The sequence below is a fragment of the Astyanax mexicanus genome, chromosome 12 (assembly GCF_023375975.1).
Source record: "Astyanax mexicanus isolate ESR-SI-001 chromosome 12, AstMex3_surface, whole genome shotgun sequence".
NCBI lineage: Eukaryota > Metazoa > Chordata > Actinopteri > Characiformes > Acestrorhamphidae > Astyanax > Astyanax mexicanus.
The window spans coordinates 33064425-33323116 of NC_064419.1; the positions used below are offsets into that span (position 1 = coordinate 33064425).

Consider the following 258692-nt stretch of genomic DNA (forward strand, 5'->3'; position numbering starts at 1 on the left):
TAGACCATGTACATTTTGCACCAGGAATGGCATAAAGTTGTCTAAAAGCAGTATGTGAGACTGGTGGAGGAAAACATGCCAAGATGCATGAAAACTGTGATTAAAAACCAGGGTTATTCCACCAAATATTGATTTCTGAACTCTTAAAACTTTATGATGATAAACTTGTTTTCTTTGCACAATTTGAAGTCTGAAAGCTCTGCTTTTTTGTTACTTCAGCCATTTCTCATTTTCTGCAAATAAATGCTCTAAATAACAATATTTTTCTTTGGAATTTGGGAGAATTGTTGTCCTTAGTTTATAGAATAAAACAACAATGTTCATTTTACTCAAACATACACCTATAAATAGCAAAATCAGAGAAACTGATTCAGAAACTGATTTTTGTCAACAGCTGTAAATATATATAGATGATCATAAAACTGTGGACAGTCTAAACAAAATAAAATAAACATTTTAGACAAAAAATGTTCTAAAAACACTGAAATAACCTGTGAGCTATCACAAAACGTTTTGTATAAAACATGCTGCAAAATATTAGAGAATGAAACACATTTTTATTTTTTATTTTAAAGGTCTCGTTTATATACTAAAAACCTTCAAAAGACAAGAGAGAGGTAAATAGAGGGAAGAGAGCTGGAGAACATTAAGCAGAAGGGAGGAGGGCTGTGTGATAAAGGAGGTGAAAGAGAGAGGTAGAGTGAGAGAGTAAAGTGGGGCGAGAGAGAGAGAAAGAGAGAGAGGGAGAGGAGGAGTGTTTGTTCTACAGCTCGACTCACCTGAGGAGGACAGCCTCGCTGAGACGGAGTGCTCTTACACAGGATTCACTCAGGAACACTACAGCCTCAGGTAAGAACTCCAATATTCACTCTATTCTCCAGCTGTGCTGACTGTGCTGTAGTAACCCTATTAATTCTTTCATTACTTTAATAGATAAGGATATTTATGGAAGGTCAAATACATTATAGCAGTCTCTACTACACTGTGGAGTCTATAGCTATACAGCTGAATACAGATGTTTGGGCACAGCTGTATTTATTTTAAATGCTGTAAATGCTATTATAAATCATCATTCTTGGCAAAAGCACATTTCTGAATGTTTTAATAAATTTTTAATGAGTATTTACTGAATTTAACAGATAACATACAAATATTTTAAAAAATCAAAAAGTAGGATCACTTTTTGTAAAGTGTAAATAAATATAAATAAAATTAGGATCCAATCAGCCAACATTCTTCTTTGGTCGACCGAATAGCTTGGGCCTGTTCTGCGTGAAAACTGTCCTGTTAAACCACTTCATGGTCTTGGCCAAAGTGCTGTTTCTCATTTTTAGGGTGTTAGCAATGTTTTTTATAGCCTAGGCCATCTTTAGGTAGAGCAACAATTATTTTTTTCAGATCCTCAGAGAGTTCTTTGCCATGAGGTGCCATGTTAAACTTCTACAGCTTACACAAGCTTTATACTCACTACTTTACATTGTATTTAAGTGTCATATCTTTAGTGTTGTCCCATAAAAAAGATGTAATACAATATTTATGAAAATGTGAGGGGTATACTCACTTTTGTGAGAAATTGTTTTAGATGTTGAAAGTGAGACATTTTACCATTTCATTAAAAATATATACTCATTTAGAAACTTGATTAAAGCAGTGAATCAAAAAAATGGAATAGTAAGTGGTACCAATAAAAAGAGCTGCATTAAGACAGCAACTAGCTTTTTCACTGGGTATAAAAAAGAGCAAAAAGTGGCAGAGTCTCTCAGAAGCAAAGATGGGCAGAGGTTCACTAATCTGTAAAAAAAAAATTTCTAAATTGTGGGGCAAAAAAAAAATACTCAGAGTAAAATTTTGTCATATACAGTACATAATACCTTCAAAAGATTAAGAAAAAAATGGATAAATTCCTGTGCAGAAGAAACAAGGCAGACAGTCAATACTAGATGCTGGTGATCTTCGGACCCTCAGGTGGTACTGCATTAACAACAGCTATGATCTTGTATTAGAAACCAATGGATGGGCACTTTCAGAGTGTTCGCCTTGTAATCCACAGATGTAAGTTTAAGATGTTTTATACTAAAAGTAATCATGTGTCAATATGGCCCAGAAATTCCGCTGTTTTCTCTAAGCCAAAGCGCATTTAAAAAGCAAAAATCTGTGCTGTGGTCCCAAAAATGGTTTTATAATTGTATTTTATGTTGCATATGATAGCTAAATGCAGAGTCATTTTAATTTAGTCTGTAACATACATAAGATTAGATTAGATCAGATAATCTTAGATTTCAAAAGATTCAATTGTGATTACTCTAGAGATTAATTGTGATTAATCTAATTAGCACAGTCCTCCAGTATCTGAGACTTTTAGTAAGCATGTTTGAGTACCGACAGTAAGGAACACAGCTGCTACAAACGCTTTCTGCTCTTTTGTGAGTAATTATAGCTGCTGTTGAGTAATGAAGTCAGTAAATCTGCGACCAAAGCAGAGTTTCATGGATTGTGGGTAAATAGCACGCCCACATTACAGCCATTTATGAGTTCAGTACATGTTCTCTGCATCACAGCCAGACCTGTGTAATAAAGCAGGTGCTTAGGTTTCATCAGCGTGTCTTGCCCTGTCTCCCAGAATCCTCTTCAGCTCTACAGGAACGTTAGTACTGCAGCATACGGTTAGCATTAAGGAGAGGGGGACGTGCTGAAACCTGTACAGAGACGTGTGGGAGAGACCAGGGCTTTAGTAAGACTCTTCTACATGGGCGTAGTTTCGGTTTCAGAAGTGTGAGTGCGGAGTTGGGTGGGAATAAGACTGGGAGTTCATGGAAACACATGATAAAATGTAGAAATTATTTTTGCATATGGGCAATCGGGAAATGTTACCACATTCAAAAAATGATGAGGAAATATGAAGATATGCCCCAAATTGAAAAAAAGGTTGGCAAATATCACTTAAAAAAAATAAACAAACTTTTATCACAGTTAAAATATTTTCACATGGAAATAATATGGTGAAGTGTAATCACATGAAAAATTGTGGAGAAATGCCATCAAATGACAAATCTGAAAACTTGTTATCATATGTAGGGAAATTCATGCAACATGTTATCACATGAAAAATAAAAAATGTTTCAAAAATATGGGGAACAACTGGCAAAATGCCATCACAAAGAAAGTGTGAGGAAATATTACCATGTGGAAAAAAGTGGGAAAATGTCATCACATACAAATGTGAGGAAATTTAATAATGTGGAAAAAAGTGGGAAAATGCCATCACATGGAAAATGAGAAAAAAAATTATTGTGTGGAAAAAGTAGGAAAATGCCATTACATGAAAAATATGAAGAAATGTTATTGTGTGAAAAAAATGGAAAAATGCCATCACATAAAAATGTGAGGAAATGTTATCATGTGAAAAAAGTGGGAAAAAAGCCATCACATAGAAAATGTGAGGAAATGTTATAATGTGGAAAAAAAGTAGGAAAATGCTATCACATGGAAAATGTGAAAAAATGTTTGTGCGTGAAAAAAAAATGTGGGAAAATGCCATCACATGGAAAATATGATAAAGATGTTATCATAAGGGGAAATTGGATCACATGGAAATTTATGGGACATAATATTACACAGAAAATGTGAACAAATGTTGATACATCAACATTTTCAAAAATATTACTGTTTACTGCTTATTATATTATTAAAGGTTATCACATGAAATGTGGGGGAAATGGTATCAACTGCAATTGTGGGAGGATGTGATTATATGTGAAAAAGTAATGGCAAATGTTATCATATTTTTTTTAAGAAAAAATCATAATATGGAAAATTTTAATATGGACATTTTAATGTTGAAAATTATGAATTTCAAATAATATGGTAACATGATATCACATGTAAATGTATGTGACAGTTCCATCAAATAACAAATGTGGCAAGATGGAAAATGTTATCACGCTGGGAAAATCTGGAAAATGTTATCATGTTATCATTTATCACCTAAAAACACAAATGTGATAGTGGGAAAACATGCTGTTAAGTGTAATAATGATAGAACTGTATTTAAAAAAAAGTGAAAATTGTTCTTGTAAAATATCATAAGTGGGAAAACATAAAAAAGAAAATTATTAAAAATCACATTATGAACACATATACTTTCATGTCATTTAGTTGTGTGCATTGGCGTGGTGATAACATCCAACAAAAAAGCTGGTGATGATCTAAGATGTATAGGAGCTTGGGCAGTCGTGTATTATTAAAGCAGCTGATGGTTTTGTAAGGTTGCGGAGGCTCCAGGTTGAGGCTCTCTTGATGCTCCAGCCCTGAATTGTTTCGTGTTCCGCTGGTTTGTAAGCATCAGCGAACCTGAGGGCTGGAAATAGAGCTAAATCCTGAAATAACTGGCTGTTGTGTGACGCTCACGAGCCTCTGAGGAACCATTCTCTGCAGGAAAGTAGGTTATGGAGTCTTTGACTCACTTCTCCACACACTCCACCTCCCTCTGGAGAACCCTGTGCATGAGACACTTTTCACCAGTAACTCTGCACTTAAAAGGTGTGATCAGTGATCAGCAAGACCAGTTCAGGTTCATCACAATCTGTTGTGAGGTCAGATGCTGTAATGTTCAAAGAAAATTGGATGTCTGAAGAGTAACCAGTGATATTAACAGCTCTGGAAAAAAATAAGAGACCACTTCAGTTTTCTGAATCAGTTTCTCTGATTTTGCTATTTATAGGTATATGTTTGATTAAAATGAACATTTTCGTTTTATTCTATAAACTACGGACAACATTTCTCCCAAATTCCAAATATAAATATTGTCCTTTAGAGCATTTATTTGTGGAAAATGAGAAATGGCTGAAATAACAAAAAAGATGCAGAGCTTTCAGACCTCAAATAACGCAAAGAAAACAAGTTCAAATTTATAAAGTTTTAGAAATCAATGTTTAGTGGGTTTTTAATCTTAGCTCTACTCTAACACTAGTGTTAGCTTTGTAGCTTTAATGTTAGCTCTACTGTGAGCTCTACTCCAGCATTAGTGTTAACTCTGTAGCTTTAATGTTAGCACTACTCTTAGCTCTACTCTAACACTAGTGTTGGCTCTGTAGCCTTAATGTTAGCACTACTCTTAGCTCTACTCTAACACTAGTGTTGGCTCTGTAGCCTTAATGTTAGCTCTTTAATGTTAGCATTACTCTTAGCTCTGCTCTAACACTAGTGTTACCTTTGTAGCTTTAATGTTAGCACTAATGTTAGCTCTACTCTAACACTAGTATCGGCTCTGTAGCTTTAATGTTAGCTCTTTAATGTTAGCTCTTTAATGTTAGCTTAACTGTTAGCTCTACATTAGCAATAGTGTTAGCCCTGTAGCTTTAATGTTAGCTGTTCAATGTTAGCACTACTCTTAACTCTACTCTAACACTAGTGTTAGCTCTGTAGCCTTAATGTTAGCTCTTTAATGTTAGCACTACTCTTAGCTCTACTCTAACACTAGTGTTAGCTTTGTAGCTTTAATGTTAGCACTAATGTTAGCTCTACTCTAACACTAGTATTGGCTCTGTAGCTTTAATGTTAGCTCTTTAATGTTAGCGTAACTGTTAGCTCTATACTAGCATTAGTGTTAGCCCTGTAGCTTTAATGTTAGCTCTGGTTTTAGCCCTGAAGTTAACATTTCTGGTAGTTCGGGTATTTATTTTAATGCTGCTTCTAAAGTTAGGTCTTAGACCTCCCTTACTGTCATGATCTCTCTCTCTCTCTCAGTGTGATCCTCTGCTGAAAGTGTGAGGGATGACAGTGCTGGAGTGAGTGTTAGTGTTCCTCTCACAGGTTTAGGAGAGGATTTGTAGTGTGGGAGGGAGGGGGTGGATGGCTTTTCTCCAGACAGACAGCTCTATCAGTGTGTATTAGTAAAACAGCAGGTATTTTACAGTTCACTGATCCAAAGGTTCGGATGCACTTCATAATCCACCCAGCTCTTTCAACAGAGGCTGGAGGAGAGGTGATCTGTCTCCTAACAGCTCCTTCTCTCCACTCTGCTTACATCAGTGTCTGTAAACCTGAGTTTAAAATAAAGCTCCTCGAATTGTAGCAAAACTCAGTAGATATTTAAGTGATTAGAAGTTGTTGTCTTGTCACAAGTGGGCATAAAATATGTATATAGGGCTTCTACCACAGCGCTGTATATAATGGCTCTCAAAGGCTACTTTTAGGACGTGTACCTCTCGGTGAAAGATTGCTTACTGCTAGACAAATTTGCCCACCATCTAGACTAATCTAGATTCAGCCATCCAATGTCACCTTCCACCATCCCTCATCCCTTCATCACTAACTCCCCAACTCATCACAAAAGTATAGGATGAAACACTATCAATCCAGAGAACTTAGGTCCACTACTCAACAGCTCAACGCTGAGAGCTGTACAGTATACCATTTCTGTTTTATGTCTAGCCTTTTTCCAGAGAGTCCTATCTATTGGCAATAAGATGAGGGGACTAGGCAAGTTGTGTATCTGCAAGGGGGTCCTCAAACATTTAAACATATAGTTTAAACCCTGGTGGGGTACAATGGTGGTGTTACCAATATTTTATTGCTGTATAAAAGATGGATAAGGCTTTTGTTCTTGTTGGATACACTATGTTTTTTTATAATATCTCTAGTACCTAAGGGTAACTTTAGGGTGATTATAAGTCCATCTTAAGTGTTTTCTATGGTGTTGGGATGGTGCCCAAAATGGCTTAAGGGTGGTTAACAAGAAACCTTGACTGATATGGACTAAAACCATATTGTCTTTAGCAAAATTGCCTTTATATTCCTTTGCTGTGAAGTGACACATTATCTCAGACAATGACTTTGACACACAACAAAGCGCTTCCGTACTTCTCAGCAGAGGAAACTGACCTGCATGTTTACGGTACACCTTATACCTAAGATAGATATGGACGTCTGACAATTCACTGTTGTCAGGGTTTAAATCGGTCAGTAGCGCTCCTGTGTTTTCTGCCGCCAAGATAGCAACACGCCATTGGCGTAGATATATTGGTAAACTCTGCCGCTATGTAAGATAGCAATGAGCCTTGCAAAAGCACCTTGTGCAGGGTGTAACATAGGGTCCCAAGCTTTACCTCTATTGTACAGGTTAAATTCCAGCCTCAGAAACTACAGGTTACCAGCACTCCAGATACACAACCACAAAATACAGTATGTGGGTTTCGGAGTCTAAAACATACAATATTAAAAAAACAACTAGTAAAAAGGCATTTTAATGAATAAATGTTTCTGCCTTCAGATTCCTCAGACTTAATGGTCAGGAAATAGTGTGTGGGTGTGTGATGCAGTCAGGGTGGAGGATGCTGGAGATTAAACACTTACAGTGATTTATGGTTTATAATGCCAGGTGTTTTCAGGAGTACTTCAGAGTCAGGAGTAACATAGCTTGGCTCTCATTGCTCAATAACTGTGTATATAATGAGTCTGATTATAATTCATAGTGGAATATTTCTGCATGGTTTTTATTTGTAGATCAATTTACCTGCAGAAGACCCAATACTGACCAGTACTAAAACAAAGAACTTAAACTTCAGACTTGTCATGTCATCTGCTGGTGCTGATCCACTGTGTTATATCAAGTCTGAAGTCTGCAGTGTTTTCCCAGAAAATCTTACAGCACTTCATGCTTCCCTCTGCTGACAACTTTTATGGAGATGTGGATTTCATTTTCCAGCAGGACTTGGCATACTGCCCACACTGCAGAAAGTACCAATTGGTCTTATATAATATTAACATTTTCTGAGACACTGATCTTTGGGTTTTCATTGGTTGTAAGCCATAATCATCAATAATAAAATAAATAAACGTTTAAAATAGATCACTCTGTGTGTAATACATCTATATAATACATGAGTTTCACATTTTTAACTGAAGTACTGAAATAAAGTCATTTTTCAAAGATATTCTTATTTTTCGAGATGACCCTATAAGTTTTGTTTTTTACCAGGATCTACTCACTGATCTATTTTATTTTGTGCAAAACACAATTACCATGATGGTTGTTCAGGGGGATTTTAGTATGTATTTTTGAGGCCTTTCCAATACTTGAAAACTCATACAAATTGGCATAGGCCTAAAACTCAGCGAAAATGAAAAAGTTACATAAGGCATGGGCGTGGTTCAGGAGCTCTATAGCGCCCCCAAACGTCGGCAGTGGCCGGGATGAAGTTTGTCCAATGTGCACCAATTTTGGTACGCTCATGAACCTCCTCATAAAGAACAAGGATCACTTGGTTTTATTTGACTCCGCCCAACAGGAAGTCGGCCATTTTGACAGGAAGTCGCAAAAAAAAAAGTTTCCCGCTGGGTTTCGGAGGGGTTAAGATGTTTGAAAACTCCTAAAATTTTACAGACCTATTTGGCTTTGGCCATACTTTGACCTTAAATTAAAATTTTGTATATTCGTGTTTCATCAGCTCTCTAGCGCCACCTATTTCATATGACATTTTTGGAAAGCGCTCAGCCTCTTGATAATTGGCAGATTCAATAAGGCCTCGAAGTGATTTAGATATATATTGTCATTTTTGTCGTGTGTAGCTAGATGACTCTACAGCGCCCCCTATTTGGTTCGGCTAATTCATTAGCCGTGGCCTTCTCAAAAATTCTCCAATATTCTTGATATTTGGTAGAAACATAGATAATATGATTCCGCACATTTTACCAACTGGCGTGCATTAGCTCCGCCCAACAGGAAGTCGGCCATTTTGGAATTTGTGAAATTTTTACACATTTTTCACATACTCATTCGAACTCCTCCTAGAGTTTTTGTCAGATTACCTCAAAATTGGGTTTGGATAGTCTCCAGACATACTCGGCGCTAAATTGTGAAGGAATAGTCGATAGCTGAAACGATGACATAATGGCGGGAAATTGATTTAATGGACTCTATTGCACACTGTGTAATAGAGGTAATTACTACCTCACTGGTCTTTTTTGCACACTTTTTGCACACTGCATAATTTGCACACTGTCTTGTTATTTATTATTCTTTGTCTGTATTGTGTTGTATTGTCTGTCTTCACTTTTGTACTGTTGCACTATTGTTCTGTCTACACTGTGTTTATGTGCACCATGGTCCTTGGAGGAACGTTGTTTCGTTTCACTGTGTACTCTGTATACAGCTGAAATGACAATAAAAACCACTTTGACTTTTTGACTTTGGAGACGCAACATTAGACCAAAACATTAGCATGGTCAGAACACAGGTGTTCGAAAAATCATGAAACTTTACAGAAACATAATAGACATCATTACACACATTGTCACCATGGGTATCACTGACTCCGCCCAACAGGAAGTCGGCCATTTTGAAAAATGTGCATTTTACACACATTTTTTGCATACTTTGTCGAACTCCTCCTAGGGAATTTGTTGAATACTCTTGATATTTGTCAGCAATAAACTACTACAATCTGTGATGATAAATTGCGAAGGAATCGTCAATATCTTAAACAAGGACGAAATGGCGGACAGTTGAATTGCTTGAGATACCCCATTAAAACAGAAAGTGAATACATTCTGGTGTTGGTAGGTGTTTGAGGAGGTTAAAAAGGTTGAAAACTCACAAAACTTTACAGGCCTGCTTGACTTACGCTGTCCTTTGATCTGAAATTGAAATTTCATATATACATTTTTAATCGGCTCTATAGCGCCACCTAGATTTCAATGCATATTTTGCTGAACAACTGCTGCAATATAACTGCACATTTCGTGAGAAATCACATGTGGGTCCAACTTTAACCGGTTTCTTGGTTTGGCCCGGTACGATTTGCGCTGTTTTGCGAGGGCCCTACGTCCCCCTGTGACAGGGGGACAACTCGTTAATTTACTTGTTTCAGTAATGCAGGATAAATGGTGATATAAATACAATTCTAATAAACTAAATAATAGACACTGCAGCTCTGCAGTGGTTGGCCTATAGACATGCAGTGACATAAGAGACTGAGCGGTCAATCTGAGTGACTCTGAAAGCCTGAAGGTGGAAGTAAAATCACTCCATCTCTCTGAGAGAAGAGTGGGTCTCTGAATATTTGATGGTAAAGTGAGAGAGTCTCTGTTCTTTCTTCTGTTCGGTCTTAAAACAGCTTTTGGACGAATTCCAGAAGCTTTCAGGAAAGTTTTTTTTACTGCTTCAGGAACCAGACAGCGGAAATCAATTACTCTCTCCCTCCCTCCCTCTTTCGCTCTCTCTCTCATTCTGTGTGCCCTCTGTGTGTCTGTTCTATTTATTTTGAGTTTGCTATTTATAGGTATATGTTTGAGTAAAATGTATATTGCTATTTTATTCTATAAACTACAGACAACATTTCTCCCAAATTCCAAAAAAACATTGTAATTTAGAGCATTTATTTGCAGAAAATGAGAAATGGCTGAAATAAAAAAAGACCTCAAATAATGCAAAGAAAACAAGTTTATATTCATAAAGGTTTAAGGGTTCATACATCAATATTTGGTGGAATAACCCTGATTTTTAATCACATGTGCTCATGCATCTTGGCATGTTCTCCTCCACCAGTCTTACACACTGCTTTTGGATAACTTTAAACCACTCCTGGTGCAAAAATTCAAGCAGTTCAGTTTGGTTTGATGGCTTGTGATCATCCATCTTCCTCTTGATTATAATTTAGAGTTTTTCAATTTGGTCTCTTATTTTTTTCCATAGCTGTATTTATTCTGTCTATCTTCTCTCCCTTTTTTTGGATTTTCCCTCCCCTTTCTCTTCTTTCTCTCTCTCTCCATCTCTTTGTCCCTCTTTTATTTCTCTCCGTCTCTGTGGAGCAGCAGGCTGTGTTCAGTGTAAGCTGGGTTAATCCTGTTTGCTGTTATTGTGCTGGTAATGAATGTGTGCATAGTAGTGGTGTGGTGTGGTGTGGTGTGATGTGGTGTTGAGGGGGGGCAAGGATGAGACAAGCTATGTGAAAATGAAAGGATGAAAAAAGTGTAGACAAATGAAACAGTGGGATGGTATAATAGAATTCAATTCAAATAGGGGAAAAAGCAGTATTCTTTTTGTCAGCCATTGTAAATTAATACTGACGTCATTCAGGCTATGAAGGAACACATAAGGAACGTGTAATAAACGTAAAAGTGTTCAACAAACCAAAAAACTCTTGGTCTTCCTCTCTTCCTTTCCTAGGGTGGTCCTGATGAGAGCCAATTTCATCAGAACATTTTTGATGATGACTGCACTTTAGGATACTTTTAAAGTTCTTGAAATTCCTAGGATTGACTGACCTTCATTTCTTAAAGCATTTCTTTACTTGAGTAGTTCTTGCCATAGTATGGATTAAAACTTTACTTAAATATGGCTATTTACTGCATATCAACTCTACCTCTGGAGAGTGAATAGGTAGGCTATAGTATTTTTACTTGAGTAGAATTTTAGCAAAGTAAAGGTACTTTTACTTAATTACCATTTTTAGTACTTTTTCCACCTCTGACATTTACAGCATTTCACTACAGTTATATTTAACGCAATGCTTAAATGTAGCTGTCCAATTTAATCTGCTTTTGTGGTAAATCAAAGATTTGAAAAAAAAAAAACTTTTTATGGCCTTTTAACTCCAGATGTCATAGTCAATGTTGTAGTAAGATGATTCTGAAAGAGCAGACTCTACAGATACAAGAAAAGTTTGAAACATATTTCTGCACTGTATTATTGCAAAGATATTAATGGAAACATTATGATGTCTGGACCACAAAGTCTTTATTTATAAGAAGGTTCTATTTAGGGACCATATCTAATGTTGTACTATATATTTTTCTTCATCCGAGATCCACTTACAGTGTTTATGTAGGTTTCTGCCAGTAATAAAACAGCTTTAAATAAAACATTAAAGCTCTTTTAAATGTATTTCCAACAATCTAATATAAAGTATAGAGGCTACGCTCCCATTGAGAGTGAAAGAATCCTATAGAGAGTAAAAGCGTGTTAGAGAGATGTTAGAGAGGGTCTAAGAGGGGCTGAGAGGACTTCCTTTCAGTTAATCCCTCCCTCCTTTTAGCTAATCACTCTAATCATCCTCCAGAACACTCTGCCTCACACTGAGAGCCCTTCTTTCAAGAGTTCCTCTTCCTCTCTAAGTCCCGGACACGAGCTCACTTACAGGGAGAGGTTCATCTAAACTCCGCCCTACACACCAATATGGTGACCCTCAGGTGTACAGCGTATGCTAAGAAGACCACAAGTATCCTAAACGTGCCGGTTCCGTCAATCTGTCTATTAATTTTAACCAGAAACAAGACCACAAAACACTAGAGGGCGCTAACAAAAGTGCTCAGTGAATGAGAGTAGATAGAGCTGTACAATTAAATGACTTATTTGGAATTATATATTTTAATTATTTCTAAAAATAATAATAATAATCTAGATTTCTACATAATTGAGACATAACCAAATGTATTTAGAGCCTGGTGTGCCACAGTAAAAACACATGTTCAATCTGGTGGATCCAAACTTGTACATACGAACTGAAAATCAAGAATATGCTGTTTAAATAATCAGAATATTATCAAAAAAAATTATTATGAACATGCATGTAAACACACTTACTGAGATCACATCAAGACCTAGACCAGGACTCACAGAGTCTGAGTTAAGACCAAGACTATGCAGTCGTTCATTGAGAGTAATGACCAAAACCAGAAGTAGACAAGACTCATGATTTGACATTGCATTGTTTTGTTTTTTTCCGGCAATATATATCGCAATATTACACAATGCCGGACCCGTGACAGCCCCACCCCACCCATTTTTTTAAGAAAAAGGAAAGGAAAATAGTCAAATTTGTGGGTTTCCTTGGGTCGCCATCTTGCCAATGATTTCTCATAGTCCTTTGTTTTAAGTTTGAACCCCTTCAACCTAATAAGAATTGGGCCACCCTATTCTTAGACGTGCACATGGAAAACAAAGGGGAAGGGCTAGGGATTGGGCCTTAGTCAGAGTTTAAGACCAAGACTCCCTCACAGAAAGTTATTATACCAAAAATGATGAATACATTTTCTGATGACTGAAACTGTTTTTGAGAAGGTTTCGAGTGTAAAATGTGTTTTGCATCAAAAAATAGTCCCTGTTGAAAACATATTTGCCAATATGTGTCACTATTTTTCCATATTTAACATTACATGTACGTTCAGAAAACACAGCTTGTTAGATGGTAAATAAAATGGCTATATTTGTGTTGCATTCTTAGCAACCAATGCCTGATCTATTGACCCCTACTGTGATCAAATCTAAATCGGCATACCAATTCCTGTATTTTTTTACAGTAAAATCATACAGTAAATAACTGTTTAACGATGTTCCATTGTAAAACTGTACAAGGCAATGCATCTTGGGATGTCCTATGAAAACATCTGTCACCTGTATATATAACTGTAACATTTGTGAGAGTAACAGGTGTTTATATTTAAAACATTTCACAGGAATGTACTGCTTTGTTGTGAGACTGCAAACAGTTTATAAAACATCCTTAATTGGCATAATGCATGTGTCTCCCCATGCCTAACTCACCATCATTGTAGACTCTTGCTACCTTTCCGTTGGGTGTTCAGTTATATTTTACACAGTGGACACAGTGTTGTAGGTCTTAAGAGCAATTTGCCATTTACTTTACTGCCAAGCTTTACGTCAGTTTTTTTACTGCCAGTCATTTACAGTGTGGCCAGCTATTAATTTACAGTATTATGTTTTCAATATTATCATGTATTTATTTATGGCAAAACTTACTCTAAGAAAGCTGTAATATTCTGTAACTTCAACTATTCTTTGTTATATTTCTCCACAGTGAATTACTGTCATTTTACAATCCTTTATTGGCAACTTTTTTGCCATTAAATCGCTGTAAAATTTACAAGATACTTTTTATAGTTTAGGTTTCTCTACAGTAAATCACAATTCCACACAAAACCCCACTTTGAATGTGTTTTCAGTTGAATTATGAGTAAACTTTCTACAGTCAGGCCTCTAGAGGACCACTACTCAGGGAAAACAGAGCCATACATGCCTTTTAAAGCAGGTCCAGGTGGTAAGAGACTTGTTTGGCTGAGGGACAGATGTGTCGGAGTGTTTGGCTGGGGCAGGCCGAGGCTGGCAGGCCGTCAGGACTTCAGAGAAAGCGCTCTGCTCCATCTTCATTAAGAACAATAGCAGCACATCTGCTGGTGGCTTCAGAGCAGAGGAGCTAATGAGGCTTCCGCAGCAGCTGCATTTAAATACACCAGTAATTAAAGCACTCAGGGTCCGGGTGATGGTATAATGTGCCTGTGTGTATGTGTGATGATTGCATTACATATACACCCAAACTGTTCAACTGTCACAATACAGGGGTCTGGTGGAAGGCTGTGACTAAAGAACACACATTGTTGGTTGTTTAGAGACCATCACCTCAGTTATATATGAAGACTATTGGCTGCTAATTTATAAAGAGTAAATATCTTTATTTTTACAGTCTAGTATTAAAACTGCTATGCAAATTACAATTGCTATAAACATTAATCAGCCATAACACTAAAGTGAATAAATAGCACTCTGATTCTTAGAACCCTGGTTTTAGTGGCACCTGCCAAAAGGGTGGATACAGTACCAGTCAAAAGTTTGGACACACCTTAAATTCAGTGGCAGAAAATGTTTTATATTTTAGATTCTTCAAAGTAGCACCTCTTGCTTAGATAACGGATTTGCACATCTTGGCTGGATTTTCTCAGTCAGCTTTTTGAGGTAAAGTCACCTGGAATTTCAGGCTTTCAGTTAACAGCTGTGCTGAACTCATCAAGAGTTAATTACTTGAACCTCTTGTCCAGTTGTGGAAAAGAATGTGAAGAGGTAGAGTTTGTATACAGTTTATAAAGACATTTGAGTAATGTTTTAATCCATATTATGCCAAGAACTTCTCAACTAAGTAAAGAAAAAAATACTTTAAGAGATGAAGGTCAGTCAAATTACAACATGATTCCTTATGTGTTCCTTCATAGTCTGAATGACTTCAGTATTCATTTAGAATTTAGGGAAAAATGAAATTAAGCATTGAATGAAGATTGTGTGTCCAAACTTTTGACTAGAAGGTCAGAACATCTCCAAAAAATTAAGTTAATTCTTTGGATGAGGGGTGTTTCTGGTATGCAGTGGTCAGTACCTACCAAAAGTGCCTAAAGAAAAGACATTTGGGGGACATGGGCACCCAAGGCTTAATGATGCTCATGGAGGCTCCACCTCACAACTAACAGAACATAAAGAATCCTTGTGCCAGAAAATGAGCCAAAAGATACCTTTAGAGGTCTTGTGGAAGGACCAATCACTGTTCGTAGGCAGGTGGTTTTAATTTTATGGATGATCAATATACAATGTACATCTTGTTTAAACTCTATGGTCACTTGAATCTCATGACAATTGCAGGATTTTCTGGGAAGATAAATGCATGATCTGATAATGCTGACACATCTAAAACGATGCATAATTAATTTAGCCAATGCCTGATGACAGGCTAATTAGCATCCTCGCATACATAATCAGACATATGTGGTGCAGGTCAGTGAAGCCACTGAGGAATAATGAGGACATAGTGAACCTGTCACACAGCTGAAGAGTGTGAGGGGGGTCAAAGAGGTCACCTTCTGCTCAAAGCCCACCTGCTTTCAGGCCCGGTCACAGTCTTAGCAGAATTTTACAAACAAAATTACATTAAAGTGACAGTCTGGAAGTTTTTGGTGAAGGTGTGTATTTGCGCCAAGCATAAAACACAGCTAATTGCCTCCAACAACATAAGAGTTTTACCTCCAGTCTTCCAGCCCCACCTTGCTCACACTTACTTTACTTTACAAAAAGGTGAACTGAACTACAAATAACTTCTGTGACCCTTCACTCTGTGTCTGAATTCTATTGACAGATTGACTGACATTGTTTGACTAAAGATGAAAAGCAGCTAGTTGATTGCATGTTCTTACCTGCACTTAGAACAGGTTTTGTCACCTCTCTGCTTTAATGCCGTTATGAGCACATGGGAAAAACAGAATATTAACTTCAGGCATGTCAGAGAAATGACATAATGGCTGATGATGGCTAAAGTGTTTCCCAGACAATTATTTCAAAAAGTGTTACTTGCTTAACTGTTGTTGCACTGTAAAAGTTAAATTTCAAATAAAAGTTAAAGCTACAAAAAAAATATTTTAAAAGAGAGGGGTTAAGAGACATTCGTTTTGCAGACATATTTTGGAAATTGACGACAGCAATAATGGTGCTTTCACATCTTTCCTGTATGGTCCAGACTTTTAGATATTTCTGTTTGGTCTGAACCAAATTATCAGAGGTGAAAGGGGTTGTTAACCAGAGTCTGGATCAAACTGGATCAACTGAAGCATGGACTGGTTTGTTTGCAGTGAGAACGCTCTTTTCTAGATGTTTCAAACTTTTATATCAATTACAAAAAGCCGAAGAAGACTGTTCTCAGCTTTAAAACAAAAAGGAAAAAAGAACCAATGTTGTGCTAAAATCTGACTCCTCTTGGTGCGCAGGTGCGCCACACAGTCATATGCATAATAACACTTACGCTGGTGATTCCTGTATCTACTGTAACTGTAGATGAACCCCCTTATTTTTAAGCAGAAATAAAATGAATCCAAGGAGAGTTGCTTTTCCAGGTGTTCTGAATGCCGAAATCTACCTTTCTGACAGAATTCAGCACCTGGAACACCTGGAAAAGCAACTCACCAAACTGACAACTTTCTACAAACAAATAATAGCCCATATAGGTGATGATGACAGGATGTAGGAAAGTTTGCTAATTAAACTGCAGTGTGAAACCAAAACTAAGCAGACAAAATATTGTAAATACAAAGTAACAAATACACAAACCTTGGTGCGGACATCCAGGTGTGAAAATGCCTTAGAAACCAAGACTCAAAGGAGAACCTTACTGAAATCATGAGCAAGACCTACTGGGAGAAATCAGCACTCAATCGAAGACTCTCATTAATAACACAGAAAACACTGAATGAACAATCCTGAGCAGAAGAAAATCTTTAGGAACGTAAAGAAGAACCTCAAAGGAACCTAAACTCAAATATACAACCTCATTTTATTAAAGCATGACAAAGAACTACGACAAAGAAACCAGGACTGCAAAAAGACTCTGAGAAACACTGAAAAACCAAGACTCAAAAGAAAATGAAGAAGAAAATGAGGAACCAAAACTTAAATGAAGAACCTCACTAAATGCATGAAGAAGAACTATTTAGAGAACTCAGCACCCATAGAGGACTCTCATTAAGAAAAGAAAGAAACACTAAGAAACCAAAACACAAAAGTGAACTTTTTAAAAAATAAGAAAAACCCAACTTTTTACTCATACTATATTGGCTACACTGTAAAAAAAAAAAAGTGTAAAAAAACGGAAAAATACCGTTTATTTACACTTTTTTTTTACAGTGTATTTTACTAAAATATCTGCATTTTAAAATGTTAACTTTGTGTAAAAATACAGAAAATTTAGCTTTTTTTGTCACAAAATATGACTTTATTTTTACAGTTAGTATTGTTCGAATTGTCATCTAAAATTTGTTAAAAAACAGATATTTAATGTATTTTACTCACACAGATTGTTTATGTTAAATCACATGACTCATTTCAATAGACAGTTTATTCTTGTCATTTTAATACCATTTGCCTGTCATTTTGAAATACAGGGAAATATTGTAAAATTTTACTTGGAAAAACTGTAAAAAAAATGTTTTTTTTTACAGTGTACATAATTTAAATCCTGCAATTTAGTTGTACAGTTTGAGGTAGAACTGAGCAAAATTAAAAAAAAAAATGTAAAAAATCGTACAGTGTCCAGATTAAGGAACCAAGGTAAACTCCTCAGGAGCACAACGATGAATAAATGAAAATTAAAAAAAGACAAGGAAGCTTGTTCTTATTTACAACCATTTACTAAAAACTAATACAAATCTGAAGTTTGGAGAAATTACTTGAGAAACAAGCATTTCTGGAGGTGTATCTTTGCAGAGATGAGTACATTTTCCAAAAAGTCCATGTCCAGCATTTATTAGCAACATTAGCTTAGCATTTCCTATTGCAAACTAAAGCAGCACACATTATTATTAGATTATTAAACATGCTTTGGCTGAATCGTTTGATATTTTGATATAACTGTTCCTTTAAACAGTACAGCAGGCAGTGAATTTCTCAGGGAGAATGCTGTCTTCAGGAGGCTGTAAATCACAGCGGTAGAGTCGGCATGCAACAGAATGCTAATAAAGGTTGTTTTACTTGTGTTTGATTCAGTGCGAGTGTCCTCGTGTTTGGCTGAGGCTTGACTTCTGAGCATTCGCTAACAAAGAGGGCAGATGCTCAGCCAGCAGTGGCCTCTAATGAGCCTCCCCTCTCTGCAGTGCACTCCTGAAGGGCAAAAGAGCCCATTATGTCCCTTGTTTAAACACACACACAGACACACACACACACGCTCAGATTCCAGGCTGGGAGCGATTAGGCCAGCAGTGTGCCAGGCTGCCCAGAGCTGCCCTGTAAACTTTATTTTTATCATATGCTCAAATAATAAGTAGCATGTACTGATTTCTCCACAAACACCAATATTAAAAACTGTGCTAAACCAAACTGTCCATTCTTTAAAGGAGAACTCTGATGTAAATTTGACTTTTGGTGTAGTAAAACATAATAAAAAGTACTTACCTTTGATGAATAGCACACCTCCGTTCTCCCTCAGCGTTCTGAGATCCAGAAATTTTAACAGTTTGTCCAAACACTCTTCAGACTGGGTGACACGGGGCATAATTTGCTCTGATAAGTCACTTTTTCCACTGTTATCCAGGCTCAAAGTAGCTCCAAACCTCGAGGCTTTAATAACTTAAAAAATGCAAAAGAAGCTTATTAAAACTGCTGTTTATATCCTATAACATTAGCTTCAGCTCCGAGCGCCGCCATTACTGTACTGATAGTGGCATAGACATATATATATATATATATATATATATATATACATAGACTTCACATAGCGTAGCAGCCGGCGCCTGGAGGCAGGGATGGCTGCACACAGAGCTGGAGCTAACGTTATGGAATGTAAACAGTGTTTTTAATCATTTCTGGATCTGAAAACGCTGTGGGAGAATGGAGGTGTGTTATTAATCAAAGGTAAATACTTTTTATCATGTTTTACTACACCAAAAGTCCATTTTACACTGGAGTTCTCCTTTAATTAAAATATGAGTAAAACTAAAACAGCAAAATATATGTACTTGAAATATTTTTAAAAAATACATTAGTACTTACTGTATATATAAACAGATCAATATATATGTATATATAATATATAATAGCCTGCATTAGCTATAAATAACTGTTTAATCACCTTAGGAGGTAGGAACTGGGATCAGTTTCTGAATGAAGGATATGAGAGAGAGCTTGCTGGGCTTTGCAGTCCATTCTCATCTATGGGACGTAACTACTACTCACTTTTTTGGGAATAACTACTTAGAAGGGTCTGAAAAAAGTTGGCAATACTTTGTGTATCTGCTAGCACTGGGAGGAGAGAGGTCAGAATACAATGCATTGTATGCTGGATATTGTAGTGCAGCCTGTGAGGTATACCATAATATTTTCACTGGCCTTGTGTTTCACACATACGGTCTAGCATGATTAACCTGAGCAAGCAGGACCACCAGTATAACCAAGCTTGACTAGCATGACCAGCACAACCAAGCTAATACAACACACAGCCTAAAAAATCATATAAAAGCTTTGATAAATCTGATAAACAGCTCTGGCAAAAAATAAGAGACCACTTCAGTTTCTGAATCAGTTTAGCTATTTATAGGTATATGTTTGAGTAAAATTATCATTGTTGGTTTATTCTATAAATTACAGACAACATTTTTTAGTTCCAATAAGTCTTAAGTTCCAAATAAAAACATTGTCATTTAGAGCATTTATTTGCAGAAAATGAGAAAGAAGATGCAGAGCTTTCAGACCTCAAATAATGTAAAAAAAGTTCTTTTTTTTTTTCGAGTTTTAAGTGTTCAAAAAACTATATTTGCTGGAATAACCCTGGTTTTTAATCACAGTTTTCATGCATCTTGGCTTGTTCTCCTCCACCAGTCTTACACAGTGCTTTTGGATAACTTTATGCCTTTACTCCTGGTGCAAAAAGTCAAGCAGTTCAGCTTGGTTTGATGGATTGTGATCATCCATTTTCCTCTTGATTATATTCCAGAGGTTTTTAATTTGGTAAAATCAAAGTAGAGCTACAGGTCTGTCATATAGTTTTCAGGGACCCTCTGGGTCTAGATCTGTCTGTTTTGCCTCATTTTAGTACATCTACCACACAATTTAACTAAGAATGAACCGAGCTGGCAACCTGACAAAAGCAAGCTTCCTTGGAGTAGCAGACAGTTGGAGAGAATAAGAATATGCATATTAATGCGCTAACAGTGAATGTGTGGATGCCATCTGCTGACCCCAGGTGCAGGAAAGTGCAGCCGTGAGCTCTTTGTGCGTACGGCGCTAAATCCTCTACAGTAGATCGGTGTGGGTTATAATGGATTGGCCATGCATCGGCTAGCGGCGGTTAGCCGCACATTTCGCAGGGGGTCTTTGTCCAGGCCATTTGTACTAGGAGAACAAAACGGCACACACCCTAACACACACACACACACACATCCTAACACACACATACACACTCTCGGGTATAAGCCCACATTCTGAGATAAAGCTCTTTCACGGCTAATTTAGGCCGCTCAACCTCCTCCTTCAATTACATCCTGATTCCTATTAGCCCTCCACCACGGGGGCAGTGAGGAACCCCCACCGCGTCCGGCTCACGGCTCACGTTGCGCTCATAATTCTCTGGAAGCAGCAAAGCCGGAGTGCTGGAGCCCCAATAAACCCCTAAAACCCCATCAGGCCCCATCAACTCCCCAACCAGCACTAAATCTCACTCCACAGCTGCAGACGCCTCACTGCTGTCCAGATCCCGCCTTTATGGACGGTTAGTTTAAGATTTAAGGCACTAATGACTTTCTGAGAGGTCAAAACGTTCAGATATTACAATGTTAAACTCATAAACTCATGTTGTCACAATGCTCACCCTTTGACCCCGGGCTAATTATTCAGTTATTACATTTAAAGAGCTAATTTCCTGCTTTTTCTGTGCATTATTTATGATATTTTTCCTACCATTTGGTTGATTTATGATATTTGTGTAATTTTATGTTGCACAAATGAATTGGAACACTTTAAACTATGAATGCCCATCACCTCTTCAAATTATAGAATGTTCATATAGTTATATAGCAGTTACTAAATGCTAAATATAGTAGCTAAAATAGTTTTATACCATATACTTTAAAGTAATTAAACATTTTTTTACATTTACTTAAAATATTGTTTAATCAAAATCAAATGTAAAAATTCAAAAGGTTAGAGTACAAATCTATATTATATATGTTTATTTTTTCTTTTCTGTTTGACTTATGACATTTTTGTGATGTGATAAAAACAGGCCGAATTTTTTTAACCACTATCACAACTTTTTCACAATAAAAAACAGAAAAAAAATAAACTGTCTGTTTTTATCTGTTCTACTGTGTCTATTAAGCATATTATACAATGACACATTGTTTTACACATTTACATTATATGTAAATGAGCTCTGTCCTGATTGGTTGCCATGTATTGCCATGTATTGCACAGCCCCGCCCCATTTAGTGAATGGGGCGGGGCTAAAGTGCTGTATGTTTTTGTTTATTTGTACTAATTACTGTACTGTAGATAAATATTAAAGACTTAAAAACTATATAAAAACACATGCAATTTGGTGGTATACCAAAAAGCACCCGACATAAAATCCCAGCACAGGTAGTTTGGGACAAGTTGGAGTGCAGTCTGAAGGAAAAGCATCTAATAAGAGCTCAGCACCTCTATAACATCTTTAAGACTGTTGAAGAACCATTCCAGGTTCTACCTCATGAAGCGGCTAAGAGATTAATGCCAAGAGTAGCCAAAAGTGGCCATCAAAACAAAAGATGCTACTTTGACGAATTTAAAGGAGTGGCATAAAGTTATCCAAAAGCAGTGTGTAAGACTGGTGGAGGAGAACATGCCAAGCTGCATAAAAACTGTGATTAAAAGCCATGGTGATTCCAACAAATATTGATTTCCGAACTCTTAAACTTTATGAATATGAACTTGTTTTCTTTGCATTATTTGAGGTCTGAAAGCTCTGCATCTTTTTTGTTATTTCAGCCATTTCTCATTTTCTACAAATAAATGCTCTAAATGACAATATTTCTATTTAGAATTTGGGAGAAATATTGTCTGTAGTTTATAGAATAAAACAACAATGTTCATTTTAACCAAACATATACCTATAAATAGCAAAATCAGAGAAACTGATTCAGAAACTGAAGTTGTCTCTTAAATTTTATCTCCAGTGTTTTAGTTGTTGAATGTGTTTTGGAGAGACAGATGTGTTAACACTGTTATAACAACCTCCAGAAATGGTTTGAGTGATCTGATTTGTATTTAAATGAGTCTTCTGTGTTTTGAGTTTACACTTGCATTTTAATGGCCTAATTATATATCCAAATATAACCTGATAGAACAATAGTCTTGTTTGTTAGTCATTGTTTGTAAATCTTTATATGAGTAACATAGTAACATGTATAGACCCTTTAAGAGATTTTATAGGGTTAAAAAAAAAAACATGTATTCAGTTATATTGAGGGGGGACTGATGGAGGGTCGAACTGAGAGACCTTTAGGGTTAACAGCGTTTAATATGAGATTCGTACCATCTGTTTTTAAATGACAGATGTGAATGGATAGGCTGGTAGAGCTTTAATTAAGAGTCGATGTGTGTGTTTATAAGTGTGCATATAGAAGCATTATTATATTTTATTCTTCAGCACAAAACTATAATTCTATAATATCACCCCATGTCAAGTTTATAGCCTTATTAATGTTTTTGTACCACATGAAAACCTTTTTTTTTCACAAAAGGAAACAACTGAAAGATGTCCAAAACTAAAAATACAAAGAAATTAAATATATGTATTTATTTACAAATAATATATATGAATCTTCCATGTATGTATACAATATATCATCGCTCTCCAATAAAAAAAAACATGTATCTCCAAAATTGTGACTTCTCATGAGAAAGTAAAAAATGTTTTAACTTTAAATGGAAATTAATGTAAAATTAGAGTTTACTAAAAGTAAGTTTGGAGCATTTCTATTGGCTTATCCATCTAGAATTATCTACACAGTGTAAAGAATAGCAACAGGGTTCAAAATATTGGAGAATTAATAAAAAATATAAAAGGATAAAATGGAGACACATGTTTTGAATTGGACCACAGTACCATTATACCATATGTTTACATGTATAGTTTAAAATATACTATACCCAATAATTTATAATTTATTAATATGTATGACATATCTATTTCTATCAGTGTTGTTCTTCTGCGGATTACATCTTTAATTCTAAAACCTGCTTGATAGGCATCACCTGCTCACACAGCATTATAAAACTCAATTTTATCACATTTCTCTTATCTCTCAAAGACGAAGCAATCTGGGTCAAGGCCAAACATGAGCTCATCCTGTCCCTCCATCAGGCCTCTGTATCTCACCAATGGTGCCATTAATCAAAGCGTGTCCCGCTAAAGTCTGCCCACCGGTGCACATTATGCATGACAGCGTGTCTCATTACTCTATCTGCGCTGTATCAGTGTGGAGGGCATATATGATATTTAACAAAAGCTCTGCTGAGGGAGCCCCGCACCACTTAAACCCACATCCATAATTGAAGGCGGTGTATTCAGACCACCTGACCGTGTCCAGTCCCCCGGGGGCAGGACAGCCACAGACTAGACGGCCTTCGCTTCCACACACTCACACACACACTCACACACATGCAAATGCGCCAGACCATTGTCCAGCCCTCGCTGCCCGGTTTCAGCCATTGATCGCATCGATCCTCCTGCTTAGCACTTACAGTGAACATTACAGAAATCAATACTCAGCCTTCTGTTATCTTGCTAAATCAAAGCGCATCTACAAAGGAACATCTTGCTGAGGGTGAAGTGAATGGAGCAGCTTTGGGCTAAAATAATCTAATTTACAACATTTCCTATTCACTTTGAATGCAGTCGATCAGACAAAGCTTATTTTACGCTGGAGCTACAAGGCTAATGTAGCTTAAAAATGGTAAATGTACTGCCGACAGTTAGCAACACATAGAAAAAACGGTCAAAAAAATGCATTTCCTGGAGAAAATTCACAATGGTTGCACAGATGAATGACAGGAATAAAGAATGATGGAAAAAAAACAACTAATAGATGAAAGCAAAAGTCAATATGGCTGTGGGCCGATGATTGGAGACATTCTTTTAATAAGAGCATGCAGTTTGGTGGCTGTCTTGCAAATTAAACTGTAGGCCTTTGACTGTGAACAAAAAATTAATAAGAGTGAATAGGAGGAATACGGGATGCAAAAACTACAAATGGATAAGTGCAGATGAGCATAGCGTAGATTCGAACTTGGAGACTTGTGTCAAATGGGAGAATGCAGTTTGGTGGATGCCTTGCAAATAAAATTGTAGTTCTTGGTAAATGGGAGAAATGAGGGATGTAAACACTACAAACGGATGAGTGCAGGTTAGCAAAGCAGTGGATTAGAACTTCGGCAACATGCTCTCAATAAGAGCTTGTAGTTTGGTGTCTGTCTTGCAAATAAACCCCAGGCCTTGACTGTGAACAAAAAATGAATAGGAGGAAATGGGAAGAAAAAGGGATGGAAAAACTACAAATGGATGAGTGCAAGTCAGTATGAGCCGTACTAGTAACTAATGGGAGGAATGAGGGATGTAAAAACTACAAATGGAAATCTGCAGCTTAGCATAGCAGAAAATTAGAACTTGGGAACATGCTCTCAATAAGAGCATGTAGTTTGGTGGCTGTTTTGCAAATGAAACTTTAGACCTTGACTGTGAACAAAATTGAATAGGAGTGAATGTTACAATAGTTGTTTCAGTTTCTCCAAAAATGATTAATTTAATGTTACAAATCAAAAAGTATCTAATAGGAATAATTCAGTTGATGATTCAGCAGGGTAAGAGCACAGTTTTGCTCAACATATTGCAATGCACACGACATTATGGGTGACATACGTTCAAAAGAGGATAAATTGTTGGTGCACGTCTTGCTGGTGCATCTGTGACCAGGACAGCAAGTCTTTGTGATGCATCAAGAGCCACGGTATCCAGGGTAATGTCAGCATACCACCAAGAAGGACCAACCACATCCAACAGGATTAACTGTGGATGCAAGAGGAAGCTGTCTGAAAGGGATGTTCGGGTGCTAACCCGGATTGTATCCAAAAAAAAAACATAAAACCACGGCTGCCAAAAATCACAGCAGAATTCAATGTGCATCTCAACTCTACTGTTTCCACCAGAACTGTCCGTCGGAAAACAATAAATTATTGCGGTCTAAAACCAGATGTTTCAGTTTCATTGTCCAACCCCTGTACATGTATATATATGGAACCATCACAGAAATATTATTGTTTTGGTTTGGTTAAAATGTGCACATGCATACACTGCATAAATATAATTAAAAAAGTAAACAACATATATTTAGGCCAAAATATAATTTTAATCTCAGAGTCAAACCCCCTGTTTCCTCTTTGTTTCTCTATAAGTTCATTTCCAGAGTCTTTCTCTCACCTCAGGGCGAGTTTTTGATGAGTGTTTCTTTTTCCGAATCCTGTGGCTCCACTAAAGCTGACTGTCTAGCACAAAAGGAAGCCTCTGATAGAGCCGGGATCCAGTTTCAGTGCTGGATTGATTATCTGAGCACTTGCCCTCTTTGTTGCGTCCCTGTGGAGCTGAATTAGCTCTGCAGACGGCAGCGGTGGGAGCTGGACCCCGTTCTTCAGCCACAGTCTCATTACTTCCTCTGACACTCTGAGATTACTTTTATAATTAGCCGGTTTCATCGCTTTTATGATAAGTTAATGAAACCACACATCCCTCAGGTTTAGAGTTGCGGATGGCAGCAGGAAAGGAGGCTGGTTTTGAAGAAAAATCATGATATAAAAATTAACTCAGAATGATAAATGTATGCTACGTAGTGCAGAGCTTGTGATGAAGCTGTTTTTACCTCTTCAGTGACACAATTTCATCAGAAATGGGCTTTCTTTGTCTGCATCTAGAATTAATAATGAGTAAGGCTACATTTTTTCTAGTTTAAAATGGGTTTTTCAATATTTATGGATGATGAAGAGTCAAAGTCTCAGAATATGAAAAAAAACAAGTCTGTTAGAGAGAACTGAACACTACACAGTTATTGGAGAGTGTGTAATGATGTATTATTATTGGTGTACATAAGCTTCCACTGTTTGTTAGCAAGCTACATTAGCAATGGAGGCTAACAAAGCTAAAGCAAGTCTATTAGAGATACTTGAGACTTACTGTTTGAGGAGCGTGTGAGATGATTTGTGCTAGTTGGTACACATAAATTTACATTGTTAGCTAGCTACATTAACAATCGATGCTAACAAAGCTAAAGCAAGTCTATTAAAGATACTTAAACATTTCCATACTGTTTGTAAAGAGTATGGGATGATTTGTGATAATTGGTGCACATACACTTTGCTTGTTAGCTACATTAGCGCTGGAAGCTAAAAACAAAAAGGGTAAGGCAAGTCTATTAGAGATACCTGAACAGCTTCATACAGTGTGAGGTGAATTAATGAGATAATTTATGCTAACTGGTGCACATACATTTACATTGCTTGTAGCTAGCTACATTAACAATGGAGGCTAACAAAGCTTATGCAAGTCTATTAGAGATACCTGAGCACTTTCATGCTGTAAATAGAGAGTATGAGATGATTTGTGCTAATTGGAGTACATAAGCTTCTATTGCTTGTTAGATACATTAGCACTGAAAGCTAACAAAGCTACAACTTAATAGAGATATCAGAGCACTTCTATACTGTTTGTGGAGAGTATGAGATGATATTGCTAATTGGTGCACATAGGTTCCACTGATTGTTAGCTAAATTAGCACTAAAAGCTAAAAAAAAGCTAAAAACACGTCTATTAGAGTGTTAACAATTTTACACTGTTTGTGGAGAGTATGGCTGTCATTACTTGTTAGCTAAATTAACTATGGCTAAAAAAAAGCTAGAGTAAGAAAAAATATATAAAAGTTATACTTCAGATGCCATTTTAGTTGTTCCAGTTTGCCCATATATTTTTTATTGTGTAAGTGAATGAGTTCTGTTCTGATTTGTTGGCTTGCATTACATTAAACAGTCCATGCAGAAACACTTCTTATAACTTCATCTTAAATGTACAAGCTAGGACAGAATAAGGCTTAAATATGGTTGTGAAATCACAAACACACTGACATTTTATCATGGCTGGACAGGATTCAGACACACACAGATACAAATAAGATGGTTTATTAATAAAAGTAGCAATACTGGGGATCAGTATCAGTATACAGCAGCAACAGAGAGTAAACATACCATAAAAAAGATTCAGTACAAAGGTCATACACGACCGGGATATTTCAGAGGGTAGGCAAAAATCAAGGTCGGAAGAATGTGTTTGGAAGGAGGGTGTATAAAAATATGGGTGTAAACAGGTGTGATCAATATTCCGGTGATTGACTTCCTGGAGGTGCTGAGTGCAGAGACATGTGATCATGTGAGGGAGTGGCCTCAGTGTGTGGTGCATTTTGGGTGTTGTAGTCTGGAGGCAGGAGATCGCAGGTAGAGCTGGGTGTGGGAGAGACAGGAGCACTTTCTGCGCCAGAGGTGACAGACTTATATATATGGTGGTTTCTATATATTATTACTAACCAATAAAAACAAGTATTTCAGAAACAGCAACTTTACAGAAGAGAGATAAAACTTTCTCATCTTTCACAGTTTATTTCTGGTCATTTTTGAGAACTTCTCTTGGTCATTCATCACGAAATTTTGACACAGTGTAAGGGAAAGTTTGTGTGTTCAAATGATGTAGTAAACTAAAAATCAACAGCAGTGGATATACTTGGTTTTCAAAGAATAAAAAAATGGTACATTTAAACCTAAAAATGTTTCCACATTACATCACAAACATGAGAAAATGTCTGTTGTGAATGATATGAGCCATTTCCTATAATCACTGTACTGCAGGTCATCTGAGATAAAAGAATGAGTTCAAGGCCAGAAGTGAAGAGCTATTTCAAGGGGCCAGAAGTGTGTCTTCTTCAGACACTCTGTTATGTAAACAGGATGGCCTCTTCTCCTCTGAAGGGCAGCTACCCCTCCTCATTTATCTGCTGTAATAAACGCTGGGCCGGGGCTGAATATGGGCAGCAGACACACTTCACTGGATAAAGGGGGCGGGGGCAGTTTTCTTTTCTTTTCAGGAGGAGTGTCTTCAGAGGGAGTGTGTTCAGAGTGGGTGTGGGGTGGTTCGGACAGGAGGAGGGGCTGGAGTGTGTGTGGGGAGGGGTAGACACATACATATATAATACATATGGGACATGTTATGTACATAGACATGCATTGACAAAAATTAAATCACCAAGAAGTAGTTGGAAGGTGTGAAATGTTCATATGTGTAAATGTAATGATTGATTTTACTATTTCTTGGTATATTTGAGTAAAACTGACAATGTTGTTTGATTCTATAAACTACTGACAACATTTCTTCCCAACTACAAATAAGAACCTTGTCCTTTTTGCTTTCAGACCTCAAAAAACAACAATACTAATGTTTTATACGTTAAGAGTTATCTGGAATGTAATCAAGAAAAGGATTGATGGTCCAGAAGCCATCAAACAAAATTGACTGCTTGAAGTTTGTGCCAGGAGTGTCATGAGCTCACCCAAAAGCAGTGTGAAAGACTGGTGGAGGAGAACATGCCAAGATGCATGAAAGCTGTGATTAAAAAGAGATACTTGTTTTTCACTGGACAGCAACAAAATGACGTGTCAACTCTGGAAAAAAAGAGACCACTTAAGAATGATGGTTTGAGGTTTGGAATGAGGTTTTTTTTATTTTACCAAATTGAAAACCTCTGTAATATAATCAAGAGGAAGATAGATTATCACAAGCCATTAAACCAAGCTGATCTGCTTGAATTTTTGTACCAGGAGTGGCATAAAGTTATCCAAAAGCAGTGTGTAAGACTGGTGGAGGAGAACATGCCAAGATGCATGAAAACTGTGATTAATAACCAGCGTTATTTGAACAAATATTGATTTCTGAACTCTTAAAACTTTATATAGATAGATAGATAGATAGATAGATAGATAGATACATAGATAGATACATAGATAGATACATAGATAGATACATAGATAGATAGGCATATCTTAAACACATATGGGACACATTATACTTGTATATAAGGGCTACATCCATCATATGCCATGAAAGCAAACGTGTGTGTGGGTGGGTGGGTGTGTGTGTAACAGAGGGGTGCTGGGCAATCTGATTGTGAGCAGCCGTGAGTTAATCTGTTCAGCGGCACACGCCGTGTGTAAATACCCATTCCCTGGAGGTTGGAGGGGGTCTGGACTCATTTACATATCAGTTATTCAAAAGAGAGAGAGAGAGAGAGAGAAAGAGAGAGAGAGAGTGAGACTGAAGGGTAATGAGTGCTGTTGACCCCGCCCCCTTTTGCATGGTGTCTTCTTTTCTGTTGGCAGTATGAAGTATTCAGTGGCTGGTTCAGCCAAGGACAACACATGCACATACACACACACACATACACACTTACACACACATGCACGTTTTAATGTTGTGTGGAGAGGGAAGGTGCTTTGAGGGAATATGAGGAACGTTCTGCAGGAACGCTGTTCTGCTGGATGGAGTAAGTGCATTATTATTATTATTTTAGTGCTTTTTATTATCACTATTATTAGTACTATTTTTGCATTAATTGTTATAGAGTGAAAAAGAGTTAAAAAGGGATTAGGGTGACGTTTACTGGTCATACACATGTAGAGAGGTTCTCAATCAGGTTGTCTACCTGCAGCACATGGTGGAGAAGCATGCTTTAAGCGCAGCTCAGTGTAGGGAGTCTCTGTGCTTTGTGTTAACCAGATTTTTTTTTTTTGAAGGTGTTATCTATCTGCTGCATCTGGAACATGTGTTCAGTCACCACTAACAATGATGTTAACGTGCTTTTCAGAACTTAGAAAACCTATTTAGTCCATGCATATCTCAATTATTTCTATTTAAGTGAGTTTTTATTTGTTGATTTTTTTTAAGTTTTATGTTTTTTTTTTTGCACATAACAAGAAAATGTGTTGAGGTTATTGTCTAAGGGTATCTATTACAGATACCACAGATAAAACAGGTGTAGGTTAGGTTAAGGGGTAACATAAACACCTGTATAATCATAATATAAATATAAATATAAATATATATATAAATGACCTTATACATTTAAACATGGCTATAATGTATGTTTATAGCATAAGTTAAGTGTGTATTGTGTAAGATATATATATATATTTACATAAGTGGATATATCCTTATTTAATTTGTATTTATTGTATTTTACTACCACTAAAAGAGAATATACACCTACATTATTAATTCCCCTCTATATATCTGTGCTAATCTAATGTGACAATAAATTATTTTGATTTCATTTGATTAAAGTATGCTTTTATTTTGTAGGCATATAAAAGAAACAGGTTCATACTTAATATTGTAGTCTCTAAAATCGAATCAGACAGTTCAGAATTAAATGTTTTAACCATTATGACATAGGGTATATAGAATTGCATACATATATACACAATACTTAAAGTATGAGACATATTATTTTCATATTTTACATATATCCATGTACATAAAATATGAGGAACAAATTGTTTGAAATAGATATTAAGTGGAGCATAATATTACATATGGATACTTACATTTACATGTAAAATATATAGATGACATATTATTATATATTATACATGCTTACATATAAACAGTATAATTAATATGATTAACCTAGGTGATCTATCTCTTTTTTATCTATTAGTTTTGGATCCCAAAACATCACAGTACAATTTAATCTCAATATAAGAAAAAATGCATAAAATTTACAAAAAGAAATGAGTCAGCCGCTTTGAGACGTTTCACTATATTAAGACTTACTGAGGCATAATAGAGTTAATACAGTTAAATAAATACAGAATGAAATAATGTGTATTGACTTAACATGAATTTGCAAAACATGATCTATAATTGACCTGAAATTATAGATTTGAGCACATTTGTGCATATTCATAATATACTATATAGATAACAGACAGCGATGCACATTAAATGCAAATTTGCATTTGTTACATCCGTTAGATTTCAGTATAATAATATGTATAGCTGTACATTTACTTTATACACATACAAATATGCAGATATGTACATTTATTGGAGGTATGGTTGTACGTCTTTATATTAATTTGTTGACAATATACAATTGGACGTTGGACTGCAAATTTATATGGAAGGAAGATAAAGAGTATTGCACAGTTAACACAAAGGTTACTGCACAGTCTTGTGCGTTATTGCAAGATGACAATGCTAGTCCACATACTGCAGCTGTCTTAAGAACTAGCCTCGAAGATGCAGATGCTATGCTATGGTCAGTCTTATAACCAGAACTATCCACGATTTAAAATCCTGTGTGGAATGGACGTGCCATCAACACGCCACCTCTGAAACGGATTATCACAGGACACCATTAGGAACCTCTACAACTCCAGCCATGCTTTACACACTACATCGCTACATGTAGCACAATAAATATTGTCTATATAAGTCTATAGTTTGAATCATTTATTGTTCCTGGTCACTCTTTACCTTCCTACCAAATATAATTTGTCCATATTCTTCATTGTTCACATGTTTGTGTGTCTCTATTGTCTCTGTTTTGGCCTATAAAGTGGTTCTGCTTTTGACTGTGACACTAATACAGTGTGTAAAGTCTCCTGGACAGCTCTCAGGGCTTTAGAGCTCAGCGTGAGTGTGTGTGTGTGTGTTAAATGATGGGGAGGTGCAGTAAGTGGAAGCCTCGTTACTCTTTCCAGGCTTTGTGTAAAACAAAAGCGTGTAAGTGAATTACATCACTGCTGTGCCTGCACTGCCTCAGGGCTGCAGGAGTGTGACTTCACAGACAAAGACGCTGATCAGACGCTTCAGAGCCAGAGGAGGTGCTCTGAAGCACAGAAACACATTGCATACCGCTAATTACAGCTGTGCCTTATTTACATACCGGGTGGGGGGGGGGGGTGTTAGGCTGGTTAAATGTGAGATAAATGTAGGATAAATGAAGGATATGAGGTTGCGAGGTTGCAAGGTTGAGGTGTGGGAGTGTTCGGCTGAAAATGTTCAGCTGTATATAGAAACGAAAAAATATGTATTTGCATTATTTACATTTATTTTGGCTGTCTAGTTTTTTTTTAAAGAATATATTTTTATAGTACAAACAGGGCAATATAGTATGTCTATATAGTGCATTACATTCTTCTATTTATATTTGTGTTTCTTTTTATATATTTGTATATCCATCTGTTTGTCTGTCTGTACTAATGTATATATATGTCTGTCTTTCTTTCATTGTATCTATGTGTCTATATTTCTATGTAACTGTCTGTCAGTCTACCTTTCTATATATCTGCCAGTTTGTATTTTCGCTGTCTCTTTCTGTCTGTCTTTCTATTTATCTGTCTTCCACTCACGTTTAAGGTATCTGTCTATCTTCTGTCTGTCTCTCTGCATCTTTATGTCTGTTTTTCTGTCTCTCTGCCTGTCTATATTTTAATGTATCTGTTAGATTAGCTTAATATGTATCTTTCTGTGTACTGTCTGGTTATGTGTTTATCTATCTATCTATCTATCTATCTATCTATCTATCTATCTATCTATCTATCTATCTATCTATCTATCTATCTATCTATCTATCTATGAAGCATACTATAGTAATATATATATATATATATATATATAACTTTTTTATATTTGTCTGCCCATCTATCTGTGTGTCTACCCTCCTATCTGTCTGTGACATCTGTTAAGTGTGTGTCTGCATATGGCTCTGATTACACAAATGAATATCCTATATATGTATAATATTATTAGCATTATTAAAGCTATTATAAAGGCAGGCGTCATAATGATACAAAGGCGCGCATGCTGCTGAGGTTTGGTTCTATTGTTCAGGCGCCTCCTCGCTATCAGCTCTGTCACATCAGCAGGACAGATGGTCAGCAAGCTTCTGAGTGTGTGTGTGTGTGTGTGTGTAATATATGCTTTAGGCTCGGGGCCCAGGTGTCAGTAAATGGGGGGAAAGTTGATTAGCTGGTGTCAAAACCCCCCTCCACCCCCCAGTTCCTGAAGTCACACTGGTGGGCCGGGATAAATCAGAACCATCTCACAGCTTGATATTCACACCTCCACTAGAGCTCCTCTTCTTGATACATCTGATACTCCGACTCCAGGTTTAATCAGACAGCAAATCAGGAGAGATTTTTTGCTGCTAATACTTAAAGCAGCAGTCCTGAATATTTTCCCTTTTAAATTAAAAGCAGATGTATTACTGAGTAGGGAGGGGACAATTAGTCTAATACATGTCTGCAAGGCCAAAAATATTCATTTAAAAACAGGGTGTCTGGTAGGTCCTGCCTCCTGGGAGTTTTTCCAGTCTCAATAGCGTTTATTGGTTACCTGAGCAACCATGGCTCTGCTATGGTGCTGATACAAGAGCAACTTTGAGCATGGAGATATCAGAACATCAAATTTAGTTTTGGTCAGTTAATTCATACAAAGTTAAACCAAAAAAAAGAAAAATGCATAATTAGAACTGAAGAAAGTTGGCAAACCAAAAGAGAGTGTAACAGAGTTCCTTTCTAAAATCTGTGCATCCAAAATGCATGTTTTAAAAGTACTCTACCTCATATTCTAACCAGAGAGATCAGTAAATGCAGTAAAGTGACAGACGTCACTTTAACCTATGTTAGCTATGCTTTCAGTCTGATTGATAATTATTTAATTATTAAAGCTATAATAAATATTTTTTAATTTGCAAAATTACTAGTTACTAGTCTTTTACCATGAAAGCAACAAGGGAAATTACAAACATATAAAACAAACATATAAAACTAATGATTTTTTTTTTAGGTTTAAGATGTCATTTAAAGAAAAAAATATATTTATGGACATATTTTCTTCTAATGAACTTAGAAACTGGCAATAAAACCAATCAACTCATTACAAAGGGTACCATTCTTTAAAACGTTAAAAATTATGTTAAATAAAACAAAAGGTTTAAAAAATAGCCATAATCACTGTAAAAATTGTAATATAATTACTACAAAAACACAAGGAGATCTGATTCAGGCGGGAAAAAGAAATGTGTACAGAGTGAGTTAAGTGTAAAATATGTTGATATGCTAACTGACATTTTTTTGTGTATGTGTGTGTGTGCAGGATGTTTGTGTATATGAAGTGGGTGGTTTGAGGTAAATGAGGAACTCGTGGGTTTTGGCCGTTTAACCGTCTGCTGCTTATCTCCACACTTCTGGCACTGGGCCAACACACTAATCATTCTCCACAGCGTTAACGTTTATTTACCTGCAGGAGCTGATACTACACACACACACACACTATCACACACCCTATCATACGTACGTATTACTACTGTACACATCTGCCACAATCTATCTCTGTATATCTCTACCTCTCTCTTTCTTTATCTAAGCATTGCTCTATCTATTTCTCTCTATACCTCTCTATATCTTCTCACTTTATGTATCTCTACCTGTCTATACTTATACCTCTGTCTCTTTTTCTCTTTATCTTTCTCTTTCTTTCTCTCTTTCATTCTCGTTCTCTTTCATTCCCTCTTCATCACTATTCATTTCTCTCAGAGGTTCAGATCTGGACTTGGCGGAAGGCTGATGTAACTGTCTGTAATTAGGCTGATTTTGATTAATTTCATTAATTATTCACCTGTTTGACGAGTGTGACGACTCTAATCTGACACGTCTGACCTCTAACCCCTTCTTTTCTCTCAGGCTTTCCCTCAGAAATGAGGAAGATTTCTACGGCAGGATATGAGTCTGTCTGAACCCGTCTCATCAGTCAAGCCGTCCTGTATGTGCACAGCTGCTGCTGCCGAGGCCACCTACCACCCACCACCCACCTGCTCCCTCCTCCAGATGCCCCGGGAACCATGGGTAGTGTCAGCAGTCTGATCTCGGGCCACAGCCTCCACACTAAGCACTGCAGGGCCTCCGAGCCCAGGCTGAAGAAGAACTGCAGGAAGGCCGGCCGCAGTCTGGACGGCCTGCTGAAGCATGGCTTCACCGACCACGGCTCCAACAATAACACAAAGACCGGCTACAGGTCCGGCAAGAGCGAGGACTTCTTCTACATCAAGGTCAGCCACAAAACTCCACTGGACCAGAAACGAGGAGCTACGCCTGAACTGGAGCGTCTGCCTGCAAAACTAGAGAAGGTACAACACACAGCTGAGTGAATAGTCATCTATTAAAGGGCATTTATATTATAGAAAAATACATACTTTACTGAAAGCAGTTTAAAGCGCTGCCACTATGATCAGTATCAGCTGCCGGAGCCCTGAGAGAGCACAATTGGCCTTTCTCTCTCTGGGTGGGTAGATGGTGCTCTTTCCCCTCATCACTCATAGGGTGATGTCGATCAGCACAAAGCATCTGTGAGCTGATGTATCAGAACCGAGTCGCTGCGCTTTCCTCCGAGCGCGCTGGCTACTCTGCATCAGCAGCAGTTTAAAAAGAGGCGATGGATGACTTCACATGTATCGGAGGAGGCATGTGCTAGTCTTCACCCTCCTTTTGTTGTGGTATCACTTGTGATGGGTAATATACAGCTGACTAACAGCTGACTAGCAGCTGAATGGGTAGGACAATTGGCCTAACTAAATAAATTAGAAATAAATTATTTTTAAAAATGATAATGAATTAATAATAATTGCATAAAAACACTTTTCATTTAAATATTACAGCTCCTCATACCATGAACTAACGTACAGCATTTACATTGAGCCTATAGCAGCATAGCTCCACCCACTGAGCCTATAGCAGTTTAGTTCCATCCACTCAGCATACAGCAGTTTAGCACAATCTATTCAGTATGCAGCATTTTAGCCCCTCCTATTCAGCCTATAGCAGTGTCCTACAACACCCACTCAACCTATAGCAGTTAAGCTCCACCCACTGAGCCTACAGCAGTTTAGCTCCACCCACTTTCCTTAAAGCAGTTTAGCCTTACCTATTCATTCTTCAGTTGTGTATCTCCACCCACTCAGCCTGCAGTTTAGCTCCACCCACTCTCCTAAAAGCAGTTTAGCCCCACTTATTCAGCCTAAAGCAGTGTCCTACAACACCCACTCAACCTATAGCAGTTTAGCTCCACCCACTGACCTACCACAGTTTAGCTCCACCCACTTTCCTTACAGCAGTATAGCCTTACCTATTCATTCTTCAGTTGTGTATCTCCACCCACTCTCCTAAAAGTAGTTTAGCCCCACCTATTCAGCCTACAGTAGTTTAGCCCACCGCTACTCAAAAATCTATAGGGAATTGTAGTTAAATATATCAACATATTAAGCTTTAATTTAACATTGTATTCCAAAAAATGATCTCTTACAAGAGAGTGAAATCATACAAAGCAGCTTATCCAGGCCTCAGCAGAGACGAGTCCAGTGGACACGCAGTAATCTCCAGCACCCCTTAACGAAATGGCTTAGCTGTGTCTGGTCTGTTTAATTAAGACTCCCGACTGACGGGGTAAGAATGCCTTGATCTCCTGACAGATTCGCTCCAGCGCTGCTGCGGCACTCCTCTATTTCAATAGCCTCCGTTATCAATCCCTGAAAAATCCAGGCTGAGGGGAGAGACCCAAATTCCTCAGGCATGGAGTCACAGAACGCTGAGTTAGCGAAACACGGCTAATATTAATATCAGAGGGGAGAAAAGAGCTGAGCAGGTGGAGGAGAGAAAGAGAGAGAGAGAGAGGAATGAAGAGAGGGAGAAACCTGGGGGAAGCTGTGCTAATCGATCATTTCTAGGTTTTGCAAATGTAGTTAATGCTAATGCAGCTAAAAATGGGCAAAAATAGAATAGTGCAAGGCTAAACACAGTAGCAGTGGCCACTTTGAAGCCAGAGGGTGCATTGTGTTTTATGACATACCAAGTTTATTTTAAGAATTATGCAGTATGCATAAAGATGCCAGTTTTATTTGCTTGGCTAAATCTGTCCACAGCATATGGTTACCTAAGATCCTCATAAGAGTAGGCTATTACAGATTAAACAGTTTAAAAACGCAATAAACTTTCTAGGAAAATTGTTTTTTTCTACTACTCTACTATTTCTACCAAAAATGTTAGTAAAATTCCTATCAAACATTAGCTATCAAAGAAATCTTTGTGCAAACTGGCTTGCATTGTTGTGCATAGTTTTAAGGACATTAACAGGCTCTTATGTAAGAACATTATGGGTCAGTTTCTGGGCAGGAATTAAGCTTAGTCCTAACTTTCCTTTTTTCTTTTAATAGAAAATATCCATTCAAAGTGCTTTGTATTCCAAGGCTAAACACCGCTAAATGTGCAAATGTTTTTGGTAACTTTTGTTAATGAATACAGTTAATTATTTTTACGTTGAACCCTTGCTGAGAGACCACAGTTTGAGAAGTACTGACAACAGAATATGACTCCTATTGGCACCATGTCTAATGCTAAGATAAGATGTGGAGCAGTGGATCTGTGTTCTCTGGAATGATATCTGGTGCGCTATCCAATAAGTCTGGGATTCGTTTTGGAATGTTGTGGTTAGGTGGATAGCTGACTATCTAACATGTAGCAATCAAACCATCACAGCAATGCTTTAAAATCTAGTAGAAAGCCTAACCTAGACAAAAGAGACAGTTATGGGGCGCCGAGTGGTCCAGTGGTCTAATGCGCTGCCACTTTGAGTGGGAGGTCGCAGGTTCGAACCCCCGCTCATGCTGCTTTGCCATCAGCTGCCGGCGCTCAGAGGGAGCAAAATTGGCCCTGCTCCCTCCGGGTGGGTAGATGGCGCTCTCTCCCCATAACACTTAAAGGTGGTGACGGGCGGCACGGATCTATCGGAACCTAGCCGTTGTGCTTTCCTCCGAGCGCGCTAGCCGCTCAGGCAATGATTCATCAGCAGCAGCTCGAAAAAAGGGGTGACTGACTTCACACATGTCGGAGGAGGCGTGTGCTCGTCCTCATCCTCCAAGAGTCGCAGGTGCAACCGGTGATGGGGACGCACAAAAGGGGTGGGACAATTGGATAACCAAATTGGGAGAAAATGGGGAAAAATCTGAAATAAAAATTATAAAAATAAGAGACAGTTATTCCAACAAAAGCAGGAAAAAGCAATAAATGAGCAGGTGTCTCAATATTTTGTGTCCATTAAATTGTGTTTTAGCTAAGGACTATGAAATGGCTGTGAAGACAAATAGAAACACCTCAGTTGCTACCATGTTACCTTGCTAGAATCATTGTATGAAATAAATAAGCTCTTATTAAACTAAAGAAAAACGTCTTACTTCTCCATCTGACCAGCTTTGTTTTCTTATGTCCAGGGTTCTGAGAAGTCGTTGATCCGTCCCACAGCTTTTAAGCCAGTTTTACCACGCAGCAGCAGCTCCTCGGTGGAGACCCACAACAACCTGAGCACCATCCTGGGCTCAAGGATCAGCCCCATTGACCGACCCAAAGATACTCAGGACCCAAAGCAAGAAAACAGCTCAGGAACCCTCTCAGACTCAGGGAGGAACTCCATGTCCAGTCTTCCAACACACAGCACCAGCGGCAGCAGCCAGCTGGAACACCTAAGCACATCCACAGGACACATGCTCCGTTACGGAGGCTCCTCTCCGCACCCAGGCCTGGACAGGAGCACAGTAGGGTTGAATAGAAGTTCTGAATCCAGCTGGGTAGACAGTGGAGGAAATAATGCAGTCAATGGGAATAACAGCTGGATCAGTAGCAGTGGCGAAGTTCATGGAGATAGCAGTGCTACAAAGCCCACAACCAGATCTATTGGCGTATTAAGTGACGGTGTATCAGGACTGACCGCTGTGAACATGGATGTCACTCCTGTTGACCCAGAAGTGACCCTGGACCCAAGTCCCACCAAGTCGGGCGGTGGCGTTCGTTCTCCGATCACCACGGATGAATCTCTGATCCTGCAGCTGGAGCGGAAGCTCCTGGAGCGAGAGTCGGAGCTGGCAGACCTGCAGTCGACGTTTGAGGAGAAGGAGTCTGACACCTGTCAGCTTTTTGAAGAAAAGCAGCGCTACTGCGCGGAGGAGATGGCCGGGCTGAAGCAGCGCTGCTCTACCAAACTCCGACAGGTCAGATACTCTCCTCTGAGTCAACTTTAAAGCAGTAATTAAATATTTACACAAAATAGATACACTGATAAAATAGAAATAACAGTGTAAAAAAACATTCAAGGCCTTTTTTGATAAGAAATTGCAAGAGGTTAACTAATGGATGACATTTCTTTTACACCAAAACTTTTCAGTATGATAAAAAAATAAATATATTTTTTAATTTTGCAAATGTTCACAGGAAACAAAATCTCATTGTATTAATCATTGTTGTTGCTGATGTTGGCACGACGACAAAAACACATTGACTGAATAGCAATATCATGCTAACTAGAAGGTTTTGATTCTAGTTTTCAGTAGTCTTCAGATTTATTGCACGTGTCACTATATTTCTATATATTTCTATCTCAATTTGGATTTAAAAAATTAAAACTACATTTGATACCTTCCAGGTTAATACCACCATTCTTTGAGGAATACAGAATATTGCATTTTGCATTTAAAGATTCAGATTCAGAGTCTAATTTATTATGTTTAAGCTTATTTTGTTGCAAGTGGTGTTCCCACATCCAAATTTTCCGTATCAAATTTTATCAGTGCAGTTTTTTGCTATTCTAGAAGGAAAAAAAGCATGAAATTTAAATCTTACTGATTCATATCATGCCATATTTACATGTGTTTTTTGTTTGGAGCTGATGCTTTAACTGAAGCATTAAAATGGTTAAATTTAACTCGCGAGGCACAGCTAACCAAAACAAATGTTACATAAAACACATTGCTCCGTGTTCCGATAATCACTTGAGCTGCCGAGCTTTGTGTTGTCTCCCACACATTTAACACATATTTAAACTGACAGACGACGCAGAATTGCGGACATACGTGAAGATCTTACTGTTTTCTGGTTTTAGTTCTACAGGACCAGCACATATCCACTGCTAAACTCATAAACTTAACTGGTTATCTAAGTTTTGCTTGTCCACAACCGCTTAGCAAGTTGTATGTCTTTAGTACTGTGACCAGAATATACTGTAGATATAATGGCAAATGCGACGACAAACCAAGTACTTAAAAGCTTTAAAGGAGAACTCCGGTGTAAAATTAACCTTTGGTGTAGTAAAAGGTGATAAAGAGTACTAACCTTTGTTGAATAGCCCACCTCCACTCTCCTGCCACTTTCTGAGATCCAGTAATTTTGTGCTTTTTGCCCAGCACTCTTTATATCAACCGCTTCAGGGCATATTTTGCCCGGATAAATCGCTTTTTACATTGTTATCCAGGCTCAAAGTAGCCCCACACCTCATTGATAGAATCCAGAGAGCCGTGACATTTAAAATGAAGCATTATAACTTTAAAAGTTCACAAGAAGCTTATAAAAAAACACTGTTTACAACCTGTAGCATAAGCTAAACTCCAGGTGCCGCCATCTTAAAGTAAAGTCATTATCAGTACAATGATGGTGGTGCCCAGAGATTAGCTTACGCTATGGTTTGTAAACAGTGTTTTGTTAATAAGCTTTTTGTGTACTTGTAAAGCTATTAATGCCTTGTTTTAAATGTCAGGGCTCTCCGGATTCTACCAATGAGGTGTGGGGCTACTTTGAGCTTGGATAACAGAGTAAAAAGCAATGTACTAAGGGCAAGTGGATCTCTGAAAGCTGTGGGGGAGCGGAGGTGGGATATTCAGCAAAGGTTAGAACACTTTATCATGTTTTACTACACCAAAAGTCAATTTTACAAAAGTCAGTTCTCCTTTAAGAGGTACATGCCACTGTCTGAGGATAGTGTATAGTGATTTAGATGACAAACATTGACTCTATTTGTAGACCGGGCACATTTGTTAATCAATGCTAAAATAAAAGGAAACAGCTTCACGGTTTAGTCTGTTTAGCTTCACTTCCACTCATTAGTCTCTTAGAGCTAAAGTGGTGCATCTCTCTGCAGGCATCTCAGCGTGCTGTGCGAGCGCAGCAGCTCCTGCAGGGGCAGGTGATCCAGCTTCAGCAGGATAAAGATCAGCTCCAGGAGGAAGTGTACCAGCTAACACAGGAAAGAGAGGCAGCCGAGAACCAGCTGAGGGCCTACAAGAGCCAGCAGACACAGTTATCACCCACGCTGGAGGAGACACAGTGGGAGGTAAGACTGTAGAAAAAAAATAATGCAGATTTATAGGATTTATAAGTGCATGTGATACACACACTCTTTCTGACAGACTGTAATACACTACAGGAAGCATAGGGGGTGCTCCATAATGCTTTATATTGTTTATATGATTCACACGCTCCTATTGACAGACTGTAAAACACTACAGGAAGCATAGGGGGCACACAATAATGCTTTTTATTGTTCATATGATTCACATGCTTCATTCTGACAGACTGTAATACATAACAGGAAGCATAGGGGGCGCTTTATAATGCTCTATAACATTCTTATGATTCACATGTTCATTGTGACTGACAGTAATACACTACAGGAAGCATAGGGGGCGCTCTATAAGGCTTTATAATGTTCTTTTGATTTACATGTTCTCTCTGACAGACTGTAATACACTACAGGAAGCATAGGGGGCGCTCCATAATGCTTTATATTGTTCATATGATGCACACACTGCTTCTGACAGACTGTAATACACTACAGGAAGCATAAGGGGTGCTCCGTAATGCATTATATTGTAGATATGATCCACACACTCTTTCTGACAGACTGTAATACACTACAGGAAGTGTAGGGGGTGCACTATAGTGCTTTATAATGTGTATATGATCCACACACTCATTCTGACAAAACACAGAAGTGCAATGGGGAAATTAAATGGTTTAATATTGTTTTATATTAAATCATGTGTTTGTGTGCAGGTTTGTCAGAAGACCGGTGAGATTTCTCTGCTGAAGCAGCAGCTGAAGGATGCTCAGGCTGATGTGGGGAATAAGCTGAGTGAAATAGTGAGTCTAAAGGGCTCTCTCAGAGACTTGGGGAGCAGACTGGAGGAGCTGGAGCAGAAGAACAGGGAGTGTGAGGAGGCTCTACACACTCGCAGCACTGAAGCGGAGGTGTGTGTGCACATCAAGCTTACTCTTATCATGCACAGTCTATCCTTTTCACCGTACTGCCAAATACAACAAATTATGCATTTTATTGCAGATATCTGTTTTACAGTATACAAGCATGTACAGTAATCCTGAAAATAGACAAAATGTACAAACCTTAGTTTATTGTAGATTGATTTTATGAGTATAAAAAGTGTGCAAGTCTGTTTCACAATATAAAAAGTGTATGAAAAACTGCTTTACACTAAAACAGCATGTAAAACTGATCACACCACTCCAAGAACATGTTATATAGAGTACATATAACATACAAAGTTTATACTAAGTCTACAAAACATGCGACATAATGAAGTTTTACAGTACAAATATGTAAAAGAAAAAGCATGTCTCAATCAGGGTTTTTTTTTCTCCAATAAAAAATAACATTTCATAGTTTCAAGGGGAGGTGAATGTGCTATGATTTGGGTTTCTGTAGCATGGGTTTATTAACATTAGCCTCTCCTTGGCTCTGAATGGGTTGAAAACAAAGAAAGGTGTGCTGCTAATGGTAAAAGAAGTAGAGAAGAGAATTTTGCTTAATTTTATGTTTGAAATATCACCACACTGCAGACTCTAATTTAACTCCTTTATTGTACTTCTGAGAACTCTCCTCAGTGCTGTCAGCTATGCAATAATGCCGCATAATGCCGCTTTGAGGAAACTGTGGCTAATATATAGACTAGACTAAGAACTGGATTGGACTGCAATTAGAATAGTCGATACCCGATCCATAAAATATGCCTGATTTAGCTTTACTCCCAAACCACTGGATTGGACAGAGATATCCCTACAATAAATGTAAAATACGAATTGTAGGTGAGAATGAAGTGGTGTAACATGGACTTTTGGTGTAGTAAAACATAATAAAAAGTACTTACCTTTGACGAATAGCACACCTCCGTTCTCCCACAGCAATCCGAGATCCAGAAAATTTAGCAGCTCCGTGCGTTGCCATCTTTGTACTGATAATGACAGACATACATACATAGAATCTCTCTCGCCCTCTCTCTCTCTCTCTCTCTCTCTCTATATATATATATATATATATATATATATATATATATATATGTGTGTGTGTGTTTATGTCATTATCAGTACAGTGATGGCGGCGCACAGAGCTGAAGCTAGTGTTGTAAACAGTGTTTTTTAATAAGGTTCTTGTGCACTTTTAAAGTTATTAATGCCTCATTTTAAATGTCAGAGCTCTCCGGATTCTAGCAAGGAGGTGTGGAGCTACTTTGAGCCTGGATAACGGTGAAGAAAAGTGATTTATTGGGGCAAATTATGCCCCGTGTCACCCAGTCTGAAGGGTGTTTGGACAAACTGGACAAAATTTCTGGATACTTTTTTTTTTCATGTTTGGCCTTACACCAAAAGTCCATTTTACACCGCAGTTCTCCTTTAAAGTACAAAAGCGTGTAAAAGTGACCCTAAAAATGTGCACAACTGTCTCTCTTACATAAAAATGACAAAAAACATGCAAAGGCAAATCTAAAAGTGCACGAAATGCTTACAATCAGTTTTATGGTACAAAAAAAGCTTGCAAAGATTACAAGAGTACCCAATTTGCACTACAGTTAGCTTTCCAGTACAAACAACTACGTGTAAAGGGATGCTTACAGTACAATAAATTGCACAGCTTTAAAAAAAAAAAAGCTTTCCCAGCTAATTGGTGCTTGTCCTTTTCTGATCTTTCGATCAGGTGTGTCAGAACGAGCTGCAGAGGAAGAAGAACGAGGCTGACCTGCTGAGGGAGAAGGTGGGCCGGCTGGAGACGGACATTAAAGGCATGAAGCAGGAGCTGTCCGTGGCTAAGGAGGAGCAGATCCAGCTTCAGAGCCTCAGAGCCAAACTGGAGGAGCAGCAGCTGCAGCTACAGATCAGCCAGGCCAAGATGGAGGTGTTCGGAGTGAAGGAGCAGCCGTGCGAGGTCAGAGAGAGGTCGATCAACATGGACGCCCTTCAGAAAGAGGTGGAGAGGCTGAGAGGGCAGCTGAGGGAGGAGAAGGAGAAGAAGGGCAAGCTGGTGGGAAGCTTCCAGCAGGAGAGACACACCTGGAATAAAGAGAAGGACAAGGTGATACGCTACCAGAAGCAGCTTCAATATAACTACCTGCAGATGCTCAGGAAGAACCGGGACCTGGAGAAGATCCTCAGAGAACTCACTGCTGAGATGGACAGCAGGACAGAGCTGGACGTGGATGCACACAGTCCAGAAATACGCTGCAGTGAACTTGTGGCCACTCAGATTTAAAAAACACAAGCTACATGTACAGTAGTATTGGACTGCAGGTAAAAGAACATGGGGGACACCCAGCTTTTCCAAAAGCAAGTGGGCTTCCATATTTGCATACTTTGTGCTTGTGTTTTATGTAAAAATATATGAATTTATGCCAAATTTGGTTTAGGTCACCTCAAAGGTGGACCATTCACCAAGGAGCCCCTCTGGAACAACTTTGCAACTGTTGTAAACCTGAATATACACTTCAAAGACCATATTAGAGAGCTGTGGTCCACTCCTTTTGTCTGAAAATGTGTGTTCAATGCTCCGTAAATCACCTACAGTACCTCACAGTGGACAAATTGGACTCATACTGGATTCAGAAGCTTAGAAGAAGGGTGGACGCTTTCTGAAAAGTGTGTTTTTCAAAGCAATTATCTGAATGTTGAAGCTAAATGATAAATAACCAAAGCTGCTTTAGCATCACTAAATCCGCTCTCACTTTCTAACCAGTAACAACCAAACATTATAACACAAATCCGGTGTCCAGATACTTATGGTCAGCATAAAATCACCCCTCTGATTTTTTTTTTTTAAATATTGTCGCCTAAACAGGAAGCGCCAGATTGATGCACGAATGTTGTATAAGTGTGCATGCAGTATTATTGCATTAGATGACTCACATATCATGATGTTGGCATGAACTACACTATTCTAGACTTTAGATACAGTATTTAACACCTGTGTATTAAATTACATTATCTCTCCAGTATGAATTTCCTAGCTGATACTGAATTAAATAATGGTCAGCAAGCAGCTGTCTAAGTCTCAGACCTTGGTGATGCCACAGTCATACATAAGTGACTAAGAGTCTGTGAGACAGTGTAACTGTACTCTCGCTCTCTCTCGCTCTCTCTATCTCTCTCTAGGTGGGTAGGATGTCCCTCCCTCTCCCCAATAACTCAATCTGGGGAATTCTAGCCAGTGTGGATATCTGTTAGCTGACATTACAAAATCCGCCATTAGTGTTCTCCTCCAAGTGTATTGCGCTCCAGTAGTTTTGTTTTATCAGGAGTTTAAAATGATTTGTTAGAGCTTCACTTGTCTCCAAGGAGGACCGTTATAGCCTTTGCCCTCCCAACACTGGTAGCCTAAATAGTGGGGGACTGGAAATGACTAAACTGGAGTACAAAATCCCAGTGTTAACTGGAGTAGAAAAGAATCTGGTGAAAAGATGTTAGAAAATAAGCTGGACATTGGAACTATTTTTTCTCTCACCATGCCCATTGTTCTTAATGCAGTGTTATAACATTTTTTAACCTGGTTCTTTGTGTGGTAGAACATTTAATGCAGGTTCACTACTTCAGCTTTAGATCCCAAACAACGCTGCTTTAAAACTCTGGACCTGTTTATACTTAATCATTTCAAAGCACAGAATTAAGTATTTAAACCAGCTCATATCAGAATGCATTATTTAGTATCTGACCATTTTATCATCCCCTCTTCTTTTACTCACAAAAAAACATTTTTTAATATTATTTAGTGTTTTCAATAAGGTTTTCAAGAAATTACAAACATTAAAACATCTAATATATGGGTCACAGATGGGAGAGCCTCAACAAACATGAGTTTGAGAATCCAAGATGGCTACACTGCACATCAACAGTAGTAAGAGCAGTAGTATTATTTACAGTTCATCTTTACTTTTATCTATTTGTAGATCAAATTCAAACAATGCTGTCCATCCATATGTTGGTCGGATTCACCATAAAGCACTGTTAAATGATTGCTTTTGGAAATGTTTTGAAATAGTACACAGTTATTTGAATGTTTAATATGAATTCAGTCAATTTGTCCAGCTCTGACATTACAATCAAAAAATGGAATGCAGAATGTTACTACCATTGGTACACTATATTGCCAAAAGTAAACGCTCACTTGCTTTGTGTTCGGTGAAGTAAGTCTTGAACCCTGTCTTGACTGGATCAGTTTCTCAGAGGGACGTCTGTGAAAAATGTTTAAAACGTCTCAATCTACTCAATGACGAAACCAGTGTGTTTTTTGGCTTTCTCAGTCACGTGACATAATGTTCAGTAGCTCCTCCATTTCCACTTGCTGTTGTGTTTTACATGGATCTCCGTGGAAACACACGCCCAAAGTGTAATTACGGTGCATAGCAGTGAAAAAATAGCTATTTTATTAAACGCGAGGTGACGAAACTTAGAGATGTGAGTCTGGAAGGGAATAAAATTACTAGAGGACCACAGTAGGTAATACAGACTGTAATTTTTGAATATTTTTAGTGAGGAAATTTCACGACTGGACAATAACACGCTGGAGTTCACTGAGCCCCTGAGAGCAACCCATTCTTTTACTAATGTTTGTAGAAGCAGTCTGCATTTCTAGGTGCTTGGTTTTATACATCTGTGAATATGGAAGTGAATGGACCCTGAGTTCAATTGATTTTGATAGGTGAGCGAATATTCTTGGCAATATAGTGTACATTCGTATTACGGCTTTTCTTAATATTGTATGCACTTAAAAGGGGATTTTTCATAAGTTATTGAGTAATACAGAATTAAGAAATCTCAATGAACCATCACAGATACATTGAGATATATTACCTTTTGAAGTAGTTCTGCTTAACCCCTTTGAAAAGTATATTAGAGACCGAACCATAGATCTGAGTAGAGTATTTAAAACCCCTAAGGGGCTTTGACAGTGATTCAGTTCTGTTAAGGTATTCAGGAAAGATTCAGTGCCATCTGATTCAGTTTGATTCAGTGATTTGAGCATGATTCAGAACTGCACAAACCCAGCTCTTCACATTAAAGGAGTATACACAGAAAAAAAAAAAACAGCAAGCTCTTAAAATAATGTTCCTTAACAGTGATGAATCCACACTTTCTAACTGGGTCTTTACAATGCACTGATATCCTGATGTATTTATACACCTCTACACAATGTTACAATGTTTTATAGTGTAAATTATTATGTAAACTGACAGACAGGCAGACAGATGTTTACTGTACATTAACTTGACACTACGACAAATGCAAGCTTCCAGATTTGATGCACTGACTCGTCTCTCACCTGTTAAACCTTTATCATAATATAAATAATTTAATGATGAGACTGTTGGGGATTAAAGTGGTTAGAGTTTGATCTCTGGATGTATATTTACTGTATATATGCTTATTTATTTTGAATAAATGTTAATGTTTTGGAAAAACAGATGTGTTATCTGTCAATTTTTAGATGGTGAATTGAATCAGATGTCTGAATATCAATGTCAGGTGCGGGTGCTGGGAGGACGCGGAGGCGGACGCAAATGCAAACAAAAAGGCATTTATTAAAGAAAACAAATACAAAATACACATGGAATAAACTGAAAACAGGACTGAGGAAACTGGGGAACACATAGAGCACTGACAGACGATAAACGTACAAGGATCGACACCGGGGAAATGGAACACGGACCTTAAATAGAGGTGCACACACACAGGAAACACCTGGGACGAAGGGGCGGAGCTACAAATGAACACAGGTGAGTGGAAAAACACTGGGAATGAAACACAGAGGAGCCGGGTCACATGAGAACATACAGACAAGAGAACAGACAGGACATGACAGAAACCTCCCCCTAAACGCGCAACTCCCGAGGTGCATAAAAACGAACCCCGGGGACCGGCGGCGGGGACAGGCCGGGGAAAACAGGAGCCGAGGCGGGGGACTGAAACCGAGACAGGACAGAGAACAGAGACTGGACAGGAGACAGAACGGGAGACTGGACGGGGAACTGGACAGGAGACAGAACGGGAGACTGGATGGGGAACTGGACAGGAGACAGAGACTGGACGGGGAACTGGACAGGAGACGGAGACTGGACGGGGAACTGGACAGGAGACGGAGACTGGACGGGGAACTGGACAGGAGACGGAGACTGGACGGGGAACTGGACAGGAGACGGAGACTGGATGGGGAACTGGACAGGAGATGGAGACTGGATGGGGAACTGGACAGGAGACGGAGACTGGATGGGGAACTGGACAGGAGACGGAGACTGGATGGGGAACTGGACAGGAGACGGAGACTGGACGGGGAACTGGACCGGGGATGGAGACTGGACAGGAGACGGAGAAAGGACGGGACCTGACACGGGAACAGGGACGAGAACATTGACGGGGACGGACACAAACAGTGACTGGGACAGGAATAGAAAAACCACAGGGGACAGGAACAGGAACAAACACAGACACGGGGACCATGACAGGGAGAGACAGGGGGACCAAAAACATAGGAGGGTGCCCAGGACCAGCAAAAGTCTGTGGGGACAGCCTGGGCACAGTACTGTGGGCAAAGTCAGGAGGCCTTGCTGGCCTAGGGACACGGGGCCTAGGGCCAAACATTGTTCTTGGAGCAGGTACAGGAACAGGAGCGGCGGGCACCGCTGGCACTGGAGCTGAAGCAGTGGGTACCACGTGGGTGGCAGGCACTGCAGACACAGGAGCAGCGGGCACCGCTTGGGCAGGCGCGGCGGGTGCAGCTTGGGCAGGCGCGGCGGGTGCCGCGGGCACAGAGTCAGAGGCGGCCGGAGCCGCGGGCACAGAGTCAGAGGCGGCCGGAGCCTCGGGCACAGAGTCAGAGGCGGCCGGAGCCGCGGGCACAGAGTCAGAGGCGGCCGGAGCCGCGGGCAGCGCTGATACAGCTGGCGAAGACGCTGATTCAGCGGGAGCTGAGAGTGCGGCTGCCGCCAAGATCCGGCCTGGAACCGCAGATTCAGCAGTGGGCGAGGCTGTAGAAACCGGACCGGAGCTTGCTTCTGGAGCAGGAGTCGCAGACCTGGAATCCGGCCGGGCTGGAGAGCTGGAAGCCGGTGGGGCTTGAGAGCTGGAAGCAGGTGGGGCTTGAGAGCGCGGTGGAGCTAGCAGGCTAGCTAGCTTAGCAGGAGCTTCAGAGAGCGGCGCTGCCGCCGGCGCTTTCTCGGGGGGCGGCGCGGCCACCGCTGAAGTCTCGGGGAGCGGATGAGCCGCGGGGGTCTCGGAGCGCGGAGGCTCAGCCGCGAGCTTCTCGGAGCGCGGCGTCTCGGCCGCGGGATTCTCGGAGCGCGGCGTCTCGGCCGCGGGATTCTCGGAGCGCGGATGAGCCACGGGAGTCACAGAGCGTGGCGTCCCATCCGCTGGCTTCACGGAGCGTGGCGTCTCGGCCGCGGGATTCTCGGAGCGCGGCGTCTCGGCCGCGGGATTCTCGGAGCGCGGCGTCTCGGCCGCGGGATTCTCGGAGCGCGGCGTCTCGGCCGCGGGATTCTCGGAGCGCGGATGAGCCACGGGAGTCACAGAGCATGGCGTCCCATCCGCTGGCTTCACGGAGCGTGATGTCCCGGTCGCAGGATTCTCGGAGCGCGGATGAGCCACGGGAGTCACAGAGCGTGGCGTCCCATCCGCTGGCTTCACGGAGCGTGGCGTCTCGGTCGCGGGATTCTCGGAGCGCGGCATCTCGGCCGCGAAAGTCACTGAGCGCGGGTAGAGTACAGCCCCTGGGGGAAACGGCAATGGAGTACGGGCTGGTGCGGGGTAGAGCTCCTCCTCCTCCTCGGAGCTACTGGGCGCACATCCCAGGTAGTCCCACGGGCTGCGCGCCACTTGCCTCGGGTACTCATGGCTACTGCCAAACACGGGATGAGACCCGAGGCTCAACGCACCAGCCCTTAGCGCCCCCCCAAGAAAATCCTCCCCCGTAAAGGGATCCTCTTCATGCTGGCGGGACCCCTTAGAACGTCTACCCCGAGGCCTGTGGCGTCCTTTAGGCCTCGGGGATTCCAACGCCGGGGTCCCGCATGGTGCATGGCGGATCGCCAACCTGGAGCCGGTCCACTTGTTTGCTGCCTCCATATTTAGGTCGATCCTTCTGTCAGGTGCGGGTGCTGGGAGGACGCGGAGGCGGACGCAAATGCAAACAAAAAGGGATTTATTAAAGAAAACAAATACAAAATACACATGGAATAAACTGAAAACAGGACTGAGGAAACTGGGGAACACATAGAGCACTGACAGACGATAAACGTACAAGGATCGACACCGGGGAAATGGAACACGGACCTTAAATAGAGGTGCACACACACAGGAAACACCTGGGACGAAGGGGCGGAGCTACAAATGAACACAGGTGAGTGGAAAAACACTGGGAATGAAACACAGAGGAGCCAGGTCACATGAGAACATACAGACAAGAGAACAGACAGGACATGACAATCAAGTGCTTCCACACACAGAGTTATTACATTTTGGGTTTAAATGTGTCGCTATTCTACAATCATCATCAACATTTTTAATTTCTCATATTTTTAACAAGGTATTGTTGGTCCATGTGCCAAGTGTAAGGTTTGGTGGAGGGGGGATAATGTGTGGGGTTGGGCTTGGCTTCTTAATTCCAGTGAAAGGAACTCTTAAAGCTTGAGAATACCAAAAGATTTTAGATAGATTTGTGCTCCCAAATGTACAGAAACAGTTTCTGGATGGCCACCTTCTGACCTCAAACTGATAGAACGCCTTTTGGGTGAATTAGAGCAGAGGCGGAGATCCAAGCGTTCTTTTGCAAAATCAGTGTCTGACCTCACAAATACAATTCTGGATGAATGTTCAAAAAGTCCCATAAACACACTCCTAAACCTTGTGGAAAGCCTTCCCAGAGATTGAGATTGAAGCTGTCATTGCTGAAAAGGGTGGGCCAACATCATATTAACCCCTATGGATTAAGAGTGGGATGTCACTCAATTTCATATGTGTGCAAAAGCGAAATACTTAAGTGAATACTTTTGGCAACATAGTGTAACTTAAAACTGACCAAAATAACTTAAAATAAAATCTAAATCTATTTTAAAAGCTACATTTCAGTATTCTAGGCTTCTTAAATAAAGATAATAAATAACATTAAAAGGAGTAAGGTATGCATATTTAAATATTTGTTTTACAGTTTAAAATAATACTAAAATAAATATAATAAATATTTCATGAGTGCACACAAAACGAAAAAAAAAAATGTCCCCATTTGTTTTCTTGAAAATATAAAAAAAAAGGGTTTGCCAAATACTTAAAATAAGTCAGATAAGATGGATATTCAGTATATCCTGACTGTGTATTGTGAGTTAACTGTAAGTAATGACTGTAAATCCGAGGCTCATTAAGGCCTCCTGCTGAAACCGAGCCATTAGAAGAGTCTGATTAACAGAAAAACACATTAGAAGAAGTGCAAGAATGACATTAATCACATTATATCCTATTTTCACTACATTTATGCCAACCTTGCTCATAAACTACACCTATTTAATGGCTTATTGCGCAAACATCTACTTAAGCACAGCAGAAGGGCTACATTAACTTCACTGGCTCATTCATCTAAACAGCAGGAGATTGGTTTAAATGATAGTGTTACAAAATACCAGCATTCAAACAGAGCAAGATTAATTTAATACTGAATGAAAGCTAGAGCTCACATGATTGGCTGCTTTAAGAGTGAACCCACTGCTGGCACAGACTTTCAGCTACACACAGCTGTATCAGGCCATAGAAATCCACTGACTTATAGAATGGGATGTTCTGTAGCAGCTGTATAGCATCAGATGCCCCTAGGTCCCTAAGTCTGCACTACCCAATGTCGAACATGGGCTACAGGGGTATAGCGCCCCTCAGAGTTGGAATATAGGGGTCTCTGTAGTAACAACAGAGCTCTGGGATGAGGGGAGAGCAGAATGGATCATTAACATCAGTACCTGACCTCACTGATGTATTTGCACTTGTGAGGGATGAATGCAATCAAATCTTCTTCACAGCAATGTTCCAACATTTAGTGTAAATTGGTCAGTAAAACAGTAAAAGCTGTTACTGCAGAAAAGAGAGAAGAGGATTTAATTTGTAAGAAATACAATAAACTTAGTGCAATAAGTGTATTATATTTACAGGTTTTAACTATATTCAGAACTGACATTTCTACTGCTATTATTATAAAAATATTATTATTGTTATTATTATTATTATTATTATTATTATTATTATTATTATTATTATTATTATTATTATGTGTTGATTTGTGTGTTCATTACTGTCTCACAATGTTACAACTATTAAATGTATTATAGCTAAATGTCTCCCCCTTGTGGCAAAAGTATAGAGATGCACTTTCAACTCAACACTCAGTTTGACTTTTAGGCCACTTTATCAGAAACACCCAATTGTAGCTTTACATAGCTGGTGTTCAGTTCCAAATTGGTGATTATCTGTTAATGCCCAATGCATATGGTTTTAACTTTTTTTTTATTTTTGCAAATATAAAACATACGTCAAGCTCCATGCATTGGTCTTACATAGTACAGTCACATGACTGATAAAGCAAGTGGGTGGATTGGCAAGATATTTACATCAAAATTAGTGCAAGTCCTACACCTGAAATCTCACAGTATGAATTAACTTGTAATAAATTTCAGTTTGATCCACTCTGTAAATCTGAAAAAAAGACATGTGCTGTATTTATTTTAATAATTTTATTTCAAATTTTTCCCTATTTTCTCCTTAATTTTGCTTAGCCAATTAACCAACCCAGTCATTAGGACTCCCCCTATCAATTTCTAGTAATATTACAACACACCAGGAGGGTAAAGACTAACACATACCTCCTCCTCTCACACATGTGAAGTCAGCTACCGCCTCTTTTTGAACTGCTGCTGATGCAGCATTGCTGAGTAGCATCACAGCACACTCTGAGGGAAGCGCAGCAACTCGGTTCTGATACATCAGCTCACAGACGCCCTGTGCTGCGGACATCACACTTTAGTGATGTGGGGAGAGAGCGTCATCTACCCACCCGGACGGAGGGAGCAAGGTAAATTTTGATCCCTCTGAGCGCCGGCAGCTAGTGCTATATTTATTTAGATTTTTGTATTGTGGGTTAAAGGATTGGAAGTTCCTGGTACAGTGCAAAAGGAATGCAGCATTAACTTCATCACACGTGGATTTATATTAAATATATATATTATTTATTTAAAAAATATGTACAAAAACAGCCTAACCGGAAAAAAAAGTGTTAAATGAGATTGTAATTGAGTCCGTTTTCCCAGCCGGACTCCTGACCGGGTGTTGTTGTGTTCTGAGAGTCTGTCTGTTCGTAAAGGTGCTTCATCTCAGCTCTGTGCACCAGCTCGTGGATTCTGAACTTCACTTCTGCCCTGACGCTCTGCGGCAGCCGCTTCATGATGATGGACATGGACTTTAGGAAGGGTTCCTGGTCATCCTCGTCTGCCGGAGCTCTGGGCTCGCAGTGTGTGTGAGGGTTAGTGTTAGAGTTTGTGCTGGCTTTAACGCCACTGCTGCCTGAGCAGCCCGAGCATGAGTTCATCTGCTTCTCCTTCTTCTCAGAAGGTTCATCCCCCTCCTCCTCCTCCCTCTCTATGTGTTTCTGTAGGACGGCACACAGTTCGTTCTGGGCTTTGATTCGGCTCCTGGGCGACTCAAGGCTCCGGAGGCAGGACACCACGTAGCGGCCGAACATGTCCCAGCAGTCGTCCCTCTTCTGCTCCTCCACTGTGCTGCATACCATTCTCCTCAGACTGGAGGAATCCAGCTCCTCATCATCATTCTCACACTCCCGGGTCGTGAGTACAGGTGGAACACTCAAAATACTCATGTTCTCACGGCCGCCGCAGTGTCGTTTGCTGCCCCCTTGTGAATGAGGTGAGTTCATACTGACCCGTTCATCATCCTGAAACAGTCTTTTAGACATCTGAGTTTTAAACGTGTCCGCATTTATCTCTCCATCAGAGTTCGCAGCCTGATGCAGCTGAGCTCCACTCAGACTGTCCGAATCAAGCTCAACGTCCACCTGTGCCGGACTCAGCTCGTCACAGCTGTTCTCGACCACAGTCACCTATACAAACAAAAAGAACAGGGTTAAATGTGAGTTTTAAATATGAGAAATTTCACTTTACTCCACCTGATCAGAACTCCTGAGCAAGAAAAAAAACTCCCTCGCTCGCAGACGCGCTCTCTCTCTACTCCCAAAACAACCCTACCTCAAAATTACGGCAACCCCCAGGGGACAAAAAGCATTGGCAACTTCCACCATCAGTTTTACCCACAACATAATAAAGTCTGATACAGTAATAATAGTAAATAAAGAAAAAGCTGCTGTTTAAAAAAAAAACCCTGATATTTTGGCCAAGTTCTGCAAACATTTCTCCATATATTGTACGATTTATCATTCATGTAATTATTATAATGACAGGCAGGCCTAAATCTAATATAAATAAAATCAAATTAAATAAATATAGCATTTTGAAACATTAACATACAGATTCACATTAATAGACTCGATAAGTTCAGGGTGTTTCCATTTATTTAATGATAGGTTGATAATGTAATTATTGTGAAAGGCCTATTTAAAACAATACATATTGTTGAAATATACTAGTATGTGTAATTTGTTTTGTCTTTTAGTTGTTGATGACATAAAACACTGACAGAACCACTAGGCTTCTTCAGTATACAGTATATAATACTGAATCATAACGCAAGTTAAAAATGGCGACGGTCGGGACCATATTTTTTCTGTGAGTCTTGAGTGTGTATCTAGAGTGAATTATATAGTAACTACAATTAATTATTCAGAATCCACCATGTACTATTTATTAAATCTTATAAATCAGCCTTCCACGGTGCCCCGCACCTCATAGTCCAGATCGTTGCAGTATGATGATCTCCTCTTTATGTGCGGGTCGAGGAATTTAAGGCGTTGTAATATCCACTTCTGCCTGGCTGTACACAGACGACCATCCACTCCTCCAGCTGCGTACATCTTAGTGTATCTGCTGTACTGCGTCCTCAGAGAGTCCCACTTCTTCCTCAGCTCCTTCTCTGCACAGAAATAAAAGACAGAAATTATAAAACAGAAAGAGAAGCTGACCCCTCACTATTTACTCTATTAGTCAATCCTATCTGTCTGGTTCACCATGTAAATGTCTGGACACAGGACTCTGTTGATGGACTACTCTCAGTCCAGCAGTGACACTGAAGAGTTTAAACACTCCAGCTGCACTGCTGTGCATGATCCACTCATACCAGTGTTGTGCCGAATTCCGCACCCCTGCCATGAAAAGCTCAGAAGAGGCTGCAAGTGACATGATTATTTTTATTATTTCTTACAAGTCAACGTAGCTTAGAACAGTACCTTGAGTATTTCCATTTTCTAAGTAAAGTTAAAGCCAAGAAGACGTGTGTGCATGCTATCGAGAGTGGATGCTTTTCCTGGCGGGGGTGCTGAATTTGGCCCAACACTTGCATTTTGTTATTCAGTGCAATACAATGCTCTTATTTAACAATACGATTACATAAGGCTGCAATATGCAGTAAGCCCACAGTAACCACACCAAAAACAGTGTGTGTGAGCATCCTGACCAATCACAGATCCAGATGTGTTAGTGTGGGTCATTTTATTAAATTCAGGTGCTCAGGTAAAATGTGTCAAGTATTTTTTGTTAAAAAAAACTCATGGTGAAATAAGTGTTACATTCTGTAAAGTTCCTTACAGCACTTTTAACTCACAAAGTGACATATACTGAATATCCTAAGCAGGTCTGTTACATCAAGGCAAGCAAATGGATCAATCCCAAACAAGGACTGGTTATGAGTTCCCTTTTACATTCTGCGATATTTAACACAAAAAAGAATAACACTGTTATTGGAATCACTGTTATTGGGGCCCCTCCCACTAGTTGCTGACAGTAGGCAGCCAGCCAGGTTTATTATTTCTGCAGCTAGAAAAATCTGATACTTTAGCAATCATGAAGTGGAGTTATCTATCAGAAAGCCAGAAACATAAGTAAAGAAAGGAAGATTACCATTTTGCTTGGGGCCCCCAAATGCCTTGCAATGACCCTGATACTGAGAGCATCACAGGATAGTGTGTTCGATTATCTGACTTTATTTATAAAAGGTATGTGTTGGGTTAGTGCTCAAAATAAAGCTAGCTCCTTCAAAAGGGTGTTTTCAACTTCTTCAGGTCTGTTCCAACCATTTTTACCATTTTAATGCTTTTTATTTGATTTATAGTACAAAATGTTAAAATACAGGTTATGAAACTAGTTATTTCACATCCGGATTTTACCTTAAAATATTTACTGTCATGTGCTCACAATAAGACAAAAACATGAACATTAAAATTTTGAATTTGGTAGCAGTATTTAGAATGGGTCTGTGTTTTTTAATCAATGGGGGTTGTACTGGTTTGTATATTTAAAGTTGTGTGTAAACACTGTTATTGGGAGGACCCCAGTCTTTCCACTCTGTGTGGGAGTATGAGGCTGATTAGTGAGGTTACGGGTTTTACAGGGGCTGCACTGGTCAGAGTCTCCCTGCTGTGACCACTGGTGTAACTGGTTTTACTGTTATTAGATTCCCCACAGCACTGCAGGCTGTTGTACTGGTTTTAGAGTGTGTGTAGAGTTGTATGTGGTATTAAATAAGCTGGTATGTGTTAGGTATAGTGTGCAGCAGCTGCGGAGTGTATATAACAGTTATAATAACTGAAGCCTGAGCTGCTACTGTTGTTGTTTACCGCTGAGCCGGAAGTGCTCGGCCATCTCCAGCCACGCATTCATCTTGACGGTTTTATTGCTAAAATTCATCTCCGTGTTGTCGAACAGCTCCGGCTTGGCCTCCATCATGGCCACGAACTCCTCCTCTCTCTCGGAGGTCCAGGTGGAGCTCATTCTGGGCCGCAGCTTTGAGCTCATTTAACATTTCAGCCTCAAAACAAACCGCGGTCAGCTCCGCTCCTCCACTCGCCGCTCCAGCGTCCACTAGCGGAGACAGACCGGAACCGTAGCCCGCCAGCTGAGAGGAAAAATACACAATAAAAGTCCTCGTTGTAAATTCTATCTAAAATCAATATAATACAACAGGATTAATGTAAAAAATCTAATTATAACACTTTAAATATCAGAGTGAAGTTCTAATTACATTGACCTGAAAAATGAAGTTCTAATTCTAATTCATATCTATAATTCATTTCTAATATTCAATTGTATATTGGATTCTAAAATCCAAGATGAAGGTCTAATAATTTTACTATTTAGAGTAAAGTTGAAATAATAGTATAATTTAATAGAAAGAATAGTGTAAATAAATTGTAATAATATTAATATTTAGTCTGTATCCTGTTCAAATACCATTAATATGCAAAATAACTTTCCAACAAATTTATTAAATTAAGTTCTTATTCTAAATTATATTCAGAACTAATTTCTAATATCAATAAAATCCAGGATCTAGGTCTGAAAATATTAATATTCACAGTGGAGTTTAAATAATATAATAATTAAATGAAAAGTCAAAATGAAATTCTAATAATATTAATATTCAGTATTGTATCCAGTTCATACCATTAATATGCAAAATGAAGTTCCAACAACATTAATATCCATAATTATTTCCCAATACATTAATATCCATAATTATTTCCCAATACATTAATATCCGGAATTATAATAATTATAAAAAATAATGCATTATTATTATTATTATTATTATTATTATTATTATTATTATTATTATTATTGTTGTTGTTGTAATTATTTATTGTTATTGTTATTATTATTATTATTACCAACGCTGATGTTATTATTATTGTCAACAACACTGATATTATTATTATTATTATTATTATTATTATTATTATTATTATTATTATTATTATTATACTTGTAATGCAAGTAAAATTCAACGTAATTTAATGTTTTTTGCCTTCAGGGTTGTTTGCCTTCACCACAACACATAATTGCACTATAATTAAGATAATGTACTAATGACGATGTTATAAATATTAGTCTTTTACAGTCAGACGCAAATCATTTAAAATTTCAGCACCGTTTAAAAAATAATTTTATTCTCGCACATAGATTTTAATTATTTAATTATTATATCAAACAATAATAATAATAATAATAGTAATAATAATAATAGTTTTCCACACTGATATTATTATTATTATAATTCCACACTGATTTTTTTTTTATTATTATTATTATTATTATTATTATTATTATTATTATTATTATTATTAATAATATAAAAGTAAATTCAGCGTTATTTAATGTTCTTTGCCACCAGGGTTCACCACAACATATAATTGCGCTATAATTGAGAAAACTGTATTAATTAAATATTTTACAGTTAGACACTCAAAGCATTTAAAAATAAATATATAATATACGCGTTTCTATGGCTACAGAAGTGATGCGGCGATTGGCCTCTTGTTTTGTTTACATAGTTCGTAAACTCTAGACCAGCAGCAACAGCAGCTTTTCCCGGAGGAGATTCAGCGATTTTTCCAGATCAAACCCTTTTATTATTTAATATTTACTGTTTTATTAATTGTATTGTGTTTTACTTATTATATTATTGTTATATTGTCTGTATTGTCTGTTATTAATCTTATATATTTTGTTTTTCAGGTGTCGGAGGCCGGTGAGGGTATACTGACACCCCGCTGTCCGACATGGAGTTTTGGCTTAGCGAAGAGCATCGCCTAGAGGTTAGTAAATAATTATCTAATTTTACACCAAATTCATAGTGAAGAGATAAAACTAGAGGTGTAGCAGCATAAATTACAGCAGCTGTTAGTTCTGCAGGCGGAGTGTGAGGAAGTGATTTTATTTATTAACTGTACCAGTCTGGAAAGGGTTCCTTGCTTTGGTGCTATAAAGGGTGGTATATGGGCTCACAAATATTATCAAATAAGCTCTAAAATGTTCACTGAGCTGCTCACAATATCAGCATTAGCAGGGACAGTAAATTCTTGTAGATATTTTTATGTCCTATTTTTTAAAATGATTGTAAAGCATATTGCATGTATTTCTATTGCAGGGGGCTTCTGGTGGTTCAGGAGACCCCTTCATTCTGCTGCCTTTTTGTGTAAGTCTCTTTCAAACTTATTTTTAATCTGCCTAAAAATGCAGCCTGTTTAGTTTATACTGCAGTGGATATAACCATCAGTTGTGTTTTTTTTTTTTTTTCATATTTCTGAAGGGCACTGAGGAGCTGAGGGCTGCCTGTCTGCAGTGGCAGGGTGAGGGTCCAGACCCCTGGACGGAGCTCAGGAGGGTCCAGCATGAGTTCCTCGAGGGGAAGCTGAGGGCCCTCATTCAGAAGGTCAGTAAAGCACAAAGAACAATTAATTAAGATGCAGATAAACATCAACAGTCATGTTTTACACACTGTAATGCTTGTATATGTCAACATATGTTGATTATTGTTTTTAAAAATGGTTGGAATTTATTTTTATTGTAGGTGGAGTCTCACTGCGCACGCGACTCTCCCACTCTCCTGCCTTTTTCCGTGAGTCTCTAGCAAACTGTTATTGTTGATTTGTCTAAAAATGCAGCGTGTTTACTTTATATTGCAGTGTATTTAATCCTGAGTTTTATTCAGGAGGAGCCAGACCCCTGGACGGAGCTCAGGAGGGTTCAGCTCGAGTTCCTCAAGGGGAAGCTGAAGGCCCTCATTGAGAAGGTGAGAAAAGCACAACGAACAATTAATTAAGATGCAGAGAAGCATCACAGTCATACAGCTGCTTTCAAAACCAAATACCACCTTAAATCTGTTGAATATCTGTTAATATGTGTCTTTAAAACCTTCATCTTCCCCTCCATAGCAGCTTGCCTGTCCCAGGCCGCGTGTTGGGAGTGTCCTGGTGCCAGTTATGGAGGCAGCCCCTGCTCACAGGCTGGACTCTACCGAGCCTGATATCCCAGGTCCAGTTGCACAGGTAAGAGTTTGCAGTTAATCCTAAATAATCTTTGCCTCTCTACTATCTTAAAATGATTAAAGATCTACAGTTCATTATGAAACCTGTTGTAAGAAGCTGTGAGAAAGTTGTGTGAAAGGAATAATAATCTCCTATTGTTTTGTTTTTGTCATTGACAGTGCGAAGAAGCTCCAGCTCCAGACCTCACCACCACCTCTCATCCGGAGCCATCCAGCCAGGGAGACACTGCACTGTCACCCACCACTAATACACAGTGCAGATCCCTGAAACGCCCTGTCACCAACTTTCGGACCTCCGTTGTGTGTCGTTTCAGGTCTCCTCGCCGAGTCCTGGTGCAGGTAGAAGAGGCAGATCCCTCTCACCGGCTGGACCTTCAGGACACAAAGCCTGAATTGGAGCCAGTGCCAGCTGCACAGGTAAGAGTTTGGACTAAATCCTGCTGTCAGCTATAGAAGATTCACTGTATATCACATTTACTGTTTATCTCATTTAATAATAATTATGTTAATTCATGGTGTAATTTAGTCCAAAACACTTTAGACATAATTTCTGCAGTCACTGCAATATTGATAAGCATTTTATTATGTATTACTTATTATTAAAATTATATAAATATTTGACAAGCATTATGCAGTGAAATTATTAGTAAATTCTCTACAACAGTAAAGGTGTACAACAGTTCCCCTTCATTTCTGGGTCTCTGTCTCTGTCTCTTGTAGGACGAGGACGACCTGGAGAACGACGTGGAGGTCCTGGAGTTGGAGCATCACAGGCCAGGAGAGACAGCTCCAAACAGAAAGGTTAGATTTCAGTGTTAATTAAAGCAAAAGGATCAGCATAGAATCATAAAAATCTGCTGTTTTGTTGTGCTGTTATGTTTGTGCATGTATATGCAATGTCTGTGTTAATGTTGTTTTACACCATGTCTTACTTAGTTCTTTGTTTTTTTATTTCTTTTCATGCAGAGAGGATGGCTACAGCACCTGCTCAGCTGCTTCAGGTGGAAAGCAAGAAAGAGCTGAAAAGGTGATCTGTAGAGGATCTGGCTGTAGAGCTGTACATACATACACAAACACATACATAAACACATACAATTTTGGTAAATGGGCTGAGGCACACAGTAGGATGTTAGCAGTAATCTAGATGATGGGATAGTGGTCTGGAGGTTGTGGGTAATATTCTGTGATCTCCTATGTCGTGAGCTTGGAGGGGGGTGAGTCTGGGATGCCAGAATTCACTGCTGAGTCTTCCTGAGGTGTTCAACGTAACGCTTATGAAGGGAGGTCCTCAGCGGATGACCCCTGTGAAGAGCTTGTGGCTTAGTGAAGGATCAGTGTATCAGTGAGAGAAGGGAAGGGTGGGTGTTTCATGTTTGGGATAAATGTTGCTGATTGGATGGTAAATGGCCACAGCAGCGTAGTTGTTAGCTGTAGGAGTTTATGGTTCTCGTGTAGTTTAATGTAAATGAGTGGGAGAGTAGAGTATAGAAGGGAATGGGCGGAGCTCTAGATTTAACCACAGTTGCGTTACTTACATAGATATAGAGATAGACGAATAGGATACACATAGAAATACCCACACAGTAAAACACTCACATACACATACACATACATACACACAGTTTTAAACATATACATACACAAACACACATACACACAAATGTTTTTGTCTTTATGTGCATAGTTGTATGTATGTAAGTTTGTGTGTTTTTGTTTCTGTGTGTATGTATGTATATGTGTGTTTGAAATTGTGTGTTTGTGTATGTATGCATGTATGTAAGCATGTGTGTATGTTTGTGTATGTTTTTAAGTGTTTGAAATTGTGTGTATGTATGTGTATATATGTCTGCATGTGTGTGCATGTGTTTGTATGTGTAAGTTCATGTAAGTATGTGTGTTTGTATGTGTATGCATGTGTATTCATGTCTGCATGTGTTTGTGTAAGTTTTTGTATCTATATGTGTGAATTTGCACATGTATGAATGTGTGTGTGGGTGTGAATGTGTGTGTGTGTGTGTATCTATGTATGTATGTGTGTATGTGTGTGTGTGTGTGTATGAATGGGTGTGAATGTGTGTTCTCCATGGATCGCCACCTTGCCGTTGGTGGAGAATCTTGTGTGTTCCAATGAACCTGAGAGCGATGCCGTCTGGAACTTAGGTTCCTGGTAGGGTCACCCATGGCGGTACGGTCGAGGGGGAGGTTCCAGACTAAGTGCGATCCGAAAAAGACCTCTTATGTGCATGTGTGTACGTATGTATGTGTGTTTGCATACGTATGTGCGTGTGTATGTGTACATGTGTTTTTGTATGTATATGCATGTATTTATGTGTGTTTCTGTGTATATGTATGTGCACAAATGTGTTTGGTATGTATGTGTGTTTTAAATTGTGTGTATATGCATGTGTGTGCGTATATATTTCTCTATGTGTGTTTTTGTGTATGTGCATGTAAGTATGTGTGTTTGTGTGTGTATGCATATGTATACATGTCTGCATGTGTTTTCGTGATGTATGAATGTGTTTCTGTAAGTATATTAATGTTTTTGTATCTGTATGTGTATTTGCATGTGTCTGTATGTATAAATGTGTGTGTTTGTGTGAATGTGTGTTCTCCATGGATCGCCACCTTGCCATTGGTGGGGAATCTTGTGTGTTCCAATGAACCTGAGAGCGATGCCGGCCCTAACTTTGGTTCCTGGTAGGGTCACCCATGGTGGTACGGTCGAGGGGGAGGTTTCAGACTAAGTGCGATCTGAAGAAGACCTCTTATGTGTGTGTGTGTGTGTGTGTGTGTTCTCCATGGATCGCCACCTTTCCATTAGTGGAGAACCTTGTGTGTTCCAATGGACCTGAACAGTATAAAAACATTTTGGGCACCCTAAAAAGTTTCATGATTTTTCTTTATAAATCATTGTTGGTTCAGATCTGGTTCAGAACTGAATTTCAGTTAAATATATCATACAGAAGATGAACATAGTGATATTTGAGAAGTAAAATTAAGTTTGTAGGATTTATAGAAAGTGTGCAGTAATTCTTTAAATAAAATTTAAATTAAACAATTTTTAAAAATTTGGGCACGGTTGATTGCTGGTCCAAACAACCAGTGATTTATAAAGGACTGTTGTAAATGTTTCAAAGAATCCAATTTGCCCGAATACCAATCAGGATACTGCTGCTGATCAGGATCATGATGGAGATGACCATGATGAGGATACTATCTCTGGGTGCTCTGAGAGGCCTTCAGAGGTAAAATGGTCAACTACAAATTCAGTGTTATGTGTATTGAAATAGCTGATGCATTTATGTCCTACTGAATACACAGAACATACATTACACAGAACAAACAAAGCATTCCTTCCAACCTGGACCCTCCACATGCAGGCGTAGTAGGGTGACCTCTGAGGTGAATCAGCATTTCACAGTCAGTTATAATTTATGTGTTTTTGTATGTTCATGAATACATTTCCCACAAATGAATAATGAAAATCTCTTTTTAAAGGTTGGAACAGACACTGTACAAGCATTGTACAAAAGAACACTGGAGCTGGATATACAGTACAAGCTCCTATAGAAAAAAGGATTAAGCCAAAAATATAACAACTAGTATGAAAAAAATGCTATAGTCAGACTTATATTAAATATTCATTTAATGTACATATCAAATAATATTACTGTCTTAAAGTAGCTCTCCTCTTTTGCAGAAACACCCCTGAAAGATTATTTTTTAAAAATAAAACTCAATTAGTGATATGAGTGTTTCATATGTCTCTTAGAATGTGTATGTTCAATGAGTACTTTAGGATATAGCAGACACATATTGAATATTATCCAAAAATATACTCTTATGGTAACAAACAATGAAAAAGAAAATTATTGGGGAGGACATTCAGTGACTATAAGTGATTAGAAGGATGAGGTGAGATGCAGAAAACTAGTAATTTATCTATGGTCTTGACTAATCGTAAATCGCCTCAGTTATTCACTTTCTGCATACTGTATTCTTGCATCTGTTCTGCATCACCTACAGTGTATATATATCAGTCTAAAAGAACAGAAGATGGCTGCTGAGTACTCAGCTAACTAACTAGTAGCTGGTATAATCCTACTGTAGTTGGAATGAACACGATTACGGCATCATAACTACTGCTAAACAAGACGAACAAGTGCGTTAAAAAGGCCTTAAACTGGATTATGTTACACGGGTAAAGTGCTAAAGCAGTCTTAGCAGGGTTAACTTGTTATACTACTTAAAAGAAAGCGAGGCTGGGTTACTGTAAACAAGAGACAAACGGAGCTAGATAAAGTTTACTGCTTACCTGAATGCATTGGCGTAGGAACCGGGGGGGGGGGGGGGGGGGGGGGGGGGGATGAATATTAGAAACAGGTGGATTTCTCCCCCCCAAAAATTATATCGTTTCGCTCAGATCAGCTGTACTATTAATGAGGAGACAGACCGGACCAATCACGGAGCCGGTTCAGGTATTAAGTCCCGCCTCTCAGCACAAACAGCCAATCAGCTTGCTGGTTTTGCGGCCCGCGGTGTGCTAGTGGGGGAAGCCCCGCCCCCTCGCTGTGAGATTTAGCAGCGGGATCGGGCTGCAGCAGCTTCAGCTGATTAAGATCTGGATATACGGGGATTTTTCTAAAAGAAAGGTAACGATAGGCTAACCACATAAACTGTGATGATGTTTCTGATAGCTGGTTAAAAATACAAGACTCTAAATCAGCACACAGTTTAAACCCACTGTGATTAATAAACTGCAGCTGTGTGAGTGAGTTAGCTTAACTTTGGAATTAGATAGATTGGAAGTCAACGTTAAAGAAAAAAAAAACTATATACGTAATGTTCAACTTGCCTGATCAGCTAATTACTGTTTCATTTTTAAACTGTCTTTATTAATTTAGGATTACAGGATTTACTGTGAGCAAGAATGAACAAAAAGTTATCTAGAAGCCAGGTGTAGTGGATAGTCAGAATTTAGTACAGTACTTTATGTTTGTAGTTTAAAGCAGTTTCTTAACCCTGATCACTGCCCCAAAATTGTGTTTTCCACCTGATCCAGCTGGTCAGCTAATAAACAGTCATTTACTGAGTTTACTGAGTTTAATCATGTATATCCAGCAGTGCATTAGACACATCATACCACCACTTACTTTATTAAATGTCTTTAAAGCAGAGAAAGCTCTAGAATATGTAGAACAGTGTTAATATTCAGTAGAATATGTAAGAACAGGGTTCACAGTAAGGCCACATGTCCTGACGTTTATAATTAAAATATTTATGAAACGTAAAGTTACATTCTTTTACATAAAAGGACACCATTCTTTAGAAGAGCTCTTAATAGAAAAATAAAAGCGTAGTATTTTTTTTAAAGAGTGGAGAAAATGTAAATATACAACAGAATTGACATGCCAATACATGATTATAATAATAATAATAATAATAATAATAATAATAATAACCAAATCTGTTATATTATTTTAAATATTAGGTGATAACTGATCATTTTTGTCAGATGTATATGTATATGCATAATTTTTTCTTACAACAGTAAATGTAATGTGAAGTAACATGTTTAGGTTGTAAAATCACAGAAAAAAAATATATTATTTGTGATTAAAAGTAATTTCCACAAATGTTGTTCTAAGAAACTATAGGGTGGGCTTGGGTTCATATTGGCAAATGTGTCCCCCCCAATATCAAACCTGCTCCTACGCCCTTGTCTGAATGATCCGTTCCACCTTAAACAGTGCAGCAGTTACATGCTAGTTTCTCGGGCGCCGTAATCAGATTACTGTACCATTTAAGGTGGACTGATTAATTTAAATGAGAGGCCAAATTCAGGCTCGTACACACACATGGAGACTGCAGGAGGGAGCAAAGTGGCTCAGATACGGGTTTTTCTGGAACATATAAACGCTGCTATCATGTTAAAATAACTGAATAACTAATGACTTGCTGAAAAAGCCGATCGGCTCCAATGTAAGGTATGTACACCTGGACAGTAACAACATCCGGTGAAGCGCTCTGCAGCACTGTGGGATTTGTAGTTCATACGTATATTGTGTGACAACAGCACCTAAACCTCGACATTTTTAATGGAAATATTCGACTAATTTCACTATGCGAACTCATAAGAAGCGTTGTTTCTATTCTGTAACACATGCTTATAACGTTATTGACTTTACTTAAAATCTACAACATTTATAAAGTGGATTATTATGAAAACTTATTAAGAGTGCTGCTATAAAATCCGAGATAATTTAATGATGTCTGTGTTATTAATCCAGGTCTTTTGCAGTAATAATAACGCAGAGGGTAATTTTCTAACGCATTTAAACAGCCCCGTTTAAAACAATTGATTTACTCCTGTATGGAGTGAATTTTGTGCCAAAAGTTTTACACAAAAAAAATAAATCCGCAATCAAAATGTTAGGAATCAAAAGCAAAAATTGTATGTTACAAATTCAAAAGAGAAAAAATATATAGCAAATATATATTTTTAAATATACTTGGTTATTTTATTATCCTTTGCAGTTATTTGAAAATTATTTCAGTTTGGTCTTTGCTTTCATTTTTGTGTTTTTGTGAATTTTCTGTGGATTTTTTTGGATTTTTCTGTTAAAGACTTTTGCTTCTGGAATCCCTTCTTTTGCTTCTGCTTCAGTTTTTTGCTTCTGAGTTTTGGCACAGTTTTCACGGGTGGGCGGGGCTTAGAAGAAGGGGTTCCCCTTGAATCTCCATTGGTCAGCTGGTTCTGGACTTGCGGGTTCCCTGAACCCTCGTCTGAGACTGACCACGCCCCCAAACACCCGCCAGCTTCAAGCGTCCTTCCAAACACGGAGTGAACAGCAGCTTCCAGCAAACAGCAACAGCAGCAGATACTTTTACAATTAAATATTATACAAACGTTATGTTTAATGTTATATTATGTTATATTATTCTCTGTTTCACTCCATTTAAAAGCTCACATTAGCAAGATGTGCTAAATATTCACGCGCAAATTATGATAGTTACCTAGTCAATGAGCTAGTGAGTTAGCTAATTACCTAATCAGTGAACTAGTCAGTTATCTTAGTCAATGAGCTAGTGAGTTAGCTAATTACCTAATCAGTGAACTAGTCAGTTATCTTAGTCAATGAGCTAGTGAGTTAGCTAATTACCTAATCAGTGAACTATTCAGTTATCTTAGTCAATGAGCTAGTGAGTTAGCTAGTTACCTACTCAGTGAGCTAGTGAGCAACCTAGCCAGCAAACTAGTGAGTTATCTAGCCAGTGAACTAGTGAGTTACCTACTGAGTGAGCTAATGAGTTAGCAGGTTACTTACTCAGTGAGCAAGTGAGTTACCTAGTCAGTGAACCAGTGAGTTACATAGTAAGTGTGCTACTGAGTTAGCTACTTACCTACTCAATGAATGAATTAGAATGCTACCTAGTCAGTGAACTAGTGAGTTACATAGTCAGAGAACTAGTGAGTTAGCTAGTCAGAGAACTAGTGGGTTAGCTAGTCAGTGAACTAGTGGGTTAGCTATTCAGTGAACTAGTGAGTTACCTACTCAGTGAGCTAGTGAGTTACCTAGTCATTGAGCTAGTGAGTTAGGTAGTTACCTACTTTCAGCATGAATATTTAGCACTCTCGCTAATGTGACTTGTGAACATAACGTTTGTATAATATTTAATTGTAAAAGTATCTGCTGCTGTTGCTGTTTGCTGGAAGCTGCTGTTCACTCCGTGTTTGGAAGGACGCTTGAAGCTGGCGGGTGTTTGGGGGCGTGGTCAGTCTCAGACGAGGGTTCAGGGAACCCGCAAGTCCAGAACCAGCTGACCAATGGAGATTCAAGGGGAACCCCTTCTTCTAAGCCCCGCCCACCCGTGAAAACTGTGCCAAAACTCAGAAGCAAAAAACTGAAGCAGAAGCAAAAGAGGGATTCCAGAAGCAAAAGTCTTTAACAGAAAAATCCAAAAAAATCCACAGAAAATTCACAAAAACACAAAAATAAAAGCAAAGACCAAACTGAAATAATTTTCAAATAACTGCAAAGGATAATAAAATAACCAAGTATATTTAAAAATATATATTTGCTATATATTTTTTCTCTTTTGAATTTGTAACATATAATCTTTGCTTTTGATTCCTAACATTTTGATTGCGGATTTTATTTTTTTGTGTAAAACTTTTGGCACAAAATTCACTCCATACTCCTGCACATTATTTAATTATAACAATAGTGGCAGTAGTAATAATAATAATCCAGAAATAAATTATAATAACATTAGTATTCAGAATAAAGTAATGTGTATGGATTAGTTGTAATGTTTTATACTAAACCAGCTTTTAATTACTATATTTTAGTAGCTTTTACTTAAAGAAAAATGTTTGTAACGTCAGTGCAGTAAAAGTAAACGGTTGTATGAACGAACCTCCAGCTGATCTAGAGCTGTGTGTGTTTTTTTTAGAGCTGCTAAAGAAAATGCCGAATCTAAGCGAAAACAAAACAGCTGTGAGTGAATGTGAGCTCTCCTGGAGGATCTGCCTCCTGCTGCCTCCTCTTCCTCACTGGGAGCCTTTATGTAGGAACAATGCATGTCCAGAACGGTCATTAACCTGTGAAAGGCCTCATTTATCACTGTGGGAAACACAATGGATTAATGTGAGTGGGCTTCAGCAGCTTTATCCTTCAGCTAAACCCCCCGACTGACCACAGGCCTCATATTGTGGCCTAAAGGTTGTACTGGACCAACAGTCCTGAATTACATTATTAATTCTATGAATTAAAATTAAAAACTGATTACATCAGTCTGTGCTGGGTTCAGGTCTGGGTATCTTTAATAAACCAATAATTGTAGTTTTTAAAATATTTTAATACTTTGGTGACATCAAAACATTGTGCAAACCAGATTGAACATGAAATTTACATGTAAATACAATGTAACCTTGTTCTTAAGCTTTGCCTAAACTAAATAGTAAAAGCAATTTTATTAATCTATGTATTTTTAACTTGAAATAGAACTATGCTATTTATTAGGTCTGTCATGATAACAATGTTTGTGGACAATATAACGTCCCATACATTATTGCAATTAATGAGAATAATGTTATTATGCCTGGAACAATTATAAGAAAAAATGGCGGAAAAAGAAACTTTGAGCAATTTGCTGAAGAAAAATTTGGAGGGCAACAGAGGTGAAGCAGTTAGAAACAGAGACTGTAAAAAAAGATGGACGCCGTGTCTCCGTTCCCATCATAGACTGTAAATAGCTGGACAGAGCATAGTCTCTTAAAAGTGAAGCCACCACAGGTCGGGCGCCCCCTGCTGTTCGGCTGCAGAAAGCTGTGTAACTCCACCCATCCCCATAGGTTTCAATGGCAAAACAGACAACTTTCAATCACGTTTTTTGCTAATATACTGTAATTCTACCTCCATTATTTAAATGCAACAGCTAATGTAACCTCTGCTTATATTGTCAAATTTTTATATCCCCACAGAATTCGGTTTTTAAAACTTTATTCGTCTCTATTCAAAAAAGGTGTGGTTATGGTAAAAGGGCTGGTTATGGGCGGGACCAATAACAGACAGTCAGCTCCGCTCCGCCCCGCTCTGCAGTCTGTGACCGCGAGGCAGCCCTCAGGGGCGGGGTTATTTAAATGAGTAGGCAGTCTCTCCACAGCCTTTCTCCCTCCCCTGGTCTCTACTGCGCAGACTCTGGTCTCTGAATCGCCGAAATGGCGGAAGATTTTGGCTTCATTTTCATTGAATGAATGGGAACGGCGACACGGCGTCCATCTTTATATACAGTCTATGGTTCCCATTCATTCAATGAAAATGAAGCCAAAATCTTCCGCCATGTTGGCGATCCTGACACCCGATTCTGCGCAGTAGAGACCAGAGGAGGGAGAAAGACTGTGGATAGCAACCTACTCATTTAAATAACCCCGCCCCTGAGGGCTGCCTCGCGGTCACAGACTGCAGAGCGGGGCGGAGCGGAGCTGACGGTCTATTATTGGTCCCGCTCATAAGCAGCCCTTTTACCATAACCACACCTTTTTTGAATAGAGCTGAATAACGTTTTAAAAACCGAATTCTGTGGGGATATAAAAATTTGACAATATAAGCAGAGGTTACACTAGCTGTTGCATTTAAATAATGGAGGTAGAATTACAGTATATTAGAAAAAATCGTGATTGAATGTTGTCTGTTTTGCCATTGAAACCTATGAGGATGGATGGAGTTACACAGCTTTCTGCAGCCGAACAGCAGGGGGCGCCCGACCTGTGGTGGCTTCACTTTTGAGAGACGATGCTCTGTCCAGCTATATACAGTCTATGGTTAGAAACAATACGTGCATAATGTCAGTATTTATATTTGTATTTATTTAGCTTATCATTATTACAAATGATGTTTACCACTGTGGATTCCACAAGTTAATGATTCATTAATTTGAAAGCTGCGCTAATCAGGCTAATGCTAATGCTAATATACACACACATATATAAACCAAAATCATATCACATTCACCCACATTAAACAGTTATTTCACATAGTAGTAGTTAACAAACAACATAATATAATTTTTTTAAAACAATTTTATTTCAGTATTAATCCACGTCTCACATCTTGTTTAAATTACTTGCCTGCATTATTTATTATTTTATATAAAACAAAATATCAGATCAGATCAATATTATCTTATACTCAGAATTGAGATAGTAAAAGTAATAAAAAAGATTTTAAAAAATCTAAATATCTATTTGTTTCATTTCAGATATTAGAAGAAAATGTAGTTCCTCATTTCCTTCAGCAGAGGGAGACAGAACACACATCACAGGTTCTGCACTGATTCACACCAACCTTCCTGTTTCCTAACAGTTTCCCATACTCTTAAATTCTCTCTCTCTCTCTCTCTCTCTCTCTCTCTCTCTCTCTCTCTCTCTCTCTCTTCCATTCATTATTTTTCTCTCTCCATTCATTTCTCTCCTCTCTCTTTTTTGATGTATTACCTTCACTTCTATCTTTTATTTGTCTTTCTTATTTCTTTACCTTGAAACTAATATTTTCTTATTTACACCTATGGCTCACTCATTTTTTGAAAACACTTTTTCTCTTTCTTTTTTTTTCTTCTCTTTTATTTTCCCTCTTTGTGGAAGTTAAACATTTATTTTATTTTAAACTTTTAATCTTTCTTTTACTCTTTTTTCCCCCTCTCTCTCTCTCTCTCTCTTTACCCTCTCATTTCTTTCCTCTCTTTACACCTTTCTCTGTAACTCCCTAGCTCTAACTTTGTTTCTTTTACCTTTTTTCCACTGAGTCCATTCCTCTTTCATACTTGCTCTATTTTCTACACTTTCTCTCCCTCTCTCAGACACTCTTTTTTATATTTTCCCCTCTCTTTACTTTGCACTCTTTCTCTGGCTCGTTCTCTCTCTCTCTCACTAACTCTCTTTTATTGATCATGCATGCAGAAGTTCAACATCTCGCTCCACTTTTTCTTTCTCTGAGCAGTGCTCTGTGTGTGTGTCAGTGAGTGTGTGTGTGTGTGTGTGTGTTACAGAAATGTTAGATTTGCTCAGTGAATTAAGAGTAAACTGCATTTTTCTCTCCTTAAAGCGTTTGGTTCCTGTTTTAGATAACAGTGAATTACTGTGTCCAGTTTAGTTTGTTTTTAAAGAAAAAGCATGTTGAGCTGTATTAAAGGGCCAGTAGGTCAGTTTACAGTTGTAGTCTGTAAACATGATTAAAACTATTTAAACGATTCGTTTTTGTGACGTCCTGAACATGAACACATTTACTTATATGCAAATTATTCAGACTACCGCACATTGAATCCGCCCACTATGCTTGGTCTGCTTTTTAAATGAGGCACAGTCGAGACAAACAGATTAGATCAGATCAGTAATCTATTATATATTATGTATTTACAAATTTACTATGTGGACACAAGTTATGAGACACCTGTTCATTCCCTGTTTCATCTGAAATTAGAGAGTAACAACCTCTGCTGTCCAGACAAAGCTTTCTACGTGAATTCAGAGAATTGCTGTGAGAATTTGATTGGATTCAGCAGTTCATTAGGAGGATTGTCTACAAACATTTGGGCATACAGTGTATTTTCATGTCTCTTAAAGGCACTGGAACAGACCTGTATGTTGTTACATACTATTAATAAAGTATGGCTCACATTAAGTAAATCTAAATTAAATATTAATGATGATAATCATAAAAAATATCATTAATACATGAAAAATGTGTTTAATAGATTCCCTTTAAGCATTTCAGAGGTGTTCAACAAGTGGTCAGTGCAGGTAACCCTGAACACAAGTCCTCATCTGTGCACCGCCATGTGGCCAAGCGTTCAGGGGGGATTGTGGGTAATCCGTCACCGGGCGGTGAAGGGGTCACATGTTGAGATGTGGGTGTGTGTGTAAGTGTGTGTGTGTGCAGAGATTAGCTAAGGCTGGCACTAATTAAATGCTTAAGACTGAGCCTGTAAGCAGCAAACACGCTGACTAAAAGCTTTGGAGCCGTGCGAGACGGAGGAAACTCGCAAAACTCACACATACCACACGGGTCATATGTGTACCACTCACTGCACTACAACAACAGAGCATTTATACAGCTATTATTGCATGTTTGGTCTCATTTAACAGCTTTATTGTGTTGTATGCAGCAGTTTTACACTGCCATAGTTTATTATAAAGATTCACATCTTGTCTAGTGGGTCAATATCACTGTACTATTAAGTAATCATTTTTTTTATTAGAATTTCAAGAATTCCTTGTCCACCCGCTCATATTTAGATAACTTTGCCCCTTTAAGAAATTAAATCAGTGACATCACAACCTTCACACTGTTTAACATCAAAGACTCTGAAAACGCTACAGGTTTATGTTCAGCAATTAATAGCATAAGTTTTACTTAATATTTCTTTCATTGTCTCCATACTTAGCTGATGCAAAGCTTATGCTGTCCACCTATCATGGTTAGATATCATAGTAAAGCGGACTAAGCGCTGCCACTATGATTAAGAGATATCTGGTACGAATCCCAGTCATGCAGCTTGCCATCAGCTGCTGGAGCCCTGAGACAGTACAACTGGCCTTGCTCTTTCTGTGTGAGTAGATGGCACACTTTCCCCTTATCACTGCTAGGGTGATGTCGATCAGCACAAGGCATCTGTGAGTTGATGTATCGGAAACCGAGTTTCTGCGCTTTCCTCCGAGTTCGCTGTAATGCTACTCGGCAATGCTGCATCAGCAGCAGTTTAAAAAGAAGCGGTGGCTGACTTTACATGTATCGGAAGAGGCATGTACTAGTCTTCACCCTCCTTGTGTTGTGGCATCACTAGAGATGGGGGATTTACAGCTGAGTAGCAGCTGAATGTGTGGGACAGTTGGGCTAGCTAAATTAGGAAGAACAAATGGGAGGAAAATTAGAAATAAATCTTTAAATGTATATACATCAGGATAATTAAAATAATAGTATATTTGAACAGAACAGAACAAGAATACCATGAACGATTTCAACAATTTCAACCACATTGTCACGCAAAGGCAATAGTATAGTGTCCCATGACTATTGTCTTGTTCCAAGGTGGATAAAGAATGTGAATAGGGCTTCCTGCATTGACTGTAAATGTGATTTCTGCCAGTTAATGTGCACAGTTGTAACCAGACACAATCAGCCAGTCGCAATCATTTCCACACACTGCACTGTCCACTGTGGGTGGTAATGCCTTCTGTGATGTTTTCCTCATACAAACATACACACACATGACACTGTCACACTAAATCGAGGAAGTTAAATGACAGCACAATCCATCTGGCACCTACCATCAGGCCTTACTTGAACTTGCTGGCCAGTGTTTAACCGCAATCAAACAATAACACCACACACCTTTGACATGTGTGGACTTTCCCAAGCCATCCCGAGGTTACACTTCATGAGCCATTTATATACTGCCATTACATGACTTTTGTATATATTGTATGTCAGTGTGTAGCTTTAAAGATATAATAAAAGTGTATTTACACCATTCTTAGCTATAATTCTGAATGTATATTAGCTATAGTAGCTATAGCTTGTGTTTTTCAACATTTTTTTATTTATACTCTCTATTTTTGTGTATCTTCAGCACACCGATGATATCCACAAACCACACTTTAACTTCAACACAATTCCCTGAACTTTTAAATCACATATAATAAAAGTCAATGGGCAGTTGCTCCACACAGCTACCGCCCACTGTACTCAATCCTACTCTACAGACGCAGCAGACAGAGATTAGGTAGAGTATTCCTTTAAGTGTAAAGTGCTGGACAGACCGAGTGGCCTGAGAGGGTGCGCTCAAATTAAGCACATAAATTCAGCAAGCACCGCTTACCTACAATCCTATTACAGCAGCTAAATCTCCAGAAGGGCCGTTCAGTCCGAGAGAGACACAGGGCAGCACAGACCAGCTGACAAACCGGCCATAAGGACGCCGGAATCTCTATTGATTTCTAGACTGAGACGGAGCAGCTTCACTAATCAACAAATCAGAGAAAAAAAAATGCTTCACAGTTACAATTAAAACCCTTTAAACTCCCAGAAAGACAGACCGTACACATGAGCTCATAGTAGTGGATTCTGAATAATTCATAGTAGATACTAAATCAGTTAACAGTAGCTACTGAAACAGTTCTTAATGGACACATAATAATTCATAGTAGATATTGAGCATCCATTAAGATACTGAATGATTCATATTGGATACAAAATAGTTCAAAGTAGATATTGAATACATAATAATAGAAACTGAAAAACTTATAGTAGATCATGAATAATTCCGAATTAATAATACTGAGTAATTCATAATAGATAGTTATAATAAATTGTGAATACTGAATAATTCATAGTAGATACTAAATAATTTAAAGCAGATACAGAGTAATTCATTGTAACTATTGAATAATCTACAATAGACATGGACTAATGCATAGTGCATACTGAATGGTAGAAATTTAATAATTCTTAATAGACAGATTTAGAAAAAAGGAAATTTAGGAAAAAGATATTGAGTAAAGATATTGAGTAAATTGTAATATAACTAGTAATTTACAGTAGATACTGTTTTCTTTTTAGCAGATGTTGAATAATTCATGGTGTATATTGAATTATTAATAGTAGACACATTTATTCATAGTGAAACCTCAATCACTTAAAAATTATTGCAGATATGTAATAAATAATATTATATACTGTATTACTCATAAACCATAGACTGTTTTGCTGTTTATCCTATATAGAAATTTAAGGATGTCTGCAGTATAAAACTTAATGTGTAATGTTCTAAGATTATGAGAATGAGGAAATAAAGTGTGATCCACATTCAGACCCATGGAGTTCAAAGAAATACTCCTGTGTTTACACTTAATCCACAGACCTGAAACCCTCTCTTAACAGAAGCTGTACAATGTGCTGTACAGATGCAGCAGAGAGAGAGACTGGGTTATAAAACACTGCTGTGTTGCTTTAAAGAGGTTAATTATTTGTTATTTTGAAGTTACAATATTGGCTCTGCAGAACATTAACTTTATGTAACTTTAATTAACCGAAATGTGTTCATTACACTCAGGTACGTTCATAACACAGCACAGTCTGATAGGTCGTATTCCTGGTGAGCAACAGTCTTCTGACCACACACTGCCTTTAAACTTTACTGAAGAAGAGAGAGACAAGAATTTGCTAAAGGAGAGAGAGACTGAGTTTGACTGAGACTGAGATTAGACTTTACTAAAAAGGAAAAAGAGAGAAAGAGCTTGAGATAAGATTGTACTAAAGATGAATGAGAGATCAGACAGAAAGAAGAGAAAGACACTTTATACTTTACCAAGGAAGAGAGAGGGAGAGAGAAAGAGAGAGAGAGATTAGACTTTACTGAAGCAGAAAGAGAAAAAGAGTGAGATGGAACTTTACTGAACATAAGAAATTAGACTTTACCAAGGGAAAAAGAAAGATTACACATTACTAAAGGAGTGAATTTACTAAGGAAGAGAGAGAGATTAGACTTTACTGAAGAAAAATTAGACTTTACTGAAGAAGAACAATTACCAAGACTTTACCAAGAAAGTGAAAGAGAGAGGTTAGACTTTGCTAAAGGAGAAAGATTAGACTTTACTGAAGAGGAAAAAGAGAGAGATATTAGACTTTACTAAAGTAGATGGAAATTAGTCTTTACGGACTAATTTACTGCACTTTACTAAAGAAGAGATACATATAAGACTTTATTAAAGGAGGGAGGCATTAAACTGAAGGAGGGAGATATTAGATTTTAGTGAATGAAAGGGAGAGATTAGACAAGAGAAAAACTAGATTTAAGTGAGGATAGAGGGTACAATTTGACTTTTATGAAGGAGGAGAGAGAAAGGATGAGATTAGAGAGATAGAAGACTTTACTAATAGATAGATAGATAGATAGATAGATAGATAGTCCTTAATGACTCATCATTATTGTGTTAATAGTGACTCAATCATTAATAATAAATAATAGATGAGTCACCAATTATGAATAATACATGGTAATAAAGCGGGAGGTGGTCCCGGACCCTCTCTTGAGTGTGAGGAGTGAGGGGGCCGGAGTGAGCTGGTGTGAGCAGAGTGAGTTTAGGCCGGTGTGTGTGTGTGTATGGAGGGGGCTGAAAAATTAAATCAGTCGTTAGTTCAGCTCCTCACATTCGGGCTAAATTGATTAGGGCCCATATGTCGTTATGATGCTAGACACACACACAGGGCACAGCAGCATTTACACACACACACACACACGCACTCATACAGAAGACCATGGAAACACCACACACACACCACTTGCGGGGAGGGGTGTGTGTGAAACAGAGTAATACAGTAACACAGCAGGCTATGGAAGCACCATACAAAGACAGGAATACTAACTAATGTGTGTGTGTGTGTGTGTGTGTGTGTGTGTGTGTAGCCCAACGCACTGACCCAGGGCGAGTAGAGGAGGAGTTTGTGCTTCCCTTTTGCTCCTCTCCTCTCTCCCCCACCCTCTCCTCCTCACTTTTTCAGCCTCTCTCCTCTCTCTCTCCCTCTCTCTCTCTCTCCCCGTAACACACACACACTCAGCCATACACACACACACTCCCGCGTGGCTCGGTACGGGACGAATGGAGTCTGAGGGCAGCCAGAGCACCGTGTCCAGCGCGGATTCACCCCACGACCCCTGGTACGGCCGCCGCTTTCCTCCATCTCTCTGTTTCCTCTCTTCTTTTATCCCTCCTTTCTTCCTTCTTTCAACTTTCGAGCTCCGGAGGCGCGGGGACGCGTCGGAGCGTAGCCGGACAAAGCGTCTCTTCGAGCGGCTATAGTGGCGCGGTGGAGCCGCTAGCTCACTTGAGCCTGGATGGAGCTCGTGCTGTGTGAATGAGCGAGGGGGCTTTTCTTAGCTCTTCTGTTTTCTTTCTTTCTTTCGCGTTTTGCTGAAATCTCACCCACGTGCACTTGTTGATTGTGTGTTTTTGTCTTTTTTTTCCCTCCTGACTTTCTCTCTCCTTGTCTCTCTCTCTTTCTTTCTCTTTTTTTTGTGCAGCAAAATGTTCATAGGAGGCCTGAGCTGGCAGACTACACAAGGTGAGTGAGTGAAGGAGTGAGTGAATGAAAAGTTTGGGACTGGGCACCATCACTGAAAACACTGTGTTCAAACACTGAAAGCTCAGAAAGAGGGTCATCCCCTTCCCCCAACAGAGTTTAAGTGAACATTTAGCCATGCAGTACTTCCACACTTAACAGCAAGCAAAGGTGTAATATGTTTGGGGAAAAAGGTGTTAGCTAGCAAATCACTCCCAGTGTGTGAATGAATGAGGGGGTTCTGATTATGCTGGGAAGAGTGTGTGAAGGAGCCTGGCTAGCTAAAGAGAGAGGGGAGGGCAGGGGCTTACAATTGTGACTGTGTTCTTCTTACACGAGGCTATATAACTCTAGGTAGCTACACTCCAAAAAGGTGGGTGTGTGGGTGTGTGTAGGTAGTTAGCTATGTGTGTGTATGCATGTATGTACAACTCTGAAAAAAAAAATCAATAGACCACTTCAGTTTCTGAAACAGTTTCTCTGATTTTACTGTTTATAGGTATATGTTTTAAGTACACTGAACATTGTTTTTTTATTCTATAAACTACAGACAACATTTCTCCTAAATTCCAAAGAAAAATATTGTCATTTAGAGCATTAATTAGCAGGAAATGAGAAATGGTGGAAATAACAAAAAAAAAAAAAAAGATGCAGAGCTTTCCGACCTCAAATAATGCAAAGAAAACAAGTTCATATCCATAAAGTTTTAAGAGCTTTTTTGGTGGAAAAACCTTGGTTTTTAATCATAGCTTTCATGTACCTCAACATGTTCTCCTCCATCAGTCTTACACACTGCTTTTGAATAAGTTTATGCTACTCACTCCTGGTGCAAAAATTCAAGCAGTTCAGCTTGGTTTGATGGCTTGTTATCTTCCATCCATCTTTCTTTTGAGTATATTCCAGAGGTTTTCAATTTGGTAAAATCAAAGAAACTTGTCTCATTTATTTTTAAGTTTTCCCTTTTTTTCCAGAGCTGTATGTATGTGTGTATGTGTGTGAGTACATGTGGGTGTGTGCGTAACACAGGAGTGTTTCATGGCTGTTTTGGTGCTGCTGGCCAGCCTCCACTCTGTAGGACACATACATGGTTTGAATTAGTCTGGCTCTTTGTTAAAGGAAAAGCTCTCACTTCACAGAGGAGGAAAAGCTACTGCTGTCACCCAGACCCCTCTCTCCCTCACATACACACACACACTCTCTCTCTCTCACTCTCTCACACTCTCTAACTGGTACTGTGAGCAGTTAAAGCTGATTTACTGCTGGGCTTGAGTATGTCTAACATGAACAAGCACACTAGCATGATGTCTGTTCAGTCCAATATCCAATATTAGCATGTTGGATATAATAGTCTAGTAATATTAGGTCTGGTCTGAATGGATTCTAATTTAATTTGGACTTAAAGTATTGGATGTATTCACGTTTTAAGTAGACAACAGATTACTACGGACTGAGCTGTAACTCTCTCCATAAGTGAATGAAAGCATGTGCTGTTTCATTGTCATTAAACTGTTATTATGTCTATACTACTGCTACTGTTGGTGTTACGTCATTACGACTTCCCATGCCTAGTGCACACTTTGTAAGAAAAACATGTCTAGACGCCTCCCGTTTGTTTTATATGGTCTGGGCCTGAATGTATTTATGTATTGAATTCATGCAGGTTATGGAATAATAATCATTTTATTATTAATTTACATTGTCAAGATGATTAATGATAAAATAGTTACTACTGAACCTACTACCAAACCAATAACCCCCAAAATCTACATCCTAAACGTGAAAAATGCAAAAAATATATATGTGATGTTTACAGAGTATATATTTTATACCATTTGTCTGTTGTAGGGTAAACTGGTGTGACTGTTTATTTTAAAGGATTAAATGATAAATATTAACTAGCAGTTGAGTAAACTTTAGTGAAAATACATAGTTTAGGGGTTAAATGTTAAACCTATTGTTGTTTTAGATTGACCTCAACTTTAAAACAAAAGTTTGAGGGGTTTTGTATTAAACCTAAAGCTTTTTTTTTTTACAGTAAACGTAGCTGTAATTGTAAAGTATAAATTACAACTTTTTAGAGTGAACATATCGTTTTTATAGTAAACTTTGATGTAAATGTAGAGATTAAGCTTTAAAAGTTAGACTCTGATAATAAAAACTGGTGTAATTGTACTGTTTAAGGTGCTGTATCCTAAATACAACTTTGTTGTAGAATAAATTATATTTACAAATCTTTTACCTCAGAGGTTAAGGGTGTCTGTGTTGGTGTAAACCCCTGCTTTACTGGGTTGAGTGTTCACTCCAGAGCTGCTGTACATGCTGTTTTGTATTTGTGCTGTGTTTCACTCTGGCAGAGGGTCTGAAAGACTACTTCTGTAAGTTCGGCGAGGTGAAGGAGAGCATGGTGATGCGGGATCCGGTTACGAAGCGCTCCAGGTGAGGGGAAACTGCCTTTTAGAAGTGGTCACACAGTGTCCACTTGCTTCCTACTTTTTTGTCCTGCCTGATAGTCAACTTTTATTAGACCTGCAGGGTCTCACTGTTTTTCATTTTGTTCAGGGGCTTCGGTTTTGTCACTTTCGCGGACCAGGCTGGAGTGGACAAAGTGCTGGCCCAAACCAGGCATGAGCTGGACTCCAAAACAGTGAGTTTTAATCTTCTCTAAGCTACAGCTCCTGCGCCGTGCCCTTATTCCGTCCTTCCCAGCCGCCATTGTGAGGGCTTTATCCCTGTGCGGAGCACCTACGGCCCGCCAGAGTCAATGAAACACTGTAGTTTGGAAAGTGGCGTTAACTGAGAAGCGCGAACACAATAAGACTATTCTCTCTCTCTCCACTCCTTTGAGCCAGATAATAAGGGCAGATTCTCGGAGAACGTGATATTCCACAATGAAATGGTGGTCAGTGGAGCTGCAGAGTGTGTGTGTGTGTGTGTGTGTGTGTGTGGAATAAGCTTTCAAAAGCCTGTTCAGGGTTTGTGCTGCTTCAGTCAAAATCAATTAGGAACAGATTTGGAACAGGAGAGAAAGAGAGAGAGAGAGAGAGAGAGTGAGAGAAAGAAAAAAGAGAAAGAAAGAGAGAGAGAGACTCCCTCTGTGAAGTTGTCAGGGAAGTTTCTATTCTGCGGAGATCACTATGGTAACCTGGGGAGCGGGACGGGGCATGTGGGGTAGTTCTGGGGTTTGGTGGGGTAGTTTATTAAGCTTAGATAGCACCCAGTAAACTCACCAAATTGCAGGTTATACTGAGATACATGTAAACTTGTACTGTTAAATATAATGGATATATCTGTATACAAATTCTCAAAGTTTACATCACTGACATAGAGTTTATACTTAAATTATAACTGATTTTATATTAGAATTCATATTAATTCTAATTTTGGTGTCATATCCCCAGATAGACAATTTTTCCTAACCAACACCTTAAATTATTCAGTCAAACTAAACGAAATAGTTAAAAAACATGACAAAACTGCTAAAGTTACTAAAAATGAACCTAACTGAATTGAACTGAATCATTGCAAAAACATGAGTTGAATGGAACTGCATTAAATCAGTACAAAACATGGTAAAGTTGACTTTTATTAAATTAAATCTATGAAAAAACATGTAAAAGTTAAGTTGAATAGAATCAGTAACAGATTGTAAAGATTTAATTAAATTGACTTGAATTGAAAAAGTTCAAAATACAATGCAATCAAGACAAAAACATGACAAAATTGAGTTAAACTGAATCAGGGCAATTGAATTTAAATGAAAAAATATGACTAAATTAAAATGAAAACATTGTAATTGAGTCAGTCCAGAAACTGTTAAACTCCAACTGAATTGAGTTGAGTTGAATTAGTGCAAAACCTTGATTTTCAAAAGTTTGTCTTGATTTGGAACAGTGAAAAACATGTCAAAGTTAAATTCAATATAATGGAAACAGTGATAAATCAGTGCAGCATTCAAAAGACAAGTTAAAATAAATCAGTGTGAAACCTTGACAAAGCTGACTTTTTGCATCTGAATCAGTGAAAAATGTTACAGAATTGCTATGTATCCTTTTAAATATCTAACAACATTTATTTGAATTGATGTAAATTGATTGCACTAAATTAAAGCAAAAGCATGATGTGGATAATGTGAATTGAATCAGTGCAAAAGCTTAGTTGATCTGATTTAAATCAGTGCGGAAGTGTAGAAGGTGGCTCATACAGGTGCGTTCACATTTACAGGTTCTAAAAACACATTCAGTTCAAAGTGAATTTACTGAAAACTGTGAAGGATGTGAATCTGGTGCTGAACGGGTTACGGGTCGCACTCGTGTTCCAGAGCAGCTCTCAAACTTTTAAACTTGTGCCGTTGTGAATAAGAGACGTTTGCATGAGTGTGTGTGTGAGTGTGTGCGCGAGCGCCTGGGCCTTTGTCAGTGCTCAGAGCAGGCGGGTCCCGGGACAATGCCGCCCGTTGGTTGCTGTGGCGACCGCGGAGTCGCTCCCCCTAGGGGGTCGGAGGGAGGGAGTGGTGGAGAACGGCAGGAGAGAGGGAGGAGAGAAAAAAAACTTTCTCATCTCTTTCTTTCTGTCTCTTTCTCTCTCTCTCTCTCTGCTCCCTCCCTCCCCCTCCCTCGCTCCGGACTGTGTGTTGTGGTCGAGTGCCCGCTGTAGAGGATGAGCAGTAGCCCAAAAAAACACAGCGAGAGGTGGAATATAAAACATACAGGTGTGGCAGATTCACACAGACACACGTTCAGTACAGTGCGAGTGTTTGGAAGCAGCTCTGTGTTTGTGAAGATTAGTTTTGTCGCCGCTTTTAAGAAGAAGTTCGTCTGAATATCAAAGAATGATTGATTACTGAGCCAGGATTCAGTGAATCAGTCAAGACATGTTGGGTATCTGATGTGTGCCTCTTTAGTTTACAACAGGCATCTGGCGCTAACAAACATTTAAACCTAAACACTTTCCAAACTGCTAAGCAGCAGTTATCCATTTTTCTGAATTAAAATAGTAGTTTTCCTGAGTTGGGAGGAGACAAAATATTCTAATGGTATCTGTGTCCAGTCATAATCATCCTTACGAAATGTAACATATTCATTCTAAAACAGAGTGGTCTGGTAGGTTTATAGGATGTAACTGCTCTCTACATTTTGACAATATTTTATAAATGAATAAAATGAAAAAAACAACACTATACACTGAAATTATGTACAATAACCTGCATTACAAATCGTTGCTGTCCAATGAGAAACAATTATCTCCAAAACAGCAACTTTACAGGAGAGAGAAAAAAACCTTCTAAACTTTCAATGGAAGTCAATGTAAAAAGAGTTTATTCTTCTATTGGTCTGTTGATCAAGTTTGGGTCCAGTGTAAAGGACAAGGTTTAAATTATGTAGTAAACTAAAAATAGACAAAAATAGAGAATTTGTCCAGATCCAGATCTTCTTTAGTTTAGCAAATGGATGTGAATGGATGTGGTTTAAAACCCAGTGTGGTTTACTTTAGTCAGTAAACACAATGCGCCTAAACTTTTCCACAGAGCTGAACACTGCAGTAACCAGAACCACTTTCACCTCAGTGCAGTGTGTGGTATCACTCTGTGCACTGCGAGTGTAGTCCAGGCTGAAAGTGGAAAAACACTATAAAGCAGGGTGTTAGTAGGATAATAGTGTAGTTCTAATTTAAGTTCAGATGTGTAAATAAGTGCTGTCCATACTTTTAATGAGACTGGTAGCAGTTTGATAAATAGCCCAGTGTTTGTTAGCAGTGTTAGCCTAGCATCTCCTGTTGTAAACTAAAGAAGCACACATCAAATACAAAACATCTCCTGGCTGATCGACTGAATTTGGGGTTAGAAATCAGTCGACAAACTGATTTATAATGAATAAGATTAACTAAATTGCCCCATACAAAAGCTTTACTGCCACTTACAGCCAGTTTCCACTTAAAGTATTTATTCACTGTAACTCATTACTGGTTATTAATTTTGCAGAAATATCCTAGTATGGGCTGGGCAGTATTTTATAAATATCGATATTTTTAATACGATTTTATACAATATATTGTAACATCACACAGTACAGATATGCAGGCTGCCATCTGTGTATGACTTAATTATAAAAAGAACATGCATGAGGGATCTATATTGGCAGGAACTTGGTGAAATGCAAAATCATATATTGCGATTTTTAAAAATTAAAGGGGATAAGAGTGTGAATAAAGACAAGTTTACTTTTTATCCAGTCAGAACAGTGTAATCTAAGGACAGAGGACAACACTGTTATCAAGTGGGCGGGGTTTAAACATAGCACAAAATGAACGACTGTCTGCCACCAGTCTTAAACCAATAATGGCATGTAAACTAATAATTTAAAATATATACTGTGTTTTTGAAAATAATTACAGTATTGAAAAACTAAATATTGTAATACATTGATATATTAATATTTACTTATCCCTAACAAACATGGGGTCATTTGTGGGAACACAAATGAAAGTACAGTGTTGAGTAAATTACATTATGTCATAGAAATATTGTTAATAAAGGAGGAACATGACAACTTTATTTTTAAGTCTGGGTACTTATATTCAAAGTTAATTTCTTTGTATTTAAATATGTTTATAGTGTTATAAAACACTCATTTCATCATATTGTATCGTATATGGAGACATCAGTTTTTATATTGTCCAGCCCTACCTTCCAGTATTGTATATTTTTTACGGTAGGCTGTGGTTGCCAATAAACATAACAGTGAAAGATAACCCAGTGAGCAACACAATGGTTAAAATAACCTGCTGGGCCTATCCTACATATTTCTGTCCTTAAAAAGTAAACATCCTGTTTTTTTTTTTTTTACAATGCATTTATGTAAATGAACCATGTTCTGATTGGCAGTCATGTATTACTGCTCATTGATAAAGCAGCCCAGTCCGGTCTACAACAATGCTTGTAACTTTAGCATGAGATGATGGGGCTAAACTGCTTTGAGTTAAAAGAGGTGTCTGTATGTAAATCTGTGAATACAAAAGGTGTCATCTCTGCAGCTTAGTTTTCAGAAGAAGACAACTTGTATGTTTTGCAAATATATACAAAAAAAAAGTGCAACAAAAAGTAGTGTTCTACAGCCCTTTAATACATGGTGCTGGTTATGTGCTTTGAGGGTGCAGAGCATAAGGCCTACTCCACCTGAGAAAATGCTCGGTAAAGCTGTTCATCTGGGCAAGAACAGAGTGTTCACTTAAAGACAACACACAAATATTAGAGTAAATACAAAATAAACAGTCTATTAAGACTTTATGTTTGTTTTTATGTTTGTTCTCATGATAAGTAGTGTTTACAGGTAGTCACACTTACTGACTTAATGTTTATTTGAATATATTCTGACGTTATATAGGGTTAATTACACTAATACACACTTATTGGCCACTCAAATTTATGCTGATGTTGTATAGTAGTAATTATAGGTAGACCACTGACTTTTATTCTAAGTTTATATTCATTACAGGTAGACACACTCAATGACCATTGACTGCATTTGTTTATTTGAATTTATTCTAATCTTCTATAGAATTTTGCAGGTATAATATATGTGTAATCAAGATCTATCCTGTAAAATACAGTAAGTCCAAACACCATAACAGCAGTAGAATAATCTACAGTAAACACAATGTAAAATCTAATTGGGAATATTACAAAATAAATCTCCCGCTTGCTTCCACACTCTCTGCGCCTGTAGTGTAGATTGTGCCAGTGTGGATTTCGCCTCGCTGGGTGTTCTGACCCGAATGAACTGTTCTCCAAGATCACATTCCTGAAAACACAAAGATAATCTTACATCCCCTGCTTAGCACTCACCGTACAAACGAGTGTTGGAAAAGAAAGTTAAAGAGCTCTTGCGGTTTGCCAGCATCATAGTTTTATACGCTCTAAGCTCTGCACGACACAAACAGTTTTTCAGTATTCACTGTATAATATATCACAATATTTATTGTTTATCTGGTATCAGTTGAGCCCGAGTGGCACATTTTAAAAGTTTATTTAGTATTTTACGCACTGCACTAAATCCAGCTGATTAGGCCTCTAATCGCCAGAACAGTAATGTTACAGGAGAAGAAAGAAAACTTCTTAACTTACAATATATCCAATGTAAAAAGATTTTATTTTATAAGTATTCTTTATTAAATTCGAAAAAAGAGCAGCTGCTAGATCCACATAATGTAAAAAAGCAAGAAAAAAAAACGACAAAAAGATTTTTTCATGGCAATGACCACGTTAAGTTATTTAAACTGTATTTTTATATTATTATTATATAGTTTGAACTCCCAATTGAATCAAAATCAAACTATAAACAGAAAAGAAAAGTAATGCTTTAATCAAGTCAGCTTTTATTAGATATGTTAGATTTATAAAAAATAAAACAGTAGTTTTTATTTTGCTTGAATAGCAGGTGCATCAATATAGCATAGAAAACATAAGCTCACTCTACAAAAAACATGATTTAGCTAGCAGCAAAAAAAGTTACATTTTCTCTTAAACTGTTTAAAGCTGTTTGTTATTCTGTGTTACTCATGTTATTTGACAACATTAGTGAATCTGAGTTGACCTGATTCACGAAGAAAAGTTGCCGTCGGAAATCTTTGAAGTTATTTGGGTGAATCAAAGTTGACCGATAAGAGAGGGAAAGTTGTTTTAGCACAAAGTCTCAGTGATGTTTTGCGGCGTGGAGTATAAGGCAGACGTTGAGCGGGCCAGACCCCGGAGCCGGAGTGTGTGTGGAGTGTTTATGGGAGTGAATCGGTCTCGGTTTGGGAGGAACATGGAGGCCTTTGTCCGGCTTTACCTCTGAGTCTGTGCACCCCTGTGAAGGTGCCTTATGGCAGCCTGCCTGGGCCGATTTTAGATTGGAGATTAGCTTAACGAGCTGCTGTGGAGGAGGGGAGAGAGAGAGACATACAGAGACAGAGAGAGAGAGAGAGAGAGAGAGAGAGAGAAATTAGAATGCTAGCTCTCTTAAGAAAACTAATCTGATTTGTGTAAACAGGATTGAGACAAACTGTCCCGCTTCCTCTCGGCCACTCGTCCCAGTGGTTTAATATGTGTGTGTGTGTGTGTGTGTGTGTGTGTGTGAGAGAGAGAGAGAGATAGAGGGTATTACCTAGTGCTGACAGTGTTTCGCTGATTGGCGCTAAAGGATTGACCTGGTTGGTGAATAGTTTGTAACTCTAACTCGTTTAGACAAAGAGATTCTGACAGTTAAGGACAATTTACCTCATTAGCTGACTAGCTTACTAAATTAGCTTTCGTAGTTAGCTGCTTTCCATTCAACTTGCTGTTGTTTTTATTTTTTTCTTATAGTATTTCAGTACTATTCAGTAAAATGATCGGCAGTGTAAAGAACCTTAAAAGCACTTGTATTCCTCTCCCGTGATGCAGAGGGAGAGGCGAAGCTTAGCGCATGTTTGCTTTGAAAAAGGAAAAACTCTGGAATCAAAGAGGGATTCTTATTCACAGCAGCCAGAGAAACACAGCCTGCTTTACATCCCCACGGCTTCACACACACAAACACACACACACATGCACTCTAAACACACTCTGAACACTCTTGAAGCACAAACTGTACGGCACGTACCCAAACAGCACACACTCATTCACCTACAGCTGAAGAAAAAACGTAAACAATCAAACAAAAAGCTTTCGTGTTGTAGCTGTTAGCGGTTTGCTGTTTGCTAACAGTGAAGTTCCACTTTGAGGTTTAAAATGTTGAACAGCTTATTTGTTTCTGGTTTATTTTCTTGTTCACACATTTACCTGTAAAACAAATCTGAGTATGAAAGCACTTTTATAGACTTTTATCCTATAACCACCTGTCCCCATGACCTTTCTATGTGTTTAGCTATCCACTTTTACTCCACTGCTATCCTGCCGTCACCTACTGCACTGTATGTTGATTTTGTTTGTTTGTGTGTGTGTGTGTATGTAAGTACGTGTGTAACGTGTGTCTGTTTGTTTGTTTTTGACCGTGCACAGGAGTGTTGGGCCTTCAGGAGTGTAATGGACTGTAAAGGAGGTGACTATCAGACTAGCGTAGCGACTCATAGACCTAAACCGTAGCATCTGCATTCTATCTGTGTGCAGAGACTAGCCATTAGCGTTCTTCACTCTGTTCTGTTTAGAGCAGCAGTAATGAAAAAAAAAAAACACTGCTGCTGGTAGTTTTGATTCTGTTTGGAATAAGCGAAGCTAACTCTGGCTAAAATTGTGCTGTAGTTTGGGAGCCAGAGGTGCTAGCTTGATTAGCCTAGCTCCACTCAAACCCTCTCTCAGACTGAGACTAATCTTTTACTAGCGCTGTACTGCCTTCACTGTCTTCTAGACTTTAACCTCAGTACTCAGTACAGCATGGAGTAGACTAGAGTTCAGTGCCTAGCTGGACTTAGAACAGTTCTCTAGACTAATACAATTTAGCGGAGTATTTGTAATCTAGCATGTTTTTAGCAGTTTGCATCTTGGATGATTGGTTTGACTGTGTTTTTTTTTCCTGCACTCGTGTTTTTATGAATAAAAGCACAAAAAAATGACTGAACTGATTCTGATCATACTCTCTAAACCCAGAGGGATTTGCATTGTTAGCATGCTAAATGCTACACAGTGCTTTTTCCTCACTTTCTTTTGCTGATATTGGACTTTAGCCGAACACAAACAGTTATTTCTTGGTTCCAATCCTGTTCTAAAGCTCACTGACGTCACTCTGGGATTAAGAAAGGAAGAGAAAGAAGACAAAAACAAACAAACACAAACAAACAAACAAAAACAAGGTGCTGTTCTGTCGGCTGTGTGGGTCGAGTTTTTTTTTTCTGATCTGTGTCCTTCTCTCTCCCTCTTTGTTCCCTGTTTTTTGCTCTTTTTTCTTTATATTGCTTTATCATTTAAGGTGGGATGTGGTTGTGGCGTTAATGATGAGTGTGTGTGTGAGAGAGAGAGAGTGTGTGTGTGTGTGTGTGTGTGTGTTTTGTGTCACTGTGTGGTGTTTCTGACCCTTCTCTTCTCCATTCAGTGACAGATGGGCCTGTCAGCCCCTAGAGTCCGCCGCACTCTCTCTCTCTCTTTCTCTCTCTCTCATTTCTCTCCTCGTCTCTCCTAGTAACCAGAGAACTTTTCTACTCCCTCTTTTCTCTTTGTCCGCGGGTGTTGACACAGAAACTCCCTCCCTCTGCCTCTCTCTCACTCACTCTCTCTCACTCTTTCTTCTTGTCTCTTTCTCTCTCTTATTTCTCCCTCATTCCCGGCCTGCCTCTCTTTCTCACGCGTCCTTTCCCTCCCGCTAAAACTGCTCCCTTTCACAAGTGGACTCTCTGTCGCTCTCTTCTCTCCTTTCTCTTTTTTTTCTTTTTCTTCTCTGCTAATCTCCCTCACTGTCCCAGTCTCTCTCTTTCTTCTTCTCTCTCTTTCACTCACACACAGAAACACACACACACACATTTTCAGCACCGTCCAGCAGGTGATGCATCACTTAAAGAGCAACATAAGTGAAATAAATTGCAGATAAAGTGACAAAAACTTTACATCTTGTGCTGTAATATGTGGGATTTTATGAGTGTAAATGAGATTTTTCTCAGTTCTTAGTTAGTTAGACAGACTTTATGGACAAACGTTTTTGGACACCTACACCTTACACCTGCAGGGCCTTAAATTACATCCTATTCTAAATCTAACATCTTATATGCATTAGTGTGGAGTCGGTCCACCCTTTGCAGCTCTAACCGCAGGTTGGAAACTCTGCATTTGGCAACTTCTATGCACTATGCTCCTCAGCACTCAGCGACTCTACTCTGTAACTTTACATGGTCCTTACAGGTTGCTCTGGTTTCTAAACACTTCCACTTTAATATTGGAAGTGGAATATCTAGGTGAGAAGAAATTTTACCAACTGTGACTAGTTGCAGTTGTGCCATCCTATTACAGTGCCATGCTTTTTGCAAATCTTCGCTGTCCAATGAAAAACACTTATCTCCAAAACAGCAACTTTACAGGAGAGAGAAAAAACCTTGTAAACTTTCAATGGAAGTCAATATAAAAAGAGTTTATTTCAGGTCATTTTGAAGAGTTTCTATTTGTCCGTTCATCAATAAATTTTGTCTGTTCAAATTATGTAGTAAACTAAAAAAATCAACAAAAATGAAGATAAGTGTTTTTCATTGGACAGCGACGAAATGTTGATTGCATGGCTAGGTGCTTGATTTTATACCATAGTAGGACCGAATGAAATGCCTAAATTCAATTAATAGGATCTGTGTCCCAATACTTTTGTCTATATATTGTATGTTATTATAATATAATAGAGCCCAATCCACTTTTGGTCCCATTTTCAGTCCTATTTTCTAGTCTTAATTAATAATAATTGTAATAATAAGTTATTAATCTTATATTCTTAATAATTTTGCTTACCATACACCACACTGTTGCTGTCATGTAACTTGCTAACATTACCATTGCCACCATATCAAACAGAAATAAATCATAATTTCATAGAACTATTTTAAAATGTTTTTTAATGTTTTCTTATGCCAAATAAATAGTCTGGCTAGCTGCCTAGCTCACTTCCCATCTACTGTTAAACTAATGTTAGATTTTAGCATCACAGTGTTATCCAACTTGCTAACCTCAGGTCATGATGTCAAGAGCCCAAGCTTTAAGCATTATGTATTTAGCTAAGTTAACATTGATTATTTCCACTTTAGATAATGTCACGTTGCTCTTTAACTGATTATCACACGTATGTAAGTGGTTTAAAACACAAGGTGTAAGCATTCATGAAGAGTCAAGGCCCGTTAAAGTGTGTCCAGCAGGATTCATCTGACATTCTAACCTCCAGAGGAAGGTTCTTCCTGTCTGTAGACATGGTGGAGTTGCTAAACCCACGTTTCTCCTCTCCGCCTCTCCTCTAGATCGACCCGAAAGTGGCCTTCCCCCGCCGAGCCCAGCCAAAGGTACGTGTTTCAGCACAGCTGTCCATCTGTCAATCCCACCTGGCCAGAAGAGGCTTGGGTCACTTAACTGTAATCTATCATTATGTGGAATTGGGGGAGGGGGGTAATTAACAAGGCAGGGTTTCTCTGTGAACTACAAGCTAATGTACCTAGCTAACATGTAAGCCCAGATTAGCCAGTTAGCATCGTGCTGCTTAGGAAACTAAATCAACACACACTTGTCCAAATGAATTAATTAGGTGGCTTAGTTATGATGCTAAATGTTTGCTACTCAGACATTAGCTTCATAATTACAGTGTAAAACTAATCAAGAATCAAGCACATCTAAATCAACACACACTTTCCTTAAAGCAATTGATATTGGTAACTGTTATGATGCTAACTGGTGGCTATTTGCTTCCATGACTTTTTAAATAGATACATTAGCCTCATAACTCTTGTTTCTTGGTTTTATTTGGAGTAGATTTAAATTAATTTCAGCTTAGTTTTGGTGTAACATTTACTTTAAATCAGAGTTGTCCAGGAGTAACTGATATAGGTCCAATGTGGAAAGCTAGACTTCTTGTTTACATTATTTTACAAAATCCTGCTTTAGGAAATAACATCCTCCATCCCCCTCTGTCTATTCTCTTAGCTGGTGACGAGGACTAAGAAGATCTTTGTTGGAGGTCTGTCAGTAAACACCACGATCGAAGATGTAAAGCAGTACTTTGACCAGTTCGGAAAGGTAAGCCCCCCTTCCCCTCATATTTATTGCAGGTTTTGTCCACTTCACTTCAAAGGTTTGCTGTACTGCTCATCTGCTACACTACATTAAAGCAGCAATCCCAAAGACTTTTCCCTTGAAAGGAATAGTAAGGAACTTGAAAGTATTAGTATTCCTAAGCTGGAAGCTGGAATATTTTTAAGTTAATGGGATCCAACAGTGTTCAGTATCTAATATATTCAATCTAAAGTGATCTGATTGGTTTGTTGGATGTAAATGGTCTCTATAGTTGACAATGAACGAAACACTTTTCATTGACAAAACTAGAATTTCACACAGCAATTTATTTACAATAACATGCATTAAAAGTACTTTTCCACATGCTGAGCAATTACACATTCTCAAATCTACTATAATGTTTATATAATTAGCAGGGGTGGATCCCAACAATTTACAGCAGCTAATATGTCTGTGGATATGTAACTTCAAAAGCGCTTCTGTATAATAAGCAGAGCTCATTATAGGGAGTTTTTTTAAAAGTACTTGCAAAATACAGAAAGTACAGAAATTAATTTACAATTCTCTGTTTAATTATATATATATATAATTAAATATTCACATTTACACACACTAAACTATATTTTTATTTTATTAGCAGAGTTGTTCAGAGGTGCAGTGCCACTCTTAGTGTAACGTTTAACCAGATTTATAGAAATGTATGAACAGAATGAGGGTTTACATTTAGGGTGAAATTTTTGCCATTTTAATTAGAGATAATTTTCAATCGCTCTAACCACAGCTATTTTTAAATATGTTAACCATATTGCCCATTCACTGCTGACTCACCTGAAACATCTTTCAACTGTGGTGACAAACTTAATGAAAACACAACACAACACTCATGACAGTACAGATCAACAGACGGTGCTAATTTTTCAAATATTTTGAAATGACAAAGTCATTTTTTTAAGTTTACTATTTGAAAAAGATTTGTACCTTTTGGGGAAAACATCAGGGGCTTGATCTCCATAAGCCACCACACCCCCAACATCCCTAACAGCTTATAGTATGTGATTTGCATGATTAAACTTATTTATTTCCATATTCACACTAAATAAACTTTGAGTTTTGCATTATAAAGAAATTTCATTCAAAAGTTCGAAACTTTGAAAGAGGAGTATAAGAAAGGAGCTTTGAGTGATTTGATTAGAACTTCAGAATCACACAACATAATATGAATATCTAGCATTAGATAGCCAGCTACTTCGGCATTAGTTCTACTAAGAGGGTTGTGGTGAGGGGGGGTGGGGAGGGTGACAGACAGCAGCTTAATCACGGATTCTACAGGCAGCGTAACGAGCGCTCCCCGAGTGCTGAACACGGAGCGACCAGAGAACGAGGCAGTGGGTTAATTAATGAAGTGGTTAATGCGAGGGGCAGAGGGGCTAACGTTCCTAACTGTTAGCAGAGCTCACCTGTGGGAGAGAAACTCAGAACTGGGACATTTCTGTTGCGTTTGCCTGGAGACTGACAAAAGAGTGGAATGTAGAGCAGAGTTAGTGAAAGAGAGAGAGGGAGGGTGTACGGGACACGGGGGGAAGAGAGAGAGAGAGAAAAGGAGAGATGGGGCAAAGTTTGGAGAGCGGGGGAGCCTTTATGAAGAGAGAAAAGAAGAAAGAGAGAGAGACAATGAGGAGTGGAGGAACAGGGGAGTTTAGGGGGAGTGAAGAAGGTTTCGAAGGATGAAAAGAAATTATTTTGACAGAAGTGTGCAATTGTCTGAGGACAAAAATTAAATAGAAATACGGTAAAAATAGAGTAGAACATTTTTTATTGTTTTCTTAAAAGTTAACGATGTTTTCAATTTACTTGAAATATCAGCAAGGAGTGTAATTTCGACTGTAAAATCAAAATATTATTAAAATAATAATAGTAATAAGAGTATTATGAATGTGCAAATAATGTATATGACATTTACTCTACTGTTCTAAGCAAAAAAAAAGTTCAACTTTTACAAGAAAGACAGATTAAAAACTACTTTCTGCACAGATTTTTACTGTAAATGTAAAAGTTAACACAGATGCATTCGGTGCAGGTGGAAGATGGAAAGCTAAAGAAAGAGAGAGAAAGAGTTTGGGGGGAGTTCAGAGTAGTGGGACGATGTTTTTTTGGGTTAGAACGATGGGCCAGAGAGGGAGAAAGAAAAGAGGGGGAGATGGATGGGCTAAAGTTGGTGGGGTGAGTTTGGGCAGGGTGGGTTTGGGGGGGGGGGGGGGCGGGGGGCAGCACTTGAATCTGAATTAATCTGATGGAACAGCTGCTCCTGCCCCAGACCCCCCCCCACTGCCCCGTTACCAGGGTGACCTACCCATCTATTGTCCCCAAGTAATTCAGCGGGCAAAAGGTTTTGTTGTGTGTTTTATGTGTGTGTGTGTGTGTGTGTGTGTGTGTGAGTGAGTGAGAGAGAGAGAGAGAGAGAGGGCGGGAGGAAAAGATTGTATGTTTTCGTGTGTATGTGTGTGTGTGTGTGTTTTCATACCATTTAAGGACTTTCAGTTTAGTTTCTGAAGTTAAGATAGAGATTAAGATTAAGACTAGTTTCAGAACACCTACATATATAGAGCAGGTATTATTTGGGTGGTGGGTCATTCTCAGCACTGCAGTAACATTGTGTGATGTGCTGCTGGTATGAGTGGATCAGACACAGCAGTGCTGCTGGAGTTTTTAAACACCTCAGTGTCACTGCTGGACTGAGAATAGTTCACAAACAGTGTCCTGTGGGCAGCGTCTTGTGAACTCTGATGAAGAACTAGAGGATGACCATGACAAATGTGTAATAGAGTGTCACTGCAGTGCTGAGAATAATAATAAAAATAAATAAATAATAAAAACCTTGCAATGTGGTTGTCCTGTGGGGTATTGATCATTGAAGAACAGTCCGAAAGGTAGATAATATATAATATAATATCCATATCCAGATAAATAGATGGATTATTGTCTGTAACTACAGAATTACAAAGTGCTCCTTTATGCCTGGTGTATCTGAAAATAAAAAATAATGGGTCTAGAAACAAGGAGGCGGTCATAATGCTGTCCTGGTGAAGTATATAAACTAGTCTGTGTGTGTTTGTGTGTAATAGGAGGACGCCTGCTCATTATTACAACTCCACAAACAAAAGTACCACTTTAAGAGCTGGTGTCCACTTCAAACAGACTAAAACTCACCCACTCCTTTCACACTGAAAAAAATACACCTTTATTCCCTTCATTCTTTGGGCTGCAGGGGCCTTGCACTCGTTTGATCCGGACGTTCTTGAGCTTTATATGTGGAATGCGGAGAGAGAGAGAAAGAGAGAGAGAGAGATGAAGCTTCAGCCACCCAGGGAAGTTCCAGATTAGTTTGCCTCACTGGACACTTTGTAAGCTGGCCTGCTTTGGATGGGATGGGGTGGAGGGTTGGGGGCATGGGGGTGGAGTGAGAGAGAGAGAAAGAGAGAGAGAGAATGAGAGAGAGAGAATGAGAGAGAGGGAATGATGGAGTGAAGAGAAGAGAGGGAGAAAAAAGAGGAAGGGTGTTGGGATGACTGCATGCATGCACCATTAAAATGTCCTCATTAACTTAGGAATAACTCCTCAATTATCCAGAAGACCATTAGGAAGTGGTCATTAGCGTCCACTCGTACAGGACAGGCTGTGCTGACTGGAGAACCTGGTTTAGAAGAAAACTACTTTAGTCAGAAGATGATGGTTGATCTAGTCTGTCCTGACTTAGCCAGTCCAGAATTTGCTTTCAGCAGGTGTTTGTGTGGCTGTTTAATATGATGTGTAGTGTGGAAATTCTTATTATCTATCTTATGATTAGCTAGGCCATGCCTTAGTGGTTATAATAATATTAGTAATAAAATATGTGGAGCCTTATAAAGATTTTCAAAGACTACAAATTCACCTTTAAGCAATATTTAACAAAAATGCATTGTTTCTACAAAGACACACAAAATAAAAGTTGGGTTTTATTTTATAATAACCAAAGCTAATAAGTTAGCCTTAAGCTAAAGCTTGAGTAGCTTCACTTCTTTTATACAATACAACATGCAACAATATGATATGGTGTAATATGTTATGGTATAATACAGCCTATTGTTAAGCTGTACATTGCATAACAGTGTGACACAATACAATACCATACAACCTGATGTTATATAGTACTATACAGTATGAATCAAAGCAGTGTTAATAAGGTATTGCAACATATGATCCAATATGTTATGATGCAATGCATTATATACAGTTGTACAGTAGGACACATAAATTGCAACACAATACAATACAATACAATATGATGGATTTTAATACAATACTATAACTAATACAATGCAATAGAAAGATAATGTACATACTGTATACCAGTAGAGTATGATAAAGTAGATTATTAGAAGTTATGATGTGGTACAATATTATTTGTTATAAATCAGTGCATGTTATAAGATGCAATACAGTACAGTTCAATATTGTATGGTACCAAACATTATTATAGAATATTATATGATATAGTGTGTTATATGCAGCTTTGGACAAAATTAAGTGACCACTTCAGTTTCTAAATCAGTTTTTCTGATTTTGCTATTTATAGGTATATGTTTGAGTAAAATTAACAATCTTGTTTTATTCTATAAACTACGGACAACATTTCTCCCAAATTCCAAATAAAAAATAATGGTCATTTAGAGCATTTATTTGCAGAAAATGAGAAATGGATGCAATACCTCAAATAATGCAAAGAAAACAAGTTCATATTCATAAAGTTTTGAGAGTTCAGAAATCAATATTTGGTGAAATAACCAAATTTTTTAACCACAGTTGTCATGCATCTTGGCATGTTCACCTCCACCAGTCTTACACACTGCTTTTGGATAATTTTATGCCACTCCTGGTGCATATTATATACTATATTATGCATATACATACTATATTATATGTTTCAGTTCAGTATTATAACATGTTAATATACAAATTATATTATGCACTATGTGGACAAAAGTATTGGGACACCATCACATTCATAGGGTTTTAAAAACTGCCTCTACTGTCCATGGACGATTTTCTACTAAGTTGTTGCTGTGAGGATTTGATTGCATTCAACAACAGTAGTGTTAGTGAGGTGGTGTGTGCATTTGCACACTTATCTCAGCAATGGATGCAACTTAAAGTAACTGAATGCATTCATTAAAGGGGTACCCACATTTAAACATATAGTGTATTATATGAGATGTATGGTTGTTGTAGGTCAGTTTTTATTCATAAACATTGTGATTTTTTTTAATCTGTAATGTTTATAGCAACAGACTTCAGACACACAAAAACACCACTCGAAATACACAATACACACATGTGCATGTGTTTGTGTGAAAGGGCCTGTATTTATAATCTGATGGGAATTGACAAGCTGACCACAACTCATGCAGCACACACACACACCTCCCCCAACGGAGGGTCCAGCACTACTCTGTCCCCACACACACACAAACACACACACACACACTCACACATATTCACAATCATATGCGCCCACATGCATAAACACACAGTGGCTCACACCCCTTTAACCTTCACCTCTGACCTTTAGGCCTGAGCTGTGTGAAGACGTCTGTCTGAATAGCCACAGTGACACATGCCCTCAGACACACACACACTCACACTCACACAGATACACACACATACACACTTTCATCAGTGCACACACAAACACACACACACACACAGGCCTTCTAAAATATCATTTAACACACGCACGCACACACACACATACACACACTGTGCTGGAACTCTATCTGCGTGTGAATAAGCAATGCTGGCATCCTGGAGTATTTACTCCATTATGACCTTATTACAGTTATAACACAAGTGTTTGTGCTAGAGTTTTCCACAGTGTTTGAGTGTGTAAGAGTACTTTGTGTAGTAGTATATTTCAGAGTATGGAATAGTATAGTATAAAGTGTGTGTTTATGTTTGTCGGTGTGTGATAAAGTTGTGTAAGAGTGTGTGTTTGTGTCAGAAAGTAGGGCTTTTGTACTCAGAGCAGGTGAGAGAGCTGTGTGTTTGTGTGTGTGTTTTTGTGTGTGTGCAAACTGTCTGTGTTTTGGATGCTGTGTGTATTCCTGTGTGAGTGTGTTACTCGAGCCGGAGCTGTGTACTAATGACAGGGTTATAGGAGTGTATAAGCCACTGATACACACTGCAGTGCCAGCATGTGAGGTGGGCCTACTTTTAAAGGGCCCATATGCCTGAAAACCTACTCTCCTCACTCAGCCTGATATCAGTTAATCATGGTTGTGACATCACAGACATGACATTTACACTTGACTAACATGTTCAGTTTATACTGTGTTTTTTGTTTGTCATTTAGTTTAAGCTCCACCCATTTACATCGCAACTGTAAGGAGAACTGATTTTGGAGAATTGCAGCCAGAGGCAGGGCAGAGTTTGTTTAGACAATGTTTATCGGGCTTAAAGGCACAGTAACCAAAACTGGCAGTTTAATTCTATAAGAATAATTCATTCATACAGCTCTGGAAAAAATTAAAAGACTACTTCAGTTTATGAATTAGGTTCTCAGATTTTGCTATGTATAGGTATATGTTTGAGAAAAATGAACATGTTGTTTTAATCTATAAACTAAGGGCAACATTTCTTCTAAATTCCAAATAAAATTATTGTCATTTAGAGCATTTATTTGCAGAAAATGACAAATGGCTGAAATAAAAAAACAGATGCAGAGCTTTTAGACCTCAAATAATGCAAAGAAAACAAGTTCATATTCATAAAGTTTTAAGAGTTCAGAAATCAATATTTGGTGGAATAACCCTGGTTTTAAATCACAGTTTTTTGCATCTTGGCATGTTCTCCTCCACCAGTCTTACACACTGCTTTTAAATAACTTAATGCCACTCCTGGTTCAAAAATTCAAGCAGTTCACCCTGGTTTGGTGGCTTGTGATCATTCATCGCTCTCTTGATCATATTGCAGAGTTTTCAATTTGGTAAAATCAAAGAAAGTGGTCACTTTTTTTTTCCAGAGCGGTACTATAAGAATATTCTGTTTTTTGATAACAAAATAGTTGTGTTAATAATAATAATAAAAGTAAATAAATCAATTAATAATAATAATAATAATAATAATATATTAATAATATAAAATAGAAACAATATCATAATTTTAAGTATGTCATATAACAATATTAAATTGCTTGTCGTGCTTTTAGAGTTTTATTTGAAAAAAAAACATAATAAATTCTTGTATTTTACCATTAATTATTATTAATGTATTATTTTATCATTTAAATAATTATTAAAAGTGTATACTGCGAAAGTAATTCAAACTATTTTTTTTTTTACATTTATTTTAATGTATGTTTTTTGTTAACAGGAGCAGTGATAGGAATTTAAAACAAATATGCTCTAAAGTACCTTATTATTATTATTATCATCATTTGTAAATATAGTGGGAAATCAGGTCGTCAGCTGTGGGACAGTGGATGTACAGAGTCAGGTGTGATATTAGCGTGTCCTTCGGTGAGGTGTGAGTGTGTGTTGACGGTCCAGCTTGTTCTGGTGTGTGTAACATTGAGGAGGGTTTAAGTTCTAATTAGAGTGTAATAAATCTCTCTCTCTTCCTCCTTCTCTCTCTTTCTCTCTCTCTCTCTCTCTCCTTCTGTTGCTGTTTCCTGTAGGTGGATGATGCCATGCTTATGTTTGATAAGACCACCAACAGGCACAGAGGTGAGTGTGACCCAATCTCTCTCTCTCTCTCTTTCTCTCTCTCTCTCTGCAGGATGAATGTTAGGTGAGGAGGAAGGCGGGGTAATTAGTGGGTTTGTTAATCGTTGGGGGGGTTTTAGGCTAAACCCTTGTTAAGCCCCACCCCCCTCCCGCTTCTGTCCTACAGCTGATCAATAAGGACAGGAGGGGGGAGGGGCCTGGAGAGTGGGACAGATGAGAGGGATAAAATGATCATAAAGAGAAGCTTCTATAAAGAGTTTAGAATTAACCCCTTAAACTCCTCAGCTGACCTTTCCAGACTCCTCCTACTAATGTGTATTTTGTAGATAGTGTTGTGAGGTCAGACAAGCTTTACAGAACCCTGATAAAATCCCATTTATCTCTGATTAGAGACTGTAGCATGGCCTCAGTGTATATCACAATACCTACAATTAGTGTATTATTAAAGTCACTCTTATTACCCTAAAAGTAGGCATTGTGATAAACACAGAGGTGGAGCTACAATCTCTCATTAGGGTAAATATATATATTATTAAATGTATTACTTTAAATGTAGGTATTGTGATATACACTGAGGAGAATCTACAGTCTTTTTATATGGTGAATATAAATAAATAATTCTCTAAATGTGGGTATTAGGGCTGCACCGATTAGTCGATTAAAAAATGTCGACTTTCATTGTTGACTAATTGTTATTTGTAACAGTGCAGCATTACACAAAATTCTGGGGACAGAAGTGCAATAGGAGATAGGAAAATGGCTCACTCATACAGTTTACTCACTCAACTTCTGTCTGAGTCTGTGTCTCCAAAAATGCCCAAACACAACAGATTACATATTTACTTACTAAGTATCAGTATTTTCCACGTTTAAACAACATGTACACATGTAAATGCCTTTTAAATCTAATGATCAGCTGTTAGTATTGTTTTTAAAGATGAAGGACATGGCAGAAATAATCATTGACTATCAACTAATCTAAAAAATAATCAGCAGAATAGTCGACTATCAAATCCTTAGTTCCTTAGAGATCCTTAGGTGCAGCCCTAGTAGGTATTGTGATGATACACACGGGTTTGGAGCTACAGTCTCTCTCTCTCTCTCTCTCTCTCTCTCTCTCTCTGCTTAGGATACATTTATAGTAGGAACACTTTGAATGTAGGTATTGTGAGATACACTGAGGTGGAGCTACAGTCTCTCATTACGATGAATGTATTTTAATAAGACTGTAATTGTAGTTATTGTGATTATATACACTGAGGCGGAGCTACAGTCTCTCATCATGGCGGTACCTCCATTAGCATGATGTCTAAATCACCACACGTGGTGGTGTTCAGTAATCTCTAATAGCTGCATCAAAAAGACTAAATTGTGTCCATATTTCACTCTACAGGTTCTATATAACATTGTTAGAAAGCACATAGGCGAGTCTATTACAGATAACTGAACACTTCCACATGGTTTGAGAGGTATAATTCCTCCATCTCTTTAAAAAAAAACCTGGCAAATTTGACTACATTTGTGTTAGGTCTTACTGCCCTCCGTTCTGAATGTTTTTAATATGTCTCCAGGGTTCGGCTTCGTGACATTCGAGAACGAGGATGTGGTGGAAAAAGTGTGTGAGATCCACTTCCATGAGATCAACAATAAGATGGTGAGGACTGAGTGAGCACTGGTTGGTCTAGTTTGAGCCTGTTGTTGAAGCTCTATTGTGTGTTCTCTGTGTCTTCTGGGTGTGGACTGAACCATTGTTACTTTTTTTTCTTTTCTTTTTTTTTTGCCTCATTGTTTTATGGCCACAGGTGGAGTGCAAGAAAGCCCAGCCCAAGGAAGTGATGTCACCGGCCGGATCATCGAGGGGACGTGCAAGAGTCATGCCGTACGGGATGGATGCATTCATGCTGGGGATAGGGATGCTGGGTAATCCACGTGCTTTAAAACTTAAGAATCATGTGGAGCTTAAAAAATATATATATGTGTTGCTTTGCTGCCATCTAGAGGTTACAGCAATAATTACACTAATATTAATAGTATTAATGGTTAAGGACTGGGGCCTTCTTCTGACAGTAATCTGATCAATATCAGTATCAGCAGATCTATACTATAGCTAGAATGTATTTAAAATATTTATTGATAAAGTAATATCATTTTGAACTATTTTAGTGCGTTTCAAAGCATTTATTTTTAATTTATATTAATCTGTAATGCTGATTTAGAAAATGGAAAAGTTTACACAAAACATTTGACAGGTTTGCGTGCTGATAAATGCTAATATTTATCAAACATGGGCATGATCAATTATATTTTATTAAAGTGTTATTTTTTTCTTAACTAATGTAATCTTAATTACTATCTATTTAGCATTTTTTACTTATTAGAACAAACAATGAAATATATTATGTCTTGTTTCGAAATTTATTTCATTAAAAAGTCATAACAAGGGGGGATAATGGACAGGGACAATTATAATTTCCCAATTTTTAAATGTTCTTATAAAACTATATAACACCTATAAAACATGTATCAGAATATAGTAGTATATATCTCAATGTTATGAAATATGTTAATAATATAATATGTATTTCAATTGCTTGAATATTGTTGCCATTTGTCCCACCACAAACAATGTGCTTTAAACAAGCAAGACCTACAGTTGGCTCTATGTTATTTAATATGGTCATTTATGGTAAATATGTCTATTTGTAATAGAAATTAATTGAAAACAATTTCCAGCAAAGGTATAATAACATTAAAATTAATATATACATGCCTATGTTTTGAATACATTGTGAACTCATACTCATAGTACTGATTAATTCACTTTGTACTATATTCAATCACTAATTATTATCATTGTGACTCTTTCTCTTTTAGGTTATCCTGGTTTCCAGGCAGCGACATACACTGGCCGTAGTTACACCAGTCTCACTCCCGGATACACATATCAGTTCCCAGGTAACACCACACCACTTTTAAATTAACCTTTATTAGCTAGGGGTGGGAGACAGTTTAACAAAACATAATATTATATTATTTTATTATAATATTATGAATAATTGTAATACACTGTTATACTCCAAAGCAATTGCTTTAAAAGGCCACAAGATGGCGATGGAATTCCTCCTCTCACACAGCTTTGTCTTTCAAGCTCTTTATATTTCCTATTGATGGATTTTTTTTTCTAGGAACTGTATTCCTCAATCTAAAAATGTATTATAAAATCTGTAATGATTCCCACCCCTATTATAATAATCATAATTATTATTATATAAGTAGTAAACTCATTGCATTTACAGAACATGGTCATTCACCCACACACAGATACTGGCTGCTTGTAAATCTCAGGGGCGGTGCAGTAACACTCCTCTTTTCTAGGTGGCGCATTAATACAGTAGACGCCCATTTTGTAGTGTGTGTATGTTTGTGTGCCGCTTGTGTATGTGTTTTTACGTGTTGTAGTAACCCTGTAGTGTGTGCGTGTGTGTGTGTGTGTGTGTGTCTCTGTGTGTGTGTTTAATCCGCTCTTGTGTGTTTGTTTCTGTTCTAGAATTCCACTTAGAGAGGACCCCCCTCCTGACTTCACCCCACCCCCCTGAGCTCACAGGTTAGTGCCTCTCTGAGCTTTACAAGCACGCTAACCTCGCTAACACACACTTACACAGCAGAGCCAGGATGATGCCAAACCACACAGGTCATCATTAAATAAGACTATACCATATACAAGCGTATGCAAATGTTTGTGCACCTCTGGTGAGACTTGTTGATGTATTGTTGATGCTGTGAGTGTAATTAATTCCCTTTATACATACGAACCCCAGAAAATGCCTGGACTGTTATGTCTATACATTTTCCAGGGCTGCCTATTTACACATACAGCATAAAGTCAGAGATGTGTCTGATGCACACTTCAGGAAACGGTTCCTAAGGTTTGATAGAAGATCGGCCCCTGTGTAACACGCAGGAGGTGCAACATGATCCATTGTGAAATTCTCCAAAAAAAAAAAAAAAAAATTATTCATACATGGGCTGAGACTTGGGGTGTGCCATATCGTGTCATACGCAATAATATCTCCAACATTTTTAAATATCGGGAACAATGTTATACCCGGAAATATTGTGCCATATCACCCACCCCTATTTATCACATCAGGGTACTACTTTTTTGCTGTTTTTAGCAAATGAAAAACTCACACTGTTCTCATTTCCCATTATATATCTACTAGAGACAGATTATATCTGTCCAGTATCATTTATTTTACTTTAATCCTGGATATATAGAGATATTGGCAGGGCATTATTAGTATTATGACATTCTGGTTGTATTTTGTAATTATCTCAGTTAGGGGTGTACCATATCATATCATATGCAATAATCATTTTTTATTATGTTGAATTTTTTATTATTATTATTTTTTTGTCATTTTTTTGACACTCTTTGCCAAGAGTATCGACATCGCCATGAAATACCATGGAATTTTGTGATATTATTTTAGGGCCATATCGCTCACCCCCAGCTGAGACTTTGTACTAGTAATTTGGTAAAATATAACCGATAAAGGCAGTTGCCTTCCCACATACAGCTCATCTGGGTGATGTCCAGAAAAGTTTTGGGATACTGTACATGAAAGGGTGAACGGGGCTTAGGTCACATCCTCTACAGAGACACATTCATGCACAAAACACAATCACACATTATTTACTTAATTTAACCAATTAGAAAAAAAGTAAGAAGTGCCAAAGTACTGGCATATCAAAATGGTAAAATATATTATGTTTTATAACTTTCCAATCTGCTAAAATCAATAAACAAAATGGAAATTGTTTATTCACACATTTTATGGGATACTTATAGAGTATAATTAAACATTTACTCAAGTTTATATTAGATTTTCTAATTTCTTTTTATACATTTCATTGAATTGAACATGACGAACATTTTAACTTGGAGAGAGAGTGCTCAGTGTGATGCTCAATTCACCATGTAAGAATAATTTTTGTGTTAAGAAGCTTTTGGTACACTCACCCCGGAACTGTGGCAAGATGTGAAATAATTACTCTTTTATATTCCCTTAGTATAATTCTTAATAGTATGTCCCATATGTATTTTATTCATTTAAGTACCTCTCTGTTATCACATTTGCCATATAAATATATACCGTAAATCACTTGAAATAATATCTACGTTTACACTGACCTCTATTGCTGAAGTTTTTTTTCTTGTTTTGGAGACACAAGGTCTAACACGGATGATGTATGATGTGTGATGGAGTGAGTATGTTGCCTATCAACATTGACATAGATTTTTGTGTTGTGTGTTTGTAGCCATCCCCCTGACAGCATATAACCCAATGGCAGCAGCAGCAGCTGCAGCAGCTGTGGTCAGAGGTGAGTGGGATCGTTTTGTGTTGTTATTCTCTTTAGACCACACAGACTCGGTCACACCACTCGCACACTTGGTCACACCACTCGTGCAGAAACCCACGCGGCTTACGCTTTTTCACACCAAACTTCAAAAGAGCAGACAGACAGCAGTGCAGATCTGCTGGTCAGTGAAAGCACATAGTTTCAGCCTCTGGGGTGTTTCTGCAGAGCTCAGTGGAGGCACAGTTGAACCACAGTTCAAAATAGGCATAAGGTAAACAGGCATCAGTAGACTCGGTTAAACCACCTCCTAAACAGACTTCTGCGCAGCTGGGGAAGACAAAGCACTGCAACATTTAACTGACTGTTGATGGTAAATGGGTGTTATGATTTGTTTGATTTTGCGCAAATTCAGATAAAATAGGGAATCCCCTCTAAAGCCCTATCCGGGCAGGATTAGTTTCTCAGGGAGGCGTATGTATATAAAATAAAATATTTTACACTTCTACTCAGTGATAAAACTTTTGCATCTGGACTGCATTTGAAAAAAACGGAGGACCAGTGAGTTTTTAGGCTTTCTCGTCACATGACATCGCATTCTGTAGCTCCTCCATTTCCACTCGCTGTTATGTTTACGTAGATCTCCGTGGAAATGCACACCCAAAGTGTAATTACGGTGCATAGCAGTGAAAAAATAGCTATTTTATTAATCACTAGGTGACAAGATAAAATCACTAGGTGACAAGATAAAATTACTGGACAAGTTCAGCGAAAAACAGTAGATAATTCAGCCTGTAATTTTCTCGTCTGAGAAAAACACATACATCGTCGTTCTGGACAGGAATAAAATCACAGAGGACCCCCCATAAAAGAGAAAATTACCACAGGACCCCCTGAAAAACAAATCTCGTCCGGATAGGGCTTAATACTAGTTGTAGTATATAATATGGAGCATATTTTACATTAGATAATTGGATTGTGTAAAGATTTACTCTCATTCAAGCATACAATTGCAAATTCATGTTCTTGATTAAGCTTCTTGTAAATTTTATTCATTTTAGCTTTTCCTTTTTATTATTTTGTTACATTGTAAATCTTTTAATAGGTCAGCACCTTTGTAAACCTGCTGATGCCTGGTGATGTTCCAAATCTTGATTTAAGATCAAATACTGACTACCTAAACATTCCAAGAAGATCTGGAACACTGTAACACTGATCTTGTAACACTGATTAAATCAGTTAATAATAATGTTATATTCTGGATTCTTTATATTCTATTTATATGTATATTTTTATTATTGTTTATTTACATTTACATTATATGTATGAAAGATCTGCCAATGCTCATTTATTCAGTCTCTGTTTTCTGTAGGTTCTGCCCCCTCTCGTTCCGCTGGCTTCCTTAGCACCAGCAGCCCAGGACCAATGGCAGAACTTTATGGGACGGCCAGTCAGGAATCAACAGTCAGCAGCTACATTAGCGCCGCAAGCCCTGCCCCCAGCACTGGGTTTAGCCACAGTCTTGGAGTGAGTGTCCAAACACACCCACCTACTCACTCATCTATCTATATCTGATAATCATAATAACAGTGATGGTTTAGAATAAATGAGTGTATGTGTGGATACTGATTTGTGTCTCTTCTCTCCTCTAGGGTCCTCTGATTGCTACAGCGTTTACTAACGGCTACCACTGAGACAGTGAGTGTCCACTGATGGAAATACCTTTGCTTGCAGTTTATAAACTGTATATTTGGACTGAACTGTGTATTAAAGGTGTGTTTGTTCTTTCTTTTCAAGATGACCAGTCTGATGGACGGCGTCACCTGCCCTGAGCCAGTCCCACACTTTTACAGCAAATCTACACTAGAGTTTCTGCGTTTCTCTCACACCACCAGTACTAACACTCTCTCTCTCACACACTCTCTCTATCTGTCTGTCTCTCTCTCTTAAACGGAAGGGCATGTAAATATTTAGATTATTTTCTGGTTCGAACAAAAAGCATTTTTAAAAAAAAGACACGCTGTATGCTTTTCTCTCATAAATATTTTCAATTTTCCTGTTTTTCTTATTATCGCAATGCTGTTTTCTTTTGTTATGAAATTTATTAATGTGTTTTTCAAGACACTGTAGGTTTACATTTGTAGAGTGATTTTTTTAGATTTTAACAGTTTTACATGAGCAATAATATTATTATTAATAATAATATCAATAATAATGATAATAATAACGTGTCCTTGTTACACTTTTGGATTAAAAAAAAAAGGATACAGTGACTTTAAGATAATACGTTTTCTACGGAAAAGAAAATATTGGAAGGAATGTTCAAAAATGTATATTTTGGTAGTTTTGCAACTGGATTTATGATATTGATCATGATCATGTTATTAACCAAGGACATATTTTTCATTAGATTTGAGCTTGTTTTTCTTGTAAAGGATTTTAAACGCTGTTTTTGGATCTTGTTGGGGTCACTTGGAAAACGTTTCATTGTGGAAAACATCTGTGATGTGTGATTTTGTTTGTGTAAATCTTAACACAAGTTTTTGTACACTTAACACACACAAGACGGTCTTTAACACACACACACACAGGACGGTCTTTGTTTCTTTAAATGTAATATTTTGACCTTTTGGCTTCTTTTTCTCTTTTTTTGAACTTGAAATGTGTTTGTTTTGTGTGTTGTTGAAGAAAGTGTATGTGTATGACAGGCTACTAATAATGCTGGAGGCTCTGTGAGAATGTGCGTGCGTTTGTGTGCGTGTGTGTGTGTGTGTGTGTGTGTTTGCATCTGTGGGTGTGTTTGTGTGTGTGTGGGCAGTTGGTGCTGTCATGGTCTAATGTATTCCCCTGTATGAGAGGATTTAAAATGTGAATTTAATATCTTTTTTTCTAACATCCACGTTATGTTTTAAGCATTGGTTGTTTACGTTGTCGACTAAATGCATCGCTCTGTTCTGAAATCTCTGTTGATTTGTTCTGTTGATCTGAAGGCCTGTCCCACAGATCTGGGTAAAGTTAATCGCTGCGAACAAAACTGATACTGGGAAAAACTGAGGGTTGAAGGTGGGGGTGGTGGGGGGTGGGTAATTATGACGAGGATGACCAATTTAGGTCCGGTAACTTTCAAATGTCTCAATAATGTTTTCAGTCACACTTCACTGTCTGTACAAAATGGACATTTCAAAATTCCTAATAAATTATTTCAAATATTACAACTTATTGAGTCTGTTTGTGAATTTGTGCAACAGTAAATGATTTAGAAATATATAAATGTGTATTTATTTTCATTTTCCAAACTCCAAATAAGCTACTATTTCTGTGCATTAAAACAATGTTTAGTAAGGTCAGTCTTATGATGCCAGCTCCATTGTTAACTAGCTTTTCATGTAACATTTATATGTTGTGAAATTAACAATTTTGCAATTCAGAGGACTCTGAGAAATCGTTCTTAAAATCATTTACTTACTAAAATCAATGTTTACAAATGTACTTAAAAAATCAGTTTAGACTTACATTCAGTTGTGTTCTTAATATGAGCATGAGCACAATTAAATACTTCCGAGGCCTATTCAAAAATTATGACAGCGTTACAGTTGCTCGAAAATATTATGACTTTAATCTAGCAATATTACGACTTTATTTGATGGCATTTGAGGGCCACTCTTAAAAAAATAAAAACAGTTCTCTTTGGGATTAAAGTTGGGATATTATGACTTTAATCACGAAATTAACTGTTTTTATTTATTTTTAAGAATAGCCCTCAAACACCATCGTAAAAAAGTAAAGAAGAAATTCATATAAGTTGAGGCTAAATCAGATAACAGGTTTAATAAGTAATAGAGTAATAGAGATGATTAGCTATTTACACTATTGCTAGTAACCTTTTGCTACCAGGCTGCTAGCTAAACAGCTGTGAATGATTGCTAGACCACCTATGGTACACCGCTTTTGTCACTAATTTCAGCAACCTTTCAGACTCCTCGTAATTTTTTAAAAAGTTAAATCTAAATCTAGAGATATTTTGTACAACTCTACAGCTGCTTTCCACACAAAAGAAATGGCCAACTGTGATTTAACTAGCGACTTTTCAATCAGGCTTTAGCTAATTTTCTATAAAAAAATTTGGCAACACTGCTTAAACTAGCTTTGACCGTGAACAGTGTCATTTGGTGCTTTTAGTTTACAACATAAGACATTATTTGTTGTAAATGTGCTAGTTGGCTTGAATTAGACATTTTGTTAACTGGTAAGTTAGCTAGCTAGCTTATTAGCTATATACCGTTAGCTAGCAATTTAGCTAGCAGCTAGCTTAGTGTACAGGGCTGGGTTTTACCAGATTAGTTCTTTCTTAATATTGTGTATAAAGTCCTTAGTTAACAATAGTCAGTTTCAAACTCTCCTTTTACTTAAATAAGCAATAATACACCAGAGGGAGTGCTATAACATCGTCGTAGATCAGCACAGCAGTGACAATATTGCACATTATAGCACGAACCTGGAGTGTATTATTGCGATTATACCATAGTTCCATTATCGTGGTTTATTAAAAGATTTTAAGTTAAAGAGGATGAGAAAATAGGATCTGTTTGCACTGAATGGAACTGTAGGACTGAGGAATAGGACATCTTTTTAATTTTGGTTAGTACAGCAGAAATATTATAATGTTTAGTTTATTCTTATTCTATTTTTTTAACCACATGGTCTACAGAATTCCCCAGGTTGATTTGCATGTGAAATGGCAGCTGATTGTGACATGCTGACCATCACACACACCCTACAGACGGACAGAAAGACAGAAAGTTAATATAAATATAAAGTGAGTGTCAGAGTGAGCTCTTACCTGTTATAAACACACTAAGGAAGAGGAGGAGGAGGGGGAGGAGTGTGTACATGTTGTTTGTTTGTCTCATGACTCCAGCATCACCAGCCTTTTAGTTTAAATTCAGTCTGTTCATACACACTTTCACACAGTGGCCCAGTTATCTGAACTCTGAGAGTGCACAATACAGACAAACGAGAAGCCAACAACCATCTAGTATAGGAGTTGTTTTTTTGCTCTTTCAACTAACCTAATATCTCCAGAAAACAGGTATAAATATTTTTATTCTGTATTAAAAATTAAGAAAACCGTGATAGAAAAGAAAATCACACTAACACAAACTCTCCAGTTTTTAGCTTTTTATTTAATACAAATATTTCATAATGAGTTCAGTACTGTACATTATGATAAATTAGATTATTTCTGAAAATCACAAAGTTAATTCTAATCTATTTTACACACATTTCACTTTTATTTGCTTCAGAAAAGGTCTGTTGTTAAAAGGTTTAATACGAGAGCACTGTGTGTTTCTGTTTTTGTGGTTTCAAGCGAATGCCAGAATATAAAACCTCGTCAGTCGAACAGTCCTGTTTCAGCTCTTGTTGGGTCTAAAAAACAAAATTAAAGTTAAACAAAAATGATAAGTATATTCCCAAATGGGTAGTTATTATTTTATATATTATTTAGAATATATTTGTCATATATAAATCAAACATAAATTCCCATAATAAGAGTCACTCACTAATCGGTGTGTTTTTTCTGTCCTCAGGTTTAAGGATGTTCAGAATGGTGTACAGGACAAACGATTCATCTTCTCTCTGAGCAGGCTTTAAAAAACATCAACTCAATTAAGGTATAAGCAACAAAGATGCATTTTCAGTTCTGAATATGGTGTAGCTTCAGTTCTACATAAAGTAACTCTCTTTTTTTTTTTACTTAGAAAGTTTTTATGCTGTAAGGTTTGGCAGAACTACCATTTCAGAGATTCTTTTTGGAAAAAAACGTCAATAAAGAGATCAAAAAAAAAATCTACAATCCAAATAAGCTGTTGAGTCAAACTTTTACAAATCTTAACAAAAATATTTGGAGCAGTGTGTGTTACGTTGTGCATTGCTGTTTGGATTGAGTAGAGTTTTTAGCGATTCGTTCAATTATTTTTATAGAAATCTATGACAGCTGTGCCAGGCAGTCTGTAAGTTGGTGTAAAATAACCCATTCGCAGTTGTTGAGGAACTCACGAACCTATCTATAAATACTGCATCCTGCACTTAATTTAATGCATTAATGTGTACTTCTACAAGATTTTTTTTTTTTCATTTAAAGTTAAAATGTAAAGTTGGGTCATACACAATATCTTTCATCCAATACCATACCACAACATTACAGTGAAGAAGCTCTTGACAGCAGCGGCTTATTTAGTGCACATTTTGCACCCACTAATTAATTTTCATTGTTATTATTTTCTGCTCTGAAAAACAACAATAATAATAATAATAATAATAATAATAAATAATATAAATTATTATTATTATATAATTAGCAGTATTGACATTTTACTCCATGTGCCGTTCATTAAGCCTCAGTGCTGGCCTTTTCTTTATTATTTGTGGGCTATAAAACTGAAGTTAGCTTGTCTGCTACAGTTTAGTCCTCTAACTTGGCCTGTCACTATAACTTTTTGGACAATGTATTGTCCCAAAATGTATTGGAATAAACATTAATAATACACTTTTACACTTTTAATGAGCAATAAACTTTTAAATAGTTAATATACTAGCACATTAACATCAACACATTTTCTTCACTGAGAAAAAACATAATGTATAATATTGTTGTATACTGTCGATAAGTCGTAATTAAACTAAATTAAAACATAATTATTCTGATAGGCCTACCTCTAACTGTGTACAGATCATCATACTAAAAAAAAGCTTAAAGCTTAAACCACCTATTTCAGTAAGCTTTATACTAAATGAAAAATTGGGACAGATTTACTTATTCACAGAAAAATAACAGGTAAGTTCTTACCTGGTCTTCACCCTTGTCTTTTGGTCTCTTATGTCGACCTGCAGAACAGTGCCCAGAGCTTTACGTTTTTTTTCCATTTGTGCAATATTTTCTTGATTTTCTTGATATTTTATTAGATGTGAGCCATTTTTACTTACGCTTGTATGTAATACATAGGGCAGCTGTGATGCAGGCAGTCATCAGCACTAAGCCTAATAAGGCTGATGCTCCCATAACTGTAACAGCAAATGGGTTTGCTGGAGCTGGACTGGTGACTATGGTGAAATTCACAGGTGCTGGTTCTGGATATTTAGCACAGTTATTAGTAAATGAAAATTAAAATACATTCTTATAAATTTGTATTCAACTTATGTATATTTGGATTTGTTGTACAGAGCAGATACATTTTAGAATAGCCTGAAATTAAATTGATCAACTTTTAGGAAGGAAAACTCGGGGGGTTTGTTTGATATTATTTTAATGCCTACTGTATGTATTACAGTAATAACAATAATATTTTATGTAGTATGGTCAATAAGGCTGAACTTACCCACTCTTAGCTCCGTTCCTTGTTCAGAAATCTTTACACCGAGCACTGGTTTTTCATACCATACTTTACAGTAATAGGTGCCACTGTCTTTCAGCTGCACTGATGGTAAGTGCAAAACTGATGTTTGGGAAACAGTTCTGCTGTTAAAGTTCTGTGATCTTAGACCAGAAATGTTATAATGGACATGTTTATCTACCTCTGTATTATTTTTGAGCCATTTAACCTTTAGCAGCTCTGTAGTAGAATTAAATTTGAAACTGCAGTTTATGTTCACAGATTGACCCTCTATTGTGTTTATTCTTTCAGGATTCTGCCACACAGTCAGGTCTGATCCACACACACACCCTACAGCCAAAGAGAAAAAGATGAAATGATTAATAATTTCTATTTTTAGATTGTACATACACTGGTTGTGAATGAGTAAAATGTACTGCAATGTAAAAACTCATTCACACCAATGACTGTGTATCCAATCCAGTGTTGTTAAATTGAGATTTTTAAACCCAACCATAGTACACAAAAATATGATCAGTTATGATCAGATTAACTATAGCAGCAAATCTGAGAAAAAACATAGTAAATAAAATTATTGTATTGTTGAAGTAATTTTGCAGCATTACTATTGGTCCATTTATTATGAAATTGCAATGCAAAATGTAAAAAACAACTTGAATCACATTATATCAAAAAAGAAAAAAATGCTAAATTGAGATGATACTACATCAGCTCAGTGAAAAGTGTGATAGTGAGTCTTACCTGTTAGAAAGGCGCTGAGCAGGAGTGTGTATACACTGTGTATGTGTGCCATGGCGCTTCAGTAACTGGGGCCACTGTATATTTTCTGTTGCGTCTTTCTGCTGCATCTGAGCACAAACGTAGTCTGTTCACACCCACAAACAAACAGAGATACAAAAAGTTACAGTTAACTGAGAAGATCCCATTTTTAATAATACACATAAATACTCACAGCTGAGCTGCAAACAACACGTATTTATGCATATTAGTGAGCAAAACGTTGATGGTAATGAACTAAACATGCAATCTGATGTAGATACTCTTATTAAATCTCTAGCTGCCATTGCTTTAAGACATACAATTGTGTACCCTTGGTCAAATATAAAATTTTGTGAACATTTGATCCTCCCAGTACCTGGCGTCCACATGTGTGGACATCACATTTTGTGCTGTCTAGACCACAAAATTAACCACAAAATTTCGCTCAACAAGGGCCTGGTGTCCTTTTATGAGGCCATTATATTGTTATCTAGTGGCGTCAGAAGAGTTTAACACGTAAGAGTTTTGATTTTGTTCAGAAATTTAAATGAACAGTAAATACAGTAAATATTTATGTTTTTTTTTACTTTGTTATTTGTGTTGAAGCAGCACTTCAAAGGAGCACAATTGTTGTTTCTACTTTTGTTTTGCACTTTGCAAAAAAATGTAGTTGTGTTTAGGCACAAAATAAATGTTTTGCATATCATTAACCACTAATTGTGACTTCAGTGTGTTCTATCAAAACTCCTTTTATGTGGAAATCATTTTTCTCAGGAACTACGTAATGTAAAAACATAATTCTTTGGTTTGCCAATGAACCCAAATAGCAAATAGAGATAAAAAAATGCATGCCATGCAAGAGTTCGGGTCTCAGGAGGTTAAATGCTATTTCTATCTACTTATTTGGAAAAAAAAAATATATATATATAAAGATGCCCCATTGTTTTGTTTTATTTCATAGGTAAACATTTTATTTTAGCAGTTACAGTGCTACACTGCTCATTTTTAGCATTTATCATATAACAGACAAATGGTGATATTTGAGAAGTGAAATTAAGTTTATAGGATTTACAGAAAGTGTGCAATAATTAATGGAACACAAAATTTGTTTGGTAAGCTCACTGACCCTTGACATACATACACAGGTGAATCCAGTTATAAGCAAGGCTTACAGTGGACAATTGTAAGTTTTCCCCCTCTTTGTATCTACTCTGAAAAGTTGCAACATTGGAGCCTCAAAACAACTCTTAAATTACCTGAAAATAAAGATTATTTAACATCATGGTTTAGCGGAAGAATACAAAAAGCTATCAAAGAGATTTCAGCTGTCAGTTTCCACTGTGAGGAACATAGTGAGGAAATGGAAGACCACAGGCACAGTTCTAGTTAAGGCCCGACGTGGCAGAACAATAAAAATCTCAGATAAGCAGAGGAGGAGGATGGTGAGACCAGTCATAGTCATCCCACAGATCAGCGACAAAAAACTACAATATCATCTTGCTGCAGATTCAGTAATGTCTGTTATATGTGTAAATTTGTAGAATCTTTTAACAGTTAAATCAAGCTCTGCAACATGTAAATGTAATTTACTAGTTTGAACGTTCTCCACACACACACATCTCTGTTACAAACCTGCTTATATATTGAAATAAAAGCCATTTTTAGTGGCATGACACAAATAAACTTTTGTTATCCTTTAATTTTTAAGAATGTACATATTTTTACACACACATTCTTGTTTTTTAGGTCATCCAATGTACAGCACATGAAAAAATAAGAAACATCATAGACAGAGTGATATAGGCTATATAACAGTATACAAGTATAATAATACAATATTATAGTATATTATATTATAATATTATAACTGAACAATATCATATTTCTGCTGTACAAACCAAACAATATCATATTTCTGCTGTACAAACCAAACTCATGTCCTCTTATATGCCTGTCTATTATATTAAATACCTTATACTTGTATTATTATAGGTATTTAATTTAATAAATATCTATTATCACTCATTCTATTTATGATCATTTTTTGCTTTTTTATTACTGTAATTGTGCTGCTGTAATGCCCCTGGGCTAAAAAAGATTAATTCAGTAATGTCTGTTATATGTGTAAATTTGTAGAATCTTTTAACAGTTAAATCAAGCTCTGCAACATGTAAATGTAATTTACTAGTTTGAACGTTCTCCACACACACACATCTCTGTTACAAACCTGCTTATATATTGAAATAAAAGCCATTTTTAGTGGCATGACACAAATAAACTTTTGTTATCCTTTAATTTTTAAGAATGTACATATTTTTACACACACATTCTTGTTTTTTAGGTCATCCAATGTACAGCACATGAAAAAATAAGAAACATCATAGACAGGCATATAAGAGGACATGAGTTTGGTTTGTACAGCAGAAATATGATATTGTTCAGTTTGAATTCCCCAGGATGATTTTCATGTGAAATGGCAGTTGATTGTGACATGCTGACCCTGACACACACCCTAGAGACAGACAGAAAGGCAGACACTTAATATAAATATAAAGTGAGTGTCAGAGTGAGCTCTTACCTGTTATAAACACACTAAGGAAGAGGAGGAGGAGGAGGAGGACTAGTGTGTACACAGTGTTTATTTGTCTCTTAACTCCAGCATCACCAGCCTATTAGTTCAAATGCAGTCTGTTCATACTCACTTTCACACAGTGGCCCAGTTAACTGAACGCTAGGAGTGCACAATACAGACAAACGAGAAACCAACAACCATCTATAGATATCTATAGAACTAGTTGTTTTTTTGCTCCTACACCTAGCCTAATATTTCCAGAAAACAGGTATAAATATTTTTATTCTGTATTAAAAATTAAGAAAACTGTGGTAGAAAAGAAAATCACACACACACACACCAGTTTTAAGCTTTTTATTTAATACAAATATTTCATAATGAGTTCAGTACTGTAAATTATGATAAATTAGATTATTCCTGAAACACACTTTAAGTTACTTCTAGTCTTTTTTTTACACACATTTCACTTTTATTTGCTTTAGAAAAGGTTTATTCTGAGTGCGTTGTGTGTTTCTGTTTTTGTGGTTTCAAGCGAATGCCGGAGTATAAAACCTCGTTATCAGTCGAACAGTCCTGATTCAGCTCTTGTTGGATCTGAAAAATAAAAATAAAAATTTAACAAAAATGATAAGTAAATCCCCATATGTTTAGTTAATAATTTATATAATATTTATAAAATTATTTGAAATATATAATTGTGATAGTACAAATTAAACATAGTAACCCATAATAAGAGTCACTTACTGCCTGTGTGTTTTTCCTGTCCTCAGGTTTGAGGATCTTCAGAGCAGCGTACAGGACAGACGAATCATCTTCTCTCTGGGCAGGCTTTTAAAACATCCACAGGTTCAATCAGGGTAACAACCTCAGAAATGCATTTTCTGTTCTAAATATGGTGTAGCTTCAGTTCCACACAAAGTAACTCTCTTATTCTACTTACTCAGAAAGTGTTTATGCTATAAAGTTTGGCAGAACTGTAGGGATACCATTTCAGAGATTTTTTTTTCTAAAACCCAAACATAAAAAAACTCAATAAAGAGATAATCATAAAAAAATCTACAATCCAAATAAGCTGCTGTTTGTTACATTGTGTATTGCTTTTTGGATTAAGTAGAATTTTAAGCTTTTCATACAATTATTTTTAATAGAAATCTGTGACGGCTATGCCAGGCAGTGGGAAATAACCCATACACAGTTGTTGAGGAACTCACAAGTCTATCTATGAATACTGTATCCTGTACTTAAATTAGTGCATTAATCTATACCGCTACAAGAATGTAAGAAAGTTTTTTTTTTTTAAATAACAGTTAAAGTGTAAAGTTGGGTCATACACAATATCTATAATCCAATATCATACCACAATATTACAGTGAAGAAGCTCTCGACAGCAGCTTCTGTTAAATGTCACACATGAGGCGCCTCGTATAAAGACACATTTAACATAAAGCTGGGGGCGAGTGTGAGATTTTGCACCTTTTACACCCACACCTTAGTTATATAATCAGTTCCACTATTTTTTATTGTTATTGTTTTTGCTATAACAAAAACTAAATCAAATACTACTACTACTACTAATAATAATAATAATAATAATAATAATAATAATAATAATAATGTTAAATATTATTATTATTATTATTATTATTATTATTATTATTAGCAGTATTGATACATATTAAATATTTCTATTTTTGTGTTAAATTGAATGTAAATGTATCTTTTTCTCTATGTGCCGGTAATCGTGCCTCAGTACTGGCCTTTTTTTTATTAACTGTGGGCTATAAAACAGAAGTTTGCTTGTCTGCTACAGTTTATTTCTTTAAGTAGGCCTGTCACAATTTTAAACTATTATTGTTTGCACAATATATTGTCCCAAAATATATTGGAATAAACATTAACAATGTATTAATAATGCACTTTTACCATTTTAATGAGCAATAAACTTTTAAATAATTGATATACCGACACATTCACATTAGAAGGCTTTTTTCACTGAGAAAAAACTAATATCTAATATTGAGGTCAGTTAAATTTATTGAGGTCACTTCCATATATTGTATGATAATAATATAACAACAGTAATAATTCTGATAGGCTTACCTCTAACTGTGTGCAGATCATAACACACAGTTAGAGGTAAAACACTTATAAACACTTATTTGGTTTAGCTTTACACTAAATAGAAATTGTTCTTAACTGGGACAGATTTCATTATTTATAAAAAAAATAAAAGGTAAGTTCTTACCTGGTCTTCACCCTCGTCTTTTGGTCTCTTACGCCGACCTGCAGAACAGTACCCAGAGTTTTACAGCTTTTGCAATTTGTGCAATATTTTCTTGATCATATTCTATTAAATGATAGCCATTTTTACTCACGCTTGTATGTAATACATAGGGCAGCTGTGATGCAGGCAGTCATCAGCACTAAGCCTAATGCTGATACTCCCATAATTGTAACAGCAAACGGCTTTGGTGGAGCTGGACTGGTGACTATGGTGAAATTCACAGGCACTGGTTGTGGATATTTAGCACAATTATGCAGTATTAAATATATATAGACAATATAAAGGCACACATAAAATAGAAATACCTTCTTTTAAATCTGTATTGACTTTATGTGCTTTTGGAATTGTTGTAAAGAGCAGATACACTAAATTAAATTCATCAAATTTTAGAAAGAACAACTGGGAGGTTTGTTTGATATTGTTTTAATGCCTACTGTATGTATTACAGTAATATCTATAACACATTATTTACTATGATCAATAAGGCTGAACTTACCCACTCTTAGCTCCGTGCCTTGTTCAGAAATCTTTACACCGAGCAATGGCACATCATACCATACTTTACAGTAATAGGTGCCACTGTCGTTCAACTGCACTGATGGTAAGTGCAAAACTGATGTTTGGGAAACAGTTCTGCTGTTAAAGTTCTGTGATCTTAGAGCAGAAATGTTATATGGTTCATGTTTATCTACCTCTGTATTATTTTTGAGCCATTTAACCTTTAGCAGCTCTGTAGTAGAATTAAATTTGAAACTGCAGTTTATGTTCACAGGTTGACCCTCTATTGCGTTAATTCTTTCAGGATTCTGCCACACAGTCAGGTCTGATTCACACACACACCCTACAGCCAAAGAGAAAAAGAAGAAATGATTAATAATATATTTATTACAAATATTTCGTCATTTGTATAGTGCACATATACTGGTTGTGAATGAGTAAAATGTACTGCAATGTAAAAACCCATCCAAACTAATGAGTGCGTATCCAATTCAGTGGCGTCAAACTAAGATGTTTAAACTCAACCATAATGCACAAAAATATGATCACTTACAATCAGATTAACTATAGCAGCTAATCTTATGAAAGAGAAAAACTAAATAAACTATAGAAAATAAAATCAGTATACTGTTGATTTCACACAAAATCAACAAAACACCAACTTTACATGAGAAGAAAAAACATGCCTAACCTTTAGTGCAATGTAATGCAAAAAGATTGTTATCATTTATTATTATTTTTTAGCATATCTATTGTTCCATTAATTATACAATTACTAGAATACAATGTAAAGAACAAGTGCAGAAGATACATCAGCTCAATAAAAAGTGTGATAGTGAGTCTTACCTGTTAGAAATGCGCTGAGCAGGAGTGTGTATACACTGTGTATGTGTGCCATTGTGCTTCAGTAACTGAGGCCACTGTGTGTTTTCTGGTACGTCTTTCTGCTGCATCTGAGAACAAACACAGTCTGTTCACACCCACAAACAAACAGAGGTGAAAGTTGCACTTAACTCTGCAGATTTGCTGTTTTTATTTTTACACATAAATACTCACAGCAGAGCTGCAAACAAAATTTCTTTATGTTAATGAACTGAACATGCAATCAGATGTGATTAGGCTTTTTAGATGTCTTACTGCAGTTGCTTTAACACATACAATTGTGTACCCTTGATTAAACAACATTGGTCAAATGTGTTGAGTTGTCTAAATAAGCTAAATTAAATATAACATTTTGTGCACATTATATATTAAATATTTTTTTTTATTTAGGTAAAAACATAAATTTAGGAGGTTATCATTGTTTATTTTAGCAATTACCTCTGATAATGTTCATGATTTTCCTTTATAAATCACTGGTTGTTCAGATTAGCAATTCCAGTTAAAAATATCATTTAGCAGAAAGACACAGTGATATTTAAGAAGTGAAAATAAATTTATAGGATTTACAGAGAGTGTGCCATAAGTCTTTAAACAAAATTAGGCAGACTTCAGTACATTTTCTATAAATCTATAAACTTCATTTTACTTCTCAACTATCACTGTGTTAGTCTGCTACGATATATTTAACTGAAATTGCTGAAATATATATATTTTTTTTTTACTAACTTTGTATTTTCAAACAAATATATCTGCATTTCAATGGGATAAGATCAAAAGAAAAATGACACAGGGAACAATTACATATACAGTACCAGTCAAAAGTTTGGAAACACCTTTTCTCATCTCAGTTTTTTACATTGTAAATCTAATACTGAAGACTATATTAAAGCTATACAGAAACACATGCAGAGCTCATTTGAAAAACAAAAAGTGTTAAACAAACCAGAATATGTTTTATACTTTAGATTCCACATTTACCTTCAAGGACAGATCTGCATTTTAATCTTAGTGTCTTCATGAGATAGAGTCCCCTGGAATAGTTTTCTCAGCATCTTGAAAAAACGTTTTTGTTTATACATAATTTTGTATGGTTCTTAATTGTTTTGATTTGTTTAATATTAAACAAAGGGGTGTATCCAAACTTTTGACTGGTGCTGTGCATGTACAAAGAAGTAGAGAGTAAACAAATAATAAAAATGTACTTTAGCTTTACAGAGAAATTTGAATACTTTTAATGAATACAAATTTTAATCCATAAATATTTATTGTAAAAGTGTTAAACAGTGAAAAATATTAAGTGCATAAAATAATATATATATATATATATATATATATATATATATATATATATATATATATATGGTTTAGTTTTTACTATTGAACTTATAAATACTATGGTCTAAAACAACATGGAGGTGCTAAAAGCCTAAGTCTGTTTGATCTAAAATCAAACATTTCCAAACATTACTCAACTACTTTACGTTAGGTGAAAATTTGTGGCCACATATACATTCGACATTAAACATTAAATCAACTTATAATAACTGAGATAAGTTGACCACTTCTTTTTCTTATTGACTTTTGGCACAATTTATTTACACACAGGGTGAGTCCCCCAGTTTCTGACATTCACTCTTAGTGTGTAGTGATTATCCCAGACTCCCTTAGGTAAACTTGTAGATCATATATTAAGATCAACTGCCAGGCCTGTATGTTGTAGGTTGTAAGAGCAAGCACCAAGCAAGCACCAAGCTGCTAACTCTGTGTGCTTATACTGTTCACTGTATTGTATTTTCTTTCTCCTTTCCCCCATCTAATTTTCTATATTTTCTATAGATTCAACTTATTCCAAAGTAAAGTAAAAATCAGACTTACAGTGTGAAACAGAGGCTGAAATGAATAGTCATCGTAGCTCATATATAAAACTAAAAATGCAAACTTAAGACACACAACATGTCTTGGCTTATTAAGTTTATTGGATTAACATGAGACAGTTACAACAATTACTATTTAATTAATTTATTGTTATTTAATTTAACTATTTGTAAAATCTATTGCAGTCCATGTTGTTTAGCAAGCAGACTGGCCTGACCTACTTCAGCTTAATTTCTATATGTTTCCCTCTCTTTCTCTCTCTCTCTCTCTCTCTCTCTCTCTGAAGTAGGATAATGTTCACCCCTACACCCCTGAAAGCAATTAAGTCATATCCCATCTCTGGCTCACTCGTCTTCTTATCCCTGCTAACTCTTTACACTTCTCTTTCTCTCCTCTGGTATTCCCTCAGCTTTTCCACTCTTCTCCCATTCCTTATTTTTCCTTATTATCTTCTTCTTCTGGACTCTATATTCTTTTCTTTTTATCTGGTTGGTCTTTTGGTCAGTGTTCTTTTTGTTGCATGTGGGTCTCCTGCGTTCTTCACCATGAGTCCTGGGATTCCACGGTCAGAAGAAAAGACAAAGAGGTCGATTGATGGCAGTCTGGATCACAGTTTGGGACGGGGTGTTGAGGCGGATGGTCCACCCCCGCTCAAGAATTACATCATTTTGACTATTTTCACCTGCTTCTGTCCAGCATGGCCCATCAATATTGTGGCTTTGGCCTTCTCTATGATGGTGAGTTAGAACTTTTGGTCCTGTGCTAGTTTGTACTGGTTGAAACCTTGGCATACAGTCTGTTTTTACTCGGTAACTCACTCTATAAGTTTATCTACAATCAATAACATAAAAAAGGTGGGTGGTTGACTTGCAAACTGATATTACGATGATGTTTCATGGTGTAGTTGGTCACTGCTCTCGGAATCAAACTTTGTACATTTATTATTTTGTGTAACTAGAAAAAAACAGCTGCCTTCTATGTTGTGTGAACATTACTGATTTAGGTCAATAATGTAGTAAAATTATTAGTAAATGTAGTAATTATTAGTAATAGTAATGTAGTAATTATTATTGTGCCAAGGTTTGTGCAATGTGGTCAGATTTAAATGAACAAATTCTCTACAAACTTAAATGTGCCATTTTCTATATATTAGGAAAAATCTAACAGTATAAAGATGCCTTTATATGATACTTATGCAAATGCCACATTAGAAATATTCAGTAAATTCAGTAATAAACAGTAATTAAAAATAGCAGAACTGTGTTCATGTAGCTTATTATGACTTACTATTAATATATTTATATAAAAATAAACAAACGTAATTTGACTAGAGCTGGATTCACAAACTTTTAAGACTGTATATAATTCCATATCAAATCCTCTCATTTCTGAAGTGCTAGCTTTACCAAGACAAAACAAATCTGAAACCAAAGTTTTAATATGATGGTGATGAGTCTTTTCCATTTCTTTGAATGGAATTGTTATAGCCAAACAAGTTTATACAATGATTAATTTCCATTGGCGTATATTTAATAAAAATTGGTATTCTTGAAAATAAACAACTAACACATACTTTAAATCTGCCCTCAGATCAGATCAGTTCAATGCATTTCGCGTTAGTCTTCTATTTCTCTGAAAGCTGTGGTGGTGGCTTCTTTATTCACACATTTATCTGAGAAATGTTCTCATGCAAGCTCCCTCCCCAGCCCTCAAGATTGTGAAATCTGACCAAAGCCTCATGCTCATAATTTAGACCCACTCATAAGTGGTATAAATAGACAAGCCTCAAGTATCTGCAGCCCGCAAGAAGTGTGTAAGAGTGCACACTCACTCACCTATACACACCATATTCACATTTTCTCACAGGTCTGCAGCTAAACACCAAGAAGGTCAGTGGAGATAGCGGTTTTGCTAAACAAACCTCACCATGCTGAACATATGTGTGATTTTACACATGCTCAGTGAGTCCTGAATTCAGATTTTATCTAAAAAAAAATTAGGTACCACCTGCTAGTCGAGTTCTTCATCTGAATCTTAATCAGTCTGGATTAAAAAGATAAAGCTAACTGTGGATAACTAGTTTTGGTTTGCTGCAACAGAAACACATTAGCAACAGGGCTAACATTAAAAAGTCACAATAAACTTGCCTGAGTGTCAGTTCTCCAGTGCCAGGTGTATGATGTTTTACTGCTCATCTGAAGCTTGAGAAAGTTTTCTTGCAGTGGTTTGACTTTTCACACTTTAACCTCAACCCAAGTTTTGCGCTTTGCCTGTAAACACCTTTCTAAACCTCACGCACATTATCTGTTATCACCTGCTATGAGCCTTTGGTTAGGCAGACTAAACTGAAACAACTCTGTACTAAAGTGTGAATTTATTTCAGTGTCACTTTATTTAAGTTGAGAGATTAAGCTTCATTTAGGAAGCAGTATAATGTCATTGCAGTTACATAATAATACGTGTTAAGAATAAAATCTAAGCAATGAGTCAGCAAAAAAGTGTCCTTGATTAAAAATGTGTTAGCATACATGTTAGCATAGTCTCCTATTGTGGCTATCAGTAAAAAAAAAAGTCTGCTAAAATCTACCCTAAGTAAGCAGTTCTGTGCTATAGTAAAATGCAGTCAATTAACCAAGACGACTGTTTGCATTAGCTATGAGGCTAATGTAGCTCAAAGTAGACATTTTCAGCATCTGAGAATTAGCATCGTGCTAACTGCATGTTAAAATCATTACGCACTGTGGATGTGTTTATTAATCTCTAATATACTTGCTTGTGATGTTTCTGAACCTGTATGAAACATCACTATCCATAAACATGTATAAATATATATTAGCATGATACTAATAAACTAGAAAACAATGTAAACATTTAAACCAATGTAAACAATGTAAGCTGAGGTCAGCTGACTACCTGAATATACTGAACATAGACCAGTTATTCCATCAATGTTTTTTTCTTCCCTGATGGCTTAAAACATATTCCAAGCCAACAATGTCAGGATTCATGCTGCTGGAATTGTGAAAAAGTGATTCAGGGAGCATGAGATCATCATTTTCACACATGGATTGTTCACCACAGAGTCCGGACTCTAACCTCATTGAGAATCTTTGGGATGTGCTGGATGGAGAAGGCTATGTGCAGCAGTCAGACTTTACCATCATTAATGCTGCAATATTTTGGTGAAAAATTAATGCAACACTGGATTAAAATAAATCTTGTCATATTACAGAAGTTTATTGAAACAATGCCACAGCGAATGTGCACCATAATCAAAGCTAAAGGTGTGTGTGTGTTTTTTGGGCCAGGCAGTGTATTAAATGTATACATTAATACACAGACTCATAATTCAAAATAATGTCTTTGCCATTCAATCAGTGAAATTATAATAAATATTTACGGAATATTTCCAGTGCCAAAACCACCGTTACTGCAGGGTGTGCTCCAGGTCTGCGTGTGGTCTGAGTATGTTTGGGTGTGTGCTGGTGTGTGTGAGTTAGTGCACAGGTTTGCAACGGTTTCAGGTTGACTGTGCTTTACTAAGAGTGCGCGGCAGCTGCTCTGCTCAAATCACACCAGCCCACTGAGAGTCCCTCTCACACTGTCTGCCCACACACACACAAGCACGCACACACAGAAACATCCGAATCATCCTGGAGACAAGAACCCGAGGGTGGGGTAAAAATTCAGATATGACACTCGTGGGCATTTACGCTGAAGCAGCTAAAAAAAAAAGTCCCACCCGCCTCTTACTCATCGATTATAAATAAATTAATGACAGTTAATACATTTATGTAATAATTAACTTTACTAATATACTTTATTACTAATATACTACTAATATAAATTAACATTGTATTTTAACAGTATGTCAGGTATGACAATTTTAAACATGTACAAATGTTGTTACATTTTATGTTTTTATGTTCAATTTGATACATTAGCATAAACTTGATATATAATCAAGTTTAGATTATATTTAAATTGAAAAAAAAATGTTGTAACATTTCTCTTGGTCCATTATTAAATTTTTACACAATTTAAAGCACATTAAAAAAATGTTTTATAGAAAAATGCAACATAAAATGCAATGCTTTGATTTGGCTGTGCTTGTTTTCTGAACATGAATTAAGCCTAAGCTTAGTGTAAAAGGCATTTCCCACAATGTTTGGGCCTAAAGCCTAAAGTAAAAGAAATTCCCATACAGGTTCACCACAGGTCAGTCCCAAACCAGGCTAAGTTCCTCTTTGATTTGAACTAATACTCAAAACAACTGCTTTCCTCAACATGGATTAAGCCTAAGCTTAGCGTAAAAGACATTTCCCGCAATGATTCATCTTTGGCACTGCCTTTTAGTCCAAGATTAGACAGGCCTAATCTGGCTCTAGGAAACTGGCCCCGATTCCATTAGCCTGAATCAGAGAGGTTTGGGTGTTGGCCTGGTGTGTTTACTGCCCCACATCACCAGACCCAGCCTGCTGCGTCCTGCAGAGCTAAAAGCAGGCCGGCATCATCACTATGTCTGTCCAGTTTTATGAGGCGCGGCAACTCATGTGATCCTCGCTAAGAGGGGCCTGGAGCTGCTAGCGGGACGAGGAGGCTCCAGGGGACTTCTGTATCTTGTAAAGTCCCTTCACCAGTCACCACCTACGCCTGGGAACATCTGCTCATGCACGACATCATACTATAAAACACATATGACAAATTACATTGATCTAGTATATGATTTATTTCTACATAATTTCTAAACCACATTCATATGATTTCCCCTATCACTTGTAGTGGGCACTAAATTTACATATAGGAATAAATACCACAAACCAGAATATATAAATTTTTTGGAAACACATGTTTTCCGATGATTCAGGATTTCAGAATTGGCTGTCTACTCTACTCTCTGATCCTAATCAAGTCTAACTGTCCCAAGGGCAGCGTTTAATCGTATATTCTTGTCTTGTGTCCTCCTGTCCTGTTAGTCTCAGAGCAGTTACGATAACGAGGATTACGACGGTTCTCAACGACTGGGGAGGAAGGCCCTGCACATGGGCATTGCATCTTTAATCATTGGCCTACTCATCATCACGGTCTTCAGCATCGTACACTTCACCACGGTATGCACACCACACACACTCCTGTAAAATTTAAATGTTATATATGCATAGGGGTTTTCTATGTATTGCTGTGGTTAGGCATTATTCTACCTACACCCAGCTCTAACTAGACCTGTGTCAGTAACCAAAAGGAAATGATTAATCTCTTCTAGCTTTTCAGATGTAAAAGGAAACATCAGGTTTCCTCTTATAATGGAGACATTAACCACACTAGCATATGGTGTTTTTGTGGGTTGCTTTGTTAAACTAGTCTGTAAAAGTCAGCCTTTATTGTGCTATAAACTAACACTAACTTAAGCCTGAGGCAACCAACAAATTAGCTTTGTTCTTTTACAGTTTTGCACAGTTTTAGCGGTGTAAAAAAACACACCGCTACATTAACACAGCTAACAGCAAGAGTGCTAATGCTGTGTGATTATAAAAAAACAGAGGGTCCTACATAGGGTTGCCATCTATGTCTGACAAAAAACCTGGAGACTGTCATACTATAACAACTGATGAACCATTTTTTTAATATATATATATATATATATATATATATATATATATATATATATGTGTCACATTAACTCACCTCAATATGCCCTTTGCAATCATTACGTGGGCAATGTTAAAAATACTATTACAAACTGCACGTTTGTGTTCACTTTTGAGCCACTCATTCTAGATTCTGGGAGATTTTATCTGACTTACGGGAAACAGGGAGCCATTATTCATATGCGAACTTCCATGAGACTTGGGATGTCTGCCATAAGAAACAGAGGGGACTTGGTGAAGCAGGGTTGTACATAGTATTGAATATTTTGATAGGGTTTACTTTAGCCATGCAGCATAATTTTTATTTTGCATTCAGTCATTGTTAAAATGAGTTGAACATTTCTTTTTCTTTTTGACTGGCTTGACAGACCAAGTAGACAGAATCTTACCTCCATTTCACCATGACAGCTACAGATTCACTACCTATCTAGTTCTGCCTGTAGTAGCTGGCAGGTGCTGGTGTGGTAGTCAAGTCACATGACCCTGCAGTACCAATGAAAACAGCTTTGATTGTCACCGTGAAAAATATGCAAGAGGATACAGAGAAAATTGATTTAGTCTGTTTAATAGACACAGTACATTAAATAAACTTACCTACAGACAACAGAGACATTTATAGATGAATCATTATTTAAAAAGGAAAATCCAAGTGAAATCTGGACAGGTGACAACATAAGTAAATAAAAACACCCTGAATAGGGGTTCACAGGATCACAGTGAAACATAGCTAACAGCGCAAAGTGTCATCTGATATGGACTTACGGGAAGAAAAAAAACAAGTGCTAATTATCTTCGTTGGGGAAATTTATAGAAAAAAGACCTTAACAGACAGGCAAAAATGTAGGGTCGCCACCTTTCAGAAATGAAAAAAAAAGGGACGCCCATCAAAAAAATAGATCACTACAAATGGACATTTATGGAAATAAAGAGCAAATCCCGGCTGATCGACTTTTACAGTAGCAGCAACATAATTTTTTTGTGTGTTTATTTATACTTTTGTTTAAATGCTATGAACTGTTGCAACACTGAATGTTTAGACTAAGCTAATCTTTAGACACATATGATTGCTAACACATCTGTAATCTTACTGTTTTTGTGTCAGAATCCAAACTGATGGCTAACGAGAAGCTTTAAAAGGATTATTTATCTCCATGTCCATGTGCTTTGGTGGACTGACAGCAGGAAGATGGACAGCGCTGCCCTCCATCATGCTAATGCTAAGGACACACCGCGGGCTAGCACACTACAGCAGTCATGGCTAAATTGGCATTCTTTCTTTTTTAATTTTACGAAGTCTTATGCTCTTATGAATGTAAATTATGCGACAGAGGAGCAACTGGAGAAGCGAAATAATCTGTTTTATGTGTCTTAATTATCTAACTTAGCCTGTGTTTACTAGTCTAGTGCACTACATATTTCAATTACAGTTAATGTACAGTTGACACTACCTGTGAAATGTTTTGGTGCACCTTGCTTAGATTTATAATGCTGATATGTTGCTTTAACCTTCAAAAAGGTGAAAAAAAAAATGTTTAGTGGTCATAAAGCAGATGTTTGCTAATTCTATGGGTTAATTGATCTTGGTATGATAAGCATGTCCTGCCAAAGTAATGATTTGACAGATTTCTTTTTGAAATATTTAAAATATTTTGTCTCTCTTAGTTAAGTTATTGAAAATCCAACTAAAAAAACAGGATTGTTTATTTTAAAGGGCCCATAGCATGGAAAGCTGAAATGCCAAGTTTGATGTAGTGTATAAAAATTGTTTATGTTTCAAATGTTTAATTGTTAAAGTGTTATGTATTCACTCCACACTTCATACAATCCATTTACAGAAACTAAACTGCTAAAACAGCCAGTATATAATACACAGTTTTGTATGATTCAGCATTGTCAGAAAAACAATGCTGACTGAAGTACAATAGGGGGCAGCTAATTAGAAAATATATCAGAGCTTATTTACATATAACTATCCTAAGAGATGAAGAAATGTTGGAAAATGGTCATACAAAATGTATTGCAAGGAAAATGTAGAATTTAGACTGTAAAAGCTAGGTGTCCAAAACTTTTTTCTTAGGCATTAAGCAAACTTTTTACTCCCTTAAGCTCTAAAGGCGTGTATGTAAGCACTTACTTCCCTTACCTTTTAAAATACACAAATTACAGATTGGAATAATAAATAGTGGATATGAACGAATTTACAGTAGACACGGAACAATTCATAGTAGCTAATGAATAATAAAACTAGATCCTTGAAAATTAATAGTAGATACAAAATATTTCATAGATATATAGGATACCAAATAATACATAGAGGATACTGAACAACTGATGTTAGATAAAGAATAATGCATGGTATATACTGAATAATTCATTGTATTTTCTGAATAATAAACCCTAAGGTAAAATAAATCTAGGTCTAATAACAAAAAAATAAACAAGGTTTAACAGCAAACAATGTTGTAAATAAAATATGTGAAAAGTTTACTTAATACACAAAATAACTTAGAATTTAAGTTCACATGGTTTGAAGAAACGTTACAGAGTCTTAAAGCACTTGTGTTCATGTAACACCTGCAATTACTTATCACATTTTCTTAATGTATATTCAAAATGTGCAGCTTCTACACAAGTTAACGTATGTTAAAAATGAGCTCCAACAACCATTTTTGGATTTTATTTGTGAAATCTCCTGTTTAACCATGAGGGATACAGTAATTCAACTCTTTTTTTGATAAAAACACTGATAGCAGATCATATGTATGTACAGAAATGATGCCTATGTGTGTGTCTGTGATTTTTTTTAACATGTAACAGATGTGAATAAAATTGTATTAAAAGTAAACTATGTAGGTTAATGTTTATAACCGTGATTCTGCTCGGTACAGTCATAAAAAACACGGACAGTGTTGAAGCTCTTTTTCCACTGACTAATACACCTATAGTCTCTCTCTCCCTCCCTGTCTTCTCCTCCTCCTCCTCACCCTGTGTAATCTGCAGACTGCGTTGGATCTTGTATTCTGATATGTAATATTATAACCAGTGAGGACTAAATATAGCTGTGGTATTCTCCAGACCTGGCAGAGAGAGCAGTGCTAAGGATTTCAGCAACTCAACACAAAACCTACATTCATGTGCTTCACATCCTCCAGACGCTACCAACAGATTACATAGTGGTTCATCTGAGCTGTGTGCACTCACCTCACTGTTCAGCTGTGTGTTTAGCACATTATTAGGGTTAAACTCATCACAACACACACTAAACACTGTCTCTTTCTTGTCAAATAGGCATGAATTAGGCCCTGTATTGCTGTTGAGTGGTCAAGGTCTGTTTCCCACAGTGTAGCGTTTCCTGCAGAGAGGCAGTGAAAGCAGATAGCCGTGAGAATGCCTTCAGAAACAGAGCCTGCACACACAAACACACCTCACACACACCTAACACACCTCACACACCTGACTGGCAAAGACCAGTAAGCATAACTATAAGGTCAACTACAGTCAGATAATAATACAGCTAAGATAAAAACAACAAAAACTCCTGATGAAATTTGACCTCAAGACTTCCATCTACTGGTAGCTGGGTTCAAATGGTCTAAGCTGATATTTAATGGTTAAACTGGTCATATTTGTTGACTAGATTGCTAAAGCTGGTCAGAGTGGTCAACAGGCCTGGTCATATTGGTTGACTAGTTCTGTAAAGTTGGTCATACTGGTGAACATAGGACAACATGGCCACACTGGATGGTTGTTGGTTGACTAGTTTGACAAAGCTGGTTGACCAGTTTGGTGAAGCTAGCTAATCTGGTCAATAAGTTTGTCAACAAGTTATTGTTTACAACAGTAGTTTAGTACATACTGGTGGAATAACATGGCCAGGCTGGTCATGCTGGCCAACCAGCTGGTTCAGATTAGTCAACACACTCTGTCATATTGGTTGACCAGCAGGTGGGTAATGCAGATTAATTAGTTTGGTCATACTAGTTCAGTAGTTTGCTAAAGCTGGTCACACTGGTGGTCAACATAACCTGGATGTTCATACTGGTCAACTAGCTTGGTTATGATTAGTTCACTAGGTTGGCACGGCTGATTAACCATTTAAGAAAACTTGGTTATGTTGTTTAGCATGTTTGGTAAAGTTGGTGATATAAGAGGACCAATATTGTCGAGGCTGGTCACACTGGTCAACCAGAATGGCTGTGATAATGGTAATTTTGGTCAATAAGCTTAGTCATGCATGGTTGACCAGTTTGGTAAAGCCTGTCTTATGGATAAATCAACATGCCCTAATGGTCATAGTGGTCAAAAAGCATAGTCACACTAGCCACACTGATGGACAGTGGCCAGACTGCCCTACTAAAAAATCCAGATCAAGACCAGCTGGTCATCCAGAAAGAAATACCCTTTGATTATTGGCTAGCTCGTTAACTAGCTTAGGATAGCCTATGTTTTTACTTGATGACCAGCTGGTCTTGAGCTGTTTTTTTTTTTTAGCAGGGTGGCATGCTGATTAACAGGTTGGGCCATACTGGCTAACATGTTTGGTAAGGTTGGTCAACCAGCATGGTCAGGATGATGATCATTTTGGTCAACAAGCTTAGTCATGTTTTTCTTATTTATGATTTAACATGACCTGATAGTCAACAGTGATCGAAAAAGAACAGGTTAGGTGCTACTGATTCGCTGCCTGAGGGGGGCCTACAAAATAATCACAATACTACACTGGTGGTTTTAATGTTATGGCTGATCTATGCATGGGTTTTGTTTGAATTTGAAGAACTACTTAAACAACCCAGTTAAAGCACCGTAGGAAGGGAGCACTGTAAACACGTGGTTCAGCAGGACAAGGGACACGCGCGCGCGCGCACACAAACACCGGAAGAGGAGCGTGCTCGTGTGGGAGGAGAAACATGGCGAAGTGAAAGAAACAGGCAGGAGCGGAAAGAGAGAGAGACTGGGTAAGAGTTAAACCTCCCACAACACACACACACTCACACACACACTCTCACACACAACGTGTGTGTATCTGTAGAAGTGTTTTAGAGTCAGTTCCACTCAGACACACTGAAATTTAGCTTCTTAATAGCCTCTGTTCTCCTCCGTAACTTCCGTTTTTTTCGAGCAGGAGGGGTTAAATCTCCCTCTCTCTCTCTCTCTCTCTCTCTCTCTCTGACTTACTCTCTCTTTCTTTCTGTCCTCTCTCTTTTTTTGTTCTTCCTTTTTTCTGTTCTCTCTCTTACTGTTACTGTTATTTCCTCTCTTTCTGTTCTTTTTCTCCTTTTCTGTTTTCTCTCTGTTTCTCTCTCTCTGTTTCTCTCTCTCTGTTTCTCTCTCTCTCTCTCTCTCTCTCTCTCTCTCTCTCTCTCTCTCTCTCTCTGTGCTGAAGGTTAGAGAAGGTCCTGGCTCTGTTCTGTGTGGGTTTGAGGTGAATCACAGCACGGAGTAACTTACAGTCTGGTCAAAGTTCAGATCAGTGAGTCAGCTCACTCTCAGTCACTGCACTGAGTTTCTACAGGTTTTTTCTAAACCCTGTGGGCTATAATATAGGTCAAAGTGACCTTATTGACTTTATTTTTTATATCTTTACGGTACATAAATTTCCTTGCTCAGGATTTCATATGTTCCTCGTTTAACTTGTTTTTGTATTTTCCCAATCCCATTTTTCCTGACTTTATAAATAAATAACATTTTTGTGGTCATGCTGGTCTACCAGCTTAGTCACCACCAATAGGCAATACACGAGAGGAGTTTCTGATAAAGTGGTCTGAGACTGTTGTGTCCTACCTGTATTACATTCACCACAAGTCAGTGTCAATATACTGAGAAGGGGCCCTGCTGGTTATGCTGGTCAGCCTTAACCACTGAAATAACATGCATACATAACTCTCTTAAAAGATCACAATATACAGTACCATGTATAATATTTGGACACACATTTTCTAATTCAATGTTTTTTGTTTTTTTTTTTGTTTTGTTTTTTGCATTGTAGATTAATATTAAAGACATAAAAACAGGTCAGGGACGCATATGGAATTATGTAATAAACAAAAAAAGGCCTCCTACATTTGGCATCCACTATCCCCTGACCTAAACCCAACTAAGATGGGTGATATGGGATGAGCAGGAGCTCCAGGAACTCCCTCAAGCATCTAAAGAATAAAAACATATTCTGTTTTGTTTCACATCACGAAAAGCAAGAAAACACATTGAATGAGAAGTAGTGTGTCCAAACATTTGACTACTCTGTACTGTATTTTCTAAGTTTAAATGCGTCACATCCCCCACATCACCTTATTAATTACTGATAAAAACATATTATATGGTCAAGACACTTAACATGCCATATGTAATGGGAATAAAACAAGCATAATAATAATTTTATAATAATTGTATTTTATACTATGACACAATATATCGCCTTGCTTGCAGTTTTGCAGTATATTGCATGATGCGTTGAAATATAACCCTGTACTGTGATGCGTATCGCATTGCCAAGTTCTTGCCAGTACACAACGCTAATTGAGGTAAGATTAGAGCATTTAATAACTTGTTTACACTTAGAAACTGTCCAAAATTTAGTGTACAACTGCATGTACTTACCGTGTAGTATCCAGTGGTACTTCTGTTGCATATTTGCTGTGGGTGGAGGTATTACTTTGTAAGAAGAGACAATGCAGGTCTCAGATAGATAGATAAACAGTAGGAGATGTCTGATAAAGCTGTGCAAAGGACAGTGGCCATTTTTACAGGTTCACCAATTGCATGCAGGTCTTGTGGTCATGGGTAACGCCAGCAGTGAGAGGAGTGCTAATGCCCAGCGGCGGGAGAGCCGTGGAGCTAAAGATGGAGCTCGACCCAAAATACTGATGGACAGCACTGAAGATGGAGATATCTTTCAAGCAGATGATGCCAAGGTCAGTTTTTGCTATATAGGTGTATAACATGTTGATTACAATGGTAGCAGTAACACTGAAATGTCAGACACAGTCATATTGCTATACCTTACACAAACTCCGGTTCACTGATATGTTAACAATGGTCCACCACCTAAACATACCTGGACAAGAGCTGATCCCTAATGAAGGGCTAGAAGGAATGTATCACTAGACCTTTCACAATTACTCAATTCATTAGGATAATATATTGTTTCAGAAGCAATTGCCATAAAAAATATTTTTTGTCATATTATAGTCACTGATTATGTTCCAAAATAATGCAGTTACACATTACATTTAAAAAGCAATGAACTTTAATTTACTAAGAATATTCAGATATTTCATTTCAGAAATGTAACATGTTTAAATACCTTTATTATATTATATTATAAATAAAAATATTGTTTTTAGACAAATTTACATACTGGCTCACTAAAGTGAATATGCTCTCCTAGCTTAATTAACACAATAGACAATATTGATAATAAAGGTCATGCCCATCTGTTGTATGATATGTAAATTTGTAGCTCAACACCAGCAGGGTGGAGCAACAAGAGAGGAGTTTCTGATAAATTGGCCTGAGACTGGCCACCATGGCCAATGATGGTTCTATGAGGGTCTTTTTCTGTTTTTTAAGGGGGTAGAGTGGGCTGATAAATGCTGCAACAGTAGGTAGGCTGTAGTCTGTACCCGCAAAGCAGACCACTGTGATCGGTTGGGTTCATGAAGTGGACACTAAGTGGAACAATGCTAGCAGATATTCACTTTTTCATTCTTTTCAGGAGTTTCTGGCCTGGCAGCGTGATCTGGAGTCAGACTCTAAAGCCCCACCTGAAGAGAGACCCACTGTGTTTAGGTGGACAGGCCCAGCTAAGGACGTCTATGTGTCGGGATCCTTCAACAACTGGGCCAATAAAATCCCCCTGTCCAAGAGGTCAGCCTGATAACTAGTCACTTTATCAACAATCATGTATTTTCCTAAATGTCTTGACAAGTATTCCAGTAATTCTAGTATTCCAGTCTTTAAAGAAGGACAGACAATGGAAAAAGTGGACAGTAACAATTTTAAATTTAGCTAAATTCTAAATACAGATCAAATAGAGAACTTTGATAAGCTTTATTATTATGCAAAATAGGGATAAATAATTTCTGACTTATCAAAGTATCTACTATAAATAATTCAATGTATTCCGTTACATATATATTTTTAGTCTCTACTATGAATTATTCAGCATATACCAAGCATTGTACAGCATCTGGTATTATTTTTTTAACATCTGGAAATCATTATAACCACAATAAATTATCAATCAATATCCACTGTGTATCACTTGAAATCTGATAAACGTTTTACAGTATATTTTCAGATTTATTTAGAGTCTACTGTGAATTAGTCTGTGTCCCAAATGAAGATTACAGCAATGAATACAGAGGTATTTAGTATGAAGTATTCATTGTCCAATATGATTTATTCAGAATCTACTTTGAAATATTCATTGTTCAGTATTAATCATTCAGAATCTACTATGAATTTTTCAGTATGTGCTAAGAATGATGTAGTATCCACAATGCATTATTCACTAGCCCATATTAAACTAGCAGTATCAAACAAGTTATTCAGTTAATTTATTTACTATAAATATCTACAACTATATAAACTGCTATGTAAATCTCTGCAGTTATGAGAGAGGAATTGGAATATGGAAGAAAATATCTTTCCTTAGAGTTCAAAGAGTTAATAAGTTTCTTTGCTTTTAATCATTGATTCTGATCACACAGAGATTGTGCATTTTACATATGAACCACTAGAGGTCACTGTGGGGTTACAGTTAGAAGAAGCATTTTGTTTACAGTCAACTAGGAAAACTACATATTACCTGGTAAATTTAGTGAATTGTAATTATGATATTTTTGAGATGGTGGTGCTGTGATGGTGTAACATAACAGTAACGCTTTAATTCCTTTCTGTTTCACAATTAGTCACAGTAACTTTGTGGCGGTAGTTGATCTGCCTGAGGGTGAGCACCAGTACAAGTTCTATGTGGATGGAAACTGGACACTGGATCCAAAGCAGGTACCACCATGTGTCCATAACATGTGTCCATGAGTACTAATAGCATCACTTTACTTATCTCTTGGGTTGTAATATGTTTTTAACGAAAATAATAATAATAACAATAATAAGGATGCATCTAAATGTTAGGCTTTAAAATATTTTCTGTATTTAAAAATAAAGTTTTCTTCCAACTGTTAATATAATTTATGAAAACACTGTAAAAAGATGTAATGTTTTAAAATAAATATAACCGCAAAGCTTTTGCAATTTCATATGTTGCATTAAAACAACAGTTAACTGGGATTTAATTTTTTGTTATGTTCGTGCTCTGATTAAAAAAAAAAAAAGTTTTCAATGTTTTTGGCTGTAAATATTTATTTCACTTCATCACTAATTGGTTTCATTTTTCTCAGCCTGTAGTGACCAGCAAATCTGGTACAGTAAATAACATCATCCAGGTGAAGAAGACAGACTTTGAGGTTTTCGATGCCCTGAAGACAGATTCAGAGAAATGTGCTGACATGTCAGGTAAGAGCTCAAACTCTTTGTGTTAATGCAGTCCGAGATTAGAGAGATTCTCCTGAGGTGATGTCTTACCTGTTCTCGATTTCAGACATGTCCGGTTCTCCTCCTGGACCGTACCATCAGGAGCCCTACAGCACTAAATCTGAAGATCGACTGCGTTCTCCTCCTATTCTCCCGCCTCACCTGCTGCAGGTGCTGCTCAATAAAGACACCGGTGTCTCTGTGAGTAACACTTTGGGTTCCTTAATACTTTGCTGCAGAAACAGATGGGATGCGTAATGATTGATTATGCATGGTATAACTATTGATGTAGATGGTATATGTAAAGTGATGAGTATGGATGGACTAGGTGCTGATATCGATGAGGCGGTTGTGGATTGAGGCGTTATAGGCTTTGCTATAGATGGAATGGGTATGGGGTTAGGTATAGATGGTATTGTTATTGTAAAGATAAGGAAGGGTATAGTTGGTTATATATGAAATGGGTGTGGATGTTATAGGGTTTGCTATAGATGCTATGGGTATGGGGTTAGGTATAGATGGTATAGGTATTGTAAAGATAAGGAAGAGTACAGTTGGTGATGGATGGTATGGGTGTAGAGAGATGGAAGGTGATTGGTTTAGGTGATATGAGTATGGGGATGTGAGGGTATGCCTGTTGGGCTTTTGGAGTAAAAAAAAGTATAGTCTGTTACTTTAACAGATCTTTCCTAAAATGATATGATGTTAGCTGTGTGTTATATAATATATATATATATAGTAGAATTTTAAACCTCTGTGTTTTGTGTTTGTTGTTATGAACAGTGTGATCCAGCTCTGCTTCCCGAACCCAACCATGTAATGCTGAACCACCTGTACGCTCTCTCTATCAAGGTACAGCTCATCATAATCCATACATACATATATTGTTGTTTTATTCTTTAAACTACGGATAACATTTCTCCCAAATAAAAATATTGTCCATAATTATCAATAATCATTTTTATCTGTTTTGCGTATATATTTGATTAGGACTTCTGAAACAATGAATGGATCATCAAAAACATTTTAGAACAATTAAAAAGAACCTTCAAACCATAACAGGCTTTACATTAACTGCAGGAACTGCACTGTAACACAGCTGATTCCATCTTTATCTTAATTTATTATTCATATTATCATTCATCATTTTACTAGGAAGCACAGAATATTCAAAATTATTCAGCAAGCAAAACTATTCATCCAAAAATGGCTCAAAAAATATTTTGGTGTTCAACCAAATAATTGAAAAGATAATATATATATATAACAATATTGCATTTTTAGGTATGGCTGGTGGAAAGTTAATGATTATTGTTTAAAATATATTTTTTATTCTAGTTTTGTATTTGCTTTTTATTTAAAATGAATGAAAACCTGCAAACCATGTTCCGTGTTCAGTTTTTGGCCAAATGTTTAGTTTTGTTCAGTCTCTGTTTCAGCCAACAATTTTCATTTTAAGTTATAACTAAAGTTTGGTTTTGCTGTCGTTTACATTTTTACATTTTATATACATTTCATTCATTAAATCAATATGCTCATAGACCTGCTGTTGTTCTGGTGTATTTATTAAATCTAATTTATCAACCAACAAACTTTAGAAAACAAAAAACACTATGTGTATTATAAAGTATTATAGCAAGTTTGTTTGCCTCCCTCAGATGTTTCAAATAATGACTTCTAAACTCTTAAAACTTTACAGTTTGAACTTGCTTTTTTGCATTATTTGAGTTCTGAAAGTTCTGCATCTTTTTTGTTATTTCAGCCATTTCTCATTTTCTGCAAATAAATGCTCTAAATAACATTTTTATTTGGAATTTGGGTAAAATGTTGTCTGGAGTTTATAGAATAAAACAACAATGTTTACTTTACTCAAACATAAACCTATAAATAGCAAAATCAGAGAAACTGATTCAGAAACTGAAGTGGTCTCTTAATTTTTCAAGAGCTGTATTTTAATGTATAGAATTAAACTGTTTCTCATTTTCCTCACAGGATGGTGTTATGGTCCTCAGCGCCACTCACCGCTACAAGAAGAAGTACGTGACTACACTGCTGTATAAACCCATATGAGCAATCAGCTGGGAAAAGCTCACCTGGATCTCAGCTCGCTTTATCAACACTATTTAAACAGAAAAGAGTATTATTAAGATAATGAGCCTTAAAAAGCATCAGAAACTCAAGTGCTGATATATCATCACTGTAATGTCCAAACCTTACCCACTCCATATCTGAAACCACCAGCTGCCTTTCACATTTCATGAAGAACAGACCAATAGAAAAAAGGACCAAAATTACTTGTCCCTACTTTAAAAAGCATTTTTTGTTTTTCTAACAAAATATACCATTTTAAGATACTGTCACAACAGTGATTGTATCTGTGTGGGTGCTCACAACAGCATCTATATATGCAGGGGTCCAATAAACTATGACTGTATTTAGATTTTTTGATTTTAATAATGAAGTAAGCCTGTAAAGAGAACCGTCTGACCTGGTAATGCTTTTTAAACTCAACTATTTTTAGACTGTGAGATTTTTCCAGTCATGACCAGTGTGTGCTGTTGATATTGTTATCTGTGTTACCTTTTTCATGCATTTTATCACTTCTTATCAGAGAATACACATGGAATGATTTATAAATAAAAAATATATATAAAATTAGAAACCTGAGGGTTGATTTCTTTTCTTTTTTTCAAAATGGGCGCTTGCTGTTTTCTGTAACACCTGTTGGAATGGAGTTATACATAACAGTGTGCTGACCGTTTTTAAAACTATGAATGTACTTATTACATTACAAATAACACACAAACAATCTGCTATCTGTTTTTGTCAGCATGGTTATTATTGTAAGCAATATTTTTTTTCTTGTAAATTACACAGAAAACGTATCAATTACAGATTTCACTCCACATCTGGGGTCAGCGTCTCATTTACACTGGCTTTGGCTGAGGTTCTTGTAGGCAGAGTTGTAAACGTGATTATACTGGGCGAAGCAGTGGGCAGCAACCCGGTCGCATTCACACACTGCGGCCTCACATTTAGCGTTGGATCCTTTGGACACAGACAAACACAAACAATCACACAGTGTATATGTAACAGAGTGAGAAAATACCTTTGTTTTAGATGAATGTCATAAAATTAGACACTTTAATGCTCTAAAGTAGTGGAGTAGTGGCGCCCTCTACTGATAAGTGGTGAACTGCAGTTATGCTACGTTTGATCCTGCTGAGCCACCGTCCCTCAGCAGCAGTCTCTGATTTCCTGTTTATTTTCTGATTAACTGCAGTAGCCACCCCAGTACAAAGAAAGTAAAAAAAGTAACGTTTTACATTTTTGTCTTCCAGTGCTGCAAGTTCTCACACAAAATATAGAAATATTGAAGAATGGGCGAGCGTGTGTACGTGTGCTACTGTACTACTTGGTGAGGGGTATCATTAAAACAAGCTGGGTCTGCTGACGGTTTCTTCACACTGGTCTGGGTCACGGCACCTATTTCCATTCTTCTTTATTTTGTGTAATAACTTGTAGCAATAGATTATTAATTTCATGTTTATTAAGGAATTATTGTTTATCCTGTGTGTGAATTTGAATTTTATATTTTTACCTTATTTTGGTACTTTGGTAAAAAAAAAAAATCTCTTAAAAATTGCTGTTGATTTTTTTTTTTTTACTGCAAATTATTGTATTCTTAAAGAAAAAATCTTTAAGAATACACCCACATTTAATGAAATAAAATATATATCTTAAAAAGCCTGAATTGTTAATAACCCCAAAAATTCTTAACATTTCTAAAAAGTTAAGTTGGAATTTTTAACAAACAAATGTGAGGGGAAAAAATGGAGGCCTTGTGTAAGATTTTTTTTTTCCGTTTTGTTCATAATTACTATGTTTTCAAGTCAAGCAAGTGTTACATTTTGTATTGTATTTGTGTATTACATCAATTGTGTACAATATATTACACACAAAAAAACTTGTATAAGGGCTTTTTCACACCAGCACAGTTTGGACTCTAAATTGTTTGTAGATTTAGTGCGGTTTATTGAGCAGAAGTGAAAACAGTAATAGCACCTGAGACCAGTGGAGTTTGTCTCGGTCTGGTCCCAACCGAACTCTGTAGCAGTTCACTTGTGGTGAGAATGTGATCCAGTCTCAATCCGACCCAGCTATTAAACATATTAAATTATTTGAGCTAAACTATTGATGAGGCGCAGTTTAGTCCATGCTAAGCAGTTTCACACTGAATGCTGCGTGTGCTGCTTCTGCTGTTTACACCCACGGTCTGTGCAGCGTTCACTGCTTGCAGCTGTGTGACTTTGTTTACTACATGTACATCTGCGCTGCACGCTTCGTTGAAAAAACTGTGTTTGAAAGCACAGCATTTCAGCATTCTGTGTAAAAGCAGCTTTTAACTAAACATATATACACGCTGTAACAGAATCTTATTGCTATATTTACTTTTCTGCTCCTGCCAGACAGCTCTGACCAATCAGAGGAAACAAGGTGCTTGCGTGGTTTATTTGTGCGCATTTTGGTGCGTTTATGGTTATACCTGTGTGAAACTAAACAGTTGGAAAAAAACGCTCCCAAATAAATAAATTCATCAACTGATTCGGACCAAAAAAAGGAACTACAGGTGACAAATTAGTGCAGCTATAGGCTATATAGTAGTAGTGATATATGCTAACTATCTATATTAGCATATTAGCATCCTTACCTGAGCAGGAGGCCTTTTTGTTGGAACAGGAGTGAGAATAGACCTTGACGTATGGGTCTAAAAAGGTACATTCTGGAAGTTTCTTGGCATTTGTATAGCACTGGTCATGCACTTGACAGCACCTGAGCAAATACAGTAGTTTAAGACAGTTAGTGACTAAAATAGGCTACAGCATCACTTTACACTTTCATGTGTTTTAGCTGATTGAGTACAATTCAGGTAAGAGGATCATTATATATGCTTTAAAAACTGTAACTTTAGCTTTATAGTATCTGGAGGTCACTACTAGCAACATGTGGCCTCCTTTATTTTTTCATCATTGGAAAAATGTTCAATACCGGTCCAGCTGGTCTTTGGGTGAGCCGGACCCTCCAAGCCCACAGAAGCAGCCGTAGTTGTTGTAGATAAGAGGATTCACACCAGGCTGGGCGCACTGGATCATGTTACCAAACTGCCATAAGGCATAGGGCACCACAGCTCCACGCACCGCAGACACTGCAGGAAGAACATCAGCAAGGTTTGACATTACATATTAAGTTTGGAATTGTGATTTGAAATGGATATGTCATGATTGAAATCTGTAGATAAAAAAGTATTCAGACCTACTCTTTTAGCGTTCTTCTAAAATCTAGGATTTTAATTGGTGGGGGTGGTTTCCTGACTCCTTTACTGCAAGTTACCCCAAAGGTCTTTAATACAAATTTAAATATATATTTAATTATAGAGAAAACAGTTCCACAGCTCAATACGTGCCAATCTTTGCCACTGAGTTTTAGAACACCTTGTTTTACTGACATTGGTTTTCTACACTCTTAAAAATACAGGTGCTACAAAGTATTATTTAAGCAATGCAATAGATTAAAGACATTTTTTAAGAGCAATTTTTGTCTATGGCCTCACATGTGGTTATGAACATGTTTGTTTCTACTGTATAGACTCGTCTGTGGCTAAGAACACACCTGTGGTTTCGCAGAGACCTGTGGTAATGACCCACCTGTGGTTATGAACATGCATGGGTCTATAGACTAACCTACAGCTATAACTAGTATTTCATGTATAGTCAATTCTAATTTGTTCAACCAAAATTACCTTTTTATAGATGTATTCAGTTAATATAATAGTCTTTACTGGACTAATTCTATATTAGTGCATGAGTGGCTAACATAAAGCCACTCTCAGTAGTAGAATAAGTGGTAACTTGCTCTTACAGCCTTCAACACTGCAACAGATAAGTACAATTAATACTAGGGGTGGGCAGATCAATTTAAAATATTGATAGTATCGATGGTAACGTTGGTATTGGGTATTGATCGATACTTGTGTGATGAGATCGATTCTTAAGTTTCACTCTTTCAAGGTGACCGACTGGCCGAACAACACCGCTCTTCTCTCACTTCACTGTTTCCACCCCAACCCCTTTTCTAAAACTAAATGAATCATTTCACTGTAAATGAAAAATAGATATTCTACCTACAAAAAGATATAGTTAAACCTCAAACCTGAAATATGAATATGGCTGAATAGATAATTTATGTTAACTTTCAAAGGAGCCCCAAAAGACAATTTAAGTTTTAAGTTTTCTAAAAAACATTTCTGAGTTACCTAATAAAAGTATATATATATTTGCCTAAAAACTTTGTCCTGTGTTTTATTATCATCAAAAACATGATTAATTAAAGGAAAACTTACAAAATAAGTAAATAATCATGAAAATTCAAGTTTTCATTCAAATTTCCATATTGATGATTTATTCACTTAATAAATTATGATACATGTATGATGCTCTCCCCTACACAAAAGTAGATGTTAGTAGTAAAAAGTATCAGTATTGGTATCAGCAATATTTACCCTGTATTTACTTGGTATTGGATCGAAATCAAATTTTGCAGTATCGCACAGCCCTAATTTATACAGTTTAAGCCTGGGAAGAAAGACTACACAGTGATGGTGAGTTAATGAGGGTAAGACACAACAAGTATGCAAACAGTTGGTACCAGGAGCCTTTTTTGTTAAAGGTGTGAGATTTACGCACCAAGGTTGCACTGTCAATGAAATTAGTTCGCATTTTTTCAGTGTATGGACTCACCTGTGGCTGTAGACCCACCTGTAGCCATGCTCTCACCTGTGACCGTGGACTCACCTGTATAGCTATCGACTTACCCGTGTCTCTAAATAAACCTTTGGCTTTGAATTTAGGTGTCTCACATGGACTTACCTGTGGCTGAGGACACCCATTGAAGTAACTAATACATTGTGGCTCACCTGTGGCAAAGAGCAGAAACCAGGAGAGATACATGGCTGTGGGTAAGAAGAAGAAAGCCTCCTGCAGAGCTGCCTTTAAAATGACAGAATGGGGAGGAGTGGTGGGAACGTGGCAGATGAAGCCTAAATGTGGGAGGAGAGGGATGAGGGAAGAGGTGAGGCCAACAATTTGAGCTGATTAGGCAAAAAAAACGGGGCAGGTTGGAACAGTGCCAATTACCCCCTTAAACTCAAACGGTCTGTCCATTTAGTCACTGGTTTAACTGAGACAGCTGGTTTAGGCAGATATATAAATTATTACAGGTATGTTGTGATTAGACACAGGGTCTTTCCACAAGAAGCTGTAAAGGAGCTTCCCCCACTGCCATATAAAAAGGCATTCAGAGGCTACTTTAGGTAGTGTCCCTCTTAGTGAAAGCCCATTGACTGCTTGGCGTGCCACTTCAATGCTCTCCAAGACATTTTGCCCTGTCAACAGAGTTTGAGAGACTTTAAGAGAGGGTAGTCATCGTATCACTTTAGCAATAAATCCAGGTTCTGTTTGGCATTTGATGATGATCAGGTTTGAATGTAGAGTATGAGAGTCATCCCTACATTTTCTTGGCCTTCCCAGATTTATCTCCTATTAATCTGTATATGCAGAATCTACAGAACCAGCTGCAACATATATTGGCAAATGTGTCACAGGATGCCATATGGAACCTGTATCCCTCTATACATAACTGCATCTCATGTATTACAGTTTTCCCCAATAAACTTATACTTTTACTATAATATTGTAATCATCTAACTTATACTTTCACTATAGTATTTTAATCATCTATACCATCATTACATTCATACTCACTGTCACAATACATATAATGTTTCATTCAATTGCATACCTACTTCTTTGTGCATTACTTTTTAGTCAGTAAGTGTGTTTTTAATGTGTAACACGTTAAATAATTTGTACTGGAATATGATTTATTAATTTTGGTTACCTACAGAAACAACTGTAAGTTAAATAACGTCCATCTTTCATAAACTGTCAGTCTTTTTGAAATGTATAGTTACACACAAATCATTTTGGGTAAAAAGAACTTCTGTTTATATCTAATTCATGGAAATGTAAACATGCATACATTTTACAAGCTTAAGGGATATTTTCTAAAGCAATACATTGTGTGCACACATTGCTTTGTGCTGAAACTGAAAATACGTATTACAGTAAAAACAACACAATCAAATATGTATTTTTGAAAATGATGCAAGAAACAGCTAGTTAATTACAGGATTCACCTGAGATCATCTCTACCACAGGCCTCATTAAATTTGCTTGTAGTACAGATTGTAGGTATAATAATACCTTGCAAAGCAGTAAACAGTTACCTGTTCATATGCAACACATAATATTTAAAATTGACAAAATTATCCACATATGTAGCTAAAAGCAAAAGTAACAGCCATCTTTTTAGAAATAAAAATCTTGTAAAGACTTTAGTAGTAGTCCATGTTTATTAGCCTAATGGGCAGCAACATTGTTACATTTACATACATAAGTATTGTGCATGCCCTGCGATGGATTGGCGGCCTGTCCAGGGTGTATCCTGCCTTTCGCCCGATGCCTGCTGGGATAGGCTCCAGCCCCCCCCCCCCCCCCCCCCCCCCCCGCGACCCTTCACGGATTAAGTGGTTGACATTGAGATGAGATGAGATGAGAAGTATTGTGCAACAGATCAGGCCAGATGTCTCAGTTGTAGAGGTTCCTAATGGTGTCCTGCACAAATCCGTTTCATGCAGCTTTAATATTCACACAGTTCCTGCAGATTGAATGGTAGGCATGGGACATTGATAGCGTGTCAAATAGAATCTAAAATATTTTCGATCAGGGATAGCTCTGGTGATGCAGCTGGTTATGGCATAATGCCTGTCCATTTCTCAATCTGTGTTCTTGCTCCTTTTTTATATTGAGGACGCATGGAAGATAACATGTGGACTTCTCTTATCAGTGTATTGAATGGGAAAGTACATGACTACAATTTATATGTTTTCTAAATAGTACTGCTGCTTGATAAAATTAAGTTATATTTAAGTTTTTATTTTTTGGGAGAGAATGTAGTGGTTTGGACAAAGTTTAGATATATGGTTTATTGATTAAGGAAGCAGCGTTATCAATATGCAGCTGTTTCAGTTACAGAATGCCCTTCTGTCCTTGGGAGTATGCACTCGTGAATCAAACTTGGAAATTGCCTACTTCAACCAAGACAAAAGCTGATCTTGTGTCTAAAGATGACCCACTACTACTATTCACCAAGTTTTATACTTCTGGGTGCAGCACCAGTCAAAAATTTGGACACACATTAAACTCACAAAATGAGAAAATTGTGTAAAACACAATTCATGCCACAACATTTCTTTAAGCAGTAAAAATAGATTAGCTGGAAGATAAAGATTCTTTAAATCCTTTAGTTGTGTAATGCTGCCATATTGTAGGTTTTGTGCTAAAAGCTGCTCATTTATTTCTGTTACCACAGTCTGTTTTCTTGCATGCACAGACTGAGAAATACGAGAATAGTGACTGTCCTGTTGCTGACTGTCTGCCTGTCCTGGACTCTCGCTCTAAAGACTACATTACCCAGTATGCACCTGTGCTCTACCCTCCGGATCACGTGACTGTTCCAATTGCCATTTCCTGTTTCCCCTTGTAATAATACCCCTGTTTCTGTTCCCCATTGCTGAGTATTGAACCTATTTTCATAGCTCTTCTACCCAACATTTATTTTGTACTTTGTATTTTTTGTTGTTGACCTGTTTTTCTGTTTTGACCTCATTAGCCTAGCCCTTTGTTTATTAGCTTCTCTTGTTTTAGACCCTGCTTTGTTTTTTGACCATTCCTATGCCTTGCCCTCTTGCTGTGGTTTGCTTTGGACCTCCTGTGTATTACCTCTAGCCTGCTTTCTCTGGTACGTTGTTTATTGCTGCTCTATTTACCATGCCTGTCCCACGTAACTCTACGTTTGTAAGTTTTACCATTTTGCTAATAAACTTTGCATTAACTACCTGCACATGTCTATGTCTCGTCTGGCTCGCGTGACAAGTTGTCCAGGAGTATTCATTGACTGAGAAATCTTTTTACTAAGCTAAAATCCAGCTTTTTTATCCTGTTTCTTAATCTGATTTATAGATCTTACTCATATGTTAAAAAAAATCTAATTATGCTTTTGACATGACTACTTGAATAATTGAATGCAGAAATAAATTTATAATCTGATTATTAAGTTCATGAAAATGCACACAATGTATGAGGTTTCCCCCCTATTCCTCTTTATTCTCACACAGTTTTCCAAAAATGTACATGATAAAGTCATCAAATAATGAACAGCACACATTATTTCACACTTATAACATATTGTAATAAGAAGTAAGTATTGTATATTCTCGCTATTATATTCATAAAACCCAAAACAACTGACGGCCCCTTTCACATCCAGCACAGAGCATCTGTTTTGAACTGTGTATTGTGGTTTATGTGTGAAAGTCTGTATATGTGTGTATTTCTCTCTTTGTAAGGACTTAATAACCCCAGTCTGATGTAAAGGGGTCGAGGATAAAACCGTTTCTGCAGCTATGCGTGCGATTGGTGTCTCCTGGGACTTCCCTCACAAATGTATTTGTAAGCCAGCGAACAGTCCGCATCATTCCACGGCCTGTGGGTCACCTGGCTTCGAGAATGAAGCTGACCACAGTCCTCTCCATTCAGGCGAACATCCCAGTTATCAGGCTGACCATCATCCCAGAAGCTGTGGACGTGAAGAGCATTAAGACAACGCTTTTAATATGATTTAAGACATTATAACTTAGACAAACATAACTATCTAAGCAAAAACAAAAGGTGATCGCCTTTCAGGTGCTATGTATATAAGAATTTACTTTATTGCAGTAATTCAGTTCAAAATGTGAAACTAATATATATATATATTATATATATATATATATATATATATATATATATATATATATAATATATATATATATTAGTATAATATATATAATACTAATATAATACTAATAATATCTATATAATATATATATAATATATATATATTATATAGATCACCTAGAGTGATCTATTTTTTTTATTATTATTATTGATGGTTATGGCTTACAGCCAGTGAAAACCCAAAAATCAGTGTCTCAGAAAATTAGAATATTATATAAGACCATAGACTGTATATAAAGATGGACGCCGTGTCGCCGTTCCCATTCATTCAATGAAAATGAAGCCAAAATCTTCCGCCATTTTGGCGATTCAGAGACCAGAGTCTGCGCAGTAGAGACCAGAGGAGGGAGAAAGGCTGTGGAGAGACCGCCTACTCATTTAAATAACCCCGCCCCTGAGGGCTGCCTCGCAGTCACAGACTGCAGAGCGGGGAGGAGCGGAGCTGACGGTCTGTTATTGGTCCCGCCCATAACCAGCCCTTTTACCATAACCACACCTTTTTTGAATAGAGCCGAATAAAGTTTTAAAAACCGAATTCTGTGGGGATATAAAAAAATTGACAATATAAGCAGAGGTTACACTAGCTGTTGCATTTAAATAATGGAGGTAGAATTACAGTATATTAGAAAAAAACATGATTGAAAGTTGTCTGTTTTGCCATTGAAACCTATGGGGATGGGTGGGGTTACACAGCTTTCTGAAACCGAACAGCAGGGGGCGCCCGACCTGTGGTGGCTTCACTTTTAAGAGACGATGCTCTGTCCAGCTATATACAGTCTATGTATAAGACCAATTGGTCCTTTTGGCAGTGTAGGCAGTGTGCCAAGCGCTGCTGGAAAATGAAATCCGCATCTCCATAAAAATTGTCAGAAGAGGGAAGCATTAAGTGCTGTAAGATTTTCCAGGAAAACACTGCACTGACTTTGGACTTCATATAACACAGTGAATGCCAGCAAATGACAAGACCATCTACATGCTAAGACGTCTGGTATGTTCTCTTACACATGTTACACACTGTTTATGTATGTGTAGCTGAGTAAATATGACCAAGAGCTTCCCATATCAGTCAAAACTAAAAATGTAATAATTTATTGTTCCTGTTAATCTTTATCCTTCTTCCAAATAGCATTGCAATCCGACACATTCTTCTGAGTTCAATTATTCTTGTATCTTTTTCTTTAAAAGAAGGCCTGTGACTGTATTAAATTTACTTTTTTTATTAGTATATCTTTTATTTTTTATTATTTTATTTTATTCATTTTTTGTTTATTTATCATTACTTTTATTTTTATTTAATTTTAATGTTTTGTTTAATTTTAATGTTTTTTCATTCTTGTTCTTAGTTCTATTATTCATTTAATCACTTATCATTTTTAACATTTTACTTTACTTTTACTATTATCTATTTACTTATTTTATATATTATACATTTTTTACTTTTTATGTGTTACATTTTTTTAATGGTATTTTAGAATTTTCTGTTTTACATACACTACCGTTCAAAAGTTTGGGGTCACTCAAACAATTTTGTGTTTTCCATGAAAAGTCACACTTATTCACCACCATACATTGTGAAATGAATAGAAAATAGAGTCAAGACATTGACAAGGTTAGAAATAATGATTTGTATTTGAAATAACATTGTTTTTACATCAAACTTTGCTTTCATCAAAGAATCCTCCATTTGCAGCAATTACAGCATTGCACACCTTTGGCATTCTAGCTGTTAATTTGTTGAGGTAAGCTGGAGAAATTGCACCCCATGCTTCTAGAAGCAGCTCCCACAAGTTGGATTGGTTGGATGGGCACTTCTGGCGTACCATACGGTCAAACAGCTCAATGGGGTTCAGATCTGGTGACTGCGCTGGCCACTCCATTACCAATAGAATACCAGCTGCCTGCTTCTGCTGTAAATAGTTCTTGCACAATTTGGAGGTGTGTTTAGGGTCATTGTCCTGTTGTAGGACGAAATTGGCTCCGATCAGGCGCTGTCCACTGGGTATGGCATGGCGTTGCAAAATGGAGTGATAGCCTTCCTTATTCAGAATCCCTTTTACCCTGTACAAATCTCCCACCTTACCAGCACCAAAGCAACCCCAGACCATCACATTACCTCCACCATGCTTAACAGATGCCGTCAGGCATTCTTCCAGCATCTTTTCATTTGTTCTGCGTCTCACAAATGTTCTTCTTTGTGATCCAAACACCTCAAACTTGGATTCATCCATCCACAACACTTTTTTCCAGTCTTCCTCTGTCCAATGTCTGTGTTTTTTTGCCCATCTTAATCTTTTTCTTTTATTAGCCAGTCTCAGATATGGCTTTTTCTTTGCCACTCTGCACTGAAGCCCAAAATCCCGCAGTCGCCTCTTCACTGTACATGTTGACACTGGTGTTTTGCGGGTACTATTTAATGAAGATGCCAGTTGGGGACCTGTGAGGCGTCTGTTTCTCAAACTAGAGACTCTAATGTACTTATCTTCTTGCTTAGTTGTGCAACGCGGCCTCCCACTTCTTTTTCTACTCTGGTTAGAGCCTGTTTGTGCTGTCCTCTGAAGGGAGTAGTACACACCGTTGTAGGAAATCTTCAATTTCTTAGCAATTTCTCGCATGGAATAGCCTTCATTTCTAAGAACAAGAATAGACTGTCGAGTTTCAGATGAAAGTTCTCTTTTTCTGGCCATTTTGAGCGTTTAATTGACCCCACAAATGTGATGCTCCAGAAACTCAATCTGCTCAAAGGAAGGTCAGTTTTGTAGCTTCTGTAATGAGCTAGACTGTTTTCAGGTGTGTGAACATGATTGCACAAGGGTTTTCTAATCATCAATTAGCCTTCTGAGCCAATGAGCAAACACATTGTACCATTAGAACACTGGAGTGATAGTTGCTGGAAATGGGCCTCTATACACCTATGTAGATATTGCACCAAAACCAGACATTTGCAGCTAGAATAGTCATTTACCACATTAGCAATGTACAGAGTGTATTTGTTTAAAGTTAGGACTAGTTTAAAGTTATCTTCATTGAAAAGTACAGTGCTTTTCCTTCAAAAATAAGGACGTTTCAATGTGACCCCAAACTTTTGAACGGTAGTGTGTGTATATATATATATATATATATATATATATATATATATATATATATATATATATATATATATATATTTGTATTAAATGTTGATTTAAAATGAGTACTTCTTTTATTTTTGTATTATTTTTTACTATTTTATTTCTTATTATTTCTAAATTATTATTAAATGTGTTCAGTCCCTTTGCTGTTATAAAGGCTCGGCAACATTATAAATGAGGGTCACCCTCAATGTTTTTTCCCGAGTGAAAATATAAGGTTGATTGATTGATTGAAGTGTACAAAGATTTCTGGAAGGTTGTTCAAGCAGTTTTACAAAGCAAACAACCATTCAAGTATCCAAAAGTTATTTTCTGATCAAAGTTCGATGTTCAATCCATTGCCTTTACTGAAAGACCCTTTAATAATCGGTTACATACAGTGGCTTGCGAAAGTATTCATACCCCTTGATCTTGTTCACATTTTGCCACCCTACAACCACAAACTTAAAAGTATTTTATAGAGATTTTAAGAGATTTTAAACCAACAAAATGAAAATGATACCTCATTTCTTTGTGTTTACTTTGTGTTTGTCCATCACTTAAAATCTCAATAAAATATATTTAAGATAACACTATATAACACTATATTCCAAACACTTGGGGTCACTGCACCTCAGCTTAAATCATTAAGAGTCTTTCAGAGTCTAGGGTTTTGTGTGAAAAGACCCTGACCCAGTAAAATTATTTACAGTGGTTGTGAATAGAACCACATCTGTTCCTCTAAAGGGATAAACCAAACAAGTATAAATATGTGGCCTGATTAGAAATCAGATGAGACATGATTAGACATTTCATTAAAATTGGAAAATATTTGCCCATTGTTAACCTTCCATATATAACTGACCACCTCTTTTAAGAATTTTGAGTTGGAATTTTTACACCAAACCCTCAAAATCTCTGAATAAAGTCATCTCAACAGATGCAGTGGTTGGAAAGAATGGGACATAGTTGAATTTCCCTTTAAATATATAAATGATAACATAATGAGAGATGGAATTTTAGTTCTGAAAACATCTTACTGCTTAGTTTTTGTGTAATCTGTTCCATCTACCCAACTCCACGTTCCCTCTTCTCTCTCCACCAGACCAATCCAGAAATTGGTACCCATTTCAATGACCTGAGATATGTAGTCCTGTGTTAAGGAGTGAGAAAGAAAACTGGTTTTAAACATGGTTTAAATACAGTTAAATAAAGATTAGTCAGTATTGCTGCAGTTCAGTGAAAAACATCTCCATTTTTTGTTTAATACATCATATGAATACAAGAGCTGTCCCTCACATTATTCAAAAAAATCACGATGAACAGATCAATAGAAATTCTCCAAGAATACTATGAAAAATATTTTTATTCTGGAATATTTTTTAAACTTAAAAGTTATTATTTTGGAACTACATGTTGTATCAAACACAGTGTGATGAAATATAATATAGAATATGCAGTTCCACATTTTCCATGGTTCAATGAATGTAAGACTTTTAAATGCAATGTATTGACTGTTTCAAATCTGGTTTAAATGTAATGTGATTAATGTTACACTGTTTTAAACACAGCGTGCCGAAGGTTAGACTGCTTCAAATCTGTAGTGTAATGGATGGTAGGCTGATTTAATGTAGTGTAATAAATGTTAGGCTGTTTTTAATGCAGTGTGTTAAATGATAGACTATAGACTATATTGGTATTACCTGTTCTTCTGCATCATTCACCACCAGTAAGTGTGCATTCCGCTGGACACAGTTTTTTTCTGCATCCTCCCAGCTCTTCCTTAGTTTGGAGGCAAAGTAGCACTTGTCTTTAAAAAAGGTCCAGTCATCTTCACAGGGACCTTTACAGGACACACACACACATTTTGTGTTAAAAATGATAGAGTGTAATGGTAAAAGAATAGAAATTACGATAGGATGTGGGTTCTCACCTCTGACTGGTATTATAAGCTCAGGATAGGTAGAACTACCTGAAAAAAGGAGAGAAAAAGAGAGTGAGGGATAAAAAGAAGAGCATTAACATATTAAAGAAGGACACAACAAGAATAGAATGGAATTTAAGAGAATTACAAAGATGTTTTATCTGTATATGTATTTAACATTTATCTCAGTATTATAATATTAAAAACAGCAGGAGAGAGACAAAGACATGAAAGAGAGATAAGGTGACAGAGAGAGCAATGAGAGCAGGATGTTTGGGGGGTTCATACCTTTCTGTAGTACTTTAATGGAAGTGCTGACCACATCCAATGACTCCATCAGATCAGAAACCTGCATACTGACCTGAGTGACTAAGAATACAAACAACCATTTATTGGTGTGTTTTTTTGGTTTATGTCTTTTGTTTTGTTCTTTTTTTGTTTTAGTAAAAACATTTTCCCCACTTTCTCCCCAATTTACACAGCCAATTACCCAACCCACTCATTAGGACTACCACTATCACTAGTAATACCCCAACGTCAGGAGGGTGAAGGCTAGCACATGCCTCCTCCGATACATGTGAAGTCAGCCACCGCCTCTTTTCAATCTGCTACTGATGCAGCATTGCCGAGTAGCTTCACAGTGCACTCGGAGGAAAGCACAGCAACTTGGTTCCAATACATCAGCTCACAGACGCCTTTTGCTGATCGACATCACCCTTTGGAGTGATGTGGGGAGAGAGCGCCATCTACCAACCCAGAGAGATCAAAGCCAATTGTGCTCTCTCAGGGCTCCGGCAGCTGATGTCAAGCTACACAAACAGGATTCTAACCGGTGATATCCTGTTGTTTTGTTTTTTTAGCTGAAACATGAATAACTGCACTGACATAGAGCACATTCTGACCACTGATCCCTGACTTCCTGTTGGGTTATTCTGTTATATAGAACTTTACAGGTGGATACATTTATCCATCCCTGACTTATGATTCTTTGGATTTATTTTAATGTTATGTACATGAGTTTTACAAGTGAACACATTTTAACAGTACACCCAAGTTTACTTACATTTAATTCCCACTGCAAGTGTTAAAGTAAGAAGAAATAGAGACAGGACTCCAAACATGATGAAAATCCTCCTGTCCTGTCGATCTAAATACACACACACACACACAGATTATACACAACATAAAATTAAGTAATTCACACTCTGAACTAACAGACATTTGTGAACACACATTTAAAAGTTTAGATTAGATCAGAATTCTGTAGATTAGATCTAGTTTAGATGTACATACACATAGTAGAGTACAGTATTTAGCAGCAAATGTTTCTGATAGAGATTGTGATAGTTTTTATGATAGTATTCAGAAATGGCTGTTAAAATAAGAAAAGCTTTGACAGGTTATCATGGGTTATCAAGTGTGTGTCCATGTGTATGTGTGTGTATGTGTGTGTGTGTGTGTGTGTGTATGTGAGACTGACTTGGTGTGGAAGGAGGAGGCCCCATGTGTTCAGGGATCTCACTCTCAGACGATGTAAACCGGTCATACTGAATTGACTCCATCACTGCACAAGAAAAAACAAAAAATAACAAATAAAATCTGATTCCACACCAAATTTTCCAGCAAACACGTGTAATATTAACCATACAGTGGGGCAATAATTATTATCTCCTGTCGATTTTTAAGTTTAACCCCTATACAAAGATATCAACAGTCTATTCTTTTTGTTATATGTACATCAATATGTATTTGACTAGGTGAAATGAGTATTTGATCCCCTGCGAACCAGAAACAACTACAGACCCGTTTTATGCCCATAAGGCACATAAATTAGTCCCGTCCCTTTGAGAAAGTACTCCTAATCTCACCTCGCTATGTGTATAAAGGACATCTGTCAAAGAATCAGTCTTTTCCATTTAAACCTCTCCACCACCATGGATAAGACCAAAGAACTGTCAAAGGACGTCTGGGACAAAATTGATACGGGTTACAAGACCACCAGCAAGAAGCTTGGTGAGAAAGAGACCACTGTTGGCACGATAATTTGAAAATGGAAGAAAAATAAGATAACAGTACATCGCCCTCACTGCAAGATCTCCATGCAAGATCTCTCTTGGGGTAAGAATGATTCTGAGGAGGGAGGGAGGGAGGGAGGGAGGGAGGACCTTGTTAATGATTTCAAGGGAGCTGGGAGCACGGTCACCAAGAAAACCAGTAGTAATACACTTTGTCGTACTGGATTGAGATCCTGCAGTAACTGTAAAGTCCAGCTACTGAAGAAGGCTCATGTACAGACTCGTCTGAAGTTTGCCAATTAACACCTGAATGATTCAGAGAAGGCTTGGGAAAATGTTTTGTGGTCAGTTAAGGCATCAAGACGGCTCGCCATGTTTTGACATTACATTACAATACATTTGGCAGACGCTTTTGTCCAAAGCGACCTACAATAGTCAAGTACAAAAGTAATAGAAGTTAAGATAAAACATTTTTAGATAGGGCTTGAAGGAGGTCGAAGGGAGATAATGGGATAGATGAGTGAAGGAGGGGATGAAGGAAATGAGGTTAGAAGTAGTTAGTGTGTTAAGAGAGTAAGTGCTCTTTGAAGAGCTCTGTCTTCAGGAGTTTCTTAAAGATAGCGAGAGATTCTCCTGATCTGGTAGTGGAAGGTAGTTTGTTCCACCATTGGGGAACTCTGTACGAGAACAGTCTGGATTGCTTTGTGTGAGTGTTTGGTAAAGCGAGGCGACGTTCATTGGAGGAGCGCAGCGGCCGGGAGGTAGCATAAGCCTTCAGGAGTGAGTGCAGGTAGGAAGGAGCTGTTCTGTCATCACATTGTAGGCGATTGTAAGAGTTTTGAATTTGATGCGACCATCAACTGGTAGCCAATGGAGCTCAATGAGCAGCGGGGTGACATGTGCCCGTTTTGGCTGGTTGAAGACCAGACGTGCTGCTGCATTCTGGATCATTTGGAGTGGTTTTACTACGCAGGCCAGGAGGCCAGTTAGCAGGGCATTGCAGCAGTCGAGGCTTAAGTTCCTGCTTGTACCAGGAGTTGGGTGGCCTGTTGCGTCAGAAACGGTTGAATTTTTCTGATGTTATAAAGCGCGAAGCGGCAGGATCGAGCAACTGAGGCCACATGGTGCGTGAAGGAGAGCTGGTCATCAACCATAACACCTGGGTTCCTAGCAACATTTGTCGGTGAGAGAGAGAGAGAGTCGATGCTTATAGAGAAGTTGTGTTGAAAATGGTTTTGTTGATACAGAGGTACAGAAATGTTGTATTTCACCCCAAGAACATTGCCCCCACTCTCAAACATAGAGATATAATTACTCTTCTTTGGGGCTGTTTTCTGCTAAGGGTACATTGCAATGCATTGCACTGCATTGAGGGGCTGATGAACAGGGATATGTACCGTAGATTCTGGCTTCAGCCAGAGCACTAAAGATGGGTCATGAATGGAAAAGATTTCCAGTATGATGGTGCCAAAAACATACAGCCAAGACAACAAGGAGTGACTTGAGAAGAAGCATGTAGATCCTGGAGTGACATAGCCAGTCTCCAGATCTTAATCCCCTACAGTTCCTCGGAGGAAGCTAAAACTTTGAGCTGCCACGCGACTTCCTTGAAACTTTCATGATTTGTAGATTTTTTATAAAGAGAAGTGGACTAAAATTTACCCTGAGATGTAACCAGTAAAACCTGGTGAACAACTACAAGAAACACGTGATCTCTGTCCTCGTCAACATGGGTTTCTCCATCAAGTACACAGTTACATTTTGCTTGAGGATCAAATACTTATTTCACCTTATCAAATACAAATTAATGTATAACCTCTATTTATTATGTTTTATTTCTGTGTTTTTTGTTTATAGTGTGTCTCTCTGTGTTAAAAATAAACCAGTATGCCAGAAATGATAGACTGTTGATGTCTCTGTAGCAGGGGAACAAATAATTATTTCCCTCCTGTATTTACAAACTTTTCATGTGAAAAATCTATCCCATGAATGCCGCTTTACTTTTTGTTACAATAGATAATACAGTAACAGACATAGATACAACCTTAAACTTACAATTTCACAATCAGGAGAAGAGAGTAGTCATGAAAAATGGTATAATAACAGAATGGTTTTTAGATTCATTTTTGACACATTTGATTTTATTAGATTTGATCAGATAGTAAGTAAGATTATGTTAGGTTAAGTAAAACAGTTTCGTAAATCACTGCATGTCTTTGAATTAGAGGAATCAGAAACACACAAAATGCAAAGGTTTGAAGGACACAGATTTGTTAAACATTAACATGTAAATCAACACAGTATGCAGACTTCTCCTAATACTATCACTAAGATTGTTATCTCCTAAGATAACAATAGATAGATTTAAAAAAAGGATTAAAACAGGTGGAAAACATATAAAACTAAAATTAAGTAAATCTGAAATCTCTTTCGAAATGTGCTTTTTCTTGCTTGTAAAAGCATGTTTGTTTATTTTTTAAAACTATAACAACACATAGTCTTATTCCTCCCTAAATAATACTTCGTAATTACTACTAACCTTACTACTTGAGCATTCTTAAGCAGGCCTTCATCTTTACTGTCTCACCTTTTCTCCACAGTGAATCTGCAGTCTGCTTGTTTTTTTGCTCTTCACTGCCTCACCGTCTCTCTCTGTCCACACAGGCAGCTACTGCAAACACCACAAAGCAGGACAGGACTGGACCTGGGATCAGCTGCAATGCGTTGCCTTCAATGTGAAAAAAACGCTTTTGTCCCCCTGCTCCAGTTCAGCTAGTTGGTAACACTTTATAATACTGTTCCATAGTTAATAGGTAACTAAGCAGTAACTAAGCAGTAACTCATTAATAGTGCTGCATTAACACCTAAATATTTTCTATTAACTACCAGGGAGTACTGAATAATTACTCAGTAGATAGTACTGAACTAATGATTATAGTAGTTCACTATTAACTTCACAATAATTACTGAGACTTACATATCTCCCAGAGAACTACTTACTAATGATGTCTTCTTTATAATAACTACTTACTACTAACATTAACTACTGAAAACCCTTACATCCCACCTGGGGAACTATAGATCTAAATCAGTCTACACAAACAATTATTCTATCAGGGGTGATATTAAAGGCATATTTGAAGCCAGTGACACCATTTGTAGTAGTAGTAACCTTAATTACCTTATTATCATCATTATATTCCAAATATTAGCAACATATAGTAAAATACTACAGTGTGTCGTAATCTGCTTAAACCCCTTTTTTGAAAGAAAAAAAAACTTTATAACGTAATATTATTACATAGTAGACATTATTTATGTTCTCCAGAAGACTCTAAGACTGACTGTACTCAATTTTGTTTTAATGGTCACTGCTTTAATTTTAAGCACCAACCTTATAAACGTTCATCTTTAGCCTTGCAGTCTCACAGACTTTCAGTGCCCATTATTAGGGTAATTACGGTAATTCCACAGCGCCGGACCGCTAGCCTCTATCAGTGTGTTTATCTGCTGCTGCAGGTTATTCTATCAGTGGTGGTATTAAAGTCAGTGAGTATGCTCAATATCTTCCAAATGTAAGACACACTGAAATGTGCAGTAGTCTGCTTAACCCCCATTTTTGTAATGTTCTGTCAGTGTGTTACAGGTGTTTATTCTAAACCTGTGCTCTTCTTCAGTCCTCCTGGAGATGTGCTCAGTAGAAGTGATGGCTCACATACAGCTTTACTGTAGGTTGTGTCCTACATCCTTATTCTGGGGGAAATCATGTTTAAATGAATAAATATTTGTGTTAGATAACAAACTAGGTATCCCTGTGTTCTTCATAGATAATTAATAAGGGGTCCCTGTCTTCTTTTTTCGGGAGTTAACAGCAGCACATGGTAACTCATTACTAATGACTGAGGAGTTACTGTGTTCTTCTTAATGAGTTACTGCAGATCATACCACAGTATTATAAAGTGAGAAAAATGGTAACTAATTACTAATTACTGAGGAGTTACTGTGTTCTTCTTTAGGAGTTACTGCAAATCATACCACAGTATTATAAAGTGAGAAACATGGTAACTAATTACTAATTACTGAGGAGTTACTGTGTTCTTCTTTAGGAGTTACTGCAGATCATGTCACAGTATTATAAACACACATTTAACCTAGTTAACTAACACACACATTTAAACTAGCTAACACAATTAACCTAGCTAACACACACACATTTCCCCTAGCTAACTTAGCTTGCTAACTAACACACATATAACGTTAACCTAGCTAACTAACACACACCCATTTAACTTGCTAACACACATATAACCTAGCTAACTAACCCACACATAAAAGTTAACTAACCCTAGCTAGCAAACGAACACACATAACCTAACTAACTAACACACATTTAAACTAGCTAACTAACACACACATAACCTAGCTAACTTAGCCAGTTAACTAACACACACATAACCTAGCTAACTCAGCTGGCTAACGCTAACTACACACACAACTTAGCTAACTTAGCTAGCTAACACACATCCTAAAGCTGGTTAACAACCCACAAAGAGTCCTCATCTGATCCGGCGGTAAATAAGCTGGAAAAGATCTCAATATCTTGATTACTAGTTTATTTTCAATCAAATACAGAAATATGAAAGCAACAGAGTCTCTCTTAATCCTCCTCCAGCAGCAGCAGTAGCAGCAGCAGCAGCGCACAGCAGAGAATTTACACGAAGGACCAGGAGAGCTGCGTCGGCTGTGAAATTACCGTAATTACCCTAATATTGCGCAGTAAAATAAATAAATCTCTGTGAGACTGCAAACGCTGAAGATGCACTTTTATAAGGCTGATACCTAGTATTAAAGCAATGATTGTTACATTATTACAGTCTTACAGTCATTCTTAGAGTCTGAGATGCCTTCTGGAGAACTTTCATCAATGTCTTCTATGCAATAATATTACGTTATAATGTTGTTTTTTTTTATTCCAAAAATGATTGTTATGCAGAGTAATACACACTGAAGTATTTTACTATATGTTGCTAATATTTGGAAGTAACTGAGGATAATAAGGTAATTAAGGTTACCACTATTACAAATGGTGTCACTTGCTTAATTCAAATATGCCTTTAATTAATATGCATTTAATTCAAATATGCCTGATTTAGATCTATAGTTCCCCAGGTGGGATGTAAGGGTTTTCAGTAATTAATGTTGATTTGAGCAGTAATTAATTAGTAATTAATAGTTATAGTTAATTGATAGTTATTATAAAGGAGACATAATTAGTAAGTAGTTCTCTGGGAGATATGTAAGTCTCAGTAATTATTGTGAAGTTAATAGTGAACTAATCATTAGTTCAGTACTATCTACTGAGTAATTATTCAGTACTCCCTGGTAGTTAATAGAAAATATTTAGGTGTTAATGCAGCACTACTTATTAGTTACTGCTTAGTTACTGCTTAGTTACCTATTAACTATGGAACAGTATTATAAAGTGTTACCAGCTAGTTTTTTTAACATGACGTACAGTGGTGTTTAAAAGTTTGTAACCCCCTTAAAATGTTCTATATTTTTTATAAATATGACTGGTTAATAAGAATGGTTGGAGATGAATACAGTTTATGTTTATGGAATGGACAAGTCAAAGTTCTGACCTTAAACCAATCAAAATGTTGTGGGAGGACCTGATTTTACAGCATATCTTTTGTAGACTTTGTAGTCAGTTAGCGGAAGTCACATGTCAGCAAGGGGCAGTTAGGTGTTCATTTGGGGAGGTACAATAAACTTTACACTCAACCACACACTTAAATGTTTCGGAACATCAAACCAATTTAAATATTAGTCAAAGGCAACACAGGTAAACACAAAATGCAATTTTTAATTGAAGGTGTTTATTATTAAGGGAGAAAAAAATTCAAACCTAGGCTACATGGCCCTGTGTGAAAAAGTGATTGCCCCCTTGTTAAAACATACCGTCACTGTGGTTTCTGACACTTGAGTACACTGTCTCTAGATTTTTTCACACCATTGTAGAAGTTTATTTTGCTCTTTATACTCTATTTGTTTTACGCTTACTAAAACTATATTTTATTAGGGCCATCATGATAAAATAGTGGTGATTTATATAATTATTTACAGTTTTAATGTGATTTTCTAAAAGGGATAATAGAGGTTGAAAATAAACTGATTTTCATATTTTATACTTTTTCTTAACTGAAATACAAGGATGTTATATTTGCACCGTGGTTATATAAAATAAAAGCTGTATGTAAGACTCCAGGGGCTGCTTACTATTTGTCAAAAAATATATATATAAAAAAATTAACTAAATAAAAAAAAATACATTAAATTTAAAGGAAACAATAGTGTCACTTTAAATCACTGCAAATGGTGCTGTTTGTTCACAAGTAAAACAAACTGAAGTTGTTAGTTATGTAAGAACTAACAACTTACAAGAACTAACAACGTACAAATAAAAGACCATTTAAAAATGATGAGTCTCAAACCAAGCTGAACTGCCTGACTTTTTGCACCAGGAGGGGCATAAAATGATCCAAAAGCAGTGTGTAAGACTTATGGAGGAAAACATGCCAAGATGCATGAAAACAGGGTTATTCCACCAAATATTGATTTCTAAACTATTAAAACTTTATGAAAATGATATTGTTTTCTCTTGAGGTTTAAAAGCTCTGCATGTTATTTCTGCAAATAAAAGGCATGACAATATTTGATTTGGAAATTAGGAGAAATGTTGTCCGTAGTTTATAGGATAAAACAATTATGTTCATTTTGTTCAAACATATACTTATAAATAGCAAAATCAGAGAAACTAATTCAGAAACTAAAGTGGTCTCTTAATTTTCTCCAGAGCTGTATTTTTGAGAATATATGCATAATATATTCAAAATAACGATAATTATAAGATATCGCCTTGCCTGGTAGGCAATAATTAAAACGATAATTATAAATAAATAAAAGTGTGGAACAGTGTTTCTCGGTGTTTTATAGTGAACCTCCAGCTCTGTGGGCGGCGCTCCGGCTCTCGGTGTTAAAGCAGGCTGTGTGACCGCACCATTACCCCGCAGTCATGGCGCTGTCAGGCCGTTTCTCCAGCGCTGTCCTGCGCTCCGCTTCTCGGGTTCAGACCCGTCAGCTGTCCGCTGCAGCTCACGGTGATCAGGGAGGTAAGCTTGATGAACATCGTCTCGATTATAAACCGGTGAAATTTCGTGGCTGTTCGTGTTTTAAAGCGAGGAGAGTGCGGGAACAATGTGACCTTGCTGCTGAACCGCAGGACTGAGCCCGTGGCTAACGCTAGCGTTAGCTCACTAGCTAATGTTGCAGTTTAGAAATATATAAAGCTGCCTATATTTATCTTGGTTACAAGCTAAATTAAGTTTTCGGATTTTAAACGTTTAAATGATGTTTCGTGTTAGTGTACTGTCGTTAATCTAGTGTTTAAACCACGGAGAATAATTGTCTGGTTAATTAGCTACCTAGATTAGCTGCTAACTATAACTTAGTTCTTATAGTGGAGTCCTAACCATCACCTTCGATAGTTTTAAACAAATTTCGTTTAATTTTAACTAACTAGCTTACAGCTGAATTTTTAAACCCTAGAAAATGCATGCATTATTTCTTTGTTTTTGCTTTTAAATAAGGTGTATTTTCTTATGACAGTTCCTGAATAATGTAGCTACTGTAAAATTTAGCTAAATTGGCTCTAATTGCTGTATTTGTATGTCTGTACACGTTAGTTGTCAGTGTTCTACATAGAAACACTACCTTTTACAAAAATTCTGTGTTTTAGGGTGTTTGGTGCAAGTTCATATTTCATTTACTCTGTTTAATTAAAGTCAAATAAATAGATTAAAATAATGTATGCCCATAATCTCTCATTCAGCATGGTATCTCATCGCTTACTAGTAAGTGTTGGGTATCATTATCATTAAGTAACACTTTTCCTAATTGTGTCCTTAGCAAAGACCTGGAAGATCCTGTCCTTTGTGGTGGCCCTCCCTGGAGTGGCTGTCTGCATGCTTAACACCTTCCTGAAGATACAGCACCACAGTCACGACCAGCCAGAGTTCATCCCCTACTCACACCTGCGCCTCCGCAGCAAGGTAATCTAACACTCCCTCAGCTGAAGACGCTTACAGAATATACAACTCATGAAAAGTTGCAGTGGTTTGCCCTTTGTTTTTGACCTCATTGGTTGGGTGGGAGTATTTTTACAGTGGGACAAGGAGGAAATCCAAAGGCTGACCTGTTTTTTATCTTCGTTTAATTTGAACAGCTAGCTTTGCAAATTCTAGTCTGTTCCCCCTAGTGCTGTGTAGCTTTCCAAAATTAAAAATACTGACTGTAGTGTGTAAATAAGGCTGTGAAGTGTAAATTTCCCTGGGTACAATTTATTACCCATGTCCTGTGTTTACATGGCTACAATACTATCAAATTGTAGGTCATTTTAAAACTTGACAGACTAAGTGAACACTGTATGTCTGACTTGAACGTGTGTACTGTTATATTTGGCCTGCAAATAAAAAAAAATAAAAAAATAGCTCCGTTAATCAGAGTACTTCACTTAGCTAGCATGATGGCTGACATCCTCTTCACCACAGAACAAACTCAATTTTGAATGAGACTCTATTTTAAACATGTTAGATGAGAATGATGAAGCAAATAATTGGACACAATGCAGTCCGAAGCGTTTTTACCATGCTGTTGGGTTCTGTAAGACACTTGTTAAGCTAGCCTCTAGTACATATATACAGACTATTAGACAGCTCAGTACAGCTGTTTTTGAATAAATATAACGTGTGTATTGATAAGCTTGTCAGAGTTTAAAGTCTTAGTTTTCTAGTTAACTATATAATGTTAGCTAACAGCCTATTTGCCAAAAGCACAGACCAACAATGATGGATAAAAGGATACCAGCTAATACTACAACACAGACCATGTTTCAACTTAATGACATTTAGAACATAAAATGGGTGTCGGGCAGGGACCTCAGGAGTGTTTTGAGGCACACCTTGCAGACTCCTTTGTAACCTAAAACTAGGGTGAGGCAGTGTCCTTTTCTTAAGTATCTACAGAAGTTGACTACTATACAACGTACTATACAATGTACTGAAATGGAACCATTAAAAAAAAGCATTTTAGCAGGACTGAATGTGTTGAGGGGAAAGGGTGAAGAGAGTTCAAACAAATGACACATAGTATATACAGTCAGCTTGTGCATCTTATTGTGTATATTTGTAACCCACCTGCTCACACTTATTGCACGTACTCTGCTCACTATAGGGTACCAATTTACCCTCATAAATTTTCAAAATCTGTCAATTTACAGCCAGCAGTGGAATAATGCCATTCATAAGAGAATAGTTAGCCTTCCCTTTATGTGTAGGAGGCTTAATAACTAAGTGGTATTTAAAACAAGTAAATAGATTTCATTTAGGTCTTTGGTGCTCTAATATTGGATATGATAAATGTAACATTATTGCAGAATAATATATATATTTTTTATGTTATGGCCTGTTTTTGAGGTAAACAGCTCTTTACATCTTTGGTCATATGTTAAAGACCATAATTGGCTATGTATTGTACATTTTTAAATATATGTCTGTTCTTCCCACAGCGTTTCCCCTGGGGCGATGGCAATAAATCGCTCTTCCATAACTCCCATGTGAACGCTCTGCCTGATGGTTATGAGAGTCATGATCACTAAAGGCCGTTCAGGTTTTGACATCCGTCCCTGAACCTTCGCTCCCACATCTCTACTTGTGGACCAGAGGGCTTCTTCACCCCCCTCTTACCTCCCTGGACCACGTTCCTTTTCTTTCAGTTTACATAAAACCTGTTCAGACCATCTCGTACCTCTTGGCTCCCGGTGGGGGCCACTTAACGGAGATAGTTACATTGGACCATGATGCAACCATTGTTGGAACACAACTGAAATAAAGATTTATTCCTTAAATTATAACCAGAGTTTTGTAGTTTTATTAAGCTTTTCTTACAATACATTACTGTGCTATTTGTGTGTTTGCCCCCCCTCTTTCTCCCCTCTCCTTTCTTCCTTTCTTTTTGTTTGGTGTTTTAATGGTCCTGTAGTCCAGTTGTCCTGAAGGTGGTCTGCCATGCACATAATGGTGGGTTCTCCACTTTTACACACACTACTTCTTTGAAAGTACTTGTTAATGAGGTTGTTGGTAACCGTCACCCCCACTTTTTTGTAAGTATATAAAGGTAGTGGTGAAATAAGGTGTAAAATTAGTTGGTAGTGGCATTTTAATGGTGGCTCCACCATTTTTGTGCTATGTGATCTAAAAAAAAAGTTTAAGACAATCTTATAAAAAAACAGTAAAATGTCGGACATTAGTGTATTTAGAAATGTTCAGAGTAAACTTTTAGTTTCAGTAATCTTTCTGACTGGTTCAGGCTAAATGTTACAACAGTGTGCAAAACCTAAATTTAATTAAAATATATATAATTTTTTTAAAGCTCAAACCCACTCTTTAAATTGACATTTGTTAAAATGTTACATTTAACTTTTAAACGTGCTACTTTTAATTCACCCTTTTTTGTATTTTTACTTGAATGATGGTCAGTATTTCACAGCTTGAGCTACACTTACCGTAAGCTGCTGTACTGAAACGCACACCGACGCACGCTCTCTGGCGGCTGTGTATTTTGACTCAGCATGCTTGCCTTACTTTCTAGACTGGCTCACATGACGCTGCTCTTGTGACCCACATTCCTCTTCAAATCAGAGCGACTTTTTAACTACTTTTACCAAAGTCAGTGCTTTAACAGTGTATTGGTGGATCTGCAGTCCTTTTAACTGCTGTTTTTATTGTGAAGTTCTCGCAGTTTCCGGGTTTTTTCAGCGCTAAATCTGCTCTGGAGTTGGGGAAGTTGGTCTTGGTCAGAACTTCTGGTGAGTTTCTGCGCTGTTTACATTCCATAGGCTAGTTAACTAACTTTACTATAGTATAAATACTATATATGGTGGTAAAAGTGGGGTAGAAAATGCAGTAAATGTGTCTAAAATGTATCTTAACTAAAAAGACTTAATTAGGCCATTGAATAAGCTGTCACTCCTGCATGTAGGCTAATCACAGTAAACTTACCAGAGAGGCTTGGCTGGCTTTACTTGCTTAGGTTACTTAACCCAGCTAATTTACAGCCACAAAGAATAACAAACAGTGAAGTTTTAAATAGCTTAACTAAGGTAGGAAGGAGACTGTACCAAACAGCTATGCTTTTGAAAGTTTAGGCTAATTGTGTAAATATAAATGGGTAGATAGCCTAACTACAGGGCTTGTCAGTGTCTAAGAGTGAATCTTAACTGAGGCCATTCACACGAAGCAGCCTCCAGCCCTGTCCATAAATCATAAAATATGTCATAAGAACTAAGATAAAACTGAATACAAGCATTCATATTTAGAATAAGTATTATGTACATGTTATGTTCAGTTCACAAAGCCACTATTCAAAATTACATTTGTAGGGGAGTATTATTTTGTAACCCTTCCAAAACCAAACAGCTTAAAAATACAGTCTTATGTAATAAGTAACTTCACAATTAACACTCTTTATTTACTACTAAACCAGAAAAGGAAATGCCTGGGTTCCAGGGTCAGTAGTAGGACTGGATGATACTGTTAAAAAAATAATAATCTTGATAACCTTTAGGTATCCCTAGTCAGTAGTATCTAATCTTGCATTACATTCAGTGTAAATTATGGCTGGTCAATATGACTAAAACATCTGTAGAGAAAAATTAAGAGACCCCTTCAGTTTATAATTTAGTTTTTCTGATTTTGCTATTTATGGCTATATTTTTGAGTAAAATGAACATAGTGATTTTATTCTATGAACTACAGACAATATTTCTCCCAAATTCCAAACAAAGATATTGTGATTTAGGGCATGTATTTGAAGAAAATGAAATAACAAAAAAGATGCAGAGCTTTCAGACCTCAAATAATGTAAGCAAAAAACAAGTTCATATTCATAAAATGTTAAGAGTTCAGAAATCGATATTTGGTGGAATAACCCTGTTTTTTAATCAGTTGTCAGAATAAGTATTATGTATATATTGACTTCAGTTCACAAAGCCAGTATCCAGAATTACGTTTGTATGAGAGTATTAGTTTGTAATTCTTCCAAACCAAACAGTATACAAATTTGGTTTGGAACCCATTTACTCTATATATTACCCTATTTACTCTATTTATTTACTGATTTACTACTATTAAACCAGCTGAGTTTAATTCCCCACTAGTCTGTATTGAAAAGTTGAATAATATTTAATACAGATATTTCAAATATCTTTCTGATAGACAGGTATTCTGATATGTAATATTTACCATACGTCTTGTCCTTTCCCAGTTCAGGCTGAGCTGTGCTGATCTGAGAGGAATGGGAGAGACAACACAGATTTATTAAACACTGAGATCCTCAAACAACCTGGACAGATGGCTGAAACCGTACAGCAGGAGAACAAACGGTGAGACCTGCAGCATTTTCTTTCACTGATTTAATTATTTTACTCATTTATACCCATCATTTAAATATTTCACTGATTAATTCCCGTCACTTCATTCTTTCACTGACTCGTTCATGCTGCTCTATTTTCACACTGATTTATTTCTTCTACTTCATTTTCTTTTCCTCATTCTTTTCCTCATTCATTCCCAACTCTTCTTTCTTTTATTAATTCCTGCTGCTTTATCATTCATACCACTTTATTCACTGATGTATTCCTGCCGTTTCATTCTTGTCGCTTCATTCTTTCAGTGGATTATTCCTACTGATTAATTCCGACTATTTCATTCGTATACCAGTTATTTCCTGCTGCTTCATTATTTCACTGATTTATTCATACATTCATTCTTAGTGCTTCGTTCCTACTGATTCATTCCTGTTTCTTAATTCTTATACAAATTCATTCCTATTCATTTTCACCACTTCATTCTTTCACTGATTCATTGTCTCCACTTCGTCTTTGCTGCTTCAATCACATGGGTCACTGCTTCTCTGAGTGCATCTGATTAAAGGTTTATTGTCATCCTGTCTTGTCACATTTTCAGGTGCATCTATTTCTTCCTGTACGATCGCTCGAAGGTGCAGGAGGAGGGGGATCTCACCAGGGCGGGGATATGCTACTTCTACCCTGAAGATGTAATGTGTTTATTGAGTTTAGTAACAACAAAATGGTCACAAACTCTCCTTAAGACATGTGAAGTAATTTTTTATAAAGTGTTAGCAAGACATCAGCAAGTATATATCGTCGCTGTCCAATGAAAAACACTTATCTCCAAAACAACAACTTTACAGGAGAGAGAAAAAAACTTTTAAACTTTCAGTTGAAGTCAATTTAAAAAGAGTTTATTTCAGGTAATTTTGAAGAGTTTTTATTGATCCGTTCAGCAATAATTTTTGTCATAGTATAAGGGACAGTTTGTCTGTTCAAATTAAGTAGTAAAGAAAAAATCAACAAAAATGGAGATGTTTTTCATAGGACAGCAAAGATATGCATTATCTTTACAGTTGTGTGATGCTTTAGCATAATACAGCCAAATTTCGTTGAACTGTCAGTTTACAGGTTACAGTAGTGCAAAAAAGAGAATTCTGAGGGTTTCTTTTAAAGTTGCAGCTTTGGCATTTGAATCAATGTTTTGTACAGGATGGCTGATAAAATAGCTGATAGCAGTTCTAAACAATGTCTTCTCACATTTTAGCATATGCCTTTAGACCAGTGGTCTAATGTCTTTAGACTAAATAAGACCTGTGTTTACTGAACACACAGTAACACAGTATTATGGTACAATAAACTAAATGTTAAATGCAAAATGAAAACACACAGTACAATTAACAATTTACAATGGTATTGAAGCCCTAAAATACAGAAGTACTGTGTTTCAGACACCGATGGACCAGCAGGAGCTCTTGTGTGGTCAATTGGCCGGGGTTAGCCGTTGTGTTTCTGAGCTGTCCTCCGCTCCGGTCCGTCTGCTGCGGCTCCGCAAGACCAAATATGCTGTTCACATGAGGGACAACTTCTTATGGGTAAGACACATACACAGACACATCTACATTCGTCTTTTATATGTCAGAAAAAATGGTCACATGCACAGTATTTCCAGTCGTACCTAAACACAAAACAGTGTTTGTCTTATATATCTTTCTTATAATTATGTAACATTTTACCTAAAATAATAGCTCCAAAGTCATTGTGATGCTTAATTTACTGTTATAAGGAGAGTGTGGACTTTATTGTTGCTACACCTGACTTAACACAGTGCCTCATCACATGAATTACAATTTCCAGGAGCAAGAAATACAAATTCTTGCATAATACTGCTTTAGGGTGTTTACATACAACTGTTTAACCACCAAAGCCCTGACCAATAGAATGGAAGCTCTGAGTAGCAGTGAGTAGATGACCCCTAAAATCACTCTGCCCAGTGCCAAGCATGGGCTAAAGGGGTATAAAGCCCCCAGCACTAGGCTGTAGATCCGTTTCCTTTCATGTTATCTTGTCTTTGGTATAAGCTGGAGTGGTAGAACTTTTCATTTTATACTATATTAGTACCAGACCTTACTTATGCTCTCACCCAAATGTGGCAGAACACAGTCAAATTCTTCTCAGAACAATGTTCAAACATCTATTGTAAAGCTATCTCAGAAAGTAAAATGCTGTTACGCCTGCTAAGTAGGACAACTTCACGTCTAATATCCATGATTTCAAGCCAAATGCTCGATTAGTTGGTGGCTACATACTTGCTGCCATATAAGGTACCGTTTGAATTTTTTTAAACACGATGTTTTATTGTCTGTGTAAATTATCCCTTTAAATGTATTTAAAATATGCAATTTATTTTAAAACAATTGTAAATCGAACCAAAATAATCAGATCACATGAAATTCACATGAAGACGACTATATGATTCACTAAATCGTTTTGTAATCATAGCCTTATTTAATGATGCAACCATGAATTATGTAAATTGATGTGAAACTCCGTACCAAGAATCACTTAAAATTGTAGAAATGTCTTTTACATAAATAAGTAGATAGATAATGGTGTAATTATTTAATCACCACTCTTCTCTCTCTGTTTTTCTCTCCATCTCTCGCTCAGGCACTGAGCTGTGTGGCAGACATTCCAGATGTGAGTGTGTGTGCATTCCTGGATCAGCTGATTGACCTTTTCTGCTTTTATAACGGTCCAGTTCGGCAGAGTTATCAGGTGACTGAGTTTCTTACTGTACGCACAGTATAAGAAATATTTCATCCTTGTGTTCATCTGCTATATCTCTTGCACATATTGAGCTACAATAGACAGTAAATTTATTTCATTATAGAACTCTCCATATGATTCCTGTAAGGTAAAAAGTGGAATTAGGTGTGCTGCTGGTTGACTAGGAAGATAACCTACAGGTACACAGTTACAGCCTTTGTGGATAAGGTTTGACCCCTGTTATAGAGCATTATAGAGCTCATTGTGTGCTTCCAGTATTGTATTATAGTCTGTAAGAATAAATGTGTTGATCATATGAACATTAGACAGTGCTTGCCACACTTCATGCAATGCACTACAGTCTGTTAGAATGAGTGTGTGCATAATTTAGACATTATAGAACATTATAGAGCACTCCCTACTTTCACTGTAGTGTATTTAATGTCTTGTCAGAGTAAGTGTGGAATATATGAACACTTTAAACCATTATAAAGCATCACCTACACCACCTTCCTGTGTTGTATTACAGTCTAGCATTATTGATATGTTTCTATTTGCTATGCTTTTTATTGTGTTGCAATCTGTCAGAATAAGCTTGTGGGTTACATACACATTACAGCACTCCTTTATGTTTTTAATACAGCACATTTTTCCAAAATGATATCAACTATGGTACACATATAAGCTTAATAATTTCTGTTTTGTTTGTTTACCTGCAGTTGCACAGTCAGGAGGAGCTGGCTGTGTGTTTAGCACGCTATCTCTCCCACCTGCAAGGTGGCTCCACAGAGCTCCACCACATCTTCAGCTGCCTCAGGACTATCGATTCTACAAACGTAAGTAAAGCACAACACAAACAAGCATAACACTATGCAGCAATTACTGCAGAAATCTGCATATCAGTGTGGAAATAGATTCCAGTGGGTCTGGGTATAATTAGGTGGTTATAATTATGGTTAATAGGAAAAAATAGCAGTAGAGCGAAAGAAGAAAACTCCATACTGTTTAAATAAATCAGTTGTTTAAAAGCTTCAAATTGACTTTTTGCTGTTTTTTTTCTCTTTGATTGATTAATGTGGGAATGTTTAAAGTAAGTTTGTTTAATAAAAGTGTTTATTGACTGTTTCTTTCAGATTGACCCTCTGCTGTTGCTCAAGGCTGCCCTTATCCTGCAGGCTTGTCAGCGCTGCCCCCTGGTCTTAGCAGGGTGTATCTTGTATCGAGGCAGGTGAGTGGGTGCTGTAATAGTATGACACATAACCCAATACAGTTTATATATTTTTTATATATATTCATATATTTATATATTGTAATGTCTAATAGATAATATATGCTATTTAGGTGGTAAAATAAAATAATTCAATCAGTTCTGTGTTTTTCAAAATCAGTACAGTATTACAAAATAATACATTGTGATACCTTTATATATGAGTATTTCCTTACACTCCTAATTATGAGATGTATCAATACCTTTGTTTAAAATGACATGCCTTTTAAATAACCTCAATGATGTATGGGTGTATATGTTTGTGCAGGGTGGTGAGCACACAGATGCCTCCAGAGCTGACGGTGAAGGTGATGGTGCACGAGACAGAAACCTTTAGCCAGGTTAAAAAAAAACACACACACACACACGTAAGTCTAAATAAACAAACACTGCCATCTTGTATGGGGATCAGATTTGTAAATGAATTCTATTCTTCACTGCAGGATAACAGACTCCGGATGAATGGAGTGACCTCTGGGGCTTCACCTACGTCCAGTACAGTCACAACAAATGTGTTCCTTACCCCCTCTGAGCTACACCTGCTTCGCTACCCCCCAGTGGACAACAGGTAAACCTTTAAAATTGAGAATTGTTTGTCTGTTTATGTCACATACAAAATGGCAGCCTTTTTGTTTTCACACCAGCACTATTTAGTTCAGCTAAAATGGGTTTGTTTGCACCCACCGTGCGGTTAATTTTGGCAAGTGTAAAAAACATTAATCAGGCTCGGATGCAGACCAAAACAAACTCTGGGTGGTTCACTTGTGGTCAGTACGTGATCCAACCTCACTCAAGCCAACCCAACTATTAAATATAATTCTTATATTTGAGCTAAATGGCTGTTCAGATGCAGTTTAATCTGATTAATTACCCAGATAATTACTACACAATATGAAATAAATATGAACTAAACAAATACGTGCTGGTCCGAAACAAAGGACCTTCTTCCTGTATTTACTTTACTTTTGCTCTGCCAATAAACAGAGACAACATGGTCACATGGTTTGTTTTGACACCTGCAGTTTTTCATGTGTGAAACCAAACCAAACCAAGTGGGAAAATGTTCCATGTTAACAAACTCCTTAACCAATTCAGACCAGAGTAATGAACTACAGGTGTGCAAACACCTTAGCACTAATTTCTGTGTCTCTTTTTCTCACTCTGTTTTACCCTCAGATCTAGTGACACCCCTCAGCCTCTTACTCGTCCCAGGAAGTCCCGCCTGCTCTCCCGAACTCTCTCCGACACACTTATCTCTGATCAGGACCCATCCGAGTTCCCACATCTGTCTTATCAGACCCTGCCATCCTCCCCTCGCTCCTCCCTTTCGGACGAATCCTGCTTCAGCCCCTCCCCCTCATTGTTCAGCACTCCGCTTCGTACCAGCCTTAAGAGCCAATCAGAAAAAGACACGCCTCCTGAGTCACAAGAACACAGTCTGCCGAATGGGACACTTCCAAATAGGGGAACAGGTGGCAGTTTAGGTGGAAGCAGCAGTCCAGTTGCTAAAAATGAAGTGAATGATCAGGAGGGTGGGAGGTTGGGTTCAGAAAGTAACATTTCATCAGTTTTAGCAGAAAAAGACAAAAATGCAGATGGAAATTCTGAAAATAGGCAAGTTAATACACTTTCTAACGGAGTTCCATCCGAGCAGGATGAATTCAGTCTCCGTCTGAATGACAGATTGGCTAAACTGGAGCTGACTGATGACAGTGCAGGCAGTGGAGATGACCGACAAGAGAGAGTGGAGGAGCATCTGGCTAAGGAGAGCAAAGAGGCTCGTAGAGAGGGAGTGAGGGAGCGCTCAGAGTTCGTGTCGGTGAGGTCAGAGTGTGAAACATCCCTGGAGTCCATGTTCCTGTATCAGCACCGGGTCAGGGGACTGGTGCTGGCACTGTTGGTGGAACCAAGCTTCAACACACACCCAACTGCCAAAGATGAAGTGGTGAGTGGGAGAAATGGTTTTAAGTTCTTAAAACAGAATGTAATGGGTAACAGAAGTAGAAGAACGAGCTTATTATAGAAACTTAAACCAGTTAGCATCCTTATGGTAACTTTTACCTCCCCAATTAGCATTCATAGCAATCATAGCTAACGTGTTATAGAAGTGTATAACCCACCAAATAGCATTGTAATATAATTATGGAAGCTCCGGTGTAAAATTGACTTTGGGTGTAGTAAAACGTGATAAAGAGTACTTAACTTTGAGCCTGGATAATGGTATAAAAAGCGATTTATCGAGGCAAATTACGCCCTGAAGCAGCCGATGTAAGGAGGGCAAAAAGCACAAAATAACTGGATCTTGAAAAGCTGTGGGGAAACAGTGATGGGCTATTTAACAAAGGTTAGTACCCTTTATCAAGTTTTACTACACCCAAAGTCCCTTAACTATTGTAAATGATGGTTATACCTCACCAATTTGCATTCTAATATAGCAAACAGTTAATGAAAACCTAGAACCCACCAGTTAGCATTCAAACGTTGCTAACAAGTACTGTATGCTGGAAGCTTTTATATTGGAAGTTAATGTGTGTGTGTTTCTGCAGTATCACAGCAGTTTAGCCTCTCTGAATGGTCTGGAGGCTCATCTCAGAACCACCTCGCCTGGGGCCCCTGGAGCTCAGGGGCCGTACACATTCGCACACTATGACTGCATCCAGAACACACTCACCAGTGAGTCCCACAAACATTTGAAACAAACACATACAATGGAAAGAATGTTGAGCAATTTAAAATGTATAATAGCAATATGGTTTATAATAAATTATGAAATATGATGATCAAGCTACAGTTTATATTTGTTGTTAATGTATGTGTGGCTGTGTTTGTTCTAGCGAATGTGTGTGGACGATCTGCTGGACCTCAGGATCGTCCGTTTGTGAAAGCAACAGCTCTGCTGCACTCGCATTTCTCATACACAGACACACTACAGGAGGCCATCATCAGGTGTGTGTGCATTTCACAAAGAACTGGTGTTAAATGATGTTGTTGCTGAATGTAATAAAATCTGCACAGAACAGCTCTGGACAGTAGTGACAGTACTCCAACAAAAGCAGATTAAACTATTTTTAATATCTTTGATTTTGAATGTCTGAATACCTTTGTATATACCATATAGTGTAGCTACATAACAAGCTTGACTAACGAGCTATAAAATCATCTACAAAGATGTCAAGTACTTATCAGGTAAACCATTGATCTACATTCATAAACAAAAAAACATAAACTAATAAATAATGTTCTTTTTTTTTTTTTCTTTTTTTTTAAAAACCTTTTTTAAGTTGTGTGTATTTTATTGTGTGTTTCAGGAATGCAAGCTGTGCAGTTTATGGCACACGCACTGCAGCTCAAGAGACCTATTTCCTCCAGCAGGGGACGTCTTCCAGGAATTCTGGGATACCCAATGGCCAGGACAGCGCTTTCTCTCTGCCCAGTAAAGCGCGGCACCGCCTGCTTAAGCATGGAGTCAACCTTCTCTGAGTCCAGTTTTATATTTATATTTTTGTGAATATTTTTTTGTGCACATACATACATGCATATCCGCCCACCTGTAGATGTCTGTGATTGTGATTACTAATGTGTTAATGTGTTATTTGCTGTTGCTTACAATCTCAAACCGTGCTCCGTTTACTGCGCTACCCTCTCCAGGCTAGCTGCTGATTATTGAGGTGCACATTGTCGGTACTGAAGTACTATGGAAATGCTTAGCATGTAAAACTCTTTTCTAATAAATTTGAGATTAATTAATGTATTGTTGTTTTACTGATTGGGAAATATATTACATGTAATAAATAATAAAGCTGCAAACTTTTATGATCACCAGCTACGATCTGAGATTGCAGGTATTGATGCACAAGTGTAGATTTGACCATTGCAACTATTGCTGTGATCAACAGTAATTATTTGGAAAATGTATCAATTGCATGCATGAATTATTAAATAACAGGTGAAGTTTTTTCTTAAGCTTTTTAACCCCAAGATTTTAACGAAACAGTGGCAGAGCTGTAGTGAACACATCTAATTTAAAATATAATTTTAGTCTCATAAAATCCTTGGAACCACACTAAGTTTTAGCTTTTTCAATTAATACGTTATCAGATACAAAAAAAATGCGACGTAGTTGGTTGCTGTCGACCTTGATATTTCCCGTAATCAAGCTGGTACTTCAACTGTTTGAAAATTAGTAATTTTATGATATAGTAATATTTTTCAAAGATTACAGCATCTAAAAATATTATAAATTGTTTGTTTAAAACTGTATATCTCAAAAATAATAATTTATGTGCAGTTTGCTATAAATACCACCTGTATCCATTTCTAAACTAAAATTATGACCTTTACGAATTCCATATTTACACAAATGTGATTAGCATTGTTGTTTTTATTATAGTAGGTGTAGATAGAGCTATAAATAAATACATTTCTCTAAATACGGTAAATCACACAGCATGTTATATTTACTGCACTTTGTGCACTTGGCCACTAGGTGTCGCTAAAAAACGTTTTAAAAAGTGGATGAAACTCTCAATAATGTTTCAATAATTTAATTTACGTCAGACAATGTGATTCCCTTGTTAAATAACGTAAGGTATTTTCTTCCAGTTGTCCATCTGCTCAATTTCCCCAGTGCCATTGTGCTGGCGTGGCAAAAAAAAAACAACAACTCAATATTGCTTGTAATCAAGCTGGCATCTTAACTATGTTTAACATAGTTATATTTTCCAAAGATTACATATACACTGTTTTTTGTTTGTCTGTTTGAAATAGTTTTAATATCTCATTACTAACCATTTAAAAGGGGTTATGTCTGTGCAATTTACTTTTAAATACCACCTTTAACCATTACTAGACACACATTTATACATATTTACACTAATGAGATTATCGTTGTTGTTTTAATGGTAGTAGTAGTAGTAGTAGTAGTAGTGTTTACTATTGAGTTCAGAAGGTAGATTACATTTTAAAAGTTATTGCTCTCTTCCTCTCTCACACTTACACTCCCGTGGTCATGCACACGCACACACACACATACACCCACACACAGCTGATGGCACGTTTCCTCTTTTCAAGCTGTTGAATGTGAAATATGGAGCTACACTAGCATTTATTTTCTTTAATAAAACTCCCGGTTTAACTCAGTAACTCAGCACTTTACGATATTCTAGTTTAAAAAAAAAAACATTCAAAACTATCCTGAGATGTTATAATACAGCAAAAAAGGGATCAAGTGAGTGTCAAATCACACTACACCATCATGAGTTAAGTACCAAAAAATGTAATTATGATTTTATTTAGTCACAGAATATTATAGTGATTACTTCAATTGTTTGTTAAGGGATTGGCACCAATAATAGGAATCCAAATACAGAATATTTTAGCATTTTTTAAATTCACATTTAAATACCCATTATCAAAAACTTAGTCTTAAGAAAGAGTGCGATTATTCTGGATTAAACAGAGAATTTTACTGTTTTTTTAATCGATTAACACTAAAATATCAATGAAATGAACACATTTCCCAAAATAAATTTCACACCGTTAGATTATTAAGTGTACATTGCGCATTTGGCCACTAGATGTCGCCAAAAACGGTGTTTTAAAAGTATTAAGCAGTTGATGAATCTCTTTTCTATTATAACGTTTAAATAATTTAATTTACTTCAGACAATGTGATTCCCTTGATGAATGACGTCAGGTCCTTTCTTCCACTTGTCCATCTGCTCCATTTTCTCAGAGCCATTGTGTTCTGGTGGCGAAAAAGAAAGTTTAACACTCTCTCAGCTGGTGGCGTTTCTTTTGCAAATGAGTGCATTCTTAGCGATGGTCCACAGGCACTGTAATTAGGGTCATTAGGGGGGGCACGTAGGAACAGGCCGCATTATGTGCCCGGGGGGTGTGAATGGCCCTGGGGGAGGAGAGCCATAAAGATCAGCTGAAATGTGCTGCATGACCAGAGAGGACTACTGTTAGAAGAAGCTCCAGCAGCCGGTCTGCACCCACAGCTCCTGGACTTTTTTTATGAGGAATTTATTAACCATGCTTCTTCCATACAGTCTTCTGCAGATCCTCGCCTGCCTAAGCATGCTGCCGGGGGCGCGAGGAGGCTCCCTGTTCGCTCGGACAGCCCAGAGCCCGTCCCAAGAGGAGGCCGAGAAGATGTGCACCACCCTAGCAATGCCCTGGACTGAAGCCAGGCTTCAGGGGGGTCACTGGGGTCACATCTACAGGCTGAAGGTGTTAAACATGGGCGAAGATGGACCAAAGAGGGCCGTTTTCCCAGAGCAGTCTCTCTTCCGCTTCGTCCGGCGAGTTTACCACTGCTGTCAGATGGGCTTCCACTGCGGAGGAGTGAAGGGCTTACAGGGCAGAGAGGCTGGAGGTAAGAGACCCGCGGTCAGGACACTCTGAGGGCGTTAAAGGTGACCCCCAATTCCTCTAAGTAATTCTTCGGTCCACCTTAAATGGCGCAGCTGTAACGTGCTGGCGCCTGGACAACCCTGACTGCGTAAATGAATGGAGCTGCCGCGCCAGTTAAGGTGGAACGGTAGAGTTGGTGGGAGTTGTGAATTTACTTACATTCTGTTTTGTTTATTCAATATATATATATATATATATATATATATATATAATTTTTAGAGTGTAGACATCTATATAAAACAGCTCTGGAAAAGTTTAAGAGACCACTCCAGTTTCGGAATCAGTTTCTCTTGACTTTGCAGTTTATAGGTAACGTATTTATTTTAGTAAATGTACATTGTTGTTTTGTTCTATAAACCACGGACACAATTTCTCCCAAACTCCAAATAAAAATATTGTAATTTAGAGCATTTATTTGCAGAAAATGAGAAATGGCTGAAAAAACAAAAAAGATGCAGAGCTTTTAGACCTCAAATAATGCAAAGAAAACAAGTTCATATTTATACAATTTTAAGAGTTCAGAAATAAATATTTGGTGGAATAACCCTGGATTTTAATCACAGTTTTTTTTGCATCTTGGCATGTCTTACACACTGCTTTTGGATAACTTCACACCACTCCTGTTATAAAAATCCAAGCAGTTCAGCTTGGTTTGATGGCTTGTGATCATCCATCTTCCTCTTGATTATATTTCAGAGGTTTTCAATTTGTTAAAATCAAACTCCTCATTTGTAAGTGGTCTTTTATTTTTTTCCGGAGCTGTACGTACACTTATGTTTTTTTTCTGTAGTAAACTTCAGCATTTGTCTGAATGTACTATAAATACTGTGTTGTAGAAAATACTATGCTAATGCTAATTCATCCCACTGCATTCTTTTTTAATGTAATGTTTTATTGGTGTCAAAGTAATTGCAATTTACATGAAAATAGCACATTAATCAATCTCAATTCAACAAACATAAAATATTTGTTGGTAGCAGACTAAAAAGAAAATAAGCATCAGTGATATAAGCAATCACTCGAGAAGTATACGAAATCTATAAATATTATCTTATCTATAAAGGATAAGATTTAAATATTTTACTGTCTTGTTCCAAATTAGTTATTCAGTTATTAATATATAGCAATAATAACTGAATGTGTTTTATAGAAATTAAAATGTGGATCTGGTGTAAAGGATTAAAACCTTTTTGTTTTTAAATCTATTCATGTTGACTTTTGTCTGCTAATTCAGTTAATCCGGCTTTGTGAAACACCCCCAGCATAGAACAAGGGGGTGTCAGAGTAAGGATGTAGTATCAAGTACAAGTATGCGCTCTGTTTTGCTGTAATTTTATTATGTGGAGGTTTTTAAGCTTTATCATGATTCCTTATAATAAGCATCTTATTGAAATGTTCTCTGCTTTGGGTTCTAAGACTGGATGTGGGTCCATTAGGCCCAGACTGGCTGCTCAGCTGCAATCAAGTTACAATCATAACTGTAAATTCATTTATTAATTTATGGCTCTTTTTTTTTCTCTGTTTTTGTCTGGAAGGTTCGAGCATCGAGTTCCGGCTCAGCGAGGATGTTCTGTCAGCCCCGGTGGTAAGAGCAGAGATTCATCTCCAAGTTTCAAACCCACAACATCTCAACATCCAGCCACTGCTGCCTTCACTGGAGAAACGTCAGCTACCTACACGGTGAGATGTGGTACTAAGTGAAATTTGTGTTTGGATGTTCTTGGTGCTTCCTTCATTTTACACTAAAGCTGTATCTGACTAACTATTTATAACAGCTTACAATTAGCTAGCACAGTGAGTGCTAAATGAAGGACCAAATCATCACACACTCGCCACAAAGCTCCATAGAGATGTTTGGTAATCCCCAATAGATGTGCTAATTTGGTTTGTGACACACTGTTATCCATAACATAGTGCGTTAGCATAGCTAAAACCAGTAGCAGTAGCTTAAAGCCTAAATTCTGATCTTAATGTTTGGGTAAGAAATGAATGGTTTACATTAGATTTTCACACCAAATATTACCTTTTGATACCATATTTTGTTTAAATAAATTTGTTGTTGCCTCACAAACAAGATAATCAGTATCTTAAAAGAATGCTCCACATTTATTAAATCTAGTCTTTATTTACAGTTTCAGAAGCTTATGACAACATTTAAAAAACATGCTTAAACTCTTGAACTCTACAGATGTGTATTATAGACTTGAATCATAACCCACCAATAATCCTCTCCATCTCCTTGCTCTCTTTTTTCAGATATGCTGCTTGGTCTAAAGACGGTGTTTCCGAGTTAAGGGTGGACCTGACTTTCCTCTTTCAGGCTCTTCAGCGGGCCCTTGGTAGTGGCCGAGGTGGCCCTAGCCTTCTAGACATTCGAAGAGTGGGTGGTTTAAGCAGGCCCTGGGCTTCGGACTCCAGAGATAAAGGCTTCCATGACCCAATCTTAGCTGTGCTAGGCGAAGGACATGGAGATGGATGGTTAGAGCGCTCGCTGCAGTCTGCTGCAGAGCTGGGTCTGGCTCTGCACTGCAGCACGACAGAGACGAACACACAGCCATGCCAAAACCACAGGGTCCGACTGCTACACACACCATTCATCACACTCTCGTACCGATAGCAGCACCCCCAACACCCAATGTGCTCTGGATTAGCCTCATTGGAGAGAGATGCAAATGCTAATGGCTCCTACTGTTGAATAACAATAGATGATCTGTTGTATATTGTTCACTAATGCTCTGAATGCTCTGAGCTTTACAATACTGTGCACTTCAGCAAGTGATTTGAATTTATTTAATTTATATGGGTGTTGTTTTGTGGAAAAAAATGTAAATAGTGTATGTAAAAGACATAGTTATATATAAACTTCACTTTTCCTTTTTCAAACTTCTGCTGTTTGATTTACTGCCTTTTATTGCATTTGTGGTACTTTAGCATTAAAAATCTATATGCAAAAAGTTTTACTTTGGTTGAATTTTAAACAAACAAAGAAAATTACAAATTTTGATGGTTTTGATTGTAATTGTTCGTTTTAATTCAGTTGATTTAATTTTCTTTGGCAATAATTACAGACTTATGTGCACTATAACACAATTAATTCAGGCGGTATGTAGTATATTCAGTGTCACATTTATGTTTGCAGTACAGAGAATACTCAAAATTTCCCCTGGAGTACAAAAGTATGCAAAATTTAGCAATATATAAAAATGCACAAAATCCCTTTAAAATTGTTTGGAATACATAATGTGTGCAGGGAGGAAAAGACAAGTATGCTAAATTTAATCTTACCATGGAAAAAGTATAATAAAGTTACACATATTGTACAAAGTATTCTAATGTTAACTGTACAGTAGAAAAAGTATGCTAAGGTTAGCCATACAGTAGGAGGAAGTATGCTAGCTACCAGAAAATAAAGTAATCAGTTCAGTTGAAGAACGCTAAAGTTAGCCTTGTAATATGAAAAGTATGCTAAAATTAGCCTTGTAGTACGAAGAGTGCTACAGTTAGCTACATTTTGCCTTGTGGTAATGCTGTGCTCCATTTGAGCTCAGGTTTCAGAATTTCCTAGGGTTTCGACAAATATACTATATTGCCAAACGTATGCACTCACCCATCCAAATCAGTGACCTCAGGTTTTAATCACTTCCATGGCCACAAGTGTTTAAAACCAAGCACTGAGGCATGCAGACTGCTTCTACATTAGTGAAAGAATTGGTCGCTCTAAGGAACTTCAGCGTGGTACAGTAATAGGATGCTTCCTGTGTAACGAGTGTAGTCATGAAATCTCCTCACTAATAAAAAGTCCACAGTCAACTGTCAGTGATTTTATAACAAAGTGGAAGTGACTTGGAAAGAAATAATCTCATTCTGTCACTGTAAAATTACAGAGTGGGGTCAGCTGAAGCACATAGTGTGCGTAGAGGTTACCAACTTTTTGCAGGGTCAAACACTACAGACCTCCAAACTTAGCTTAAAAACAGTATAGCGAGCTTCATGGAATGGGTTTCCATGGCTGGACAGCTCCATGCAAGCCTCACATTACTAAATGCAATGCAGGTGAGTAGACACTTTTGGCAACATAGTGTAGGATTACCTACCCAGAAAGATTTTTCGGGCTGTTTAAATGCGCAAAATCTGTTCAGAATGATGTTATTATTCCAACACTAAAGAAGCAAAGACCTATTATTTAAGAAAAATGTTAATTAGGAACAAATCTACGAAAAATTTAAACAAGAATAATGCGGGAAATGATCCACAGGCCTAAACATCTGTAAATTAGGCTACCAAAATGATGTCTAAATGACTTTCCTCTAATCTAATCTAAGTTAACATGGTTTAAGAATATAAAATACTTTCTTAACCAACAAACATTTTAATATTTAGCATATAACTATGTCCAAAAAACACAAAAAAACTTCAATTATGCTATGCATTCGCAACTTGTGCAACTTTTTTAAAGAACAGTTTGATTTGTTACTTTTCTATTTTGTGATTATCATGCCATAGCTTTTTTTATAAAATAAAAATAGCATTAAAAAACAGATGCCTTTGTCACAGAATATTTTCTAAACTTATGTATTAATTACTGCAGAGTTGTTAGGTTCGTGGTTTTCCCGCCAAATTGGGCTCGTTTAAAAATCCAGTCACCGGTGAAAATTCAGGAATGGTGGGGTGCGTTTTTTTGGGCTAGTTTAAAAAATTACAGCTGCTACCAAAAAACAAAAAGTGTGTGTTGCCTTGGATGTTACTCAACACGACGGGCAAGTGTGTACAAAACAAGTTTAGAGAAAGAAAGAGAGAGAAATCACAATGTAACCAGAAATCACCAAGCAATGAAAAAAATGTTAAAGAGGAGAGAAAAGAGTTCAGGGCAAGAACAGAAATTAGTAAGAAAAAGTGAGTTCTACTTTTCTTGCTAATGTTACTAATAAATGTTCTTAACTGGGATATAAAACTGTTAGAAGAGCACTAATAAAACACTAATGTTACAATATTATTAATGACTTTAAGATAAATAGCAATACTGATAAATTCCTTATAAACAAAATACTAAGTCATACATTCAATCGTTTTGCCATTTGCTTGAAACGTGTGACAGACTTATATTTTGGGTTAGTTTAAGCTTGGGTGGGTTTTAGACTGACTTTGGGCTGGATATTTTTGTTGGACCTGGCAACCCTGCAGAGCGGAGCAGTGTGGAAAGTGTTGCGTTTCCACGCTTATAACCAGTCCTCTGTCGCGCTACCGCTCACCACAGACCACGTTCAACTCTGGTTCAACTCTGACCGCACAGCCTGCGGTACCGCAGCAAAAAAAAACGTCCCACGTGACGCGAACTCACGCGAACAGGGAAAAACTGTAATTAAAACAACAACAAACACCGTCACTAACATCCTACAAACGAGGTAAATGGAATGAGCATTAGCCTCTTATTAGGAGAAGTATGCTAAATTAACCTTGTTGGACACCCATTTGTGTATGATTGGTTTAATGAAACACAATTAAATATAAGCACTAATAAATGGTATTGTCAGACATCCCAAGTTGCAAAAGTTGATTTCAGGGAGGTTACCCTGGTCTGGTATTGTTAATACCAATTACTACTGGTAATATGGTGGTGAGGCTTTCATGATTTTCGGAATTCACACCTGTAGGAGCATTCCAGTTCATATTTTCTACTCGGAACTGTTAAATGTCTATTTTGCCGTTCAAATGGATTCACAGTTGGAGATGTATACCACATTTAGTCTTACAGTAGGATAAGTATATTAAATTTAGCCTTGTGGTAAAGGAATTCTACAGACAAATCTTGCCAAAATAATTTAAACAATTAAATACTAAAATAACATAAAAAAAAATGCAGAACAGGTTCCATTTGAACTGGGAAGTCAGAATTTAGTAATAGTTCTGAGTAGGAATGCTCCTACAGGTCAGAATTCCTGTAGAATTTCAAGATGGCTGTCCACATATCAACAATAGTAAAATCAGAAAAAAAAAATAGAAAAAAAGAATACCAGCTGGTCTTGTGCTGGATATTTAACAGGGATTATATTGTTTATTAGCACCTATATTCTTTCTTATCAACAGTCTTTTGTCGTTTTGTGGTGTGTGTGCATGTTTGTACACTGTTTGTTCTCTGTTGGAGCCTTCTGACTCTGAATTTACTCTACATGGCCAAGTTCAGCACTACAGTGTTTTCAATCCAGGTGGAGCTGCAGATGAATATGAGTGTGTTTTGCGTGTGTGTTTTCCCTGCTCTGAAGGGTCACGGTTAGACTCTGCACTCTGAACTGAACTGGGAAAGGAGGGAGTTGGGGCCAAAGTTCAGTCTGAGAGAGAGAGACTGAGAGAGAGAGAAAGAGGGAGAGAATGAGAGAGCGAGAGAGAGGACGAGGGAGGAGGGGGGAGAAGTGGGAAGCAGCAAGAAAAAAGCACCTTTGAAAGCAAAAACAGCAGCAGGTTTGCGGACAGAGACGAGAAGGCCGAGTGCAAGTGGACAACAAACATTTGGACGATTTGGACAGACTGACCAGACAGCGGGACGACTGCTGACCTGTGGAGCTGGGAGAGACTCTCAGGTGAGTATAATTGTGTGAGAGCAGTTTGTTTAGCCTTTTCTGTGTGTACCTTATTATTAATAATGTGTACATATATTACAATGCTTCATTTACCACCACATACAGTGGTGACCAGTGACCAGCAGTGTGTTTGTGAGTTATTTATGTTTGTAAAATGACCTGAGAACCCAGCAGTGCCCTCATGACTTGTTTGTACAGACCATGTGTGTATAGAGTGTGTGTCTGTCTGTGTGTGTATCTCTCCACAGTGTACAAGTAAATATATGGCAGTGGTCAGCTCTTGAGACACACCATCCAGCTGAAAGACAATGGATCCTGGAGAAAGAGCAATGGACGGAGGAGAAGAGCAAACATCAACAGGAAGTGTGCGCAGGCTCTCGGCCTTGCAGGAGCAGTTGCTGTGGTCACTGTTAGGCTCCGGACTGACCAGAGAGGTGCTGGTGCAGGCCATGGGAGAGCTGGAAAGGGAGAGAGAGCGAGCCGGGCTTGACCGAAGTGACCGAAATGATCGTGCGGATGGAGAGAGTTCAGAGGAAGGTGAGATGGAGTATCCTCCACCGATCTTCAGGGAACTGGAGAAGCTGCCACCGCAGGAGGCCGCCAGGCAGAGAGCAGAAGTTGACCAGCTGCTGCAGTAAGCATTTATCAGTCCATATACATACCTTTAAATATACTTTATATATTACACATATACAGTCGTTATATACTCCATATACATGCCATATGCATATATTCCATATTTCATTTTCACCCTATATATACTACAAATACACTTTAAATGTTTAAATGCATATATAACAATTAATATGATATATCTGTTATACTTAATATTTAAAGAAAAGGCATAATATTTACATACTCTCCATACATGTATATATATATATATATATATATATATATATATATATATATATATATATATCTCCCATGTACGTGTGTTCTGCAATGCTGCTTTATCTATGCTATATGCACTTCCTATGTACACATTATAAATTGAGTGTATAATCACATATATAATGTATATATACACTACATATATTTGCCTACACTCTCTTTAAAGCCTATGTATACTTTATATACATAATTCCGTACATACATGCACTACGTACATACTCAATATACACTCCATATAAAATATACATACACTAAAAATATATTTAATTACGCTCCATAAACACACAGAATATACCCTACAGATACTTCATACAGTAAATATACTCAGTATACACTTGATATACACCCCATATATACCCGGTATACACTGTACATACATTTTAAATACATCGTACATGCCAAATATTACATATGCACTGTATTACATACTCCCAAACTTACACACTGGAGTGTGTGGAGTGTATATAGGTACATGTATATAGCACATGTAATATTAAATATCTACCTAAATACACTCCACTCACTCCAGTCAGTGTGGGAGTCCGTAACAGTCCCACAAACGTAAGCTTCATTTAGTGTTTAGTTTTTCCTCCTACCGCTTAGTTTCCTCCTTAAAGTCCAGCTCCTTAGCTTTCTCTCCATCCTCACCATGTCTCCCTGTCTCGTCATCCCAGCTCTCCTTCTCTGCTCTTTCTCCAGCTGATGGGATGAATATAAAGGAGAGAGGTTCCACCTTTTCTGGTTACTAATTACCCACCCTATTCATTATTCTCAGGCCTTTTCTACCTCTTTAATAAATGAGCTACATGGACTGGTTAAAATTAACAGAGTGGCACAGTGAGGCTGTGTGTACATTTCGCCGAGCCGACAGTAAAGATAGCAGTGCCGCTGGGCCGTGGGTTGTTGGGGTCTCACGGCCTGGCTTTTGGACGCAGATTTGTGATGGGAAGTTGAGGAACACAAGCTTTTAAGATAAAAGGCATCAAATACACTTTTTCTTTTGAAAGTTGTACATATGTTTGCATGTGTGCGTACGTGTATTTGTGTGTGTGTGTACGTGTATTTGTGAGTACGTTTGCACAGCTTTTATTGACAGTCTGTTTCAGTGGACTCTGACCCCTTGTCCACGGCCTTATCTTACAGTGTCAACATCTCTCTCTCTCTCTCTCTCTCTCTCATTGCCCTCTCTTCTCACTAATGTTCGTTTTCCAACCCCGATTGATGATATACTGTTATCAATAGTGCTGTAGCCACACTAGCACCTAAAGTCCAAAAATCAGGGACTTGAATTTGTGTTTAGTTAGATCCAAGCTGTTGCTCTACAATTATTTTTGAGCAAAAAGCAAAGTACTCTTTTCTGGTCAAAAAAATACAAAACATGGTTGACCAGTTTGGTTACCACCTTAACCATCAAAGACCAGCTTAAACCACCTTAAACTAGCTACCAGCTAGTCTTGAGTTTTAAAGATTTTCCATCAGGAAGAATGTTAAACGTCGGTAAACATTTTGAAGTAAAATTTAATTGTAGTGATAATAGGCTTATGACCATAAGCAATGTAGGGTAAAAAACATCAGCTAATAAACATTTTCAATATACACTAATAATCATTATCAACAGCCTAATAAATATTAGCAATATACACTAATTATCATTAGCAACAGACTAGTAAACATTAGCAATATACACTGATAAACATTAGCAATATACACTAATACACATTAACAGTGTAGGCTAATAACTATTAGAAGTGTATTCTAATAAACATTAGCAATATACACTAATACACATTAACAGTGTAGGCTAATAACTATTAGAAGTGTATTCTAATAAACATTAGCAATATACACTAATACACATTAACAGTGTAGGCTAATAACTATTAGAAGTGTATTCTAATAAACATTAGCAATATACACTAATACACATTAACAGTGTAGGCTAATAACTATTAGAAGTGTATTCTAATAAACTTAAGCAATGTGTTCTAATAAATATTAACAAAGTAGACTAATAGGCAAAGTAGGCTATAAACATAAGCATTAGTAAACATTAGCAATGTACAATGACAAATATTAGCATTGTAGGCTAATAAACATTAGTAATAGATTAATTAACATTAGCAATGTACTGTATGTGAGTATCACAGTGGTGTAGCAACAGAGCATACATTAGCTTATGCAGATTTGTTTTAGAGGAGCTGAAAAATTAAAATGTGTGTGTGTGTGTGTGTGTGTGTTAGAGAGGATCCCTGGCGTGTAGCTAAGATGATTAAGTGTTACATGCAGCAGCATAACCTCCCTCAGAGAGAGGTGGTTGAGTCCACAGGCCTGAACCAATCTCACCTGTCCCAACACCTGAATAAAGGCACACCTATGAAGAACCAGAAGCGTTCTGCCCTCTACAGCTGGTACGTCAAAAAACAGGACGAGATCAGCAGGCGTGAGTAACTGTTACATATGTTATATTAAATTATATCATATTATATCAGTATATTATTATATATTAAAGACTTTTAGTGGTTTAAACAACAAAATAGAACTTACATAATCTCACAATTAAATATACTACAGTTACTAAAGGCTGAATAGTTTGCAGTGTACTGGCCATCTGTTGGTTTAGTCAGACTGACTGACCTCTCCTTTGCTGGACAGAGTTTACAAATGCCAGCCGGGGTATGGTATCAGGAGATGAGGCTGGAGACGAGGGCAGGAAGGGACGGAGAAACCGGTTTAAATGGGGTCCTGCATCCCAGCAGATCCTTTTCCAGGCCTATGAGAGACAAAAGAACCCCAGCAAGGAGGAGAGAGAGGGACTGGTGGAGGAGTGTAACAGGTTTGTCACAGTTTGTATAAAGCTTTGTGATGTACAAAAATGTGTGCCCTCTTACAACGACTTAGGGTACCACAGCAACCACTAGCTGCATAGCAACTGTCTGGAAGTGGGAAGCAATTAAGCTGCACTGACAAACCTTTTCTATACAATGCAAAAAAAAAAACAGTATTACTATGCACTTTTCAACTAATTCATCTGGAAATATGTAATTCCATAATTTTGTGTGCCTGTGTGTATCAGGGCAGAGTGTCTGCAGAGGGGTGTGTCTCCATCCCAGCTTGCAGGATTGGGCTCTAATTTGGTCACTGAGGTCAGAGTGTATAACTGGTTTGCAAACCGACGCAAAGAAGAGGCTTTCCGACACAAACTGGCATTGGACACACTGTATAGCAGCCAATCAGCATCCAGCACTGCACACACACTCCCATCGAGCCCCACACACGGTAAAAACAACAACAGCAGCAACAATACTAATAATATTAATAAGCATATTTGTGAATAAATATTGTTGATAACAAAATAAGTTTGATCACCTCTCCCATTCTCTCTCTCTATCTCTTTCTCTCCCTCAGTTCTGAAGTTCCCCCAGTCTGCTGTGTGTGAGAGTTTGGGGTCAACAAGGAGCAGCAGTGTGGACCGGACTGCAGGGGGACACCTGGTGGCCAGTCCAGTCCAGCTGGAGCCCAGCCACACACTGCTGGACATACAGCACCAGAAACCAGTAAGCTTCACTGCATCACTTTTACTGTACTGTAAACCAGTTTACTTTAGAATTGGATTAGTCCAAAATGAGAAGTGTAGGACTGACCTCTCTGTTTTCCTCCCTCTCTCTCTCTCTTTCTCAGGTGTCAGTGGGCGGCTCTCTGCCACCTGTTAGTACCCTCACGTCTTTGCATGGCACTGGTTCTCCACAGGGTCTTATTATGGCCTCTTTACCCAGTGTCATGAGCCTGGGAGACTCCTCACTGCTTATAGGTAACACAGACACACAAAGTAAGCTGTGCACACATAATAATGGAATAATCGTGTAGTAGTTCTGTATATCTGTATGTCAACAGTTAACAGTATTAACATATTGTCAAAATGTACCTTCAGCCCTTTTAGAATAAACCAACCAAACAGGAGCAATTTAAACAGCTTAACACAGCCAATATAATAAGTAGTTTCTCCAAATTTAACACAAAATGCCACTTTTAGCTGTACTCCTAGAATTATTGAGTCCTGAATAGAATTCCTCATAAAATCTGATGGCAAATCAAAAGCTTCAATAGCTGCAGATAAAACATATAAAATACCTGGGCTGGCTGGGGGTTTGTTGACTGTACCTTTTGACTGTACATTTGAAAAATAGCCAGATGAAGAGAGTTGTCAAAAAAAGGTCAGAAAAGAGAGCATTGCCTTGCGCAAACAAAGGCACATAATTTCCCTAGAAGTATTAGCAGCATATATCACAAGTAAAAAGGATCAGGAACATCGGCTACACTACCTGAGTGTGCCAAAAAAGAAGAATCTATCACCACTGGCTACCACTAGATTCCGGAGGGGAAATCTTCTTCATGCTTTCTGTGAGGAAGCTAAAGCTTGGGCATCATTGGACCTTTCAACAGGACAGTTATCCGAAGCATACCTCAAAGTCTACCAAGGCTTGGTTTCAAAAGATGTCCTGGAAGATTCTGTAGTCCTATTTGAAGGAGGCGGTTGCACCACAAAATCCCAAGAACATTAGTGAACTGTAGTGCTTTAATATACACAATAAAATTAACTTGTTTTATTGTTTATTTTTAATTGCAAACAGCTGAAAGTTCGTAAATGTTGTTAATAAATCTAATTTGAAATCAGAATTTTTTATCTTTTTTTATTGCAGCTAATGTGTGCATATGTTTTGGTCCACAGGACTGACGTCCACTCAGCCGCAGACGGTTCCTGTAATCAATAATGTAGGGGGCGGGTTCACCACACTTCAGCCAATCTCTTTCCAGCAGCAGCTGCACGCCCCACAACAGCCAATCGCACAGTCACTGCAGGGCCACCTCGGGCCGAGCCCCTTCATGGCCACCATGACGCAACTGCCCTGCCACAGTAAGTGCGGTTGACCCAGCCTCCTTTATTACAGAATAAAAACATGCTTTTTAGCTTATTATTAACTAATGCTAAAATATTTTCATATATAAAAAAATGAATATATAAATAAAAAGAAAAACACTGATTAACGTTGGACTGTGTGTGTGTGTCTGTCTCAGTGTACAGTAAGACAGATTTGACCTCGTACCCATCCTCCAGTCTCCTGTCCCAGGCTATGGTCATTGCCGACAGCAACAGCTTAGGGACCCTCACTAGTCTGACAACAGTCCGACAGGTGGGTTTTTCATGCTACAAATGAATGATTTGAATCTGAATCAGTGGAATAATCTTTCCAGTCTGTTCTCTTTTCTGTACAATACCATACTAATATTACAAGATTACATTTATATGCTTTCCCTTCCAAGCAATAGCACTTACACTTGGCTGGTGCAGCTCTAGCAGGCCACACAATTCACATTTCACTTGTGGCAAAGATGCCAAACATATAACAGTGCCATTTTTAAAACCACTTGGCAACACCTCAGCTCAACAATGATTGTTGTCCTCATACTTTTTTGACTTCAAAACCACAAACTAAAGCTAAGGACAATTTTAAAGACATTATATAATTGTACATTTTATGATCTTTCCATTGTTCCCATATGTGCCTTAGATTCTCAGTTCAGATCCTGAGGATCAGACAGATACGCCGATACAAGAGGAGTCTCTACACCTGCAGCCCAGCTCACCTATACCAGGTAAGGGCCTCTGACATGCCAAATGTGATGGGACATGGGACAAGTAGTGTGATATGTCCTGTGGAAGCTGAAGAATATTTCATTGACCTAAGTGATGTACAATGGGTACGGAAAGTTTCATTGCATCCATTTGCTAAAATCAAAAAAGAAATTTCACAGTCATATGTATTTGGACCATTTGCTCAGTATTGAGTTGAAACCAAACCCAAATTTCTTCCATTTAAGGATTATGGGGGCCAATATGGTCTTATAAACTTTGAGTGCTGCAGAAATTCTTTTGTAACTTTGGCCAGATTTGTTTTTTGCCACAATTTTGTCTCTGTGCTCCTTGAGGCGTTCCTTCAACCTTATGATTCTCATTTGTTCTGATGTGCATTGGGAGCTGTAAGGTCTTATATAGACAGGTGTGTGCCTTTCCTAATCAAGTCCAATCAGCCTAATTAAACACAGCTTGACTCCAATGAAGGAGTAGAACTATCTCAAGGAGGATCAGAAGAAATGGACTGCATGGGATTTAAATTTGAGTGTCACAGCAAAGGGTCTGAATACTTATGACCATTTTCTTTTTTAACACATTGCATTTATACATTTTTACATTTGTTTTTTTTCTGTCAAGATGGAAAGCTGAGTGTACATTAATAAGAAATAAAATAAACTTTTTAAAATTTTAAGCAAACGGCTGCAAAGAAACAAAGAGTGAAACATTTAAATGGTGCTGAGTAGTTTCTGTACCCACTGTATGTGGGGCCTCTTGCATTGAATGTGGTTGTGATTTCTGTCAGTCACAATTCTAGCCAGATGTAGCAGGTCACAATCTGCGCTGTACACTGGGGGTGGTTATGCCTTCTATGATGTATTCCTGGCACACGTCACACTGTGGATTGACGTTGTTACATGCGTGTGGCATGAAGATTTTTAAAGCAGAAACCTACTGACCAATGTAGCAGACCTAATGCTCGCTGGTGCTGCAAATCAGGGGGTACCAGACGCTCAAACAAGTGTCAATAGCAGCGGCAATATAAGCTTGTTTAGCAATGGCAGAGAATATTTGGCAAATTTTTCATGGGCGTAACCCTCATAATCAGCTCTGCTGCTCATCCCACAAATACATGTTCCTTACAATTTCCCATTGAAAAGATTAATTGCCAAGAAGCATTGTTACAAGAAATAAATATTCTACCAAACACCCATTTTCTTACTTTTTGGGCCATGTTTAAACAGATAACATTAACTCCTGCATAATTTTTTTTTCTCTTGCTCTTTTTCAGTGTCGTCAGGCAGTTTGGAGCTGTACTCCCAATCTCAGTCCAGTGAAACGCACACCTCTCACCTCCTCGCTTCCCCACCAGGAGAAATCGACCCATACATCCCTGCACAGATGGTCTCAACCGCACAGTGACAGCAGTCAAAGCTACAGTGGAACATGCCAATATTGCACAGCAAACAGGTGGAGCCCTGAGCTGCTTTTAATAACAATTATGGAACTATACAACTATCTTACAACTTGGAAAAGAAAAAAACTGACTCAAAACCAACTTACTTTATTAATGAACACTTGAACATTCTGCTACTTGCTGCCTTCATCTCTAATAAAGTGCTGTTTGATCTGCGATGATGGAAATAAATAAAATAAAATGCAGATTGTGTTATAAATGTGATGGTTTTAAATCACCTTCAATGCTTATAGTGGTTTTGCATTCAATAACAAGTGGGATTTTTTTTAAATATGTTTATTTACATAACAATAAAATATGGGAACAGGAGCTTAACTAAGCTCTAGAGAACTGACTGAACTGTAGAAAACATGAACTCCAATGAAACTCCAGGTCAAAACAAGACTAACACCAGTCCTTCACTCTCCCTCATCCAGTTTGATCTTTTTCTTCTTCTTCTTTTTTTTCTTTGTCACTGGTTCCTCTGTAATCTGTTCATGTTTACTTTGTTTATGAGTGAGGTCCACATTAACCTTCACTAAGGAATCCTCCTCCTCTGTTCCCTCTGTTGGAGCTTTCTTCTTTTTCTTCTTTTTCTTTTTCTTTTCTGGTTCTGTGTTTTCTGTGCCATCCTCCTCTTTGCTAACAATCTTCTCTTTTTCTTTGGTGTTTTCTGTGGATGGAGGTCCGATGAGGTCTGATAAAGAAACGGCAGCTTCTCTCAACCTTAGCTCCATTTCACTGTCACTGTCACTGAGAGAGAATCAGACAAAGATCAGATTTGCATGCAGACTTACATGCATAGAAGCAGCAAAGCCTAGGTAGATAAAAAAATAAACAGGACAATCCCACCTACTTGACCTAGTTCTTCATAATTTAACAGTTAAATGCTAATGCAGTTCATTTGAAACCAGATGTTAGATCCTCTAGAAGTTCCCTCAAAACACTAGTTGTATATATTATATAGAAACTGACAGAAAAAATCTTAATAGTTAGACAATTGCTTTTGTCAGAAACCTGCAAAGCACTATTTTACAGAGCAGTGATTTTCATATGTTACACTTGTCCCAAAACTGAAATACAAGGAGATTATGTTTACACCGTGTTTAGCATAATAGCTGCATGTACAGCTGAAGGGGGCTGCCTAATATTTGTTACAAAAAAAAAAAAAAATAATAATAATAATAAAAAAAAATTATATATATATATATATATATATATATATATATATATATATATATATATATATATATATATATATATATATATATAATAAAAAAACATTGAAAATAAAATAAATACAAGTTGTTGTTATATAAGATCTAAAAATGTGAACAAAGATGATTGAAAATCCCTTATATATTTAAAAAAATATAGAGATTACTTTTTTCTACAATTTTGCAATTTTGGAGTTGAGAACAGTTAAAGCAAAATTGATATCAAAGTTAACATTTTTATCAGTGATCTGTGTCTGTTCTCAAATCAAGCCCAAGTTTTTTATGATTTCACCATATGCCAGTAGGCAGGGTACAAATGACATTAACCAGTACTACATATTATTACTGTCATGCAAAAACCTTGTATCTACATTTCTACTATTTTCAACTTTTTGACACAGTGTCAATAACTGCAAATTATATTGCATTATACAAGTATAGGGCCCTTATACACTAAATCTCAGGATATGCCATAATCAAATATTATGATTACTTAAGTTATATCCGTAATGTGGTGGTATCAGTATATAGCTGCTATCAGACACTTGTTGATCATCTGAAAGCACCAATAGTCTTTAACATTTACTGTGATAGCGATAATACTTTTTGGTCAGAGTGTTACCTGGAGCTGGGAGCTGGTGGGCGTTTGGGAGCAGGAGGGGGGGTTGGTTCTTTCCACCACTTTCCCGGTAGAGATGTAGAGAAAACTCGAAAACCTTAAGTCAGGAAAACATAAGTAGAGTCAAATAGCTAGTTTTCAGTAAACATGTAATGGAGGCTGTGGTTTATGTACATCTTGCAGTCTTAATAAAAACTGCCTTTTTGTTCAGAGTGTGTTTTGTTGGTAGAATGGATCAGACACAGCAGTGCTGCTGGAGTTTTTAAACATCTCCGTATCACTGCTGGACTAAAAATAGTCTACCAATTAGAAATATCCAGCACACAGCATCCTGTGGGCAGCGTCCAGTGACCACTAATGAAATTCTTGGTGTATATAAGCCACAGTATACAATGATGCTCGGTCTTACACTTTTAGTCAGAAACTGATGTAAATATAAAACTAGAATGCTGATGTGGTTGTTCGAGAGGTCTTCAGTGAATTCTTAAACACCACCTAATAGTGAGATGTTTATGGTCTTACCTTTATCTTCTTCTTCCTCCTCCTCCTCTTTGTTTTTACACATTTCTTGTTTGGAACCTGGACGTTCTGAAGACACTTCTAATATACAACTGCAAGAAAGAAGATAAACAGAGAAAAATATATAATACAAATAACAAACTAACTAGTAACCAAACTAATAACAGTATGGTTTGTACCACATAGTTCAATTTGTTACAATGGGATAAAAGAACAAAACAAAAAAGCTAAGTACTGCAATTTGTTTCAACTAGTAAATCAAGATCAGACTGCAACCCATAATGTCCTACATGCAGTCAAAATATGTTGACTTCTTGTAAACAAACTGAAAATTAATGTGTAATGTGTAAATAAATGTTGTCCTTTTATGTTCTTCTTCTGCTACACATTACAGTGTGTAGCACTCCTATTCAAACAAAAATTTGATTAACTTGTGTTCTGAATATCGTTACTGTCCAATGAAAACAGGTATCTCCAAAACAGCATCTTTACAGGAGTGAGATAACACCTTAACGGTCAATAGAAGTCAATGTAAAGAGTTTATGTCAGACCATTTTAAAGAATTTCAATTGGTCCGTTAATCAAGTAAATTTGATAAAGGGGAGATACCTGTTTTGATAAATGTTGTAGGTACTTTAAAGGAAAAAAGACCCTTAAAAACATACTGAATTTCACAAATAAAAATAAAACACATATGTTTTCTTTAATACACAAACACACCTTATGTATAGGTATATATGATTTGGTAAGTGTTTTTTTCATCAGATATCAGATTTCAAGATCAGTCAAGATTTATATTTAAATATATGTAATTACTAGTTCGATATGTGCACCAATAATTCTAAAGATGATTTATCAGCTACTCTATTTTTTTGTATATGAAAAGAAAAGCCAGATACCTGTCCAGAATGGCCCCCAACTTCTTGGCAACGTGAGACCTAAACTCTGGTGTGGTCTGGAGCTCATTCCCATCCTCTTCATGCTTGGACGGGTCCACCCTGTCAAAATTGAGTTTGATTATGAAAGATCAATTTATTTAAAGGCAAAGTGAATTATTAGACCTAAAATTCCTCACCTGTTACTCTGTTTGCCATTCCTCTCCCCATCTGAGATCAAAATGCATATATGGAAACAGTAGATTAGTAACTTAGACTAGCTAAATCCAGAGGAGTATGTACTGTATTTTGCAGCAGCTGTATAGATGTAGCTATAACTTTTAGCTCCACCTTAAATAGTGTAATTAGCAGTTATTTTGAATAGTTAGCTTTTTATTCAAAATAGGAAGCTAAGCTATGCATATGCTCAATAATAGACTAGATATTTCATATCTACCTCTAATACATGTGCTGTGTGCTCCTGTTCCTCCACTCCAAACAGCCTCTCTCAACTTGGCAGTGTCTTCTTCTTCGCTGCTGCTATCCGCTTGACTCATTGCTAATGTTAATATAGGTACTTTTGTGCCAAACCGGAGGAGAAACCAGGCAATAAACTCAAAACCAGCAGCTAAACACTAGCACTAGCACTAGCACTAGCTCAATAACACAACAGTGAGCTCCATGTGAGTTGTTAGCTGAAGTGCAGTGGGGCTGCAGCGGAAGCTGGCTCGTATCGGGCGCGTCCCAATTCAACCTTACACACTTCTCTACTAGTTAAGATTTGACCTCCATGATGATCCTTCAAGGCTTAGCTAAATTAAATACCAGTTACTTTGAGAGAAAAAAAATGATAAAGTGGACCAAACGGTGTATTTAAAAAACCTACTAACGTACAGCTGTCGACAAAATAACACGGGCGCGTCCCAATATATGTTCTTACACACTTCTCTGCTTGTGAGTGAGTCATTCACATGGCTGACCAATCAGAGTAAGCTATGTTAGTAGTTTAACCAATGGAATTCGGGTTTGCTCTAGTGTGAATTGGCGGTTGCGTTGTAGCTTTATAGTTAGGGTGCTTTGGGGGTTAATGCAGAAACGCGGGGCATTTTGTTTTAAGTATATTGTGCTCACTGGTTACTTTTTGAGCTTATTAAAATGATTTTACAAAAGACAACAATTATTATACATATAGCATTAGTTTTGTTAAATTATTTCAATAAAAATTGGTTCACCTTATTAATGTTACTCAGTAATCATATTACGATAATTTCATAATAATCTCAAATAATTTAAAATCATCTCAAATAATCACAAAATCTCAATCATTTCATAATCATACAATATATTTGCAAAAACCTAAATAGTTTTACTTCCCAAAGGAAGCCCTTAACTGAAAATGTAAAAAAAATAAATCAATAAATAATAATAAAATAAATAACTGGTTTTGATTTAGTACATTTTATATATGGCGTAGGCCTGTCACAATAATTACATTAGAGTTATTGTGCAATATACAATATCTTTCTAAGCAAGAAGAGAACACTTTTGACTTAAAACAGTTATTTAATTTTGCTAAAGATATTTGTAAATTGTTCTATTACAATTCGAAAATCTGAATGTTCTAAAGAATGAAAAGTTTATTATTCTTTAAAACTGTGTAATTGTATCATAATGATATAAAATTATCATACCAGTGGCATAAAATGGTCTTAAAATTACAATAATATCATTTATCGCAATTATTTCTGGGACAATATATTGCCCACACAAAAAATAGTTGCGACAGGCCTAGTACTCAGCAATATTCTCTAATAATGAATTACATGCTTAATGTTAACATTAAATATAAACTTTTTTCTATGCTTTTTTGCTCAAATGTCCCTTGACGTCCACCTAAATGACCATCAGTGTTTTTTGGATATGACATAAAAAGCATTATTGTGAAACACCCAAAAATGGAAACTGTGCTGCCCCCTGCTGGATGGAAAACCCAATCACAAGATCTAAATTTCACTCTTATGTTGTAATTTTGCTGTAAGGATAACGGACAAATTTACTTAAAAGGTCAAAAGTATCTGCTGCTTACATACTGTTGCCAGATACTACATGATAGGTCTTGTGGCATCCCTGCTTCAAAATTATATTTTTCCATTTACTACTGCATCATCACATGTACTGGACACTCCATACACTTTGATAATGCTGTGAAATAAGAATAGGAGGAAGAGTACATTAGTTATAAAAAAAACAAAGAGAAAACTCAGAAGACAAAAAAGCAGCTTGTAATGAAATGTGTTTTATTTTATTTATTTATTCCCTTTTTTTAAGAAATAACCAGAATTCACACAAAAGTCAATCCAACTGACAGCTGAAGTTCTAATGTGAACTTCGCTAATACAATTTTGATAAAACTATGAATAAAGAAGAATATGGGCATAACTTCATTCCAACAGTACAAAGAAGGTAAGACAATGTTTGTCATCTTGCACAGGCAGGGTTTAGTGTTTTTTTTCTTTTATATAGTTATAACTTTTTAAGTGTTCTCAGTTTTTTTGCCACACCATAAAACTCATGACTTATATTTTATCTTTCTTTTTTTTAATATAACAGTCATGACTTTTGTTTTTTTCATGAGATAACATTTTTTTCAAGTAAAAGTTATGACTTCTTTTTTTTTATATTTTTCCCCAAAATATAAAAGTTTTTTTTGTATTCCTATGAGATAAACATAAAATTTAAAACATATATACAAATCACAATTTTCAATTTTCACATGTTGAGGTTTTTAGGACAAGACTTTTTTAAAATATAAAAGTCTGTGTCTCCTTTTTCAGGATAAACATCTTTTTTTTCTCTCTCAAATATAAATGTTTTAAATTTTATTTTCTTTTTAAGATGTGAAGCACCTCAAAGACAAAATATTTTTCAAATGTAAAAATCATGACTTTTCTTCACATATAGAACAGTGAATGTATTTTAAAAATTGGTACAAACATTAAAGACATTTTCATACACTGCAACATGTATTTGCATTTTTCCTCCATGTGGGCATACAATCAGCTGACAGATTGGGCGTGTCTGGTAAACACTAAACTGGTCAATATTGGGATTGAGTCGGGATCTGCTTTTCCACAAGAATTCATAACTTCAGTAACCTGTAACGGAAACGCCACATCTGCGAGCCCTTGTCATCGTACACTGCGTTCATGATCTGATCTGCTGGGAGTTTGTGAGTAATAGCTCCTGGGGTTGGTAAGGATTTAGATATTTAAAGTCCTGATACAGGAATCATCACCAACAACAAAGTAAGACAAAACAACAAAACAAAAACCAACAAAGATTGAGAAAATGTAAGGCAGAAAAAAAAAATATGTTCTTCAGCATATATAAAAAAAAAAACACTCATTTTCCAGTTTATTTATAAGAAACAGGCAACACTAACAAACCGCATTTCTATGTAAATAGAGTGACAAACAACTTGGTTGTGGGCTGCCATCCTAGAAACCAAGCTATTAAAGTGAGTAACCAATGAGAGGAGCTGAGAGGGTCCCTGAAAAAGATGAAATCTTACTTAGTTAAGTGACAAAATGACTATTTTAATGTAAAGATGGGTCTGTTTTTAGAGCTCATCTTGTGCATGAAGTGTAGTGAGCAGGTAACTGATATAAACAAGATTTAGCTGAAATTTGGCAAACCAGTTAAAAATATATGATAATAAAATACCCAAAGTCCCCCTATCCGGACAGGATTAGTTTCTAATGGGGTCCTGGGGTAACTTTCTCTTTTAGGGGTTGGTCCTCTGTGATTTTATTCCCATCCAGACCGACCATGTCTGTGTTTTTCTCAGACGTCCTTTGAGAAAATTACATGCTGATTTAACTACAGTTTTTCGCTGAACTGGCGATTTTAGTCCTGTCCAGATCCACATCTCTGAGTTTTGCCAGTTTTGAGTTTTTAATAAAATAGCTATTTGTCCACTGCTAAGCACCGTAAATTTACATTGAGCATGCGTTTCCACAGAGATCCACATAAACACAACAGTGAGTGGAAATGGAGGAGCTACTGAACATGATATTATGTGACTGAGCAAGCCAAAAAAAAAAAAAAACTCACTGGTCCTCCTGTTTTTTCAATTGCAGTCCGGATGCAAGAGTTTTATCACTGAGCAGAAGTGTGAAATTTTTCTTGTCCCCTAAGAACCGAATCCCGTCCAGCCAGCACTACTCCTAGGATTACTGTTAAGATTATTATGATTGTTATTTGACAGCTACAAATTCGGCCTGAGTTTCTCTGTATATTACCTTTGCTGCAGGGTTGTGGTATTTAGAACAGGTATCATGATGACACTGATATTTGCAATCATGTAAAAATAACATTCACAGAGTGAGAGAGTGCCAAAACAATTACAATCCTGCAAAGGATTAACCCTTTCAGACATGAATGATGTTTCAGATAAATATATGAATGCTGTTGTCTGTCTGTAATGCACACAAAATAAGACACTACTTTCCTAATATAAAATCTATATTAAAACAAATCCAAATAACTAAACATGATAACAAAATGTTCAAAATCACAAAAAATGAGCTTGTCTCATTTGTTTTGTAGTGCCAACATGCCCTAATGTCTGATTTGTTTGTGTTTTTTTTTTTTTTTTGTCCAGTGCAGTGGGCGGGGTTAAACTACTGTTTCATTGGCTGATTTATGATCTATTCTGATGGACAACAGAATTTGAAAAAGGTAACTAAATGATGTCCACTGTAATTGATACAGGGTCTGAAAGGGTTAATGAGGGTTTTATCATATTTTCTCCTAAAATTTGTTCATAAAACCGTAATTTGACCTAATTTGACGTAGTTTCCAGTATTTTGGTCTTTCTCCGTTCAAAGAAATGGGAGGCTGGTCTCATATAACTAGAGATAACTAACTGACAGCTTTGCATTGATGAACAGAGTGAACAGACTTTCCTTAGAGTTTGTTGTTAACTGATGGGTTTAGAAAGTAAATAAAAAGGCTTGAGTTCTGCTGTGGTTATCACCCCTACTGTAAAGAATTCTAAGTCAGTAAGTTCCTCTGTGTTGAAGCATAATCCACTCTTCATGTGTTCATTTCAAACATTGAACTATATAGAGAAATGTGGAAAAAAATGTTGGAAGTCCACTTTGAAACCAGGTCACACTATTGAGTCAATACCGTGTTAAAAATATGCAAAATTTTGTCCATCACGTACGACAGCCCTACAGCAAAGAATGACCGACTGGACACCCTGTTTGTTTTAAGGACACTTCAGAAACAACAGAGAACAGATTCAGTTTTCAAAAAGCACTGTTCAAATAAAATATAAGAAGAGTGAACGAAAGAAAAAAAAAAAAAAACGTTCAAAGCAATGCTCACCCTACCATCTCTTAAAAATCTGTGAACTACGATTCACCCCTGATTTCATTCGATTAAAATTTTAGTGTCATGTAGAACAACGGAAAAGGTCTCTCACTAAAACACACACAAAAAAAGGAATAAAAATAGCATGCATTTACACCTGTATCTTAAGGGATTGCTTCAGTCAAAAAGCTATTTCTGCTGACAAAACATTAAAAATAAGCAGCCGCCAGCTAACATGACACAAAAAAAAATAATGCTAAGTGGTTGCTTAGTTCCATTTAACGTTAGCAACATTAGCCAAAACGTAGGCCATTCTTTTAAAGAGTAAATAGATAACAGTCAAAAGACAACTACAGCTCAGAATAACAAACCGGGGAAAAGCACTGCTAGTGAAATTAGCTCGCTAAAACAGTTTACATGCGCCTCTGTTTTAAAATGAATCATTTTGACAATAACAGTGGCCATTGCAGCTCACCACACTGCAGAAATTGACCGTCAAGTAAAATCCTCTTTATCAAGTTTAAATAACTTTATATTATTTCTCATTATGAGATAGTTTAGATATGCATGTGAATTTAGCAATATGGTCTTCTAATCAAACTTGATTAAATCGACTTAAGATGTATAGAAAGAGTAAGAAATACTAGAGGAACTGACTAGATTTAAGGTGGATAGCACCTGCTAAGGTACCATGCTAAGATACCCTGTGCATGACGCTAGTCTGTTTTAGCTTTTGTAAACTGGGCATAATGTGGATGTTCTGAGCAGCTAAACTTCTGCATTAGACACTAAATCAGCACAAGTGAGGGAAAAAACACAGAAAATAAAAAAACCGACAGATGTCTTTGACATTAAGGGCACTCACAAACGTCAAACACAGATGGAGCCCAAGCTCCCTGAGATAAGTACTCAGAGAGAGGTTGGAAAATACCAGAAAAACTCCTAAAAACCAGCACTAAACGTCTGCAAACATTTACACAACAGCACTGAGAGGATAAAATGGAAAAAAAAAAATCTCTGATCTGCTTTTGGTAAAACTTCAAAAATCTTCAAATTAGCATGCTAGCACTATGCAAAATTTTATACCTAGCAAGCTAGCTAGCATTTTGAAACCTAGGATAGCTGTTAGCTTGCACTAGAAAAATACTGCTACTTAGCTAAAGGGTGCAGAGGTGCGTATTTTGGCAAATTATGTTTTAAGAAACCCTTTTTCCTGAGGCTTTAAAAGATTTCACCCCAGTCCATAAGCACTCTCTCTGTAGTGTTAAGTCTATTTAAACAAACTGTAATTTATACACATGTTCCTGGCCTTAAAGAACACTTCTCAAAATTCACTGACATATAATGCAAATGACTGGTCAGGTGCTTTATTTGACTAAGAAAACCCTGAAATATACCTTCGAAAATGCAATCTAAGCCCAGCTCTTATCTCTACAGTCTCCATGCCTGGAGAATGCAGTCTGATGGCCTGGTTTTCTTAGCATTAGCCATGTGAAATTGGAGCAGTGTGAGGTGTGGAAATCTGCTGTGTAGACACAGCCTTTTATTTTCACACGGTTAATGATAAACGCCAAGAAACTAAACTTAGTTCCTTTACTTTTTGACTTCTTGATATGTAATATTTAGTGCATAAATCGATTAAACTCTGTTGATATTTGTCTTCTAAAAACTTATCACATATCAGATTATTAACACCATTCATTAGCTCTGAATAGGTGTCTTAAAACAAGGTTAAACATTAAAAATATGCAGAGTGAGAAGTAAATATAAGAAAGATGACATTATACCAAAACACACACCTGTGCTCAAGTCTAGAGCAAGAACAAATCTATCAGTCAGCTCAATTCTGTTTAGACCGTTTCCATACTACTTGACCTCTCCAGACTCCACCCACTTATGTTCTTCCGTAGTTATTGATGCTTCACATAAGTGAGTGGGGCTTAGAGAAGGCACGCTAAACCAAGCAGATCTGATCAGAGAAAAGAAAACATTGATGCTAATTTGAGCTGTTCATTCTCTACTGCCCATATGAAAAGTAACAGAAGTTCATGACTCCACAGCTAAAGCCAAACGTAATGTAGGATGGAAGGAGATGACCTGCTAGAAAAGTTGTTTCTAATGTGGGTCCCACACAGTGGTGGGTGTGAGGTATAAATAATTCCTCAATATGAGCAAAGTGTATGGAGCAGGAGGAGGCGAGTGGTTCCGGTCTTCGGCAGTGAAGGCAGTGAGTGGAATAAAAAGGTTGGGATACGCTGTCCAGTTACTGAGCAGGAGTGTGTGAGAGAAAGATGGACATGTTTATAGTGAAGGGGTGGTCCTATTGTTATACCGTACACACACACACATACACACACACACACTCGTTCGCTCATACACATTCACAAGTACGCTCTGAACTCTTCAGTAGCATCATTGGCCTCCATTGTAAGCGTAATCTGCTTTGTTGTGCATGATGAGTTTGTTATCCACAAAGTAGAAGCTGTCTGACCTCGTCTCATATGGGTGCTCCACCATCTGACGAACTGCAGAGAGAAGCAGAATAATGTCCAGTGTTAGGATGGGCCAGTTTACCACATTAGGTTAAAAATCTACTGTTTTTGTTGTTTCCTTCATTATAAAATGCAATTAAAGATTTCAATGACAACTGAGGACCTTTAGAGCCAGTTTAAAGTAGGCTTAAAGTGTTCTCTGGTAAAAGCAACGTTTCTGCATATAAACATTCGTTATCTGGATAAAAGGGTCTTCACACTGGTGGGGAAAAATATGTAGAGAGATTTCTTAATTCTGCCGTCATTTTAGGCATCCAAACCTTTCTTTGAGTTTTATGTCCATAAGATATTACTGGAAAATCTGTATTTGTACACAGCAGACTACAAATGGGCAACAAAGCTTGTGTGTGTGCTTGTGCTGTCCTCAGTGTAACCTGAAGCCTGAAATCTGATCCAAGCGTGGTCAGACCAATGGTCAGGCAAAGGTCAGCTCAATATTTTACTTCTGTCGATTTTTTCTGAGTTGAGATGTTTTCACAAATCCTGGAGGAGAACAAAAGGGCTGGAGGCTCCTATGGTTTAACCCATTCTGTAGTGCAAGTTTGGTCAGCAGGTCAGTAGGCAGATAAAAGCACTGGAAAATGTGTAATTGCAGAGGAGACGCTCGTAAAAAGCTCTTAAAATGAAAACGGCTCCACAAAATGAGTGTAGAAAATTAGAAATATATAAATAAATCACTGAGTAAGTCAGTAAATGCACTACTGACAATTCTTAAATTTCCTCGTTAATAAATGCTGCCACTGCTATATTTTTTTGTGGCCGTGTGTGTATGTATAAAAAGGTTTTGTTCTACATTAGATGATCCAGAAACTTTTAGAAGTAGAAATATTTTCTGGATAAAACATATGTGGTTTGGAACAGGTGTGAAGTTTGTCATGGTAAAATACAGCATACATAGCATTTTAAAATGTGGTTGATTCTAAAAAGCAATGAAACTCAGAGCACCAGCTTTGAGTGAGCTTCACAGTGCAGTTCTAAGGCGAATTTACATACAGAGTAGAAATACAAATCAAAGAAAAAACACAATCTTATATAAACTTTATCACTTTGGATGCTATTTCTTTAGCTTTCCAACTGTTGCAGCTGTACTTTTAAAGTTTATAAATGTAATGTGCATTGTTTGCTGTTTTGTATGGTTAGTAGTGTTTGCAAACACTGCTATACTGTGTACTCTTGAAAGGGATATCTTGTTAGCACAACAGGCGTCTTACAGGTGCGTGCGAGTTCCTGAACAAGGGTGAGCAGTTGAATAAGGAACTGTAGCATCCTGTGGCTGAAGAGGCTCATGCAGAGCTGCTTTAATCCTTAACTCACAAACGTGATGTTATTATGAGTTAATGCCCATCACCCAACACATATTTTAGCTAAAAATGTCTGATACAGATGATTTTTTTTTTTATCATTTCTGCTGACCAGGGCTGTCAGAGAGGAATCCATATTAGATCTGGAGCACCTCACATGAACATGACACTAAGCCTGACACATATCATTAGGCTGAGATCGAAGGTGGACTTACTGAGGTCTTCTGGGAGCTGTGGGAACTCATAGATGTGCTCACAGGTGTTGCGGCTGTTTGGGATGCAGAAACCAAAATCAAAGTCGAAGTTCTTCAGAAGGCGGTCCTTAAAGTAGTGTCTTTCAATCATCCGGAAATTGTTCACAGGCCGATCGCCTACAGTAAACTCGACACTGAAAAAGAGAAAAAAAGAGAATGAGAGAGAATTTGGGGCTTTTTTATTTGTATTTGTCTTTGTGTTCTGTTTTAAAATGTCTATTTTATTTAACTTGTCAAATGTTATTGGATTCTTTTTTCTTTCTGTATTTATTTGTTTCTCAAAACTCCCACTCATTTTATTTGCTATAATAATTAAATGTATTATTTATTATACTGAAGAACCCTTGTTTACATCAGATCTGAAGGCCCTACTTGTGGACAACTCATGACTTATTCATCAGCGAGAGGAATTTGGCTAATAACGCCGGCTGAGCAATAGAGCAGTTAGCATAACACAGTGCCTTTGTTTGAAAGTGTGTGTGTGTAAACAGAGAGCAGTCACCATCCATCAGTGGTGACCTATGCAGGACAGTGACAACACTGACTAAATCACACAATCACACATGCCTGTGAGGAAACTATGATTTCCCCCTAAATGAACTCCAGAACAGCATTCCAATTCTCACCTGACAGAGGAACAATAGAGGAAAAACTACAGGTGTACAGCTGGACAATGCACTGAATGTGTTTTCAAGGTGTGATAAATGTATTAAATGAGTGATGAATTTCACAGTGTGATCAATGGTAGGCTAATTAACACAGTGCGATGAATGCAAGACAATATAATATAAAAAAACAGTATGATCAATATTAGACTGATATTAGTGTGATGAATAACAGTGTGATGAACATGGAGAGGTTGTAAACACAGTCAGGTAAATGTTTGACTTTTCAACAAAGTCTGATAAATGGTAGTCTATTCTGCTTTTGTTTTGGTGTGTGCACACATACGTTGCTCCAACTGTGCGCAGTTTTAGAAATGCTGGAGTGAACTGATATCGAACAAAACGTCCAGCGCTTGTGTCCACATCTACATTTTCCTCATCTTCCTCGTCCAAATCTGACAAAGAGAGAGAGAGAAAGTGGACATGTTAACAAACTACCAACACTTTTAAAGAGCAGATCTACTCTCAAGATCAGTGGGCCGCTGTCTTCTCAGCACATCTGAAAAACATCTAAAATATAAAGATGTCTATAAAGATCATGAAGAGGTGGTTCATAATGAAAAGGAACAGCTTAGTACATGGCCAATCAGAGGCAACCAACAGGAACCTCAACATTCCAATTGTAATGGTGGGGAAATCCTCTCCATTTCATCATTAGCAGAGGTGGAGTTAACAGAGTAGCAGAACCAAATTGTCAACCTCTATGGGGAGCACTACCCGGCAATGAAAGAGTGCAATTTATCAACAGTTTTATTAAACTAATCACTCGTTGAAAACAAAATACTTGAAGCATACATAGGCATGTATGTAAGATACTTAAGTAGAAATGGTTATAGACAAATGAATACATACGTTTACTAATGATTTATGTTAAATAATATATCAGAAATGTGCTTTATATGAGAAGATCTCAGAACACCTACTTATGAGGTGAATTTTGTGTAAGGTGAATAACTGTTGGCTGATACTGATATTAAACACTCCTGAAGAGCATATCTGTAGATACATAAACATTTTTAAAGTGTAGATATTCTGACTAAATTCACGTAAATTAGCATTAAAGAGAAAACTTTGATTAGATTTGGACAATCATATATTTATTGTATGCTGGCAAAGGGACTAAGCGATGTTGGCCGCAATGCCACAATTGGCAAACACTGACAAAAAAAAAATCTCAAGAGACACCTTTCATTTTACTGTTAGCATACAGGTGGCTAAAAGCTAAAATGTAAGGCAAAGAACTGACAACACTTGTCTAGTTTCACTGTAAGTAAATGTGTCGCCACTGACATCGGAGAATATATTCATGTGTAATTGGATATCGGCATCGGACCAGAATTCCCACAGTTCCTCTGTATTGGTATTCTAAATGCAGTACAAATTTATACAGTCAGTTAATTATGTTATGCTTGAAATGTATCTAAGTTTAAAGTATTGATTCTATCTTAATTTTAAATCGATCCTACTTCTAGCTACTTTTTAGGATTTTAAAATTTATTCTAAGGATCCCTGTAAAGACACAAGCTTGCTTGTATTTTGTTTTGCTAATATAGTGATGAATTCTAAACATCAGCCCAGTCTAGCAACTATCAACCGGGACCATCATTACTCAAGTACCATCAACAAGTCTTCCAACTTTAAAGGTGGACTACAATGTAAAGACAGGCAGTGACCCACCACAGTGTGGAGGCTTGGCGATCTCGAACAGCACTGTGCTTGTCTCCAAGTCTCTGATTTTGAAGCGTGTGAAATCAATGTTGTACACATTGTCCTCGGGCTTACACAGATAATCTGTGAACAAAAAAGAGAAAATTAACAAAACATAAAACACGAACATATCGGAGACAATGTAATGCAACTGGGCATTACAACACTGATAATACATGAAGTCCCTAGTCTTAGTTTTTTTTTAATCATATTAAATTTTACATATACATGCTTGACTAAATTTAACATTATTGTTTTATTCTATAAACTACGGACAACATTCCTCCCAAATTCCAAGTAAATATACTGTAATTTATAGCATTTATTTGAAAATTGAAATAGCTCAAATAACAAAATAGATGCAGAGCTTTTAGACCTCAAATAATAAAAAAAAACAAGTTCATGTTCATTAAGTTTTAAGTTTAGAAATCAATATTTGGTGGAACAGCTTTCATGCATCTTGACATGTTTTCCTCCACCAGTGTTGCACACTGCTTTTGGATAATTGTATGTCACTTCTGGTGCAAAAATTCAAGCAGTTCAGCTTGGTTTGATGGCTTGTGACCATCCCTCTTCATCTTGATTATATTCCAGAGGTTTTCAATATGGTAAAATAAAAATAAAAACATATTTGTTAAGCGGTCTCTTATTTTATCCCTGGGCTGTATATAGTTATGGTCTAAATTAAAAGGCAAAAAAAGTCTGTAATAGTAAGACTGTATCGAACTTTACACAATTGAAACTGAGTTTGAATTTTTTTTAAACAGAAAATGTGTATAAGATGAATGTTTTTATAAGATAAAATAAATGATTTCTAAAATAAACTGTATTAATAATTGTAATAGCTATAAGTAATCTAGCTAGGTAATGTAATACCCATACAACACTTCTTATTCGTATTTTCCGTTCCACCTTAAATAGTGCAGCAGTTTCATTCAGACACATACATGCACCTCAATGGAACTGCTGCACTATTTAAGGTGGAACGGAAAATTCAAAGAAGATGCCAACTTCAACCTCATATACAGCATCACCATTACTAGACTCGGTTCTAAATATGTTCTAAACCAGATACCCAAATAAAGGGGCGTAAACCGGTGTGTTTTAACCCGTCTTTTCCCCGTTCTCACCCCGAGTGACTGCCCGAAGCCCCAGCACTTCCTCCGGTGTGATGGCTCTCCCCAGACCGCGCAGCTCCTCCTCGGTAGCGGGCCGCCGGTCCGCCTGACTCCGTCGGGGTTTGAGCCGCTTCAACGCGCCTCCACCCGGCTTCCTATCACCGGAGGAGTCCGGCCCGGTAACAGCGGAGGCCGCTGGTTCGTGTCGCGATCTTGGAGCGCTCATGATCCGGTCTGGGTTTGTGTTTTCCTTTGCAGCGCCTAGCTCCGTCTGTCCGTCTTTTAAGCGTGATGTTCGACTCTTCAACGAGTCGACACACTTGATTCAGTTTATTTTCAGTAATACATCCGATTTAACGAATTAAACTTTTTTCTAGCATTAAAAATGTTTTGTTTTTTTATTTAATCTCATAAAAAAAATATTTAAAAAGTCCCAATCAAATTGAGAAAATTGAATCAGATACACTGAACTTTTAATTTATTTTGAGGCAATGGTATAAAATACTTTCTTGTTTTTTGCATGTTTAGATATATTTAATCATATTACATAATTAGCATATAACAAACATAATTATAATTACATATACGATACGCGTATAACCGTGTATAGTCCATAGGGATAAGCGAAATATTTAATGAAACATATTTAGAACTTTCTAATCCCTGAATCACACGTTCGTCCCTTGAACCGGGCAGTTATAAAGAATCGGTTCTCTAGACTGAATCGCTCCCCCTCAGTACTCGAGAGTCACTCGTTTTAAGATGGCGTCGCGCGTCACTATGGAGAAGCCACGCCGAGAGCGAGCGGCGCATATGATTGGCTGGAGAGCTTCCGAAGTTGCCATGGAGACCTTACTCTCTGTGTTTACTTCCTTAATCACGATCTTTCTCACTTTTAAAAGTTACTCTGACATTTTATATAATCCATCATCTAATATAACAGTTTTTAAGATACATCTTTATTAATTTATACTAAGAAGAAAATTACGTTACTATTACTTCATTTTTACATGAAGATTTAAAAATATTTAGATATGTTTTTTGAAAATCACTATAAAGTAATATGCACGATATTATTTGCGGAAAAAAAGGTTCACTGGTGGGTTCAGATAGTAAGTCAAATGGATACATTTATCCATGTCCTTGTCAGTGACCAGTTAAATCTATTCTGTTTCACTATACATATTTTTGACTAGGATGATCACTGTTCCAGAGAGTGATCCCTTTAAGGTAATAAAAGCACAAAAGGATTGAACATGAAAGCCAGTTTAGATAAAATAGCACATTTATTAAAAAGGAAACAGCATTTTGCAGCTCCTGCTTCAAATTCATCTCCCTAAAGACTGCAGAGTGTAGCCCCTCACCAGTTCCCAAATTCATCAGTTGTATAAGGGAAGAGGGGAGGAGAGGGACAGGGGGTCCAGCAGAGGAGTGTTCAAAAGTCTCCATTACCTTTAGCTCTGTACACCCAGACATCTGTGCAGCACAGGATAAAAAAAATGACATGCACGATCATACATTTGTACCAGTATGAAGGCAGTCTTTGGCTGTGTTGAAGGATGTGTGTATTTGGTAAGAAAGAGATAACGGTGTGCAGTTTCAGCTGTTTAGGAGACAAACAGTGGATAAAAACAGAAAACAGGCATGCAAAATGATCAGAAAAAGAAAAAACACAAGAAAAACAGCGTTTCAGCATAAAAATGATAAAGCACATGTGGATGCAATTCAAAATCAAGGCAACGAGGGATCAAATCATAAAATGAAAAAGATGGGGATAAATGCTTAAACAAAACAGCAGGCAGTGCAAAATAATTCACCAATAAAACCATTATAAAAAGTAAATAAATCAAAGATCCTGAGGAAAGAGCGACTATTTTACCCACCCAAACAAAAAATAAAAAACTCAATATCAATCCATTTCCATTTGCTTAAATTATAAAATATTTCCAAAAAGAAAAGGTCCCATAACTAGCATCAACAATTCTTTCTAGCCATCAGTCAGTGTGTGGAAGCCAGACTGTAAATCCAATCAATGGTCAATCAAACTCCCAACATCAGCACATCCAGCAGCTAGGCCACTCCTCAGAGCCACTACAAAAAAAAAATAATAATAATACCCAGACACCCCATAACAACAATAACAATGACAAAATAATAACAGCAACAATATTATTCCAAATATTCAGAGACAACGTAGCCAAATGGAACACAACAATTTGCGTGAACCAAAGTACCTTATATACACACGTACTGTGTAACAAAAGAAAAAGACATGACTTTGGCGCCGATTATCATTAAAATGTTCGCAAATAAATGACAAAATGTGCTTCTTTCAGATCACTTCATGACCTTCTAGCATTGAATCATAAACAAGGCCTAAATAAAGGCATGGATTAAATGCTATCCATTCAATCCTGGACAGGGCAGAACTTTGTGTTTGGTAGAAGAGGGTTTAAAGAGGTGTTTTGGCAACAAATCAAATTTGCACAAGTTTTAACCTCTTCAGTTGATCCTACAAACTGTGTAAACAGTTTTGGCTGATGTAGCCCTTATAGACAGATCATTATCAACCATTCCTTGAGCTCACCAGCGCTCACGGCCGTCTGGGATTTCAGATATTTCATGATTCAGAGACTAAAAAAAAAGACACAGGCAAGCAGAATAATACAATCAGGGTCAAGCGAAGGTTTGGCCACTGGGACAAAAACACGGTACAGCTATAAATGAGTACCGATAGCTAACAGAGCTAATGGTTTTAGCAGAAAGAGTGCTAAAATATCACACTCTTCACACAAATAACACATAAACCAGAAGAAAATACATGAAGCAAACACGCTAGCTGAGTGGAAACAGATCTGGGAACGAGATGTGGTGGTGGTGGTGCCCGAGTCGCAGAGAAAGAGAGTCAGAGATGAATAAAATTAATGCACTATACATGCTTTCACTGCTGAGCAAAGGAGAAAAATAAGAGGAATAGTTCTAGTTATCTAATTTATAAATTTCTTCCCTTGTCCCAAGCACAGCAGCTAAGATTAACTAAGCATGTTTGGTGTCTGAGGTTCACTGGAGCTATGCGAGGCTAATGTAGGATAGCTAACAATTAATGAAAGTGGGCATTAGCAATTAGCATGGTGCTAACTGCGCATCTAAATCTTTTTGTGGAGGTGTTAAGTAATTTCCAACAGATTTGCTTACATTGTTTCTGACCCTGTTGGATATACCCTGCTGTTATTTGGAACATATGATAAAATGTCTGTACATTTAGACAGCTTGCAACTGAATGCAGTTTGAGGTGTGTAATTACTTAAGCAAGCACAATGCTTACTGATGCTAATTTCAGTACAACTAATGAAAGCCTTCATTATTTGTTAGCAACATTAGCCAAAAAAAAACCATCAAACACCAAACATGTCCTGTGTTATAGACTGTAAAAAAAATAGGAAAAAAACTAGATTGTTTGCTTAAAATGTTCTTGAAAAAGAGGTAACAGGAAAAAAGCGGCAAAGATCTGTCTCAACATTGAGCTAGCATAATAATTTCCCGTTTCACAGAAAAGAGTGCTAGCTGGAAAAACTCTAAATAGCTAACTGTAACGTTGGGACATTTCTTCCTCACAGCACCTCACGCTCAATATTTTCGCTTTTTGAGACGCTTTTTGAGGGGTTATTACTGATGTAAAAGAAATGATAATAATAGTAATAATAATAATAAACTAATTAAAAATAAAATCTTTGGTGATGCCTGAAAAAAAGGCCTGGAGGGTCGTGTCAGGAAGAAAAAGGCAATGGCGGTGACTCTGCAGGTCTGGGGGAGGGTAAAAACAAACATACATCAAAGAAAATAAAAGAGAAAAGAACACAGACAGTGAAATAATAGGCGCCCTGATCAGCGCTGTGTTCACTTTCATCTTACAATTAGCGATCAGCTGCTTGTAATGGTAATTAGCCCACAGCTAATAGCATTGATTACGCAGGCACTATGACCAAACGCCCTCCTTTCTAATGACCGCATGGTGTTACTCAGCAGGAGACATCACCAAAGCCTGCTATTATTTACTAACAAACCAATCCAGAGGAACTAAACCATATAACGTGTTAATAAAAAGAATGAAATATTGAGCTGCCAAATGTCCTGATAATTCTCGCTGAACTGATGGACCCAAAGGCTAAATGTTTTTTTTTTTTTAATAGGGCACAACTGTTTGTGCTAAATGCTAAAATACTTGTGATCTTAAACTGCAGAAACAGTCCTGTCTAGAATGGACTTTGTACAGATTCCTAATTACCATATTCTGACTGAAATAAGATAAACCTCTATCAGTGCATCTGATAAAAAGCCACTGAAAAATCTGAATAATCAGGATAAGTCTCCAAAAATACTTTCAATTGGTTACAACAGGGTTATACTAACAATAATGGAAGCAAGCTAATTGAGCTAACTGAGCTAACTGTATGGACTTAAATAAGGAAGAGTGACACATCAGCAAATGGAAAAAAGAAAGAAATATGATAAACACTTCAATCACATTTCCCTTCCTAACCCATTCAACTCTGCTGATACCAGTGAACAGATGTCATTAATTGTTGCAGTTTACTTGTCATTAAAACAACAATAAGATCAGGGCAGCCAATCACAGGCAGCACTCTTAAGTTGTGCCCTGTAATTTCCTGTCAGACTAGACAAACCTGTTTTGCAAAGTGGTCAGTCCTGTCTTGGTTGTGCACGCATGCGTGCAAATGTGTGTGTAAGTATATGCATGTGTTGCCAAAAAAAAAGAAAAAAAAAAAGAGGCTCAAACATGTATTAAAACAATGCGCAAACACAAACACCCAAATAAATAAACCAGCTCACTTAAAGGAATAGTTCAACCAAGCACACTAACCGCTAATGTGCCCTATACATGACTAGTGGAAGCCAGTATCCAGCAGACAGCAAAATGCTAACTGCTAAACCGTTCACTGTTAGTGTGACACAGTTACCTGTCACGTGTGCGGTCAAAGAGCTACCACTAGCACAAGGAGAACACCGCTGACATTGCCAATAAAATCCCCCGATTCTTCTTGTTATTTCCTGAAATAATTGGTGATTATGTTACATTGTTATTGCACCCTTTGCCGGGACCTTGCAATGTAGCATTAGCACTGTTATCATGCTAGAATGAACTATTCCTTTTACCCCTGCTGTTTAACCCATTGGCAAACGAGAGGAATATGCAAATCCTGACCACCACACTCTATTATTTCTCCATGTGTGTCTCTCTCCGTCTCTGTCTGTATTGTTTTTTGTGTCCATGTCCCTCCGTGTTGCTCTGCCCTCCCCACCCCTCCGCAGCCCGCTGTCCGTCCCCCCTCGCTCGATCCTCACAGACGGCAAAGGCAGAACAGTGTCGGGATGAAAACCCCAAACGCCACCAGGATGGGGAACATCAGGCTGCTGTTGTCGGCGGCATATGGATTCGGTGTTCGTGGACCAGAGCGGACAGGGTTCTTCGGACTGGACGAGGTGCTCTTCTTCACTCCATCATCTCCAACCTCCACCTCCTCCTCTTCCTCGTCCTCTTCTCTCTTCTCAAGCCCGGGGTGTGGCTGCAGCTTCGGCACATCTGAGAAACAAAATGACAGAAAAGTGAGTGTTTGAAATTATATTGATTATAGTGATATTGTCCTTTATGACAGTCCTGGTATACACAACACATCTAAAGAGCAAGGAATGTGATCATAACTGTTGGTGTCTGGGCAGAATTGTCCATGTTTGCATACAAGCATCTCTGGCAGAAATTACACTCATGTTTAACGTAGGAGGCCCCACACACATATCCTGTAGATCAGTGCTGCATTCCTTTGGACAAAATACTAGTCCCAAGACAATTGGCATGGAAGTGTGTATAGAGTAAAGACTCTACTTGCTGTTATTATATTACTATCATCATCATCATCATCATCATCATCGTCATCATCGTCATCATCATGATTAGAAGAAAAATGGTAGGGAAAGTTTGTTTGTAGAAGAGATAATTTAATAAGTTAATATGCAGTTCCCCCTGATGAGTGCATTGTGAAGTCATCAAAAAAAACTGACAGCGACAGACATTTTTTTTTGAGTACTGGTTAAAAAAGAAAAAGAATTGATGATCTTGATTAACTTAAATGATGAACTGATTAATGATTTTTCATAAAAACAGGAGAAAAAAGGATCAACTGAATTCAGGCAACACTATAGCAAAACATGTTTAAAGGAGAAGCTTTAAAAATGTTTTTTTCCCTTATTCTACAGTCTAGTGTTCTTCATTCCTGGTCCTGACACCCTGCTTTCCACCACATTTTAGAGGGTTGCCTGCTTTAACCTCATTCAATAAAAAAAACAATGGAATACTGTAAATGTTGTAAATTTTTTATTTGTTTAAGGCAATAATTTTTTTTTTTAATCTATGTTTGTGATAGCATTAGAGATGCATGATGACATTGGAATTATATCACTTTTTGTTTTAATATAATCACTGGCATTTGACCTAAATTTGACCAATATTTTTCATACTGGTTAAAAGGTTAAAATGTAAACACACAGACTGCTGCTCTGAAAGAGCCTGTTAATGTGCTGATTAGTTTAATCAGGTGTGCTGGGAGACGACAAAGCCATAAATTAATAGTGCAGGGGGTCGCCAGGACAGTTAGTGAAAACCCCTGCTACAGAGTCACTCATTCAAAGATAACATACTAGAACAACAATGTATAATAATCACACTCACCCTCTGGTTTGCCTTTCATTACGTACAGTGCACACACCTTGGGGTTGTCATAGTAACCCTATGTGGATACAAGACGAAGAGGTTAAGAATTATATCTGAAAAATCAATAAATGCATGAACAGGAGAATGTAAATGCACACAGAGGTGGAGGTCCAAAATGAGTTGCAGATTTTATCATCATTACATATCTGTGCTATGTGTCATTACCGTTGAGCTGTACTCATAACACCTGTGTGGGTTTATATAACAAAAATTATCATGATTATTTGATAAACAACTATTTTTCAACCTGTCTTTATCCAAAACAATTGCACACTGTGCCTTTAAGACCAACCCAATCTTCTTACCCCAAATGTGTCATATGTTACTAAATATGTTGCATTTTAGCACTGGAGCTAGGAGGCTAATATCTGAACACATGGACAAAAGCACATCACACAGATAGCTCTGAGTCTGTGCTACTTCCATGGTCTGTACTATACTCCATGTTAATACTAATGGCTGTGTATAAAAGCATGAATCCCAGGGTTCCACTCCCTCATGTTTGATAAAAGACAATAAGGCAAATAATGTCTACTATGTTGTCAAATTTGACAACAAAATTTGCACACAGACCAAAGGCAGAGCCAAACTTGCATACTCTTTTGGTAGACCCACCCCTTCTCACAGACCATGCATCTCAGACCACCTTCACTGAGTTTACTGTGCAGCCTAAAGGACCATACACAAAGCATATTTTTCCCAGGGTACACAGGTTGTCCAGTAAATGTAATGTTTCCACAGTAAAAGTGCAGTTTTTTTTATTTTATTACAAATCAAATTAAATCTCCATAAACTTACAGAAAATGAGCTTAGCTCTGTTTATGTTTTTTGCAACTGAGAAACATTGAAGTCAAAATAAGAGAATGATTAACTACAACTCAGCTGTTCCAATCACGGCTGTCAATCACTTAATTTCCTAAATTTAATCCCACTTTCTCAGGATGTAGCAAAGATGTATGGAGCTTTATATCATACTGCAGCCAGCCAGCAAAGGTGCTAAACCTGTGGTGGCTTTACTTTTAAGAGACATTGTGCTGTCCATGCTTATTTACAGCCATTGGTTTATACAAACCATTATCTCAGAAACGACATGATCAATCTTTTAAATAATACTAAACAATTTCACACAGTTTGAGGAAAATACGTGATATAGACTACTTGGTGGAGTATTTTTTAAAGCATTTTTTTTAACAAAATATCAGCAACACGTAGTAATAATAATAATGACAACAATAAAATATAATACATTAGGCCTTTCTTAGGGGTGTCCCACCTTAATAAACTCAATGACAAGTTTTCCATTGAAAGTGGACACTTCTCCTTGAACACTCAGCTTCCCCCTCTTTATGGAGAACGGCACAATCTCATCATGAGCTGTACTGTGACCAACACGGTCGAAAATATCCAAATCCTTTACTACAACGTGACCATTCAAACGAACATCAAACACCTGAGAGCGTGAGAGAGAGGAAGAGAGAGCAAAAAGTGTGTAAAAAAAGATGTGATTAAACATTGTGATGAAAAGTCGTTCAAACAAAATTAGGTTTTGTTTGCTTCCTGGTAAATTATCAGTAAAATGCATGCTCCGTAATAAAACATACATAGTTTAATTGTAAGGGAAAATCAGAGTTATGCGAAGACACTCTATATGTTAAACAAGTATATTCAACTAGAAATTAAACAATTTTTGGTTAAAAAAAAAAGCTTCTGTGAGAAACACATTGCTGAATTTATTATAAAAAATATGTCATTCATGTAAATTTTTCCATTTCTTTTTTAAATAACAGATCAGAAGGTCATATATTCTATAACTGTTAACAGCAATTTGCCAAGAGTCAAATCAAAAGGCTTTTATTATGAATTATTTAATGGGTCAGGCTTTAGAAGGTTAGCTAAACACTGTACTCATCATTTCAGCACTGCAGGTTTTAATTCATTATACGCAGCTAAAATCTTCACCTTCTGCTGGGACTGGGCGAAGTAAACCTCAGCGAACTTCAGCACCAGAATGTAGTCTCCCTCGTCTCGGATCGGCACGTCATACCCAAACGTGTCTTCGTTGTAGCGTTCCGTCTGGTACAGGACCTGATCCTCGGGACTGGAGCGCAGGATCGGCAGTCGCATGCCGTAGTCTGAAGCTAAAATTTAAAAACAAGTAGACATAAGTGTTATTTTACACGTGGGTGAGGCAGAAATTTCAGCATCAACGATAAAGGGTCCTTGTAAAAAATCTCTGCTCTCTTTTTTGTAAGTGTTACCCCAAAAAACAGCTTGGAAATGCCCAAATCTGTATTGGGTGTAAGGTGATCTGCTGCATGTCTTGATCTGTCGGTGTATACTCTTACGTACGTACATACATGCGACTCTGACAGGAATAATATTCACCTTCAATTTAAGAGACCCACATATGCATATCACGCATGTCAGTGCAGCGTTTTTGAGAGGTTACAAAAAAAAAAAACCCACACAAATTGAAATATAGTCTGCAATAAGTCTGGCAATTACTTTGTTTTAAATTAAAACAAACTAAACTGTTAATATTAATGTATTGCATCATCAGTATTCCATCTGTATATAGTAAATATTGTACAAAATTAATAATGATTATTCATAATTTTATAGCAAATAATAAAGTATGAGCCATGATTAACTGCAGTGCATTACCAAAGGTTCAAAAAGTTCCAAAGTCACTGTAACATAATGGAAACAAGCTTATCAAATCAAATTGTTTACAATGGTAGTTGATAAAAAGATTGCAGTGTCTCTAAAACAGAGGTGAAGAACCTGGGGCCAGAGTCCAGCCGAGTTGAGGGATTTCTCAGATCTAACACATTCCCTAAATGTTATCATTAACAGATGAGCTGGAGCAAGAACTTGACTCTCTAGGATAGGAATTCCACCACTGCTCTAAAAGTTCCCTCACAAAAAAGGTTTTAAATATGTCTGATTGCCATAGTTTTGTGGATGAAATGCAGACTGTTTAATATTGCATGCTAGGACTGCACAATATTGGAAAAAAAGTGAAACAACAGAAGTATGTTGTTATATGCAATATTATTAAATGTCATCTGTGTATTGAAGACTGCATTAAAACAATTGATAATGTGTAGATATAAAGAGCCTTTGAAATATGTTTCATGGAAAATGAAAACAACTTGTTTCAGGCAAGTTGTGCATGGTTTAATTCCATATAAAACTAAGTATTCAGTGATTGTTTAGATATTAAAAAATACTATATTTTTGTTGTTGTTGTGTCCAATGCCTGTTGTCATTCACAACTCTATATTAAATTAAAATCATATCGTAGATCGTCTTAATCACAGTGAATTACAGAGAAAATGTTTCAGATTTGGTTGGGCTCTCCTTTAAGACAGCATGTGTCAAAGCATGAGGCATAGGAAGTGAGAGTCATCAAACCTAAAGTTACTTCCTGACAAGTTCAGCGGCTTACACTTGCTCCACACTGCCTTCTACCAGCAACATGCGCCAATCACAACTGCCTGCCTTTAAGGGCCTCAAGCAGCTGGCAGATTTTACAGCATTTAGACAATAGTGCACATTTAGTAGATGTAGACAGTATAATTTTAAATATATACACTTTTCTATTGCACACATTCAAGGATGTGGCAATGTATATGAACATGTGTGGTTAAAGAAATGTGTTGGTAATTTTGCAGTTTATATAACTGAACATAGAGAGTATAAAGGAGAAGTTTATATAAAAAAATCTAAGTATCATGATTGATTCCTGACCCCAGATTCAGCCAATCAGTCAAGACATGTTTGGTATCTGAGGTGTGCTCTTTTGATTTACAATAAAAGAGATGGTTGGGTAATGTTTCTAACATATACTGGACTTCTAAAATATTTATTTATTTACAAAACAAGATTACTTTTTTCTGACTGGCTGACTAATTCATACTGTAGTAAAACTATGAAACACTGCTTGTAACTTCAGCATGTAAGGATAGAGCTAAAATAATGTAGCCTATAAAGGCAGATATATGTATAAAAAAAAAATATATATATATATATATATATATATATATATATATATATATATATATATATATATATATATATATTACAGAGACAGCGATTTCTTAGCAATGTACATCTGGACTGAGAACAGTAAGCTATGAATCTTTGCTAATGTAGTATGTACACACTATACTAAGAACAGTGGCCACAGTTGTCTGTAATTTGGACCCTTTAATCATTGTAATATAATATTTGGCCAGCTCTAACTTTAGGAAAAAGATGGAAAAGACGGTATATACTGTATGTGCCGCTGTGGCTGCTATGTGAAGGTCATACGCTAACCAAACGTCGGTTAGGTTTAACCAAATTAAGAGCATTTATAACTCTACATCCTGATCCTGGAGTACCACCACTATGCATATTCTATTATTTCCCTGCTTCAACTCAACAAAGAGTCACAGACATTCCTATTGTAATAGTCTTCATTTTATAGCTTAGGTTATCCAGGTTACTGGGCAGGATTTCTCAGCTTGCAATATAAAGAAAGCCAAGAGTCTGTCTAATAGGAGAAAAGGCAACATTAATATTAGATGAGGCTTTATTTGCGCTCAAGTTACCCAGTTTATTTACTACGTCACCAGTTTATTTTATTATTGCTGTATTGTGGATATGGTCATATCTTATTAAAGAACAGAGACCAAGATATTTCATTTGTAAATATTGTGATATAATTATTCTTAACATATGACCTCTCACATTTTCAAAAAGCAAGACCACTGCATTAGCTATATAACTTAAACCTATGAATTTAAGCCTTTTAAGACTTTAAGCTTAATTATTTCCAACTTCGTCTTAACTGTTAAGAAATAATGAGGGCAATGTAACTAAAACACAGCTTTATAAATGAGCAAGATAACTTAAACCTAAAAGACAGCCTTTTGAGCTAGACAGCAGGTATGTGATATTGCTCATTTGAGCTTGATTATCATATACATTTATGAATCATGGGTAAGGGAAGTATTTCACAACATGCAGGACTTGTCAGTTAGCTAGAGTAAAGTCTGTTTATTAGGTAGATATTTGACATTTCTTTTTTGTGTTCTGTTTTAGTTGTTTGAGAAACTCTGGAGGTTTTACTTCACAAATTGCTATATTTTTAGTTAACTGGGTAACTTCAGCCTGTGGTCTGGCTAGCTACCTTTTCTAACACAACACGTGGAATATTCTTATTGACTGTCACGTTTAACCTAAATTATCCCACTTGCTGAACCAAGGGGGGGAAATGTATATAAGTCTTCTGCTACTGGACAGATGTGACTATAGGTTAGCTTCAGTTAAAACACAAGCTTTAAGAAAACAGCTTTGTGAAACACTCCCCACATCACCAGGATTTGGACACACTTCTTAAAGCCAGCACAGAAAAACATGCTTGCACTCACTCAGGCTAATAATAGAGTGCACATACAGCCTCTCACAAACACACACCTCATGGGGACAGCATGCTGATGATGATAGCTGGTAGTCTGCTAGCTGCTAGCCATTCATTCACTCCCCCCTCCAAAGCCCCGAAACACACCGATCACACTCACCTTTGCCCACCTTCCCCTCCAGCGGGTCTTTCCTGAATTGAATGCCGTGTGTGTCCGTGTGAGCCTCCCCTCCAGCATTCACCGCCCAGATAACCCGCTCGGCCAGGCTGCCTTCCCCGGCCTCAGAGCGACATAGTCCGGCTAGCAGCGCCAGCACGGCCGCTACCATCCGGACGGCCCATTGAGCCGTGACCCGTCTCATTTCCACTCTCACACACACACACACGTACGTACAGGAGGAGATGGGGGTTTGCTCTACGTAGCTTTCACACTCTCACACACACACACACACACACACACACACACACACACACACTCTCTCTCACTCTCAGCTTTCACAGCTCTCTCACTCTCCCTCACACGCACATGCTCTGCCTGACAGCCAGTCCCCACATCAGCGGCTAAAGCCAGGCTCCGTACAGGAGGCGAGGGGAGGCTCTGGCCGGGGTCGCGGGGCTGTGCACCCACCCAGGCGGCTGTCTCTCTCGGCCTGCTCCGGGGTGAACCAGCCACTCACACTTCCTCCTGCTCGGTCATCAGAGCCAGCTGGAGCCGAGATGCTGCACAGATATAGCTTAGCTAACCTGCACTCCGTGTGGAGCGGTCGGACCCGGTACCCGAGCTGAGAGGCGCAGGGGCTGCGGGGCGGGGAGAGAGCCGGTCAGCGCGGTTGTGCTGCGGCGTGCCGCGGGGGTGAGAGGTCTGCTGCTGCGGGCTCTGCTGGGTCTGCGCTGCCGCTACCGCTGCGCTCCATTCACTCACACTCAGCGCTCCGGACAGCTTACACAGGGCACATCCGAGCATGCTGGGCCGAGGGCGGGGCGACGAAGCGAACTCCAGCCAATCCAGTCGATCTTTCGCGAGCGGAGAGCAACGGTGTGCGCGCCTATTGGAAGAGTCAAAGCTTTCCGTTGTGAGCCCCGACCAATCAGAACGAGGCACCGATGAAGAAGACGCGAATCCAGTGTGTCAGCTTTCTTCACTTCTCTCTCTTTTTCACACACACACACACACACACACACACACACACACACACACACACACACACCTTTTTACTGTAATAAACCGCTAATATATTATTGAAATTATTTAAATATTATTTTTATTAGAATAGCACAATTCATACATTACAAATGCATCTCAGAGTGGGAACACAATTTGGGGTACACAATATTTGTTTATCTTTGTTTACTGTAAATGTACCTGTTGTCACATACATTAAGTTATACTAATATAAAACCAGCAATAATAATAATTAAAGAAGCCCACTACTTCTAATTCTACTACTATTACTGTTGTTATTAATAATTATTATTATTTTAGCATGATATAAATATGTTTAAAAAAAATATTTTATTACTTTAGTTTGTATTATAATTATCCTTATAGTTGGCATCACTACATCATATTTTTTACTGTAGCGATTAATTGTTTTGTGTGCATTATTATTAGTAGTATTTGTATAATTATTATTATTACATAACACATTATTACATATAATCAACAATAATATGTTACACAGTGGTTTGTGGATGTGATTCATATAAAGTATTCAGTAAACATGGTATTCAGTTCAGTAATTTAAAAAGAAATGCATGACCTTATATCACACTGGTATCATCACACACACACAGACACACACACACATTGCAGTAGTGCTGCTTCACTGTGAATTCACTTATTCATATGTGGTGAATGTGGTTTTTCCTGCTTGTCAGAAGCTCAACAAGCTCTGCTTAAAGCCTGCTGTGATCCACCCAACCCAAACCTGGCCCAGCTCAGGAGACACATCAGACCTCTAGATTCAAGGGGGGCTGAATGTGCAGGGGTGGGTTGAGGGGGGGCAGTTTAGATATCTGCTGACCTCACTCATCCAGTTTAACAGGAAAAGTTTTTTAAAGGGAAATCCACACCTTTTCAGCATCATTCAGAGTGGGAATTTGCTGTGAAATTGTGCTTCATTGTAGAGAAACCTACCAATTTAATTGTTAATTTAATCCAGCATTAGTCTCAGTTTGTGTAAACATTTTTTGCACAACAACTTGCATGTATCTATTTGTAAACAGTGTGTGGTGTTATCGTGTAAGTAAGGTTGAACACTGGCCAGAGTGCGCATGGCAAGGAGACACAAATTATAGTGTTGGAACGAGGTCTGATAGTGGGTTTCAGATGGATGGCACATCCTGTTTCCATAGTTGTGCAAGCATTTAACATTCCTTGATTCACAGTTTCAGTACCAGGAATACGCCATAGAAGACAGTGCCACACACAGTGGACAGTGCAGTGAGTAGAGATGAATGTCACCAGCAGTGTCTGGCTAGAATTAGCTATGTGAACAGATAAGTGTCTCTGGCACTCTGGTGGAGATCACATCCACATTCAATAAAAGGGGAGTTTTTGGGACCTCATGACTAGTCTTGTGTCACATGACATTTAGGATGTCTCTCTATAACAATAGGTTTCTGGTGCTACATAAAACCATTTACCAATAAAAAAAATTCAATCTATAGAACAACTTAACCAGACTGGTTATATACAAAACTATACCCAAGTTTGACTTTTCTTTGTTGACATTATTTGCATACTTTGTTTATTTGGTGCGTTTATTGTAAGCACAGTAAAATACTTCTCATCACATATCCCAACTTAGAAGGCCAGGGCCAGAGTGCAGGGCCAGGTATGCTATACTATTGAGAAAAATCATCCAATATTACATATTTGAGAGTGCAGAACAAGTATAGGACAGCCTCTTCTCTGGGAGTTGGTGGGTTTCCTCACATTAACTGCTCGCTTCAGGTCCTTCCACAACATTTCAATTGGGTTAAGGTCAAAGCAAAACAGACCCAAACCAAAATTGGGGTCCTTTGTGACCTTATCGACTATTACACGCCTTGCTCTTGGAGTGTTATTTGATGGCCGACTGCTTTCCCCATCTGAGGTTTCATGCCATGATACACTTACACAAATGTGTTGTAAAGAGCAGACTTTGATAGATCATTGATCATTAAACAAAACTGCCAATTCACACCTGATTATCATAGCACTGATTGAAAACACCTGACTCTAAAACCTAGACATTACATGCTTTTGCCACTTACAATTAATAATGTAATATTGGATAATTTTCCTCATTTAATAAATGACCATGTATAAAACTTTTTCCTCATTTTTTAAATTTCTTATCTACATTTACGTTGAGATTTAAGTTGTACATTGATGTAAATTTGCAATCAGAATACCTTTTTACATCTATTTAGGTTTTATGGACAATGAAGTGTTAGCTTCGTTCAAAATCTTATTTATAAAGAAACTTTGAACTTATTTGTATTTACAGCTGTTCTCTCTTCCCTAGCTATGTTTTTGTGTTGTTCTTTGTTTTTGAGACCACTTCATTTTCTGAATCAGTTTCTATTAACATTTTATTTATAAACTACAGAAAACATGTCTCCCAAATTCCAAATAAGAATATTGTCATTTAGAGCATTTATTTGCAAAAAAAAAGAGAAATGGCTAAAATAACCTTACCTCAAATAATGCAAAGAAAACAAGTTCATATTTATAAAGTATTAAGAGTTCAGAAATCAATATTTGGTGGAATAACCCTGGGTTTTCCAGAGTTCTTATACATCTTGGCATGTTCTCCTCCACCAGTTTTACACACTGCTTTTGGATTTCCTCTTGATTATATTCCAGAGGTTTTTAATTTGGTAAAATAAAAATTGTAAGTCTTTAAAAACTTATTAAGTCCTATTTTTTTCCAGAGCTGTATATTAACTAATGAGTTGTACTGTAGTACTACTGTTGTGCAAAAATAGTAAATAAAATAAATAAATTAAATGAAAATAAAAGTATATGGCCCCTTTAAGAGCGAGGTTCAGCACCGGCCGGCAGGAGGCTCCAAACCAAAAACCCGCCATATCAAGGTTGTTCGACTCGCGCTGCTGATCAGTTGGCAAAAGTGGGCGAGTGGAAGACTGAGGGGAGGCGGAGAAACAAGACAGGAGCTGTGATTCAGACCGTATGGAATTCATAAGGGAACATACAAACAATATTAACTGTATATTTCTGTAGTGCGAGCCTGGGTCTGAAACTGACTCACGGGCCGGTTAATAGATTAACCGACTATAAGCATAAACACAGCGCCCCCTCCCCCCCCTCTTTGAGAGGAGATGGTCTGATCCAGCTGAACCCGCTCCGCTCCTCTAAATGTAAGTGAATTATTATAATCAGTGGCTCCTGTGAGGGTTTCAGTTGGTAAATAAGATTAAAAATAAATTAATTAGGCATTTATTTTAGTCCAGAAATAAACTAAAACCCTCCAGACAGCCGCGCCCAATCAGATTGGTCCAACGCAGCGCGTCTCGGTGCATTCTGGGTCTCCAGGGTGAGCGTTGGTTGTTATGGGAACAGCGGACGCCACTTTAGCGCTGTCCAATCAGAGTGCAGTTTTTGTCCTGGTCTGTCCACGTGTTCATATACTGCACATTTAAATCTAATTTATTAATATGAGAGTTTATTCTATCCAGCATTTCATGTTGTTAATCGCGTAATTCTGTTTTATTATTAAAACATGTAAATAAGTTATTATTTCGATTATTATAAATGCAGTGTGTGTTTCTAATGAAGTAACAAAAAATGGAAAAACAAGGAGGTATACAAGTAAAGGCACCTAAATCCTTGTGTTTCGACTTACTGGCCACTTTATTAGAAACACTTACCTCCTTGTCCGTCCACTTTCTTACCACTTTATTAGGGTAAGAAGCTATTTCTAATACAGTGGCCATTGAGTTAAAGCACAATGAGGTAGGTATTTCTAATAAAGTGGCCACAAAGTACAAGCACAAAGAAGTAAAAAGTGTTTCTCATAAAGTGACCAGATAGTGGACACAGGTATGTGTTTCTAAAAAAGGGGGCCAGGAAGTGGAAGCACAGGAAAATTGGTGTTTCTAATAAAGTGTTAAAAGAGTGAAAGCACAAGGAGGTAAGTGTTTCTGATAAAGTGGTCATAAGGTGCAAGCACAAAGAAGTAGCTGTTTCTGATAAAGTGGGCAGATTATGGACACACAAGGGGTAGAAGTTTCTAATAAAGTGCCCAGAGAGTGGAAGTGCAAGGAAGTTGGTGTTTTTAATAAACTGACAAGAAAGTGGAAGCATATGAAATGTGTTTTTCTAATAAAGTGTCAAGAGAGTGGAAGCACAAGGAGGCAAGTGTTTCTAATAAAGTGGCCACAACGTCCAGTGGCCAGTGAATACAAATGCAGTGTAGGTGTTTCTGATAAACTGGCCAGTAAGTGCAAGGAAGGTGTTTCCGATAAAGTGGCCAATGAATAGAAGCACAAAGTCTGTGTTTCTAATAAAGTGCCCAGTGAGTAGAAGCGCAATGTAGGTGTTTCTAATAGTATCATAGTACTTATAAAGTATCAAGAGAGTGGAAAAAAGAAGGTAAGTGTTTCCTATAAAGTGGCCACAAGGTGCAATCACGAGTGGCCAGATAGTGGACACACAAGTGGTAGGTGTTTCTAATAAAGTGGCCTGTGAGTGATAGCACAATGAGATAGATGTTTCTAATGAAGTGATCAGATAATGGAAGGTGTTTCTAATAAAATTGTCGGGAAGCAAAATAGCTGGGATTTTTCTAAAAAATGGGCAGTGAGTTAAAATGCAATGTAGGTGTTTCTGATAAAGTGGCCAATGTATAAAAGCATAAGGTCTGTGTTTCTAATAAAGTGGCCAGTGAGTAGAAGAGTAATGTAGCTGTTTTTAATAAAGTAGCCAGCGCAGGGAACAAGAAGCTGGGAGTGATAAGTGTGTCTTATGACCACAAGGTGGCATCAGTTGTACTGTTCTTTGCAGTCTACATTAAAGGAGCTGATCAGGTCCGTCCCGCCTGGATGTGGACGAAAGCCTGTTTCCATGACAACAGAGAGTCTGGGAGAGTGTGGTGGTGCTGCTGGCTGATGTGAGCATCCCTTCCGCAGAAACTTCAGTCCCTCAGGTTTCACAGAGCTACAGAGCCAAGGCAGCTCAAACCGTGTGTGCAGCAACAGGATGATATTATTGCACAGTCTAGACAGAATATTAGGAGCACCTCCTCCTTGTTTATAAAATCACTGTAATTTTTTCCTTTCTTCAGAGCATATATGAGCACTTTGTAGTATATGATTACAGCGTGAAGTCCTGCTTCTCTGCATACTTTATTACCCTTACTTCATTTCAGTGGTGGGTCATTCTCAACACTGGTAGATGTGGATTAGACAAAGCAGCGCTGCTGGAGTTTTATACCAACCAGAAATGTTCAGTCAACAGTGTCATTAGGGCAGCAATGTGTGGCCAAAGATGAGCTTCTGTCTTTGAACTTAGATCTACAAGATGCATCAGTGAAATTTGATTGTCTGTTAAAGTGGACAGTAAGTGGACACAGTGTTTAAAAGCTCCAGCAGCACTGCTGTTTCTGATCCACTCCTACAAGTCCAAATGCAAACACACCACAACTATGTCACTGTCACCCAAATAATAGCTGCTCTATGTGGTTTTAACAATTGAAGGACAATATACAAGGAGTATAATGTATGCAGAGAAACAGTAAGACTACATTATTTAATCATAATTACAAAGTGCTACTACAGACATCCCAAGTTGCCCCCCAGGTGGCAAAAAATATATTTTTATTTTTTATAAAATTTAGAGTATTAAGAGTTGAAATAAAATGAGTTTTATCTTTTTTCTTTTTGGAAGGCCCTGCCTCTGCTTTCCTGCCTATGCTTTTTTTTTTTTTTTGACAAAAATTGACAGTAACAATATCACAAGAAATTGCACAAAATCAAAAACATTTCATATCATATTACAATAATTATTAATATTGCCTCTGCCATGATCTGCTTTCTCTCACTCTCTGAACAAATCCCGTCCGGGAGGGGGGAAAAACACAGCCCGCCCACACTAAAAACTGATTGGCTGTCTCGCAGACTCTTTGCAGAGAACAGGCCAATCAGAACCCTCTCTGTTTTCTCTCTCTCCTTCCCACACGCGATTAGAGAAAAAAAATCTGTCGCCTGTGTGCGCGTTTGCGTGCAGTGCGCGTTTGGGGCGCTCGTTCTGGGAGATTATATGTGACTCGCGGGCATCCGGGAGCCACTGCCGAAATGCGGGAGACTCCCGCAGCTTCAGGGAGACTTGGTTTGTCTGCTACTATATGTAGAAACAAGGAGGTGATCATAATATTCTGAATTCACTGTGAATTATTATTATTTATAATAGTAGTAGTAGAAACGTAATTTACTGCATAACACATGAACAGTAAATGCATTATTAGACATAATAATTATAATCTTTATTTTCTACCTTTTTATTAAAATCACTATTTTACAGATGAGTGCAGAGGCATTTTCCTTTTGGCATGCAGGAGACTGAACAGATTACAGTTTTACGACAATATATTTCGACATGTCACTGTTCAGACAAACACAGACAACAGAGGACTTGCTGATTCGAACACACACAAACCTACGCCTCTCTGTTTCTGGGGTTTGGGAGGTGGTGATTAGGTGTTTGATCACATGAACAGTCTAGAAGTGCTGAATGCGTTTCTGTCCCCAAGAGATTTTATCATATTTTTATGTGGTATTTTTATCCTGGCCGTATTCGTCCACTTGGCTACACTAAAACAGTGACAGTGGACAGTTTGCCCCCTGTTTTAATACTGATTTAAATGTGCCCTCTTTGACTCGCTCTCAAGTCAACAAATGGGAAGACCATCAGTCCAAAACTGGACAGCCCTTATAATGGGTCTTGCTACATAAAAGTACTCCCATTGCTCACATTTACTGGTCGGAGATTTTAAACAAAACAGATGAGTGTTAAGTTGGAATGACTAGTGTTTGCATTCAAAATGTTTACTGAAATATTCCAGCATTTAGTGTAAAGCCTTCGGAGAGTAGTAGAGGATGTTACTGCAGCAAAGTGGGACAAACCCTTTTATATTGTCCTCAGATTCTGGACCTTTGGATGTATTCCTTACCCACCAGTGCTAGCATGCTAGGCTAAGGAAATGAGTCATGATTATCCTTATTTATGTTCATAGTTTAAGTTGTTTAGATAGCTAGCAGGTTAGCATATGCTTGTTCCCAAGTGCTGCTACGTGTGTAACTCAAATGCTGCGCCATTTTGAAGCAGTGAAGCAAAGCTTAACCAGGGCACATTTAAAACAGTATTAAAAAGTTTTTGGTAATAGCAGGACTCTTCCTGTATACGTTCTGTTGTAGCTGCCATTTTTAAGGCTGAACAAGCTTCACAGGTGTAAAAATACCAATTTTTAAAGTGTCATTTATTTTTTAATAAAATGTACTGTTTTTTATTGTTTTATCAAGGTTTTGAGGGCTCAGTGATATTAGCAGAATATTAGCATTGCTAGCAAACTAAGTTTATGTGGTAGCCTTTCAGTTAGCTACCACACCTTAGCTAAAGTCACTCAGAGATTTGATGACTATTTCCCAGCCGTACAAATCAAAATTATATGTTCTTTAAATTAAACAAATATCTAATATTTCATATTGTGATATATTTTAGGATTTTCTACTTCATATACATATTATTTAGACCTATTTTAGGTAATTTATCTAATGCAGGAATTTAAATTCATTAGTGGATCATTTTGATTGTTTTTTTTTTAGCCATACGCACAATAATCTGCCAGCAGAATTAAATAGTGAATTGGATAAAATGACTTAAAGTATGATTTTTAATTGTAACCAAAACTAGCGTTGTATTTTGGCATTTCCTGATCTTTGCTCAGTCCAGCAGCTTCAGCTCTAAACATGGCAATTCTGACATCATCATATGAGTACCTCTAAATGCTCACAAAACACACAGTATGTAAAGAAGTGGTTCAGAACAGTCACTCTGGCTGATGGTTTGGGTTATGAGATGTATTGAGATGGGCCAGAAACATACATCACACAGTCATAACATTAAAACCAGTTCTAATGGCAACTTGAAGCTGATATGTTGGAAGCAAACAAAAGTTTAAGAATCTAAGATGCTTTAACAAGCACCTAACTGTGAAAAGTTCTTGTGGTAAGCAGTAGTCAGTACTTATTAAAAGTGATTTAAGTAAGGAAAACCTATAAACCGGCAACAGGTTTGCTAAAGGAACTTACAGGACTTAAAGGATCTGCTGCTAATGTATTGATGCCATATACAACAGGCCTTAGTAATCTTGTGGAGTCCATGCCTTGATGTTTTTGACACAAGTAGGACCTACACAAATTTAGGCCGGCAGTTTTAATGTTATGGCTGTGTTTCAAACACCTACGCAAATGTTTCTGATCTTATTGTTATGAATCAACCAGTAAATCTGACATAAACATCACAGAGCGTGGCTTTAAATGTAACCCCTATTCCTTCCGACACGAAGACACAGATACACACACAGGACGCTACACAGTTAAGACTCGATATTGCCATAATCAAGGAAGGGATTTTCAGTTCCCTTGAACACACACACACACAAACAAGAGACAGTTTAGATTTCTCAGGATTGAAAGTGCAGAAATACTCGGCTACATGGTGTTTGTGTTTATGTGCACTGAAAAAAATGGCTTTGAATTCATGATTCCAGTGTACACATTATGCATGAATAATATACAGTACTGTACCAAGCTTTTAGGCCCCTAATCACAATATTTAAAACAAAAAATGACTGTAAAAACCCCGGATCACAGAACAAACGCAGGTAAACATAAATACAGTACAATGTAACAGAAATTTTGTGAGCATCGCTTTCTTGGTTCCAAATTTCCCTTGAACGCTCCCAGTCAACACTGTTTTTAACTCTATCACCAGCTTTACCAGATTTACCCACATTAAACAATGATTTGCCAAACCTGTTATTTAATTATAACTTATACTAGATTCCCATTAGGAGAGCTTTGGAGAGGAACACATTTTTTTGTATTGATCTTTTTTTACATTAATTCTAACATTTTTTCCAGTAAAAGAAAACTATAGTCTACGATTAGGCTTAATCCCTGTCTGAGACACTGTGTCCTACTCTTTCAGAGAGTAAATAAACATTTCCTGCCCAGATAAGGAGCTTTTCACTCTAAATGCCACAAGTGCCTGAAACCTTGGTACAGTACTGTGTGTCTATTACATCAACACAATGTTGTCTCTTAGGTGATGCAATTCTGGCAGTGCCTGTGTTGATATTAAATAGCTTATATATATATATAATGCACACATGTAAACCATAAAATTCATTTCTTTCAGTGTGTGTGTGTGTGTGTGTGTGAATGTATGTTTGTATGTAGTGTGTATATGTGCGTGTTTTCTCTACAAACGTCCATATTCCAGTTTTCAGCCCCAGGCTCCTTTTCCTACAGTAGATGTGGATTCTCCGTCTCCTCCGTGTGTTCTGAAGCTCTGACAGGATAGTATTTTTCACATGTAGTTTCCAGTGAGATGATCCATGATTTGGAGAATGATAAACACCTCAGCCGATCATAGTCTGTCCTACAGTCTTAGTTTGCACCAACAGAAAGATTGTGCATTTGGAAAACGCTTCATTATGCTGTAGTTTCCTCGCTGTGTCTCCTCCAGCCAGCAGGGAGCAGTGCTGAGTCTGATTGCTTTCACCGTGACATCATCCGCACAAACTCTACACAGCCAATTAGAAGAGGAAGACAAAAAAATATGGTTTTAATTGATACAGTTTATATTTGGCTATTCTTTCACAGCTGTGAGATAACCAGCTACAGTCTACGCTAATGCAATGCTCATTTATTGAAATGAAAGTATGCCACTTGTCTTTTGATTATAGATTTTAGGCATGCTTGCTTTTATCCAGCTGGACATCCAAGCATGAACATACCCAATGCTGGTAAGCAAACTGGTTAAGGCTTAAGTCAACCACCACCTATTTTTGAACTGCTGCTGATGCAGCTTTGCTGAGTAGCATTACAGCGCGCTCGGAAGAAAGTGCAGCGACTCGGTTCTGATACATCAGCTCACAGACGTGTTGTGCTGAGCGACATCACCATTTGGAGTGAAGAGGGGAGAGAGCACCATCTACCCACCCAGAGAGAGCAAGGCTTATTGTGCTCTCTCAGGGCTCCGGTAGATTATGGCAAGCTACATATTTATAATACTGTATCTTTTGTATTGTCTGTAAATTATATACATTGGTATATGTTGTCCAGTACTAAATAATCCATTCCTAAATCTGATTGTGGTTAACCTATTTAAGCTCTTGACCATTATCAAAGAAGCACCAAATTTGCTGGAGCATAGCTGATTGATTACATTTTGTTTAGGGGAGTGTAGTTATTTTTCACCAGACTGTCACTTTAATTGGAAGTGAATTGACTGAATATATTAAGCAAATACACTGCACTGCACGTACCCTCGAAATCCACACGTCCGTCACCGTTCAGGTCAATATCTTTCAATATGTCCTCCAGGTCCCGGTGGCCAACCTAACGGAAAAAAAATCACTGCTTTAATACAAAGACTAATACTGTCACAAACAAAATTCATAAATACTTACATACACTATCTGGACAAAAGCATTGTAACACACTTCTTAATCACTGAATGCAGGCATTCAATTTACTACCATACTCCCATTTAAATAGATATATGAAACCAAGCACATAATTTAGATTAAGAATTGATGATTCTAAAGAGCTCACTAAATTCTGGTAATAGGTCACGACTGTTGCTTACTCAATAACTTTCAAAACTGCTGTAAAACATCACACACACTTACCTGATGTCCCAGCAGCTTCCTCATTGCTTCCCTCAGCTCACCTGTGCTAATCTCTCCATCCCCATTAGTGTCAAACTGAGAAGCACAAAACAACACATTATTTTATTCCAGTTTGACCTCTTATTATTATTTTTCAGTTCCAATTCTACCAGGATTAAGTTGGTAAAGGCAGTATGATCTTCCTCCAAAACACTTTAACTATTTTTAAACTGCCATTAACACAACACCACTGGAGCTCAACCCACTTGGAGGAGAATGCTAACTTCTAATTCTGTTCCGTCAGCACTGGCTAGCATTGTCCATCCTATGTGATGGAGAGAGTAAGAACCACCACAGTACAAATACTCTCTCTCTCACTGATGGATGACTGTGGCATCACCAGAGATCAAACTCCTGATAACAAAGCCAACACTTAGACAGCTACATCACAAATTAATTACATTCCTGAGGTAAATCACTACATTAACTATGGAAGTAATTATTTATTTACGCATGGTTAAGTAACAGTCCAAATATTCCCTTAAAAGGGCATTATGAAAAACTAAAACTAGATTTACAAAATTCATGATTTTTTGTTTATTCATGGATTTCATTTATTGTTTTTAGTGTTGTTTTTTATTACAATACCCGACATGCAATATGCAAATAATTATATTGTCTTTTTTGTTAAGGAAATACAGAAGGGTAACAAAGACACTGATGTAGAATAATACAGCCCTGATGTTTAACTTCAGTACTGAAGTTAAGATAAGTGTCTTTCTTAGAAAATGTAATTAAATAACCTTCTTTAAAAATCCACTCCAGAGGGATTTTTAAATAGCTACTCTCGCTTACAGAATACAGCATCAGAAGATGTGTTTTCTAGTCTTTTCAACTGTAAAATTACACTCAACAGACTACAGGAGATGTGTACATTATTAAATGTTAAATTGTTCATTTTGTGGCCAGAGTATTTAAAAAAAAAAAAAAAAAAAATATATATATATATATATATATATATATATATATATATATATATATATATATATATATATATATATATATATATATATATATATAGCCACTGCCTCTTTTCAAACTGCTGTTGATGTAGCATAGCTAAATAGCATTACAGCACGCTCGGAGGAAAGCGCAGAGACTCGGTTCCTATACATCAGCTCACAGACGCCTTGTGCTGAGTGACATCACCATTTGGAGTGATGTGGAAAAAAGAGTGACGTCTATCTACCCAGAGAGAGCAAGGCCAATTGTGCTCTCTTATGGCTCTGTTAGCTGATGGCAAGCTACATAAACAGGATTTGAACCAGCGATATCCTGATCATATTGTCAGCATTTTAGTCTTAGAGTATTTCTTTACGTGATTATGGGATGTTTTCTTCTTACCTCTTTGAAGGCATCTCTCAGTTCCTTCACCCCGATCATATCGGCTGTCTCTGCCAGCAGTTTAGGACCCATCAAACCCACAAAATCGTCAAAGTCCACATGACCCCCCACTAAGAAAGAAGCATCATAAACATGGTCAGTAATGAGTGTGGCCACTATTAAATATTGATTTAATTACATTGACTCTGGAATTAAATTCTAATCAGTTCCAATTAATACAGTAACATTCCATTAATTTTTTAAGGCTCTTTTCAATTCCTGATGTACCACAAAAATCTGAATCATATTAATAAGTACTGGATGAATTTATTATAATAAATAAAAATTCCATATGTTCAACATTTTGAATTATAAGTTATGCATATGGTCATTTTTGAATATGTGACATATTTCATCCATATATAAATATGCAAACAGACTGCATTTGTGTGTAACACATGTTCAGCAATATATATGATGCGAATAAATTCAGGGGAAAAAAAACACCAGAATGAACTGAATCATGAATGTAAAATGCTCTAAATCATTTTATAAATGCTATACCACAATTAATTATAGACACACAATCGCACACACACTCGTGCACACTTACAGTTCATGTTGATCTGCTGGCTCAGTTCTATCAGCTCCATCTCGGTGGGCATGTAGCCCATCGTCCTCATGCAGTTCCCCAGATCCTTACAGCTAATGAAGCCGTCTTTATCTTTATCGAATTCCCGAAATGCCTCACGTAGTTCTACACACACACAAGTTCATACTGTTAGGACCTTATAATGAAAAGACACCCCAAAATAGTTAGATAAAAACAGCAGCAGTAGCAGCAGCCAGTTAGCTGGCTAGCAGCCTGAACTCTGCCAGCACACTTAGATACTCACTTCTCGCTCTCTCAACAAGTTGGAAAAAATAACCGTTTTTAAAAAGAAATGCTTTAAATGTCTGTGTGATTATTTCATTTAGTTTTAAATAATTTAGTTAAATGGAAATGAAAGAACAATTTACAAGTATTTTAGTAAATTTTAAAATTGTTTTTTAAAACTTTGTACATTTTTCAGTTTTAACATGCAAATAAGACTAGATTTTGGTCTTATTCTAAATGAGGACATTTAAAAAAACATGTCTTAAAAGCTTTCATACTGCACCTCTTAAGGATGGCATTTAAAAGTTAAATGCAATATAGATGTCTTTTTAACTGGTTTTAGACATAGAGTTAGCCTAGCAATGCTAGTTAGCTTGCATTGCTTAGCTCTTTTAGCATTGTAGCTCCAGTTTAAAACTAAAAAGCACCTAACATACATAAGGGTTAGAAGCTACAACTAGAGTAGATGATTAGTTATGATTTACTGTGGATTTAAATATGTGTTTACAGTTTAAAATGGCTAAGTTAGAGCAAAAAGAGATTTCAACCCACCTTCAATCTCTTCAGGTCTCAGCTCTCGATCCTGTAAAACAGAAGAACAAACGGAGTAGAAAGAAGGTGAGAAAAAGGGCAAAAACATTAAAAAACTGTACAAAAATAACCATGCGAGCTGATTAACGCTCTAGAGAGTGTGGGTATCAAAGCTGTACTACCACAGATCTTTCTTTAATGTATATTCTCTTGACAGATCGACTTAAAGGGAAGTTATATCCAGTATCTGTCCATTGATTAAAATAATTAAACATCAGATTTCTATTCCCTAAGTTTAGAATTTTGAGTCGATGTCATGATAGATAAGCTACAAATGAACTAAACAAGCACTAGCTTAAAAACGGCTGCATGACTGTAGTACCAGAAGATCATCTTTGGCTTGAGGAAGCTGAAAAACACACATTGTCTTCATCGTGTCCTTTTTCACACACTGTCAGGATAAAAACTATGCACTGTATGTTCTCAGGCTGCTTTATAACATCAGCTAACGTCATGGGTAGAGGAGGTTCTAATTCTTTTACGCACACACACACACACACACACACACACAAACAAAAAACACACACACACGTTCACGTGAGCCAGCGGAAGAATGCGAGCCTTCAGCCTCTGGAGAGACAACAGCCTTTAAAGGCTGTGGAGAGAGAACATAGGAACCAGACTGAGAACAGAGACTGTAGGGTTAACAGAGGGAACATAAACACACACACACGTACACACATATACACACACACTGCCACATTAGACACAAGACACACACAAACACACATATACTCCGACATGAATGGATACAGGATAAGATATCAAACCAGACATGGAGACAAAAACAGGCCAGGTAAAATATCACACACACACTCAAACATCACCCTGTAGCTAAGAGAACCAGATTTTTGTCTGGTATTAAATAACAGTGTTTGTATTCCCAGCAATATGAAACCCTTCTGGGAATACAGCAATCATAGTAAATATGCCTTCAACTCTGGGCTGAAGACAGGTCTGCAATGATTAGCAGACAAAATCAATGGTGAATTTAGAAGAAAGCCCAGGTATTGATGTTTGATCTTTGACTTGTACACAAATTTGCTGTGTAGTGCTACTACCAGGATGTGAAATATTGCCTTAAAGTCTATTTTAGTTTTCCCTAAAAAAATCATAAACATGCTGTGACATAACTATGTATTTATCTATTTATCTATTATATCAAGTCTCAAAGAAAAACTAGGAAAATATCACTGGTACCGTGCTATAGGCCTATCTGAGCCTGCATTTTTCTCAGAACAGTGATTTTCTGTCTTTTGGTGTAAGTCAACACTGAAATCACATACACAATAAGCACTGAATTCATGCTTTATGAGGTTGAAAATGTATGTAAAGAATCCGCAAACAGAGTGTAGTACCCTACAGGAAGATTAGTGCACTGTAGGTCTGGGTAAGTAAATGTATCTAAATTGTAAGTTAATTTGTTTGATGAAGTTATTTTGCACAATAATTCTACTTGTGTATTTGTTTTTAGTCTTCTATTTGATTTAAAATGGGTAAAGAAAATGCTATAGAGTGAACAGTATAGCACACAGACAACACAGAATTATCAGCTCAGAAAAGTCATGTCATGACAGAAATTGGGAGACCCACCCAGTGAGCAAATGGAGGGGCAGCCAATGACACCCAAATAAACTAAAGTTGATTCAAATATCCCCAAATATCCCATTTAAATGTACATGTGGCCTTACATATCCACACAGTAGTTGAGTAATGTTTGGAAATATCTAATTTTACATAAAACAGATTTAATTTATTTGGCTTCAAACTAATTCTGGGTTTATGGTGTGGACACTGTATAAAATTCACATTATCCACACAGTCATTCTAACAGATTATTACATCAGGGCTCTTAAGTTTTGAAGTTTGGTGGGAGTGAGATTGGGGGGGTGGAGGTTGGGCAGTTCGTGCAGTTCTGCAGTTTTTCAAGGTGGGGTGGTTGGTGCACAGTTCTTCTTCAGTTGTTCACCGACGTGTGTTTCAGAACTTTCGAATTGGACAGTTCTTCGTGCCTGACACTCTGGCTGAAACTCCACCCTCTTTTACCAGGTCTGCCTGACAACAGAGCGATCTATATTCTGATTGGCTCAACGAGAGTACATTATAATATACAGCCGATGGATTGGCAAGCGTGAGAAATACCATGTGTGGCGTGTGACACATGCACCTCCGCGAGTTCACACGCTTAAAGCGTGAGACCTAAGAACACTGATTACACACTGCAAGCAGCATAGCAGATCCTCTGTAATGTTCCATAATGTCCATATGATCCACAAGGTCATTCAGACAGACTGTACTACATAGAAATAGAAATAGTCCAGGATTAACAATTGAGGCAATTAATAACAATTTCTCCACCTGCTTCTTCCTCATTAATATTCTGCTACGTCCTTCAGTTCTCATTCAGCACAACTGTTTTATTTAATGCCATTGTTTCAACATCTAGCGAGTTGTGTGTGGAGGTCAGAGTACTGTCACAAAAGCTCCAGTGTGTTTCTGTTGGCTGGAGTGTCTCGGTACAATCTGCTTCTTACTGGCCAGCCATTTGGCAGCCACACACAGACAGGCTCCTTTCATCACCACACTGCAATCCAATCTGTCAGGACCAGAAGCTCCAGCAAACTGAGGAATTTTTTCAACTGTCGCTTCATAATGATGCAGCAGTAAATACCCAGTAAAATGTTATACCCCCATTAAACTTCTCAGACAAAGCAATTTGACAAATCTTATTTCAATTCTGTTCTTCTCAGGACACACGCACTTATACACTCTCTCTATTTCTCCCCAAAACTTAGCTCTGTAACATTCTCTGGGCTATATATTTCCATGTTCTTCAATTTATAATTCTTCGGCCTTATATAACATAAATGTTTCAATAAACATTCAACCCAACAAACACCAACATTCTCCACCAATCACCATAATACACCATTATTCTCTATCAAACACCAACACTCTCCGATAAACACCATCATTTATACAGTAAACATCATCAGTGTCCATAAAACCCCAATGCTCTTTATCATGCACCAACAATCCCCACCAACCTCCATTATTGCACAAAACCACCAAACACCCTATTCTCAATCAAACATCATGTTTACCCTAATTTTCTACCAAATACCAACATCGTTCTTAATCTCCACCAAACACCATCATTCTTGATGAAACATTACATTTTCCCACCATCATTCTCCATCAACATCCTCCACCCAACACCAGCAATCTTGAGGAAACATTAGCATTTCCTACCAACATTCTTCACCCAACACCATCATTCTCTACCAAACACCATCGTTCACCACCAACATTATCCACCCTACTCCATCATTCTCCACCAACATTCTCCAACCAGCATTCTCCAACAAACAACATTCTCCATCAAACACCATCATTCTCCAGTAACATTCTCCACCCAGCATTCTCCAACAAACAACATTCTCCATCAAACACCATCATTCTCCAATAACATTCTCCACCCAGCATTCTCCAACAAACAACATTCTCCATCAAACACCATCATGCTCTGTGAACATCCTCCACTCAGCATTCTCCAACAAACAACAACATTCTCCATCAAACACCATCATTCTCTGTGAAAATTCTCCACTCAGTATTCTCCAACAAACAACATTCTCCATCAAACACTATCATTCTTTGTGAAAATTCTCCACTCAGTATTCTCCGACAAACAACATTCTCCATCAAACACCATAATTCTCCAATAACATTCTCCACCCAGCATACTCCATCGAACACAATAATTCTCCAATAACATTCTCCACCCAGCATTCTCCATCAAACACCATTATTCTCCAATAACATTCTCCACCCAGCATTCTTCAACAAACAACAACATTCACCATCAAACACCATCATTTTCTATGAACATTCTCCACTCAGCATTCTCCAACAAACAACATTCTCCATCAAACACCATCATTCTCTATCAACATTCTCCACCCAACACCAGCATTCTTGAGGAAACATCAGCATTTCCTACCAACATTCTTCACCCAACACCATCATTCTCATCCAAACACCATCATTCTTAATTAATACCAGAAAAACATAATTTGAATGTTGGCAGTGAATTTAAGTGATATCTAATAACAAATCTAAAGAACTCAAGTAAATGGAAAAGAAGGTTTCAGACACGCCTTCAGAAATGTTACAGGGTCAGCAACGCAGTCCAGCTGTGTGGGTAAAAGGGTAGATGAATAAAATGTTGCAGTTTGGTTGAGCAGCAGAGTAACCGAGTGATGCCAGCACTGACAGCACTGTGAGCACTAATGTTGATATTACTCATTTCATTACCAGCTATTCAACTACCGCCATATGTGTAGCGGGTACAGTGAGAGAGAGAGAGAGAGAGAGAGAGAGAGAGAGAGACAGACTGAGAGAGAGATTGAGAGAGTCAGAAATCCCATTAATAAAAAAATGCATGCAGCCAATTTTCCATTCATCCATCATAACAGTTTACCAAGCACATTGTGTACACTGACACCTTAAACCTATACAGTGTCATGCCAAATATAAACACACACACACACAGAAAGTGACAATGAATGAAAAGGCTTGGAAGAAACGGGGTCACTACTAAGCTATGGGCAGTGCATACCTTAATGTTAATGTTTTAAACTGCACTGTTCATATTGAGAAACTGTAGCTCTGCCTCAGTTTATATCACAATACATACATTTAGAGTGTTATATATTCTATATACAGCTCTTCAGTTTCTCTCATTTTACTATTTATAGGTATATGTTTGAGTAAAAATGAACATTGTTGTTTCATTCTATAAACTATGGACAACATTTCTCCCAAAATCCAAATAAAAATAAAATATTGTCATTTAGACCACTTATTTGCAGAAAATGAGAAATGACTGAAATGACAAAGAAGATGCAGAGCTTACATACCTTAAAATAATGCAAAGAAACACGTTTATATTCATAAAGTTTTAAGATTTCAGAAATCAATATTTGTTGGAATAACCCTGGTTTTTAATCACAGTTTTCATGCATCTTGGCATGTTCTCCTCCACCAGTCTTACACACTGCTTTTGGATAGCTTTATGCCACTTCTGGTGCAGACATTTAAGCAGTTTGTTTTGATGGCTTGTGATCATCCATCTTCCTCTTGATTATACTGCAGAGATTTTCAATTTGGTAAAATCGAAGAAACTCACAATTTTTAAGTGGTCTCTTTTTTTCCAGAGCTGTATATATATTACAGTCTCTTATTAGCGTGGAATGGGATGTTTACCTACTGTAAAGCTTGCCCAACTTAGCAACAGTAGCTATGGGAGAACACATTTGTGGGTGGAGTATGGAAAGCTCATGTACACTACCTTCCTACACTGATGTTCAAAATCCTTCAGAAGTGAAGATCTGAAGAATTGAAAATCCGGCCCAAAAAAGCAACTCGGATTTATATGCGAGAGCTGAAAATAGCTTCTTATCTGTGTCAATTATTCCTGTGGATCTGAAACGTGCCTATCTGGGGTTTGGATTAGACAGCAGAGAAAGGAGAGTGAGGGATGTGTGTGTGCGCATGTGTTGCATTAAGGCTGGGGTTGAATTAGGAAAGATTGTAACTAGGGGTGTGGGGTGGGAATAGCTAACTGTGGCGTGATTGAGTGTATTCGTGCACAGTGTGGCGATGAACCTCATGCTCTGTAATCTAGCGCTCCAATCAGAACCCACTGGGAATTCGCTCACAAAAACAAACAACACTTCTGCCGTCCAGAGAAAGCTGCATCATCATCATCATCATCATCATCATCATCGTCATCACACTCCATCCTGCAGATCCTCACCTGGGGTGAACATGAATGTGGTTCAGGAATATTCCAGTGTTATTCAGCCTAACCTCTGTGTACCACATCGTTAATAGACACTTGTTACCACACACTGTAGTACATCCCTCTTTTTACAATAGAATACAAAACAGAGCAAAACCAATGGGCAGTTGGTTTATTGATTTGTCCCATAGACCAATTAAGTTATATTCTATATATAGCATGCATATTAGGAGTTCTGGGTCTAAACTAACAATGCAAATGTGTCAAAGCCAATAAGCATATTTATTTACTTTAATACACAAGGTCACCAGACACTCTGAATTACAGTATAGGCTCCATGATGGATCACCAAGCATATATTTAGTCAATCATCTATAACACCACTGAGAAGTACATAACATTGGTGCTTTGGTTCCAGTGGCACCTGTCATGGCACCTATTTTGGGAAGCAAGTGAACAGTCAGTACTAAAAGGTGATATGTTAAAATCAAAACAATTGGGCAAGTAAGAGCCTGGTAACCAAACTGTGGTGGCTAGACAACTGGTGGGTCAGAGTATCTCCAAAACATCAAGGAGATATATAGTTGGTTGTTCCCAGTACGTGGTGGCCAAAGCCTTGAAAATGTGCTTTAAGAAAAGACAATCAGTAAACCAGCCCTTACATATCTGCTGCTTACATTTTGGTGCTAGATATTATCCAATTCCTTTAGAGGTATTTTGAAAACTATGCCTTGAATGGTCAGATAATATACAGCTCTGGAAAAAATTGAGATCCCTTCATTTTCTGATGATTGTGTTATTTATAGCTGTATGTTTGAGTAAAATGAACATTGTTGTTGTATTCTATAAACTACGAACAACATATCCCCCAAATTCCAAATAGAAATGTTGTCATTTAGAGCATTTATTTGCAGAAAATGCGAAATGGCTGAAATAACAAAAGATGCAGAGCTTTCAGACCTCAAATAATGCAAAGAAAACAAATTCATATTCATAAAGTTTTAAGAGTTCAGAAATCAATATTTGTTGGAATAACCCTGGTTTTAATCACAGTTTTCATGCATCTTGGCATGTTTTCTTCCACCATTCAAACACACTGCTTTTGGATAACTTTCTGCCATTCCTGGCAGTTCACCTTGGTTTGATGGATTGTGATCATCCATCTTCCTCTTGATTACATTTCAGAGGTTTTCAATTTGGTAAAATAAAAGAAACTCATCATTTTTCAAGAGCTGTATCTGTGGCTGTCCATGGTATAGCATTTGGTATTTGGTCTCTTCAAGGCAAACTCCTAAGAAGGCAGCAGTATGTGGTTAAGCATTGTCCTGTTGGAAAAGCGCACTGGAGTGTGTCTTCAGTAAATATGTGGCCACTGGTTGCAGGATCAGGCTGTCAAACTGTCTGTAATGAAGGCTAAAGGTGATCAGGCATTGCATGAAATTGCACCCCACACCAAGACACCAGGCCTTCTGGACAAACCATTCATCTTGACTCTGACCAGAAAGCTGCCACTCGTCACTGAAGATGAACCACGGCCATTCTGCTTGAGCTTTTTTTGGAGCATGAAACCAAGCAAATATACAAGGGCAAAACTAAAGTTAACTGTGTGTCTTTAAGCGTTCTAAAGAGCTGCCACTATGAGTGGGAGGTCGCAGGTTCGAACCCCCACTCATGCAGCTTTGCCGTCAAGCTGCCGGCGCTCAGAGGCGCTCCAGGTGGGTAGATGGCGCTCTCTCCCCGCATCACTTCTAGGGTGATGTCCACAGCACAGGGGGTCTGTGAGCTGATGTATCAGAACCGAGCCGCTGTGCTGTCCTCCAAGCGCGCTGGCTGCTCGGCAATGCTGCATCAGCAGCAGCTCGAAAAGAAGCGGTGGCTGGCTTCACATATATCGGAGGAAGCATGTGTTAATCTTCGCCCTCCTGGTGTGTTGGGGCATCACTAGTGATAGGAAGTCCTAATGATTGGTTGGGTAATTGGCTGTGTAAATTGGGGAGAAAATGGGAACATTTTGAAATAAAATTATTTTAAAAAACATGACTTAGTTTTCAAACCAAATTTCTCACCAACAAATAGGATATTTGGTGTGCTTTAGTCATGGCAGTGTAAAACCAACCTAAATTGTGCCAGCTCATTACTGTAGGTTTTGCCAAAATGATGGGAATAGTCTTTAATTTGTCTCTCAAGCAATGAGCATGAGCTAGCTCATTTTTCGCTTTTTTTAAATAGTAAAAAATATTTATATAGACATATATGAATAATCTTAACAGAATAAAGTATTATGGATAAATAAATGCCCTATCTTACAGGCACTAAACAAAGTGGCAATGCACAGAGAATGAATATGATTTTTTTTTTTTATTGTAAGTAAATGTAAATGTCCATCATGTGCTCAGTTTGTTGGTGCTCAAGTGTTCATGTTTAGATGTTCAATGCTAATGCACAGCACAGTGGAGAGGTGTTGTACAGTGTGATCGCTGTTGGTACAAACAATCTCCTGTACCGCTCTTTGCTACAGCATAGCTGGATGAGTCTGTTAAGGATGGAGCTTCCAGGCAATTACACACAAACTGCACTGCACTTGTTCAGAACGTGCAAAACAAACATCAGTCAATAGAAAAACACCAGTCTAGAGGAAGATGCTATAAATAGCTTCAGACTTTACCAAAGACTATAAATAACATTCCTTCAGTTAAACAGCTCACACTGTCTGTAGACCCTCCACTGAACATCCAGAGATGATGCAGACGTGGCTAGTATGTGTGTGTGTGTGTGTGGCCTAAAAAGGTCATGCTAGTCTTTGAATTACTGCATCCATATGTGTGGAAATATGGCAGAGAGGAGAATGAATGAGGGGTTTTGACCCAGCACACCATAAGATAGTGTACATCACATTACACTGATCACCCGTAACTAGGGGTGTGACGAGACACTAATATCACAAGACTTCACAAGATATCACAAGACTTGATACCTGGTTCACGAGAATAAGACGAGACGAGATTTTTTTTTTTTTTTTTTTTAGAAAACGTCCAAAATCATGTAACGCAAATTTAACAGACTGGTTTCTCTCACACATTGATTCTATGAGAAATAGAAATCTGAATAAAAAATTATAATAGTGCAAACAATAAGTGCAAACCACAACCAGTCATATTAAGCCTATGGTTTGTGTTTTTTTCTCCAAAAATTTCTTGTAATTTAATTATGCATAACCATAACCAGTCATATTAAGACTATGCTTGAAGTGCAAACAGAGACAGAACATTTTTTTAAATACAGTACAGAGCTAAGGGATTAGTACAACTGCCTATGAAACAGTCACGTGTATGATTTACTTACAGTTTTTACTAGGGCTGTGAATCTTTGGGACAGTGAGCGCAGAGCTTTTTAACTGTACCGCGGAGCTCAACTATTGTCTCGCGGAGCTCTTTAACTGTACCGCGGAGCTCACCTACTGTCGCGCTGAGCTTTTTAACTGTACTGCGGATCTTACCTACTGTCGCACTGAGCTTTTTAACTGTACCGCGGAGCTCACCTACTGTCGCGCTGAGCTTTTTAACTGTACTGCGGATCTTACCTACTGTCGCGCTGAGCTTTTTAACTGTACCGCAGAGCTCACCTACTGTCGCGCGGAGCTTTTTAACTGTACCGTGGGGCTTACTTACTTTCGCGCGGGGCTTTTTAACTGTACCACGGAGCTCACCTACTGTCGCGAGGAGCTTTTTAACTGTACCGCGGAGCTCACCTACTGTCGCGCGGAGCTTTTTAACTGTACCGCGGAGCTCACCTACTGTCACACGGAGCTTTTTAACTGTACCGCGGAGCTCACCTACTGTCACGCGGAGCTTTTTAACTGTACCGTGGAGCTCACCTACTGTCGCACGGAGCTTTTTAACTGTACCGCAGAGCTCACCTACTGTCGCGCTGAGCTTTTTAACTTACCGCAGAGCTCACCTACTGTCACGCGGAGCTTTTTAGCTGTACCGCGGAGCTTTTTAACTGTACCGCGGAGCTCACCTACTGTCACACAGAGCTTTTTAACTGTACCGCGGAGCTCACCTACTGTCGCGCGAAGCTTTTTAACTGTACCGCAGAGCTCACCTACTGTCGCGTGGAGCTTTTTAACTGTACCGCGGAGCTCACCTACTGTTTTTTTTTTGGTTTCCCGCAAGACAGGTTTAAGCTTGACGAGAAATATCGTCATGTTTTAATCTCGCGAGATCTCGTCACATCCCTGCCCGTAACATTAAAATCACAGCCAGGTGAGTCCTGAGACAGTAGCAGTATGTGGATGAGTACTGTCCTTTTGGAATAGCAAACCAGAGTATGAGTTTAAAAAAGCTAGAGCAACTGGTTGCAGGTCCTTATTAGTGTAACAGTGGGCGGTCAAATTGGCTGTGGTGAAGACCTAAGGTGATTTACAATTAAAATTTCACCCCACACCATCACATCAGGCCTTCTGGATGTGTGACATGTAACTAACAACAACAACTGTTCATCTAGGTGCTGCACACAGTTACCTGGAACTTTCTAACATTGAGCATTTATTAATGGAAAGGAAAAAACACTGTTTACACTTAAACGACTCAAGCAACAGGGCTGTTCAGTTTACACACTGAAAATGATGAATATCTATCTCTTTTTTGTGTGTGCATGTGTGTGTATATGTGTGTGTGGGAGACAGTGGGAGGTGGAGAGTGCGTCCCATTCAGACATGCATATTACCATTCTCACTGTTGGAAGCCAAGCCGCTAATCCAAACATTCATTATGCTGCTTTCTAAAAATACACACACATATACACACACACACACGGAGAGAAGCTCAGTTTGTTAACATGCTCTTCCATTGTACAGTATTCTCCTGGGGTAAAGAGGATTGTGTGTGTTTTAGTGTGTATTCCCACTGCAGGGAGATGGTCCATCACACTGCAGGTCACGGACCCCCATTATCAATAAGCTTTATCCTCTGGGAGCTCAGAGTGAACAACATCATCTACAACAACATTACTGACGTTTCATAACCGTTCTCCTTATAAAGAATAACAGAGGTATACATGAGCTTCCAAACCCACCAATGATCTCTGAAACGTTTCAAACACACCTCACTCTTTACACCAAACACCATCCTTCTCCATGTAAATTCATAATTCTTCACCAAACATTGTCACTTTCCACCATCGTTCTTCTTCAAAGACAATCATTCACCAACAAACACTATCATTCTTCACCATTATTCCCTACCAAACGGCATCATTTTTCATCAAACACTGCTGCTCTCTACTGACATTCTCCACAAAGTGCCATTACTGTCCTCTTAACATCATTCTTCACCATTACTCCGTACCAAACACCAACATTCTCCACCAAACATCGCAATTATCCACCTAACACCATCACTGTTCACCACTATTCCCTGCCAAACAACAAAATTCTTCACCAAACAACAATATTTTTCACGGAACACCATAATTCTCAGCCAAACATCGAAATTCTCCATAAACACCTACATTCACCACCAAACACCATCATTCTGCACAATTACTCCCTACAAGAGGTACCCATCTAAAAAGCTACTTGAGTAAAAGTACTCAATTTAAAATGTACTTTGAGTAAAAGTTAGATAGTTACTTTTAATTATTTGATGTAAAAAAGTAAAAACAAACCATAAATTATTATTTTGGACCTTTCAGGCAGTATTTGTTCAGACCACCCCATAAAACCTTTTCAAGAACAAGTGGCATAGGTTTCTATGATCCATTTTTTTCTTTACTATTAAAAATTTATGGTCATATAGGTGACTTTAAACCGTATTTTTATCGTTTTACAGTTCATTATTATTTTTTAACTTACCATTGCTCTGCTTTTACTGCTATTTACATGTTTTTTTAACATTTAAGCAGATTGTTTAATGATTAGAATACTTACCACCACATGCTTTCTCAGGTTTAATGTGGAGGTTTTGAAAGCTGATAGCTCTGTCCAGTGGGACAGGCACATTTTGCATTGCATGAGGACGTTATTGCCTTGTTTTTCCACGTGCGAGCATCCATGTGCCGGCGCATCCGCGCCAATTTATTTTATTTTTCATTCAGACACTTGTTTTTTTTCCCCAGCACTTTATTTTTTTACTCAGTAATTGGGAGTTTTCCAATGTAGCAAAGTAAATTACTTGTGTCAAAATGTACTTGAGTAAAAGTAAAATAACCTATTTTAAAAACTACTTTAAAAATTACAAATTACTCATAAAATCTACTCAATTACAGTAATTTGAGTAAATGTATTTCATTACTTTCCACCTCTGCTCCCTACCAAACACCAACATTTTTCACCAAACACCAATATTGTGCACCAAAAAACATTATTCCTCACCACTACTCCATACAAAACACCAACATTCTCCAGCCATCACAATCATTCTCCACCAAACACTCTTATTACATCCTAAATACCAATATTCTTCATTCAACACCAATATATTTAATTAAATGCTGTCCCTCTCTACTGTCATTTTCAACAAGATGTCATTACTGTTCACCAAACACCATCGTTCTTCACCATTATTCCTACCAAACATTCACCACCAAACACCAACATTCCCCATAATCATTCTCATTTTATCACTCTCCACCAAACATTTTTTGGATCCCCGCTTATGTTCTAGTTGTACTGCTGGGTATGTCTGTTAATTAGGACATCAACCTGAAACGTGCCAAGGAGCTTGTAAGCATATAAACATGCACACATACAAAAAACTAACACACATACACACATCTCCCCGTGTCATCCTGTCTTTCCTAATCTATCTTCTCCAAAATGATGATTCATCCAAAGGAAGAAAAACCGGGGCAGTGGTCTTTCTCCCTCTTGCTCTCTCTTTTTCTCTCTCTGTCTCTCAGTGTCTTCAGGCTTTAACTGAACTTCAGAATCCACCACCCTCTCAGTGTCTCTTCAAATCTGTCTGACTTTTACACTCAAAATCACACATCACACACATGTTCAGGCCTGGATGAATTCTGAACTCCTTAAAATGGCACAAACCAAAGAATATTGTTTTTATTTATTATTTTTTTAACATTAAAAGTATGCTACAGTTTGTTAAAGTTGTAAAGTTTGAAAACTGCTCCCTGTTCTGTTCTGCCCACATACAATACACAAAAAAAAGCACAAAACAATTTTAAATCTCCATTTCACCAAAAATGACATGTTTACACACATTCTCCTTTCAGCCTATAGTCAATTTACCTTCACACATTAACACTGAAGTTATATGTCTAATATTACAATCCCAATCCCACTATCAACAGTATATTACATCAGAAAAACAGAAATCTCTGTTTATAAGGGACAAAGCCAAGGGTCAATATTGAATGCTGGTGATTATGCAGGCCTGATTCTGTTCTGACTATGACTCTGGCTAGGAACGTTCTGTTTTTATTTTCATTTTATTTATCCAAATTTATTTATTATTTATTCCAAACATTTCAGGAATTAAAGTTGAATCATTGCCTGCTAGTTACTTTATTACTTTTACTATTACACTATTACTATTGACTACTATTATTCCATTACTATTAATACTATTAGTATTTACTAATGTGATTGTTATTACTCTACTATTGGTATTACTATTGAATACTACAGTATGACTGCCATGTTAACAGAAAAAAAATCATTATTATAATCAGGGGTAATTATATCAGGGAATATCTCCCTCTCTCTCTCTCTCTCTCTGTCTTCCATCTCCTTCCCTCTCTCACTTTGTTTCTCTCTCCCTCTCACTCTGTTTCTCTCTCTCACTCTGTTTCTCTCTCACACACACACTGATTTTTGAGGTCAGTCTGACCTTGCTCTGCTCTTCTGGGAAGCCGACAGGCTGCCAGGTTTGGGGTGGGGGGGTGGGGGGAGCATTATTGAGAAGGAAAAAGGAGGGACTCATCTCAGAGGAATGTGAAAAAGCATGTGAAAGAGAACAAAGAGGGAGGGATGGAGAGAGAGATTTATAGGCTATTGTAAAGAAAAAATGAATGATATTTTCACTCAAGAACATTTTTCTCGTTCTGGTAACGGAAAGAGCAAGACCTCTTCTAAAGGGGAGGGGGGGGTGGTGTTGAAGAAGGAAACAGGAGAAAATAAAGATGGAGAAAGATAGACAGTTCACTATTTACAGTAATAATTACTGTTTTTATTTTTCTGTTAATTTCCAACTAATAGTTTGTGTTTAGATATGCATGTATGTCTATTTATAGTGTATGTGTATTGTATATATAATTTTTATACATAATAATTATTCACTACTGTTATTTTGCATATATTTGTAATTATAGTTTTTTATTATCATTATTGTCATGCCAACAAAGTGACTTTGAATCGTGTGTATCAAATCTTAAAGAAAATATAGAATGAGATGGAGAGAGAGGGGACATTTGAGAACTGTGCAGTTGAAGAGATAAAAATGAAGTAGGACAACAGAGAGAAAAGAGAGAAAGAAAAGGCACTAAATGCTAAGAAGGGCAGTGAGTGTAAGAGAGAGAGAGATTGAAGGAAAAATAGACACAGAAAGAACAAGAAAAAGAGAGAAAGAAAGTCAAAGACAAAGTAAAATAAAGTAAGAATAGACAGTGATAGAGATAAGCAATGCAAATATTTGTAAAAAAAAAAAAAAAAAAAAGAAAAAAAAGAAAAAGAAATGACATCTGAACATGTTTTTTGGCTTCATCTTGAAATTCTTATTAATTTTGCCATTGTTTTTACAATAAAAAAACAATTAAATAGCCTTTGTGTATCAAAACAAAAACTAGTGGTGTGGTATAATTTATTCTGGTTTTCACTTTACTGGCCAAACACCAAAAGCATTTTTTGGATATATATAATTTCAGTTGCACAATATTTGGTGCATCCCTAATGACTATGAAAAACAGACGGAAGTCAGAGAGGCGCTGATGAGAAAATTAGAAAAAAAAGGCAGAGACACAGTGAAAAAAGAACAGATAGAAAGACACAGAGATAGACTCAAAAAGAAAGAAGAATAAATAGAATAAATAAAAGAATAAACAGAAACAAAGGGAGAGGGACTGAGAAAAAGAAGAAGAAACTAGAGACAGAGACTCTACAATAGAAAAGAAAAAAGTCAGACATACTTAAAAAACACTGAGGGGATAGAGGGAGAGAGAGAGAGAAATGACAGTAAGTAAGAAAGAAATACAGACAATAAGAAAGTAAAACCGAGAAGAATAAAGACAGTTAAATAAAAGAAGACAGGGAGAAAGAGTCATAGATATGAAATGATGCATTAAAATGCATTTCTCTAAAACCATGTGTTCACACACACACACACACACACACAAACACACACAGTCACACACATGCCTTGAGCCAAAGCCACTGATTCATGTTGTGAATGAAAGCGATAGGCAAAACAACATGAGGCCCAAGTGTTGTTTTTCCGTGTGTGTGTGTGTGTGTGTGTGTGTGTAATATGCTGATTATGAGACTGGAATGGATGGAGATGAAACACTGTAGATCACTTGTGTTCCAGTATTTGTGTTGTATGTAGGACGAGGTCAATTCTCACCAAAAATAACTCAGAGCCCTTCAGAACAGCAGCTCAGAGAACTACACAGACCCAACTGTAGATGATCAGAACCGGTCATTTACAGGAGAACTCCGCCCACTTCTCAAAACTCAGTATAATCTCTGTAGAACACAGATGGGGTTTGGTATAAAATTGTGGTTTATTATAGCCACTTTGTACCTACACGAACATTCCATCGTTTTTTCATTAGTTTTAAAATGTTTAATTGTGGTCTCTAGTATGAATGAATGCCATGTGAGCTGGTTACTATGAAAACAAAATATTGATAGTTGATCCGGTATAACGCTGCTTTAGTCTGCCTTTAATTGGCTAACAGCACTGCAATGAAGCAAGACGGACAACAGTTAGAAGCGTTTAGAAATAAAGACCTTTTAACACTAATAACAGTCTTTGCAATGCCATATGTTACTTTACAACATGTGTAATGCCCTGCTAAATGCAGTTCAATCACAAACCTAGAGTCTCTGTAAAACTCGAAATCCACCAGAGATCCTATGTAAACGCACGGAGGTGGGTAGTCTAGGTCCAGAAAGTAAAAATCCACCCTAGAGTTGGAACAAAACCTTGGGATGGATTTTTACTGTTAACTAGTGTAAACAGCTACAGAACTATACCTCGCTTGTGGTGTTCCATAGACAAATTCTAACCATTTGTTCCTTAGCTCTGAATTACTGGGCAAAGCATGTAATACTGATGTGTTATTTGCACAAATAACACAGGAACAAACTACCAAATGTTCCTAGCGCTGTAGCTTCTGTCTGATGAGACGTGCCCGGCTGTGTGGCTTCAGTGCTACCTGTGGGCGGCCGCAAGCCAAGGTGGGCCAAGGTGGGTGAGGTCATGAATACCAATTCACGAGTTGACGTAGACACAGGTGCTTTTCCAAAATGACTCGTTTTTTCGGAACATTTTCTTTTTTAGTTACTGCAGACAATGGAGGTTAAGGAACAGGTTCATGTGCAGCATCATATACAACTCAGAGAGACCTACTGTATTTCACAAAGTACAAGAAAAAGTGGATTTTAGCGAAAGGACACCTTTAATAAACTATTCTTTCTTTGGGGATTATATTTTGTACCACATGACACTCCACGCCATTTTAAATCCATCGACCAGTTTAATGATATATTGCTTTAACAACCATCCCAAATCATCTCAAAACAATGATAAAACCCGGTCATTGGGTGTAATATTTTTCTGTGAGGATTTTTTTTAACACTTGTCTTTTAGTCTTATGTCCCATGAGATTTAGAATGTTAGTGTATATTTTTCATATCTAGCTTACTGCAGTAATTTAACAGTTTAATAACACTAACGACTTTACGCCGTTTATCTTTATTAAATCACACTCATAACACAAGATAAACCCACAAACGGTGTGTGTAATAGTGTGTGTGTGCTGCTGTTTTATAAGCACAAATTCATAGCTTTCAGAGCCTTCATATCAAACATCACAGCGACCTTCATCCCCATCAAAACACACCGCTGCTTTAAAATCCATTCAGCTTCAATCAGCCCAGGAAGTTTACACTTCATAGGCCGGCCGCTCTTACAGTGCAGTGCTTACAACGTCTCTCATCTGGCCAGCCACACACAAAAGGACCTCTCCAGGAGCTCACTGTTCCTTACTCATTGATTTTCAAAGTTTTCAGTCCAGGTGTGTGGTCAGCTGATCGTCCAGACTAAGCAAACAACCCTGTCCAACAAGCATAGCGCAGGCAGAGCTGTGCAGAGCAGCCTACTGTGATTTAACAGACCTGCTGCTCGTCCAGTGAGATTAGACATCTGATTAATAGCTGTTCTTCACCTGTGCTGCAGCACACACACACACACTGTAACACAATTAGAGGTCAGATACGGTATCATATTTATAGTCTTTAATCTGGTGTGTATGAATGTGGACACATTTGCTGTGATTTAAGAAAACTGATCTTGGAAACCCCAATCCTGTAATACCCCATAATGTTTGAGGCAATCCCATACACACACCATAGGGACACTATCTTCTGCAACACCATACATTCTTGTGGAAGCCCATATTAACTGCTGAAACACTATACCGACCTCTATACTCCATGCTGTCTCAGGGAACCCCATTCTGAATGCTAAAACATTGAACTATCTGTGAAACACTACACTTCAATGGACAATCCCTCATTTCCTTCTGAAACTCCTCCTCTGGAATCCCACATACTCTAAAAATCAAAACTATAATACTGAAGGTCATACTGACTGGTGAAACACTATACTGTCATCCAGAGGCCTATAACTGGATCTGTGGGACCTCATACTCCCTCTGAAACTCAACAGTCTCATCAGGAACCCCATTTTGACCTGTAAAACATCCATAGAACCCAACACTCTCCTCTGGGACTTTATTCTCCCTTCTAAAACACCTAATGTGGAATACCACATTGTTTCTGCAGAACACCATGCTACTCTCTGGATCTTCAGTCTATCACATGAACCCCCATACACCAATCTGAAACATCCCTGGAACCTCACACTAACATGGAAATCTCCTCTGGAACCTCATGCTGATCGCTGAATATCTGTACTGTCACATGAAATGCCATACTCTCTAATGAACCACTTATGGAACACCAGCATTTTTTATCCCCTCTTACTGTTCTGTGGAACTCCACAGACCCACATGGAATCAGAAACTCACATCTAAAACATCTCTGGAACTCGGTACCCCAATAACTTTTCTATGGAATTCTGAATTCTCCCCTGGAGAACATATCTGGAACCCCATTGTCTCTTCTTGAAATCCATATGTCCCTCTCAAAAACATCTCTGGAAACCCATACTGACATCTAAAACACTTATGGAACCCCACATTTTCCCTTACAAATTTATGCTTCTTTCTGAAAACCCAATAACTGTTCTGTGGAACCCCATTCTGTATTATCCTCTGAAGGCCCTTACTAATCTTTGAGCCTCATACTCATAGTCTTTTGAAACAACTGGCTCCAGTTCTTATGAAAATGGCCAGGGACTAGAAAAGACAAATATGATGGCTGATACCACAGTGTTAGTGGTAAGAGGGCTTATGGACTACTATGTGGCCCTGGATTGTATTTTGGGAACTCACAAGGATGTAGGGCACACAAATCAGCATAGACAGTCTTGACAGGGCAATGTGGCACACTCAAAGACTCTGGCCCCAGTATAGGATGGAAACCGATATGGGCTAGTATAAGGGTCAGTTTGGGACTCCAGAGGGAAAGTCTTGGGCAAGTAGATTAGTGTAGAGCTGACAGGACGATGCCAGTTTGGGGTCACCTGGGGCCTTGTCTGTGGATGTTAGTAATGAGCCCCATTAGGGTCATTGATGGGACCATGATGGGATCATGATGATACACTACACATAGGGGCTTTAATGATGAAACAACTCTTGCACAATCCCACTCAGAACCCATGCCAACCTGTAAACCCACATGGAATGTTGGCTGAGGACCACCAGAAGGTGAGCACCGGGGAAGTAAGCTAACGAACCTAGTGCAGCACATGGACACTGGAGCAGTTTAAGGTCTCTTTAGGCTGGGGTAAATGGTCTGACCCCACTGTCCAAGCATGCAGGTGGGCTTACCTGTCCGAATACTGAGCTGAGGATGGGTCTCAGATTCAGGTCCCAGTCCGAGCACGCGGCGCTGGAGCGCTTGGACGGCGAGGATGAGGAGGAGGAAGAGGTGGGCACCAGGTCACGCTTACGGTCCCGCGTGGAACCGCCGGAGAAGGACTGGGTTCGCCCGGGCGCGCGGGGGCGGGGCTCGGGGGGCAGGTCATCGTCGCGAGCGGCTCGGCGGTGGTGATGGTGGTGGTGGTGATGATGATGATGATGGTGATGCTGGTGGTGGTGATGAGGGTGTCTGGACGGTTTCCGCTCCTTCTCGGAGGCGGCGGCGTCTTGGTCGTGCTCGCGCTCCTGCTCGTGCGCGCGCGGGCGCTCCGGTAAATCCTCGTGGCTTCCGGACGACAGCGCGTGTCCGTGCGCGCGCCCACGGTGTCCGTGCGCTTTACTCTTGCCCGCGCGCCTCGCCGCCAGCAGCAGCGGGTGCACGAGCGGCCTGCGCGCGCTGTCGTCGCCGCTCGGCGCCGAGGGAGGCGCGAGCAGCGCCGCGGTGGAGTCCGCGTGCGGGAGACTCATACCGCGGAAGGAAGGAGCTCTACGGACCCGCTACAAACACAGAGAGGGAGAGCATGATGAAGGAGAGAGAGAGAGAGAGAGAGAGAGAGAGAGAGAGAGAGAAACTCTGACGACAAACCACGAAGCATCACATCCTCTTAGCAGAGAGCGCGCGAGAAACGAAGGGAGAGAAAGAGAGAGCTAGTAGGGAAGGGGAGGAGGGAGAGAGAGAGGAAAGGTAGCGCAGGTAGAAAGATAGAGTGAGAGAGGAGCGAGAGTGATAGAGAGAGAGAGAGAGATAAACTGAAGGACAAATAAGCAAGAGCGAGAGAGAAGGCAGAGACAGGTAATGAGAAAATGGAAGAGAGAGAGAGATTGGAGGGATAAAAAAGGAGAGAGAGAGAGATGGAAAAGACAGAAGGGAGAGAGACATGTTGAAGGACAGATAGAAGGAGAGAGAGATGGGCAATAGTGGCAATAGGTATAGGAGATAAACTGAGGATGGAGAGATAAATGAGAGAGATAGAGAAGATGGGTAACAGGGACACAGGGAGAGTTGAGTTGATGGAGAGATAAAATAGAAGGTAATGGGCTGGAATGAGAAAAAGATAGATATAGGGATGGTGAGAGGTTGAAGAGATAAAGGACAGAGAGATGGAGAAGATGGGTAATGAGATGAAGCAAGCCTAAGAGTGACAGGGAGAGTGAGATGATGGAGAGATAAAAGGAGAAATAGAGGAGAAGGGGTTAATTGGATGGAAAAAGAAAAAGAAAGAGATATATGGTAAAAGAGAGGATGAAAATATGAAAGATAGGAAGATTGAGAAGATTGGTAAGGAGTTGGAGCAAGACTTACTCAAGAGAGTGAGATGTTGACGAAAAAAGGAGAAATAGAGGTGAAAAGGGTAATGGGATGGAAAGAGAAAAAGAGAGAGATATGGGGAGAGGATGAAGATATAAAAAGTAGAGAGATGGAGAAGATTGGTGATGAGTTGGAGCAAGACAGAGTGAGATAGAGAGAGTGAGATGATAAAGAGAGAGAGGATAAAGATACACAATATATAGAGATGTAGAAGATTGGTGATAAGATGAAAGGAGACAGAGCTAGAGTAAATGAGATGAAATGATACATAGAGAAAGATAAAAGGAGAGAGAGATGGAGAGAATAAAGGAGAGAGAGAGGATGGAGAGACAACAGGAGAGAGAGGATGGAGAGATAAAAGGAGACAAAAAACTATTCAAAGGAGAGAAAGAAAGATATGCAAGAGGGATAATAATGGTTAAAGAAAAAAGAGATATATGTAGAGAGAAGTTGATAAGCTAAAAGTAGTGAAAGAGATTGAAGACAGGGGTAATTAGATAGTAGGAGTTAGAGAGAGAAACTTAGAAACTGGAAGACAGCTGGGAAAAATTGGTAATGAGGTGAATTCACTACATCTGTAAAGTAAACAATTGGTAAGTTTCTCTGCAATTAAGCACAGTTTCACACCAAATCCAACTCTGAATATGTTAATCTCAAACATCTGAACCATGCAGAGAATTTTAATGTCTGCCTAAAAGAAATCAAGGTCTGTAAACACATTTCAAACTCATTAAATCTGAAGGACATAGCTGAACATAGCAGATTTTTTCCAGAAATAACAGTGGCATCCAGTGGCCTGAAGATGTTTGTAGAGATGCTTCAGGAACACTTGCATAAGCTGTGAAACTCATCCTTGCACAGTTGGTTTGAGGTCATTTTTTGGGTGGCTTTTCACGTCACCATCTCCAGATTTCAGAAAAGAACTATTCCACCCACGCTGTCCAAAAAAAACTGTCCAAAGAGCAGTTACTCAGAGCAGGAACAGAGGATGTGGAGCGCAAAAAATGGCCAGAGGAGCCGCTCCACTCGGGTGCTGAGATATGCTGGTTGTGCATGAAGCGTGAAGATCTAAGCCACTTTGACGTGGGTCAGATTGTTATTTCCAGTCAACTGGGTCAGAGCTCCTTCCAAACAACTCTATGGCTTGTGAGGGGTTCCCAGTCAGCAGTAGTAAGTATCTACTGACTACAGAGCTCCAACTCTGACCCCTGAAACTCTATACTCACCTGTAGAAGCCCATAATGTAGAATCCTGTAGAATTATGTCGACATAATTCCTTTGGAGTTACATACTGTCCACTGGAGTTTCTTATTTACCAATGAAACCCCATACTGACCTCTCAAACTAAGTTCTTTGGCACCTGTCCTGTGGAACCCCCTTCCTCTAAACTTACTGAACTTAATACTGTCTACTAAACTGTCTTGTAGAACCCCATACTATTACGTGGAACACAACACTGACCTCTAGAAATAAGTCCTGACAACTAGAACTCAATACTGTTGTGTAAAACCTTAAACTGACCTCTCGCAATATACTATCCGCTCTAATTTCTTTAACTGTTCTGTGGAACCCCATACTAACCTCTGGAACTACATACTGTTTCTGTACACTTCTTTAACTGCATTTGGGCACCATATCCTGTCCTGTGGAACCCAACACTGTCCTGTGGATCCCCATACCTTCATCTGATCTTACTGACAATGTTGCCTAATAAAATTCCTTAAGTGTTCTATAGAACCTCATGTAAATGTCTAGAACTAAATGCTGTTTCATGGAATAAATGCTTTCCAATGGAACTTCACTATACTGTAAAACCCACTACTGACCTCTAGAGATGAATACTGTTCAATGGAACTGTCTTGTGGAACCAAATACTGCTCTAAAATGACCTAAATGTCCTTAGGATCGCTAGATCAAATTTCTGCCCTCTGTATTTCTTTAACTGTTCTGTGAAACACCCATACTATCCTGTGGAACCCCACATTGACTTCTAAAAATAAGCAATACCCCTGGAACTGTCCTGTGGAACACCTTCTGTCCTGTAAAACTCTACTCACTGTCCTACCGAACTCTATATGGACCTCTGAAACTGAATACTGCCCTCTTGATTTTTTTTTAACTATTTTGTGGAAATTCATACATACTGACCTATAGAACAAAATATCATCATCAGGAATTCCTTAATTACTGAATACAGATGTCCGGAATTCATTAACTGTCCTGAACCTCCATGCTTTTCTGTGGAACTCCATACAGACCTCTAGAAATAAATTCTGCCTACTAGAATTAATTAACTGTCCTGAACCTCCAAATTTTTCTGTGGAACTCCATACAGAGCACTAGAACTAAATAGTGTTTACAGGAATTCATTAACTGTGCTGAACCTCCATATTTTTCTGTGGAACTCCATACAGACCACTAGAACTAAGTAGTGTTTACAGGAATTCATTAACTGTCCTTTGGCCTCCCACCTGACCTGTGGAAAGACACACTGTTCTGTGGAATCCCATGTGGACTTCTGGGATGTAATGCTGCCCTCTGGAATTATTTACCTGTCCTGCAGATCTCTAGTCCAAATTACCGGTCTCTAGAATTCCTTAACTGGCTTGAAGAACACCAGACTCTGAGATACAATTCTAACCTCAGAAAAAACATTTTGTATTGTAAAAAGACAATATTGATTGCTGAAACAGCCTTTTTGCTGGCACGAGGAGGAGCAATATCATTTTGGTCAGGTGGTCATAATGTTTTGATTTATCAGTGTTTCATGGACCTGTGGCCAGAGATGTTTGCTTTTTATCCCTATCTCTTTGTCTTGAATGTGTTCCTTCCTTCTCCCAGAGCACTGATGTTTCCAGAACTTAACGCACACTTTTAGACACACACACACACTTAGACTTTCACTTGATTAAACAGGGCCAGGTCAGTGCTGCTGCAGGCCCATGTATCACATAAGCTAAACCTGCATCATTCATGACATTTATACTCTGTCTGAGTCTGAATAATGTTCCTAACCTCATCTAAGAAAGATTATCTCCCTCTCCTCTCCTAGTGTGTAAACATAAAAACTGTGTTATTAAACTTCAGATTTTCTTAAATCCAGTTATATAACTGCGGATAGGGTCAAAGTCCAAAACTGCTGTAGGCTAAATGGGTGAGGCTGAACTGCTGTAAGCTGAATGGGTGGGGCTAAACTGCTGTATGCAAATGGCT

General features: G+C 37.6%; 17 protein-coding genes and 2 long non-coding RNA genes across 26 annotated transcripts; 10 read left to right on the forward strand and 9 right to left on the reverse strand.

Moving 5' to 3' along the window:
* Nucleotides 1-749: 749 nt before the first annotated feature.
* lzts1 (leucine zipper, putative tumor suppressor 1) lies at nt 750-47999 on the forward strand. Of its 2 annotated transcripts, none has more exons than XM_007247221.4 (6): nt 750-849; nt 35132-35574; nt 38707-39480; nt 41400-41591; nt 42314-42508; nt 44247-47999. In XM_007247221.4, exons 2-6 carry the CDS (start codon nt 35290-35292, stop codon nt 44796-44798), a joined length of 1998 nt encoding a protein of 665 aa, XP_007247283.3. In that variant the 5' UTR covers nt 750-849; nt 35132-35289; the 3' UTR covers nt 44799-47999. The 2 variants fall into 2 exon arrangements, with proteins under 2 accessions (XP_007247283.3, XP_015460794.3); XM_015605308.3 differs by lacking the exon at nt 750-849 and adding an exon at nt 29761-29925.
* A 5771-nt stretch (nt 48000-53770) lies between these two features.
* Nucleotides 53771-57627, reverse strand: LOC103025277 (uncharacterized). Its single transcript, XM_007247122.4, has 3 exons — nt 57366-57627; nt 55479-55666; nt 53771-54680 (listed from the first exon to the last, which is right to left on the reverse strand). Exons 1-3 carry the CDS (start codon nt 57541-57543, stop codon nt 53841-53843), a joined length of 1206 nt encoding a protein of 401 aa, XP_007247184.3. The 5' UTR covers nt 57544-57627; the 3' UTR covers nt 53771-53840.
* Nucleotides 57628-59635: 2008 nt separating this feature from the next.
* Nucleotides 59636-60146, forward strand: LOC125806084 (uncharacterized). The gene is made up of 3 exons (XR_007441404.1): nt 59636-59722; nt 59837-59959; nt 60098-60146. It is a non-coding gene; the product is annotated as an uncharacterized LOC125806084 (long non-coding RNA).
* A 319-nt stretch (nt 60147-60465) lies between these two features.
* LOC111192730 (uncharacterized) lies at nt 60466-63491 on the forward strand. 2 transcript variants are annotated; one of them, XM_049485939.1, is made up of 4 exons: nt 60466-60575; nt 60734-60991; nt 61295-61375; nt 62746-63491. In XM_049485939.1, exons 1-4 carry the CDS (start codon nt 60510-60512, stop codon nt 62959-62961), a joined length of 621 nt encoding a protein of 206 aa, XP_049341896.1. In that variant the 5' UTR covers nt 60466-60509; the 3' UTR covers nt 62962-63491. The 2 variants fall into 2 exon arrangements, with proteins under 2 accessions (XP_049341896.1, XP_022526676.2); XM_022670955.2 differs by lacking the exon at nt 62746-63491 and adding an exon at nt 61541-62548.
* Nucleotides 63492-77441: 13950 nt separating this feature from the next.
* Nucleotides 77442-108224, forward strand: msi1b (musashi RNA binding protein 1b). 2 transcript variants are annotated; one of them, XM_007247123.4, is made up of 15 exons: nt 77444-77794; nt 78158-78198; nt 80550-80631; nt 80755-80839; nt 91126-91167; nt 91802-91894; nt 99600-99648; nt 101220-101302; nt 101451-101568; nt 102523-102603; nt 103196-103252; nt 104971-105033; nt 106382-106536; nt 106662-106707; nt 106807-108224. In XM_007247123.4, the coding sequence occupies exons 1-14, from the start codon at nt 77736-77738 to the stop codon at nt 106701-106703; spliced, it is 1050 nt and encodes a 349-aa protein (XP_007247185.1). In that variant the 5' UTR covers nt 77444-77735; the 3' UTR covers nt 106704-106707; nt 106807-108224. The 2 variants fall into 2 exon arrangements, with proteins under 2 accessions (XP_007247186.1, XP_007247185.1); XM_007247124.4 differs by lacking the exon at nt 103196-103252 and having other exon boundaries at nt 77442-77794.
* Nucleotides 108225-110308: 2084 nt separating this feature from the next.
* si:dkey-63d15.12 (uncharacterized) lies at nt 110309-119673 on the reverse strand. 2 transcript variants are annotated; one of them, XM_049486092.1, is made up of 6 exons: nt 119360-119673; nt 118512-118856; nt 118107-118241; nt 117977-118014; nt 116476-116559; nt 110309-110436 (listed from the first exon to the last, which is right to left on the reverse strand). In XM_049486092.1, the coding sequence occupies exons 1-6, from the start codon at nt 119409-119411 to the stop codon at nt 110335-110337; spliced, it is 756 nt and encodes a 251-aa protein (XP_049342049.1). In that variant the 5' UTR covers nt 119412-119673; the 3' UTR covers nt 110309-110334. The 2 variants fall into 2 exon arrangements, with proteins under 2 accessions (XP_049342049.1, XP_049342048.1); XM_049486091.1 differs by lacking the exon at nt 110309-110436 and adding an exon at nt 115273-116325 and having other exon boundaries at nt 119360-119667.
* A 1786-nt stretch (nt 119674-121459) lies between these two features.
* LOC103026307 (transmembrane protein 233) lies at nt 121460-129763 on the forward strand. The gene is made up of 3 exons (XM_007247125.4): nt 121460-122007; nt 126247-126381; nt 128021-129763. The coding sequence occupies exons 1-3, from the start codon at nt 121564-121566 to the stop codon at nt 128030-128032; spliced, it is 591 nt and encodes a 196-aa protein (XP_007247187.2). The 5' UTR covers nt 121460-121563; the 3' UTR covers nt 128033-129763.
* A 1981-nt stretch (nt 129764-131744) lies between these two features.
* prkab1b (protein kinase, AMP-activated, beta 1 non-catalytic subunit, b) lies at nt 131745-139114 on the forward strand. Its single transcript, XM_007247126.4, has 8 exons — nt 131745-131873; nt 133684-133829; nt 134633-134784; nt 135831-135924; nt 136320-136434; nt 136520-136653; nt 137236-137304; nt 138445-139114. Exons 2-8 carry the CDS (start codon nt 133695-133697, stop codon nt 138520-138522), a joined length of 777 nt encoding a protein of 258 aa, XP_007247188.1. The 5' UTR covers nt 131745-131873; nt 133684-133694; the 3' UTR covers nt 138523-139114.
* Nucleotides 139115-139268: 154 nt separating this feature from the next.
* pla2g1b (phospholipase A2, group IB (pancreas)) lies at nt 139269-143534 on the reverse strand. Its single transcript, XM_015605307.3, has 4 exons — nt 143426-143534; nt 141502-141658; nt 141164-141285; nt 139269-139500 (listed from the first exon to the last, which is right to left on the reverse strand). The coding sequence occupies exons 1-4, from the start codon at nt 143457-143459 to the stop codon at nt 139376-139378; spliced, it is 438 nt and encodes a 145-aa protein (XP_015460793.2). The 5' UTR covers nt 143460-143534; the 3' UTR covers nt 139269-139375.
* Nucleotides 143535-146709: 3175 nt separating this feature from the next.
* Nucleotides 146710-157203, reverse strand: LOC103026907 (hepatic lectin). 2 transcript variants are annotated; one of them, XM_007247127.4, is made up of 8 exons: nt 157041-157203; nt 153919-154002; nt 153502-153585; nt 152727-152807; nt 152448-152486; nt 152218-152357; nt 151555-151667; nt 146710-147207 (listed from the first exon to the last, which is right to left on the reverse strand). In XM_007247127.4, the coding sequence occupies exons 2-8, from the start codon at nt 153998-154000 to the stop codon at nt 147033-147035; spliced, it is 714 nt and encodes a 237-aa protein (XP_007247189.3). In that variant the 5' UTR covers nt 154001-154002; nt 157041-157203; the 3' UTR covers nt 146710-147032. The 2 variants fall into 2 exon arrangements, with proteins under 2 accessions (XP_007247189.3, XP_007247190.3); XM_007247128.4 differs by having other exon boundaries at nt 156993-157203.
* A 4267-nt stretch (nt 157204-161470) lies between these two features.
* On the forward strand, nt 161471-164423 carry LOC103027379 (cytochrome c oxidase subunit 6A, mitochondrial). The gene is made up of 3 exons (XM_007247129.4): nt 161471-161625; nt 162422-162564; nt 164079-164423. The coding sequence occupies exons 1-3, from the start codon at nt 161529-161531 to the stop codon at nt 164166-164168; spliced, it is 330 nt and encodes a 109-aa protein (XP_007247191.3). The 5' UTR covers nt 161471-161528; the 3' UTR covers nt 164169-164423.
* A 644-nt stretch (nt 164424-165067) lies between these two features.
* Nucleotides 165068-174702, forward strand: hps4 (HPS4 biogenesis of lysosomal organelles complex 3 subunit 2). 2 transcript variants are annotated; one of them, XM_007247130.4, is made up of 13 exons: nt 165068-165377; nt 166835-166952; nt 167536-167626; nt 168371-168514; nt 169590-169697; nt 170408-170524; nt 170822-170916; nt 171224-171296; nt 171399-171523; nt 172132-172900; nt 173502-173628; nt 173790-173901; nt 174264-174702. In XM_007247130.4, exons 2-13 carry the CDS (start codon nt 166921-166923, stop codon nt 174433-174435), a joined length of 1965 nt encoding a protein of 654 aa, XP_007247192.3. In that variant the 5' UTR covers nt 165068-165377; nt 166835-166920; the 3' UTR covers nt 174436-174702. The 2 variants fall into 2 exon arrangements, with proteins under 2 accessions (XP_007247192.3, XP_049342051.1); XM_049486094.1 differs by lacking the exons at nt 165068-165377; nt 167536-167626 and having other exon boundaries at nt 166869-166952.
* A 1129-nt stretch (nt 174703-175831) lies between these two features.
* si:ch211-170d8.2 (uncharacterized protein LOC571755 homolog) lies at nt 175832-180384 on the forward strand. Its single transcript, XM_007247132.3, has 3 exons — nt 175832-177334; nt 178908-179052; nt 179629-180384. Exons 1-3 carry the CDS (start codon nt 176974-176976, stop codon nt 179987-179989), a joined length of 867 nt encoding a protein of 288 aa, XP_007247194.3. The 5' UTR covers nt 175832-176973; the 3' UTR covers nt 179990-180384.
* Nucleotides 180385-183431: 3047 nt separating this feature from the next.
* On the forward strand, nt 183432-192146 carry hnf1a (HNF1 homeobox a). The gene is made up of 11 exons (XM_007247135.4): nt 183432-183947; nt 184196-184581; nt 187082-187281; nt 187494-187674; nt 187915-188117; nt 188247-188395; nt 188520-188649; nt 189568-189753; nt 189915-190030; nt 190409-190493; nt 191762-192146. The coding sequence occupies exons 2-11, from the start codon at nt 184256-184258 to the stop codon at nt 191890-191892; spliced, it is 1707 nt and encodes a 568-aa protein (XP_007247197.3). The 5' UTR covers nt 183432-183947; nt 184196-184255; the 3' UTR covers nt 191893-192146.
* c12h12orf43 (chromosome 12 C12orf43 homolog) lies at nt 192019-196040 on the reverse strand. Its single transcript, XM_007247133.4, has 6 exons — nt 195614-196040; nt 195357-195387; nt 195181-195279; nt 194285-194373; nt 193766-193859; nt 192019-192679 (listed from the first exon to the last, which is right to left on the reverse strand). The coding sequence occupies exons 1-6, from the start codon at nt 195711-195713 to the stop codon at nt 192346-192348; spliced, it is 747 nt and encodes a 248-aa protein (XP_007247195.2). The 5' UTR covers nt 195714-196040; the 3' UTR covers nt 192019-192345.
* A 1392-nt stretch (nt 196041-197432) lies between these two features.
* Nucleotides 197433-208457, reverse strand: unc119.1 (unc-119 homolog 1). The gene is made up of 5 exons (XM_007247136.4): nt 208145-208457; nt 206985-207098; nt 205594-205702; nt 204604-204776; nt 197433-203060 (listed from the first exon to the last, which is right to left on the reverse strand). The coding sequence occupies exons 1-5, from the start codon at nt 208356-208358 to the stop codon at nt 202948-202950; spliced, it is 723 nt and encodes a 240-aa protein (XP_007247198.2). The 5' UTR covers nt 208359-208457; the 3' UTR covers nt 197433-202947.
* Nucleotides 208458-209399: 942 nt separating this feature from the next.
* Nucleotides 209400-221298, reverse strand: mlec (malectin). The gene is made up of 5 exons (XM_007247137.4): nt 220490-221298; nt 216879-217057; nt 216193-216369; nt 214878-214935; nt 209400-213734 (listed from the first exon to the last, which is right to left on the reverse strand). Exons 1-5 carry the CDS (start codon nt 220689-220691, stop codon nt 213493-213495), a joined length of 858 nt encoding a protein of 285 aa, XP_007247199.3. The 5' UTR covers nt 220692-221298; the 3' UTR covers nt 209400-213492.
* Nucleotides 221299-227790: 6492 nt separating this feature from the next.
* Nucleotides 227791-255052, reverse strand: cabp1a (calcium binding protein 1a). 2 transcript variants are annotated; one of them, XM_022670468.2, is made up of 7 exons: nt 254081-255052; nt 235045-235075; nt 234229-234372; nt 233637-233746; nt 232254-232328; nt 231888-231960; nt 227791-231143 (listed from the first exon to the last, which is right to left on the reverse strand). In XM_022670468.2, the coding sequence occupies exons 1-7, from the start codon at nt 254636-254638 to the stop codon at nt 231118-231120; spliced, it is 1017 nt and encodes a 338-aa protein (XP_022526189.2). In that variant the 5' UTR covers nt 254639-255052; the 3' UTR covers nt 227791-231117. The 2 variants fall into 2 exon arrangements, with proteins under 2 accessions (XP_022526189.2, XP_007247200.2); XM_007247138.4 differs by lacking the exon at nt 254081-255052 and adding an exon at nt 235406-235563.
* LOC125806167 (uncharacterized) lies at nt 244422-245036 on the reverse strand. The gene is made up of 3 exons (XR_007441463.1): nt 244910-245036; nt 244596-244679; nt 244422-244511 (listed from the first exon to the last, which is right to left on the reverse strand). It is a non-coding gene; the product is annotated as an uncharacterized LOC125806167 (long non-coding RNA).
* Nucleotides 255053-258692: the final 3640 nt, after the last annotated feature.

Excerpts from the sequence above, each read along its gene's own strand:
- lzts1 (XM_007247221.4), top strand. The coding sequence starts at position 35,290 with ATGGGTAGTGTCAGCAGTCTGATCTCGGGCCACAGCCTCCACACTAAG. Across the intron at positions 35,575-38,706 it reads TGCCTGCAAAACTAGAGAAG|GGTTCTGAGAAGTCGTTGAT; the intron begins GTACAACACACA and ends TCTTATGTCCAG. Across the intron at positions 39,481-41,399 it reads GCTCTACCAAACTCCGACAG|GCATCTCAGCGTGCTGTGCG; the intron begins GTCAGATACTCT and ends ATCTCTCTGCAG.
- LOC103025277 (XM_007247122.4), bottom strand. The coding sequence starts at position 57,543 with ATGAGCTCAAAGCTGCGGCCCAGAATGAGCTCCACCTGGACCTCCGAG. Across the intron at positions 55,667-57,365 it reads CGAGCACTTCCGGCTCAGCG|AGAAGGAGCTGAGGAAGAAG; the intron begins GTAAACAACAAC and ends ATTTCTGTGCAG. Across the intron at positions 54,681-55,478 it reads GCAACGATCTGGACTATGAG|GTGACTGTGGTCGAGAACAG; the intron begins GTGCGGGGCACC and ends TTGTTTGTATAG.
- LOC111192730 (XM_049485939.1), top strand. The coding sequence starts at position 60,510 with ATGGAGGCAGCCCCTGCTCACAGGCTGGACTCTACCGAGCCTGATATC. Across the intron at positions 60,992-61,294 it reads AGCCAGTGCCAGCTGCACAG|GACGAGGACGACCTGGAGAA; the intron begins GTAAGAGTTTGG and ends TGTCTCTTGTAG. Across the intron at positions 61,376-62,745 it reads AGACAGCTCCAAACAGAAAG|GGTCACCCATGGCGGTACGG; the intron begins GTTAGATTTCAG and ends GGTTCCTGGTAG.
- msi1b (XM_007247123.4), top strand. The coding sequence starts at position 77,736 with ATGGAGTCTGAGGGCAGCCAGAGCACCGTGTCCAGCGCGGATTCACCC. Across the intron at positions 80,632-80,754 it reads CCGGTTACGAAGCGCTCCAG|GGGCTTCGGTTTTGTCACTT; the intron begins GTGAGGGGAAAC and ends CATTTTGTTCAG. Across the intron at positions 101,303-101,450 it reads ATGAGATCAACAATAAGATG|GTGGAGTGCAAGAAAGCCCA; the intron begins GTGAGGACTGAG and ends TTATGGCCACAG.
- si:dkey-63d15.12 (XM_049486091.1), bottom strand. The coding sequence starts at position 119,411 with ATGGCACACATACACAGTGTATACACACTCCTGCTCAGCGCATTTCTA. Across the intron at positions 118,857-119,359 it reads GCTCAGCGCATTTCTAACAG|GGTGTGTGTGTGAATCAGAC; the intron begins GTAAGACTCACT and ends CTTTGGCTGTAG. Across the intron at positions 116,326-116,475 it reads ACAGGAAAAACACACAGGCA|ATCCAACAAGAGCTGAATCA; the intron begins GTAAGTGACTCT and ends TTTATTTTTCAG.
- LOC103026307 (XM_007247125.4), top strand. The coding sequence starts at position 121,564 with ATGTTCACCCCTACACCCCTGAAAGCAATTAAGTCATATCCCATCTCT. Across the intron at positions 122,008-126,246 it reads CTTTGGCCTTCTCTATGATG|TCTCAGAGCAGTTACGATAA; the intron begins GTGAGTTAGAAC and ends CTGTCCTGTTAG.
- prkab1b (XM_007247126.4), top strand. The coding sequence starts at position 133,695 with ATGGGTAACGCCAGCAGTGAGAGGAGTGCTAATGCCCAGCGGCGGGAG. Across the intron at positions 136,435-136,519 it reads GAAATGTGCTGACATGTCAG|ACATGTCCGGTTCTCCTCCT; the intron begins GTAAGAGCTCAA and ends TCTCGATTTCAG. Across the intron at positions 136,654-137,235 it reads ATAAAGACACCGGTGTCTCT|TGTGATCCAGCTCTGCTTCC; the intron begins GTGAGTAACACT and ends TGTTATGAACAG.
- pla2g1b (XM_015605307.3), bottom strand. The coding sequence starts at position 143,459 with ATGTATCTCTCCTGGTTTCTGCTCTTTGCCACAG. Across the intron at positions 141,659-143,425 it reads GTTTCTGCTCTTTGCCACAG|TGTCTGCGGTGCGTGGAGCT; the intron begins GTGAGCCACAAT and ends TTCTTCCTGCAG. Across the intron at positions 141,286-141,501 it reads CCCAAAGACCAGCTGGACCG|GTGCTGTCAAGTGCATGACC; the intron begins GTATTGAACATT and ends GTATTTGCTCAG.
- LOC103026907 (XM_007247127.4), bottom strand. The coding sequence starts at position 154,000 with ATGGAGTCAATTCAGTATGACCGGTTTACATCGTCTGAGAGTGAGATC. Across the intron at positions 152,358-152,447 it reads GCTTATAATACCAGTCAGAG|GTCCCTGTGAAGATGACTGG; the intron begins GTGAGAACCCAC and ends TGTCCTGTAAAG. Across the intron at positions 147,208-151,554 it reads GATTACACAAAAACTAAGCA|CTTCTGGGATGATGGTCAGC; the intron begins GTAAGATGTTTT and ends TCACGTCCACAG.
- LOC103027379 (XM_007247129.4), top strand. The coding sequence starts at position 161,529 with ATGGCGCTGTCAGGCCGTTTCTCCAGCGCTGTCCTGCGCTCCGCTTCT. Across the intron at positions 161,626-162,421 it reads AGCTCACGGTGATCAGGGAG|CAAAGACCTGGAAGATCCTG; the intron begins GTAAGCTTGATG and ends TTGTGTCCTTAG. Across the intron at positions 162,565-164,078 it reads ACCTGCGCCTCCGCAGCAAG|CGTTTCCCCTGGGGCGATGG; the intron begins GTAATCTAACAC and ends TTCTTCCCACAG.
- hps4 (XM_007247130.4), top strand. The coding sequence starts at position 166,921 with ATGGCTGAAACCGTACAGCAGGAGAACAAACG. Across the intron at positions 173,629-173,789 it reads CATCCAGAACACACTCACCA|CGAATGTGTGTGGACGATCT; the intron begins GTGAGTCCCACA and ends TGTTTGTTCTAG. Across the intron at positions 173,902-174,263 it reads CTACAGGAGGCCATCATCAG|GAATGCAAGCTGTGCAGTTT; the intron begins GTGTGTGTGCAT and ends TGTGTGTTTCAG.
- si:ch211-170d8.2 (XM_007247132.3), top strand. The coding sequence starts at position 176,974 with ATGAGGAATTTATTAACCATGCTTCTTCCATACAGTCTTCTGCAGATC. Across the intron at positions 177,335-178,907 it reads ACAGGGCAGAGAGGCTGGAG|GTTCGAGCATCGAGTTCCGG; the intron begins GTAAGAGACCCG and ends TTTGTCTGGAAG. Across the intron at positions 179,053-179,628 it reads AAACGTCAGCTACCTACACG|ATATGCTGCTTGGTCTAAAG; the intron begins GTGAGATGTGGT and ends CTCTTTTTTCAG.
- hnf1a (XM_007247135.4), top strand. The coding sequence starts at position 184,256 with ATGGATCCTGGAGAAAGAGCAATGGACGGAGGAGAAGAGCAAACATCA. Across the intron at positions 187,282-187,493 it reads ACAGGACGAGATCAGCAGGC|AGTTTACAAATGCCAGCCGG; the intron begins GTGAGTAACTGT and ends TTTGCTGGACAG. Across the intron at positions 190,494-191,761 it reads GCCCAGCTCACCTATACCAG|TGTCGTCAGGCAGTTTGGAG; the intron begins GTAAGGGCCTCT and ends GCTCTTTTTCAG.
- c12h12orf43 (XM_007247133.4), bottom strand. The coding sequence starts at position 195,713 with ATGAGTCAAGCGGATAGCAGCAGCGAAGAAGAAGACACTGCCAAGTTG. Across the intron at positions 195,280-195,356 it reads AATGGCAAACAGAGTAACAG|GGTGGACCCGTCCAAGCATG; the intron begins GTGAGGAATTTT and ends CAATTTTGACAG. Across the intron at positions 192,680-193,765 it reads CCACCAGCTCCCAGCTCCAG|TGACAGTGACAGTGAAATGG; the intron begins GTAACACTCTGA and ends ATTCTCTCTCAG.
- unc119.1 (XM_007247136.4), bottom strand. The coding sequence starts at position 208,358 with ATGAGCGCTCCAAGATCGCGACACGAACCAGCGGCCTCCGCTGTTACC. Across the intron at positions 207,099-208,144 it reads GCTTCGGGCAGTCACTCGGG|ATTATCTGTGTAAGCCCGAG; the intron begins GTGAGAACGGGG and ends TTTTGTTCACAG. Across the intron at positions 204,777-205,593 it reads CTGCGCACAGTTGGAGCAAC|TGTCGAGTTTACTGTAGGCG; the intron begins GTATGTGTGCAC and ends TCTCTTTTTCAG.
- mlec (XM_007247137.4), bottom strand. The coding sequence starts at position 220,691 with ATGAGACGGGTCACGGCTCAATGGGCCGTCCGGATGGTAGCGGCCGTG. Across the intron at positions 217,058-220,489 it reads GGAGGGGAAGGTGGGCAAAG|CTTCAGACTACGGCATGCGA; the intron begins GTGAGTGTGATC and ends TTTAAATTTTAG. Across the intron at positions 214,936-216,192 it reads TTGTCATTGAGTTTATTAAG|GGTTACTATGACAACCCCAA; the intron begins GTGGGACACCCC and ends GTATCCACATAG.
- cabp1a (XM_022670468.2), bottom strand. The coding sequence starts at position 254,638 with ATGAGTCTCCCGCACGCGGACTCCACCGCGGCGCTGCTCGCGCCTCCC. Across the intron at positions 234,373-235,044 it reads GAGACCTGAAGAGATTGAAG|AACTACGTGAGGCATTTCGG; the intron begins GTGGGTTGAAAT and ends GTGTGTGTGTAG. Across the intron at positions 232,329-233,636 it reads TGAGAGATGCCTTCAAAGAG|TTTGACACTAATGGGGATGG; the intron begins GTAAGAAGAAAA and ends TGTGCTTCTCAG.